At 40.3% G+C, this 206,466-nt stretch overlaps 3 protein-coding genes across 8 annotated transcripts; 1 reads left to right on the top strand and 2 right to left on the bottom strand.

Moving 5' to 3' along the window:
- Nucleotides 1–5,760: 5,760 nt before the first annotated feature.
- Nucleotides 5,761–26,597, bottom strand: TXLNG (taxilin gamma). 3 transcript variants are annotated; one of them, XM_081948774.1, is made up of 10 exons: nt 26,421–26,597; nt 23,211–23,500; nt 22,727–22,818; nt 20,025–20,195; nt 13,169–13,363; nt 12,651–12,770; nt 12,231–12,305; nt 11,155–11,247; nt 9,384–9,479; nt 5,761–8,824 (listed from the first exon to the last, which is right to left on the bottom strand). In XM_081948774.1, the coding sequence occupies exons 2-10, from the start codon at nt 23,407–23,409 to the stop codon at nt 8,498–8,500; spliced, it is 1,368 nt and encodes a 455-aa protein (XP_081804900.1). In that variant the 5' UTR covers nt 23,410–23,500; nt 26,421–26,597; the 3' UTR covers nt 5,761–8,497. The 3 variants fall into 3 exon arrangements, with proteins under 3 accessions (XP_081804900.1, XP_081804901.1, XP_081804902.1); XM_081948775.1 differs by lacking the exon at nt 26,421–26,597 and adding an exon at nt 23,942–24,072; XM_081948776.1 differs by lacking the exon at nt 26,421–26,597 and adding an exon at nt 23,693–23,874.
- An 87-nt stretch (nt 26,598–26,684) lies between these two features.
- Nucleotides 26,685–131,093, top strand: CTPS2 (CTP synthase 2). 4 transcript variants are annotated; one of them, XM_081948751.1, is made up of 19 exons: nt 26,685–26,948; nt 54,492–54,697; nt 56,893–57,063; nt 60,478–60,578; nt 61,761–61,877; nt 68,520–68,603; nt 69,371–69,451; nt 72,194–72,345; nt 73,330–73,462; nt 76,543–76,631; nt 77,211–77,305; nt 81,229–81,291; nt 82,415–82,458; nt 101,791–101,887; nt 109,159–109,214; nt 112,433–112,529; nt 116,552–116,696; nt 127,301–127,393; nt 129,579–131,092. In XM_081948751.1, exons 1-19 carry the CDS (start codon nt 26,719–26,721, stop codon nt 129,580–129,582), a joined length of 2,058 nt encoding a protein of 685 aa, XP_081804877.1. In that variant the 5' UTR covers nt 26,685–26,718; the 3' UTR covers nt 129,583–131,092. The 4 variants fall into 4 exon arrangements, with proteins under 4 accessions (XP_081804877.1, XP_081804878.1, XP_081804880.1 ...); XM_081948752.1 differs by lacking the exon at nt 26,685–26,948 and adding an exon at nt 53,484–53,728 and having other exon boundaries at nt 129,579–131,093; XM_081948754.1 differs by lacking the exon at nt 26,685–26,948 and adding an exon at nt 53,782–54,026 and having other exon boundaries at nt 129,579–131,093.
- Nucleotides 34,277–48,441, bottom strand: SYAP1 (synapse associated protein 1). Its single transcript, XM_081948777.1, has 9 exons — nt 48,104–48,441; nt 43,792–43,910; nt 41,825–41,891; nt 40,518–40,591; nt 40,067–40,206; nt 39,158–39,297; nt 37,555–37,613; nt 36,668–36,815; nt 34,277–36,464 (listed from the first exon to the last, which is right to left on the bottom strand). The coding sequence occupies exons 1-9, from the start codon at nt 48,300–48,302 to the stop codon at nt 36,337–36,339; spliced, it is 1,074 nt and encodes a 357-aa protein (XP_081804903.1). The 5' UTR covers nt 48,303–48,441; the 3' UTR covers nt 34,277–36,336.
- Nucleotides 131,094–206,466: the final 75,373 nt, after the last annotated feature.

Here is a 206,466-nt window from a genome sequence, read left to right as displayed (position 1 = left end):
TAGTGGAATTACAATTTGGTAAGTGTGTGAGGGAGGACAATTAGGTTTAAGTGAAATGCTAATAAAAATACAGAAATTATACATGCATGGGGATGGATTATATTGTGGGTGAGTGTGCACATTTGTAGTTGCATTTTTGGAAGAATGTTATGTTGTCATCTTGCTTCCAGAGAAAATATAGTTCTTGTCTAAAATCTGAAATGTTTTGTCGGAAATGTTACAGGGATTCCTGCTTGAGCAAGGGATTGAACTAGATCTCCCAAATCCCTTCCAACTCGGTTATTCTGTTAATCCTGAGCCATATTCCATATGTACAGATAAACCTGTATTCATTTTTTTTTTGCTCCAAAAGGTGCATTGGGGCTTATTTTTTGGGGGAAACATATTATCAGGTTGATCCAGCCGGGTGCCCCACCCCGCAGTATGCTCAGAAAAAGTGGCAAGCACGCGAGGGCCGACAGTGTCTGGCAGCAACTCAAGGGCCAGCAGGTTGAGTTTCTGCCAGACACTGTCGGCCCTCACGTGCTTGCCACTTTTTCTGAGCATACTTGCGGGGTGGGGCACCCGGCTGGATCACCCTGATAATATGTTGCAAACACATTTTAGGCAGCTGTGAACTCAATTGGCTCTCAATTGGTCCCTCCCAAGCCTCTGACAGGCAAGAAGCTTCAGAGCTACCATTGATCAGGCAAGGCTGCAGGGGAGGTGCTACAGCATGGGCCGTGTGCTCAGCCCTTGCTGTCCAACATCGTCCTCCAGCTCTGCTGCGCACACTGGACAACCCCCCTCAGCCAGCTGCCCACTCCATCCCACTGTCTATCTTGGCTTTCTATCCAGCAGGGCAGATTACGTGCCTCCCCCTGCACCACTGCCTCTGCTTGCTGCTTTGAGGGCTGGTCTGGGGATCACAGTGCTCGGACTCACCTGTGCTGCACGGGCTGTGCAGCCACAGAGCTTGCTAGCCAAGGGGCCAATAGGCTGAGGTTGCTGCTGGACACTGTGCCCTCCCCCCGTGTGCTCACCGCATTCTGTGCTGGCCATGCCCACCTACCCTATCTGCTCCCCCCCCCCCCAGGGCTGAGGATCTTAGTGGGCTTATTTTGGGGGTAGCGCTTATATTAGCATTTTAAAAAATCATGCTAGGGCTTCTTTTTTGGTTGGGTCTTATTTTCGGGGAAACACAGTAGTTTGTTTTTATATTTTACATAACTTGCAGTAGAAGTAAGGTTCTAATGCTTGATTTTAGAACTCATCCAGTTGGCTTAATTACAAAGCGAACTCTTACCAGTCCTTGAGGTGATAGAAAATTATGGCAGCATAAAATGTGCTGACTTAATTACTTAGCCCTATTCTCACATAGTAATAGAGCCAATTATTGATGCTGTCCTTACTGATGGCATGTGAGTTAAGGAAAGTGATTTGTGATACTTCCCAGCTTGGTTTTCCTTACTCTCACACTTTCTAGCAAGAAAACAAATCACCTTTCATGCTGGGGCTGGTGAACACCTCGCTGGGGGAGGGGTTCCTACCAGCCGCCTTGAAAGAGGTGGTGGTGAGGCCCCTACTTAAAAGGCCTTCCCTGGACCCAGTAGAGTTAGCTAATTATCGTCCTGTCTCCAACCTTCCCTTTTTAGCGAAGGTTGTTGAGTGTGGTGGCGCAACAGTTCCCTCGACACCTGGAGGAAATTACTTATCTAGACCCGCGCCAGTCCGGTTTTCGACACGGCCACAGCACTGAGACGGCTTTGGTCGCGTTGGTGGATGATCTCTGGAGGGCGAAGGATGGGGGTTGTTCCTCCATCCTAGTCCTGTTAGATCTCTCAGCGGCTTTCGATACCATCGACCATGGTATCCTATTGCGTCGACTGGAGGGGATGGGGGTGAGGGGCACCGTTTTGCGGTGGTTCTCCTCCTTCCTCTCCGGTCGGACGCAATGTGTGTTGGGGGAGCAGAGGTCGACCCTGAGGCCGCTCACGTGCGGAGTGCCACAGGGGTCGGTCCTCTCACCTCTCCTGTTCAACACATACATGAAACCGCTGGGCGAGATCATTCGAGGATTCGGGGTTGAGTGCCATCTGTATGCAGATGACACTCAGGTATACATCTCTACCCCGAACCACCCCAACGAAGCCGTCGAGGTGATGTCCCGGTGTCTGGAAGCCATGCGGGTCTGGATGGGTGACAACAGACTCAAGCTCAACCCTTCCAAGATGGAGTGGCTGTGGCTACCGGCGCCCCGCTTTAGCCAATGTGTTCCATCTCTGGCCATCGGGGGGGAACAACTGCCCCTGGTGGATAGGGCACGCAATTTGGGCGTCCTCCTAGATTCCCGGCTGTCGCTGGCTGATCATGTGACAGCCGTGGCTAGGGGGGCGTTCCACCAGGTTCGCCTGGTGCGCCAATTGCGCCCCCTACTAGAGCGGGACGCCCTTCGCACAGTCACTCATGCCCTGGTGACTTCCCGTCTTGATTACTGCAATGCTCTCTACATGGGGCTCCCCTTGAGATGCACCCGAAGGCTCCAGCTGGTTCAGAATGCAGCCGCGTGGGTTATTATGGGGAGTACTAGGTACTCCCATGTAACACCTTTCCTGCGTGAGCTGCACTGGCTGCCTGTGACTTTTCGGGTGCGTTTCAAGGTGCTGATTGTCATCTTCAAAGCGCTCCATGGCTCGGGACCTAGTTACCTGCGGGATCGCATTCTACCCCACACATCCCTGCGACCAATCCGCTCTCACAGAGAGGGTCTCCTCCGGGTACCTTCCGCTAAGCAGTGCGGGCGGGCGGTGCCTAGGAATAGGGCCTTCTCTGTGATGGGCCCAACCCTCTGGAACGACCTCCCCCCCCGATATTAGAACCACCTCGGATCTCCGCTCCTTCCGCAAGAAACTCAAGACCCACCTGTTTCGACTAGCCGGCCTGGCCTAATTGTAATTGTATTTACAGGGAACATCTACTACTGAGCTTCCTGGATGGCTTTCTAAATTTTAAATTTTGGGGTTTTAAATTGGTTTTAGAATTGTTTTTAATTATTTAATTAGTTTGGGTTGTATATACAGACGGTATGTGTGCGTTGTTTTGTCTGATGTTTTATGTTATGTTTTGTTGTTTTATACACGAACGGTCTTTACACCGCCCCAAGTCCCTATGGGGAGAGGGGGCGGTCTATAAATTGAATAAAACTTAAACCTACCTATTTCAGTAGGGCACGTTTGGGTTTTCTAAGTGGATGGTCAGAAGTGAATGTCCAGTTGCTCAACTACCAAGTTTGTTTATATAATTCTAATTTATGCAGCTATTTGACACAAATACATGACTGGGTGATTTACAGGAATTTTTTAAAAAATACAAGATAAAAACACATCAAGCCACATCAAAAACTATGTAACATAATTTACAGCCAGGTAGAGTTAGTCCTCGACTTAAAAGTCAATTTAGTGACCAGTTACAACGGTACTGAAAAAAGTGACTTATGACTAGGTTTCACAATTGCACAATGCTTGGCAATTGGTTCATACTTGACTTGCTGTGTCCCAGGGTCATGTGATCTCCTTTTGCAACCTCCCAACAAGCAAAGTCAATGGGGAAGCCAAATTCACTTAACCAGGTTACTAATTTATCAAGTGCATTGATTCACTTAACTGCGTAAATGGGGGGAAACTCATTTAACAAATATTTCACTTAACAACATAAATTTTGGGCTCAATTGTGGTCATGAGAACTACCTGTATAAAAAAAACATACAGGCTGCATAACATACACCAATAACACACACAAACCCAATTCACCACATAGGGTTGTTGTAAGAAAAATAGGAAAAGGAAGATGTGTTGGATATGTTCACTGCCTTGGGTTGTTTGCCCTTATTAACTACTAGTCATTAAAACTGATAAACGTATTTTCCAACATTGTGTGTGTATGTGTGTCTTTCAAAATAAATAATGTATTTGACTACCATTTATGATATAATTTAAGAAACTAACAGAAAGTTATATCTAAGACTATTGGTTCTCACTTTTTGGAAATGTAAGATCTGTTTCTAAAAACCATCTTAGTTTTTTGTGAATATACATACATTCCTCAATAGGAAGGAAAGGCTATGATACTGGTGCAGATAAAGATGTAACTATATTTAAACCTCCCATGCCTTATGAACATTGTTAGTCACCGTTTTTAAAATGCATCTTGTCATCAAGAGTTTTATATTATTTTAATTTACTAAATAATCAGGAGTATATTTCTAACTCTAAATTGATGGTTGATGCAATTGAAACAATTATATACTGTGCTAGAAAAAAATATTCAATTTCATTTTAAATTTATTAAATTTGTAGATTAATATAGTGTAAATCGTTGAATTTCAAGCTCTAAATTGTTTCTTGCTATTAATTTTTTAACACTGAAAACTGCAATTATATGGCAGGAACAGAAGACTTGTTGGTTTTCAATTTTAATCATACCTGATTATTAAGCATTTTATATGACTTTGGTTGAATTGCAGCCTAGGTTCTAGAGAACCACAGTATCTACCTACTACTCTATCCTTACCCTTTTTATGTATGGATATTTAAGTATGCACACTTTTGAGTTTGTTAAAATTATATTGCCAGAAAACTGGCCATGTTTACTAGAGTGTGCCAAAAGTTAATAATTTTCATAGCACTTGTATTTAAGATAAATTATTTTTTTTCAAAGTGAGCTTATGTAATCGAGCATGTAAGTACGCAACAGAGAATTTTAGTTACAATAATCAGATCAAATTTGAACTGTCTCCTTTCTTCATAAGCCGTAAGAATGATGCAGATCTTACAAAACCAGATGAAGATGAGCACTCTTACATTTCTTTTCAACAAACTGGCTATACTTGCTTGTTTTTTCTTGTTTCCTCTTAACAATAACTATGAACTTAGTATGGTTTCCTAGGAACTTGCATGGAAACAGATACTCTTCTAAATCTCCAGCTGCATCAGGGTGAATAAAAAATTGATGATGTTTTTGGAGTACAAATCTATCTAAAGATAAGTTTTCTATTTAAGATACATTAATAATTTAGTGTATTGAACATGAAATGGAACTCAGTTATGTAGCATGAGGCTGTATATTCTGCAATATTGGGACTGTTGATGTGTCAACAGTGAGTCAGCGGAGACACTGCGGGACAGATGACAGTTGCTCTTTAAAATTATACAAGACATAAATGATATTTCAAATTAGTCTTAACCATTGGAAATGCATTTTCCTCTTCTATTCACAGCACCTGATCTAGAAGTGCCCGTCTTTGATTCATACTGAAAGCAAGGCCTATTAAGCTAAGCAAGATACTCCGTTATATACTCCTTTGCATAGTAGAGGTTCATACCGGTAGCATGTTTTAACACATAGATCTCCCTATTTCTTACCATGTGCATAGCTAATTTAGAGGGGTGTGTACATTGGACTGCTGAAGCTTGTCTCAGAAGCAATGTAGGCTATGTAGGCTGTAGAGATCTCAGGCTATAAAGTCTTTAGTAACATTAGGAATCATAGCACTGTCATGTTTTTTATATCATCTTATCTACATGAGACATTGTTCAATTGAGGCATTCAACTCTTAAGAGTTTTAATTTCTATTCTAACTTTGATACCAAACCAAAGACACAAAACTGAATGTCATCATTACAATTAAGGTATTTTAGCTCAAACAATCATGTGATCACATATCTGTGGACAAATTCAATATTGAGAAAAACCAACCTTAATTTAGAATAAAGACACACAGTCTTAATATATTAAGCACACATATTTACTTAATCTACACAGAACGAAGTAGATAAAATTTCAGTTTCACATTAGTGAAAAATTTCTACAAAATGTTCCTGAAAAGCAAAAAACAAGAGTGCCTATTTAGTCAGCATTTTTCATGGGTATGGATTGTAATAATAAAGCAGCGTTCAGCACAAGCTAAAGTTCTGCATCACTTTTCACAGTTATTTCCATCTATGGTCTGAAGAGGTAGATTTTCTGTAACACCTGAGAATTGAACTGCAACAAAACCAGGTGTAAGAAAAGAATGGAATAGAAAGATACAGCCCTAAAATGTGCATGTATATACTTATATTCCAAATAATTCTAGGGCTTAGCTATTTACTAAGTATCTGAAGCCCAAGTTACACAACAGTAAAAATTGTGCACCCCGTATACTGAACACACTGGATGCAAATCAACTGCAGGTATAAAGTAGTGGACGGTATAAGTAATAACTTTCAGTGTTTATAAGCACATGATTATCAATTTACATACAGCTAGCTGCCTATAAGCATGAGCTGTACAACTAAAGTATATTGAACAAATCAGCAGAAAAATGGCAGTGCAGTATACCACTATATGGCAAGAGACAAGTAATGACCTGTCCTGTACTAGCCCTCTATTGTTCAATGCATGGAATGTCTTGAGACTTTAAACAAAACCCTCATTTAGGCTGAAGAAAAAGTTGGAGAAAAAATGCATGAGCAAGTTTTTTGAAAAGCCATCATTATTTCAATAGCTTCAATTTATGCATCTATAATTGCAACTGGTTAAAAAAAAACCTTACTCATGCCTATAATTAGGTCAATTGTAGATATAGGTAAAACTAATCAAAATATAGTACCTATGATGGAATATCTTTGCAGTTTTTACTTTCAACATGCATTTGTTCCACTATCCAATTTCTCAGGTGTTTCACATTGTTCTACAAGTTCAAGGTGTTTGCATTTCTAGCTGTAGATTTGTTTGATGAAAGGTTCTCTAGTGTCTCTTATGCTTATGACAGCATAATTGGGCTTTATATTTTCCACTATACGTCAGCTCCTTACCTTACAGAACTTGGAATTCATACAAAAGAAAATGCAAACACATTTTAAGAAACAAAACACAAGCAGCCAGTTTCCAATTCAGGACTTTTCAAGTTCACTATTAATGTGAATTGATTTTGCTCAAAGATACAAATATCCAAAGGTTTTCTTCAATCTTTGTTTCAATTAGGATACTGTATAGGTAAAAAAGGGTAATACATCAGTAAAGCCTTAAATTCAAATAATTTGCAACTAAACTGTAAGAGTATACAGGCAGATAAAGAGAGAATTTTTCAATAATGTGCTTAAATAAGAAAAGCTTCAAGAAAGTGAATCCAAACTAGGTACCAGAATTTGGTATTTTTTACATTTCTCCAAACAGAACAACTAGAAAGCTGATATATGTAGGCAGAGTTAACAGCAGCTTGTAACCTAGCAGCACTCTTTTGGTCCCTTTTTTCTTAAAAAAAAATCAGATTATGGAAATACCTAAACTTTTGCAACTGACCTACATTCATAATTCTAACCACAGTACAAAAAATGTGGAGTCTTGTATGCTGTGCATTTATTAGCAACATAAATACCGAAGTGCCAAATTCCAAGTAACTTAGATATCAGAAGGCACTTCTGTTTATGTATGTTTTATCTAGTAAGACTTTTCATTTTACAAAGTTGAGACCAGAAAGATTTCCTGTATTTTGGATTAGATAAATTATATAATTTATACACTTTATCATGGACAGAGCAGTTTTTTTAAGAATGTGTATCCTGTGAAATATACACTTTAGGATTTCCTGTACTGAGTGTGTGGTTCATTGCAATCATTCTTGTGATGATGCATTATATATGTTCCCTATTTCACACTAATAAGTAGCCATCAAATCGAATGAAAGAATTCCCAGAAAACTCTGCCCCCATAGATTATATATTTTAATCTAGCAACCACTAACCAAAATCTTGTTGCATTTAATAAACTGTAACTATGACAGCAGTTTTTATATTCTAGCTCATTTTTAAAAAATCATTGCGACAACAGTAGTGCATTCAAAATACATCCAGATTTAAGTTAGTGGCTATTTAGATAAATTATCAATAGTTTGCTTTCTGCCTTAATATAACAGAAAGGGCAATAGTTATTTAATTTATACTGACTATCAGACAATCCTGAGAAATATGAATTGTACACCCTGTTTTTCCAGTTGGCAGCTACACTAAACCCTGTAAGATTTTTCAGCTTTTTTGTATCAGTATGGACAGTCACACACCAAATTGTATTTTACTGGATTGCTTGGTAATGTCACCTCAGCTTTAAATTTTAATTTACTACATAGATTTAAGCTCAATCAAACACTGATCAAAGTTGTTCCCTTAACATGATGACAAAACTGTACGTGGGTCTTAGATGATACAGTAATTACTGGATAAGAAGAAAAACACTGCATGCATCCTTAATGGGGTTCTTTTGTTAAAAAAAATGCAAATGTGCAATACAGTTGTGGATTCTTTTTATAGATTAGCTATTCAATAGCTGCTATGCAGCTTCCTGTACCAGGCAAATTCTGTTCTGTTCTAAGAAAATACAGATATGGTAGAAAAAGTAAGAAAATTTTCACCACAAAACTAATAGTTACCACCACCAGTTAAAGTTATACACAAAATATATCTCTTAATACAGTGTTTACATTTTAGTCAACAAAATCTGTGGTAGGAATGGAAACCAAACTGATAGTTTTTTCATAGCCTTCATTTGCCATTCTTGTTTCGATATCTGGTTGGATTTCTTCTTGTTCTTTATTAATAGAAATCTCCAGCTTCTCATGAGAGTTGAGTGTGCATGATTGCAATACAGGTACAGCTAGATCTACATTTGCTTCTCTTGAAGAAACCTGTTCTTTAAGAATTTCCACTTTCTCGTTTAACTCATTTCTTTCTGTTTGAAGAGCTCTACATAGCTTTTCCAAACGCTCCAGTTTTATTTGGAAACCTTTGTATTCTTTGTCTTTAACTGTCTTCTGTAATAAACAAGATAGCATAAAGGGTTCAGATGAATCTTACACAATGTATTTTAAAACTTAAAACAGCCAATGAGAAAATTCAAAACCTTTTTATGGTCACTCTTTTTACTGGCCAGTTATAGCTTCAGAATCTGTAATGTAAGGGGACTACAATTCCAATTCCCCTTTGGTGTATTCAAGTTCTATTTTCCCATGTAAAAGTCTCCTTCTCTAATCTGAAGTGTCCATTCCAACCCCCACTCACGGGATGGTTTAAATAAAAGCAATATACAACTTATTTTGTACAAACAAAAACACTTCCAGTGTTTTTCCTGATGATTGAAAGCATTCAGATACAAACCAAATACATTTTTATTATGAAGATGGCGACATCTTTTTATGGAACATAGCATTAGCAAAATTTCAGTTTAAAATATAAGCAAATCCTGTAAATCACATTATATCCTTTGAAATACTGTTTGAGAATTGAATAACATTTGAGTTTCATCTAGTTCAGACTATAAAATAAGAACCAAAAGGAACATTTTGATTTTTAAGAATGGAAAATGACACTCACTTCTTCAGCCATTTGCAAGAGAGCCTTGTTGTTGTTTTCCCATTTTGTACGCCACACTACTATTTCTTTTTCCAGTTTTTTTATTTTTTTGGTCATCTGAAATAAATTAATTACACTGATTTTTAATAAATTGCTGGAAATGAATAATTTAATCTACTGTTTGTCACTGCCCAGTCTCGTGAGATTAATTCTCTCTTTTATTTTAAAAAGATTAGTTGGATTTCTTTCACAAGATTTAAAACAAAATACATAATCATTTTACAAACAAAAATAAATTGTCTGAGGACCCAGATAATTTCAAGCAAATGTTAAGATAATTGTGTGATAAAGTTGGCAAATTATCACAAATAAAATTAGACTGAGAAAATTAATCAAATATTGTTATAATTGGGTGAATGATTGCAAGTTGCACATAAATGGCAAAAACCAGAGCGAGTAGATGAATTTGTATACTTTGATAATTTTTTTTACTAAAAATGGGAAAGAAAATAAGATGTACTGTACAATTTAGATAGAAAGGTGCTGAGTAGAATGTTGTCTGTTGCAAGATATAAATATTTATCAAAACAATTAAAAATAGCTGTGATGACTCCACCGGACGCTTCCCTAGATATCTCTCCAGATGTCAGTTCGGAGGAAGATGAAGCAGTTCTAGCACATCTGGAGGGGAGTTGGTTAATGACTCTAAGCAGCCATTTGACAGGGATTTGGGTCAAGCACAGCTGCAGCAGGACAGCCTGAGGCTTCAAGTGGAGAAAACATGCAACTGCAGCAAGTCAGTGATGAGGAAGAGGAACTGCCTTCTGCACCTGATCCAAGAACACATAGGGCAGAAAAAGGCAGAAGTAGAGAAGGTCAGCCATATTACTCATGAGGAGAAAGCCTTGCCCTTTTTGATGGGCTGAACCAGAGGCTGGCTATTTAGCACTGTCGACAGATGCAAGTGATGCTGGGAACATGCTCATTTCCTAGCTGTGTATTTTCTGCTCGTTGTGATTCTTGCCTTGCTTTGGATTGACACTGTGACTTGAATTGTGCCTTGTAAACCCTCTTGTATTGTGGATTTAATTTTGCCTTGTGGGTTTACTTTGAGATTGGGAAACTTTCAAGTGCCTTGTGGACTCAGTGGCCACTGCTCTGTGGACTAGCATTAGTCTGTCTGTGGCTGGACTTAATTGGGACAATTCTGGGTTTTTGGGGAAGGGATTTGTGGGGGAATATTAATAAACACACTAAACTACAGTTATGTGTATTTTTGAGTGGGAGGGCACAATAACTTGATATTGTACTGCACTAAAGATTATGCTTCTGTATATACTCTATGGAAATGAGAGTTAGGTATGTCAGGAGAGACATAAAAATAAGGCATGGGAACTAGGTACTTCAAAATGTGTGCTGAATGAATGTGAATTTAATAGGAAAGTAAGTGCCTATCACATTTAGGGAAAATGCAGGAGACTGAACAGAAATGAAATGTATAAAGTTAAAATGAATGGAATGAGAGAAGGAATGAAAAAAAAAAGAGTGATAGAATGGAAAAGGATCTCAAAAACAGGTGAGATGTTTACACTCAAGGCAATGCATGAAGCAGTGTTCAGATAAGGTGGAAGCAAACATAATTTCCAAGGAGAGAAGATTCAGCTGGGTATATCTGCCATTCCCTGAAGTAAATTCCACTGAGTTCAGTGAGGTTTATTTATCCATTAATACATAGACAAATCAGAAACATTACAAATTTTTCTTGTGACATATAGATAAGAAAATAAAATACCTTTTCCATTTCTTGTCTGAAAGTTGTGAAAAGTTCATTACTCTTTGCCATAGTTGTTTGGAATTCCTCAAATTTATCCATGTAAAGAGAAAGCTAAAAGTAACAATATTTAAATCTAATTTAGAGACATAATTTAGAATTATTTACATAATTACACTAGTTACTCACTACAGATATCATCTAGAAAATAGAAATAATAATAATAATTAAAGGCCGATTTGGTCTTATGTGAAGACTTACATTGTCTAGATTGATTTAAAGACCCAGTTAGCTTTCAAAAGATAAAAGCTGAGGTACAGGTTTCTACAGTAAGATTACATCAAAATAACAACACTCAAAGCACTAGTATTATGAAACCCATTTCCATCCTTAGTTCCTAGAGAAGTAAGTGCTAACAAAAAAGATGAAAACATGAATAATTTTGTAGGGGCATTTAGACTTTAGCAAAACCATAAAAGAACAAAGACTAATCCAGTGGACTTTCAAGGAAAGTTTAAAATGTGTAGATTTATCACATGGTTTTTAGAAGTTCATCTGATATAGTATTTAATCAAAAAGAATTCTACATAGCAGCATGAATAAAATAGAGCTATGTGTGAAAAATAATTGCCCTGTCACATCAAGACAAATTGGCATACATTTGAAAGGCATTACAATATAATTGTAATTGCATATTTTGTATAAAAGTTGTGCATTTATGTTCATTATTTAAAAAATCTTCTCAATCTGGTTTGTCTATGAAATCAGCCGGTAAATATACATATTTTAAATGGACTAGGCCTGCAACAACTTGAATTACCTTAGAGGTAAGATTACCCGTATAGATTTCAGGATTACAGAAGCAATTTCCAGTTAATGTAGCCTCAAACTATAGCAACAGTGGGTGGGACTAATATCTGATGACTGACACTGAGGCTTAGTTCTTTTGGAAAGAATTGCCTAATTATTGTATTCCTTTCCCAAAGAATTGTTTTAGGCTTCCAATCTGATTTAATAATTTCAATTTTTAAGAAACTTCTCCAACTTCATTTAATAGATTAATAGCTAAGCTACCAATCACAATTTAAATTGGTTACCTGCTGTTTTAATTGGGCTTCTTGCTGCTTCATCTGTTCACATTTGTGTCTAGATTCGGTAGCTTCTTTTAACAGCTGAGGACAAAGAAAATATTTTCTGTCTAGAATACCTTTATATCAGGAAATATTATACTTCTGACATTTACACACCTATGTAAAATTGTACCTGTAGCTTGGAAAATGCAATAGGGTCAACAGGCATAGAGCTGCATACATAAACTATGTTATACATTGTATTATTACAGTTATTTTGCAACAATGTGCTGCATACAATTTAAGAACTCATTAATCTACATAGCCTACTAACAATACAATAAAAAACAGATTTGCAGCTTGTTCTAATAACAATAAAAAGTCTAAACATATTGTAACAACTTACTAGATAATTCTTTTATCTTAAGCTTTCTTAAAAACACTTACAAAATCTTTCTCCCTCTGATGTTTTTCCTCAGCTTCTTTTATAAGCTGTGTAGTTTGCTGAAGCTTGGCATCCACCAGTTGTTGCTGCAGTTCTTTATGCTTGAAGACTTTATCCATGTGCTAGAGAAAAGCATAACTGCAATCAAACTAAAAACCATTTTTTTTAAATGTCGACTAAATGTTTCACAAGCTAGTTTTCTTTTGTGTCTCCTCTCCTTCAATCATGGTGAATTCTTAAATATTCTTGAATTAACTAACATAATCTTCATTATTTATAATCAACCATGCTCAACTGGAAAACATATAATAAGTGATTGGGGTGCTGCATCAGACTTGGGAAGGCATAAGCTAACATCAATAAGCATGCATGCTGAATGGATAGACCAATTCTTCAACTAATCTATCTCTGTACATGAAGCTTATTCTCTAAACCTGTTCCTTAACATTCGGGAGATATTTCTGAGGTTTTATTGTGAGTATTTTAGTGTAATGAAATATTATTATATTACTTTACTTACTTCTTCTCGAAGTGCATACTGTTCCACAAGTTTCTTCAGCTTTTCCCCCAGTTCAATATTTTCTTGGCGAAGTTTTGCATTGTGTACACCATGCTGTTCTAGTTGTGCCTGAATTTCATTTAATGTAATCTGGAAATGTACTGTTGCTTCTTTACGTCGCTCTTCCTCTTCACGGGCTTGCTGCATATTTTCTTCCTTTTGCCCAAAGGAATTAAAATCCACTTATAAACATTTTTTTAAGTTAGATTTTGGTCAACAAAAAAATGTAACCCAGCTGCATCTTAACATCTCAAAATATTAGAATTATACTGTTTTTCAAATTCTTTCATCACTTCATCTGACAAATATGTATGAAGACTGATTTGTTTTCAGAACCAATACATTAAAAGTTCTGATTGCAACTGGGACATCATTTTTATATGGTTTCCAAATTAGAAATATGGTAACAGTGAATTTGAACTTGGGAAAGAAAGCTGCTTATAAGTAATTTCATTTCAAATTATAATTGCTTCTGATGAAAGTCAACAGAGAAACCTGAAGGTGAACATGTCTTTCAGAGCTCGCTGTTGCTATGCAATGAGGGACCAACTGTTTCTAACTTGAAGTCAATTTGTTGAACACTGTGCCCTACAGAAGACATGTTCCTGATATGAACCAGACAAACATGAAAAAATCTAGTCAAATTAGATGTTATAAGTCCACAACATAGTACATTATCACTTTTACAGTATCATATAGGCCCAGTACTGTAGGAATGAGAGGTAAGGCTACGTAAAGACATGCGTAGGAAGATACCATGATCTCAGTAGCTGGTTATCTTGGATACCTACAAGCTCACCTAATTAGCAGAACCAGATGCGGGAATAAGGGAAAGGTTACGCATAGCCGGTTATCTTTTAGCCCATTATCTCACCGAGCAAAGGCAGGAGTCAACTTTGGCTTGAATAGCATTCTGAATTCACTAGGGAAGAAATGGGGGAGTAAACCAAAACAATGTGTTGTTGCTCTGTGCTTTGCTTGTAAAAACTATATAAAAGCCAAATAAACTCTGCGAAGGCAGACAGATATTTTGGAAACAAACTGCCGTGATTGATTTCTGAAACCTACATCTGGTGCCGAAACCCGGGACCAAAGACACCCTTCGGGGGAGCAACAGCCAACATAATTACCTCCCGTCTGGAACAGACCCCAAAGCGCGCTTCGTCCTACGGGACCCCTCAGAGGTAAATATGGGTTGCAATCTGTCTCACCAGCAGCAAAAACATGTTCAAGAACTTAACTTCTTGTTACAGAAGTCAGGTGTTACCACACCTGAGGCAGAAATAAGGAAGCTAGTTGGTGAGATAGGGAAACATTGTTTTTGGTACCCCGAAAGGGGAACGCTTCGTTTATGTGACTGGAAAAAAATAGGGCAAACTTTACATGTGTGTCAACTTATTTTAAATCTTCCAGGTGCTTACATCACACCCAGAATTGATTCTAATCTTATGGCTTTATTTTTAACTTTGCAGCACTTGCTGCAAGACCGAAAACATTTATATTTTGTTTCTCATATACGTAGTCATTCATCTCTTCCTGGAATTCTTTCTGAGGGTAACAGTCAAGCAGATGCTGCTGTCCATGTTTTCCCTAATCTTTTTTTAGATCCATTCTTCAGTCATTCTTTTTCCATCAAAATGCCAGGGGACTGGCACAAACTTGCCATATTCCACTCAACCAGGCCAAGCAAATTGTGTCATCTTGCCCCCAGTGTTCTGCAGCATCCCCTTCAGGGGACACGGGTGTTAATCCCCGTGGTTTAGCCTCTAATCACCTATGGCAAATGGATGTCACCCATGTTCCCTCTCTGGCTCCCTGGAAGTACATTCATGTCTCTATTGATACTTATTCAGGAGTGTTGTGGGCCACGCCACAACGAGGTGAAACAGCTGATCATGTTATTTCTCATCTTTTTTCAGCTATTACTGCTTTAGGTAAACCCTCTTCTTTAAAAACCGACAATGGCCCAGCCTATCTGTCATCAGCCTTTTTACAATTTTGTACCACTTGGAACATTGTTTTAACTCAAGGGTTACCCTATAATTTCACAGGTCAAGCCATTGTGGAACGTGTTAATTGGTCCTTTAAGGACTGTCTTCTCAAACAAATAAAAAAGGAGGGATCTCAGGTACCTAACAATTTGGCATACCCAATTTGGCTAATTTGGCATAGGTAACATAATAGATTTTAAAAGTTTGTTTGCCTCCTCCTCTAGCGGGACGAGGATATGCTGTGCTTCCTTCTACAGGTTTTTGTGGATTCTAGCACGTGGTGTTTGTCTAGCTAAGGATATTGTGGTACCAGTTCCCAAATCCAGTTCTAGAGATGACCAAGGTGGCTTTACAGACAGCACAGTGGCCAATACGATCTTGCCCAAACAGCTGTCCAGTGGCGTGGGGAGATGTGAAAACTCTGACCACCAAAGCGCAAGCAGTGCTGCAACAACGACACGTGGAACAAATGCTGGAGAACTTATGCGCTGCCATTTTTGCCAATTCCTTCATCATCATTTGTTTATGTTTACTTGTTCTGTCATCTCACCCAAAAACTCATTTGAACGACGACTGAAGTAAAAATCTATGGGTGCAGCTAACATTACACAAACTGATGTCTTCTGCTTATCCGAATCGTATGACATGGACAATTTGCTTTCTACATGCTTGGTTCCTGTTTGTACCCCACCTGCAGTAATCCAGAACTTTACTGGTTTGAGTAGATTGCTATTGAATGAAAATTTTAACTATAAGACTATCTCTCATTGGGGATTAATTGCCTATGATCTGCCCCCTGATGCAATTGCTTTGTATACACCGATCGCAGTTCCGGAGAATACAACGTGTGCGAAAGAAGTTAATTGTTCATCTTCAAGTAAAAAACCTCACTGTCTTCATATTAGTTCACCTGCTTTAAATTGTACAGCTTTGAGGAGATTTCCTTTTACTTTGCTTATGTTTGGCTCCCGCAAGGAGGGCTTTTTACATATGGTCATGAAACTTTAAATTATATTCCTGCTAATATTAGTGAAGCACAATGTTGTTTTAGCTAGTTAAGTTCTGTGTTGCTTTCCAAACAGCAACTTCAGACAGTACTTGTGACTCTGAGATAGCTTTGCTTAATAAAGTAGAATATGTAGCATTGGCTATATTTATATTGGATATGCCAGCGCTTGTTGCTTGCGCTCATTTTAATATTAATGTGGTTGTATGTAATTTGGTAAAAATAATTAATGTTACTTTTTAGCTATTTTAGTAATTAATGTGTTATTTCAGTGCTTCTCAAATAGTGGGGCGGGCCCCCCAGGGGGGGCGCGAGGCTCCGTAAAGGGGGGCTCAGCTCAAATTATTTTATATATTTTTGTTTTGCAGGTTAAAGTTTTTTTTAATATTGTGTTCCTTTAAATCCTGTGCTCCTTTAAATTTTTTCTGCTACAGTTAATAAAGCTATTCTTTGTTGTAAATTGATCCACATTTCTTTCTTTTTTTATTCTCTTATACGTTAATAAGGATACAGTGTTATGCAGAGGTGTACTTATAACAATTTTATAGACAAATGATACTATTTACAGTCGCGCGGGGGGCGCGAAATGTTTTCTTCTTCCTAGGGGGGGCATGACAGAAAATAATTGAGAAGCACTGTGTTATTTTAATCTTTTAGATGAATCCAGAACTATCCAGCACCAATTCAATATTTTACACAATTTGGCCTCTGATTTGAAAATTGATACCCTAGGATCTTGGTGGGAAAGCTTTTGGGCTTGGTTACCCACAGGTCTGTTGGGAAATATCCTACGTTATTTAGTTATTATCTGTGCTATTTTAATTGGTGGATGCTGTTTTATTCAGTATCTTCCCTCCCTTTGCAAAACATATGTATTACAGCTTTTTGCCCTAAACCCTCTCCTGCATTGACTCAGGGTGAAGTATTTATGTCCTGTATAAACCATTGCAAGGATGTTCCTTTTTTGATTATGATTCTTTTACTAGCCCCTCCTACGATGTCTTGTCAAACAAAACAAAAAAGAGTGAGATGTAGGAATGAGAGGTAAGGCTACGTAAAGACATGCGTAGGAAGATACCATGATCTCAGTAGCTGGTTATCTTGGATACCTACAAGCTCACCTAATTAGCAGAACCAGATGCGGGAATAAGGGAAAGGTTACGCATAGCCGGTTATCTTTTAGCCCACTATCTCACCGAGCAAAGGCAGGAGTCAACTTTGGCTTGAATAGCATTCTGAATTCACTAGGGAAGAAATGGGGGAGTAAACCAAAACAATGTGTTGTTGCTCTGTGCTTTGCTTGTAAAAACTATATAAAAGCCAAATAAACTCTGCGAAGGCAGACAGATATTTTGGAAACAAACTGCCGTGATTGATTTCTGAAACCTACACAGTACTCTTTATAACATCTTCATAAATGATTTTAAAGAAGGGAATTGTAAGGGATGCATAAAATTTGCAGATGGCACCAAGCTGGCAGGAATAGCTAACACCCCAGAACAGGGGTGTCAGACTCACGTTGTCATGGCAACATTGTGTGACTTATTGGGACCTTTTCTCCCTTCCCTAACCAGGGCATGGCCAGCGCGTGATGTATCCACCCGAGGGCCACGAGTGACAGCCTTGCCCTAGAACATGGGTCTGCAATCTTAAAAACTCAAAGAGCCACAAATGTCCTAACTGTTCAATTTTGGAGCCGACTGGAAGTCCAGTTCCCCCACCATAGAGTCTCCTCCTAGCATGGCCTCCTTTTTCCTCTACCTGTCCTAACTGAAAGCCCTATCGTGTAACCGACTTGTGACAGCGAGCCACAGCAGAGGGATGAAAGAGCCACATGCGGCTCCAGAGCTGCGGGTTGCTGACCTCTACCCTAGAAGATAAGCTCAAGATCCAGAAGGATTTTGACAGACTTGAACACTGAATCCTATCTAACAAAATGAAATTCAATGGTGAGAAAGATATGGTTTTACACTTAGGCAAGAAAAACCAAATGTACAGGGATAGATGGTATCTGGCTCAATAGCAGTAACTGTGAGAGGGATCTAGTAGTCCTGGACAACCATTTAAATGTAAGCCAATGGAAAAAATGCCCTAGGCTGCATTAACAGAGGGATAGAATCAAGATCACATGAAGTGTTAATTCCACTTTATAATTCCTTGGAAAGATGTTGAGACTCTAGAAAAAGTGCCAACAAGAGCAACAAAGATGATTAAGGGGCTGCAAGCTAAACATAGGATGAATGGTTGCAGTAATTGGGTATGCCTAGTCTAGTGAAAATGACTAGGAGTCACATGATAACACTGTTCCAATATGAGGGGCTGCCACAAAAAAGATGGGGTCAACCTAATTTTTAAGGCACCTGAAGGAAGGACAAGAAGCAATGGATGGAAACTAATGGAGAGAACCAACCTAGAACTAAGGAGAAACTTCCTGACAGCAAGAACAATCAACAGTGGAATGGTTTGCCTCCAGAAGCTGTAAGTGTTCAATCACGGGAGATTTTTAAGATTGGATAGTCATTTGTCTGATATTAGAGTCTCCTGCTTGGGTGGGATGAGGGTTGGATTGGAGGACCTTCCAACTCTTATTATTCTGTTTTGTTATTCTTTCTATGATCTTATGTATTCATCCCATCAAGCCCAAAGAAAGTCCAGAATGATATAAGATCTCTTATCATTGGTAGGAGTTTGGACTAGGGGTTTGGTCCTAGGTCCATTCCAACCATATTAATTTATATTCTATTCTATGTTCTAATTATTACATAATAGAAGATCAAAATCAGATTATTTCAGCAACAGTGAAATAGAAAAGAAAGTTAAATTTCTACAGAAGATAAAAACAAAACACTAGTTTCATTTAAATTATAAAAGTGATAATACCACCAAGAATCCTTCTCTGATATTATGGCATGACTAGTTTAGAGTGGTGTATTATATTACAGAATTTTAAAACTTTTCAAAAGTTCATAGTTTAAAAGTTTACAGAGTTTTTCTTAAAGCATCATTTATTTAAATTTACATGTTTAAAAATGTCCATTTATTTAACTATACTTTAAAAATTGTGTTTTTTAAATAAAGACTTCCTCACTAATAATTTTTAACCAGCCAATTTTAACCAAGAGAAACACAGCAAATAAAGCAATTTGATTAACTTAGTACACTAAATGAATATAATTAAAGTGATTGATAAATCAGTGATGTCTGTATGAGTCGTACAAAGCAAACCATGGCCTAATGTTATAAACCAAGAACCATTTAAATGCGATATAATTTGGGAAAAGATCAGTGACAGAAATGAAACTCCAAGAAAAGCACTAGAGTAACAGGAAAGAACCAACTTCTGTAAGTGATGGTTTACTATTAAACTATTCTCATATTTATAATAACTAGAAAAAAAGAAAAATATATCAATATTAATTTTTAAAATGTGAATTGAATAGGAAATATTTATTCATAGGAATTGAAAATATTTATTCATGGATTCTTTTTCTAATTGCCTCGTGAGTGATTATATCAAATATTCAAATAATAAGATCTTGGTATCCCAATTTCTACAGTAACAATTTACTAGCAAATAGAGAAAACCAAGATTAAGAAAGAATGGGCAACATGGAATAGGCAGCTCTACATCTTTACCACTCTGAAAAAAACACCTGACTAAAAATATATCCAAACAAAAAATAACAAACATATCTAGGATGGTCATCCTCTTCCACTTAATCCCATTTTGTTACAACTCCAAAACATATAGTCAGCGTTTTCTTTTTTGAAGGGAACTATTTGTTTCAGGTTTATTGCTATATTATTGCAGAAAACTAACCTTGAGAGTCTTATTATGGCGTTGTAGTTCTCGACACAGAGATTCCAGTTTGCTACGTGCAAGAATTGCTTTGCTATGTTCACCTTGCAGGTGCACTTTCTCTTTTACAACCTGTACTTGTTTCTTTTGCAGCATCTTCATTTGTCTCTGAACATTTCGGCTCTCCTCTAGCTGAATGGAAAAAAAAAGAAGAGAAAATACATATCTGAATTCAGTTATGTTTAAAGAGAATATTTAACTTCTGGTATTCCAATTTGAGACTAATATGTGCATTTGAATTAATTTTTCTAATATGCAGTTTTTCTATCCTTAGTTTGTAACCTAGCGCTGAGGATAAAGCAAAAATCAATTCATTCTATTAACCGAGCTCTTACTACACATATCTTTATTATAACATTAGCACCTTTTTCTATTTTCCCAGATAATAAGCTTTAATTACAGTTTTAAAATGTCACTTTTGTATGTCAAGTATATTTTAAAAATATTTAAAGGATCTTCTGCTAGGATACCAATGAAAAGGATCAGCTATGCATACACATATATGTATAACAACAACAAAACAGTGTCACTGAGTTACTTTACTTGTTCAAGCAAAGATACCCCTTTATGTCAATGCAATCTGTGAAGATACCTGTGCAGGAAGTAGCACATTTGTTAAGAGTTTAGTTCACTTTTAAAATTATGAAGATATTAACTCACTTCAGCTCCATGCTTCCCTTCCAATCCTAGGCCATACAATGATTGTTCTGTCACTCAGATACCAGGATCTTTTTCACCAGCTTCTATAGCTGACTTTTACCAGAGAATCTCATTCACAGAAACGGTGTCATGAAAACTAAGTCGCACTCTATGTTCAGAGTTGGAAGTGTTTCTGTTAATCTGTTAGCCCCAAAGATGCTTTTTCAAAAGGTAAGTAGACATTGTATTTTCCAAAACTAAGTTGCCTTTTGAAAAAGCAGCTTTGGGATGGATAAGGATATCCACATAGAGGTATTACTGGTAAGTAGGAAAGTAGATTCAGAGACTAAAGATCAACTTGTGTTTAATGGGACTATACTTGTCCTAGAAAAACATATGTGCAGTTTAGTGAATGTTTCTTGATGTTCAGATGGCAGTGAGAAGGAGCTTTTTTTTCTTCACAATTAAGGCTAATGTGCCAGCTGCCTATCTTATTTTGATGACTGCAATAAGTTGTCAATGAAGCTGAAAAATGTCTAAGTTGCAACTCGGGCAAAATGCAACAGTTGCCTGCTAATAGGGTCCAAATACCAAGTACAAATGTTACATGTACTGAAAGATGCACTGGTTAATGATTGATAATTGGACACCACTGAAGATGTTGCTATGGCCTTTTAAAACCTTAAGTATCTGAGAACCTGACAAACTGAGGGGCTACCCTTCCTTGTTCCAATATTTGAGAGGTTGCCACAAAGAAGAGGGGGTCAACCTATTTTCCAAAGCACCAGAAGGGAAGACAAGAACAATGGATCAAAAGTAATGAAGGAGAATCTAGAACTAAAGAGAAATTTTCTAACAGTGAGAACAATTAACCAGTGGAACAGCTTGCCTTCAAACGTTGTGGGTGCTCCATCACTGGAGGCTTTAAGAGACTGACAGCCACTTTCTGGAATGGTATAGGGTCTCCTGCTTGAGTAGGGGGTTGGACTAGAAGACCTCCAAGGTCCCTTTCAATTCTGTTTCCTGGTTTTTTAGATTAGAGTATAATCCAATCTATTTAGATTACATAAAGAACTAGAGAAAATCATTTTTCAAAAGACCAGGATAGGAAAGGAAAAATATTTCTTGATCATTAAAAGGAAGACACCGAGTCCTAAAGATATATGATCTGCTATCTGATGCATTACATTAGACAATAAACACTTGGTAATTGTTTTTAGTTTATTTTATCCTTCCAGATGACTAACTTTGCATTATTTTTAATATTAAATGCTCTAAATACCGTATTTTTCCATGTATAAGACAATACTTTTTCTTAAACATATTTACCTAAAAATGGAGGGATGTCTTATACACAGGGGGGGGGGACTGTGGTTGCAAAACTGCCAGTACCTTATCTCTGCAAACTAGCCTCATGAGAGAAACTTCCTATTGCAGAGACAACCTAACAGGTTTTCTTCAATCATGAGCCTTATGTAACTGTCGTCAGCTGATGCTGCACAGAGCGTGTAGCCAGTGCCCAGATTCGACAGGGAGTGGTAATGTCGGGGTGTTCTGAGCCCATAAAAATGTCAGAAAAAAATAAATAAATACCAGTACCAGTAAGCAAATGTCTTACTCTGCAAAATAAATGTCTTCTATTTAATGTTTAAACTATTGATTTCTGAATTTTGGGTAAGAAAAAAATGGGGGTATACATGGGGCGTCTTGTAGACGAAAAAATATGGTGATCAAGATGTACTAGACAAATTCCAGGAAATCGCCCATTAGGTATATTCGTGACACATTTAATTTGTAGTTGCTTATATAAAGTCAAGCTTCCACCAAGTTATGTGAAGTTATGAGGGACATGACAATGTTTTGCTAATGCTTCATTGATTTCCCAGTCTAGTCTATGATCCTGGGTTTCCTGATGTCTTCACATTAAAATATTCGTTAGATTTAATCCTGCTTAGTTTGTCCAGGATCAGTCAAGGTTGATTATGTTATCCATGTTTAATAATATTAAATCTAAAATATATTACCAGATCAGCATATTTCTTGCAGAGTGCTGCTAGCTTTTCTTCTGGAGTAGCAAGTGTGTTTAAAGCTTGCATAAGTAACAATACTTCTTTTCCTAAGGGCCAAGAAAATATCATAGTAGTGAGCAGCATGGTTAGAATATTGACAATAAAATAATATAAAATATGAGGAAATTTCAGCCAAAGCAACATTTTTATACAAGACAAGGTGAGAATGGGCAACAAAAACTTCTGAATAATCACAGTATAGACACATTATACAAATACTGATTTCCATATAAAAACCAATTTTATCTACAAAGTTTAGGAATGTAGAGAGGCAACAAAGCACTATATATTTAATTATCAAAATTGAATTTAATAAGATTCAATAAAATATTTGAGTTTTAAAACATATAGCTGTTAAGAACATCGGAGTTTTAAATATATAATAAAGATAAACAATATGTTCAGTGTTAAAAAGCTATGTTTCAATGGCCTAAAGTACCTAAAGTTTTTTCTTTGTTTTTCTCATTTTCTGAGTCTTGCTGGCCATCAGGTGGGTCAATACGGGTTTCTTCTCTCCCTGGAGTCTCCTCCCGCAACTCTTGGGTACAATATTCTTTCCCCACCAGCTTTCTGTTTTTGGAAATGTAATCTTCTACCTCCTGTGCATCTTCACAGTCAGTTTTTGCTTGCTGCAGCATTGTACTTGTATGTTTGCTGTCCTCCAATTGATCCTAGTTGCCAATTCCAAACTCACAAATCTTTTGATTTTTCCACAGTAATCAATTCGCACTGGGAAGAGAAATATATTCAAATTATTAAAAGAAAAAACGCATTGTTCTAAGCTTTCGAAGCCCCTAAAAGAATAGGCATGTTTCACCAGCAAATTGCGCATGTTTATACGGGATACAGCACGCCGAGGATAAGCAGATACTATGGGAACAATCACGCTCCTTGTTGATCCTAGGCCCTAGGGCAGCTTACTTGGAGACAAGTCTCCTTAACTTCATTGCTTCAACGTTTAGAATTGTGCCGAAAGGGAAAAAAAGAAAAAAGAAGACAAGAGCTCCATCAGATTATGATTAAAACCGCCTCCCCTTCCCGCTCCGAAGAGCTCCTGTGAAAAGGGATACCGAAACCCCTCCCGCTCAGCCAAACGCCGGGCTCTTGCCAGGTATGGAGGTGGAGAAAGAGATGGAATAAGGCTACCAAGAAAGCCTACTACACAAATACCTCCTCCGCCAAGAAGCCGAACTGTGAAACCGGAAGTTTAGCGAAGCGGATTAGAACGACGCCGCAGGAGGAACTTCCTGTCTCTTCCGCCCAAATACCCGGCTGTGGCTGAACAACCCCCCCCCCCCCCGCTCACCCGCGTAGGCTGGGAACGCGGAGGAGTTCGCAACCACCAATTCCCATCTCTGCGGAACAAACGAGCATCTAGCGTGGCGAGGGAAAACGGGAAACCGAAGCGACGGCACATTGTTATTTGCTCTTTGATTTAAAAGCCACGAACTAATTAATGTTTGCTCGCTACACTTTGCCCTACAATCAGCATGTTCGGTTGCTACTGATTGATTCTCCTCGGTGTCTTCTACAACGGAATTCAGTTGAGTTGAATTTCTAGCCCCGAAAAACGTGTGCTATAACAAGCTGAAGATTTTGCCTTGAAAGTTTAGATATTGCGGCACTTCAATAGAAATTATAGGGGCTTTGCATGTTTACTCTGAAGAAAAGATGGCTGAGGGATTCAGTCCTATGTTCAGGCCCATAAAAAGATTCAATGGGGAAGATGATCAATGTTCCATTGTGATGGAAAGTCCAGAAATAATGGATGTTAGATAGTTACCTAGATCTTGGTTAATTAAAAGGAAAATTTTCTTGAAACAAAAATATTACAAGATGGGGCTATATACAAATTTAATTTCTACTTTTTAAAATGGAAAAGTTGAATTGAGCAATAAAAAAGGCTACAGACAATAATTTGACTGTATTTCTGAAAGTTTGTTGTCCTCCCTAAGCCTATGAATTTTATTCATGAGTGATTATGTTTGAAGGTTGCAATATCAGAATTTGTGCTATAAATTATGGTCACATACAACAGCTATTCAAATATAAGAAAATGTATGTAGCTCAGAGTTGGAGTCTCTGGTGTTAAGCTTAGTTAGTTGCAAACATTTCCTCACTCAACTAGGTAACAGTACTAGTTAGCATGAGGTTTACTCCCCATTTACATACAGTTATATATAGTAGCTTGCCCGGTCAGTGTTGGTGGGGGTATTGTTTCCTTCTTCCTAGTTCAATACCCTAATCAAAGAGCTACCAATGAAGGACCCCCATCCCCATCATTACAGGCAGGGTAAGCTATTGTATATAAATAGGAAGCAAATCCCACACTTGCAGGACTCATTATGTTACATAGTCAAGTAGTGAAACATTTACCACCAACCAAGTAACCTTGGAGAGGACCAAGGACTCTTAACAACTGTCAGTTGTTAATCATTATTAACAAAACAAGCGCCACAATGGCTTAACATGTGGCCTAGTTTTTACATATAGGTTTTCTTGGTTGGATTTTTCCCAACATTCTCCATTCAAGAGATGTTTTGTGAGGGAACAAAATGCAGCAATGCCACATAGAAAATTCTCCCTCAAGGAGCAACAATCATCTTTAACTTTCTACTTTGCTCTGCACCACTCAGTTAAAGAAAGCATGTCACTTATTTGTTCCTTCTGGATATTGTGGCCAAGGCCACCACTTAACATTTAGTTTACCTATAGATAGAAAAGAGTGAATGAAAAAGGTCAGTATGGGTGTACTCCTTCAATTGTCACTTTTTAAGATTTTCTACTCAGAGAAAAATGAATAGGAAAATACCACTGCTTTTTATTGCCCATGTGGGCCTAGCTCTATTTGCCACCATGCCCAGAAGGGATGAGTCAGAAAAGAACAGTTGCTGTGTATTCTTGGTTGCAGGTTCTCCATCTCCAAAAGCAGAACTCAAAGACAACCAGACAATGAAGAGATCTTAGGGAATTTTCTAATTAAGGCTCCTCCTCCCTGTGCTTTTAGTAGCTCTTCTGGTTGGCAGAAGATAGGAGAAGATTGCTAGAGTGTACACCTTGACAACAACTTTTCCTTGACAAGCCGATTTTTCCTTCAAAGTAAAAAAAGCAAGAAGCAAACATCTTCAAAATTGGTAAGCCCCAAGCAGCCTGTCATTTCAAGTAACAAACGCCTCTCTCCCCTCCTTTCTTTAAGAGGTCACACACAATTGACTCATCAGCTCCTGGCGATGCAGCAGTAGCAACCTGGATTTCGCACGAGAATACAGTGATCAAAAGTGGATGCGGCAGAATCGACAACATTTATAAATGATAAGTTCCCGCCAGAAGGACTTAGAGCACCGAGTCGCCAAGGCAACTCTCGATTTGATATTCCTCCACGTTATTCTTCTCTTCCCGCTCGCTGGATAAAGAGCACGATGAGCAAGTGCACATGGCTCCCGAGAGTTTCCAATTCTTTTTCTCCTGCGGATCCTTACAGGAGAAGAATGTGGCTGCAAGCCACCCCTGCTCCCGTGCGGCATTGTTCCAAGGGAATATACGGTAAAGACATTGCAGAAATACCTCCCAAAACTGAAACTCTAGCACTCCACCTGCAACTGGAGCCCTTCTCCGCAAGCAAAGTGGGAAGGAAAACACAAGAATTTACCTTTGAATAGTTCCGTACCAACCCGTAGGGCCGCCGCCGCCTCCTTTCCTTCAGACGACTCCGGCTCAGTAGTCTGTCTGGCCTCCGCGGCAGCACTGCCTTAAACACACGCTGGGCCGGCTCTGCGCGCCGCCATAATGTGAAGATGGCATCCAAACAAGTCGGTCCGCACCGGAAGCCCTCCATGACTCCCTGGGCTCAGCCAATCACTAGAAGCTTTTCTCTGCATCCGGGGTTTGCCTTTACTCCCATAAACCACGACCATGGGAGTAGCTTGGAACTACAACTCCCAGTATTCATGAGGGATCCGCGTAGGGGTTCTGCACGGAGATCACAAATGGCTTTCGCTTTTCCTTCAAGTAGTGATCTCTTCCCAACGCTTCACGGGATTTGTAGTTTTTTCTCTGTGTTGTCTTCTCGAGCGTGCGATGGTGGCGGCGGCGGCGGCGGCTGGAAGCCAATGTTTCCTACAAGGTGCCTTTGGCTTTTAAGGCGCTATCTCAGAGAAGTGCAACACAATAGAGTAGGGTGAGTCTTCTTAAATTACGATTCGCTGTAACGCCGTCCTGGCCTTTAGGAGGCATTGGTGTGTGAAGCACTTGTTTCCAAAAGATATTTCAGTCGTCGCACCATGTGAAAGAACAAGCGGACTTTATGAAACAATTACCCCTGTCCTATTCGCGGGCAGAGTTGGAATAGGCTGGTACTACATTATACTTATAACAGCATTGGAACATTTCCCAACCCGCATCTATCTTTCACAATACTGCTGGTGGTGCTTTTCCAAATTAGAGGGGAATGATTCTTACCCTACATCCTGCCTGGTACACTCAGAAGCTCTTTCAAGGTGAAAAATCAATATTTACACAATATCCTTAACGGGAAGGTGTTTTAATATTGTATAGTGAACTTAGTTGAAATACTGTACGCCTGCAACAAATAATGGTTATTTTGCTACTGTGAGCATGTAACAGTGTTTTCCAGTGTTGGAAGAAATGTCCATCTGGTTCAGTTCCAAGTGGAAAGAAAGACACTAGAAACGTGGAGGCTGTTTGGAAAGATGGTTTAATGGTGGACAGGACCACATGGTTTGAGGTCCTGGGCAATGCAGCACATGGAAGAGAGAATGAGAGAGATTTATACCCTCTCTTGGGCTTTGAACTTGCTTCCTGTTCCTGTGAAAGAAATGTATTCTGATTGGTTGTCAGATTCCCATGGGGCCATGCAGGGGTAACTTTGTAGGTTGTCTTGAGTCCCAGGCCTGGTTGAATCTTGCTGGGTGATGTAATGTTCCCACGACCATGTGGTGGGCATCTATTATGTCCTGAGGGTGAAGGTGTTTTGTGTTGTAGATAAGCTGGCTCAGCCTTTTGCTTGTAGATAGGATAGCCTAGTCTTTCTGGGGCCATTAACAGCTGCTTTCCAAGAGCACGTGTCTCCTTTTTTCATCCAGAGAGGTATAATATTCTGCCTTTTTAATATTTCCTAGAATATTTCATTTTTCTAGGAGAAGGGTGGATGCTAACTTTCTAAACCAGTTAAGAGAAGTTAACAGATACTTAGCAATATTTCAGTTAAACTCAGATGATATTTGTTAAAATTACATGTTAATAATTGTAAATGGAATTAGATTGAAGAGGTAACAAGTAGAATTCCAGTAGAGGTAAGTCTGCCATTTTCTATTAAAAACAGCACCCTAGGCCCCTGGTGACGAACCTATGGCATGGGTGCCAGAGGTGGCACGCAGAGCCCTCTCTGGGTACGTGCACCTTCGTCCCAGCAAACTATGCCATAGGGCGGGTGTCGCCAAGCCACGGGCTCTTTCATCCCTCCACTGCAGCTCCCTGTTGGGTGATCCTACCACTGGCTGGCCATGCCCCTCTTCCTCCCCTCCCAGTCACCCCAAAGGAGTTTTTGAGAGCTGAATGCCAAGAGGCATGGATTTCATCTGCCTTCTGCATTCCCACTCCATGCTGAAGTGTGTCAAATGGGCCAGGGTCTCCCTCCCCACTAAGCGGCACCACCAAGCCCGCTTGCAAACTCCACCGAGTGCACCTCCAAACGCCACATGGCAGGGAAGGTGCGCCCCCTGCCTGCTCCGCTCTTGCTGGCCAGAGGCGGGGCTCTGTACTGCCACCTCCCAGCCGTAGTGTCATGGTTGTTTGCTTCCCAGTCACCTCAAAGAAGGGATCTGTGCTCAGGCTGTCCAGGCCCCTGTGGGGGGAGAGAGGGAGAGGCAAGAGTGGGATGTCCCCCCAACAGGATCCAAGTTGGAGTTGCCTTATTTTGCATGGAGTCTAATGCTTGGCTTTGCCTGCCAGCCTCCACTCCCCCTTTCCAGCCCAAGTGGTTGGATTCACATGACATGTGAAGCTGGTCAGGAAAGCATGGACAGACAGAGAGACAGACGGACTGATACTGTGTTTCCCCAAAAATAAGACTGGGTCTTATTCTTATTTTCTTTTGACCCCCGAAAAACCAGCTAGGGCTTCTTTTTTGGGGGGTGTATTATTTCCTCTCCCTCCCCCCCCCCCATGTACCAGTATGAGGGGAGGCAGGATGGGGCGAGTGGCTCCTTGTTCTAACTTCCCGAAGGGTCGCAGCAGGCCATCCCACCATTCACAAAACAGCTGATTCGTGGGTGCTGCTCAGGCCGCTGCCTCCAGCAAGCACGGCCACTTTTGCACCCAATTGCGTCCACAAAAGAAGCTGGAGGGCAAGTGACGCACTCCACACACCTCACACCCTCCTTAGCTAACAGTGACACTCACAGCAGGCAATTCCATCCATGGAACAGCTGCCTCGTGGGTGTGCTCTGGCCGCTGCCTCCAGTAAGCATGGCTGCTTTTGCCATCGATTGCTGCCACAAAAGCGGCAGGAGGCCAAACCATGATCCTCCCCCGCACCTTGTACCTCATGCTGGCCTTCTGAAGGGTACTGTAGCAGCAGCTATTCACAAATTTTTTACCAATATTTCATCCTGACCCATGTGGCCCAGTATGGTGATAAAAGTTAACATTTCAGCAATGTTGCCATAGCTTCTGAGGTCTTGTGCAATGCTCTGCCGCTGCAGCTTCAGAACAAACCTCTCGCTTCCCTGCGTAGGATTGCAAGACTGGAGACTCTGAAGCCACGGAGAGACCATTTTTTGATGTGTGTCTATGCAGGGCTCCTCTTTGAAAGGATCTGTAGATGGGGGTGGGGAGATTTTCCTGCACATTGTCTTTTCCTCTGTAGCTACGGTAACATTTCAGAAATGTTAACTTTTAATACCGTACTGGGTTGTGACGAAATAATGCTAAACTTTTGTGGATAGCTGCTGCTGCAGAAGTGGCTGTGCCCGGGAGTGCACAGCTATGAAGCGGGATCAGCATGACTAGTTCTTGCCCATTGGCAGCCAGGATCGGTTCACAGCCACTGCCAGCTGAGATCAGTAGGCCACACTCGCTGAGCTGGAAGTGCCGTGCATATGCTGTTGCCACCCAGGAGGAGAAAGTGCGCCGGAGCCCAAACACTGAGTCTTGACAGTCTCAGAAACCAAGGATCTTGCAGGCATACTGGCCACGTAAAGGCCGGCCAAATCCCTGGGTTGTTTGCAACTCTAGTGCAGCCGTCCACCCCAAACCAAGCGGCGGGGAGGCTTCAAGACAATGCTCGGGACTGCCCAGCCAAGGAAGGCACCCTTCTAGCATCAGCCGCCCGGGGAAAGGGGAAGCAAAAGAAAGTGATGGCCAACAGGGGTCTGATTGGCCCCCTACCCTGGTAAAGGGGAAGCTGAGGGTATCCCAGGATTGCAACGCTGAAAGCTTAAGATGGAGCCTTTTTTGCAACTCGAGCTGTGCAGCTGTCCACCCCAAACCAAGCAGCAGGGAGGCTTCGGCAATACGTGCAGGAAAATCCCCCTCGCAATTTTCTTGCCAAGCCTTTCGCATTACAATCATGGGTTACACTGAAGGCTTGGGATGGGAGTGGGGAGCCTTTTTGGTGATAGGCAGGAAAATTGCAAGGGAGGTTTTCCTGCCTGTACTACTTTTTCTGCCTGTACTCCTTTTCCTGCCTGGCCACACTTGGTGGAGGAGGTGCCTGAGCAGAACCCACGAGGCACATGTTCCGTGGATGCAATTGTCTGCTGTGACTCTCATTGTTAGGGGGGCGCAAGGCATGTGGGATGCGTCGCTTGGCCTCCAACTTCTTTTGCAGTCGCAATTGGTTACAAAAGTGGCCACACTTACTGGAAGAAGTGGCCGGAGCAGCTCAGCTGATCCGCAGGCCCCAATTAAGGGGCTGAGCAGCCCTGAGGTGACCGGGGAAGGGCTGCCACGCCCACCCACTTATTTTTTTCAAAAATTGGGCTAAGCCTTTTTGAATAGGTTGTATTTTCAGGGAAACATGGTAGGTGGAGGGAGGGGTAGATAGAAAAGACAGAGGGGGGAAGGAGAGAGAGGCAGAGAGAGATAGAGAGGGAAGGAAAGGAAGAGAAACAGAGACAGGCATAGAATGAGAGGGCAGGAAAGAGGGAAACAGACAGAGTGAGATACAGGGGTGGGTGGGAAAGAGAGAGAAACAGAGGGAAAGAGAGAGGGAGGGAGGGAAAGAGACAGAGATAGGAAACAGAGACAGAATGGGAGGGAGGGAAAAAGGGTGGGAGGGAGAGAAAGAGACAGAAAGAAGAGATAAATGATATTACAAAAGTTTTTCTTTTTTATTGTTGCTAAATGTAATATTTCAAAAACAGAAAAAAACCTAAGGGGCATAAATGTCCATTTATCACAGTTTTCTTAGAACAATTAGCTGAACTGTGCCTTGTTTATCATTAATTTAGGTAATAAAACCTCATTATTCGGGTTAAATTGCAGTGTTGGCACTTTGCAATAAATAAGTGGTTTTGGGGTTGCAGTTTGAGCACTTGGTCTCTAAAAGGTTCACCATCACTGCCCTAGGCGATCTGTTGATTTTGCAGGAGTCCACTCAATCATCTATTATAACCGAACTTTTCCTTACATTCTGAACTACAATCTACAGTTATAGCTGAGTGTAGGATGAAGTCTACTAGCTAATTTATATATAGTTGTATGAACTCAGAATCATGGATAACTTGTGCAAATTTTGGTTAGCTAAGCATGTTACATAAACATAATAATATTTGCTTCAGTAAGCAGTAAAGAATCTAAAAATCTTCACTAGGTTTTCAGTTGGTTTTTTTATTGTACCCAACCAGTTATATCATTTTAGCTGGCATCAGAGGTTAACAGATTAACAGAGTTGGAAGGGACTTGTAGGTCATCTAGTCCAACCCCCTGCCCAAGCAGGAGACCCTACACCATTTCTGACAAATGGCAGTCCAATCTCTTCTTGAAAGTCTCAAGTGATGAAACTCCCACAACTTCTGAAGACAAGATGTTCCATTGGTTGATTGTTCTCACTGTCAGAAAATTTCTCCTTATTTCTAGGTTGAATCTCTCCTTGATCAGTTTCCATCCATTCCTTCTCTGGCCTTCAGAGAAGGCCTTGAAAAATAGCTTGATCCCATTCATCTCTGCGGCAGCCCCTTAAATATTGGAACACTATCATGTTTCCCCTTCTCTTCACTAGACTAGCCATGCCCAGTTCCTGTAACCGTTCTTCATATGTTCTGACCTCCAGTCCCCTAATCATCCTGGTTGTTGTTCTCTGCACTTTTTCTAGAGTCTCAACATCTTTTTTATATTGTGGTGACCAAAACTGGATGCAGTATTCTAGGTATGGTCTAAGGCTTTATAGTGTGGTATTAGTACTTCAGTTGATCTTGATTGTATCCCTCTTTTAATGCAAGTTAGGATTGCATTGGCTATTGTGGTTGCTGCCACACACTGCTGACTCATATTTAACTGGTTGTCCACTAAGCCTTCAAGATCCCCCTCACAGTTACTCACAGTTACTGCCTTGATTCATCCACTTTATATGTATACTTTTGATTTTTCTTGCCTAAGTGTAAAACTTTACTTTTCTCTACATTGAATTGCATTTTGTTAGGTAGGGCCCAGTGTTCAAGTCTGTCAAGATCCATCTGGATCTTGAGCCTATCATCTATGGCGGGGTCTGCAACACTCAGAGCCATTTGAACCCGTTCCCCACAGAAAACACTTGGAGCCACAAAACCTGGGTGGGCATGGCCAACTCAACGTCACTCCCACCCAGTCACATGACCTCCACCCCCAGCCACACCTACCCAGGTTTTGTGGCTTCCGGTGTTTTCTGTGGGAAATGGGTCTCTCTCCCTCTCCCCCCTCCCTCTCATTTGTTTTTCTTTCTCTTTCTTCCTCTCTCTCCCTTCTCTCTCATTTGTTTCCCTCTCTTTTCCCTCTCATTCTCTCATTTTTCTCTCACTTCTCTCTCATTTGTTTCTTTTTCCTCTCATTCTCTCCCTCCATAATTTTCTCATTTCTTTCTTTTTCTTCCCTTTTCTCTTATTTCTCTTTCTCTCCCTCTCATTTGCTTTTCTTTTTCCCCTCCTTCCTTTTTTTCTCCCCTTTTCTCATTTGTTTGCCTCCTTTCCTTCTTTCTCTCCCTCCAGCTTTCTCTTATTTCCTTATCCCTCTCTCTCCCCTTCTTTCTCTCATTTGTTTCTCTTTCCTCTCTCTCATTCTCTCCCTTATCATCTCATTTCTTTTTCTCCCCTTTTCTCTCTCACCTCTCTCGCACCCGCGCACAAGCGGTATACCCTCCTGGGCTGGGATCACAGTGGTGGCGGCGACGACTTCTCCTGCTGCCGCCACTGCGTGCTCGGGTGAGCAACCAGCCACTCTGTGCAGGAGAGCTGGAGCTCTTCCTTCCCTGCGTCCAGAGGTGGCAGCTGCTCCTCCCCGTTCCCCTCATTTCTGAGCCAACACCAAGGGGTTGCGGCTGGAATTGCAAAAAGCAGCCGGAGAAAATGTGCATAGAAAATGCTAGGTGCGCTTCAGCTGCGTGGCTCTGCAAAAAGGCTGGTGTCTTCTCGGGGTGGAGAGCAAGTCGCGTGACAGGGTCGGGCCAGTGTCTCAGGGCGGAGAGCAGGTCGCACGACCAGATCAGCAGGGAGCTGCAGGAGAGGGATCAAAGAGCCACATGCGGCCCTGGAGCCACGGGTTGCTGACACCCAATCTAGGTCCTTAACTGTTCCTGCTAGCTTAGTATCATCCACAAATTTGTTAAGTTCATGTAGATGTAGACTCATTAAGGACTACACATTTGAGTACAGTTTGTCAGCCAGTTACAAATTCATCTGGTGGTGATACTATCTATCCCACTTTTTTCTAGCTTACCAAGAAGTAGGTTTGGTCTACTTTGTCAAATGCCTTTTTGAAGTCTATTATGCCAACAGTATTTCGCTGATCTACTAATTTAGTCACTACGTTGTTCTTGGGCCCTGGCTGTGGGATACAGCCCCATCCTAACAGCCTAGATGCTTGGTTGGATAATGCCTTGGTGCTATGTTACGTAGAGTGACATAAAAGTGAGATGGTTTGAAAAGGCCCTGAAAACTATTCTATTCTACTTTGTCAAATGGCTTTTTGAAGTCTAAGTATATTATGCCAACAGTATTTTGCTGATCTACTAATTTAGTCACTACGTTGTTCTTGGGCCCTGGCTGTGGGATACAGCCCCATCCTAACAGCCTAGATGCTTGGTTGGATAATGCCTTGGTGCTATGTTACGTAGAGTGACATAAAAGTGAGATGGTTTGAAAAGGCCCTGAAAACTATTCTATTCTAACAGTCCTGGACCCATAGTATGATTGTTGGATGATAATTGCTTATTTCATGCATTTCAATTATTAGAATTTTGTTGGATCAATTGATTGCTGTGAATAGGCCTAAGTCCTAGTAATTGAGACAGTATGCAAAACTGATAAATATTTAATATTTCAAAGACGTTTGCAATTACATTTAGGAGAGAGACAATATTTTATTTCTGAGAGGCTAGAATCAGTATCATGCAAGTGGATTTTTGCATACTTCCATTTCACTCTTGAAGGAAAATAGATTCTAATTTATTTTCACTGCAGGAAAAAAACCCTAGTAAATAGGGAGTCGATCGAAGCTTTGTTTTGTCAAAAATCACACAAGGGCATATATTTGATTTTTTTAAAGGGAAAAGCAGAAGGAAAACTATTTCAATAACTATTGGGCTATTTGAAAAAAATCAATATGTATAGCATTTGACAACAGTCTCATATGCAGTTCATTTTTAAGACTGAAACTCCTATAATCTCTGATGATACTGCATAGTGGGAATCTTGCTACCTGAAAAGAAAAAAGTAGCTGAGAGTGCTGTAAAATTGTCCTTAAATACTTTTTTTTTCATCTAATCTGGGATCAAGTATCCAATGTTACTATTAATACAGTTTAGTTGAAGAATGTTTAAACTCTAGCTTTCCCTAGTAAATATTGTATGATCTACTCTTTGACATTTTTTGTTCTGGAAGTTGTGTTTTCTAATTTATAGTGTGTTCTTAACTTATGACTGTTATCCTTATATATTTGTAGGGTGCAATTACATTTTTTTGAATTCTCATGTTAAGTTTGCCTAAAATAAAAACTTACATTATTTTAATATTTCAAAGAATCAAGTTATTGGCTACATTCAAACTATTCATATTTCTGAATTTTTTAGAAATTAATGAGATAGTTCAAACAAAATTAATGTGAATGATTTAACTGCTATCTTGTTGGTTAGCAAAAATCATCCTAATACTTTTGGGAACTAATTACTAGAATGTTAGATAAGTTGTCTCATTGTATAACACCTTTTATACCATCCACATAGCATTTTGGGGGGGCTACTTCACCCAAATGAAAAAGTGCCTTTCAATAGCAGCCACCTTTTCAATATCAATGTGTGTATTGTCAGTATATAACCTTTGTACTCCTTTATGTCTTATAGCACTGCTGAATAATAGTTGTACAGGCTAAGCTTGCATTTCTCATTAAATATAAATACAGCATGTCTTTAAGTGTTAGTAGTCACCATAAAGTATTCTATACTTTTTAGAAATTAAAATGAAGGCATACTTTTGTCTTAAAGTGATCCAATCTATATTTTCCTTTAAAACTTGTGATTCTGGATATGACTTTCAAAGTCATTGAAGATATTATTTTGTTCTATTTTGACTATTACGTTAGTCATGTATCCTCTGCTGGTGCCACCAATCAAAACTGAAACACTATCTTTTTAGGGTAGTGAAGGCAAGAGTATTGTCAAACTGATTTTGCTGTTATTCAATTAGTGTAAGCCTAAAGTGCTTGTATTTAAAATGGTAACATTTCAAAAGCCCTAATTAAAAGCAGCATTTGAATTATAAACAAGAAGCAAGTGTATGCCCTTCTAGGATCTATTTTTGAAAAAGCTCATATTTAGATTATTTTCATGAGTTATTTATAAATGGGTCAGAAGTAGCAAAACAGCAACATGAGTTCTTGCCATTATTAAAAGGAAAGTAGTTGAGATACAAGTTTTCTACTACAGCAAATGTCACAATTTTACTAATGGTCAGGTATTATTTTCTCATCATTCATTTAGTATTTTCTAATCATCTGAAAATATCAATGAAAATACAAATACAGTGATCAAGACAATTCTAGGCAGATTTTTAAAGACATCTTCCTGTGCTCTGGATCATTCTACATCAAGCACTATTTTGTGATAAACCAAAAATCACTTCTGCAATTTCTTTAACTGTGACAATTTGGGATTAGAAGAAAATCCCCAAAATACAAGCAAAACTTACCACATAACTTGCTAAATTATAGACAGTATTTTCTGACAACAGTTTCGGTGCCTGATTTTGAAACACCTTTAGTCTTATTTTACAAAGAACTTCGGGCCTCAAGGAAAGTACTTGAACCAAATGTAAGAACAAGTTCATGTCAGTTTTTGAAAAATGTTCCAGGCAAAGTGATTAATTTTCTATTTGTAGCATTTTTTCTATTTCTTTGTCCCAGTTGTCATCTTGCTTTTCTGATTCTGTAACTACTTCATATTCTTGAAGTTCTTGTTGTAGTTCTTTTTCCCAATCTGCAGTTTCTTCTAAATGGAAATAAAGCATATCCTTAACTTTAAGGACTGTAAAATACTCAACTTGTAATTTTGTGTTTATATACTCTTATAATTGAATGCACAAAACATTTTAAGACCAAAAAAGGTCAAATGAGAGCTTAAACAAATACCTTTTTATGGATTTTTTACTAGCAAAACCATATTATTAGAATATGAAGAATAATTATTTTTACCATCCACTGTAGTTGTTTCCTTTTTCTCATCATCAAGCACAAGTTGTTCAATCTCTTTTCTCAAATCTTCCTGATTCAGATTGCATGCATCAAATGCATCACTTACAAATTCAGATACACCTGGACTAGTAGAAATCTCTTCATCATCCTTTAATATAATTTAAAAGAAGGACTATTTTAAGAATATAAGCCAACTTTATTAAACGATTTATACTATTCATTTGTTATAATGCATGGGTGTCAAAGTTGCGGCATTACATTGCTGTCACATGACATATGACATTTTTTCCCTTTGCAGAGTTAGGGTGGGAGTGGCCTCGTGATGCATCTGGCCTGCGGCCCGCCAATTTGACACCCGTTATAAGGAATGAGAAAACACTGAAGTTACAGATACAGGATATCTAAACCAAGAAAACACTTGTAGTTTCTAGCAATTCAATTAATAACTATATATCTATGTTATAATAGCAGATTACAAGAATACAGATATCTATCTGATCCCAACGTTTTTAGAATTCTTCTTCTAGCATGTCATCTCTGTTCTCTTGCAAGAAAAAATGCACTGTGCATTGATGAAAGTATTACTGCTACTAACTACTGTGCATCCTTAGATTTTGTAGCCTAAGAAAACATAACTTGGGTAGAACAATCATCAAAGAAAAATGCCTTAAATAGGCAGCTTTAAGCAAACTCTTAACTAAAAGAGTTTTTACTGTTAGTCCTTTTTAAATTCCAATTCAGACTTTTATTTCAGCCATTTCTTTTACTTTCTAGTTTTCTTAGAGATAAACACTTTGTGGAGCAATTAGAAAATAGCTTGGATTTGGGAAGTTCTAAAATCTTTGCTGTAAGTGCATACCTTAATCAACACTATAATGTAAGTTTACCTCTTGATGTTTCAGCTGAGATTTGATTGCAACAGGTGGCATCTTTGGCCTCCCAGTATCTAGAGGAAAAATAGATACAGTAAAATTCTGAAGGTATTTTCTAGTAATGTCTGATGTTTTAAAGCATGTGAATGACTCTATAGGCATTGATACCAAGCTGTGATTTATTGCTACTGCATGTATAGATAGCAAGCCTGTACTTCTGTGTTTTCTTCTCTTCTTCCTTTATCAAAGGAATATTTGTTTTGTTTGCAGTCTGTAATAAAAGGGTAGCTTGTCTTTGTTACTGATTTGATATCCTGGTTTCTTAATGGTGGTGTTAACAAGGCATATTTTTTCAGATTTGAATGAGGCACAAAGTATACAGGTAATCTTCGACTTACAAGAGTTCACTTAGTAACCGTTCAAAGTTACAATGACACTGGAAAAAATGACATGACCGTTTTTCACACTTAAGACCATTGCAGCATCCCCATGGTCACATGATTTACATTCAAATGCTTGACAACTGATTCACCTTTATGATAGTTGCAGTGTCCTGGGGTCATATTACAAACTTCTAACAAGCAAAGGCAATGGGGAAGCCAGATTCACTTAAGAGTCATGTTATTAATTTAAAAACTGCAGGGATTCACTTAACAAATGTGACAAGGAAGGTTGTAAAATGGGGCAAAACTCACTTAATAAATGAGCCCTATAGGAACATAAATATTGGACTCAATAGCTGTCATAAGTCGAGAACTATGTATAGTTTGTTATAAAGCACAATCAAGCTTAAAATAACCTCTCTTGACATACAAAAAGTGGAAAAAGGAATGGAAGAGCAGGATGGGAGTTTTCTGGGGTTTATAGAAGGGGTAACAGGCCTTCTGAACTAGGTCTACACTTTCAGCTGTCCTTAAATAATGAAAATAAATGTAATAAATATCAATTATGTCTGCAGGATTACACTGCACATCCACAAACAGAGACAATAATGTAGTTCCTCACTAACCTGACATTTGGCCCTGAAAATGAGGTTGTTGATCTGGCTCTGTGCTGTCAAAACCCTGTCATGCCTAATCAATGTAGTGTTTCAGACTTTTAAAGCTGCAAAATAGGCAGAAATGGCTACAAAGGCAACAGGATAATCTATTATCTTTAGTTTCAGAGTAGGGGCTTCATAGTTAGTAAAAGGAACTAACATGCATACCATGAATAATGGAACTATACAGAAGAAGTGTAAAAACCCTGTGCAGAAGTGTTTTTTAATTTTTTAAAAAATTCTTAACTCAAGATGTAATACATTTACATGGATTTAATAATTATATATGCAAAGTAAGATTTTGAAATGAGTTAAACATATCTTCTTTTTAGACCATAACTATGGCACTACATCATTGTATATACTGTATCAGTTTCAGTTTCAATTTTAGCTACAGAAGGAAGTTGAACTTTTTTATAACCAATCAAATAAACCTTTTTGATTGGTTTTTTGCTTGTGCAAAAAACTTGGTTTTCTCCCAGGTATCTAAGGAATATTTCATATGAAATTGAAGGTGTAAGAAGCTTCAATTTAAAAAAATATTCAAATGTTTAAATGTTTGTTTAAAGCAATAGCTACCTGTTAACTGCCTATCCTCTTCACTGCCATTCTTTTCTTTTCTCACTGCTTGTTGTGCAGCCAGTGCTGTAAGTTGTGCAGACTGTTTAATAAGGGAGACGCGGTAAAAATAATTCCTCCAGAACACCTCTTCCTTTACACTGAGGACAGCACACATGTTTTTGTTAGTCAGTAGTTACTTTATAACACTGGGTATACAGATTTTATGTATTAGGATTTGCCTTAATCGCCTGTCAATATTTTTGCATGGCGTGGTTTTGGGCATGCAGTCTGAGAGCCACATTTTATCCAATTGGTTTTTATAGTTCATATATTTGTATGTAAAGTGGATGGGAAAATATAAACAATGTTGTTCCACTCTCTCTCTCCTTCCCTCCCCCCCCCCCTCTCATATATATGCAATAACTCTCACCTAAGGTCTCTATAGAGTTGTGATGTGCTACTTTCTGGACATCAATAAGGGAACAGATTAGCCAGTGCCCTAGGATTTCCCATCAAAAATACAGTAAGATCTCAATGTAAGAGATCCCTTTTAGTATACTGGATGCCATGGACAAACTTTATATCCTGATATCCAAGTCTATTACATTCAAAGTTATCCAGATAAATAAGATGTATACCAACTTATGCAAATTTTGTCCATTTATATCATTTTTGTCAATGTATATTATTTCCATAGTGAGAAATAGTAACAATATCTGATAAAGAAAGCCTTTAAAGAAAATCAGCTTTCATAATTTTAAATGATTTGACTCTAGCCTTGAAGAGATAATCACACATTAAATATCAAGGCTTATTTTAATTGGAAAAAATAAACAAATAGTAATAATTTGTAGCTTTTAAGCTAAGTGACATTCTTGATAGCTAAGTGATTAGGAATACCTTATCAAATATAGGTAGATCACTCACTGTTTTGGAACAAGATCAAATCTCATTCTATTCAGAAGCTCATCTTCTTGAAGCATCACCATGGCTACTGGATACATCTGATCAAAGTCAAAATTAAATTGAACCCCTGCTGGTGGATCACGCAGAAAGTTTCTTCTATCCTTTGTAAAATAAAATGTGGTCAACAGAGGTTGAATGCTGTTATTTACCTTGGAAAAAAATATTTCTCAAGATGTTATTTTGAGAAATGAATTACATCATAACAGAGTTATTAATTATGACTACTCTTATTCTTATTAGAGCTTTTTAGAAGTTATTACATATCTGAATATCTAGAATCCTGCCTTAGGTAACAAACATGTACATTTTCAAGACATTAATTTCTTATGCTAGGAATGGGAAGCTTATGGTTGCTGATTTCCCCACCCCCCTCCTGACTCAAAAGATAAAAAGCAAAAAACCTGCCACATACTGCTGATAAGGCCAGTATTTGTTGCTGAATTGTTTCTTCTTCATTGCTGTCTACCCATGGAGGCATAGCTGTTTCTGTGAGCAAAAAGGAATATTTATATAATTGCATTCAGTCCTAAGAGACCACTGAACAACTGGCATCTTCAAGTAAGAAAAGCCTCTTGCTAAGGTACATCAGAAGCTCAAACCAGTAATACTATTAAGCAGCAAACTAGATTATGTTTATTAAACTTAATTCATAAATCAATGGTGAATTCCATATATCTAGGGGTAAGAAGGCAGCATTTTTTTTCTTTTGTCCCACAGGAGATTATCTGATTCACCCTGGAAGGCCACAATGAGAGGAAAATTGTAAAATTGTGCCATATAACCAACCCATATATTTCTAAAACAGAATGGTTGGGCATATACATGAAGATCATATACTGTACACATTTTATTTTGAAGAAAAGCTATATAATTCTTGCAGCATTTTGATGTTTCCTAAGAACAAATAATGGCTTCAGTCCCAATACATGTACAAGATTTCTGCATTTAATTCCTGTCAATTTTGCTAATTGGAGAAGCATGGATATGAATGTCTTATCCTGGACCAGGCATACTACCTATAATCTGATTAAAACTTTTTTTCGTAATGAACCTGAATTGCAAGATCTCCAGTGAGAAGTATAATCCAGTCAATTTTCTTTTGCTGACTGTATTCATTTTTATCAAGTGGCTGAAACCTTTAAGTTAGAACCCCAGAATATTTGTTTATCAGAGCCAATGCAATATACCAGGTGGTTTATTAATTAGGACCAACAAAATTCATATCCATGGATTGGATGTCTCCCACACACATGCACACATTTTCATCCAGACTGTTCTGAAAACAGAATTGAAGTTGGGGAGATTGTATAAGTTTGCTTTAATTAATTATAGGAAGAACATAACATAAATATGCTATTAAATAACTTTACTATACAAGGTTATTGTTTCATGTTAAGTTGCAAGATAAAAGCTTTTACTTTCATAAAAAATAATTTGTTGCACAAGTAAGGAATGTACTACTTTGCAATTTGTAAGTATATAAATATTGTTTTTTCGTGTTTTACTTTGTTATATCATCTTATACAATGCAATTTTATATTTTATATGAAACTCAACCTTATTTTTTTAAAAATCAGCTATTTTCACATGTTGTTCCATTGAATATCTTGCAAGTGGCTTTTGCTTGTGTGTTGGGAAACATCCTGCCACATTTCCTAGTCCAATCTACAAGCTTTTTAATATGATGATGATGATTATTGTAGCCAATTCAAAAAATACCTGATTTTTTGGTGTGTTGCTGTTGAACAAATTTTTCTTGTTCCTTTTGAAAGTCTCCTATAATTGTCTACAACAAAAAGTAAATATGAAAAAAATTAGATGAGCATTTCAAAAATACATTGTAACACAATGTGGACAGTTTATATATAAAAAAGTTGACAACCATTCTTTATGTAGCCTGCAGGAGAAAGTGGTGAAAAAAACTAAAGCTGTGTAAGATTTATATATTTCAATGGTACCCCAAAACAAGTAAAAAAAATAAAGGGATTTCTGACTATATAGAATGTGCTTGCGTGCTGCATGTGTTTTCCTTTCCCCTTAAAATTCCAGCATTCACCATTTTTTATTCTACTCACGTAAAAATTTAAAGTCTTGAGAAAAAAAGAAATAACTAATATTACTACTCTAAAGAGGTGGTCCAAGTTCAAACAGAGTTTTTAGCATAAAAATATAAAAAGTGATCTTGCTGCATTTCCCCATCATACTTTTAAGCCACACAAAGCACCTTCAATCTAAAATAGTAGCTACTAAAAACAAATAGGGTACAACATATGTTTCTTTTAATGAATCTTGAAAATAAATTTTTCCCCTTTGCAGATTCTTACACTAATCAAATCTGTGCTACTGTCAATAATATTTGCAATGGCATTCTAATTCAATATTTTTCCACATTCAGATTATTATATCTTAATTTAACAAATAAGTTCTTTGCTGGTAACCGTTATATTTCTTCTTCATCTAAACCTGAAAATCAGCCCAAAAGCAGCTAATTAGGATTCAAGTATTTCTGGTGTGTTTGTTCAATACAGTAGAACCTCTGGTCAGGAACATAATTCATTCCATAAGTTTGGTCGCAAACCGATTTGGTCATGACCTGAATCTAATTTTGGAAATTTGGCACTTACTTAAAAAAAGGGCGAGGAAAGGGAAATCAGCCATGAAAAGAAAAAGTGAATTCTTTGTTCGGAACCCAATTTGATCTTGGTCAGAAGTGTTCTTGATCAGAGGTTCTACTGTATATGGTCATGTAAATTGGGCCACATTCTTGGCTTACTTGATATAAAATATTCTGTATTCTATAGAAACTCAATAGAGTACATGCAATTGAATAAGCATAATATCTAAAAGGACTTCATTCTTTTATTCAGTCTGAATGATCTATACAATGAAATTACAAGTGGTCTTCAACTTACAACTATTCCTTTAGTGACCATTTGAAATTGCAACAGCATTGAAAAAAGTGAATATGACCAGACCTCACACTTACAACCATCACAGTATTCCCACAGTCATGTGATCAAAATTGAGCACTTGGCAAACAGCATGTTTTTATGATAGTTGCAGCATCCCAGGATCACATGATCACCATCTGCAACTTTGCCAGTCAACTTCCGACAAGTAAGTTAATAGGGGACACCAGATTTGCTTAAGAACCACAATTCACTTAACAACAGCAGTGATTCTTATAATCATAGCAAAAAAGCCTATATTAGGTTGACTCACTTAACTGCCTTGTTTAGCAACAGAAATTGCACCAATTGTGTCATAAGTCAAGGACTATCTGTATATACATTTTAATTGCTACCAAACGTATCTATATAACTAATACAAACTTGTAAGATGAGTAGCATAAAGACAAGAGTTTGTCCTTAGGGATAAAGCTAGTGACTAATTCCATAAAGCCTCTTTTGAAACCCAACTCTGTTTAAGTGACTACATGGACATAATCATATTGTTTTCTTTAAGTGGTTTGCCATTGCTTTCTTCCTGGAGATTTCTCAACTTTCTACTCTTAACCTAGAGACTTAAACTTTCATGGTAATGTCCCATCTAAATATTTTCCTGCTTAGAATCTGTGCCTGGGTGCTGTCATCTGCCAAAACTGTGAAATCAAAAGCCTTCAAAATGACTTAAAGCAGGTTAATAAAAATACCAGTTTTATAGGCAATTATTTACAATAAAAGTACCTTATCAATTATATTTTCTATTTTTCCTTCTTCAACAGACTTCTTTATAGTTTGTGCTGTTTCAGCAACTGATTCAGATATCTTCTTTGTAGCTGTTGTAGCAAAGCTGACGATATAACCTTTTAGAGATAAGACATCATTTAAACTCAGAATACTTTCCTTCCTGTACTTCAGAAACTAATTGCTAATATCAATGAAGAATATGGGAATTTATTCATATATCTCTGCTAGATATCTGAATTTTATATCTAGCAGATATAAAACATGCAGCATAATTAATGCACAATAATCAGGAGTAAGGAAACTCACAGAAGCACGTTTCCACGCAGTCTAGAGTTTATCAGTTTCATTGATAACATGGTGCATAAATCAGCATATCAACAACTTGACTTTAAATAATTTGCTATTACTTCAGGAAGAAGTACTCTGGATGTAGGTGCCTGGTATAGAATATTACAACATGAGATATTCTTGAACTAACTTACATTGAGAAAGTGACTGTATTTTGATTTCTTTGTTGGACAACCTTGGATATAAAACTAACATTTCTCAAGATAAAATAAAGTAGTATGACAAATCCAAGATACTGTACATGATAAATTCACTGAACTCAGTAACAAAAAATCTAAATTGTACTAAGTTTATTTATTTTGTTCATCTACCAACAAAACAAGGCTTTGAAAACTAGAATTTCAGTCATCCTATTTAAATAATAGTGTAACCTGTAATCTACAATTTGTTTAAAAAATTGATACACACAAACTATAAGTTGTTGGAAATCTCTTAGGCCTAGAGATTAAGAGATTTCCTACTGATAGGAGGGCTATGCTTCAGAAGCTTCAAACTAAGCTTGACGATGGCCAGGCTGCTGACCTGGAATGTTAATGGACTTAATTCCCCACAAAAAAGAAAGGTTTTCTATTATTTGAAACAGCATAAAAATGATGTAATTTGCCTTCAGGAGACGCATATTAAGTCTAGTGATCAAAATTTTTTGGACAATTGGAAATTGGGACAATGTTTTGTAGCCTCAGCTCCTGAAAAAAAGAATGGTTTGGTGCTGTAAAGTTAAGGCTTTATGGATTAAAATATGGTGGATAATGCAGAAGAAGATTCTTAAAAGAAAAATTAAATTTGCTCCCCAATTTTTTCTATTGGGCATAGTACCTGACTGCACTGTTGCTGAAACTAAATTAATATTGTATATGATTACAGCAGCTAGACTGCTGATAGCACAATATTGGAAGAAAGCAGAATTATGCTCTATAGAAGAATGGATACTTAAGGTAGCAAATCTTGCCGAAATGGATAAAATTTCTGTATACCTAAAAGATCACTCTTACGATAAGTATACTATAGATTGGTATCCCTGGATTGATTTTGTAAAATTAAGGTACGGTTCAAAGGAAGTGTTTATGGGATTTGGTTGAGAAATGCTTTATAAATATGTAGTAATGGTTTTGGAAAGGAGGTTATGATGGTTTTTCTCCTTCTTTGTCTTTTTTGTATTATCTTGTTCTTATTCTGATATATGCATATTATTATTGGGATATTTGTTTTTCAGATTTGCTGGTAACTATGCTTCTGACTCTATCTGGGAAGTCAGGGGTCAGGGGTTGGGTTAGGGAGGGGAAATGGGGGGGTGGGTGGGGGGAAGGGGAGGGGAGGGAGAAAATGTTACTCCTAATAAGATAACCTGTATATGTCTGTTACATAAATAAATAAATGTTAAATTAAAAAAAAACAACTATAAGTTGTTAACTGTTAACCTAATTCTGGATTTTTCCTTATTCCAAAAACTCATTTGCTGTATATAAGCTTTAGTTTCAGTATTCATTGTTGCTGTCATCACCAACACACATTTTAAAACATAGATTTTCATAGTAATATGGAATCGAGTGTGTTGCTTTTTCATGTGGTTTAGAAACCAAATACAAAGGATATTACAACATCCCTGAAGAAGTTCTTGCATGTTTTATACATTAGCATAATACCAATGAAGAAGATAACAGCTCTCAAAAGAAACCAGCATGGCTGCATAAAGAATTCTGATAAATTGGAAGACTTTTTGTCTTTCAAACAAGATTGGTTTTTTTTTTTAAGTGTATGGCACCTGTTAGCCAGGGATCACTGAGATGGCTGGCTGCCTCTGTGAAAGGAATTTTTGGGGGCGGTTTTATCTTTACCCTCAGGCAAACCGGGGAGGCTCCTTTCTTGTCCCTTGCAGTTTATTCACTCAGGGAATCGAACCACCGAGCTATTCAAACAAGTTAAAAAATGTGGAAAGAGGGCACATAACTAAGGCAGAAATCAGCAAGCAGCCTGAACTTGCAAAGATGAAGTGAGGAAAGCTAAGGCTCAAAATGAACTGTGACAAGTAAAAAAAAAAAAACAGCTTCTTTCAACATATAACAAACAAGAAAAAAGTCAAGGAAACATTCTTAAGGTTCTTAAGGAACTGGTAGATGTGATCTCAGAACCACTGAACTATATATTTCAAAGATCTGGGGAACTACAGAGGACTGGAAAAGAGCTGGTGGTGTTCTCATCTTCAAAAAATAAGAAAATGAACCTAGGACACTAGATATATCAGCCTTACCTCAACACCTGGGAAGATTCCGAAAAAGATAATCAAGCAATGAATCAGCAAACACCTAAAGGCAAATGGATCATAACCAAAAGCCAACATGGGTTTGTCAAAAAAAGATCATGCCAGACAAATCTTATTGCATTATTTGACAAAGTGACAAAATTAGTAGACCAGAGGAATGCTGTGGATATAATTTACTTGGACTTCAATAAGTCATTTGATAAAGTAGACCAGAAACTTACTTGATAAGATAGAAAAATGTGGATTAGACAGCATCATCTCCAGAAGGATTTGTAAGTGGCTGATAAACTGCAATCAACATATAATCCTCAATGGAATTGCTTCTACATGGAGGGAAATATGCAGTGGGGTACCCCAAGGTTCTATTTTAGGCCTAGTACTCTTCAGCATCTTCATCAATGATTTGGATGAAGGGACAGATAGGGAACTCATCATATTTGCAGACAACACCAAGCTAGCAGGAATAGCAAACACTCCAGGCAATAGGCTTAAGATACAGAAGGATCTTGACAGACTTGAACATTGGGCGTGATCTAACACAATGAAATTCATTGGTGAAAAAAGAAAGATTCTACATCGAGGCAAGAAAAACCAAATGCACAGGTATAATGTAGATGGTACTTGGCTCAATAGTGGTAATTGTAAGAGGGATCTTGGAGTCCTAGTGGACAATCACCTAAATATTAAGCAGCAGTGTGCTGCAGCTGCCAAAAAAGCCAACACAGTTCTAGGCTACATTAACAGAGGGATAGAATCAAGATCACCTGAACTAAGATTGCACTTGGAATACTGAATAGAGTTTTGGTACCCACGATGTAAAAAATGTTGAGACTAGAAAGTGGGTAGAGAAGAGCAAAAAGATGATTAGAGGACTAATATATAAACATATAAAGAACAGTTGCTGGAATTGAGTATGTCTAGTTTAATGAAAAGAAGGACTAGGGGTGACATTATAGCAGTGTTCCAATATCTTGGGATGCCACAAAGAAGTGGGAGTCAAGCCATTCTCCAAAACACCTGAAGGCAGGGAAAGAAGCAATGGGTAGAAACTTAATCAAGGAGAGAAACAACCTGGAACTAAGAATAAATTTCCTGACAGAACAATTAATCAGTGGAACAACTTGCCTCCAGAAGTTGTGAATAGCTCCAACACTGGAAGTTTTTAAAAAGAGAATGGACAACCATTTGTCTGAAATGGTATAGGGTTTCCTGCCTGAGCAGGGGATTGTACTAGAAGACCTCCAAGGTCCCTTCCACTCTATTATTTCCCACAATTGCAACCCAAAGTACATTTAACTGAAATTAATGCAATTTTCACTGAGTAAATGGAATAGTCAAACATTCTTATTTACATGGGAATAAGTGTCAGTGAAGCTAAACAGGCACAGCTTATGCTTATTGCAACTTTATTAAATTTGTATGCTCCCTGACTCCCAACAACTCTGGGCAGCACACAAGTTCAATAAATGAATAAACCAATCTTTTGACGACCGCAGGAAGGTCTTAATATCTCTTGCTGCCATTTAGCGGTCGTCCGGATTTCTGGTGCCCTAAAGAGAGGGAGCTGAGGAAACAATGTATATAAAAGATTATTTGTAGGATCTGCGCTAGCGCAGCCTGTAAGCACAATAATAATAAGCAGAGCATTGGGGGGGGGGGGGGGGATCTTGGCCACGGGATTTCGTGGAACAAGACACTCACTGCCAAGCCCCTTGGCCTGATTAAACAGCGGATCCGTGTCCGGCCCCCCTTTCAGTCCCTCCTCTTCGTAGCGCGGCGGTGGCGCGTCTCTTTCAGGGATCTCTTTTCCGCCAGTTTCTGCTTCCCCTTTGGGAGGAGACGGCTTTCCTTCTTCTTCCGCCCAATTCATCCCCAACCAGCCACTCAAGCCGCGCAACATCTTAAAAGATTCGCGTCGCTCCCCAAAACAGCCCAACTGTGTCAAACTTTCCCTTCAACGGTGTTCTGGGTCTCAGGAGCGTCGGGCCCAGATTGCTGGGAAGGCAGCCTTTGTTTCCGGAAGAGAGAGACAGCCCGCCTGTCGCGTCATCCCAGTACGTCATCAGCGGAACCAGGGATCTCGGCTTTTCAACGGCTGCGCGCGTTCTGCTTCGAATGAGCGCCCCCTATGGTCCCTCTATTAAATCTGGGCAAGGCACACCGCTGAGAGTAGTATTGTTTTTAAATGATAAGTAATAAATCCACTACTGTTTGTACAGAGTCAATACATCTGTCCAATACATCTTGCTTGCAAGGGATTGCAGTCTACCGTGATTGGTGTAATATATTCACCCTGTTCACCTACAAATATATTTTCTCATATTAATTGTGGTAAATACAAACAAATAATTAAAGTTCATTTGAAATAATTCCAAGGGAACTCTCAGGTGCTTTTTTTTTCTTCTTCAAAAGGCAACTGGACTGTTCCTTGAGGAAAAACAAAACCTTTCGTTTCTAATCCAGCAAACTTCGTCAGTTTCAGAAACATCATCAACCCCCATGAGTTGATGAAGTTTCCTAGAAAAAACAGTCCAGGTGCCTTTTGCAGAAAAAGCACATTTGAGACAACTGTGATCCAGATAACAGAGAATCTCCACAGACATAATTCCAAGGGACTTTGCCATTCTGGAAGAAGACGATCAAAGAAAAATCCATAACAAGGAATAATCCCATATGCAATTAAAACTCTTAATTTAAGAGTCAGATTTTATAGAAAGAAAATTGAATGTAAAATAAGCATTGCCAGCTAAAATTAAATTACTTCCATGAATTATTTTGAAATAGTCAAGTGGATTGTATCTAAATGGATGCAGACGAGATATAGGCTCCATTAATCAAGCTTCAAGTCTATGGATTTAATGGATGCTCTCAGACAGCTTTTTTGGGAGACTTACAGAAGTGGTTAGTCACTGCTTTTCTGGGACATTTTTTACTTCTGGTTTAAACCTGTAGCCTTGGTGATCTCTAGTAGGATCAACAATTAATGATTATAATTATCTAGCTTTTTGAAAGCAATTGATGTCCATTAAAGTAACCTCTATAATGAATTTCTTGGCCATTACTTTTGAATAAAATGCATAGGAACTAATCGTAATTGTTTAAATTACTCTCTGGGATTAACAGTAAAATGTGTTTTTTTTAAAAAAATATAAGTACTTGCAGAAGACTAAATCTACATAAATAAAATGCTCCAATATGGATTTTGCTGTTAATAAGCAGTCTATTGTCCTGGCAGGTGTTTCTCAGAAATGTTCATTTTTTAAATAGGAATGATGCAAAACTTTTCCAAAGGATTGTTGGCAAATAAATCTGAAATATCTGTCAAAGTACAAGTGCAATATATATATTAGGTACATAGTACATATGATTGCATTTGATTTGTTGATAATGATTTCCTTATAAATAAATTAGGTCCACAAAGTATCTTAAACCAGGAGCGGGGACCAGGCTCAGCAGTCTCAATGTTTACATTGACTTCAGTCAGCATGACTTCAGCAATCCCAGATACATAAAAAGCATTGCTATTCTTACTCTGGGCAAGATTATCCCATGTGACTGTATATATACCGGTAGTCCTCAATTTACAACCACAATTGAGCTCAAAATTTCTGTTGTTAAGTGAGATGTTTGCTAAGTGAGTTGTGCTCCATTTTACCACCTTTTTTGCTACAATTGTCTATGAAAAGTCTCAATCATCCAGGTAATGGTTGTCCCAAAAGTGCTTTTTTAAAGAGGCAACTGGACTTCCTTGTTCTTGCCCTGATGGATTTGTTCTCCTATGTTCTGCCATGCATTTATGAAGTGGTTGTTTTGTTTCCCCAATGGACAGATCTCATAGAAAAAGATATATTATACTAATATATTATACTAATATATAGACAGACCTGCACATTGGGGAAACCAAACAACCACTTCATAAACGCATGGCACAACATAGGAGCACAAACCCATCAGGACAAGGTTCAGCAGTCTATCTGCATTTCAAAGACACGGGCCACTCTTTTGAAGAAAGCAAAGCCCACATTTTGGATAGAGAGGACTGCTGGTTTGAAAGAAGCATCAAAGAGTCCAACTATGTCAAAATTGAACAGCCCTCTCTTAACAAAAGGGATAAATAAGGCTTACTGTCATTTGAAAGTCAATGGATCTGAAAATTATTCTTAGCCATTATTTTTTATTTAAAAAATTGAAATAATGTACAACTACTCTGAAGGACTGATAGACCAATAAAATTGTAAAATAATCTATGAGAATTAATTATACAAACAAATGTAATTTCATATTAGATTTTGATATTTGACAATTATGTCAGAATAAGCTAAAATGCAGGTGGTTCAGTCTGCCTTGCAATCATACAACTGCTCTACTCATTACTAAAAAATAGCAACTCCACCTTAAGTTCTAGCAGTTCCTTAGAGAGTAAAATACAGATAGTACTCAACTCACGACCACAATTGAACCCAACATTTATGTTGTTAAATGAGAAATTTGTTAAGCGAGTTTGGTCCATTTTATGACTTATCTTGCCACATTTGTTAGGTGGATCACTGCAGTTCTTAAATTAGTAACAAGGTGGTAAAGTGAATCTGGTTTCCCCATTGACTTTGCTTGTTAGAAGGTCATAAAAGGGGATCACATGACTCCACAACACTGCAACCATCATAAACTTGAGTTGGTTGTCAAGCATCCAATTGTAAATCACATAACCATGGGCATGCTGCCCATGGTTATGTGAAAAATGTCACTTATTTTAGTGCCATTGTAACTTTGAATGGTCACTAAATGAACTGTTGTAAGTCTATAGTCATCTTCTTCTAACTACACCAACTAGTGTAATGGTTTGAAGTTTATTTTATTTAAAGAGCGGATGGTGGCACAGTGGTTAGAATGCACTACTGCAGGCTACTTCTGCTGCCTACCAGCTGCCTGCAATTTGGCAGTTTGAATCTCACCGGCTCAAGGTTGACTCAGTCTTCCATCCTTCCAAGGTTGGTAAAATTGTTGGGGGCAATATGCTGACTCTGTAAACTGCTTAGAGAGGGCTGGAAAGCACTGTGAAACTGTATATATAAGTCTAAATGCTATTGCTAGTTTGTTGGGTTGTAAACTATAAAGCATTTCCTAGGAAATAAGATGTATAAAGCTTAATAAAAGAAGACCCAAAGTTATGGCAAAATAGAGGTGGAGGATTAATAAAAAGGGGACAAAGAAGGTATAAAAACTCTCACTCACTTGGCATTATGCTTAACACAGAAATCCAACTGTGATGTTTTAAATCATTTCATAATGAAAATCTTTTATCAGCTCAATATCTATCACACAGTTGTTTAAAGGAATGTTTTTTTCAAAATATTTTGTCCTTTTCTAGTTTATGAGATGATTTATCATACTGTCCCATGAGTCAGTTTGTAGATCAGTCTTGAATGGATTCAACAAACAAAATCTTTCTTAAACAGAAATGATTTAGACCAGGAGTGTCAAATTGGATTTCATTGAGGGCCGCATCAGGGTTGTGTTTCACGTCGAGGGTCCCAGGAGGCATGGTTGGGGGAGGGGGCATGGCCAACTCGATGTCACTCATTGTGGCTCTGTTTTCAGCCACGACGGCCTCCTGCAGCCCTCTGTCAGCCAAAACGGACCCCGAGGAGGCCACATGCGGCCCGTCCATTTTCAGCCGCAGCGACTCCCCGGGCTCCATTTTTGCTGGTAGAGCAGTGCAGGAGGCCGTTGCGGCTGAAAATGGAGCCTCAACGAGTGACATTGAGCTGACTATTCCCCCTCTCCCAGCCATGCACCACAGGTTGGTCCTTTGCTGTTTCCAGGGCAGCTCCCCGGGCCAGATCTAAGCACCTTGAATTTGACCACCTGATTTAGACCTTTGACCATGGAAAACCCACATATATACTGTAAGAACCCTCCAGTGTTAATCTCCAGTAATGGATATTGAAAGATATACTTCCTCAGAGATTGGATGTAATATATGCCTAGAAGCAATTAACAACCTTTTCCATCTTGAGTTTATGTTATTTAGTTTTCAAGCTGTTGATTTGTGCAACCAATATTGTATCTTTTAGAAAAATCCTCACAGTTTAATTACCAATAGTGTTGAAGTGCTTCCTCTGATCTCTGTACTCAGTCTCACAAGATGACCTCTTGTTCTAATATTATGGTGGTTTTTCGCTCACTTTCCTTACATTATATGCAAGTGCATAAAACTTTATCACATTCTGTCATGCTTCCAAGCTAAAACCGTATGTATGTATGTATGTATGTATGTATGTATGTATGTATGTATGTATGTATATCTTCCTTGGATGGGAATACTAGTCCCTTTGCTATTTCTTGCTCCATGCACATGACCAAGGGTGGATTTGAAGAACCCCTGCATCTAAGTCTATATAGTGCTATCTTGGTAGTGCTTGTTAATTGGTTATAGGAGGCACGATGATTACCAAAAATGATAAGTATCAAGCAATTTTTCCCATAAGGAATAATGCAAATAAATTGAATGTATTCCCAAACTAAAGACAATTCATATTTTAAGGTAATATGTAAAATGATAGTTATTTATCATTATATGAGAAATAAACTTAAAATTAATAAATACTTTGATTAAATAAAAGAGAAACTTTGCTTTACCTGTACTGATGAGAAAAAGTGCAAAAATACATAAAATGACCACAGAAGCTAAAATAAGACTACAAGGGGATGTGTACAGGACAAGGGCTACCACATAATTAACACATCATCTTTGTTTCGGCTGGAAAGGGTAACAAATTACAAGACACAGACAAATTCTAGCTTGAGCATTGAGTACCAAACAAACGACAAGCACTGGGACAAAATTTTCTCGTGAAAATCCATTGAGTACCAAATTCAATGAGTTTCAAAGCAGTTGAGTACCGGGGTACCACTGTAGTTAGTTACTTTTGTTTGCTTTTGCTTGACAGATAAGAAAAATTAGTCATATTCATAATATACAATTCCTTGTTTCCTCAGTAGGTGTCAGCAAATGCAAACATTTCTACCATGCATGAGAAAATGAAAGTCTACTGAAACACTTGCCAGCAGATTGATGATTCAGGAAGCTGGTTAGTAAAGGAGAAGGACAGCCCAGAAGTCCTTACATCCTTGTCCTTACAAACTTAGACTCTCTCTTGGTCTAACTACTTTAAGCTCTCATTTTCATTTTCTACCATCTTTGGCAAATTTACTTTTTTTTGCTGCTGAAGTATCTTTTATATTTCTCTTCTAACCACTTAACAGCTACCAAAACTTCTTTGAGACTACTTGGTGTTTACCATTTCCTAATCCCAAAGAAGAGAGGTATTTGACATTCAGTTTTTCACTTGAACACATGAGTTGTACTTTTTTGCACTTTTCATTTTTGCAATTTCCTATTTTTCCTCATTTAACCCCGGAGATATGCATAACAGCATCTGCCAGACCTTGGAACCTAGGTCCTGGGCCTCATTAGTACTTTAATGAGAGACTTCCATGAAAAATGCAGACTGGGTTAGAAAAAATGTTGAAAAGCTACAAGTCCTTGCTGATTCTGGGAGTTGAAGCCCACAATCTCAAAAGTTGCCGGTGTTGAGAAACTTTGTCATAGATCAAAGCAGTGGTAAATCTCTTTTACATTATTGCCAAGAAAACTAAATCGACCTGAAATAACATGACACAATTTCAATTCAAAGTATGCCATTTGTTTTTGTAAAAAAAACACTGGCTGTTTTAATGTCTTCTTTCTCTTGGCTCAGCCATCCATCCTTTCAGGTGGGTAAAATGAGGACCCAGATTGTTGGGGGAATATGCTGACTCTGTAAACCACTTAGAGAGGGCTGTAAAGCACCGTGAATCAGTATATAAGTCTAAATGCTATTGGTATTTTAGTTGTCTGTCATTTGCAGTTTCTTTTGATGGCAAATAAATATAACTGCATTATACTATAAATAAATGTACTTGTTATTATTTAATTTCTTAAATTAATTCTTAATTTTAGTCATACTGTGCTAAATGCATATTATATGCTATGATAGTTATTTCCTGTGTGAATAAAGATATCTGTATCTAACCTTTTCATTTTTAGGATTCCAGCTCAAGTGATACAGCATATCCATAATTTCCCCATGAAATATATCCTGGTAACTGGTGGTGTCATTTCGGGTATTGGCAAAGGAATTATTGCAAGCAGCATAGGCACCATCCTGAAATCATGTGGCCTCAGAGTAACTGCAATCAAAATAGACCCTTACATTAACATAGATGCTGGAACGTTCTCACCATATGAGCATGGTATTTGTGACACTTTTTTTTTTACAAAATGGAATTCCGGAACATGTATTTTATTAATTTCATTGCCCTTTTATGCACAAATATTTAAATATAAATTTCATTTATTTCAACCTTGTTATAGCTTATTCTACTGCCTGTAGAGAATAAAATCTGATGGTCATGAATGGAATTTTAAAGCCCTTATTTAGAACAGTATTTGAAAATATCCGCCTGCCATAGTCATATGCAGTAGAGAGTTCAGGTGGCAATCATAATCACAAGTTTGTACAATATGTACAAAATAATAATAAATCCCCTAAAAAAATCAAAAGCTCTTTGATTTTCCATAGATCTCATGAAGTTTTGACCATCTCAAAGGATTTGGCATTCATTTTTATTTATAGTTTTGTAGATGAGGTTGTTGATGAGCTATGGTGACACGGTGTTTAGAGTGCAGCATTGGAGGCTACTTCTGCTGACTGCCAGCTGACTGCAATTTGGCAGTTCAAATCTCACCAGGCTCAAGGTTGACTCAGCCTTCCATCCTTTTGAGGTGGGCAAAATGAGGACCCAAATGGTTGGGGGCAATATGCTGACTTTAAACTGCCTAGAGAGGGCTGTAAAGCACTGTAAAGCGGTATATACGTCTAAATGCTATTGCTATTGTAGAAGATAGGGTGCTGATAATGTCCAGTAATACTGAATCCTGATGCAAAGCTTTTTTAGTTTACTGTTATTAATAATAGAATATTAGTAGTTCCTCCTCCTCCTCCCAAATACATAACTGAAAAAATGCAAGAAGCTTTGACAGTCAGAAAGATAGTACAGGCAATACAAATTATAATTCTAAACTTCAGTCTCATGCATCTTATTTGACTGTTTTATGTGATAATGAACATTTGATTTTTCTATGCAACTTAATATTTACTACTATGAAGATCTCTAGAGCTCGAATAATTCAACTTCCTGCCATAGAAGGAATCCTGCAATATCTCAGACAAATGGATGTCTAACTTGGTTTCAAAATTTCCATACATGCAGTACCCAACCATGGTCACCCAGTTGCATTCATGCCTAAAGTGGGGCTAGAACTCAGAGTCTTCAAATTCTAGCCTGGTTCCTTTAACCAAACTAAGTTTATTTCATAAGGTGCAATCTCTCTGATTTCAACCTTTTAGTACTGAAATACAAATTACAATTTATTGTAGAGATGTAAAACATATCTATATGCCTAGAAAAGATTCAGTATAAAAATATAACTAGTGGTAATAATGTAAAATCAAATCTTATGATTTCTTGGTTAATTGGGAAAAATAATTTTCCAATCCAATATATAACTTGATTCTTATAGGAAAAATAGGTGAATTTAGATAATGAAACATTTTAAATGCAGATCTGCATTTAAAAGACACGGGCCACTCTTTTGAAGACAGCAAAGTTCACATTTTGGACAGAGAGGACCGTTTGAAAGAGGGGTCAAAGAGGCCATCTATGTCAAAATTGAACACCCCTCTCTTAATGGAGGGGGAGGGATATGGCTTCATCTATCTCCAATTTACAACACAGTCCTTTCAACAGTTCCAAGAAGGCTCCACACCCATTTGCACTACTCAGATGACCCTGATGACACAGGTAAACCTTCAGGTGGCTTCAATGACTCTTTAAAAGAATACAAATGACCAGCTATCTGCAAGGAGTATAAATCCTTCCATTCCCCACCATCCAGTCAGAACTGAAGAAGCCTCTTGGATGAGAAGTGAAATGTCTTCAAAGAAAAACCAGAAAGTCCAGTTGCCTCTTGAAAAAGCACCTTTGGGACAACCATGACCTAGAAGACTGAGAATCTCTATAGATATTTAAATTTCAGTCACAAGCATTCTTCTTAAAAGTGTGTTCACTTAATTAAGCAATATATATCTTTGACTAAATATGCTTATGATTGTACTACATGACATATATTACTGTATATGGACTGTATATACACCATAGATATTCACTCTGTATGTGTATGTATGATTATACATGTAAATAGTAAATCTACTACTCTGACTTCATGTTTATAAGCAAAAGTTACCCTAGAAATACCTTAATTTTCTATTCCTACTACTAAGGAGTACTATTTAGTAGAACACCTATTGTATCTTAGTAAAAATGCAATATAGCAGATGTTGCCAAGTATTTCATATGTTTCAGAATTACTGCTTTGTTTTGTTCAGGTGAAGTTTTTGTACTAAACGATGGTGGAGAAGTTGATCTAGACTTGGGAAACTATGAAAGATTCTTAGATATCAGCCTTTACAAGGATAATAACATCACTACTGGAAAGATCTACCAGCATGTCATCAATAAAGAAAGGCACGGAGATTACTTAGGAAAAACTGTTCAAGGTATGTTGTGTTAAAAAAAAGCAAATTATTTCACTTCTTTCCTGAGATAAAGTGTATGTACTTGTCCAATTCACTTTGTCAGTAGTCCATGGTGGTAAATTTGTAGAAACCCAGTCAATTCTAGTTTACTTAGTAAACTATATAAAAACTCAAGGCTTAGCACAAATTGTGAAATAGTTCACTTTCTTGTTAACAATGTGATATAACTTTCAAAGATTAAACATATTCTTTGAATATTGTAGACCGGAGTGTCAAACTGAAGGCCTGCAGGCCGAATCGGGCCCATGGGGTGCTTAGATCTGGCCCACAGCGCTGCCCTGGAAACAGCGAAGGACTGGCCCACAGTGCCTCTGCCATTGAAAATAGAGCTCAGGAGGGCTACACATAGCCTCCTGCAGCCTTCTGCCAGTGAAAACAGCCACATCCAGCCTGGCCACGCCCACCCTGGCCATGCCCACCTGGGCCCCTTAGGTCAAACACAACCCTGATGCAACCCTCAATGAAATGGAGTTTGACACCTCTGTTTTAGACCAGCGATCCCCAATCTTTTTGGTATCAGGGACCGGTTTTGTGGAAGACAGGTTTTCCACGGATGGGAGTGGGATGATTTTCGTTTCAATCATGCATGATGCAGTGACGTGCGGTCAGTGGAGGCAAGGGAGGCAGGGCCTCACCTCTCTTCATGGAATAATAGTATATAATATTATATACTATATATATATAATATTATATACATCCGTCCAGCCGTGCCCGGGAGCTGCGGAGGCAGAAATGTTGTCGGCGCTTCCGGATGACGAACCAGTCGCTTGCTTTCGTCATCGGGAGGCCGATAACATTTCTGCCTCTGCAGCTCCCGGGCGCGGATGGACGGAGGTAGCCAGAATGGCGCCGAGGCAGTCCGGTGGACGAGTGACCGAAGATCTCGCTCGCTCGTTCGCCCGCCGGACTGCTTCGGCGCCATTCTGGCTACCTCCGTCCATCCGCGCAAGGGAGCTGCGGAGGCAGAAATGTTGTCGGTGCCTCCGGATGACGAACCAGTCGCTTGCTTTCGTCATCGGGAGGCCGATAACATTTCTGCCTCCGCAGCTCCCGGGCGCGGATGGACGGAGGTAGCCAGAATGGCGCCGAGGCAGTCCGGTGGACGAGTGACCGAAGATCTCGCTGCCTCGCTCGCTCGTTCGCCCGCCGGACTGCTTCAGCGCCATTCTGGCTACCTCCGTCCATCCGCGCCCGGGAGCTGCGGAGGCAGAAATGTTATCGGCCTCCCGATGACGAAAGCAAGCGACTGGTTCGTCATCCGGAGGCGCCGACAACATTTCTGCCTCCGCAGCTCCCGGGCGCGGATGGACGGAGGTAGCCAGAATGGCGCCGAAGCAGTCCGGCGAGCGAGCGAGCGATGCAGCCTGATCTTCGGTCGCTTCCAGAGCCGGAGCGGGATGGAGCAGCCACCGCCTTGGAAGTGAGTCGCGCGGACGGAGCTTTGGGGCTGAGGAGAGAGGCAGGGACGGAGGGAGTGGGGGGAGAGGAGCCGCCCCCCTCACCCCCCAGGCAATGGGGAAAGCTTTCCCGAAATGGGGGGGGGTGTCACGGGAAATAAAAAGGGCGCGCGCTGGGGGGGGACGAAGGAGGCTTTGGCGTGCCTTAGAGGCGGGCGGGCAAGCAACGAAAGGGGCAGCGAGGCCGGGCGGTGGCTGCAGGCGGCAAGGCTTGAGCGGGGTGAAAGCGCAGCCCCTTTCGTTGCTTTCCCATTCACCCCGCTCAAACCTTGCCCGAGGGAGCTGGGGATCGGGCTTTGGGTTGGTGGGAGACCTTGAAGGAGTGGGGGGCGGAAGGGACTGGTGCCGGTGGAGGAAGCAATGCTACGCCGCGGTCCCCTTAATGTTCACTCAGGAAGGCGGAGAATGAGACCACGTGTGCTGCACACGTGGTCCCATTCCCCGCCTTCCTGATGACGTCACCAGCCTCCCCAGCCATAACCCTCACCGCACGTCACTGGCATGATGTGATTGAGTTTGATACCTGTGGTTTAAACGGATTAACCTATGTTAAAATACCATATTTTTCAGAGTATAAGACACACCTTTTTCCCCTCAAAAAAGAGGCTGAAAATCTGGGTGCATCTTATACACTGAATACAGCATTTTTTGCCTCCTGAAACCCTGCCCCGTTCACTAAAATGGCCGTGCATAGCTTGTAGGAGGCTTTCAGAGAGCTCCTGGGGGCTGGGGAGGGCAGAAATGAGCAAAAAGCGGGCCGTTTTTTGCTCAATTCCCCCCCCCCCAAATCCCCCAGGAGCACTCTATAAGCTTCCTAATGCCCTTTTTTGACAAAAAAATGGGCCTGTTTTAGAAAAAAATGGGCTGTTTTTTGCTTGGTTTTGCCCCCCCTGCCCCCAGGAGCACTCTACAAGCCTCCTAGGGGCTATTCATGCCCTTTTTTGGGAAAAGAAAACGGACCCGCTTTCGCGAAAAACAGGCCGTTTTTGGGAGGTTTGCAGAGTGCAAAAATCTTTTTTTTTAAATTGGCCTCTTCAAAACTTTTGTGCGTCTTATACTCCAAAAAATCCGATACTTAAACAAAATTGATAATAAGAGTATAGTTGGACTCAGATTGATCCCAGTAAGAAGAAAGTAATCATGCCATGCTAAAAAGGCTCTCTCTGAGAGCTAGATTTCAGTTCCTGGATATACCCAGAGAATACCCAATATTCTGTATTATTTGTCACTTGATAATGTTCCTAAGTTCCATATTCATATATTGTATACTGAAAGCCAGTGCAGATGAAAAAACAACATTCACTTCATTCTATCCTAATAACAAGTCTAACTGCCCAGAACTTCCTTAACTCCTTTCGAAGAAGTCCTGCACACAATACAATGCTTACTGGAATAGTATTCCAACACATAGCTAGTCATTGGCTAGAGAAATTATTGTCACTTACAGAATTGTATTCAGAATTGTATATATAGAATGAGCTCATTGTTTTCCCATGTATGTTTTCATTTCAATCCTTTTAAAGTATTTTAGGGAAGATACAAATTGACATCCTTGGTTATCTGATAGCATTTATGTTTGCACTGTTAAATGTTATGTTCAAGTATTCCTACTCAAGTTGCAGTTATTTCTATCATTCAATAGTAAATAAATTTTACTTTACAGGGGATTGGACTAGAAGACCTCCAAGATCCCTTCCAACTCTACTATTGTATTGTATTGTAAAAAATTTCTAAAGAATTCACATAGCAACTTTATTCTTACTAGTTCATTTGATCAGATTATTATAGAATCTTCTAAGATCTCAAGAAAAGATTGTGCTGTAGTTGTAAATGCAATTATAACTTTAATACTTGGAAAACTTCATGAAATAGTGTATAGCCAATTTTCTGTTGCATTAATATTTTATTTGGCTTGTAGTTGTACCTCATATTACTGATGCTGTTCAAGAATGGGTAATGAATCAGGCGAAAGTTCCTGTGGATGGTGATAAGAAAGAACCACAGATATGTGTAATTGAAGTGAGTATGAACTTTCTGTATATAGCTGTGAGCAAAGGCTTATTTATTATATTTATTCTTGATTATAATCCCAAGGGACTCTTGGTGGTTTATAGGAATACAATTCAAACATCCATGGTCAGCATTAAAGTAATAATACAAAAACTCTAAAAAGCATAGAAAATAACCTAAATCCTGCTATCAAGTCCTAAGCACTTTCCAGAAGAGCTCTATTTTCAGCTGCTTCCAGAAGACAATTAATGTAGGAACTAACCTTACCTCTAGCAGGAAGCTATTCCAGAAAGCAAGAACTGCTACTAAAATGGGTATAAAATCCTCTCACCTCAGGCTGGGGAGTAACTATGCCCCAACTGAAGCTGGGCATAGCCCTCATGACTGCAGCTTCCATCTGCTGTTTCAACAGGAACTGCAAATCCAGTGGAGTCCCCAAGTCATGAACTTGGTTCTTAATACTGTATGTGTCAGCCTTACCAGATAGATCAGACAGGGAACATGAAGGAAAGGGTAATCCAGTTTTATTGTAAAGCTATATGAAGAGAATCTTGCAGGTATGATGAAGGTATAAATCTTCCATTGTCCTAAAGGTGCTTTTTCCACAGGTAACTGGACTTTCTTGATTTTTTCTTTGTAAACATTTGTTTCTCATCCAAGAAGCTTTTCAATTCTAACTCTTGGAGCAATAAGAAGCTTCTTAGATGAGAAGCAAAATGTTTTCAAAGAAAAAAATAAGCAAGTCCAGTTGCTTTTGGAAAAAGACTTCATCGAAACGTCGTGAAGATACTTCCAATTCTACGCGGGAGAAAACCCGAACAACCAAAGACGTAGATAGATAGATAGATAGATAGATAGATAGATAGATAGATAGATAGATAGATAGATAGATGATAGATAGATAGATAGATGATAGATAGATAGATAGATAGATAGATGATAGATAGATAGATAGATAGATAGATATAGATATATAGATATATAGATATAGATATAGATATAGATATAGATGATATAGATATAGATATAGATATAGATATAGATATAGATATAGATATAGATATAGATATAGATATATTTGTTTTCGTAGATTTTCACGGGTGTAGGTATGCTGGTTTTGTTGTATTCGGGTCTTTTCCCGTGTAAGGTTGAGATTGTTCAAACTAATTAACTCCATATGTTATCTTTTAGTTGGGTGGAACTATTGGAGATATTGAGGGAATGCCCTTTGTAGAAGCTTTTCGACAGTTTCAATTTAAGGCCAAAAGAGAGAACTTTTGCAATATTCATGTCAGCTTAGTACCACAGGTAAGTATTTCTCATCATATGTTACTGCTTTACTCGTTTTAAATTTTATAAAATACTGAATTCAGAGATTTTTGAAGAAGTGAATGTAGCTACAATTGTATGTTCTTAGATATAGTCTTGTTATTGTTGTTCATTAATTGCCAACAAAACATTTTAGACTGAATGGTTCTAGGAAAGATTTGAGAGGCTCACATTGTATTTATTTCAACCAATGAATAAATATCTGAAGGCCTTTATGGAGTTTATATGGAACATTTAGTTAGATCAAACTCTAACCCTAATGGAGTATGTGTATTTTGCAAATTTGGGTTAGGCTTTTTTTGCCTTAATATGTTTTGCAAATGAAGCCTGTTTAGTTAATTTCTAACACAGTACATTGTGTGAATCCTCAAATGGGTCAATTCAGTGTCCAGGGAAATGTGTTGTTTAAATGCAAATCTTAACTTCAAAACTATTTTAAAATATCATTTAATTGAAAAAAAAATATTTAAGGATAATACCTTTAAAAGATATAGCTTGCTTTTGTGTTGCTGGAATCACTCATCCCCTGCCAGGGCTTCTTTTAGTGGCTGCGTCAGGTCCTTGGTCAATGTTGATGATGATGCTTCCTGCTGTCTCGTGAGTGCCGGTGCTGCTAATTGCTTGGAGAGAATGATGGAGTTGACAACTCCAGATACACCAGGACCCTCTTGTACAAATGTTCATAAAGGACCTCATTTACCAACTGCATGAACACTGCAGGGGCTCTTGTAGCCCAAATGGCATCACCCAGAATTGGTAACACCTGCCTTTCATGCTTTCTCACTCGGTAGGACACCCTCCTCAAGTTTAGCTTCATGAAAAATTTCCTCTTTGCAAGGTGGCCCAACGTCCTGCATTAAGGGAAGTGGATACATAATCTCCACACATATACAGTTTAGCCCTCTATAGTTTAAGGTTTAAGGTTTATTTAATCTATAGACTGCCCCCTCTCCCCGTAGGGACTCGGGGCGGTGTACAGACCATTCATAATCAAAACAACAGAAAATAACATAAGGCATAGAACAAAAAACAACACACACATACTGTCTGTATATAAAACCCCAAAACCAATTTAAATAATTAAAAACAATTTTAAAACCCATTTAAAACCCCAATATAAAATTTAAAAAGCCATCCAGGAAAGTTAGTAATAGATGTTAAATGCAGTTACGATTATAATTATAATTAGGCCAGACCAGCTACTCGAAACAGGTGGGTCTTGAGTTTCTTGCGGAAGGAGCGGAGATCAGAGGTGGTTCTAATATCGGGGGGGGGGGGAGGTCGTTCCAGAGGGTTGGGCCCATCACAGAGAAGGCCCTACTCCTAGGTACTCTTAGTTGATGCACAACCTAAGGAACCCATCTTTCTTCTCTTTGAACAGCACAGGGGCTGCCATTCTCAACTTTGCCAGTTGAATGAAGCCCCTGGCTAAGTTCTTATCTGTAAATGTGCAGAGCTCACACATCTCCCTGGGTGTCATAGAATATAGCTTTGATTTTGGCAGCTTAGCCCCAGGTACAATCTCAATCACACAATCTGTGGGACTGGGGTAGAAGATTCCCTCTTGCCAAAAATCTTGGCCAGGTCCCGATTTTCCTTGGGAATCTGGTTCTGAGCTATCACTCTCTTTTTAAGATATTGTCTGTTTCCATTTTCACTTTCTTAACTGCAGGCATGTAGCAGCTTCTTAGCACTTTCCCTAATTCCTGCTGGTTGGATGTTTTCCTTCACAGCCACCATTTGTTTCTTCCCAATCGACCTATGGGCTCCATTTTTTCCACCATGCCAGGCCGAGGATCATGGCCTCTGTCATCCCCAGGGCTACAATAAAATGAATAGTGTCTGGCTTTTAGCTTCATAGGCTCGGTTAGGCTGGTTGCTGTCATTCTGCCCATTATTCAACTGTCTAGCTGTTTTCTTAGCTCTCTTAGCTTCATTCTTAGCTTCTCTACTACTTGGGGGCTGACCAGATATCTGGTACACCCTGAGTCTAACAAGGCCATAAGTGTCTCCTTTATTCCCAAGGACGGCATTGAAATCTCTAGCAGTCAAAGGGATGATGGTGCCACTTACCATCAGGTCGTCTTTGCTGTCACTCTCAGAGAAGACTGATCTCATCTTGTCAGTGGCTGGAGTTTCCTCCCCCTCACTGGATGGAGGGGAGAACTCTATGACCTGCTGTCCTGCATGAATTTTCTCTTGGTTAAAGTGGAGTTTTTTTCTTCTTCGGTTGGCTCAGAGGAGAGGGACTGGTCATTGACTGAGGTTCAAAACATTCGGCAATTTAGTGTCCCTCCTTTCTGCAGAAAAGCAACCACCAAGGTTCTGGTGGGGTCTTCCTCCTCTGAATGGTGGTGCACTCTCTTTCTCTCCTGGGAGATGCTTGCTTCTTTGCTAGCTGGCAGGATCAAGTCTCATGCCCGGTGTGTTCATGGAATTCCATCAGGTCGATCTCCACCTTTTAGGCCATGCAGTCCTATGCTCGCAGTTGTGCGGCAGCTCCCTGGGCAGGTAATTCTGGTACAGCTTCTTGTTTAACCCCTCTCTGAAATGGTGGACCAACATGCATTCAGGCCAATCTCTTAGGAGTCTAGCCAAGTGGCAGAAGTCTTGGATGTACTTTGTCGCTGGTTGCTTCCCTTGCTTTACAGAATGGATATGGGCTTCCATGCATCAAACCACCATAGGGTCCTCAAACGCTCCATGTGGTACCAACTTGAGCCAAGAAATGGGCTAGGTGGCTTGGGTGCCCATTGAAATGAACCACCAAGGAGCGTGGCTGCCAATCCTCCTGTATCAGAACATATCTGGAAGGAGGAATGTCAGTTGCCATCACCTGTGCCAGGATCTAAGCTGTGAGCACTTATGCTAGGCTGCCGGTTTGTTCATTAGGTCGGTATTCACATCCAAGTCAGCTGGGTTCTGGCTTCTAGTAACCATTAGGACAGCCAGATTCTTAGCTGGGATGACTGGATGAACCACACTCAGTTTGGAGCTGTTGTACTGGGGAAGCCTGGACAAGGCATCAGCCATAAAGTTCTTCCCCCCTGGGATGTATTTCAGGGTAAAGTTGAAACAGTTGAAGTGTTGTGCACAATGCACTTGTTTAGGTGACAGTTTACATGGGGTTTCAATGCTTCTAAATTTTTATGATCAGTCCATACTAAGGGTGTTTCGCCCCCTCCAGGAAGAGTTGGCAGGTCATCAAAGCACATCTGACAGCAAAAGCTTCCTTTTCCCATATGGCCCATCTCCTCTCTGTCTCTGTAAGCTTATGTGAGGTGTAAGCGCATGGTTGCAATTTACCCTCAGCATTTGTTTGAAGTAATACTGCTCCCACTGCCATTCACTGGCATCAGCCTGTACCACAAATGGTGCATCCATATGAGGGTATTTCAAAACCAGTTCTGCTTGACACTCCATAGTTCAGTTTAGAAGCTTCCCCGGCTTCGGTTTGGTTTCTCCTTTAGATTTTAGAAGATTGGCAATGGGCAGAGTGATGCTAGCAAATGAGAGAATAAATTGATGTTTAAAATTTGCAAATCCCAGAAAACTTAGCAATTGCTTGTGGGTGCGAGGAGGTGCCCAATCAGTAACAGCCTGGACTTTTGCTGGGTCCATCTCGATGCCTTTGTGGGAGATACGGTATCCTAGGTAATCAATCTTCTCCTGATGAAATTCACGTTTAGATAATTTGACATAAAGTTCAGCGGCCCAGAGTTTCTTGAGGACTGAGCGCACCAACGTCACGTGTTCCTCACGTGTTTCCGTGTAGATAAGGATGTCATCGAGGTAGACTAACATGCCTTTGTACAGGTGCTCATGCAAAACTTCATTTATTAATTGCATGAAAATTGCTGGTGCCCCCTGCAGCCCAAACGGGAGTACTCTGAACTGGAAGTATCCCAAAGGGCAGTTGAAAGCAGTTTTCCACTCATCTCCCTCCTTGATTCTGACCCTGTAGTAGGCTTCTCTTAGGTCCAACTTCGTGAAAATCTTCCCCTTCCCCAAGTGGGCCAACATATCCTTCATGAGTGGCGGGGGTATACATTTTCAACGCAAATTCCATTAAGGTTTTGTAATTCACACATAAATGAAAGGAGCCATCTTTCTTTTCTCTGAACAATACAGGTGCGGCCACCCGTGACCTAGCTGGTTGTATGAAACCCCTTTTTAAATTTTTGTCAATAAACTTTTGCAATTCCTCCATTTCATGTGGGGTCATCGAGTAAATTTGGGATTTAGGGAGCTTTTCCCCTGGGATGATCTCAATGCTGCAATCAGTAGTGTGGGGGGGGGGGGGCAATTTGTCAGAAGCCCTTTCACTGAAAATTTCCTTGAGGCCCCAATATTCTTTGAGGTTTTTTTCTTCTCCTTTAATCTTTTCCTGCACTACGGCAGCTAGGTTCATTTCGGCATTGGTTATGTGGGACGTCCTCCCCTTTCCCTCAGGGGGGTTAGCGGAACGAATGAGCAACCACCCTCTCCTCCAGTTCACGTAAGGGTTCTATTTCCGTAGCCACGGTAATCCCAGTATGAGGGGCCGATCCATCTCAGGTGCCACGATGAAACTCAAGGTTTCTTGATGATCCCCCATCCACATTTCTATTGGTTCGGTTACAAAATGGGCAGGGACACCCCCAGCGATTGACCCATCCAACTGGCAAAAGACAATGGGTACTTTCAAAGTTCTCAGTCTTAAACCCATTTTCTCCACCACCTCTCGGCTGATTACACATCGGGTGCATCCAGAGTCTAAAAGGGCCAGCATCTTCCCCTGGCTCCAGTTGATGGCACTTTTAATTCTTCTGGGATGGTCATGGGGCTCGATCAGGGACTCACCGAATGATCATCATCTGAATCATTTTCACTTTCTCCCATGGAAGAGGAGGGTTCCTTCTCCTCCTGGCCTGGAGGAAGGACATCAGCACCTTCCACGCCTTCAAGGGCAGTTTCACAGCGTCTCCCTAGCTGCCAGCCAGGTTCCTCCACCAGCTGGGGTCAGTTGTGGGCCGTGCCTAGCATAGCAGCTGGGCTCCCAATGCCCCTCCTTTTCTGCTTTTGGTGCTTCCTCGGACCTCCCCCTCATATGCACAAACAGCTCACAGAACTCCTGTGTGTACCCAACCTCAGGCTTCCCCTCCTGGGTTAAAGGTATCATCCTTCTTTTCGCCTTTTGATTTTCAGGGGGTCATCAAAACGTTTCCTCAGGGCAATCATAAACTCCTTGTAATCCCTCAGCAGGGGGGAATCATCATTACGCAAGGGTATCATCCAGGCAGCCACTTTGCCGCCCAAAACCATAGTAACACTTCTCACTTTGGCAACTTCTGATGAGAAAACTTCCCCATACTGTTGCATGTAATCCCAAACTTGCAGTAAAAAACTCCCCAGTTCTTTGGGATCTCCTCTGTAGTTCACTACAAGTGGAGGAATCTGAGGCATTTGGTGCCTTTGGGGGCTTCCCCCCCTCCTTATGGGAGCTCGTACTGCTGCTGCTGTGGCTGGGGCCCCTCCCTCTTGCCCAGCTCTGGGAGCTGTTCCCAGGGACATTTCAGGGCTAACCAGGTCTTCTGCTCCCCCCCACCATCTGCTCGGCTAATCCACTCTCCCTTTCAGTGAGACTTACACGGATGTGCCATCGTTCCCAAGCCTCCTGAAGGTGTAAAGCATGGGTCATCATGAGATCCTCTCTTTCAGCTTTCTGCCAGGCATCCTCTGGTTTTCAGCTGGTTGTGACCCTTACCATCATCTTCTCCTGCTGGTTGCAGGGGTTTGATATTTGGGTGCTCCCCCCATGGAAGCTTTTAACTCCGGGATGGGTGCGAAGAGAGATCTTGCTTAATGTCAAGCAAGCCTCATTCAATATCCAAGAAAGGAAAACCTCAACTCCATTTTAATAGAGATGAAGAACTTTTACTAGATATGAAGTGAAAACAGCAAAAGGAAAGCAAGATCTGAGCCAGAAAGGCAGGAATGTATAAATATCAAACGTTTACCCAGCACCCTCCCTCCAGTTTCCCAACCCATTGTCCAATCTGCAACTCCCTAAGGTGTCATGTGGAGTGCATCTTCAAACAGCCTCATCAAGTTGGTATGCGAAACAGTTGGTCTTGACCAAGTCCAAACATCAGCCACCAGCATGCACAAAAGATGGTGAGAACAAGACTCCTCCAGTACAATATAATTCCCTTCCCCAATACTATGCACCCCCCCCCCCTTCCTATGGCAGCCGATAGCAAGCAAGTGTAGCAAGCAAAACAGAGGCTAACAGTATGTTAATATGGCAATTTAGACCATTCACATAACATTATGTGATTTGTATAATATTGCTGTGGTTAACATAAAATTAAGGTAGAATTAAGGTGATTTTAACTACACTACATTATCCAAACTACTTCAGATAGATTGGACTTGTCAGTCCTTTCAGGGGACAGAAATTGAGTCTGTTGCATCCCAATTCTACTTACTGGAGGGCTTATTAAATCAAGGTTTCACTGTAATTCTATTAAATCTTAATTATTCTTTTTCCTATGTAGGTATTGTGCATATATTACGCTGCTCTATTGCACCATGCCAGTCCTCTTTAAAAAATGAATGATTTCTAATTATATTTTTCAGCCTAATGCTACTGGTGAACAGAAAACAAAGCCTACTCAAAACAGTGTCCGTGCTTTAAGGGGACTTGGTCTTTCTCCTGATTTGGTAAGTTTAATACACTCTGCAATATTACATCTGAAAAAAGTACACATTTATATTGTTAGAATGGAAGTGGTTGGTATGTTTATAGTTTCATTAACTTGCAATATGTTTAGGATATTATTTTTTATTCAGTAGTCGAATCTGTGGGGATTTTCTGATTAAAATTATAAAAATGTATTTGGTCGGTTATCTGTTAATTATAGCAAAATAGGTTTACTTTGTTTTTATATTAGATAAAAACTGCCTGATTGAGTATTGATGGGCATAACATATTTGCTTGCAGTGTGGAATATTAGCTGAAATTTTAAACAGAAGTATATGCAGGTTTTCTGTCTGGTGTAATTGCATTGTATTTTTCGTTGCCCATTGTATACATATTTGTTAAGTGGTGAATAAGAAAATATAACTTTGACTGCTTTTTTGCAAAGATACTAGATATTACATGTTTAATTTTATTGTACTCTTAATAAGATTCTGGTGTCTAGTTTGGCTGAAAGAGATCCTACATCATTTACTTAAATTAGATAAACCTCCATAACTCAGATATCTCAGATTATTTAATTGGTGAGATTTGGAAATTCTATCACAAGTTGTTAGGGTAAGAGATTTATTTTTATTGAAGCTGAAACTTTGCTTTTTCTTCTTTTCCCTTAAAAATCTTTAAAAGCATTTTAAGCAAAAAAGAAAAAGAAAGAAAGAAAGAAGAAACTACTACTTCTTGGAAAGTGTTATTCCACTGTGTATTGCTAATTGTTTATATCTCCTTACAGATAGTCTGTAGAAGTACTAAACCTATAGAAATGGCTGTAAAAGAAAAGATTTCAATGTTTTGTCATGTAGAACCTGAGCAGGTTTGTAGCATACTTTTTAAAATAATAACAATAACAACAATAATAATCACATTATAGTGTTAATGTCACACTCTGAAATAATATTTTATTTTTGTTTCTAAAAAATTTCTTTTCTGTTCATATCAGAAAATATGTTGGATAGCAGAAGAAGACAAATAGCTATCTATTAGGGAATTCATGGGATAGTATCAAAACGAGGATGGCATGCTATTTTTTAAAAAATCCAACAGGCATCAGTGTTGCACTGAAAAGTCAGATTTTTTAAAAAACTTTTAAAAGTTGTCTGGCACTGAAGGGGAATAAAATGATTTCCTGGGTTTTATTTCAGAAGTTTGTTTGGAGACTAATTTAAAACTTATTCGACAGAAAATTATGTTTCCTTAATACAGTTAAACAGAGTTAACTGGGCAAATTATTTACTGGGGTAGAATCTTGCAATTTATAGCTGGTTTTTTTTTTAAAAAAAATTACTCTCAATGTATTAGAAGAACCATATGCTTTACAATTATAGAAATGGCTATATAATAGAGGTTTTTTTTAAAGACATTCATATTGGTGAGTTTAAATCTAAACTCATTCTGGAGCTTTAATTTGACTCCTGGTTTCTCCTTTTTCTCCAGTAAAAGTCTTAGTAAATAAAGGGGTATTTACACATACAGTAAGTTGATTAATGGATGATGATGATGATGATATGATAGTAACTGTGTATTCTTATCTTCATATTCTATATTCTATATTCTGCTGCTCAGATAATTTTTACTCTTAAATTTTATCCATGTTTCCTCAGATATCAGCCTTGTTAAGTTTATAAAGATCTATCTCAGCATGAATAGAAATAGGATTGAAGCCTTAGATAAAAATTTTAAACATGTTGGGTTGAGTCACCTAGCCAATCTAATCCAAGATTAGTTAATTTTTGGCTTTGTGGATAGTTCTAAACCACCATAACCATAATTCCCAATGAATTCATAATTCATTCCCGATTTTGGCGGAAATGGACCTGTTTTTTGCTAAAACAGGCCATGCGGAGCACTGCAGAGTGTTTCTGGGGCCAGGGAGGGTGAAAACATGATGCACGGAGGCCAAAAACTATTATTTTCTTGTTTTCCTCCTGTAAATTTAAGTGCATGAAAGCTACTATGCTCTACCTGTATTATGTGATCAGAAGAAAGACCAGAAGTACAATGGAGCAGTTGGCAATATTTGTAAGCCGTTGCTCAATTGCCTTCACATAGATGCATGGAAAAAAATATTTTCCTGAATGTTTTGTATTTATTTTAAACCTTTATTTTAAACTTATCTAAATAAGACTTCTGATGATATTTGCAATATTTAGCCAACCTCAGCTCATTCAGAACTTTAGATTCCCTGACATCATTTTTTTCAGTTCTAGGCCATCTGGATGTACCTTCCTTGTTTCAATCTCTTTTCCTATTTCCTATGTAAGCCTTTTTCTTCCTTTATATCTTTATTAAGATTTTGTATTTATAGTTTCATTGGGTTTTTTCTTCAGTCCTCTGTTTTTTTTTTCTTATTAAAATTATTTGCAATTGTTTTAGTATCTTCCTGTTTTCAAACCCATCTTAAATTTCCATCTATTTCTCCTATTGTGAAATTCTATTTATCATTGTTCTGAGATTATAAAGATCTCAAAATGCTTTGAGTACCAAATTCAACAAGTTTTAAAGCAGTAAAGTACCGAGGTACCACTATACTAGTGAATTGCCAAACAGAGTAACATCTCTTTATATTCTTGTAGTTGCATACCTTCTGCTCTTTAAAAAACTGCTATCCTGTTACAGTGTCTTTTTTCTTCTTCAGGGATTCAGGGTATGTTTCTTCTTTAAAGGTCTAATGGTTTTTCTGAGTTCCACCACCAGTGCAGAATATCATCTATGTTTTGCTTCTGATTGATGTCTCATGCATTGAGCTTAATTTTTTGCTCAATTTCCTTAAGGATACCTGCTTACTTGTCAGCTCTCATAGTACATTTTATTTGTTTGATATGATCATAAAAGATGGCAAAAATGACAAAAAACCAACAGCAGCAGTTCCAAGAATAACGTGTGGAGTTACTTCTGAGTAGTTAATTTATTGCTGTTCACCTACATACAGAATCCTGTCAGACTAAAGCAGTTTCCTGCATAATTATAAATATTTTCTGTGAACTGCTAGGGAGGGCCGTCTTTGCCCTCTTCCTGCCTACCAGACATTTCAAGCTCTGTTTCTTTTTCCTGTAGGAGGTAGTCCCTCTCTTCTGAAACTCCAACTACATCCCACCACAGTCGGGAAGCAAAAAGAAATGAATTCACAAACCACAATGGAGATTCACTCATCCTTTCTAAAAGCCTGTGGAAAGAGCTAGGCCTTCAACGCCCATAGAACATCAGCAAGATGGGGGGAGGGGGGTTAATGGGAGGGTATCTGAACCTGGAGGGGTGGACCTCATTCCAGAGAGCAAATGTTATTACAAAGAAGTCATGCTTCTGTGGTCCACATAGATAGCATTGTTTAATTGAAGGAACACAGAACACACTAAACAGATGAAACTGATCAGGCAGATACTATGGGAGATAGGAGGTCCCTAAAGCAACCAGGCACTACACCATAACATAGTTAATCCTTTTTGAAAAGACATGTGTAGAGCTAAAGGAAGTATTTATTCACACACACACACACACACACACACGTTTATTTAGTTTTTAATTTACACAATTAATAATTGAAATTCATATTTTCTAGGTAATATTCATCCATGACGTTTCTTCTACTTACCGAGTGCCAATCCTTTTGGAAGAACAAGGCATAATTAAATACTTTAAAGAGAGACTAAGCCTACCAATTGATGACCAACCAAGTCACCTTCTTTTCAAATGGAAAAAAATTGCAGATAGGTACATTTCTTTGTTTCTTGCCTTGATTTCTCCTTTTCCCTGCATTGTATTTGTACCTGAAAATCTTTTTGCAAAATTGAGCAAGTAAGATTTATCAGGTCCCAGGCTTTTAAGAGTGGTTTGTTTGTTTCAATTTTTTGTAAATAAGGTATAATATGGTAAGATGACATAATAAGAAAGTATTTGTAGTATCTTTTGATATTATATATTATGTTACAATTCTGATGGTGCCAAAATGCAAACTTTTTACCCAAGAGGTTTCCATTGAAAAATTCTGAATAGGAAAATATGAGGTAAAAGCACCAGTGCTGATTTTTACATTTTAGAACAAGGCAAAGGAGAGCCAATGTGGTCTAAAGATTGAGCTCTACAGGACCTACTAGGAGCAGGGAGAGTCAGATTTTAATCTTTTTAGGCATGAAAACTTTCTAGATAAAGTTGGGCCAGTGATTTTATCTCACCTGTACTGACTGAGCATTAGTTTCTGTGATAAGGTAGCTGAAAAATAACCCCCTCCCACGATGTTGCATCATGCACTGATAAGTTTCATTGTAAGAATGAGGCAAACTCAGTGCAAAAAGAATTGGAGATTGAAACTATGCAGTTGTAGCTCAAGATACTTCAACCTTCCCATCAGTTTCAATCCCATATATTTGTGCAGGGCTTTCATTCTCTAAGATGGTTTGAGTAAATTCAGAGGAAGAGGAAATTCAAATGGTGATACCACTGCAGCTACAAGTAGAATAAACTGGAAGGTTTTTGTGTTTTAAAAATATTTCAAGCTTTTATTATTTTGTCTTTCTTACTGAGTGAACCTTAATTATAATACAGCTGCTTCCAATCTGTTTTTGACACTTAAGAACATGGCTTCACCTGTTTACACACACACACACACACACACTATATCCCGTCCAAATTTATAATATTTTAATACCTGCTGAAATATTTGGAAATCTATATATTATTTGATTTTTATATTGCCAGGTATGAGAGGATGCTAAAGAGCTGTTCTGTTGCTCTAGTTGGGAAGTATACAAAACTGAGTGATTGCTACACCTCTGTTTTCAAGGCATTAGAGCATTCAGCTATAGCAATTAATCACAAACTTGATCTAATGGTGAGACTCAATTGATTTTTCCCTTTCATTGTTTCTTTGTATTTTGTAAACATCCTGTGGTGTTTCTAAGGTTTGTTTTTTCAGTGACATCTGCTCTTTAATATTTTTTGCTCTCTCTTGCACATTTTCTAAAGCAGTTTAAGTATGTGATTTTGTCCTGAGAGTTGTTATAATAATTTCCATAGTGAATTTCTGAAAGATAATAATAATAATAATAATAATAATAATAATAATAATAATAATAATAATAATAATAATAATAATAATAATAATAATAATAATTTTATTTGTTAGCCGCAACCCTCTCCCGAAGGACTCGGGGCGGCGTACAATCAAAACAAATAAAATACAGATAAAGACAAACATACAAGAACAAAGACATATACATGTGCATGGAGGTAAATATACATATACATGTGCATGGAGATAAAGAGAATCCCATGTTCCTGAGAAATGCATTATTTCTTGATTAATATTATTTTATTTATTCATTTATACATTGCCTATCTCACTAAAGTGACTGGTTGGTTTAACTGATATATTAATCCTACTCACAATTGTATGCATTGAGACAATGTTTTTGCATGCGGCTAAGCAGTGTCAGGTCCACCCTCTTTGGCTTGGCACCGCATTGGCATCCTGCCGTCAAAAGATTAGAGAGGACTGATGGAGGGAGAGAAATGGACAATAAAACTGCATGCATTTTTGTGTGGGAATTCAGGAGGGGAGAATGACAGTTGAAGAAAAGCAGATCAGTGTGGAACTAGTTTGTGCCAAGGCATCATCAAGGCCGTTTGCCCTGAAAGTTACCAGCCCAAACATCTCAGTTGCCAGCCTGAGTTACCAGCCCAAACACCTCAGCATTCCCAAAACATCCCGACAGCATTGCATCAGCTGGATTTGGACAGGTCATGGGGCGAGGGACAGGACTGAAGAAAATCATTTTGTGTTGATGCACTGGAAAATCAGATTCCACCTGACTTTACTGTAACCAGCATCTCTTAGTAAAAGTATCTTTCATTTCAACCAAATGAAGTCAAGGGTTTTTCTTTCCTAAGGGATCAGTGGGGCATTAGGCGGATTGTGGACATTACCTCTACCATAGGGACCCTGCACATGATGTTGGCTCAAGGGAGTGATCAGGAAGAGATCAAGTGCTAGAGGGAGGCTTTGTCCAGGCCTCCTCTGGACTGGATCTCTCCAAGTGGACGGGAGAAGCAGAAAACTGTGGACTGAGACCCAGGTCAACTCACCACCCCCCTTGCAGGGTTATTTCACATATTTGTGCGAAAAGACATTTTCATCTGTCACAGCAATTAAAACTGGGTACCAGTCTCAGCTTGAAATAAAAATGGCTCTCCATCTTGCAGTAACATAATTGGAGCCCAAAAGCCATAAACTTATTTCAAACTAAGGGGAAACAAATATCACACTAAAAATGTGTAATAATTAAATGGGCTTCAATTATTTTGTAATAATTAAACTAACTGTAATAATTAACAATTATTCCAGTTACAATTAAACAACCTTTAAAGATTTTGTTATGATTAAATAAGCATTTATGATTTTGTTATAATTAAAAAAGTGTTCATAATTGTGTTTTATTAAATAGGTGTATTTCATATTAATTAAATGGAAATTATCTGATCATTATTTTAGAAATGTATTTATCTTTTAAAAAAAATATATTAGTGGTCCACGGGATTTAAAATTATGAATTAGTGGTCTGTGAGGTCCAAAAGATTGGCAACCCCTGACCTAGATGATATACAGATCTATACTGAAACCATGGCAGAGCATGTGAAGTTGGTTAAAGCAGTACTGGAAAAACTTAAGGTCGCCCAGCTTTACGTGAAGCTCTCTCACAAAGTCAGAGCTGCTATTTCAATGATAATTGAATGAACATATATTTTAATATATACATTGATTGTAAGAAAGACACAGGCAGCCTTGGCCAATCCTCCAACCTCTATATTTCCAGCAAATGTTGCCATTGGCTGGCATATAGCATTGGTTCTGTTGAAACATGTGATCTGTAGTTTGTGTGAATAATATCAATTAGAAAATGCAACAGCAATAGCATTTAGACTTGCATACCACTCCACAGTGCTTTATAAGTCTCCCTAAGCGGTTTACAGAGTCAGCATATTTCCCCCAACAATCTGAGTCCTCATTTTACCGACCTTGAAAGGATGGAAGGCTGAGTCAACCTTGAGCCACTCATAATTGAACTCCTGGAGTGAGCAGTGAGTTAGCCTGCAATACTGCATTCTAACCACTGTGCCACCGTGGCTGTTGTATGCAGCTCATAGTTCTCCTGATTTGAAATAAAGATCCTGATGCTGATGTGTGAATTACTGGAACTTTCAAAGTACAGAAGGGCTGTTATTATTTATGAATGATTTTCAAAATGATTGTAGGTTTAGAAGGACAAAATTTGTAATGTATCATTGCTGTGAAGTTAAACATTTTCATTTTATCTGCTGGAAATAAATATCCTATTAAAATATTTAAACATTGTATTGAAGATTCCTAGAAACTAGCATCTTTATTTAATTACCTTAAATACCTTTCTTTGATCCAACTGATTTGTTTAATATAGAAATTATATCCCTAAAAGGAAATTAGAAGTCCATTTTATATCTTGAATTGCATTATATTATGAAAAGCGTGGCCCCAGTAATAATAACTGTTGAATTATTAAGTTTAAACATATTTTGTTTCTTTACACAGTCTTTTATTTTTTTAATCTGCTGTGCACTTGGCAAGATAAATGGCAGCTCATTCATTTGAAATAACCCTTTCCTTATAAATTTGAAAAACACACTGAAGCCCATATTTTATTCAATCTGTTCTGCACTATGTAAATGTCTCTAAATTATGTAAAATTTACATAATTCAATAAATCCCTAATACTTAGAGTACTATCACTATCAGTGCTAGAGTAGAAGCTTTGCAGATTCAAAACTTTATTAATTATAAACTGTTAAGATTTTTACTTTGGGTAGATTTCCACGGTATTTAATGTATGTGTATATATACATATATCTAAAGTATGCCCTGCCTTTTTATTCAACTAGTATATAGATTCAGCAGACCTTGAACCTGCTATGGAGGCTGAGAATCCAGTGAGATTCCATCAGGCCTGGCAGAAGCTATGTAAAGCAGAGTAAGCAAGTACCTTTTTCTTCAGCTTCCACTCCGATTTACCTGGTTGTTTTTTGTTTTTTTGTTTTATAAATAAATGCATTTTAATTTTATTTAAAACCAAAACTTGAACATTTGATATATCATTGTGTAGAGCATACATGGACCCAACTCTTGCTATGCATTTCTGGAAGTCTCAGCCTTATTTTTGCTGAAGTATTTCTACTGGGGGGTTTGAGTTATTTAGTTTTTGCTAATGTCCTAAACTATGAATTGAAGTAAGGTATAATAAAAAGCAAATCTTTATGTTCATTGGTAATATTATTATGTGAAAAAGAAACAGGTTTGTGCAATGCAGACATAGTTTTTTTTAAAAATTGCCCTTAGACGGAGGTCACACCTTAAGTATCATAATGGTATGTTTGAAATAACGTACGCTGATAAAATGTTAAGTACATACACCAACAGATGAAAAACTCAGATAAAAGGTCTTTTATGTTCTACCTATCAGTAAAAGTATGACACAGATACACATACATCTCAAGTTTAAATTATTTGACTTGTGCATTATGCTTGAATTTTGTATTGTGTATTATTTCAGTTGCATATTAGTACCTGGAGGTTTCGGCCATAGGGGAACTGAAGGAAAACTTCAAGCCATTTCGTGGGCAAGAAAGAAGAAAAAGCCTTTTCTTGGTAAGAATGTACACAGGGAGAAGTGATTTTAATTTTGCATAATTGATAACATTGGTTCAAAGAAGATTTCCCAGGCTTATGAATCTCCAATTTGAAAGCAGAAATGCCAGTTCAGAAGCTTGTGAGCTCTTAGGGAACTTCATGCAGCAGCTCTCTCAGAAAGGTCCTGGGAGCTGTGGAAATTGAACTGGCTTCTACTTCAGTGGAAAGATTACATAAGCAGTTTTACAGCTTGTCCTCTGTTGCCTTAAAACAAGGTTTCTAACTTTTTCCTCTGCTGCTTGGTGATAAGGTGGTATTGTACTTTGCCACCTCTTCCTGATGTGCACAGCCTCATTGAGGAGCTGCTATGCCATTTCCACAATGAAGGTTTTTTCCCCCCTTAAATGACAGGGAGGAAAAGACAAAAACAGACACAAAGCCTTGGTTGGCTTCAGGGTGGCCTCATATTGGCCTTCTGTTGACTCTAGAAAGCAATAGGGTGCAAAGAACAACTTCCAATCAGGTCTTACTTTCGGACAATTACCAGTCAGGGAGCAACAAAGCTCTTTTTATCCCCTTTTTCCAAAAAAGGAAATAAAATACACCCCCCCCCCGATGTTTCAGTTTATGGATTTGTCTGGAAATTTGCAAAAACCATTGCAGTTTGCTATAATAGGTGAGTACAGGTAGTCCTTGACTTAGGATCACAATTGAACCTAAAATCTATGTTGTTAAGTGAGACATTTATTAAGTGAGCTTTGCCATTTTATGAACTTTTTTGTCACAGTTGTTAAGTGAATCATTGCAGTTGATAAGTTAGTTACCTGGTTGTTATAGTGAATTTGGCTTCCCCATTGACTTTCTTGTCAGACGGTCATAGAAGGTGATTACATGACAACAAGACAGTGCAAGTGTCATAAGTATGAACCAGTTGCCAAACAACTAAATTTTGATCAAGTGACTAGGGGGTTGCTGCAATAGTTGTAAGTGTGAAAAAATGGTTATAAATAACTTTAATGCTGTTGTAACTTTGAATGGTCACTAAAAGTTGTAAGTCAAGAACTACCTGTATTCAAGGAAAATTTGTCGATCACTTCCGGTCACTGAAGGCGACGGACGTTGTTGTCCACTGTTCGTGCCTCTGGTAGGCTCTTTTTAGGTTTGCTGGACCCCCCCCCCCCGGATTCGGCAGCAGCCGGCGGGGGAGTTTTCAGCCTCGCCTCAGGAGCCGGGGAGCGGAGGGGGGGCATGGAGCAGCATCTGGCTGCCTGCCCTTTTGCTGAATGGGCTCCGGGAGGAAGGAGTTAACTTAGGAGGAGCGGCTGGAATGCTGGTGGGGGTAGATCCGTCCTAATCTCCTTAATTATCGTTAATGGATAAGCAGCAGACTATTGTAAGTTCGTGTTCAATCTATTTGAAGCTGGAAGATTAGATGGGGTTTTTTTCTTTTTCTCTACCCCCTCGGATAAAGCGGCATTTGAATTATCTCTCTCTACATCGGAATGGAGAGAGAATGAAGGCTGACTTGTCACCTGTATTAACTATGTGAGAAAGATTCATATCACAACCGCAAGAGGTGATTGCTGAGCTGTTTTCTTAAAGTGAAAAAAAAAACTTTATGGAAACCTTCGTTCTTCTCCCTGTGAAAGGAGGAGCCAAGATGGCTCCCCTCCATCTTCGTCTTTGTACTTACAAATGAAGTCTGCCTTTTGAAACTACTGTTGAAAAAATCGCTGGCATTGTATTATTACCCTCCCCCCTGAAGGACCCCTGGACCTCTCCTGTTAAATGGTCTTCCTAGATATTGACTATTTGATTTTCCCCTTTCTGGTATGCCTCTGTGCCTTGGAACTGTGATGCAGAACTAACTTTTCACTTTCGGATTTGCCTGCCTCCTTGGATCGGCACAGCTGCGCACTCCACTGACGCCATTTCTTTTGTAAAAGATTTATACCATCTCTGAACTCAGAAAAATGGGGCCCAAAAAACCACCAACAGTCAAGTCATTCTCGGCTCCCATATCTGCCACCTCCAGCCCAAGTATGCATCAGACAAAAATTACTTCATTGTTACAACAAGAAGGGGCTGGAGAGAGCTCAAAAGACTTATCCATTACCCAAATGTTTCAGGAAATTATGAGGGGTCAAAATGAGTTGAAAAAGGAGGTGTCAGATCTCAAAGAAGAACTCAGAGGTGTACAACACCATATATAAGAAAACAAACAAAGAATTAAGGTGTTGGAGGAGGGGGCGGCTGAGCTGGGGGAGGAGGTTAAGGCAGTCTGGAAGGGGAATTTAGAATTGGAAAATTTTATGGCAAAAATAGAACTTGAAAGAATGTCCTTTTTTCTCAGATTCCAGAACCTACCAGAGACAGAAAATGAAGACCTTAAGGAAATTATGAGTACAATTTTAGCAGAATATATTAAGAGAGACAAAGAACAGTTGTGGTGGGATATGGATCTGGTTTACAGGATTAATTCAGCATATGCTAGAATACATAATGTTCCTAGGGAGGTACATGTTAAATTTCTTAGGACCACGAGGGATGTGGTGCTAGGGGCTCAAACGGCGGGACCACTAAAATATAAAGACAAAGAAATTACCATTCTTAAGCAAATTCTGAAAAAAAATAGAGAGAAAAGGAGGAAGTACTCCTCCTTATCAAAGAAATTATATAATAAAGGAGTTTGGTTTAGATGGTTATTGCCAGAGGGAATGCTGATCTTTTGGGAGGGAAACAGAGTTAGAATTAATACAGTGGGGGATGGCAGAAGCCTTCATTAAAAAACACAGTTCTCTACTTGAGGATGAAAATATGGGAGGTAGTGAAAAAGGTAGTAATGTACAAGATATGAAGGAGGGAGGGGATGTGGCTCCATCTGGGGACAGGGAGGAGGGAGCAATATCAAAAAGGCTCAGGTCACAAAAATAAATGCATTTGAAATATTATTGTAATTGTTGATATACTAGAAAGTGACAAAAAAAGACGATTGAACACATGGTTGATATAATGTAGAACAAGATTCTGGTTTTGCTTATCTTTTATATGTTGTCTTTAACATTGTAAAAATTGTGAGATTTGGAGGGATTTCTACCACTAGCATGGGAGCTGCCAAAATTTTCTATGTACACTTTTACCTTTCCCCATAAATGTTTAAAAACCAATAAAATTCTTCAAAAAAAGAAAAGAAAAGAAAATTTGTCTAGCTCTTATTCCCAGCCCCTAGTTACTTTCTAATAATAACATTCAGGGGCCAATATGTTGATTAATCTTGTGCCTAAGATGAAGAAAGGATCAAATATTAGAGCAATATAAATGAAGAAGAAAGGATGATGTTTAGAATTCAAAGTGATAAATACAGGTAGTCCTTAACTTACAACCACAATTGGGTACAGAAATCTAGCTATAAGTCATTGCAGTTTTAAGTCAAGGCTCTCTGTGATACACCCACATTCTTTACATCTTTTGTGGTGGTTGTCAAGAGAATCACTGTGTTCATTAGGCAAAGCCATTCTTCTGTATGGGTGGTTTTTGCTGGAAATTAGCAAAAAGCACTGGAAACCAGCAAAAAATGCAGATCATGATCACATCACTGCAGAATGTTGCAATTAATTATAAAAGTGATTGGTTGCTGAGCACGTGTCATAATGTTGTATGACCACAGGGGACAGTACAACAATTTATAATGTATGTTTGTGTGTGCGCACATGCTCCCTACACGCCATAAAGCACCCGATCCATCCATTTCTGGATGTGAATGGTGGTTAGGCAACAGGTTGTGAAGTTGAGGACAACCTTTGTCACATTTTCTTTTTAAAGCTATGCTCCACTTTTTTGCTTTTGGGATCACAAAGCAACTACATATGTTCTGTTTCTTGGCTGGAAAATATATATGCATATGTGGAATTGTATCATTTACCATTTCTTGTTACTTATAGGAATTTGTCTGGGAATGCAGCTGGCAGTAGTGGAATTTGCAAGGAACTCTCTAAACTGGCAAGGTATGTGCTTAATGCTATTTTACATATAATTATTAGTGTGTAAGCCCCACACAACTTAGTAAAAATCTAGTAACTATAAGTTCCACTTATAGAAGGAGATAGTTCTTAGTTGCATTCACTAATTAATCAGACTGAGAGAATAAAGCAAGATAATTTTATTTAGTAGAATTGTTGTATAAGAAATTCCCTCCCTAGGAAAAGCATGTCAGGAGGAATCCAGAAAAATATTCAACATTGCGGTTTTTTAATAGACTTATCTCATTATTTGTCAATAATATGTTACTTATACCATGTTTCCCCAAAAATAAGACCCGGTCTTATTTTCTTTTCGGCCCCAAAATAAGCACCAGATCTTATTTTGGTGGGATGTCTTATCCGTTTACCTTATGACCACTGCAGCCACACACCTCCCATAGCCTGACACCTGTTATGCCACTGCCAGACTTCTTCTGTGCCTCTCATTTGCAGCCAGATGCCACGTGGCTTGTCGCACTTGTGCCACCGCTCGTGACAAGAGACTGTGTGGTTTGTTGTGCTGTTGAATGCACGAGCAGCAGCTAGCGCAATGAGACCACAAACGGCGACACCAGCGTGATGCGCCACATGGCATCTGGCCAAAAGCGGCCACAAGCGGCTGCAGAAGAAGTTGGGCAGCGGCGCAGCAAGTGTCAGGGTGTGGGAGGCCACTGCAGTGGTCCTAAGGTATGCCGGGTGCAGGGCACATGAGGCAGCTCCACCCCTGTCCTAAGTTTGATTTTTACACCTGTGCCTCGCCCCACCTCATATAACCAGACAGTGGGCAGGGCTTAATAAGGGCTGATTTTGGGGATAGGGCTTATATTAGGTGCAGGCGTGAAAATTGGGCAAGGGCTTGTTTTGGGGGTAAGTCGTATTTTCGGGAAAATATGGTATATGTTTATTTATTTGATTCAATTTTAGTGCTGCATAACTTCCAACCTGACTATGAGCATAGTCAGAACATGCTCATTTTAGTGGTTTACTTCATATTGTTTAATTGAAGAATATATTATGTATAATATTAAAAAGCCAACGAGAAGAGCATTTTAATCATCACAACCCATAGAGTTTACATCAGTTTTTTTAATTAATTGTTTTTCTACAGATGCAAATTCAACAGAATTTGACCCCAATACAAAGAATCCTGTTGTAAGTATTGATTCTTCTTTCTTTTTAAACAGATAATGGACTCTGTCCAGATTTTCTCATTCTTGATTAGACTTGTTGAATCACTTAATCAAGACAGACAAGCATTACTAATTCCAAGGAATCTGTTGCAAGCATGTTTCTGAATTAGTCACTTTTTGTGCATAGATCTTGCAATGAATTTTATGACCAGTCCAAATGGCCTGATTTTCCAGTTGTACTCATAGTGCTTTCTTTCCAGTTCTTGTTTTATTCTTCTTACTACAAATTAAATAAAACTAATGTATGGACAAATCCATTTAAAATCTGTTGAAGAATAATAAATAAATACAGACCACCCATAATTTCATTTTTATATAAACATCATTTAAAGCAGACATTTATACCAGACCAATTGCTTTAGAAATGACAAACAACTATGAATGGATGCTTCTCTCAACTCTCTAAGGTGACACATAACTGTAGAATATGCTCGACTTTTGCTAGCACTGTTAGCTCAAAAAATAATGGTTTGAATGCAGTAGGTGCCAAAGTTAAGACAAAGAGTTCTGCTACTAAGTGTAGTACTTCTGTAAGAAATTGGATACATAAAATTATTTAATCCAGCAGTTATTAGACAGTAATCTAATATATTGTGTTGCATAATGTTTGAGGTAAGCGATAAAATAATTGCTCAGTAAATCAAGACTAATAAAGAAAGTTCAACATTGCATGTTTTACAATGAACACATACTGTGTTATTAATCAGTACAGAACAGGGCTGTGTGTATTGGGTTGGAATGTAAAATTATCAATGACTACTGTGTTTCCCCGAAAATAAGACAGGGTCTTATTTTCTTTTGACCCTCAAAATAAGCTCTTGGACTTATTTTCAGGGAGGCTTTATTATTTTTGAGTTGCAGGAGGCAGCGAGCGTGATCACCTCATGGCTGGTGCTGTGTTGCAATATTTTCAGGGAGGGATTACTTTTGGGGGAGGGGTTATTTTAGCACATGCGCTCAAAAGCCAGATTGGGTTTAAGGAGGTCTTATTTTCAGGGAAACAGGGTAGTTACTATAATAAAAATATCTTGTGTTCAGAGAGTACTGACTACAATTTATGTAATCCCCTATTAATGATATGGTTTGGATATGTACAATATAAATAGTCCCTACAAGGAGATTTTGGTCAGAAAAAAGGAGTTTCTAATAAAGAAAACAGGAATATACAGTATAATATAACAAATGTTAAATGTTGAGTATGATTTATCCACCTTTGCCACCCAATAAATAAACTGGAGTCTAGCATTTTTTTTAAGAAACCTATAAAATATCAATAATACCATGAACCCAAGTATACTAGATTAGAAAATGGTTCTTATAGTTTGGGATAGCTTTTTTTTAATGTCTCAGCATATGTAGCCCAAAGAACTATATATGGTGATTTACTTCTGCAAGTTAAGCTGGATAATATCTGGTAGTACTTTGATGAAACGCCATAAAGAAATCCCAGGCCTATAAACTAGGCTAGGCTAGACTAAACTAGATTAAACTAGACAGATAAGGCAATAACAAACTAGTTCAATATTGTTGCTAATCTATATCAATAACACAAGACAAAACTAGAACGAAACAACACATTTTTTAATATAGATTTGTATAATATTTTGTAACATGAAATAGCAGATGATAACCTAGGAACCATGAATTAGTCTTAACAGCATCAGTTTTCTGATCTTCCAGATAACTTGATTTTTTCCAGGGCGCTGCTCTGGAGAGTCCAAAGAAGGGTTAAACACAGCCAATCTGCCCAGAACTGAATTGAAACTTTAAGCCACGCCTCTGGTGCCGACTCTCCTCAGATTTTTTCAATTCAGCTAGCCCAGTGGACGCTTTAAGAATTTCTCCAGTTCTAAGATTGATTCCTTGGACTCTCCAGAGGAAGAATAATTTTTTAAAACAGTATATTTAAGGATTTTTAGAGCAGGCTGGTGAGTTTAAATTTAAGTTTGTTTTTTTCCCTTTTTAATTGGGTTTTTCTCACCCTTTCGGCTCTCCTGGAGTCCGGGGCTTTGCTCTGGCTCCTAGAAGCCGCAGGCAGCTGTTGGGGGAAGCATGTGGGTCGGAGTGCCGACGCCAGCGCTGTTGGGGCACCCCTACTGGGGGCCGATTCCCACTGGAAGCCCTCCGTTGCAATTTGTGCTTCTAGCAAGTCAAATTGCTGCGTGGGCTTCCAGGGCAGCCATTTTGGCTTCTTCCCTCTTTAAATTTGGCGCGAAAAGCTCCGGTGAGTTCCGGCCGCCATTTTGGATTGCGCAATCTTCCGGCTTTACTTTTAAAAGTTTTTTGCCGCAGCTGCCTGGTGCCTGGCTCTTTGCAGGAGCCGCGTGGAGTCAGATTTGCCCGGTGTGACCGGCGACCTGGGCCCCAATCCAAGCAAGTGATAGCGGCGTGGGATCGTGGCCTGCTGGGTCGCCTCCTTTACTCTCCTGCAGGCGCTGAGAGTGAATTCTGCTCGCGCCTAAGAAATTCCAAGCTACTTCAGGCCTTGCAGTTTCTCTGTCTCCTCAGGAGCATCGTGCTGCGGTGGGCTTTCTGGAGGTGGTGAGTGGTGGTTTTCCCATCCCCCTACTGCCCCAACCAGTGATTGTTACCATGGCAGATCAGGCCCCTGAGACTTCTGAGGGTGTCTCTTCCAGAGCCCCTGTAAGACAGGCCGGGAAAGCTGCCAGGGAGGCCATTAGAGGGAGTAAGCCTTACTCCAGGCATGGCCCCAAGCAGGGCTCAGGCCTAGACAAAGATGCATTAAGGCGACAGAAGGCCTTAGAAAAACAGGTTTCCAAAGCCCAACAGCAGGCCCAATCTTCCCTTTCGGTGTCTCCTGGGGAGCCCTCCAGGGAAATTCCTCCAGCCCAGGGAGGCCCCATTTCTGATAGTGAAGAAGAAGGGGATTCCCTGGCCATGGCAACTTCTCCAGGCCATTCCATGGCTGATCAGGCTGATCTCTTTGCCTGTCCCTCTGATATGGAGGAGGGACCAGCTCCAATGGGGCCCTTAGCCCCTCAACAGCCGATCCCCGGGCCCACTCAAAGGGTTCGCCCCATTGAGGACCAAGGGCCTAACCTATCCACTGAAATGCAGGAAATAATTAACAGGGCCATTTCCCAGGGCATTGAGGCAGGCATGCGAAAAGGTGGCAAGCGCACTCGCAAGACCCACCATTTGCAACCCCAGGAGGATTCCAGAGAGATGACTCCTAGCCTTCCACCTCCGTCCCTGCATTCTTCAGTGGCCTCCGATGAGTCAGACTGGGAGGAAGAAGAGGATTTTCTTCCTAGGCAGGAAGCTGAATTCTCTGGGGATGAGGCAAGCCCCGCCAAAAAGCCGGCCTTTTCAGGCTTATTTAATTTGGATAATTTCAAAACCATTTTAGATAAGGCTAAGATCTCAACTCACATGGGGTCCACCCCCCCAGCTCAGGTGGTTGTAGACCCTGATGATCTATCTGGGGATCTCTTTGAGGAACCCATTTCGGTCCAGGAAATAGTTCCTGTACCCAAGATGTTCCTCAATTTAGTTCAAAGACAGTGGGCGCAGCCAGCTACCATGGCTACCCCCAGCAGCCATGACAAGAAGCTATATACGGTGGATGCCAGCCTGGAGGAGCTGCTCAAGCTCCCTCCTATCGATCCCCCTGTAGCGGCTCTTACCTCCTCTTCTGTGCTCCCTCCTGACCTGTTGGAGGGGCTCAAGGCTGAGGACAAGAGAACCGAAACTGCTTGTCACAAGACCCATCAGGCAGCTGCATGGGCCATTAAGTCCTCCGCTTCAGCCTCCTTTTTCTCCAGGGCGGCTCTCCTGTGGCTGAGGCAGTTGTTGAGGAAGATACCTGCCAAGGACGTTAAAGTCAGGCAGGATATCAATAAAATCATGGCAGCCACAGAGTACACTGCTGATGCCACTCTGAATGCTGCTAAGTTTGCCTCGCGTGCCCTAGCGTCTAATGTTACTTCCAGACGCCTCCTGTGGCTTAGGCACTGGAATGTGGATATGCGCTCCAAATGGAAGCTTGTTACTGCCCCCTTTAAAGGGGACAAGCTGTTTGGTGAGGTCCTTGATCCAGTCCTTGTGGAAAACAAGGACAAAAAGAAAGTGATGCCATCAGTCACCAAAAAGCCTGATCGTAAAGGTCCTGGCTCTTACAGGAGGCAGGCCTTTCGGAACAATGAGCCCTCCACCAGCTCCGCCCCCTATCATCGGGCGTATCCCCAGCAGGGTGAGCGGTCTCAGGACCGTCAGTCCTTTCGAGACAGAGGTCGCCAGCAGCCCTTCTCCAAGCGGCCATTTCGGGGGGGCTCCGGCTCCCGACCCTTTAGGAGGTATAAATGACCATCACAGGTCAGCTCCCATAGGAGGGCGGTTGCAGTTGTTCCACGCCAAATGGGAGCAGACCACGTCGGACCAGTGGGTTCTTCAAACGGTCCGCATGGGTCTCACTTTAGAATTCTGGTCCCCCCCTCCCCGCCACTTCATCCGGTGTCCAGTTCCCTCAGGGTTAGTCAAAAGATCCCTCATGGAACAGGAGATAAGGCACCTCAAGGAGATCAGGGCCATAGAACCTGTCCCAGCAGGCCAGGAAGGAAGAGGGTTTTACTCCATCCTGTTTCTGGTCCCCAAAAACTCAGGAGGGTGGAGGGGGATATTAGATCTAAAGAGGTTCAATCACCACGTGACATATCGCAGGTTCAAGATGCAGTCCCTCCAGTCCATCTTGGGATGCATCAGGCCAGGCGATATACTAACGTCCATAGACCTCAAAGAGGCCTACCTCCACATCCCTATCCGCAAAGCCCACCGCAAGTTCCTGAGGTTCTCTTACGCGGGCCTCCATTACCAGTACCGGGCAATGCCATTCGGCCTGTCATCGGCGCCCAGGACATTCACAAAGGTTCTCGCAGCCATGGCGGCTTTTCTACGGTCACGTCCGGTCAGACTCCACTGTTACCTAGACGATGTTCTCATTCTGTCATCATCGCATCAACAAGCTGTCAGCGACCTAGAACACACCATGCAGGCGCTCCGGGACCACGGGTTCACCATCAACCTGGAAAAAAGTCATCTCGTTCCCACGACCAGACTGAAGCATCTAGGGGCCGTCATCGACACCACCTCGTGCACGGTATCCCTGTCTCCGGAAAGGGTGGCCAGCCTTCGGGAGATGGTCGTTCAGGTGCAGCAGTCACGTCTAGTCAAGGTGGTTCAGCTCTCACAGCTCCTCGGCAAGATGATCTCGTGCCTGTCAATCGTGCCTTGGGCGAGACTTCACTCCCGTTCCCTTCAGTGGCTCCTGCTTCCATATCAAAGAACAAACGAAAGCAGCTCAACAAGACTGATTCCAGTTCCAGCAGAGGTACGTCGCTCTCTAAAGTGGTGGTTGTCTCCGGCCCTGTTAAAGGGGTCGCCATTCAAGGAGCCAGTCAGGCTCACCATCACAACGGATGCCAGCCTGTTCGGTTGGGGGGCCCACTGCCACAACCAGCTCGCACAGGGCAGGTGGTCCCCTTCCGAAGCCGCTCACAGCATCAACTGGCTGGAGCTGAGGGCAGTCAGGCTTGCGCTGAAGCGCTTCCAGAGCACCGTTCAGGGCCACCACGTGCGCATCATGACAGACAATGTCGCCACCAAGGCGCACATCAATCGACGGGGAACGCGCTCCAGATCCCTGATGAAGGAGGCGGAGCTCTTGGGTCGATGGGCGGAGAGGTATCTCCTTTCTCTTCAGGCGGAGCACATCTCGGGCACGAGCAACACCCAGGCGGACTGGCTGAGCAGATCCACAGTCGACCACTCGGAGTGGCGTCTACATCCGCTGCTGTTCCAGCAACTGTCCCAGAGGTTCGGCCTTCCGCTGGTGGACCTGTTCGCCACCGCGGCCAATGCGCATCTTCCGCGGTTCTTCACAAGGTTCCACGACCCGAGGGCGGAAGGAGTCAACGCGCTGCACGGCCCGTGGCCGAAAGGTCTGCTTTACGCTTTTCCCCCGCTACCTCTTCTTCCCAGAGTCATCAGGAAGATCCTAGCAGAGGAGGTGGAGGTGCTGCTGGTAGCACCGTACTGGCCCAGGAGAACCTGGTTTGCAGACTTGGTGAGTCTCTCGATCACACCACCGTGGCGGATTCCTCCACAGGACATCTCTCTCAGCCAGGGGGCCCTTCAACATCCAGAACCCCAGTGGCTGCAGCTGGCCGTCTGGCACTTGAGAGGGATCTCCTAAGCAGAGGCAAGTTGTCAGACAAGGTGATTGGCACCATCCAAGCGTCACGACGGCAGTCCACGACGCGCATCTACGACGCCACTTGGAAATCCTTCGCCAGCTGGTGCACGGCTCATGGTACGTCTGCGCCCCTTGCTTCGGTTCCTGTCATCCTGGACTTCCTGCAGGAAGGTTTGGACAAGGGCCTGGCTCCTAACACCCTGAGGCGCCAGGCGGCAGCCCTGTCAACCATCCTCTCAGTTGAGGGCTACGCATCTCTTGGCCGGAATCCGACCATCCGCAGTTTCCTCAGGGGAGCGACCAACCTGAGACCCCCAGTGGTCCACAGATACCCATCTTGGGATCTCAATGTAGTGTTGCGGTCCCTCATCGGGCCCCCGTTTGAGCCCATTAAGACGGCCAGTCTCAGACACCTCACATTCAAGACGGTTTTTCTGGTCGCTATCACGTCTGCTCGTCGCATATCGGAACTGGCTGCCTTGTCAGTCAGAGAGGACTTGTGTCTCATTCGTAACGACAGAGTAATCCTGAGGCTGGACCCTTCCTTCATTCCGAAGGTCAATTCCTGGTTTCATCGGGCGCAGGAGGTGGTCCTTCCGGATTTTTGTCCGCATCCTCGGCACCCGAGGGAAAAGCGCTGGCACATGCTGGATGTGCGCAGGACTATTCGCAGATACATCAAGTGCACGGCCAGTTTTCGGAAATCCGAATCTCTATTCGTCTCCTTTCAACCAGCTTCTCAAGGCAAGAAGGTCTCTTCATCTACCATCGGCGGATGGCTGCGAGCCTGCATTGCGCTTGCCCACGTTTTACAGTCCGTTCCTGTGCCTCGCAATATCACAGCACATTCGACTAGAAGCGCCGCCACCACAGCTGCCTGGTCTACACAGGCACCGATTGAAGAGATCTGCAAGGCGGCCACCTGGACTTCTCTGTCTCCATTTGTCCGAAATTACAAACTGGACAGTTTTGCATCGGCGGAAGGGGCCTTTGGGAGGCGTGTTCTTCAGGGCATCCATACCAGCGGAGCGACCCTGATGGCTGAGCCTTCCCGCCCTAGTGACAGTTAGCTTGGGCATGTCCCTTCTTTGGACTCTCCAGAGCAGCGCCCTGGAAAATGACCATTGTCTTACCTGAAGGGTCCTTTTCAGGGCGCTGCAACGGAGAGTCCACCCCGCCCTGGGGTCTATTCTCCTCTGGTGTTTGTGAAGTCACAGTGTTGTTTGTTGTTTCTGTTATTGTTGTTGGACTATTTTTGACTTGTTCCATATTAGACTTCCAGTTGAAGTTTCAGCGCGCAACTGTTCCACGTCTTCATTGAATAAATCTGAGGAGAGTCGGCACCAGAGGCGTGGCTTAAAGTTTCAATTCAGTTCTGGGCAGATTGGCTGTGTTTAACCCTTCTTTGGACTCTCCGTTGCAGCGCCCTGAAAAGGACCCTTCAGGTAAGACAATGGTCAATTTGTACTCAATAGATGCTATTGATAACTTTGAGGTATCACTTGGATAGCATATCCCAGATGCTTACTTTAATATTATTTCATTCTTCCAGATACTTTTCAACTGAACAATACCGTTTGTCAATTACATGCTCATCCATCTATTTTTAAGTCAAAGCACCAATATTATTTATTGGTAAAGATAATAAAGCCTCAATAAAATAAGATAAAACAGATTCCCTGTGTTTTAGAGAGATTTATGAAATGTCTTCTTTGTATTTTAGTAATTATTATTCAGTCTCTGATAAAGCAATTGACTAGCGAGCTTATGCAAATAAATAATGTTATTCCAGGTTTTCCAGGAAGAGAATAATTCTCCTTGGTTCTGTACAGCAAAAAATGTAGACTGAATTTACAGCAGAGATTTTCTATGTTGTCCCAGGTTAATCCCAGTTTACAAGCCATTTTTAGTGAATCTCAGATATTTTTCCAAGCAATTTTCTTTTTTTGCAATAATACAGAAAAAAACAGAGCAGAGTTTGCTGGCACTTCTGTAGGTTTATATGATCCTCCTTTGAAGCAAATTTCTGTGTTGTAAAACGTTCCAGAAGGATCAGTTTGGTGTAGTATTTAAGGTACACAGCTAGAAACCAGGAAACTCTTAATTCTAGTTCTGCTTTAGGCACAAAGCCAGCTGGGTGATCTTGAACCACTCACTCTCTTTCAGCTCTAGGAATAAGGCAATGGCAAATCTCTTCTGCCAGGAAAATTGCAGAGTCTTTGGCAGACAGCCTGCATGAGACAATATTGCTTCAAAAGCACACACATACAAAATGTACCTCTCTCAATGTTTATATGGAGTTTTTGGATCTGTTTCTTTTAGCTGTTATGTTGCAATGCAATCATATGAAAGACTGCACATTCTTTTAATGAAAGAATTTGGGAGAATGAGGCCGCAAGCATTATTGAAATGTTTTAATAAATATAATCTCATGCTTCAAAAAGAAAGCCATTTCTTTTTTTTCAGGTGATAATTTATACCATTGCTTTTCTTCCTTTCTGAGTAATTGTAATGTGGTTCTTATGAAAGCATATTATTGATGAAATACTCCAAGTTTGGCTACAGCAACCTCTACCTTTTCAAAAGAGACCTAATCACCATTCAGTCCATTTCCTTCAATATGGTGTTTTAACATGGTCCCTAAGTTCAATAAGAAACTTAGTATGTGGGGAGAAGAGCCAGATGTCATGATGACACAACGTGCGGTCTCGACAGTCCGAGACCGCCGTTGCTTCTTTTACCACTGCACGGTCCGTATGGACCTAAACCATCCCGAAGAGACGGTGACAGGGAGACAAATCCTTGTTGGTCTCAGGGACATCGCAAAGTCCCTGATTGACCCAAGGGAAGCTTTCCAAGCCGGCGGTAAACAGACAGCCCCCAGGCTGACAAATTTGGAGATGACTCTGGAAAGAAGGCAGTGAAAGTGAGTCCATCTGGTGAGATTTTTTCTTTGAGAATGACTGCCCAAAGAAATTTCTTTTGTTAAGATAAATTAGTCCTTTAAGCAAAAAAATAAAGCGGCAAAATTTATCTCTATTGGACTGCCTTAGAAAGTTTTTTTTTCCTTTTTTTTGTAACAACGCTTTGTGGATTGAAGTGATCGTAATGCTTCCCATTTCTCCTCTTAAGTGAATGAATTGATTTTTTTCTCCTATTCTTTGCTACCTTATTTTTTGGCTGAATTAAAACCTTTTTTTATTTTAATAATCCTTCCTTCTACTGTTTTTTTTTAAAGACACCTAGAGACTTTGGTTTTCCTTAAGCCTGAAACGAATAAGAAAAAGTTGAATCTGCCATTCGGAAGCCAGAACGGTCTTTTTTTGAAACAATGTATCCTTTGTTCTATTTTCTTTGATTTTACTGACGTTGAATTGGAGGGTTTGCAGCTTATTTGTGGAGACTGATAACGACTCAAGGACACAGACTTTTCTTTTGCAGGTGTCGTTGTGAAATACTTTGGGCAAGGGAAGGAAAAGGAAAAGATAGAACCCCCCCCCCTTTTTTTTTTAATTAAAAGAATCTTGTGCTTAAGTAAATTCAAAACAAAAGTATTTTTATACATAAAAGAGACATTGAAGGCGAGAGTGGCAGTGGAACTTAGACTTTTTCTTCTCTTTTTGGAAATACGTATCTATATACAGATGAGGAAACCCTAAGTTTCCAAGAATTTTTGGATGGAATTCAAAATATATTGGAAGGATTTGAGAGATTTGATAAGAAGTTGGATAGACTATTGTCTTGCACAGCAAAAGATGAATGGGTTGGAGTCCCAAAAATTAAAGAAGAGAATGAAGATATAGAAGATAAAGAAAAGATAACAGATGAACCTACTAATGGAGCACTCATGAGTGAAAGTGGAAAGAAGGGAATATGGAAAAGTGAAGTTGATTATCTGGAGCTCTACCCCTCTTGTCAAGATATGGATTTGATGATGGAATTAAGAAGAGAAACAGCTTTAGAAAGACGTTTGATAATCAAAGACATGTTAATTTTAACATCAACTCAAGGGCAATGCGACTATATGAGAGATCTTTCAAGCAAAAAAGTGCGGAGAGAAGTTTTTAAAAACCTTATTTATTTATTTATTTTATTTAAATTTGTTAGCCGCTCCCTCTCCACAAAGGGACTCGGGGCGGCGTACAATAAATAAAACACATATTATAAAATTACACATTGTACATTACACATATTATAAAATTACACATTGTTCTTCTTATAAAGAAGTTAATAAGAGAATTGATGCAACAACTCGCTAAAGAGATATGATTGTTTTGTTATTGGAAAGACACAGGCTGATAATGAATGTTGATAATTAAAAACTTAGTTAATCTTTGGTGATTAATAAGTAGGATTTTGTAGACGCTTTTAGAATGTTTTTTTAAAATGTTTATTCATTAACAAATAATATGATAATAATAATGAAATATTAATTTTAACTAGTAAACACAATTTGGATATAAACTATAAATCGGGACCTGGGAAAAAGATATATCAATTTTACTAATACATTTTTGTTTAGATTTTGTTATAATGATGTAATCTTTCTTGGGTACTTATAAACTCTACTAACACATTTTTGTTTAGATTTTATTATAAAGATGTAATCTTTTTTGGGTCGGATGAGAGGAGATGTGATATAAATAGTAAAAAAAAATTTTTTTAAATAACTACAATAATAATAAGGAAATGTTAATGGATAATGTTTAATGATTTCTACATGTGTTGGCATTGGTAAAAGCAATCAGATATAAGCCTTAAATAGTGAATAGGGGAAAAAAAGGAGGGGGGGAATATGTTATAAAAGGGTAATTATTGGATGTTTATAGAAATAGCTAATGAATGCCAGTAGGTGATTGTGTCTTTAAATACAAATGATTCTAGATAATGTGTTTAAATAATTATAGTCAAATGAGAATGATGGTACATTGATGGTAAAATACATACAGATTTTTGATTTAAAATGTACAATTCAATATGAAGGAAGTATAAAGAATGATTGCGGTAGTAACACACAAAATTTGTTTGTAACCAATTGACATGCTTTCTACAAGATGTAATGAAGAATGATTCTTTTGTTTGTGTTTTTGTTTAATCAAAACAATAAAACAAATTCCCCCCCCCCCAAAAAAAAAGTATGTGTTTTACTAATAGTGAAATACTGACCTTCCATATTTATACAGCTAGTCCTCAGGTTACAAATGAAATGGAGCCTGTCAATTACATTCATAACCCAAAGATTCATTGGAGTGTATCACATAAAATAAACTTGAAAACTCACTGCTTTTGTCCACACATTCACTAATCAAATGTGTAGGTCATTAAGTGCACATGAGGTATCTCAGGGTGGCAAAGGCCATGGGGGAGCCTAGTGCAGGGACAAGACCACTGCATCCAGCCACCAAAGGCCTCCCTCTACCCAATGAGAGATTCCATGATCCTCTTCCCACCACTTGAGTTCCAAGCAGCTTGGGCCTTTCCTTCCAACCTGTCACTGATCACTAATTTATCTTTGGCACCACATTTGAGAGCCCTGCGCTTCCCACACTCACCTCGTACGTGGCCTTGGATGCCTGAGCCCCTGGCTAGTCAAGTGGAGAAGCTCTGGACCGGTCTCTCTCCTTCCCCACTGAGTCCCAGCATCCCTCACAAGTGGGCATAACCCTGTCCCGCCACATTATTGGAGTGCTGAACCTGCCCAGGTTTTGCAAATTGCGCCACAGTGAAGCTGGAAAGTTAGGTGCGTCATCACCATGCTCCCCTAAATTACCAAAAGCACTCCTCCAAATTCCAAGAGAGGCTCCTAAACAAACCTGCTTTCCGTGTCCCACACCTTTACAAACTCTTCATTTAGGAGATCTTACAGCAAGGTTATGTTTCTCGCTGGCGCAGAGCTGGAAAACTTAGTGCCTAGCTCCCCATACTTCGTAGCACTTGCTCCTGTTTGGATGCGAGGGGAAAGGAACTACCCAGAGGAAGTTGGCTACCCCTGTCTAACTTCTAGATCGGAAGGAATGAGACTTGATTGACCCAATTCTGCCTCCCTCCCCATGACTTTGCTGCAAGATCTCCTAAACAGAGATTTCTCAGAGGTGTGGGGCGTGGCAATGCCTTTGCAGCTATACATAGCACAGATTGGCAGATCCAGCTCTCCCCTCATTGCAAGCATGAGGGGAATAGAATCTGGAATCCTATTCACAGCCTCCGCCTCTGACCTGGAACTGGGGAGGGTGGGAGGATGACCTCAAATGTCTGGGCAAAGCTGCTCTTTACGCTGTGTTGCCTTGTGACTGTTCAATTGGACCTTCTAACTTTGCGAGATTTTTTTTTTTACAAGAAGTTGGAAGGTCCGATTTTTTAGTCCTGTGAACTTCTTTGGTTTCTGTGTATGTTTCTTCTGTTTGCAATGCAGCTTTTCCATTTTTTCAGTGAAATAAGTGCTTATTGAGCTGCAGCACAAACGCAACAGAGCTGGAAAGCAGGTTTGTTTAGGAGCTAGCTTCTGTAGACTTTCAGAAAGCCGAGGTTCATCTTGTGGGTAAGCTTTGTCATCTGTCCCAAAGCAGGGACAGAGTTATTCTGGCTAATATAATTTGTCATGGGCTCTAAAGCCGTTTCTCAGGGAAAAGCTCTGGTTCATGATTAAAACACCTGATGTGAGCACTTTGATTTGATGCCGAAGCAGGTTTGTTTAGGAGCACCTCTTGCAATTTAGCAAAGGAATGCTTTTGGCAAGTTAGGGGAGCAGGGTGATGGTGCGCCCACCTCTTCAGCTCCATAGCAGTGGACAAATGCAATGGAGCTGGAGAATAGGATTGTTTAGGAGACCCTCTTGCAATTTGGAAAAGGGGTGCTTTTGGCAAATGAGGGGTGGCGTGCCAAGCTCTCCAGCACTACAGCAGAGCCATTTGTGAAATCCGGGTGGGTTTTGCACTCCAGCACTTGGCAGGGCAGGGCTGCGCTCTCTTGTGAGAGAGACTGGGCCTTGGTGGGGATGGGGAGAGGCTGGCCAGATGCTTCTCCACCTAGCTGGATAAGAGCTCCAGCATGCAAGGCTGCATAGGAGGTGGGCATGGGCAGTTCGGTGTGGCACCAAAGTAGGATGTTGCAGCGTCTCTGCGATAGTTCATAAGTGTGAACGATCACTTTTACCCTGCAATATACATAATTTTGGGACTTGGTCGTAAGTATTTTTGGCAGAGATGTTGTAACTTTGTACATTCGCTAAGTGAACGTTTGTAATTCAAGAACTATCTGTAATGGCCATCACTATTAACTGTAGTATTGTAAATTAGCTGTCTGGAAAGCAGTCCCTGTCTAAAAATAATAGTAACCTGATATACTTGTGCAGTGCATTAAAATGAATCCATCACCCTCAACAAAAATTTTAATAAACGCATAAATGAAATTTGTTTGAAAAACTAATGGGGTGAGGAGAAAGATTAGATTTTCCTCGTACTGCACATAGTGGCCCTGATTGGTATTAATTAAGTTCTATTCAGAAAGTTAAAAGCTACTTACACAGTACAATAACACATATTATCCATATTGTCTAATTTGTTGTTGGGGGTGGATTTATCTGTTGTTGCTTCAAAAAATGTCACTTGCAGTAGGTGATGGGATTAGAGAAATTACATATTTAGCAAAATTGTACAGATATTCTTTCTAAAAAAAAACCATTTGACATAACAAAACATCTAACTATTAATTGCGTACTGCAAGTCTCAAATTTGTAGACTTATCTTTGGCATGAATTCTTCCTACAGAAGAAGCATAATATCTAAAAATGAGACCTAATTTGCTCTAAACGAAGAATAATTTGTTTTTTCCTTTGAAAACAAAAAATAATAATATTCCTCCATTAAGCTATAATCCAAGAACAGATAGCTCCAATTTCCCTGCTCCAATTTTTCAGAAATTCAGCAAACTTCATCTTCTCAGGAACATCTATTATTCCTAGGGATTTCTTGTCCTTCTGTTGAAAAACACAAACTTTACAGCTTTTTCATGTTTTGCTTATGTTTAATCAATAGGAGACACAAATTCTACTTTTCTCAAAATTGCATGTCAGGTTGGTTCATGTTCAGTTGGCCAGAACAAAATAGCATAGCCTTTATTCTCATTGTACATCATATATACGAAATTGGTTAAAATCTTATACCTAATTATACTAATAATCTTTGTAATAATTATCATTCCTTTCTTTTAAATTTTATTTCCAATGAAATTTTAGTGAACTCGTAGTTAGCAAATTGGTCTTAAATTTAGAAACAAATTTCCTTGAAGGAAATATATGGAGGTTTATTCTAATATGTTCATTTAGGTTGAGCCCAGCCCAAGAAAAGCAGGAAAAACCTCCTTCAATTTCCAAAGGTTTTCTAAGCAGAGGTAGAAGACATGGTGATGTCAAGGATTAAAGTAAATATTATACAAACAAATGAAAACATGAGAGATTCTTTCAACAACAAATCAAAATATTATGAATTTGGTTCTTTTAAATGTGTACTTTCTTGTCTGATTGTTCTGCCCATCATTAGTTATGGTTGGCAGGGTTTGCTACAAGGGATTATGTCATTAATTGATACAATTCCACCCATGATTTTTTTTCCAAATAAAATATTTCTGGACTCTTCTTTGATATACATAGAAAGTCTTGCTAAATTAATTGTTAGAAATACTTTTGAAGTCTACTTTCTGACAATTGTTTCTTCTGTAAGTGTGTTGCCTATCTTAGAGTAAATTTGAAAAAGTGGATTTTATCTAGATTATGAAAGTACAAATAAATAACTGCAGCTTAATTCCATAAAAATTATCTAAAAGAAACTATGCGGAATGTGAAAATTATCAGAAATCCTAGGTGGACTTGAAGAGAAACTATTGCAGCATCCAATTAATATAGACATGGGACAGAGAAGAGTTTGTTGTCGGTTTGTTTCTATTGGTAGAACATCCAGCTGCAGTTACATTAGAAAGGTAATGTGAAAATTGAAGAGTCCAAGTCAGAGCTTGCTCTTTTAAAAGGTTTAATTGATTCATTTTTTAGTTATGTGTCAGGAATGTACGTCATCTTTCAAACTCTATGCATGTAAATATACGTAATTCATTGGGAAATGTTGTTAGAAATATTTTAATTATTTTAAACGCAGTATTTATTATTTATTTATTTATTTATTTATTTATTTATTTATTTGTTTGTTTATTTATTTATTTATTTATTTTAAACACAGTATTTATGTATTTATTTATTATATATTTATTTACTTATTTACCATTAATAGCCCATCTTTTCTCCTAGAGCTTAAAGTGGCTATATATATGTTAGACCATCTTCTAATTGCTTTTTATCACACTGTGTTGAGAAATAATTATTGGCCCAATGTCATCCAGTGATCATTCACTGCTAGCCTCAATTCTCATCTACTACTTCAACCAATTGACATGCGATTGTATCCATGAACATTTGGCATATTATGGAAATAGAGCCATGATCCTAACATAATTTGACAAACATTTGAATGGCATTTTGCATAACATAGGGATATTTAGTGGCACAAGATTTCTTAGCCATACTGAGAAATTGGCATTAGCAAAAATCTCTTGAGTTCTCAGTAATGACCAACACAATATCTTGTTAGAATTTGAAGCAGTTAATTTGCAGAATTGGAGACTGCAGAGTTAAGTACTGTTATGAAATGATTTGGTATTTGACTGCAAGTGTCTGTTTTAAGTTATAGGAAAGCTATTAATTTTCAAACATGGCCAAATAATTTTGAAATCAGGTTAGTGAATTTACATCAAAATTTGTGCTATTTTATAAGACTCAAAATACAGCTAGGAGTTTTAAAAGCTAACAGAGCATATGGTAAATGAAGAAGTAGTTGCAACAATAAATTGTTGCTGTATCACTTGAAAACATTTTGACAAGAATGTCAAATCTTTAGCACTGAGAAAGCCCCACCCCATTTAGGAAAAAGGAAATTTCAAGTTCACAAAAAATCAAGTACAGTTGACCTGGAAAGTAATCACTGTCAAGGATATTGGCAATTTTAAATCTGATTAAGTGATTTAACAGATTTGATGAGATGGTTACCTATTAAGTTGTAGCAAATCTAGGTCCAGACCAAAATGTATTTTCCACTGGATAGAAACAATGTGACATGGTTGAGCGAATAAAGTTTTAAAGCAGACTATAATAATAATTTTAATATATTTAAATATTTAAGCCAAGCACAGACTTGAATAGCTTCCTACTTTGTCCTTAAATTATCAAGTTGATAAAGATGTTTTTTGTTATCACAAGAAAACAGTGAAAATAAACATGAAACATTATCACATACCAGTCTTATCACTGAGGTTTCCAGCAACCACTATATACACTCATGGATAAGAATACTGCAGGACTTTTATGTAGGTTTCAAATTTACTCCTGCTCTTCTAGGGACCCTGATATCGCCTCCTGTGTTATCCAAATGAAGAAAAAGCAAAAGGGCATGGATGGCCATTAAAAACCACAGTGGCCCCATGACATTGAATAAATGATGCCAATTACATCAATCACATTATCTGCATGACCTTATCATGACATTTGTAATATCAGTTGCTCTCCTTTACCCCTGTATGGTTACTCATGCCAAAAGAAGACTCAGAAACACAACCTGTTGTATGCTGTTTCTGTGTATGCAAATGTCATCTGCCACCTTCTGCTTGCTATACTTCACTGCTATGCGGTGACAGAATGCCATGAATTGTGGAGGGGGAATGAAAGGGGGGATCTAAAATAGATGCTGAACCTCAAGGTCACCCAGCTGGAAGAAGGAGGGAGCTGCATATCAAACTGTGTTTGGACTGATCATTATGAAGACATCTTGCATGGACTTTATTGGTTACACTGGGGTGGGCAATAAGAGACTGTTAAAGGGGGAGTAGAATTTAGGGATTTTTGCGTGCGATTATCAATTTTTACTAATGCTACAATACTCTTGATCTCTAATAAAATTATACATTTCTCAACAAATGGAGCCAACAATCATTTCTATTTAGAGGTTCAAGTCTGACAGCATAGTTGCTTTATTTGTATCTGTTGAAGCTCATTGCATAATCTTTGTTAAATTTTGGGATTAGATTGTAAAATGATGCATCATACCTTCCACTGACAATGATATGAATTCCTCCTGCTCCCCTTGAGTATACTCAGATTTATGTCCTTAAACAAGTTAAATCTTAGCTATCATTAAGTCTTTGTTATCCTTAAGGTATGTATTCAATCAGGTTTAAAATCAAGATGGGAAAGGTAACATGTAAGGGGGCTAGATCAAGATGGTGCCCAATCCTTCATCTTGCTGCCCATTTTGGAAGCATAGTTGAATTAGGAGCATTGTGTACGTTTCATCTCTTGGTAATTTAAAATTGGTTCTTATTAGGCTTCTTTCACAATGCCTTATCTTAATGAGATTCTCCTGTAGATAGTCTAATCTAGATAATGTCCTAATCTATGCACATTTTCAAGAAATTTATATAGTAATTTATATATTACTTTATATAGTAATCACCATGCTTTTCAAGTAGAAAGTCTGTTTTGAAGATATTGAGGAAAAAGGGACAAACACTCTGTAATTCATATCTAGAGAGGCCTTCTAATAATCATCCAATCATCCAGACAGAGGAAAGAGCTTTTTCAGAGAAGATATCTTCGGGAGGGAAAATCATTATCATTTAATACAGAAAACTTTCGCATTTTTTTGGGGGGGGGGGCTTTTCAATATTTCAATGTTTTAGCATTTTAACTATTTTAAGATGCTTTCAGTAGTTATTGATTGGAATGTATAATTGTACTTTTATGTTTAGATTGTACTGTAATCATTCATATGTTCATTATGTTTCAGCTATTCTCAAAATCCCGTTTGGCCATTGAGTAGGTTAAGAATAAATTTCAGGAACAAAAAAATACATGATCATTCTAGATGACAGATGTCAACTACTTTGCCAACTTCCCTGCCCTAAGCCGGTATCTTTCAGAAAGTGTAAATACTGTATTCTTTCTCTTTCAATTAACCATTAGTCAGATTTAACAGGAGTCTGATTATATCATAATCAGTCTATGAACTTGAAAAGCATAAGCATATGTAACCATCCAATTTGGTTCATACCAAATGTGACCCTAACTCTGCTTATTTGTAATCCATCAAGTGTCTATATGTGTGTGTGCCCATGCCTTCCTGTTAGCTCCAGGCACTTGTTTGGACTGGTCCCTGCAGTTTTCTTGGTAAGATTTTTGGAAGTGGTTTACCATTGCCTTCAAGTCATAAAAAGGGAGGTTTTTTTAAACTAAAAGTGAGCAAAAGAAGTTATGATTCAGTGTAATGTTTGAATCAAACCTGTGGAACCAAGAATATAACTGTCATGTGTTACATAAATATGGAGAACACAAGTTAGTTTTCAGGGTTTTTTAAAAAAAACTTTTCTGCTCTCTAAATAAATCTAGAAAATTACAGAAATTTAAGGTGTGATAGTAGCAGCTATCGATGTCAGGATAATCTTTTCATGAATTATCTGAAAGCATTCAGTTCTGTCACTAATGCAATGAATCCACTTTAGTTATTTTTTATATGAACCATGCACCCTGCATTTAAATCCAAAGAATTTTACCACTGTAATCCAAACTTTACTTTGCCTTTTAGTGTTCTTTAGCTTAGAATTAAAACAATCAGGTCTTCTGAAATATTAGCCACCTGGTGTCATGTATTTGAGATGGGAGTCTATGTAAAACAAATAAATATATAAAATATAACATGGATAATATTTTATGTTTTACTGCTGCTTTGGAACAAATCTTACTTCAATATTAATATGAATAAATATTGTTTCCATATATTAAATATTAGGACTGATTACTAGAACTCTTCTAGGAATATGTTTACTATTTTGATTTCAGTGATAAATAAGTTGCTGGTGGAGCCTGGTTTTATTATATGCAGTATTTCAATAGAAATACAAGTAGATTTATAGGCATGTATTTCAATTTTTATGTGTTTGGTTTGTCTGAAGCATAAATTATACAAAACATGTTTTTCTTCTTTTCTTAAGGTCATTGATATGCCTGAACATAATCCTGGTGACATGGGAGGAACAATGAGACTAGGGAAAAGAAAAACTATCTTTAAGACAGAAGACTCTTTGTTAAGTAAGTCATGGCATCTTTGGTTGGATTTTTTGCTTTTGTGCTCAAACTATATAATAGTATCTTGTTAAAATATATACTGTTTAAGAATAATATTAATTAGATTCACTATCTTGTCTTAAATCTTAGTTATAACTCCTGTTAAACTTCTGCTTTCAGAAATCACTAGAAAACCTTAAGAGATATTGCAGGATGAAGTTGTCCTTCATATTAGGATTCTGAAGGATGTAATTATTATTTATTGCTGGTGCCTTCTTCAAAAGATTAAAAGTGAGTGTGTTAGAAGCAGAATCTCCATCACTATCATCATTCAAGGAGCAAAACAAGATGAAGCATTTCTCTCACTTTTTTATTTTATTTATTTATCTTGCAAGTGGTAATGTAGTAGGAACAAGGCACCCAGCAAGCAAACAAACGTGGTGCTCTGGCTGGAAGGCAGCGGTGCGGAGCCCCACTGCTGGCTGGCGAGAGTTGAAAAGGCAGGGCGTACACCTTCCCCGCTGCTGCCGCAATGGTGCTGGCCAACCTCTATATGCAGGGGTCTTCTCCGTCAGCCCCCAGTGCCACTGTGTTTCCTGACACCTGGTAAGTGCTTCCCAGGCAGAGTGGGGCAGCAAGAAGTGGCAGAGGCCTGCAGTTGAGCACCCCCCTACCTTCTCCAGGAGGGAGGGCGCAGCCATGTGTGTGGAGGTGGGTGCTGCCGCAGGCGGGACAGAGCCAGAAGGCACGTGGGAGCCAAACCTTTAGAGCCACACTCGGCAGAGTTTGCAAGTGGGCTCGGCGGGGCCGCTTAGCAAGGAGGGAGACCCCGGCATGCACACAGACCAGCTGACAGAGCAACGCCTCACGTGCCCTGACAAATGGCTCCATGTGCCACCTGTGGCACGCGTTCCATAGGTTCGCCATCCCAGGTATAGGTTCTCCTACTTGAGCAGGGGGCAGGACTAGAAGACCTCCAAGGTCCCTTCCAGCTTCTATTCTTTTCTATCCTATCCACTGACAAAAGATTAGTTTCAAGAGCAGGGACATACATTTTTCACAAGTATCTTTCTGGTGACACTCTAAGAAATGGGACAGTAAACAAAACCCTCTCCTATTCCTTCTGATTTTATTATTTGCCCACTAGCTGTGGCATTTTTTTCCCAGTTTACTGTGGTCAAAATGAGTAAAGAAATTTCTGTCATTTGCCATATGACTCGTAGCTCCTGAATCAACACACCATGCTTTCAAAGATGAAGTGCAACTTTTGGATTGAAAAATATATACATTATCTGAGGCAAAATCATTTTTTTCTTTACACTTTTGGCCTTTTGTAGTTTTTCCATTCCATCTTTCCAGATTCAGCAATCTGCTTTTAAATGACCCTTTTTCTTGCACACAAAACATTCATGTGTTTCTTACTTCAAGTAACTTTTTTTCCCTATTTTTCATCTTTAAAACAGACTTCGCGACAGAAGCACCATTGCTATTAATGCTTTCTGTTGTATGCTCATACACATCGATAAGCTTGCCTGTAACATATTCCAATGTTAGCTCATCATCTAGATGTGCCTCAAGCGCAGTGATAAGTATTTCATAACTTTTGGTAAACCACTAATAATGCTGCCACATGAAAATCTTTTATTTCTTTTCCTATGCCTCTGAAGCGTTTAACCATTTCCAAGGTGTGCCTTATGTAATCCTGCATATCTTGGTCTTTCATCAGTTTGGTTTGGTGTGGCTTTCTAATCAAATACAGTTTATTTCTTAGATTATCTCTTTCATGCACGTTTTGTAATCCTTCCCACATTTCTTTAGCAGTTTCACATTTACATATATGTATGATTTGATCATCTTCTACGCTAAGAGAGATTGTGCTTTCTGATCTTTCTCTATCCACTCATCTGAAGGATGTTCTGACCAACTTCATTTATACATTTCCATGTGCCTGATGGGCTCTCAGCTAAAATGAAGTAAGGCTATGGCATGCACTTGAAAGAAAACTGGGATGCCTGTAATTGTGGAGTTTCTCTGGCAAGAATGTTCATTCACAGAGAATATGCATATATAACACTTGTATCAATTCTAGGTGATTAGAGTACTGATAATAGTAATGAAGAGTTAGGCATCCTGCATACCTCAGCTAGAAGTTAGGAATAAGGATGGCCTGGAGCAAATAGAATGTGTATTAGATAACTCCTGGAGCATTCATTAGCCAAAGCTTAGGAATAGGGACAGCTAGAGACCAACAGGACAATTATTAGATAATTATTAAAATGTTTATTAGATTATTTGTTTTATATATCCTGCCTTCCACTTTAGTGAAAATGTGTGAAGTTTTCTTAATGCTATTGTTTGAGGTTCCTTGGCATTTTTCTAGCTAGGACCCCTTTTTTTCAAGCGCTTCAATAAAGGGAAACAAAACCTGTACCTCTTGCCTGGTGTTCTTCATCAGCTTTGGCAACAAACTCAGACCCACAATGGAGACAACATGCCTTCTCTTATTAGCAGCAATTTCATCTTAAATTCCAAGACTGAAAGTTCTGGTTTGTCAAATTCACAAATAAAATATTTGTTTCACCTGTGTTACTGGCCATTTTATTTTATTTATTTATTCATTCTGTTGCAGTCTTCTTTTTCTGCTGTTGTATCTTGTACTTATTTTCTGTAGCTGGCTCTGACTGATTTACTCTGTTCTGTGCTGAATTATATATTTCTCCTCTAATCTGGGTTTATACTAGGTTCCTTTCTGGGTTTATCTCTGGGTTATGCACCCACACTCTGGGACCGTAACCTGTTGGAAAATTCTGCTTTATTCTATAGAAATTGTAGCAGAGGATTATTATATATCCATACAGATTGGTAGCAGAGGGTGGTTACATAGCCATGTGGATTAAATAAAATGTACAATGTACAGTCATCATTGGCTTTGCTGTTTAAAAGTTTTAAACTATTTTTAACTGTCACAGAAAACTCCTCAGAACATAAAGGAACTATACATTATAACCATAGATGCAAACTAAACATTGCCAACTACTGGCTGAATAATTCTGTAGTCATTGCAATACAAAATACATTCTAACATCTATTCCAACATTTTGGAATAGGAGGCCCAGGCTGTTCAGAAGCATTAGGTTAGAAAGGATACTAATAATTGTATAATCATAAAAATGAATAAAATCATTGTGAAGAATATATTCCATAGCTCCAATTATTCAACTTTTGCATTTAGCATGAACTTGAATTGAATACAATTTATTTGCTAGTCTGTAACCTCTTTGGAATTGTATGACTGGTTTTATTGTCTTCTTAAAATGAGGACTTTGCAGTTTGAACCAAGCAGGAGTTAGAAAAGAAATCTCTGGGTTATAAAAATTAGATTTACTAGCATATACCAGTGGTCCAAATTATATTACAATCTAATTTATTTTCCAAATGACCTCCTTTATATTTTTCCTTTAAACTTCATTTTCTAGGTTCTTTAGGAATCAAGCATAGCTTGTCCTTTATGATATTCGCTATAATACATATTTGTTCAAATATTTCCTGTTCTTGAATAAAATTACATTTGCATGAAAGCTGATTTCACAAGGAAATCTACCAATATTATAGTTCAATAAATATAACATGAATCATTCAAGTTATGAACTTGGCAAATGCCAAACCTATTAACATTCTTCTTAATGATCATTGAAGAAACCGTAATTAACTGTGTCACTAAGCCATAAATGTGGTTTAGAAACTATAAGGTTTACATTTGCACAGCATGCTAAATAAAATAATCTTAATCTGGTGATTCATCGGTTCACCTAATTTAGGATTAGTCTCATTGGCTTGTTATGGCTTTTCAAAAGATTGATTTAGAAACCTTTCCTAATTCTGGTACCTTGTAATCAGTGGTGGGTTTCAAAGTTTTTAGAACCTATTCTGTAGGTGTGGCCTGTTTTGTGGGAGTGGCTTGGCGGTCATGTGACCGGGTGGGCATGGCAAACTTGGAATATGTGGTGACACTCACTTAACAACGCTGTTGCTTAGCAACCAAAATTTTGGGCTCAATTGTGGTTATAAGTTCTTTCTTTTATCTCTCCCACTTTCTTTTTCTTTTTTCTTTCTTTCTTCCTTTCTTTCTGTTTCTCTTTCTGTCTCCATCTCTCTCTGTGTGTGTCTGTCTCTCTCTCTCTCTCTCTCTGTGGCTCTTTGTCTCTCCCTTCCTCCCTCTGTCTCTCTCTGTCATTCTCTCTCTGTGTCTCTCTGTCTCTCTCTCTCTGTCTCTCTCTCCTCCCTCCCCCCATCTGTCACTCTGTGTATATGTGTGTGTGTGTCTCACTCACTCTCTCTCTGTGTCTGTCTGTCTCTGTCTCTCTCCCCCTCTCTCTGTCTCTCTGTGTGTGTCTCTGTCTCTCTCCCCCCTTCCTCTCTCTCTGTCACTCTCTGTGGTGTATGTGTGTGTGTCTGTCTCTTACTCACTCACTTAATCACTCACTCTGTGTGTGTGTCTCTCTGTGTCTCTGTCTGTCTGTCTGTCTGTCTGTCTCTCCCTCCCCACCCTCTCTCTCTCTCTCTGTGTGTCTCTCTCTATGTGCCTGTCCGTCTCTCTCTGATTCCTTTCTCTGATTCCTCTCTCTCTCTGTCTCTCTCTCTTTGCCTCTCACTCTCTGTCTGTCTGTTTCTCTCTCTCTCTCTCTCTCTCTCACTCACACACAGACACACTCAGACACAGACACACACATACTGTAGTCACCTTGTTGAGTGTTCCAATCACATTTGAAACACTCAACAACTGGCCTGCATTTATGGTTTTTTGCAGCATTCTGCAGTCATAGGGCTAGGCGGGGTTCCCCTCGCATTCTTCATCTTCCCGGATGGGCTCCAGAGTCATCGCCGGCCACGCAGAGCCTCGGCGGAGCTCCACACTACGGAAAACATAGGCGTGTTGTGCGTGCGCACACCTGGCACAAGTACAGCCTCAGAGACTTCGTAATGACGGGAACCTGTTCTCACCCAGGCTTCTGTAGAAGCTTCCCTCTGAAGCCCTCAGAGGAAGGAAGGGCCAGTTGGGAGAGGGGCTTTGGTCCTGCTGTAATTGTGCAGGGCATGCGCGCGCCTATGTTTTCCACGGGGTGGGGCCGCGGCCAGAAGATGAGGAACACGAGGGGACCAGTGGGGTCTCGTCCTTCTGAAGAGGACCTGTCCCCGAAGAGGGCAGATGTAGTAGCATCGGTCTTGGGATGTTCTGCGGAGCCCCCCCAAAGAAAAATGCCACTGGTATGGCTTTTTAACCAGGTGGCTGTCAGAGAGAAAAGGGCAGCGCGTGCCCGTGGGCTTGTGCAACAGCCGAATCCTCGCCTCCTGTTCCTTCTTCAGCTGCTGCACAAACCCAAGTGGCGTGCGCTGCCCTCTCCTCTCTGACAGCCGCCTCGTTTCCAATAGAGGGTGTGGGAAATGCATGTGTTTTCCCTCCCTCTGCATGGATTTCCCACCTCCTATTGGTAACGAGGTGGCTGTTGGCGGGGCAAGCCTGGTGCGGATAGGCGGGGCAAGTGAGCGGCGACTGGGCGGGCGGGGGAGTGAGCAAGGAAGCAGGCCATGGGAGGGAGCTTTCCAGTATGCAGCCTCCGGAAGAACGGGTACTGGAAGACACCCTAAATTTGACAAACGGGTATACACGTACCGGGGCATACCCCCTGAAACCCACCCCTGCTTGTAATGGGGTTGTTAGGTGGGGCCCCAACTGCTTATACCCACATGTTATGGTTGCCATGACATGAAGCTTGCCAAGGGCATCTCCTCACAATGGATCGTTTATGTGATGGCACCAATAACTTACATGCCTTCAACTTGGGGTACCAATATAATTTACACAAGGCCAGAAGGTTAGGTGAACTTTGCTGGTAATGTGACTTTTTGTTGGGGGGGGGGTGTTGTTTCAACCAGGGCGGCATGATTTATATGTTGTGGTGGTGTTTTGAATCTTTGTATGCTACCTATAGTCACTACAGAGTTGAGCAGCTCTATAAATAAACAAAAAAATAAATCAGGGTTGTTTTCCAGAGCAAAGCTTGCACAAATACTCAAGTCAGCTTGAGAAAAAAATAGAGAGGAAGGATTGTTGTGCATAACTTTTATGTCTGCTATAGTAGGTACTATGTTGGGGAAACAAATACCAAGTGCAAAAATTAGAATTGATATGAGCTATTTTGCAACAGTTAATGGATGAGTCTGTCATATACTAGAAAGAGGGTGAAACAAGCATGGAATCACTTTAAGTGGAAAGATGGTTATTGAGCCTGACTCCAATTTTCTGCTGTGACTAATAGTTTTTATAGAATGTTCTTTCTCCCCACCCATATCGGACTTCCCATCCATATCACATTTGCAGCTCCCTATATATGAGCAGCTGCCCTAGGGGTATATTAATTATATAGGAGATTTATTTATTAAACAAATTTATATGGCTACCCACTTACACATGGTGAATTCATTAGAAATATAGAATAGGGATCAATATTGCCATAAAAGTATCTGATTTGCCTTCTGGACTAGCACTGAGTCAGGAAGAACTTACTAGTACAATGCACTATTACATTGTATACTCCATAATAGAATATATTCTGTACAGTGTATCCTTCATAGCTTTATAAAGAATGTGTATTTTACTACCTCAAAATAGTTCCTGAAAAGTGTCTCTCTTTATTCACCTAGTGGAACTGGAATCGATTTTCTATGTTCCTCAGCCCAACTCACTTGAGCAGGGGTGTCAAACACAAGGCCCGCAGGCCGGATCTGGCTCACAATGTGGTCAGATCCAGCCCTTGGCACCATCCTGGAAAATCTAGCAGGCCGTCCCACATCGCTTCAATCCGGTCTATTCAGTGTAAAGAGGGAACATGCCAGCAGTTTGGGGAGTGGCGTCAAGCTGGCCATGCCCATCCATTCGGCCGTGCTCACCCATTCGGCCACACACAGTGAGTGGCGTCATCCCTGATGCAGCCCTCAATGAAATTGAGTTTGACACCCCTTCTCTTGAGGAATCCCTTTTTCACATACTGTATATGTTTCTCCCTTCATTTCATGACTCGTAATTGGGGTATCATCTTATCTTTCCCTACCGTCTGGAGGGTGAGAGAAGAATGGACCCAAAGAACTCAAATTCAAGGATATGAATCTTCTGTATTAGATTGCTGAACAATGTTTGTGTACTCAAGCTTTTGGAGAATTGATTAGAAAGTATTAGGATGCAAACAAACAATGTTAGTAGCAGAGTATTTTTTAAAGCTAGTGATTTTTTTTTAAAGGGAATCTTTATGGCAATGAAGCTTTTGTGGAAGAACGACATAGACATCGCTATGAGGTAAGTGACATCTAACCTATTTTTTTCTGGGTTATCCATATTAAGATAATTACATGTATCACTTCATAGTATAATAGCATTAGGCATCATCTTGAGGCTGGCAATGGGATCCTTATTTGCTGGGAGAAGAGTCTAGACTGGGTCATGAATTCATGCCCTTAATGGCAGCCATAAGCTTGTAAATGGGTTGTTGCTATGATGCATGAAGATGGGCCTATACTCAGGGCTTTGTTTTTACTTCAAAGCAAATAGACAGGACCTGAACATGGAATGCATTGCTATTGGCCCTTTGACATTGTGAAACTGAAGACTGGATATCCTAGAACTCTACAAATGGGAAGAACATTTAGGATGATGTGGTCTAGTCACCTTTTAGATTAGGAAAATTTCAAGAGGTGATTGGGGATTTCTCAGCAATTTAGTATTTGTTCCCAAGAGCTTTTCTTAATTAGACCTATTAAAAATGAAAAAAGTCCTGCCCAGGATTGGCAACATTGTATATTGTCATAAGCAGAGATATATAAAAATGTCCTGTGTGCCCTGGATATTTATACAGTGATGGTGAAATGGTGAAAGGACGTTAGCACAAATGTCTTTGCAATACAGGCACTGGAGAACAACATGTTCTGTTGTTTCTCTATGCCCACAGTCATAGCGACATTACCTTTCTGGGTAATTAATTTCCTGTATCAGCCTTCAAAAATAGCTGAGTGCCAGTGTAAAGGTCCCCCAGTTGCTAGATACTTTGAGGTAGTTTAATTATGTCAAGGACAGTACCAGAGGTGGGTTGCTACTGTTTCGGTCCAGTTCACCTGAATAGGTAGTAAAAATCTGGGGTACCTTTCTGAACCGGTACCAATGGCAACCTGGTCACACTCCCGAATGGGTTCAGTCCCCTAGCCTGTCCCCACTCACTCCCCCCCGCATGCCCGGTTGCCAATTGCTCTCTCTCTCGCCCCACCCATCCACACCATGCTTGCCCCGCCTGCCTACCTGGCTGCCGCTCACTGTCTTAAATATATATATTTATACAGGCTGCCAGGCTAGCAGCAAAACTTCCATGCCCTAGATGGACCCCCCCCACGCCACCCATAAGTGTATATCCACCTGCTGACAGCAGATAAGAGGCTTTGCCTACCCTGGGCAGTAGAGCCACATTTCTCATTAGTGCTGAGAGGCTGGGAAGAAGGCATCCCTCCCTCCCTCCCTCTCCCCCTCCCCCTCTCTCCCTCTGTGTGTGTGTGTGTGTGTGTGTGTTTGAGAGAGAGAGAAACGGCGGAAGGGAAAGTGGGAGAGATACCCAATCCAACTTGTGTGTGTTTGAGAGAGGGGGGAGGGAGGGAGAGGCTGTCCAGTCTCTTCTTGAAAACCTCCAGTGTTGGAGCACCCAGAACTTCTGGATACAAGCAGTTCCACTGGTTAATTGTTCTTACTGTCAGGAAATTTCTCCTTAGTTTTAGGTTGCTTCTCTCTTTGTTCAGTTTCCATCCATTGCTTCTTGTTTTGCCTTCTGCTGCTTGGGAAAATGCATTCCCCCCCCTTCTTTGTGGCAGCCCCTTAAAAGCCTGTTGCCTATCACACTCTTGGGCAAAGCATGTGAGCCATTTCCTCCTTTCAGTGGTCCATGAAAGTACATCTATAGTATGTAGATAATAAAGTCGCAAAAAGGTGAACAACATTTTTACAATTATAGATACGTTGAGGCTGGGAGTGACAAGGAATGGCTGGGAGGAGAGGGGCCAGGCGAAGCTCCCCTTGATGTGAGTGACATTGAGTTGGCCACACCCACCCAGTCACATGACCACCAAGCCATGTCCATGAAACAAGCCACACCCACAGAACCGGTAGTAAAAAAAATTGAAATCCACCACTGCAGAGTACCTGTGGGATTCACTGGAAATAAAAGTTGGGGTTCTGCCAACTTGATCTTCTGTATCTGCTACATACTGCTTAAAGGGTGCTTTGGTCTGATCATATCCCATGCTGAGTAGAAAACGTGGAGAGAAGCCCAATGATGAGATTTTAATTTTGCAATTTGCCTATCGAGTAAGTAGACTAGTAGATGATGCTGTTAATATGCCACTGCACTAAATCTTACAGCATCTTGAATCTACAAGGACCTACGCAAGGGTCCTTTTTGTAGACTTCAGCTTCTTCTCACTAAACTGACTCAGCTAACCGTGTCTGACTACACTTGTAAGTGGATCTGTTGTGGCCCAACAGCGGCCGGCTGAGCTGTTGCTGGAATCTGACAGCGATGAACCCTATGGGACTGCCCTGGAGGCTGAGGAAGACTCTGGGGGGTGTTCGGAGTAAGAGCAGGGACTAGTGAGGCCTGTTGGCCACCAGATGGCATCTGAGTCAGGGAGCAGTGAGGAACAACAGAGGGAGGCTGTCCCTGACGTACGTATGCGTAGGGCTGAGAGGAGGAGGAGGGAGCAGCTTTGGAAAAAGGCTCACAGAAGGAAATAGGAACAGGTGGCTACTGATTGGCCCCTCCCTTATAGGTGGGGCTACTGATTGGCCCCTCCCTTATAGCTTATAGGTGGGGCGACAGGAGGAGAATTTTGCAGGAAACAACAGTTTACCAATCCAGGCATAGTGAAAGATTAGGAGAATTTTGTGAATTCAAGCCTTGTTTTCATAGAGATAATTTTATGGGCTCCTAGCCAAGGGGTTGTTTATCTCCCTCCTTAATTGTGGCAGACAGGCAAGTCTGCATCAGTATATATTAGAGGCTTGGGGTAGAACAGGATCATAAGCTATCTAACAAATAGGAAGCAGCAGGCGAAATCACATCAGATACCTGTACAATTAGCACAGGTGCCTCGCAGGTCTGCCTCCCCATTACTCTACTCTCTATACCAGGGCTGTCAAACTCCCGCCCCACGGGCAAGATGCGTCATGTGTTGGCCACACCCACACCCAGTTTAGCAAAGGGGGGGAAAGTCCTGATACATCACGTGACACCACCGTGACAACTGTTTGACATCCCTATATATAGCTCTATACTAAAGACTGCATCTCAAAAGATCCCTCTGTTAAAGTACTGAAGTTTGTAGATGATACAACAGCAATCTCATTCGAGATGACAAATCTGCATAGAAGTTTGCCAAGGCTGCTTCTAGTCGGGGCATAAATTTTCACCAGTATCACAGTACTGAGAACTTTTGGAGCCGTACATTTATCTTTTACCTCTTTGCTTTCCCCCATTCCAGGTAAATCCTGAATTGATTCACTTCTTTGAAGATAAAGGCTTGAAGTTTGTTGGGCATGACACAGAAGGAAAGAGAATGGAGATCATTGAACTGGATGGTAAAGACTTTGATTTCTGGCAACATCTTGCATATGAAAGATGATGTGTAATTAATGTTACTGTAAATACATGGAGAAATGGAGAATCTATAAGCGTCAATGCTAACATTTGTTAGATCTTGAAATTTTAGAGATGCTATTGGTTGCCACATTAAAAATAGAACTATTAAAGAGACCTAGCATGAGCTTTCTGTGAAAACAAAGATGTACGTTTATCTAACTACACTGTGTGCACAATTAGGCAAGCGATATTTTGGAGGATTATTTTTGTTACTGAACAAGTAGAGTGCTCTCGGTCAATCCAAATTGTTAATAAACCTCAAACCTGAATATTTAAGAAAGTAAAAGTGAGTTTGTGGCTTTCTTAGGAGAATATCTATGTGTGCACAATTGTTGGGTGACTATTAGTGTGCAGAATTATATGCAGCTAAATGGAAAACGAAGTTTCCCATCTCAGTCGTTTGTTTGCAGCTGTTAAGAATAATAAACAACTCAAAATGTACAAATAAACATTTCTTACAGTTCAAAAAAAAAAAAGTGACCAATATAGCTACCTTTCTTTTCAATAACAGTCATAAGCCTTCCATTCATGGAGTCTGTCAGTTTCTTGATCAGTTGACAATCAACTCTTCGTGCAGCAACAACCACAGCTTCCCAGACACTGTTCAGAGAGGTGTATTGTTTTCCTTCACCATAAATCTTCCATTTAAGAAGAGCCCCCAATTTCTCAATAGGGTTTAGATCAGGTGAGGAAGGGGACCGTGTCATTATTCTTTCATCTTTAAGGCTCTTACTGGCTAGCCACACAGTGGAGTACTTTGATGCATGTGATGGATCAATGTCCTGCATAAAATCATTGTCTTCTTAAAAGATGGAGACTTTTTCCTGTACCACTGCTTGAAGAAAGTGTCTTCTAAAAACTGGCAGTAGGTTTGGGAGTTGATCTTGAGTCATCTTCAACCTGAAAAGATCCAACTACCTCATCTTCAATAATACCAGCCCACACCAGTATCCCACCTCCACCTTGCTGGCATCTGAGTCGAAGTGGAGCTCTGTGTCCTTTACTGAACCAGCCACAGGCCCATCCATCCGGTCTGTCAAGAGTCACTCTCATCTCGTTAGTCCATAAAACCTTTGAAAAATCTGTCTTCAGATATTTATTGGCCCAGTCTTGTCATTTCAACTTATGTGTCTTGTTCAATGGTGATAGGATTTCAGCCTTCCTTAACAATAGCAATAGCACTTAGACCTATATATCGCTTCACAGTGGTTTACAGCCCTCTCTAAGCAGTTTACAGAGTCAGCATATTGCCCCAACAATCTGGGTCCTCATTTTGCTGACCACGGAAGGATGAAAGGCCGAGTCAACCTTGAGGTTGGTGAGATTCGATCTGCAAAACTGCTGGCAGCCAGTGATCAGCAGAAGTAGCCTGCAGCACTGCACTCTAACCACTGCGCCATCGTGGCTCTGTACCTTGGCCATGTTTCTGAGCACTGAACACCTTGTACTTCTGGGCACTCAAGATAGGTTGCAGTTCTGAAATATGGCAGTATTGGAGGATAGTGTGTCTCTGTTACCCTCATGTTTGACTCTTCTCACATCATCTTTTTTTCTAAACACGTTTCTTGCAACCTTGTTGACTATTTGCAGCAAAATGGTTCTGGGATCACACCCCAATATCTTAGCAAGAGTGCTGCATCCCTCTGAAATACATTTTACAATTTTTGTCTTTTCAGAGTCCGTTAAATCTCTTTTTAGCTGATTTTGTCTGAGGAAAAGAAGCTGTCTAATAATTATGTATACCTTGATATAGGGTGTGATCTTCTTAGGCCACACCCTCTCTCATTAACAAATACACATCACCTCATCTGCTTACATCCACTAAACATTCAAGTTTACAGCTTGGAGGTGAAAAATATGCATTCAAAGGATGATATGTTCAAAATACTCACTGGCCTAATAATTATGCACACGGTGTATGGAAATATGTACTATAAAATTTGGCACAAAAAGCTATTTATCCCTACATTTATGCTAGTGATCATCCTGGTCATTATGTTGTAGACTTCTAAGGTATAACTGAGTGCAAACTGATCTTTTAATATGTATCCAGTGCTTGAATGCTTAAGTGAAGAAAACCCACCACTTTTTTCAGTAATTGATGTCCTTGACAAATTATTAATCACTTAATATTAGTGATTCCTAACATTCACGATGGAAACAACAGTTCTACTTTTCTACTGTTCACAGATGCAGGTGCAGGTACATAATATATGTACTTTGCAGGCCTCCCAAACCTTTTGCACGTAAACGGGATGCGCGAGGTGGGGTTTTGGGAGGCCAAAAATGCTGTATTCAGTGTCTAAGATGCACCCAGATTTTCAACTTTTTTGGGGGGGGGGGAAAGGTGCGTCTTATACTCCAAAAATACGGTAATAAAATAATGGATAACTTTTTCAAATGCTTTTTGAGATGTATTCTTTCATCAATATTCCCACAATTTGATAAGGTAATTACAGTTTCGGAAAATTATATGAGATACCATGACAAGTTTAAATCTCCAGGAACAGAAGGATTGCCTGTCTAAGCTATTTGCTGTATTTGTCATCCTTGATAAATTATGAAGATTTGTGAAGTTCCAGATGACTGCAGCAGATGTTCTTATTTTCAAAAAAACTTTTTAAAAAATGGACAAACTGAGTAGTCATGTTGAAATTGATATCTAGATGATTCTAGATTATGTTATAAAGCAGGTGATTTTTAAACATCTTAAAAACAATCTAGGAATTTACTTTATTATTATTTTTTAATAAAACAATTAAGAATGGTTAGAAATAAGCATAGAGCAGCAAAATGAACTGGAAGACCATTTCTGCTTGAATGTTAGGAAGGGCATAAAGTAGTAAGAACAGTTTACAGGATATCAAATTATATCCCGATTGGTAATGAACTCTTTTAGGTGGATATATTCAAGTAGAATCTGGACAGCTCTGTCAAACAGACATACCGTAGATTCCTGGTTTATTAGTTCTATCTATCTTGATATCTATTGGGAACTATTAAATCAAACCATTTATTTTGTAATGGCTAATGCATGGGAGTGCCACATTTTCTTGTGTATTACTGGGAAACGGTTAAAAAATGGTCTTTCCCATCAAACTAAAACATTTAGAGACTGAATATAGTAGAATGGGAGCTGACAATCTAGGACTGGTAGTCATCAAATGCACTTTTAAGAGGCTTCTCTGCCATCTCTCCATAGAAAAGCCATGATAATAATTAAGAATGCCAAAATCATGTATGAGATTCTGTATTGAACTAAATTTGCTATCCAATTAAGAATAGCTACCATTTTCGGATATCAGCCTAAACTGTAAAAATTTCAGCCTAACCTCCACCCTATGGAAAATAAGAATCATTGCCTTTACAGATAGTCCTCGGCTTACAAGCATGACCATTCAAAGTTATGAAGGTGCTGACTGGTCCTCTCACTTACAATTGTCGCAGTGTCCCCACAGTCACAAGATCAAAATTAGGGCACTTGACAACTGGCATATATTTACAAAGGTTGTAGCATCTCAAAATCTTGTGATCTTCATTTGCGACCTTGCCAGGGGGCTTCCAGCAAGCAAAGTCAATGAGGGAAACTAGATTCGCTTAATGACAGTATAATTTGCTTAATGACAATAGTGATTCATTTAATGACTGTGACAAAAGGGTCCTAAAATCAAGCACAATTTAGTTAACAATGTTGTCTAGCAATAGAAGTTCCAGTCTCAATTGTGGTCATAACTCAAGGACTACCTGAATATAGCAAGATACAGATTTTCTTGCTTATCTTACCAAATAGCACAATCTATATACATTTGTATAAAAATCAGAATTGAATTATTTATTAATAATTATTCATGATTTTATCGTTATCAATAGTTTAATAATTAAAATGATTATCAATTTATGTTAAATAGTTTTAATTTTTACAGTATGTTACTAGCTTCTTGTCTGTATTATGTGCCTTTAGATCACCCATATTTCGTTGGTGTTCAGTTCCATCCTGAGTTCTCTTCCAGACCTATGAAACCTTCACCTCCCTACCTTGGCTTATTACTTGCTGCAACAGGATCACTCAGCACATACCTGCAACACGGATGTAAATTGTCTCCTAGGTAATCATGGAATGATTGTCTTCTCCTTTTCTCCTCCTCTTCTTTCTCCTTCATGAAATGCTTGGAAAGAATAACTAACAATGATCCATGTTGTTTGTTTATACATTAGAAAAATATTGATAGTTTTTGCTAAAAATACTGGAAAATTAGGATGGTTAGGCATTAGGAAATTCTATGGATGCAAAGACTGTGCATTGCAAACACTTATTCCTTTATATGGATGGGAGAAAAAAAGAATAGATACAGATGATATAGATATAAATATAGATGGCATATAGGTGATTTATATTCTTGGCCAGGAAGTAGTCAATTAAACTGAATAAGTGAATGAATCCTAAGAATAATTAATTGATAGATGATTACTGTTTACAACTATGCAAGTAGTGTTTAAAATGTTGGACAAGGACCTCAGAAAATTGTTTTCAAGTTTATATTCAATCATATAACTCACTGTTTGATCCCAACTACTTCACAGGTTCTCCATAGCGCTGCTTGGAGAGTCCAAGGATGGGTTAACACAGCCTGTTTGCCCATGGACTGAGTAGATTTTTCCCCTCTGGCCACGCCTCCTTTGCCTCTTCTGGCTCAGTTTTAAAAACTCAGTCCGCCCAATAGGACAAGTTTTGGGGAACACTCAGCTTTGAGCAAATAGGCTGGGTTCTCCAATAGTAATTTTAGAGTATTTTATGTGTTGATATTTAGTTGTTATTAGGATTTTTCCCCAGGTTTTATTATTTTGACTTTTTATTTTCCTTTTTTCTATTTTTTGACCAAGAAGAGGATTTGCTAAAGCAAGGCTGAGGCAGCGATCGGTTCCACAGCTGCTTAGTCGCAGCTGGGGGAACAAGCGAGGCCGCTCGTCCGGCGTCTGCTGGCGAGCGCAGGGAAGGACGGCAATCCCCGTGTTTCCCTGGTCGTTTTGGAGGAGAGGCTTTTAAAAAAGCCCTTGCTTCTCCAAACGGCGTCTTTTGCCGATCGGGAGAGTGGTGGCCATTTTGAAAAGTGCTGCTTTGGCGCGCTTTTCGGCTGCAGCCAATAGGAAGCGCCTGGCCCTTAAGTGAGGCTTTTGGCGCGCAGAAGAACCGGCGGCCATTTTTTTGGAGTCTTTTTACTGTCCGGAAGCAGCAGCAAGCAGCAGAGCCTCTTCGCCTCAAACAGACAGCCGCGAAGGATTGCGAGGGCTTGCCTGGGTCTCCAGCAAGCCTGAAGTTCCCCAGACACCTAAGGGGAAGCGGCAAGGAGTGTCCTGGTGCCTGATCCAGCCTCCCATCTGAGTCTGCAGACGCTTCTGGAGCAGTCGGGCCAGCGTCCACTGCCCTTCCCACAGCAGCGACCTCTTCGACTCAAGATCAACCAGGGATGGCTGATGAAGGTTTGGAGCGAAGGGAGGAGCTGGCAGGGCCATCTGCAAAGCGCAGTAGGCCAGATCCCTCAGGCCAGGGGAGAAAGGGGAACAAGGGCACTGGGGGGAAAGCTTCCCACTCTTCAGCTGGGAGCAAGGCCCCCAAAATTCAAGGGGACAAGGGGCAGGACTCCCTAAAGGACAAGTCTGCTAGGCCCCAGGTTCCCTCTGCACCCTTACCAAGTGAGGCTGGGCCAGTTCCTTCCCCACTCATCCAGAGGGAGATAGAGCAGGGGGAGGAGATGGGGGATAGATCCCCATCCTTCTGTGATAGGGATTCCATGTCAGGATCCCCTGCAGCCTCTCTGGGTTATCCAGGTTCTCCTAGCTCTTCAGTCAGGGAGGATATCCCCTCCTTTCAATGCTGTTTTCATGCAGAGGATCAGAGAGATCCTCCTAGGAGTGCCAGGGGACAGGCCTATGCCCAATCCAGGCCTGTAGAGGACAAGGGCCCAGCTATGTCAGCAGAGATGAGGGATCTCATCACGCAGGCTATTTCCCAGGGTGTGGTAGAAGCCATGAGACTACAGGAAGGCAGGGGTGGCAAGGCCTCTAGGCCTACTCGCCCCCTGGGGGAAAAGAGGACCAGAGTACTCGATTCCCCGGGCACTTCTATCACCACAGAGGTGTCTACGTGGGAGGAGGAGACTGCTGAGGACTTTGCTCTCTCGGAGGATGAGGATATGCCTCCAGACAAGCCCTCTTTCACTGGTCTCTTTAAGCCAGCCTTATTCAAGTCCATCTTACACAAGGCCAGAGCCTCTACTGAGCTTGGTGCCAAACCTAAGGACAAGGAAGTCCCCTCTACTTCCCAGGACCTCATGGCAGGGTTGTTCAGCGAAACAACCCCTGACCCAGAACTGATACCAGTCCCTGACATGTTCATGGAGGTTATCCAGCGCCAATGGGCACAGCCAGGTACCCTGGCCAACCCCAGTGGCGCAGACAAATCATTGTATCCCTTAGAACCTAGGCTGGAGGATGTATTGAAGCCTCCAGAAGTGGATGCCCCTGTGGTCTCTCTGACCTCTAATTCTAATCTCCCGGCCGAGTTATTAGAAGGGTTAAAGGCAGAGGATAAGAGGGCAGAAAAGGCTTGTCTCAAAACGCACCAGGCAGCTGCCTGGGCGATCAAAACCTCCACTTCTGCCTCGTTCTTTACGAGGGCATCCCTATTATGGCTGCGCCAACTCAGATCTCACCCCCCATCTGAAGCATCTCGTTGGCGACATGATCTTAACAAGATCATTACGGCTGTGGAATATGCCTCTGATGCATCCCTGCATGCAGCGAAATTCGCCTCCAGGGCACTAGCGTCCAACATCACTTCTCGCCGCCTGCTTTGGCTTCGGCACTGGCAGGCGGACATGAAGGCTAAGTGGAAGCTGGCTTCAGCTCCATTCAAGGGAGAGAACCTCTTTGGGGATTCCCTAGAGAAATTCCTAATTGAGACAAAGGATAAGAGGAAGGTCCTTCCTTCCACCTTCAGGAAGCATGACAGGAAAGGTCAGGGCTCGTTCAGGAAACAGGCCTTTCGGGCACAGGAAGGTGCCCAGGCCTCCTCCTCTTCATATTCCTCCCAAAGACAGTTTAACCAGTCCTCTGACAGGTCCCAGGAACGAAACAACTTTTCTTCCAGGGGCAGACAATCCAATCAGGGGTCCTTTCGGAAGCCCTTTCGTGGGGGATCCCACAACCGTCAGTTTAGACGTGGGAAGTGACCGTCTGGGGTCTCCTCCCATCGGGGGCCGCCTGCAATTCTATGCAGACCGTTGGGAGGAAACTACCTCGGACAAGTGGGTCTTAAATACCATCAGGAGGGGTCTAACCTTGGAGTTTCTATCCTCTCCTCCGCGGACCTTTGTTCGCTGCCCACTATCCAAGAACCCTGTAAAGAGGGCTCTCATGCAGGCAGAGATAGATCATCTTCTGCAGATCAACGCAATAGAGGCAGCTCCTCCAGAACAGGAAGGGAGGGGGTTCTATTCCATTCTCTTCCTGGTCCCCAAAAATTCAGGGGGGTGGAGGGCCATTTTAGATCTGAAGCGCCTGAACAGACATCTGGCCTACAAGCGCTTCAAAATGCAGTCTCTCCAGTCGATCCTAAGCTGCACACGACAAGGGGATCTGCTCACCTCCATCGATCTCAAGGAGGCGTACCTACATGTGCCCATCCATCCTGCACACAGGAAGTTCCTGCGCTTGTGTTACAACGGAAAGCACTTCCAATACAGGGCGCTTCCGTTCGGACTTTCTTCTGCAGCCAGAACGTTCACGAAGCTTCTTGCAGCTGTGGCGGCCCACCTGCGCAAGCTTCCAGTCCGCCTGGAGTGCTATCTGGACGACATCATCATCCACTCAAGGACCCAGCAGCAAGCGGTGAGAGATGTAAACGTCACAGTTCACACCTTACAAGACCACGGTTTTTCCGTAAACATGGAAAAAAGCAACCTGACTCCTGCCACACGCATACAACACCTGGGCGCCATGATAGACTCGGTATCGTGCCAGGTGTCCCTGTCTCCGGAAAGAATCCGCAACCTCAGGAGCAGGATCCGGTCGTGTCGCAGGAACAGGTCCTGGCAGGTGGTGCAGCTATCCCAACTGTTAGGGATCATGATTTCTTGCCTCAACATAGTTCCCTGGGCACGTCTTCATGCAAGGGAACTGCAATGGTTCTTACTTCCAATGCAAAGAGCAAAGACCAGCAACTCCACCAGGAAAGTTCGCATCCCACCAAGAGTGACTCGGTCTCTGAGTTGGTGGCAGTCTCGAGCAGTGGAGAAGGGCTGCCTATTCAGAGAACCCGACAGGATCGTGGTAACGACCGACTCCAGTCTCTACGGTTGGGGGGCGCATTGCCAAGGTCAGCTGGCGCAAGGCAGGTGGTCCAGCGCGGAGGCAGCCCGGAGCATCAATTGGCTAGAACTCAGGGCAGCCCGGCTTGCGCTGAAGAGATTTGCAGAACAGCTGAAGGGGCTCCACGTTCTGCTACTGACTGACAATGTGGCCACAAAGGCTCACGTGAACCGACAAGGAGGGACCCACTCCAAAAGACTCATGTCAGAGGCGGAGGCCATAGGACGATGGGCAGAGATCCACTTAGCGTCGCCGAGGGCGGATCACATCTCCGGAACCAGCAATGTGAGTGCGGATTGGTTGAGCCGTCAGACCATCGACAACTCGGAGTGGCAACTTCATCCGGACCTGTTCGCACAGGTGGTAAGGAGGTTTGGTCTCCCACAGGTCGACCTGTTTGCCTCGGCGGCAAACACACAGCTCCAGCGGTTCTTCTCCCGCTACAAGTCAGCACAAGCGGAGGGGACGGATGCCCTGAGGTCCAACTGGCCTCCAGGGCTTCTTTACGCGTTTCCACCCCTCCCTCTGATCCCGCAGGTGATCTACAAGCTGCTGAAGGAGGGGGCGGAGCTCATTCTGGTGGCTCCACATTGGCCCAGGAGATCCTGGTTCGCGGACCTAGTCGATCTGTCTGTGGAGCAACCGTGGAGAATTCCTCCAGACCAGGTATCCTTGCGTCAAGGGGCCATCAACCATCCAGACCCCCAATGGTTGCAGTTAGCCGTCTGGCACTTGAGGGGCAGCTCCTAAAGGACCAGAGCCTCTCAGACAACGTCATTAAAACCATCCAAGCTTCCAGACGTCCGGCCACTACTCGCATTTATGACGCGACTTGGGCTGCCTTTTCTTCCTGGTGCAGCAAACGGGACATTGACAGTGTGGAAGCGTCCATCCCTCAGTTATTGGACTTCCTACAAGAGGGCTTGGACAAAGGACTGGCACCAGCCACTCTCAGGCGCCAGGTGGCTGCATTATCCACCATCTTAGCCAGACACCAACCTCAATCCCTGAGTCACCATCCTCAGGTCAAGAGCTTCTTGAAGGGGGCCTACAACATCCGACCCCAGGTGGTGCACAGGTACCCGACCTGGAACCTACCCTTTGTCCTGCAGGCATTGACAGCGGCTCCCTTCGAACCTTTGAGGAAGGTATCTCTTCGACATCTGACTCTTAAGACTGCCTTCCTCATAGCCATTACTTCAGCCAGAAGAGTATCTGAGATTGCGGCCTTCTCGGCCAAGGAAGAGCTGTGCATCATCCACCCAGACAGGGTCATCCTACGGTTAGACCCCGCCTTCATGCCGAAGGTGAATTCTCATTTTCACAGGTCTCAGGAGGTTATCCTCCCGAACTTCTGTCCCAGCCCTCAACACTCCAAGGAGCGCAGGTGGCACAAATTGGACGTACGAAGGGCAGTCCGCATTTACCTGAAACGGACTAAGGACATCAGGCACTCCGAGGCCTTCTTTGTGTCTTTTCAACCAGGCTCGCTGGGTCGCAAGGTGTCATCTTCAACCATAGGTCGGTGGCTGCGAGCTTGCATTAAGATGACATATGACCTTCAGGGCAAGCCGGTTCCACCTCGTGTAACGGCACATTCCACCAGAAGTGCGGCCACGACCGCGGCCTGGGCGACTCAAGCATCTATTTTGGACATTTGCAGAGCAGCCACGTGGGCGTCTCCCACGGCTTTCATTAGAAACTACAAGATCGATTCCTTTGCCTCTGCCGAAGCCTCTTTTGGCCGTAGAGTATTACAGAAGGTTATTGAGGCTCCGGACAATGTCACTTCTTCCCGCCCTGGGACACAATAGCTTGGGCATGTCCCATCCTTGTACTCTCCAAGCAGCGCTATGGAGAAGGACCGTTGTCTTACCTGAACGGTCGTTCTCATGGCGCTGCGGAGAGTACAAGACCCACCCAGGGTGATTGTTTAGCTCCGAGATTGTATCTTTGCACAGGTGTGAGCTGAGAACGTCTTCGTCGGACAAGACCTCGTTTTTAAAACTGAGCCAGAAGAGGCAAAGGAGGCGTGGCCAGAGGGGAAAAATCTACTCAGTCCATGGGCAAACAGGCTGTGTTAACCCATCCTTGTACTCTCCGCAGCGCCATGAGAACGACCGTTCAGGTAAGACAACGGTCATTTTCTGTTGGAAAAATGCTATGCATGTTGCCTTGAGCTCCTAGAACCGTGATGGCGAACCTATGGCACGCGTGCCACAAGTGGCACGCAGAGCCATTTGTCAGGGCACGCGAGGCGCTGCCCTGTCAGCTGGCCAGCGCGCATGCGCGCGCTGGCCAGCTGAGTTCACCTTTTTAAAAGCTATTTTTTGCCTTCCCCAGGCTCCAGAGGCTTTATAGGAGCCTGGGGAGGGCAAAAAGAGCCTCCCTGCCCCCCCGGAGGCTTCAGGGACTGTCCCTGAAGCCTTCGGAACGCTTAAAACCACCCTCCGAGCAAACCGGAAGTGACTTCCAGGTTGCTCCGAGGGTCGTTTTAAGCATTCTGAAGGCTTCAGGGACTGTCCGAGGCTTCCCTGATGCCTTCGGAGCACTTAAAACGACCCTCTGAGCAACCTGGAAGTCACTTCCGGTTTGCTCGGAGGGTGGTTTTAAGCGCTCCGAAGGCTTTAGGGACCATCCGAGGCTTCCCTGATGCCTTCGGAGCGCTTAAAACGACCCTCCGAGCAACCCGGAAGTCACTTCCAGTTTGCTCGGAGGGTGGTTTTAAGCACTCCGAAGGCTTCAGGGAAGCCTCTGGACAGTCCCTGAAGCCTCCGGGGGGTCGGGGGAGGCTCTTTTCGCCCTCCCTAGGCTCCTATAAAGCCCCTGGAGCATGGGGAGGGCAAAAAATACATGTAAAAATGGGGGGGGTCGCACATTTTGCACGCATGCGCACTGGGGAGGTCGCGCGTTGCATTATGGGTGCGGCACGCCCGCACTCGACCCCCCTGCGCTCCCCCCACTTGTGGCACGCGAGCCAAAAAAGGTTCGCCATCACTGTCCTAGAAGAAAAGTGAGATCTAAACTGAATAAATCTTTTTCATACAGTTACATATTTTAAACTCTTAAGAGTATTACAAGGGTGCATCCATTCCTAATTTGCAGGAGTAGATGTCAGATAAATATTCTAAATGCTCTTTTTTTGATAGAAATGTAAGGAAGAAGGCTTTCGAGCAATCTAATTCCATTTAAATGATTTGCATGCTGACTGCATCTTTTAAAACAAATTTTCTTTTTTCTTCTTTCCATTTTTGTTTCCTATATATTGGAATTGTACTTATTTAGTAATTCAGATTAAATTGAGAAGACAGTTTAAATCACATTGTGATTTAATAGTTGTAACATATTGGAAGTTTATATTTATATTAAGCTTTTTTTATATTTTTGTAAGGTTAATAAAAAACACACACACATACATGTACCAGTAAACTTCAGTATCCCACAGGTGCAATTGATATCAAGGTAGCATTGCCTAATATTTGTTATCATACAAGCATGTCTGCTCTTTTGACTTGTGGAATATTTGAAATGTTGAAAACACTTTTATCAGCAATCTTACAAAATAATTGCTGGTCAATGAAACATTTTTTTTTTCATTGAAAATCTCAGGAAAATTATTTATAAATAAAGGAATCTCCAAGAAGAAAGCTAAATGCTTAGAAAAAGAAAAACTCTTAAAGAGTAAGCTTCATTTTACAGCTCTCCAAAAGCATAACAAAATACTTATTTTAAAGAAAGAAAGAAAGCCAGCGCTATTCCAAGAAATGAACATGTACATAACCTATAACAGAAGCAGAACATCTTTCCCTATTACCAAAAGTACCTCGGGCAAAAATTGTGCTCCTGATGAAAACTAAAATTCAGATTCAAACCTTTATTGTCAGAGTACACCATGTGTACATTGAGATTGGCTGAGCCTCCCTTCGTGCTCCCCCCCAACACAATACAACTCACAGTGAAATCCCTAGCCCACACACTCCTACTAACAAACATCCAGTCCTGTTGTACTATGTGAACTTATTGCACGTGCAAGCCCCAGAAGTCAATCATACTATATTTTTGTAGAGGTATGTTTCATTTTGTGCCTTACTCCAATTGGTGCTGAGTAAGAACAAGTAATCTGAATGGGGCAGAATATAATTAATTATGCATTTAAGTGATCAGCCAGAGAAGATTCCTGAAATCCATTGTTCCAATGAATTTTGTTTCTTAGAAGATACTTCCCATTTTGTGAAAGCAATAATAGTTCTGGATATTGCAAAAGAACTCTGGTAAATAGAAAGTTGGAGTAATTACTGAATTACCAAGAACTTAATGCATAATAAGTAAAAAATATTATTGCAGTTTGTTGCTTCTTTGTTTTGTTCTATGGTACATGGCTAAAATAAAGTTTACTTCCATTCTTTTTATTACATTTCTATATTGATGAGTTTGAAAATTAGAAATGGCCAGTGTCAGGGGCTGATACAGTAAAACTGATGTACTGTTGAAAAGAAATGTACCTGTCTGGGAGTAAATTGTATGGAATTGCTAGAGTGGGACCTATTTCAACATGAATGTAAATCCAGCTAGGCTACTCTGCATCTGCAAACAATGTAGGGTAAAAAGTGAGTGCTCTGTGTGAATGAGGGAGAGAGATACAAAGAAATGGATTATTTAGTTGTATTTTAAGAAGTGCCTTCAAATCAGAGGTGAGTTCCTACCGGTTCTGACCGGTTTGGCTGAGTAGGTAATAACTCAGCTGGCCACGCCCCTGAACTGTGTATGCACAGAAGCATTTAAAAAAATTTTTTACAACCCACACCTGCTTCAAATGTAGTTTTCCAGTCTGGTAATACACAATCATGATTTCATAATATGTAAGAATTTTGGGAAGCGTTCTAGACAGACTCAGTTTAGGAACATCAATCCAAACTATTATCATACACAGAAAGTACAATGCAGTGATAAACTATTGAATGTGCAGTTGCAAATTCATTCCTACTTTTTTATTTCCAGGGTGTTTTGTATATTTATAGCAGATATTATAGCATATTAGCATTTCCCCAGGATACTATACTACACATTAATCTTAGATGAATCAATAAGAGAAGTTTACAGCAATGGGAACTAATTCTAAATCATTTTTGGCTTTTATAATTTATTCTAATAATAATTAAAGAAGACTATCACATTATTTTTGTGTAGCTTTGAATTTTCATGCAATATGGAGAAATGTTTCATAACATTAATTTTTATTTCATGCTTCCTGGGTACATTCAGAAAGAAGTAAGTACAATATTAGTTCTACTAATTAAAATATAGTTTGACTATATTGCAACAAGTGCTTAAGAATTAATTACTTATTAACAAACTGATTAATTTTGTTTGAAATTCCTTTTTTATTATAAAGTAAGGTGGCACAGGATTTCTATCTTGAAGCCATAAGATATAACCTATATTTGCTTTGGTTGTTGGCTTATTGTTGAAAGAACATTTTGGGGAAAAGGGTAAATCAGGAAAAATCTGGTCCAGCAGGATATTTTTTTTTAAAAAACCTTTACATTCTAAAGCAGTGTTTCTCAAATTTGGCAACTGATTGGAAATTTTGGGAGTCAAAAGCTACACATCATAAAGCTGCCAAGTTTGAGAAACACTGCAGGAGCCAATCTGGATCGGTCACTAGGACCAGAGGTTTTGTCTTCTGAGATTTCGGACTTGTGCGAAAACACTGTTTTAAGTAGCAATAGCGCTTAGACTTCACAATGCTTTACAACTCTCTGTAAGCAGTTTACAGAGTCAGCATATTGCCCCCAACAATTTGGGTCCTCATTTTACCGACCTTGGAAGGATGGAAGGCCGAATCAACCTTTCATCGAACTGCTGGCAATCAGCAGAGTTAGCCCGCAATACTGTATTCTAACGACTGCGCAACCGTGGCTCTTAAAACATAAAGTGGCTTTGTAGATTTATCCTACTATAAGAAATGTTAAAGCAATTTCTTAATATCAAATTATTTGGATGAAAATAGAGTTGATTCAGCCAATCACATTGTTTATGAACTATTATTTCATGTGATTAATTTATCACGTGGTTACAGAATGAAGTTCTTATTCCTCCTGGGGTAACTAACATGCCTTCCAAAGGAAGACAGATGATGAAATGATACTGTATAATTACTCTAAGGACTGAATCAAGCTGAAGCTAAGTATTTTTAAGCACCATTGATTTCAATGGGGGGTTAGTTGATTTAATTCTTGAATCAATATGAAGAAATCTGAAAAAGATAATGCTGACTGCTTTTGCAGTGAGAGACATAGATGTGAAAATTGGATCCTTAAATCATTTATTCTTTTTTGTTTAGTGACAGTTATAGTGACCTGAGTGAAGAGGATTTTCCAGAAAAAGAAACAAGCTTAACATGTTCAGGAGTGCAAGAAAAGCACAAAGAACACAGGTAAGCCTATTCTATTCTCCCCACCTCTTTAACAATGACTTGCTCCAAAATTTTCTTCCAGGCAACAGAAGAAGGAGAAATTTCCTGACAGTGAGAACAATTAGTGGAAAGAGTTGCCTTCTTTTTAAGAAAAGATTGGACAGCCATTTGTCTGAAATTGTATAGGGCCATGATGGCAAACCTTTTTTGCCTCGGGTGCCAAAAGCATGTACGTTTGTGCTCTCGCTCTCGCTTGCATGCCCACCCACATAATTTAATGCCCCCCCAACGCCGTGCCCTTTGTGCATGCATACATGACCACCACCCCGCTGCCCCGGAGGCCCTCTGGAGGCCAGAAACTGCCTGTTTTCCGAGCTCCCACCGGTAGCTTTCTAGGAACCTGGGGAGGGCGAAAAATGGCCCAACAGCAAACCAGAAGTTTGGGAATAGACTTCCGGATTGCCCGGTGGGTGGTTTTTCACCCTCTGGAGGCTTCAGTAAAGCCTCCAGAGGGTGAAAATTGGCTGAAAATCAAGGCCAAAAATCAGCTGGCCAGCGCACTGGAGCTGACAGGGGAACACCTTGCGTGCCCTCAGAAATGGCTCCGCATGCCACCTGTGGCACACATGCCATAGGTTCGCCATCACGGGTATAGGGTCTCCTGCTTGAGCAGGGAGTTAAACTAGAAAACCTCCAAGGTCCCTTCCTATTGTGTTATTTTGTTATTTCTAAATATATGATTTGCGAATCCTGTTAACTAATATACCCCTTCCACTAAACGTAAAAACACATTTAATTCATGTCTAATTTCACTCTCCAATGTCATGTTATACCTGAAACAGTATAATCACTCACTTTTAGATTGTTTCATCAAAGAAAAGCACAATATAAATACAATATATAAGCATTTCTTGTCAAATCAGTGTAGTATATTTGTTACAGAACCATATTTTCCAATTTCTAAAATCCAAGTTGTCCATTTGAGGTAAACTCAGAGAAATGTTTGTGATTTGGGAAAATCCAGTTGCTAAATAGATGTCTTAAAGCTTAAGGTACTTAACCCCCAGCAGTTTAAAAAAAACAAAGACTTTCCTCAGTTGTTGTTATTACAATGTCTACCAGTGTCCCATGGGTCCCCTAATAAATACAGTCACCATGAAATAACAGATGACCCTCCTTGCTTTAAGTATTTATGTTTGTTCACTTTTTTGTCTGCTTGGGGAAGTGCACAGTCCAAATAATGCTTCTGTTCCAGTCTTTACCATCAGTACAAGATGGTAGAAACAAATTTTCCGGCATCCATATGCTGCTTGGGACAGCATCTCTGGCCAATATGAACCTCCTTTTCCCTTTCTCCTTCCCCTTCCTCTTTCCCTTTCCTCTCCTCTCCACTTCTCTCCAAATGACACCTGCTTTGTTTATAGACAGAGCAATCAATTTGTTGGGTAGTATTCCAAAGTAATCTCCCTTTTCTTTTGATACACTAAAAAAATGTACTGACAGAACATATTTTTCTTTGTTTTAATTTTGATGCAGTTAACTGGCTGACTTACGAATTTCTAAAAAGAATGTTATTATTTCAAAAATAATTTATATCTAATTCAATGGAAGTAGAATTGCATCAAACACACATGCACACACACAAACACACAAAATCTATTTTCCCTTATGTTCCTCTTGTCTTCTTTCAGAGTCAGGTAGACTGCAATCTGTACAAGTCTACTGCTAACCAATTCCTATTGACTCAAAGATAATGGATATAGAGCTGCAACTCAAAAGTACTTTGTAGGTGTTGACCTATATTGTTTAGGTTTTAAGAGGCCCAGGTATTTTCACAACTTTGAATTTTTAGCTAGAATTGTTCTTGCTACTACATTTCATATCACAACCTGAAAGCAGCCTTAATGATTGCCTATTCCCTATGCCAGCAATAGGAAGACTCAAATGATTCCTACAGTTGAACTGTTTTGAGGACCATATAAATCTTACGTCAAAAACTAGGCAGACAACATGAACCAGTCATATTCAGTAGTGCGAGTGATGGGTCTGGCAGAGAGTGTCTAATGATATAATTTATATTCCAATATTTCTCTTCATTTCAAAGACAAAAGTTTCATTTATGTGCCAACTATAGAAATATTAATTGTACATGCAGAGAAGGTGTTGCACAATAATCATTTTTAAACCTTCTTCTCTTTTTGGCAAGATAAAAAAACAAGCAGAAGAAAAAAACATAATTGAAAAGGCCATTCCAAAGAAGAAAAACTGATTAAGTTGGAGAAGATGTGCAGCTGCTTCCTACTGAAGGTCTCCCTGTGTTCTTGACAATGTTTCTGCTGCCTCAGTGAAAAATCAATTCCATTTCAACATTATCATTCTCTCTAAATTGCATAAAATCCATCTTATGATCTCTCATGGTTTCAAGTGAATTATAGCTTTGTGCTAGCATTTGGTAAGGAGGGTGTCAGAATTCTATTAATTTATTTCTAGATCATTTAAAACAACTTTTAAGCCTATTTTTAATGCTGCAGTTGGAAGGATGTTTGAAGCACTATAACTTTTTTCATAAGTAATGCTTATTAAATATGTCATTATGTGCACATTTCTGTAAATATTTCTTCCTGGACAGAGTTAATGCTGATTGGGGTAATGATACAGGGATCCAAGATAATGAGCTGACAAAGAACAGTTTGGCTTAAGAACCAGTCTTCACTACAGATTCAGACCCAGCCCTCTGACATTGCAGGGACTAATGAGAAATAAAAATAAAAATAAATCTGTCTAGTCTGTTTACTTGGTCTTCTTGTTTCTCACTTCCCCAGACTGCTGTAGGGTTGAAAAAGAGCATGTCTTTTCTATGGACAAGATAAGCCAACCTATAACATAACCCCATATTTCATTTCTTAGTCTTTGACCATTTTCCTTTTTCAGTGGAAGAAAAAAAAATCCTTTCTTTTTAAGAATCTAAATGGCTGGAAGGAAAAGCAATGACTTTTTTTTTGAGGGCGGGGTATATGTAGGAAACTGGATAAAAGGGATAAGAAATGTATGTTGTTTTCATCCATTGAAGTTTCCTAAAAGCTTTAGATAGAAACAATTACTAAAAAATCCCTTTCTTTGGACATATTCCTCTAGCCATTTCCATATCCATTTAGTGGAGAAAATATTACTTACTGCATAGTATTATATTTTTTGTCAATGTATCTGCTGCACTAAAGAAGCAGAACCATTGCCTCATTAGCAATTTGCACTATGTCTTTAGAGACTTTGAATCTCTAGCCTGATAATGGTAATATGCTTTTTATGGCATTTTCTTCAAAAGGAAAAAAAAATACTTCCCAGACTAAAAACAGTATGTTTTATTTTTCCATGTTAAAAGAGAGTTCTCCAGAAGAAACATTTGACAGGAATATACTCTAATTTGGATTTTTTAAATGATTTTCCATTATCCAAGTAATACGTTAATATATATTAAGATCTACAGATTTCATTATATCTGTCCCCCACCCTCACTCCCCGGAAAGATTGCGGATTAAAAAACTATTCTCTGTATATTTATTTACATGGTGCTGGTATAATGTGCCTTGAAAGTTAATTGATATTGTTAGATTATGGCATATCATTGAATTATGAAGATTACCATCTAAAGTACACCAGGTTTTTTAAAGGTACTTTTTGTTAAGTTCAAATTGGATTTGAAAATTGATTAACAAATGAAGCTAAAATATATATGTTACTCTTTTATAATCAACTATATGTTAGCAGAAAAACATAAAGCTTTTTCCTTGTTTTTATAATTCATTTTATATAAATGAGTTTAACCTGAAGAAAAAAGGGTGAAATATTTTCAAGTTTTAGGATGCAATTAAATTTTTCAGTTAATCACTGCCTTTTCCATATGGCCGATAGTGAGCAAAATCAGACCTCTGCTGCCACCTCTGACCTCTCTGTCTCCCCCCTCTCCCCCCCTCCTGTCTCTCTCTTAGTGGCAGCTGAAGAGTAAATTGCTCAATTCAAGAAATAATCAGGCCATCTTGAAGCTCACAAAGTCTTTAATGGAGTGGTTTTCAATCTGCTTCTCCAAGTAGCCCAATTTAGAAATTGTCCAAGTGTTATCACCAAGAATGGGCACTCATTGGCCAGCAGTCATAAATATAGAAGAGGAATCTCGCAACAAATCATTTTGTCATAGTACTTTTTATGATACCCAAAAGGGGGAGAAATTCTTGTTTCCAAGTTCAGAATTAAAACTCTGGCAGAATTACTGCTGTCAAACTTTTTGTATAGGTGAAAAGTATATTTATTTATTTATTTATTTATTTATTTATTTATTTATTTATTTATTTATTTATTTATTTATTTGGATTTATAAACCGCCCCCTCTCCCAAAAAGGGACTCGGGGCGGTGTACAGTCAATGAAACACAGATAAAATACATAAATAACAATATAAATAATATATAAACAATTAAATACTTGAGCATTTGAGTGGAGGAGGTGAGACTGTACAAAGAAATAAATATAGTATAAAAACCCTAAAACATCCCAATTAAAATACCCAGACCCAATTAAAATATATCCCCGGGAGGTAAGACTAAGAGTGTGCCAGGCCAGCTAATTGAAACAGGTGAGTCTTTAGTTTTTGACGGAAGGAACGGAGGTCAGTGGTGGTTCTGATGTCGGGGGGGAGGTCATTCCAGAGGGTTGGGCCCATCACAGAGAAAGACCTACTCCTAGGTGTCGACCGCTGGCATTGCCTGGTGGACGGCACCAGGAGGAGTCCCTCCCTGTGAGAGCGGATTGGTCGTAGGGACGTGTGTGGTAGGATGCGATCCTGCAGATAACTAGGTCTTAACCCATGGAAATTGCAAGCTAGAACTGCAAATTGCCTTTGGATTATTGATTGCAGGCAGTTTATTTTATGTTGCAGTTTATCCTGTTTGAAAAATAAAAAAGGCAAAGGTAAATAATGTGAAATACTAAACTTTGTGCTGGAGACAAATTTAGTTTTAGGAAATATATAGCATAATGTAGCAATATTGTTCCAACTTGTTTTCTACTTATATAGGAAAACCTGTAGGTGTTTCTTCAACTGAACATTTGGATAGGGTCACCGTCATTTTAAAATATTCCAGGGTTAAATTACTTTAGTTGTTGGGTTTGTTTGGCTGAACCTTCATAATAAATCTCTCAGGCAAACATTTTTGCTCATTAACTTACTAATTTTCACATTCTGTCCAAGGGAATAATTAAAGATGAAAAAATATTAAAGACAAATGGCCTTAAGAAAGAAAGAATTATTGGGCGAATAAAATAGAGAAAGTAATAGAATATGAAGACGCTAAAGTGCTCTTAGACTTTAGAATTCAAACAAACAAACTGCCACACAACTTTCTAGGCTTAACAATTATTGTTAAAAAAGAAAAAGATGTCTCAATAGTATCTAGAGAGAGCAGAAAAGAAGAGAAAAAATGAGAACATAAAAATATGAACACCTACATACAAAAGTAGACTGGCCGTGGCAAAAGAAAGCAAAGATAGGGTTAGGGTTAATAATAGGCCAATCAATCAGAATAGAGCTGGAAGAGGTCTTGGAGCAGAGGTGGGATTCAGACGATTCAGGTGAACCAGTTGTTAATTTTTTGCGCAGTTTAGAGAAGCGGCTGATCCCACCACTGGCTGGCCCCACCCCTCCCAGCCACTCCTTATCTCACCTCGCTCAGTTTGGCAGGTGCCTAGAGTCACGCCTGTGGTATAGCTGCTGCTGCTCTCTGATTCCCTTGCTTGCCTTGTCCATGTGGTCCCCATGGCCTGCCTTCACCACAGCCTACTACATGGCATCCATACTCCAGCTGATTTCTGCCTGGTAGGTCTTCCTTCCGTCCTCCCCCAACTGCCTTCTACGCAGCCCCCATGGCTCATCCCGCTTGCCTCCTTCATTGCAGTTTACCACATGGTGGCCGCAGCCCAGCTGACCTCTACATGGGCAACTGGGCGTGTAATGGACACTTGGCTTCCAGCACCGGAGAGGGCAAGGAAGAGAAGCGGCCGGGTTGCAGCTGTCTTTCATTGGGGCACATGGAGCAAGATGGAGCTCCTCTTCTACACCGCTCACCGGGCATGGCAAAGCTTCCTGCCCCTCACTTAGCCATCCACCCCCTTTATTGATGCAATTTGGGGGTCGCAGGTGGGGCTGGGGAATTTCCTGTCCAAAGGTAATTGGATTTTTTGGCTTGGAACCAAAGGTATCTAGGCTCAGACTGTCCCTTCTTCTGTCTTGGACAAGACATCTTATGGTGATACAGTTTTTTCCCAGAAAAATAATTGAGGGGTATTTAGTTACAAAGAAGGTGATGTCTCTTTCAATAATAGAAATTAAAACTATTTTATTTTAACAAAAAAAAAAATATACAGAGAAAATTGGAATAAGAAAATGAGAAAAACCAAGAAATGATATTACAAAAGTTTTTCTTTTTTATTGCTGCTAAACTTAATATTTCAAAAGCAGAAAAAAATGAAGGGGCATAAAAGTGCATTTATCATGTTTTTTCTTAGAACAATTAGTTGAACTCTGTCTTGTTTAATCATTATTTTAGGTAGTAATTTATCAAATCAAAAACACTAACTGCAAAATTTGCAATCTTTATATTTTGGTCAATTGTAAGTTCAAAAAATAGAGGTGAATTTGTGATATGGAATCATTTCTCAAATGAAGCCGCTCAGTGAAACAGAATCTTTATAATTGGCATTATATCTTTGGAAAATACAACTGCTGTGAAAATGCTAAATTTATATAATGTACTCTAGGTATGGTGTTTGCACTTCGTAGCACTTATTTCTTAAGCTAATAATTAATATTTCATAACTGGAAATAGTTCTTGAAATCCACTGTATTTATTAATAAACCCTTATTAATTTTATAAAAATTGACTACATCCAAAGTGCTCCCATATCTACAAAACGTATGAAAAGAAAAATCTGTTTTTGTTAAGTAACTATAAACAGGCAAGTGCAAAAGTTATCCTGGGGGAAGACAAAGAATATTTCACAGGTTTTAGATTTATGACGTAAAAGGTACATGAGTCAGAAAATCTGCTTATGGAATGGCTGGGAATGGGGTTGCTCAAGCACTTTATGTAAAAACAGATAGTTCTTGACTTACAACCATTTGCTTAGCAACTGTTCAAAGTTATAGTGGTGCTGAAAAAAGTGATTTAAGATTGGTCTTCGCACTTATGAGCATTGCAGAATCCCTGCGGTGGTGTGCTCAAAATTCAGGCACTTGGCAACCAGCATGTACCATATTTTTTGGAGTATAAGACATACTTTTCCCCCCAAAAAAGTAGCTAGAAATGTCTGTCCATCTTATACAAATATTGCGGCAGTGGGTTGGTATGGCGCCAATCAGCTGTTCTAGAATGGGCTGTGGCAAATGGGTGGTTGGTGGCAAATGGACAGTGGCAAACAGGTGGAGGAAAACGGGCCACCACAGCAAACGGGCTGCTGCAGCAAATGAGCCAGATGAATACTAGATGGAGGCAGAGGCAAAAAAATTTTTTTGTTTTCCTCCCCAAAAGCTAGGTGCATCTTATAGTCTGATGCATCTTACAGTCCAAAAAATACAGTATTTGTGATGTGTCTTGGGGTCAAATGATTACTATTTGTGACCTCTTCAACTGGCTTCCAACAAGCAAAGTTAGTGTAGGAAACTGGATTCACTTGGCAGTTTGCTTAACAACTGTGACAAAATAGGTCATAAAATTAAGTACAACTCATTTAATGACTGCCTCACTTAGCAACATAAGTTATGGTCCTAATTGTGGTTGTAAGTTGAGGACTATCTGTATGGTTTTAATAGATTGTAGTAACGGAATATGATTGGTACACCTAAAACCAGATGTGTAGATCTTTGATACCTGACTCATGAAGGTGGATTAGGTTAGTTTAAATCAGATTTAAACCCAAGTGACTTGGAGTCAGAGTTTCTCAAGCAAGTCCATTTTGCATAAAATTTTTGGCAATGAGGCAAGTGGCCAGGAGGCCAGGCAAGCAGTTGGGTGAGGTGAGGGGCCATGCAAGGCAAGGCCCTTCCGATTTGAGTTATATTGAGATGGCCATGCCCACCCAGTTACATGACCACTCAGCCACACCTACTCACCCGGTCATTAGGGCAGAGAACCGGTTGTTAAATTACCGTATTTTTTGGAGTATAAGATGCACTTTCCCCAAAAAAAGAAGGTGAAAATTTGGGTGCCCTCCGGAGGCTTCATGAGCTTCCCTGAAGCCTCCGGAGTGCAAAAAGCCAGTCCTACGGGCAAACCGGAACTTCAGGAATGGACTTCCGGTTTGCTCGGAAGTTTGTTTTGACTGCTCCAGAGGCTTCAGGGAAGCGTCCTGAAGGTCCCTGAAGCCTCCAGAGGGCTTCCGGGGGGCGGGGGAGGCAGTTTTCGCCTCCCCAGGCTCCTATAAAGCCTCTGGAGCCTGGGGAGGGCGAAAAAAGCATGCAAAAAATGGGGGATCGTGTCTGTAGTGCACGCATGCGCACTGGGGGGGTCCCACATTGCATTATGGGTGCGGCATGCCCGCACATGACCCCCCCTGTGCTCCCCCCACTTATGGCATGCGAGCCAAAAAAGATTCACCATCGCTGGGCTATGGCAATCTCTGCAGCCCGAAATAGCTGATCATCATGAGGCCGATCCAGCCAACAATCAGCTGCTTGTGCTAATCAGGCTGTGCTGAAATTGAAACTGAAACACGCAAGGAGGCAAATTGCTTGGAGGCAGAGGCATATTTTTTTTTCCCTTGTGTTAATCAGGTTAAACTGAAATTGAAACTGAAACAGGCTGTTTGCTGCAAGGAGGCAAATTCCTGGGAGGCAGAGGCAGATTTTTTTTCTTCCCCAGAGCTAGGTGTGTCTTACACTTCAGAGCATCTCATACTCCAAAAATTACGGTATTTGAATCCCACCACTATTTGGAATTCTTCTGGTCCAACCCTCTGCTCAAGCAGGAAACTCTATACCATTTCAGACAAGTGACTGCCCAGTTTCTTCTTAAAAACATCCATTGATGAAGCACCTACATCTTCTGATGGCAAATTATTGCACTGGTTAATTGTTAATGGTCCTCACTATTAGGAAGTTTAGTTCCAGATTGCTTCTTCTTGATTAGTTTTCATCCATTGTTTTTATTGTCCTACCTACAGGTGCTTTGGTAAATAAGTTGACCCCCTCCATTTAAGTGATCATCTACTAGGATTCCAAGGTCCCTCTCATACTTACTGTTTTTGAGCCAAATTTTGCCTAATCCAGCAGTCACCAACTGGAGAAAATTTTGGTGGTCCGCAGAAAAATTATTTGCATTTTTTATATTGCACTAAATCAGGGGTCTCAAACTATGGCCCTTCGGCCAGATACATGCAATGAACATTTGTGTTTCTGCACAGAGTCTCCCCCTTCAGGGTTTTTTGTAGGGGGAAGAGGGGGGCAGAAATTCTGATTTGGGGTCTGTTTCAGCCTCCTGGTGTGGGGCTTTGGGCAAAGGCTGGAGGGAAGTGCCACTAGTAGCAAAGAGCTAGAGGACCTTGTTTCAGTGGGACTGCATCATGGCCTGGAACTGGCTTACCATCTCAGCCTGCTGAGCCTCCAGGTGCCGATGTCTGGCCTTGCAGGTCTTCCCTCTGCTTGGAAATCCTATGCTTGTAGTCCTCAATGAGGTGCTTCTGCTGAGCCTCCTTCTTGGTCAGATCCAATTTGAACTGAGCCAGCTGTTTTGCCAACTCTTTCTTGAGGTGGCTGCTTAGCTCCAGCAACTGCTTCCTGCTGGGGCCCTAAATAGCCCGGGCAGGCGAGGAGTGGCGAGTAGAGGCTGGCAAGGTGCCCCTCGACTTGAGTGACATCGAGTTGGCCATGCGACCCAGATGTAGTACTATGTAGACGATTTGTTGAGTACAGTTTGTCAGCCAGTTACAAATTCATCTGGTGGTGATACATTTTTTTAGCTTACCAAGAAGTAGGTTGTGGTCTACTTTGTCAAATGCCTTCCTGAAGTCTAAGTATACTACAGCATTTCACTGGTCTACCGATTTAGTCACTTTGTCAAAGAATGAAATAAGTTTGGTTTGGCATAATCTGTTTTTAACAAACCTGTGCTGGCTACCAGTTAGAACTTTATTTGTTTCTAGATGTTTGCAGATCTGTTTTTGATTATCTATTCCAGTATCTTCCCAGGTGTTGACGTTAGACTGATTTGTCTGTAGCTTCCTGGGTCTGTTTCCGCCCGCCCCCCCCTTTTTTTTGAAGATGGGAACCACACCAGCTCTTTTCCAATCCTCATGTAATTCCCCATTGTTCCATATTGAAAGATATGGTACAATGATTTTGAGATAACATCTGCCAACTCTTTCATAACTTTGGGATATAATCCATCAGATCCCAGTAATTTATATTCATCAAGATCAGATACACATTCTCTAACTATTTTCTTGCTTATTTTAATTTTTCTTTCTAGTATGCTATAGTTTCTTTTTGGTGAAGACTGATGCAAAGATTGTGTTAAGCAATTCTGCTTTCTCTCTGCTGCCTGCTACTTCCTTGCCATCTTCTGTGTTAAGTGGACCTTGATTTTTTTTTCTTGCTATTTATATATTGAAAGAATTTTTTAATTATTATCTTTGACTTTTGTTGCAAGTCTTTCTTCATTCTGAGCCTTTGCTTTCCTGACCTCATCTTTGCAGATTTGGGCTATCTGCTAATATTCCACCTTAGTTACCGTATTTTTGGAGTATAAGACGCACCTTTTTTCCTCAAAAAAGAGGCTGAAAATCTGGGTGCGTCTTATACACTGAATAAAGCATTTTTTGCCTCCTGAAGCCCCGCCCCTTCACCAAAATGGCCGTGCATAGCTTTATGGAGGCTTTCAGAGAGTTCGTGGGGGCAGAAATGAGCAAAAAATGGGCCGTTTCCCCCCCGCAGCCCCCAGCAGCACTCTATAAACCTCCATAAGGCTATGCATGCAATTATTTTAACAAAAAATGGGCCCGTTTTCATGAAAAACAGGCTGTTTATTGCTCATTTTTGCCCCCCCTCCAGGAGCACTCTGTAAGCCCCCCACAGCTATTCATGCCTTTTTTTGAAAAAAAACGGGCCCATTTTCATGAAAAATGCACCGTTTTTGGGAGGTTTGCAGAGTGCAAAAACTTTTTTTCCTTTTGGAAAGCTCTTTAACTGATTGATGAGAGTTATATTGATCAAGTGCTGTGCCAGCAGAAACACCTACCTATCTACTGTATTTTTCTCTCTCTATTTTTCTCTCTCTATCCCTCTACCTACCTACCTACCTACTTATCTACCTACACACACACACACACACACACACACACACACACACACACACTCCCTACCTACTGTATTTCTCTATTTCTCTATCCCTTTATCTACCTACCTACCTAACTACTCTCTCTCTCTCCCTCCCTATCTACTGTATTTCTCTCTATATATATTTCTCTCTATATATCCCTCTACCTACCAATCTACCTATTTTCTCTCTCCCTACCTATCTACTGTATTTCTCTCTCTCTTTCTATTTCTCTCTCTCTATCCCTCTACCTACCTACCTACTGACACACACTCTCTATTTCTCTCTCTCTCTCTTCCTTTATCTACCTACCTACCTACCTACTTACCTACCTACCTACCTACCTACCTACCTACCTAAGTACTCTCTCCCTACCTACCTTCTGTCTTTCTCTCTCTTTCTCTCCCTGTCTATTCCTCTACCTACCTACCTACCTACTTTTTAAACAAAAATGCCTCCTCAAAACCTTGGTACATCTTATACTCCAGTGCGTCTTGTACTCCGAAAAATGCGGGTATGTGTCCCTCTTTCCATTTTTTGTACTTATCCTTTTTGTCTTTCAGTTTATCAGATACATGTTGGTTTCTTCTTGGATTTCTTGTTTTTCTTTTTCAGTGGTATTATGTTGGACTGAGCTTTAATGATCATATTTTTCAGAGTTCCCCACACTTCTTCTTTTCCCTGTTAGGATTTTCATCCATGGAATTTTTCTTAGGCTCTCTCTGAGTTAGTTTACATCAGCGCTTTTAAAGTTTAAGGCACTGGCTGTATTGTGCTCTATTGCTTGTGTTTGCATTATATTGTATTCCAATATGATGTGGTAACTCTCACCCAAAGTTCTGGCAATTTCAACTCTCTCTATCACTTCTTCTCTATTAGTAAGAATTAGATCTAATATAGCTTTTCCTCTAGTTCCCTCCTCTACCTTTTGGATGACAAAGTTGTCAGCTAGGTTGGTTAGGAATCTGTTTGAGCTCCTGCTTGCTGCAGAGTTTGTCTCCCAGTTCCTATTACTGCTGTGGTATATTTCCTACATACATCTGTTAGTTGTTTAGCAAAAAGTTCATCTATTTCTGCTGCATGGTTGGGTCGCCTGTAGTATATACCTATAGCAATGTCATTCTTTTTTCATTTTATATTGACCTATATGGATTGTAGTAGGTTTTTATACTTGGTTTTATGGATTTCCGTAGAGACGTAGTGATCTTTATATATAATGCAATTCCACATCCTCTTTTGTTAGGTCTGTTTCTTTTGAATAGTTCTAAATTGTGTTTAACTTGGGTGTATCGGTTTTCCTCTTTTTGTTCATATATTTTTTAGAAGCTGTTTGCTCTCTCTTGTGTTTAATTTTGGTGTAGGGTTCTTGTTTAGGTTGAGGATTCTCACTTTGTTCATTGAATTTCAGAGTTTTGTTCATTGAGTTTCAAGGTGAAGCTGCTTCTAGACAAGTGATGGTGAACCTTTTAGAGACTGCAACCCAAAACCCACATTTATTGCAAAGTGCCAACATGGCAATTTAACCTAAATACTGAGGTTTTAATAATAAACAAGGCAGAATTTATGAAATGTTATGGACTTCTTTAGGTTAGAAATCTCAGGCTTTTTTCTAGGAGATGCTTAGCTCTTAACCCTCTGCACCCTGCCTTGAAAGTTTATCCCTTTCCTTTCTGTCCATAGTGTTAGGCACTTATCCTTTTCATCCCTGCCTTCTTGTTCTTAAGTTGCCTAGCCAAGGTTGGGGTTTTCAGGTACCATGTGCTGATCTGGATGCTTAGTTGCTGCTGAGTTGCTCTGCCATGCTGCTCTAAGCCATTGCTGTTGCCAGTAATGGTATCTTCTTTTCTTCACTACTGGTTTGGTAGTGGGAACACGGGTACGCTACATAACAGCAAGATCAGACATGAGGAGTGGGTCTCCATGCTCCCACACCAAGTTCTTCCCATTGGAGGGCTCCAAAAGGAGCTAAAGCCATCATGGAGGGGTGGTGAAGAAAAGAGAGGTGCCCTGTAGGTCATGAAGAGTTGCATCTCTCCAGTTTGACCCAAGGCTTTTTTCGCCTCTCATCTACAATGAAGAGAAGAGGCAGAAAGTGCAGGAGCGGTGTAGAGTGATTGTAACCGGGTGAGATGATTCTTTTTTTTACCTAGAATGTAATCCTAAAAGGAAAAAAAATTCAGGAAAACAAACTCTTAGAACTATTTGTTGAAGCAGTGAACAACTACTTCTTTTTTTGTCTTTACATCATCAAACTTTATTTTTAAGTTATTTATTTTATTTATACAATCATATCCTTTTTGCAGCACATTTTACATCTTTTACATATCAGTTGTGTTTCCTTTATCAATATATATACTGTAAATATCTTATGTAACTATATCCATATCTATATCCATATTTTACACATCTTATTTCATACATGCTATATACCAGTGATGGCAAACCCCAAGCCACCTCTGGATTAGGGTGGAGCCACCTTGGGCCTCCATCTCTTGATCTCCTTGCACTGGGACAAAGCCACCGCCCTCCCCCCCTGTGGCTCCTGCCCAGTGCTCTCTCTTCTCCCTCCCTTCACCTCCCCACACTTGTTTACCTGTCCCAGAGAGCTCGGGCTACGCCTCCCTCTGACCCGGTCATCTTCCTCACCGGCATCTTCCTGAGCGAACTCTTCTATCCTCAGCTGTTACGAAGCACAACCCAATGCGCAAACTGGAAGTCGGTTCCCAAACTTCCAGTTTGTGCCTTGGGTTGTTTTTCGCCTTCCGGAGGAGAATGGCCGAAAATGAAAGCTGAAGTCAGCTGGCCAGCGCACGCATGCACGCTGGAGCTGACAGGGCAATGCCTTGTGTGCCCTGACAAATGGCTCCACATGCCACCTGTGGCACGCGTGCCATAGATTCGCCATCATGGCTATATACATTTGATTCTCTCATATTTCTTATTTCATTTACAATCTATCTTGTATTTCCCCCTCTTATTGTACTTTTAAACTGGGTAGGCATTGTTTTTGGAAAGGCATTTTAAAATGCTGGTACTATTTACCATACTTAATAACTGACTTTGCTTCCATAAATTGAATTAAAATTGGATTAAATACTTGTGAGATCTGAGACTATGCTGAAATCTAAGCTGAGGGCACCATCTACTGATGAATGGAAAATCTCTCTTACCCTTACAAGTCTGGGAAAATTTCTGATAAGAGAAATAACATTTATCTGGAGGACTGCGATGAGACCTACTGTTCTATAATTATCTACTACTGGAGGTTCAACTGTGAAAACAAGGTAGATACTTAAGTAAAGTGACTTTTGAATGTTAAAATATATGACTAAACCTATAGAGAGAATGTAAGGAGATATTTGGAAAGCTTCCTGGACTATCAAAATGGAACTGATTGAATAATCCTGGGATATAAAGAACTATGATTATTGTACTCTGAGGAGCAACTTTAGACCTAAATATATGGTTTTTGGACTACTGAGCAAGAGTGAGACTTACTAAAATAAGACGAGATGCTCCACCAGGGGGAAATAAGTGGAATTTAAAAAGAAATCACATTGATGTTCCAAAATATAAATGACACTGTGATAGAAAACTACAGGGAGATAAAATACCTAATGCAAAGCATAGATGGCAAAATGGAAAATATTGTACAAAGGACAATGAATAAAGATCAAAATGTCCAGGAAAGGGGGAGACAACAGAAAGAATAGAGGAAAAGATAGAAAACAGACAAATCAGCAAATAAAGCAAGGAGACAAGAAGGAGAAGACAATAAAGACAATAATGACTGATGAAACAAATCAAGGAAAAAGTATTTTAAGAGATTTAAAAATGGAGTTGGAAAAGGATGGAATGGAATTTGAAAGGAAAGATAGGAATAACTTTCGAAAGGAAGATAGGAGCTTGGGCAGACACTCTGGAGGCCTGGCAGCATAAGATGGTAGAGATGGGAGAAATATTTAGATTAAATAGTAAAGAGGTAGATATAGATAGAGAGGATTATGGGAGGCAAGCCAAAAAAATGAATAAGAATTGAAGTATTAAAATGGGCAAGATAGGATGGATAGAAAGGAAATGCCTTTTAATATAATGGTGGCTTGACTAAAAGCTAGAATAGAGGTAGAAATAAGAATACATATTTTATATAATAGAATAAAAGCAATAGCTAGACAGAAAGGGGTATCAAACTCGATTTCATTGAGGACTGCATCAGGGTTGTGTTTGACCTTGGGGGGTCAGAGGTGTGTGGCCAGGGGCACAGGGCCAGCTTGACATCACTTGTGTCAGGGGCACCTATGGTGGTCCGAGTGCTCTGCCAGCGAAAATGGGCTCCCAAGCTGTTTCCAGGGTGGCCCTGTGGGCCAGATCTAAGTACTCCATGTGCTGGATCCAGCCCCCAGGCCTTGAGTTTGACACCCCTGGATTAGAGGTTGAAATATGGTATTATTATGTATGTTTAAATAATATGGTGACTGGCATTAGAATGGCATAATGAAACATTGAACAACTAAACAATGAACTACTATATTTCAATACAAATATGTGTATCAACCCGAGGATTAGTAATGGTGGCCTGCCTAGAAGCTTAATAAAAGCAATAACCAGATGGAAAGATTAGAGGTTGAAAGATGGTATTACTACATATGCTCAAATAATATTGTGATTGGCATTAGAATGACACATTCTAATGACACATTTTGAACAACTAAATAATGAAGGATTATATTTTAATACAAACAAGTGTATTAATACTAAGATGACAAAAGTTTGACTAATGTAATAAATATTATTAAAGTTATTATTGTTATTTGTATCAAAATAAATGATACCCAGAGGCCACACTGTTAAGTATTGATGTTGATGAATATTTAAAAATAAATTTAAAATATACACCACCACCCCTCAAAAAAAAGAGTTGAAGGGACCTTTACTATTTTGGACAAATTGCTGTCTAATCTCCTCTCAAAAACCTCCAGTGAGAGTGCATCCATACCTCTGAAATCAAGCTGTTGCACTGGTTAATTGTTTACATTGTCAGGAGTTCTGGAATTCTGAGTTCTCTTTTTGATCCCTTCTGTGGCAATGTTGATGTTGCCCTCTTGATATAGTTTGTAATTTACAAATAACCAATCAATAAAATTTGAAAAGGAAAGCAAAATCCCATCTGAAATAAAACAATGGTATCTCAGCTGAGAGTAAAAAAATGAAATGTCTGCTTGTTGGTATAAAAGGTGCTTTGGGTACAATCTCAAAACATCTAGAACTCCACTCAAACATCATCAACATTGTCAAAATCACCATAACTAGATCTTAAGACATTTATTCATTTACCCCTTCTATGTTTTGGGTAATTATTATTAAATTTAAATACTGCCCATTTCACCGAGAGGCAATCTAGCCAGTGTATACCAAGTAAAAAGTGTTTGTTATAAAATCATGTCCTAAATTTGTTATTCTGTGATTTTTCATGAATTAATAGAATTTTACAATTGGAGTAGTTTCCTTACTCCAGAGAAACCATTGAAATTATCCTACTGGTAATATTCAGACTACTGGTGTCATGATATTAGCCAGATACCAAGTTGTAGTAGTGGGACAAAACCTATTGGTTTTTTAAAAATATTTTGGTGTTTATCACCATGCTTTCATTTTCATTCTTGTTCTACCATTCAACAAGATGGCAATTCTTTTTCAAAAAGTTCTGAATAACCAAAGAAGGGAAAAATTTTCCTCAAAGCATTTTTGTCTACCCAGGTGGAAAGGGGAGCTCTACTATTATGATGTGTTATGACCCCAGTAATTAACAACTGGAGCAATCTGCCTTTTTAAACATAGATGCTAAATGTGAAGACCATCAAATGCCACATTACATGTAGGATGGCCTTTAGACGTAATATCAGCAACAAATGAAAATGCTAGCCCACTATCTCTTATATCCCTTGCCAGTTATATTTGTTTATAGTTTCTAAGCCATAAATATGCCAGGCATCTTGTTTGAAAATGCATTCGCTTCATTGGTTCTGTTTGAATAACTTCCCTGTATTCAGTTATATCGCATAATAAAATTCCAATTATTTTTGGCTGTTTATGTTTTATTTTACTTTCTCATAAAAACACCTAACAGGACTCTATACCTGTTAACATAACATGAAATGAAAACAGGAAAACAAACATCTCAAATTTTTAATTCATTCATTGATACTTTTAAGGCCATAATAGTGATTTACTAGTGTAAAAAGAGGTTGCCAAGTCAATCCTCCATAACTGCTGTACCATATTGTAGTTTTACTCCGTGCTTAGCTGGGCTGAGAGTTTCATAACAATCCAAAGCAGGAGGGAAATTGTCCAGCAGTGACAGAAAGCACATGGCACATTCCAATAGATGGCCAAAGCACCTTCCCCAACTCCCCATACCATACCAAGGACTTCTATATCTTATTGCATTCTTTATTGCATTATCTGTCTTATTGAATTCTTTGACAAAGTGACAAAATTAGTGGACCAGAGGAATGCTGTCGATATAATTTACTTGGACTTCATTAAGGCATTTGATAAAGTAAACCATAATCTACTACTAGATAAAGTAGAAAAATGTAGGTTAGACAGCATCACCACCAGATGGATTCATGACTGACCAACTGCACTCAATGTGTAGTCAATGGAATTGCACCAGTGATGGGTTTCAAATTTTTTTAGAACCTCCTCTGTAGGTGTGGCCTGCTTTGTGGGAGTGGCTTGCTGGCAATGTGACTGGGTGGGAGTGACTTGCCAGCCATGTGACCAAGTGGGAGTGGCTTAGCAGTCATGTGGCTGGGTGGGCGTGGCCAACTTGTAAAATGTGGTGAAACTCACTTAACAACGCTCTTGCTTAGTAACCAAAATGTTGGCTCAGAAACTCTGGAATTTGAAGCACGCAAGTCTTAAAGCTGTCAAGTTACAAGACCCTTGCACCCCTAACCCTTTAGAAAAAAAACCCAGGGGTGTTCAAACTTGACAGCTTTAAGACTTTAAGGTTTAGATAGGACTCTTAGAGGCAGGCGGGGCAATTGGTGAGCCAGCCAATCAGTGAGCAGTGGGCGGGGCAAGCGTGGTGCAGACGAGTGTGGGGAGGGAGCTGGAAACGGTTCTAAACGGCACTGTAGATTTATGGAACCTCTTCTATAGAAGAGGTTAGAACTGGCAGGAACCCACCCCCGAATTGCACCTACATGGAGGGAAGTATGCAGTGGAGTACCCCAAGGCTCTGTTTTAGGCCCAGTACTCTTCAACATCTTCATCAATGATTTGAATGAGGGGATAAATGGGGAACTCATCAAATTTGCAAATGACACCAAGCTGGCAAGAATTGCCAACACTCCAGAAGATAGGCTTAAGATACAGAAGGATCTCGACAAACTATAACATTGGGCACTATCTAATAAAATGAAATTCAATGGTGAAAAAAGTAAGGTTCTACATTTAGGCAAGAAAAACAAAAAACACAGGTACAGTATATGTGGTACCTTGCTCAATAGTAGTAACTGTGAGAGGGAATCCTAGTGGACAACCATTTAAATATGAGCCAGCAGTGTGCAGCAGCTGCCAAAAAAGCCAACACAGTTCTAGGCTGCATAAACAGAGGGATAGAATCAAGATAATGTGAAGTGTTAATACCACTTTATAATGCCTTGGTAAGGCCACACTTGGAATACTGCATTCAGTTTTGGTTGCCACAATGTAAAAAAAGATATGGAGACTCTAGAAAGAGTGCAGAGAAGAGCAACAAAGATAATTAGGGGACTGGAGGCTGAAACATATGAAGAACGGCTATAGGAACTTTGTATGCCTAGTTTAATGAAAAGAAGGACTAGGGGAGACATGATAGCAGTGTTTCAATATCTCAGGGGTTGTCACAAAGAAGACGGTGTCAAACTATTCTCCAAAGCAACTGAGGGTAGAAGAAGAAGCAATGGGTGGAAACTAATCAAGGAGAGAAGTAACTTAGAACTGAGGAGAAATTTCCTGACAGTTAGAACAATTAATCAGTGGAACAACTTGCCTCCAGAAGTTGTGAATGCTCCAACACTGGACGTTTTCAAGAGGATGTTGGATAACCATTTGTCTGAAATGGTATAGGGTTTCCTATCTATGCAGGGGGTTGGACCTGAAGACCTCCAAGGTCCCTTCCAACTCTGTTATTCTATTCTATTCTATTCTATTCTATTCTATTCTATTCTATTCTATTCTATTATCATTTAGATGACTTTCTTGTAGCTTCGTTTCAATCTAGAGTTACTTTGCTGTAGTGGGTAAGGCATCAGATAGAAACTGGGAGACTGTGAGTTCTAGTTTTGCTTTGGGCACAAATCCAGCTGAATGACCTTGGGTCAGTCACTCTCTCAATCCTTGGACGAAGCAAATGCTGGGATTGAACCCTGATTCCAAGGCACACTCATACATTTTTATCACTTCTACTTATGAGAACTATGTGGCATTGTGAGAACCAAAACAGAGCAACGGTGCAGGTACTAAATCAGGAATGGATGGGGAAGCAGCAGAGGTGGTATTTAGCAGGTTCTGACCAGTTCTGGAGAACTAGTAGCAGAAATTTTGAATAGTTTGGAGAAGTGGTAAATCCCACCTCTGACTGGCCCCACCCCCATCTATTCTCTGCCTCCTGAGTCCCAGCTGATTGGGAGGAAATGGGGATTTTTCAGTATCTTTCCCCTGGAATGGGGTGGGAATGGAGATTTTACAGTATTCTTCCCCTGCCACATCCACCAAGCCACGGTTACCAAGCCATGCCACGCCCACAGAACCAGTAGTAAAAAAAAAATTGAATCCCACCACTGGGAAGCAGAGATTCTAGTTTACTCTTAGCCCTAAAGGTTCACTGAGTGACTTTGGGCCAATCATACATCATGATATAGGAAAAAATGAGAAGAAAGAAAGCTATTAAATAAAAGGCAGAATGTAAATCTAATAAATACATGTAATAATACTAGTTGGCTCAGTGCAATTTCCTGCCTATGTCTTTTTATACTTTAAGCATGGGACAGGGGTTGTTTTGATTTATTTTTAAACCAATCTGTCTGTAAATCTTCAGGGGCAGAGTAGAATAGAAAAACTTTAAATAAAGTCAGAGCTGCAAAATTTACACCAGCTAAACATAGCAGCATCTAGCTGGCCTTGAATGGTCTTGAGAAATTTACCTGGGCGGAGACAACCATGAATTCTCAGGAGTATTGACTTGACTTAGAAGCTGATATGAAGAACCCCACTGTCCATGAAGTTATTAGGCATTAAGCTCCACTCCAAAGAAATTTTGTCGTCAGTTTTACAATGGTAGCAAAGCCTTTGCAATGAATAATTAATTTCCTTAAAAAGAAAATGTATGTTAATTCCATTTCCGAAAATGAAATGGTGATATGTCACAGCATATTAAAAACTTAATTACTTCAGAGTTTAATTTTGATAATGACCTGAAGCAAATTGAGATGCATCAGAAAATTATGACCAGATAAAACAGGGCATAACAGTGCAGAAGAGACCATTGCCAATATTTCTTCTAAAGACTGGATGTTACTATATCAAAATGCAGCCTATATTTGCATTTCTTCATTATATTTAATAAACATAATAGCACAGGATAATCATGCCATTAAAATCTACATTTGGCATTTTTATAAAATATTTTGTTCAGGGTAGTACATATTTCATCTGAAGCCCTTATAGGTTACATTTATATAAAATTCTATGGTCATGAATTAAAATTTTGCTAGTTTCTTATGTTAAACATGTAAATCAGAAACACCCCAAATTTTCCCTGTTCAGACAAATTTATGATTCAGGGAACCAAACTGTTCCAAACTAATCCTATATTGTTTGGGGGAAAAGAAAAGGTGATTTATATGAATAATTCTTAATTTGTATTTATTCTTTTTTTTTTTTTGCATTCCCAATTGGAACCAAAATTACTGACTATAAGTGTATATTTAGAAAAAGCTAAGCCATCTTTGAATTTAAAAACTCCTAAATCGTGTCTGATTTCTATTATAGATGCCATTAAGATATGACAGCTTAAATCATAGCCCATATAAAACAACAGTAGGCTTTGAATATAATGTAAGCTATGACATTCCAAGCAAATGATTGAATTCTGAGAGGGATAATGTAATGTTGTTAAGGCAGGGGAATTCTGGGAATTGAAGTCCTCACATCTTAAAATTGGAGAAGATGTGAAACCTTGGTTAAGGTAGTGGACAAGGAGGAAAGACAGGAAGTTTCTCTTGTACTTTATACACAAAAGTTCACTGGGTGATTGGGCCAGTCATGCCCTCTCAGCCTAACTTACTTCACAGGATTGCTATTTTAGAGACCAAAATAGTCATAGATTATATAATAATTAATAAAATATTACCGAACTCAGAAAAACTCCCAGGGGTATTAGAAAAAACAATCAGGGTTATGTCTTTTGCTTGAAGAGTAGCATGAAAATTAAGATATAGTGAAAAATATATTGAAAAATATAGCAGAAGAAGAACTTCAGTCTGAACTGACTTTCTGATTATTTCTTAGTTTATTATGCATTCCCACAGGAACTCCTCAATTTACAACAGTTCATTTAGTGACCATTCAAAGCTACAAACAACAGCACTGAAAAAATAATATGATTTTTTCACAGTTATCATCACTGCAGCATCCCCATGGTCACATGATCAGAATTCAAACTCAGGGCAACTGACTCATATTTATGATGGTTGTAGTGTCCTGGGATCATGTGATCACCATTTGTGATCTTCTGACAAACAGTCAATGGAGAATCCATATTCACCTAACAACTGTGTTACTAACTTAACAATTGCAGAGATTCACTTGACAATTGTGGCAAGAAAAGTCGTAAAGTGGAGCAAAATTTACTTAACACCTGTCTCACTTAGCAACATAAATTTTGGGCTCAATTGTGGTTGTAAATCAAGGACTACCTGTACTCCCCTTTCTGACTTTCATGAACATCCAAATTCTGAACATATTAACTATATGGCTACCAGATGGACTGTAATTGGTCATGTCAATTAAGCCTATTAAATGGTACTGCTATAAAATATTTGTTTTACTGAAATATTACTTAATAAATTTAATATGGCAAAATGCTATTTGTTAATTGCAGTCCCAACTTGTATTGTCTGAGAGTCTTATGAAAATCAGACTGATTCATGAAAGAAAAATTACTGGAGTTGGTAATATCTTTATGGATTTCCAACACTGTGGGATTTTGTGGCAGTTTATCTAACAACAGTTCAATCTTTCAGCAACCAGTTTATTTACATTTTTTAAAAATAAGTACTGAAAATATAAGTTGTTAACATTTCATGTATGGTTAATACTGTATACCTATCATTGCATATATTTTCACTCTCAGTTTTTACTTTTGTCAAACCTGCCTACTTCCTTGTTAGGAATCTTTAGCATCCTTGTGCCTCCATTCAGCTATCACTACAATTACAATGATAATGTAATAGTTTTGGGTATTAATCTAAACCTCAAGAGTATTCACAGAACCTCAATCTTGAACAAATGTTGATAATTAGTGGTTTATTATGTTTGGAGAAAATAGTTTGAAATACTGTGGTAGGTTTTGAATACTTTTTCTTAATCTGCACAGGCTGCATTGATTTATTCTAATCCAAACATTGGATTGTGTTCTGACCCCCCTTCCTCCTTTGCCCACACAGAACACGCTCCGGAACAGTACGAGGTAAACAAGGTTTATTTCACAGACAGACAGAAGGTTCCGTGGCAGTAAACCACCAAGACAAAACTCACAAATACAAGACACGAAAGCAGCTATCCAGCCTGCTAGGTTTCAAGACTAGAACTTCTTGCAGGAGTTCTTTGTTGACTGCTGCAAAGGGCGTATGCACAGTCAACCCTTTTATAACCTGGAGAGGAGTCTCCTGATCAGCAGCTGAGAGCCCTTACCGCCGATAATTGTGCCCTCTCTCCTTGCGTCTATGGGCGCGGCGATAATGAGCGTCCAGGAACTCCCTGTTCAGCTCTGACTCACTGTCTCGTGACTCCTCTCCACTACTCCAAGGCATGGCATCTGGAGCCCCCCTCCTCTGGCTCTCACCAGTGCTCCATGCCTCAGGCGCCTCCTGGTGGCTCACCAGACTCTCCGATCCCTGCTCAGAGTCGGAACCCTGTCCAGGGTCCTCCACCTTCTCTTGAGCCGACTCATAGGGACCCTCACTCTCAGAGTCTGGTGGCAGCTGCAACGGCTCCTGCTGGGCCACAACAGGATTGGATTGGATTTATTGGATTTATATTCTAATCCAAACAGTAGTGGAATTGGATGAACTAATAAAATTATTCATTCAACTCTAAGTGTCAGCATTCTAAGTAATGCACCCACAGAAAGCAGAAATCTGAGACAGGCAAGTTCCTCAAAGAACGATTTATTGGATACATCATATTGGCACAACTGGTGAAAGCCAACTCTGAAAGTTCCTGCAGCTTTCACCTAATTCAAAAATAAGAGTTTTCCCTTTCCCCCAGGTCACTGGTCACACTGTCCAATCAAGCTGATGGCTATTTGCTTGGTTACTTCACTCTTCCCCTGGCCAGCCACCTATCGGAATGTCCTTGGTTCCCACAGGAAAACTTTCTTGTTTTGCCTGCAAAACCCCATCTAGTTATTTCCCCCCTCCCTGCCCCTTCTTCTGCTTTGTGGCAATCCTGAAGCCTCCAAGATGGCTTCAGCTAGGTTCACTTCAGGGGTGACACTGAGGAAGCAATAGAGCCCTAAATGTTGTTTAGACATGGATGAATTTAAAGCATGAAAAAATTTCATATACAAATATGAATATATATATGTATGTATGAGAGAGGGAGGGAGGGAGGGAGGGAGGGAGGGAGGGAGAGAGAGAGAGAGAGAGAGAGAGAGAGAGAGAGAGAGAGAGAGAGAGAGAGAGAGAGAGAGAGAGAGAGAGAGACTGACTTACATAGGATTTAGATCAGTGGTGGGTTGCAGGCAGTACGCCCCAGTATGGGCATACTGGAGCCTGCCTGAGTACTGGATACCATTCCGGTACTGTGCTCCGGAGGGCCCACCTGCCCTCCTGTACTCCTTACCTGTCTTTAAACTCTTCAGCGCTTCCATGCACGTGCACGGTGCATACAGCGCCTGCACGACACTCTGCCAAGCAGCTGGAGCATCACGGAGGCTCGCGGAGGCGTCTGCTGGAGGGTAAGACACATGCATGTGCTGCATGCATTCATGTGGAGGACGCCAGGCCCTGCTGCAACCGTACCGGTTGCAACAAGATCCGGAACCCACCACTGATTTCTATGTAGTTTTTTTGTACAACTAAAGTTAATCATTAGATGCCAATCATCTTGCTTCCTTATGTTTTCAAGTTACTTGCTTCCTTATGTTTTGACATAATGCATATTGGCAGTCAGCTCAATGAAACATTACATGATGCAGTCCACTTTGATTGCCCCAAGCCTGTAATTTGATTGTTCCATCAGTACACAAAAATAGAGGAGCCATTTTATACACATGCATGCACACACAAGTATATTTCTTTGAGAAAACTGTTAGCCCACTTCTATATGAGTACAGTTAAATCTAGGTACCAATTATACTAAACAAGAAAGATTACAAATTAAATTCTTATGAAAGCTGTTCTACTTCAACCAAGTGTCTATCAGATTCTGTGAAAACTGAGAATGGAACATGACAATTACAAGAGGAAGCTGGATGGTTGGCGAAACTATTCTTGAGTTCAGTGTCTGGGGAGATCATTGGAAAGAGGCTCAGAGTGACACCGTTTTAATTACAACAGGTATACATTGAGCTGGAAAATTGTTTGGGCAGGTTTTCAATTTTAAAAGATTCACCAGCAATAATGATCTTTCCAACATGGTGCTTCTGTTTTTACCCTGAGCTCGCCTTCCTTGAAGAGCTTTAATCTAATTAATGAGATACGTTCCTAATGCAGTGCTACAACTGTAGGCAAGACTGCCAAAGGATGAATCAAGGCCCTGGCTAAATATTTTCAAATATAGGCTAAAGATTAATTTTTAATCCCAAAGTTTAACTTCCCTTATCTTGTTACATAATTTCCAGTCAACTTGGAAACAGCAAATTGATGACAAAATTGAGTTTTACATTAGAAGCAATGCTGATGTTAGAAGAAAAACAGCATATGACAGCCCTTAGAAAAAAGATCCCTGATAAGAATTAGCAACTAAAATCCAGCTGGAATACAAATGAGAAGCAGTAAATTTATTTCAAACTGGCTAGATATATTAACCAGCTCACCTTTGGTAAATGAAGAGAATGAATAGAAATAACCAAACTTATAACTCATATAGAAAGAATAATTATTACTTTTGCAGTAACATATTTCTATAGTGATGCATAAGAACCTTAATTTTAAAACACTGAACATTGGGAATCATTTTACACACCATTTTTTTGTTTTGTTTAATATGAGTTAAATCAAATTTTGTGTTTTCTGTGTGTATATTTTCTTATTCATTCACATAAAGAGAACAGAACATATATTCCTCTGCACCTTAAGATTCAACCTTGAGAAGCCTAAGACTAGGCAGTTTGCCTAAAAAGATTCTACCTTAAGAGAAAAGCTGCTTCATTATAATCATTGTAGGCACAACACTACAATCTGTTCTCTTCAGAAGTGGTGCCCCAGTGTAAAATGTTTCTCTGTGCAGTGTTATCAATCTAGAAACCTAATGAGCTTTGTTCTCTCTGGAGCACTTATTCTTTTTATTCTCTCAGTCAGCGTGTTTCAGCTTTTGCAGGTCCTTTTCTCTTTCTGTGTGTCTTTTTATTTTTCCTCCCTTCATTGGCTGGTACCTGGAATTAGCTGCAGCTATTAATGTCTTGACATTCTCCCCCCCCCCCCCATCTTGCTTTTTAAAATAAATTCTCTACTAAAAAACAAATGTTCCCTTTCAAACTGCAGGAAAGCCAATGGTCTGTTCTCCCATTCTGTCTCAAACATGCCTCTCAGTAGTGTTATAATTTACTTCTGTGTAGTTGACAACTTCTTATATTTTTCATAAGGCAAGGAATAAGAAGGTAAAGGAAGAGACTGGTGGGATTCAGTCAGTTTGCACCAGTTTATCTGAACTGGTTGTTAATTTTTTGCACATTTCAGCAAACCAACTGATCCCACCACTGACTCGCCCCTCTCCTCCCAGCCATTCCTTATCTCACCTCACCCGCCTTGGCCATTCACCTAGAGTGATGCCCGTGGCCCAGCTGCTCTCTGGATTGGGGTGGGTTCCGGCTTCTGCTACTGCCGGTTCACTCAGGAATGCGCTACGTGCACGTGCACACTAGTAAAAAAACAAGATGATAGAACTGGTTTGGGGGCGTGAAAGGCTGAATTACTACCTACTCAGCCGAACTGGTCTGAACCGGTAGGAACCCACCTCTGCTCTGGATGCTCTCTGGATCCCTCGTTTGCTTGCCAGCCTTCGCTGCTTGCCTGGACCACCAGGCCCAGCTGTACTCCATTCCTCGCCCACTTCCCTACCTTTGCCGCTTGGCCAGACCACATGGCGCCTGTGGCCCGACTGCTCTCCAGCTCCTCACCTGCTTGCCTTCCTTTGCACCTCACCTACCACGCAGCACCCGCAGCCCAGCTGCTCTCTGGCTCCTTGCCTGCTCATCTGCCTTCATCCCTGGCCTACCACTCAGCACCCATAGCCCAGATGCTCTCCGGCTGCTTGCTTGCCTTCATGCCTGGCCTACCATGCAGTGTCCGTGGCCCAACTGCTTTCCAGCTCCTTGCCCGCTTCCCTGTCTTTGCCACTCTCCTAGTTTTTGGTAAGTTGCTGTCTTACATTTACACGGACAAAGGGGCTGGGTGGCGGCCTTCTCCTCCTCCATCTTTTGGGCAGTTTTAGAAAGAAAGGGTTGAGAACTTAAAGCCAGGCATGCCCTGCAGCCCCCACCTCACCCACTCACCTATATTCAATTTGTGACTATATAGGTAATCCTTGAGTTATGAATGTAATGGAGCTTGTTTATTACATTCATAATTCAAGGATTCGTAGGAGTGAATCACGTAACTTGAATGGTCATAATGTGATTACTCCCTGCTTTTATCCATGCATTTGGTAATCAAATGCACAGTTTTGTTAAGGTATATCAGGATGGGGAAGGCTAGGTGGGGGGGGGGGGATAGTGATAGAAGAGGCTACCCAAGGCCTCCCCAATCCACTGAGAAACTTCATGCTTCCCCCTCCCATCCTGCTGCACCAGATTCACTTGCAAAAGCGGCATCAGATCATGGCCCACAGAACCTTTCACTCTCAGTGCAAAAAGCATTTGCAAAGTGACCAGACACTGGAAGGGGAATCATCATGCTCTCCTCTCCCTCAAAGGCAAAGAAACCGTGGCAGGGAGGAGACAGATTTCTGCAATGAGTCTGGTGTGGCAGCATAGGACATGGAAGCAGTTGTGGGGAGCAGGAGGGGGAAATAGGATGAATGTTGCAGTGCCTCTGCAGTTGTTCGTAAGGGTGAAGGGTGCTGCCACATTGTAAATCCAGGACTTTGTCATAAACCCTTGGGGGCCTTATTGCATAACTTTGAACGATCACTAATTGAACTGTCATAATTAAAGGATTACCTGTACATCTGTGGCAAGTAAGGTCGTGAAATGGGGCAAAACTCACTTAACAACTTTCTCACTTAGCTCCCAAAAAGGATAAAAGATAACAGAGGATACAGAGATAGATGATCAAGTAGTCATAAAAAGCTCAATTGAGAAAAACAACCTTTATTACAGCAATTGTTTCAGTAAAATGAACATTGCTTCCTAGATTAAAACAAATAGCCCTCATTCATATATCATAAGCTTTTAAAATGTCTTTAGTAAAGTAAAAAGAAAATAAAAATATTGGTTTGATCTTAGAATAAATATAAATAAAATTATTTAACCCTAAAGTAAGCAAATGCTATCCTAAAATGAAGCTGAATGACATAAATAATCTACAAATAAAACATTGCACAATATGTTTTTTCTCGAATGAAGGCAAATATATGTGTCCCAGAGTAACCCAATCTGAGTTAGTCACTGAGACCAAATGTTTATTCTTAAACCTTTTATTCTCTCTCTCTCTCTCTTTCTCCCCCCCCCCCCCAAATGTGTTTTTTCTCTTTCTATGCAGATTTAGACAGATATAAATGGTTGGAAGCTGTAATCTCTTCAGTTCAGTAATTGTGTTTTCTTTGATTATATAGTAATAATGGGCTCCTTCATTTCAAGTCACCATGTAAACATTTCAACATTGTCTTCAGAAAAAAATGTGCCACGAGCAGTAAACTGAATGAACTTGATTTTAATTTAATGAAGCACGAGGGCCTCCTGCCTTTTTGGTATGCAGTCACTTGTCTAAGTAGCAACTATCCTCCAGCTATTAGTTTTTTTAAAAATATAAACAATTCAGGGGAAAAAAATTCCATGTGTTGTACTATAAATTTTATTTAAGGGGTGTCACAATGGCAGCTGCAACCATGTCATCAAAGCCCTGCCCTTTTTTTCCCCCACACATTGGGGCAGATGGAAAAAGGGGTGGGGTTTCAACTGCATGGTTGTGACCACCATATTGAATCTTTTAACCTCATCCCTACAGATGATGAAAAGATGAAAACATTTCCAGAAGCTTCAGTACATTTATTTCTTGTTTTACTTCTTTTAAAAACAATTTTATTTGTTTATGTCCAATCTTTATTACTTTTACAAATAACTCAGGGCAATGAATATCTCCAAGATAAATTCCTTCCATTTTTTCCACAACAACCCTGTGAGAAGAGTTGGGCAGAGAGGGAGAAACTGGCCCAAAGTCTCTCAGCTGACTTTCATGGTTTACGTGGGACTTGAACTCATGATCTCCAACTTTCTAGCCTTAACCATTAGACCAAACTGGCGCTCATTAGTCTTTTACAAGAGGAAATGCATTTATTTTGCTGCTAGTTTGATTGAAGTGCTAACATTATGGACTTTAACACAAGATAGGAACAAATTATGGAATGCATTTGCTGAGTCATTTGTTCTTGTCCTATTGCCTGGTTCATCCTCTCGCACTAGTTTGTGAGATATTCTTGGCTCCAGATATAAAGGCTGCTGCCAAAGATAACTAGACTTATTTTACTTCAAAGATTTGTTGTTGGGGCAACACTTTTTCCTAGAAAAACATGTATTTTTCTCTTGTCTGACTCCTTCCTTCCTTCCTTCCTTCCTTCCTTCCTTCCTTCCTTCCTTCCTTCCTTCCTCAGGGATTGCATATATTTTATTACTATTTATAATGGCATCAAGTACAATATAAAAATGTCAATTTCATACATAATTATTTTAAAATTGACGTTTTACTTTTTGACTTTTAGATACATAGTTGGCAAATGCATGGTAATCTGTTCAGTAATCTTCTCTACCACCTTATCAAACACAAGCATTTTTCTTTTCCTACTGCCTTCTCTCTCTTGCTTATTGCTATTCCATGTCTGATTGGCATGGCAGGAGAGAGTTTCTGTTGGAAAAGATTGATTCTGGTAATCTTCCATTTGACAAAATGTTTTCTATCTGTTCATAAATTGTCCTAGATATTATGCTGATACTCCACTGTTTCCACCCATGCCCCCCAAACATCATGTGTTTTTATTTGGCAAGGTACATAAAGCTAGAAATGGTCCTTTCAAATATTCTCATTCTTTCATGGAACCCTTCTACTAAATGCCATCCATTTTATAGTGTCATTTCTGTTAGCATATTTATTTATCCACAGATATCAATAATATAATCATGTGTTGAAAACAACTCTGCTTCTAAATATTAACATTTTAAATATTAGACGGCTAAAGAAAAGTGCACTTTTCATTCTGACATGTATTATTATTTTGTCATCTAATATTTTTACGTGGTAGTATTTCAAGCAAATTTTCCAGCTTAATTCTGACAGAATTATTTTTTTCTGAAAAAAACAACTGCTGCAAATGTGATGCTTGTTACTCATAACAATGTTTCAACTTTGCATCTGGGATAAGTATTGTATGACTTCTCAGGTTGATTTCTATCCCAAACTTATGCAAAGGTTCAGTTTTGCAGCATTTTGTCTACCAAGACTGAGGTTTATACCTCTGTAATTAAGGGTTACAGGTATTTCAAACACTGCTTAAGTGTTCCTTCTTAACCCCAATATTACTAGTCAAGATTAGTTGCATAAATAGCTCTGTACGAGACTCAAGGCTAAGTTTTCAGATAGGGGCTTTGAATGGTATAGGAATCCAGCTTCTCCCCACACTGAGGCAACTGATGATGGGCAGGAAAAGGGAAAGGGAAGGATCACACAGCCACTTCTCCACCTGGGCCCCTCAAGGATATTTCTTTAGTCACTCAAAATATCCCTTCTCCTCCTGCTTGACTATTAGAGTTCTGCCATCTTCTTGTCAATGGTTGACTTAAGAGCAGAAGAGGAAACATGAGCAACAGGAGGAATTGGCTTTTCTTTCACTTGCTCTGTTTTTCTTTCCATGCTTCTTTTCCATTAAAACCCTACATCCAGTCTGCAAAACTCCAGTGTGGAAAGGAGGGGCACTGAGCTACCAACTGCCTAGCTGCATGCCCAGCCCAGAAGGTGACTCAAGGCCAAAAAACCAGCAAAACCACTACAGCAAGCTTGTGACACTACCCGAAGGGAGAAGATGTCATAGAGTTCACCCCATCCCCCGAAGAGGCAGGAGAACTCTGACTGACCCTGTAGGTAGCCTGCTGGGAAGCGAAGATGATCCCTTTGTAAGTCACCCAGTCAACCCAGACCATCACCATAGAACTGGTGGTTCAATGCCAAAAATGCTCAGACGTGTACACCTGTATTTCATTGTGGCCTACTGAAACCAGAAATTACATTTTAATGCCTCCCAACCTCATCATGATCGAGAGAGAGAAGCACTTTGAAGTCAAAGATATTTTGGACTCTTGCATACATTGGGAAAAAACTATATTTGGTAGCCTGGAAAGATCCCTCCCCCCAGAAACTGAATGGGTCGACTCCCCTAAAGTGCTTTCAAAATTTCCATGACTGATGGCCAGATAAGCCTCAATGAACTGTTTACTAATTGGGAAATTTTCTGTATCTCTCCCTTCCTCTCTTTTTTCTTTTGCAGGTCTAACATCTCTGTCAAGGAGGGCAGAATGTGAGATCTGCCTGGCTCAGCTTGAGGCCCTCACAGGCATTCTGTCATAAGGGAAGGATGAAAGGGGGAAGAAGGGGGTGAAGGATGAAAGAGCAATAAAGCTTTATGTGTATGTGATAAGAAATCGGGAGGGGGGAATGACAGGTGATAAGGACCAGAGCAGCCAGATCCTGTTTGTATAGCACACTGAGAAATATGCTAATTACCTCCCAAACATCTCAGTTCTCAAAACATCTTAGTGAGCTCTGGTTGGCTGGAAATGGACTGGTCACAGGGGGAAGGGATTGGTTGGGGGCAAACCTACACCTTATTTTTTTATCCAGCAAATTTCAAAGTTGGCTTGACTTTACTGCAATCAATGCTTTTAGTAAAAGAACCCTTTGCTTTAACCAAATGGAGGCAAAGGCTTTTCTGTTAGATTCGGGCAACGAGAGAACAGACTTCAGACGATAGTGACAAACAGCTCTTTATTAGTTAAGTAGTAGTGATCCAGCTTGCTATGGGGTCGTGCAGCTCCCCATTTATAGGGAGCTGGCAGACTTCCCGTCCAATCAGAACAACCCCTTGTTCCCGCCCTAGTGGCGGACCTGAGTGGAGACTACAGCAGTTTATGCAAATATCTAACACCCCTCCCCTCTTAGATGGAGTGTTCCGGTTAGTGACAAAGTCCTGTAAGTATGCAGGTTTCTGCCTTGTTCGGGTGGACCTGCGTAGTTCTGGTTGTGCAGGAATGGGCCTAGGATCAGAGTGTGCTTTTTGTTCCAATGTCCTGGCTGGGGATTGCAAATTCCCTTCGCTAGGAGGCTGCTCCGTTCTTTCGTTGGTCTCCGGTTCCACCTCTGGCTCTGCTGTGCCGTAGTCGTCTGCGATGGGCGAGTCGGGTTGTTGTATCTGCAGTCTTTCCGATGGGATGAGTTCTTCGTTGGATGATCGTAGGTTGGAGTGTGTCAGGCGAGCTCGGAGTTGGTCGATGTGTCTTTTCCAGTTCCTACCATCTTCCAATTCTAACAAGTAGGAACGAGGACCGGTGATGCCTATTACCTTTGCCGGAATCCACAGTGTCCCCCCTGCATAGTTGTGGGCGTATACTGAATCCCCTATGCTAAAATTCCGAATTTTGCTTGTGGAGTCTGGGGGCGTTGTGGCAGAGTAATTTGGGTGTAGTCGGTCTAGACCTTAACCGGCGACCCATGAGGAGTTCAGCAGGACTCCTTCCCGTCGTGGCGCTAGGGGTAATGTGTTGGATTAAAAGATAGTGATCGATTCGTGTTGGCCAATCACCCGGGCCCAGCCTAGCGAGGGCCTCTTTTGCAGCGCGCACCATTCTTTCCGCCTGTCCATTCGATGCCGGATGGAATGGCGTGACAAGGGCATGCCGAATTCCCTGACTTGCTAAGTATGCTTCGAATTGCATTGCCGTGAACTGGGGCCCGTTGTTGGAGACCAGGAGGTCGGGCAGGCCATGCGTGGCGAAAAGTCGCCGTAGTACCTTGATGACCGCCTCTGCCGTGATTGAAGTCATCAGGACTACTTCTAACCATTTGGAGTATGCGTCCACAACTATTAAGAACGTTTGTCCCTGAACTGGTCCTGCGAAGTCTATGTGTATTCGCGACCAGGGTGCTTTCGGTTTGTCCCACTCCGTAGCGGGCGCTTCAGGGGGAGCTGGTCTGGATTCTTGGCACGGATTGCAAGTGGCTACCCATTCCTCTATCTCCTTATCCATGTTAGGCCACCAAACGTAGCTCCTAGCCAATGCTTTCATCCTTACGATCCCTGGATGCCCCACATGCAAAGCTTCTAATACATTTCTCCGCAATTTGTACGGTACCACAACTCGATCCCCCCACAATAAACAACCTTTCAGAACCGACAGTTCATCACGCTTAGACCAAAACAGTTTGAATTCGGGTCCCACAATCCCTTTGGGCCACCACCTCCATACCCAAGTTTGCACTTGTCTGATTACGTTGTCCTTCGCAGAAAACCTAGCAACGTCCACAGAAGATACTGGCCCAGTGTCCAAACAGTCAATCAAAAGGACCGGTATCTCTGGAGTGGGGTCGGCCAACAGTTCCGGTAGCGGGCAGCGGCTGAGCGCGTCTGCATGCCCCAATGTAGAACCCGGTCGGTGTACCAGTTTGTAGGAATACGCAGCCAGGAAAACAGTCCACCTGGTCATGCGCGGGGAGAGGGAGACTGGTGTGGGGCGGTTTCCCGCCAGTAGACCCAGCAATGGTTTGTGGTCCGTGATAAGTTCGAAATCGCGGCCGTAGAGGTATTCATGAAAACGCTTGACTCCAGCCACAGCGGCTAACGCTTCCCTGTCCAGTTGGCTGTAGTTGCGTTACGCCGAAGACAATGTTCTTGAGTAGAAGGCGATGGGGGCTTCGTTCCCATTTGGCATTCTGTGGCTGAGTACTGCGCCGATGCCGAAAGGTGAGGCATCGCAGGTCAGTACCAGTGGTAGGGTTTGGCTGTACTGGATGAGTAGAGAGTCGGTCGTCAGCAGGCGCTTGACTGCGGCGAAGGCGGCTGCCTCGGAACGTCCCCAGGTCCATTTCGCGTTCTTGGCTAGAAGTCGGTGTAACGGCTCAGCGATGGTGGCTTTCTGTCTGAGAAAGACGCTGTAGAAGTTAAGAAGTCCAAGGAAGGCCTGCAACTCGGTCTGATTTCGTGGTGTGGGGGCGTCCTGGATGGCCTTAATTTTCTTCGATGTCGGGTGTATTCCCAGTCCATCGATTCTGTAACCCAGGAATTCTACGCTGGGCACGTTAATTTGGCATTTTTCCTTTTCTCGAATTCTAGCCAAAACAGTCCTAACACGTTTCAATAATTGCTCCTCATTTGCAGCCGACACCAAGATGTCATCGAAATAAGGTACGACTCCTGGTATGCCCTGCAAAAGCCATTCCATGACGCTTTGGAACAATCGCGGAGCGATGCTTACGCCGAATTGTAACCGGTTGCATTTAAAAGCACCCCTGTGCGTCACTATAGTTTGGGCCTCCGCCGTGGCGCTATCCACTGGCAGCTGCTGATACGCTTGTGCCATGTCTAATTTTGCAAAAAAAATTCCTGGCCCCGAGTGCAATAGGTGTTGAACCACGGGCACAGGATATGCGCTTTGTTGTAGGGCGACATTAATTGTGCATTTATAGTCTGTGCAGATACGGACTGACCCGTCCGGCTTAACGGGGGTCACGATTGGGGTTTCCCAGTGAGCGTGATCCACTGGTTCAAGGATCCCTTGCTCTACGAGCTTATCGATTTCCTTATCAATTTTAGGACGGAGCGCAAAAGGCACTCTTCTAGGTTTGAGCCGGATTGGCGCCACATTTGGATCCAAATTGAATGAAATTGGCTTTCCCACATACTTACCAAGGCCGGGGCTGAACACATCCTTGAACTCCTTAAAAATCCCTTCAGCGCTGCTGTTACCCATGGCGTTTATTCCGGTAACTTCTAGCCCCAGGGCTTTGAACCAATCCAATCCCAGGAGGCTCTGTAATGGTGCGCTGGCGACGGTCACGGGCAGCTGGGCTGTGATGTTTTTGAACTGGACTCGAAACGTGCCCTGACCCACGATGGGGACCCTGTTCCCCTGGTAGTCTCAAAGCAGGATGTCTGGTGTTCGTAGTTGGCGCTTCTTTAGGCTCGGAATCGCCTTTTTCATCGCTGACCACGAGATGATCGTCAGGGATGATCCCGTGTCGACTTCGAGCTCGCAAGGGGAGTCCTCCAGGAGGACAGTGAGTTTCAGCTTTTTAGGCCGCTTTGTGCGGACCTGCCCTATTGTTGTGAGATAGGTTCTCAGTGGTTCTCTCTGGGCATACTCTCTCTCGGCTCCCTGGGGATACTCTCTCTCGGCTCTCTGGGAATACTCTCTCTCGTCTGACTCCCTTGGGTCTCTCTCTGGGCGCCCTTTGTTTTTCCGCCAAGCCCCTGGGGTGGGCTTCTGTCGGCGATACGTTGGTGGCTGCCATTGTGTGGCAGGGACTTCGCTCCGACACACCCTTGCAATGTGCCCAAGTTTGTCGCAATGTGAGCAAACAACGTTCCTGAAACGGCAGGTAGACCGGGGGTGATTCCCTCCGCAGCTTGCGCAGGGCGGCAAACGGAATTCGGATTTTCACACCGGTTTTGTGTGGCTGCTGCGCATGCGATGGCTGTGTTCGCACTTGCTGTCCTCGGTTTCTTGATCGGTGGCCTCATGATGCACCCGGGTTTGTCTGGCTCCGGACTGGGTTGCGCTGTACCCGCGTTGTAGCGTTTCCGTAGATCTGTCCGCTGATTCCGAAGCTCTTGCCTCATCTAGCGCAATCTGCAGGTTTAAATTGGATTTGGCCAACAATTGTTTTTGTAACGAAATGTCCTTTAACCCGCATATGAGGCGTGCTAGGATCTGCTCGTCCAGGTCCCTGAACTCGCAATGCGTTGCTGCCTTTCGAAGTGCTGCAACGTATTGATTGATGGATTTGTCCGCCTTCTGGTTCCGCATGTTGAATTCCTGGCGGCGAACGTGGCGGGAAGGTTTTGGCGTGAAATGCATCTGCAGTGTCTGCTGTAGCACCATCCATGTTACCGCCTGGATGGGGGTTGGCTCCGAGAGATCCCTGGCCGTCTCGAAGACTTCTCGACTGCAGTAGCTCAGGAACATATTCTTTTTCCGGGAATCCGGTACTCCCATGAGATCGTTTGCCTTGAGGAAGCATTCGAATCTCAGCATGTAGGATTCCCAATGCTCGGTGATTGGGTTGTATGGTGTCGGTGGAGCGTGCATCGCCATCTTGTCCTGCGTTCGAATTTGCCGCGCTGAGATGGCTGCCGGAATTTCCGCCAAATCGGATCCGTAGATTCTGGTGGTAGATCTTCGTCCTATCTGCCTCGATCCCACCCTCGTCGCTAGTGTTAGATTCGGGCAACGAGAGAACAGACTTCAGACGATAGTGACAAACAGTTCTTTATTAGTTAAGTAGTAGTGATTCAGCTTGCTATGGGGTCATGCAGCTCCCCATTTATAGGGAGCTGGCAGACCTCCCGTCCAATCAGAACAACCCCTTGTTCCCGCCCTAGTGGCGGACCTGAGTGGAGACTACAGCAGTTTATGCAAATATCTAACATTTTCTTTCCTAAGGGATCAGAATGGGGCAGGTCTGAAGGGGGGACTGTTCAGACTGCAGAAGTGGTGGAGGTAGGCTGGAATGCTCAATTATCTGGTGGGATAAATTGGGCACCTTCTGCCTTCAATAAAGGAGGAAGAACAGATTTGGTCTAGCAATACTATCTATGTTTTCATGAGACTAAAGTTCAAGGATATAGAGGAGCCTTGGTGGTTAAATTGCAGGCTAGCTCTGCCCACTTTCAGTAGTTCAATCTTGATGGGACTCAAGGTTGACTCAGACTTCCATCCTTCTTTTTTCTTTTTTGAAATATTTTTATTTTTAAACAAACAAACATAAACAAACATAAAACATAAAAACCATCCTCCAGTTACATGCAGTGTCGGTTGGTTACAAAGCTTTTGTGCTCCCTCACCACAGTCTTCACTTACAATTTATATAGAATCTCATATTATCAATCTAATATATATGCATGCAATTATTATCATTATTAAACATTTATTTGACTACAACCATTATTACTTCCTTTTATGTGAGATATTCTAAGTTTAGAATAAATTTACATTATGGCATTTCATCATATCATTCCAAAACCATCCAGTAATATTACATCTTTATATTGTATTCTGTATGAAATCGTTTATCTTTGGTTACAAAACTTTTATGCATCCTCTCCATAGTCCTCACTTACAATTTATATAAAATTTCATATTATCAATCATGTATGTATGTATGTATGTATGTATGTATGTATGTATGTATGTATGTATGTATTTGTGTTACAACCCCTGGTATGCCCTACCTATTTCCCTGACCTAGCTGATAAGGAAGAGAGCCTGTGGCTTAATGGCAATTACATCGGCCTAATATGCAATACAGCCCTGGTTCGATTCCCAGTAAGGGTATGGCTAGCTGATGAGACCTAAATAGGTTGAAATAGATCTATACTAGTCTCCCTTTATTTATTTATCAGCACAAATACAACACACACACACACACACTCACACATAGATATATATGCCCCAGCTTGAAGATGGCAGGTGAGATCCTGCCGAAACGTTGCAAAGACAATCTCAATCCTACACGGGAAAAGACCCGAATACAACAAAACCAGCATATATATATATTATCATTATCAATTATTGTCACTAAATTTCACTAAGTTTAACTAGTTTTAAATTATGCACTTCCATCTATCAACCTGTATCTTTCCAGTAGCAAAACAGTCTCCTGTCTTCTGCCATTTGTGGTATCAGTCCTCTAATCATCTACTTAATCAAATTTGTATGGACTCCTCTTAGCAACTCCTTGCTTATTAAGTCTCTCATGAAATTTTGATGCCCTTCTTCTGTTTCCTTAATCAGCTTACCTTTAAATGTCAGTGGTGTTATCAATGATGTTGCTAATAAAGTCTCTCATGTAATTTTGATGCCCTTCTTCTGTTTCCTTAATCAGCTTACCTTTAATTGTCAGTGGTGTTATCAATGATGTTGCTAATAAAATTTTTCTCTTTAAATCCATAAATTATTTTGTTTTTTCTTCTTCTGTATCTTGCCATCTGGGGAAGAGTTCCCCTCCATTTAATTCCTCTTTCAGTATTCCACTCTTCCCATTTCCAGACACAAACCAATCACCATAGATATCAGCAGATTTAATTTCTTTATGGTCATTTTCCTCTTCGGTTTTTAGGACTCTAACCTCCACTTTTTCCACTTGATAAACATCATCAACTTCTTCATCATATTTTACTGTTAGATGTGGATTTTGAGGAGGAGCTAACGTCGTGACGATATGGACGTGTGGTCTCAATGCTCCGAGACCGCAGCTGATACTTTTGCCACTGGATGGTCCAATCGGACCTAAACCATCCCGCAGAGATGGTGAACAGGAAGAATATGTCTTGCTGATCTCAGGGACATCGCAAAGTCCCTGATGGATCCAAGAGAAGTTCTTCAAGCTGGTGACAAAAAATCCAGCCATTAGGCTGATGAAGTCGGGGCGGCTCCAAAATGGAAGGATACGGAAAGAGAAAATGTTTGCCGTTTCAAAAGAGACTGCCTATAAAAAACTTAAAGTTAATTTAAATTTGAGAACAGAAGAAATAAGCAGAGGAATTAAGCTTTGAACGGTTTTGGACAGTGGGTTATCTTACTTTTTAAATGCTATGTTCATTGATGGAATTTATGCAAGCCTTTTAAAACGAATGGATTAAGTTTTCTTCTATTTTTTTCTTTTATTATTATTCTTTGTAACCTGTGGACTAAAATTCTACTTCTTCACTCCTGTGAGTGTTTTCCCCCTTTTCTTCTCTAACTCATTCAAGAATTTGAATGTTTTGTTTAACTTGGAATATAAAAAAGATACAAAAGGAAACAAAGAAAATTGTTACAACAGAGGGAAAGAAAAATGCTGCTGCTCGGAGGCTGGAGGTTTGTGTATTGGAAACAAAACACTCTTACTTTCCTCACTGATTATTCTGGCTTGGTACTTCAAGGTCTCACTGTTTGTTTATAGAGAGTGATAAGAAGAAAAGCATACAGATGTTCCTTTGAAGTATATCTTTAACCAGAGAAAAGTGAAAATAAGATTTTATTGTGAATTTATGTTTAATCTTGTAAAAACATTCTAAGCCAGAGCAGCAGTGTTTGTCAGCTGGAGATAATGGCACAACTTCAACAGCAGAAAGAAATATTAAGCCTGCAAAAGATATTGTTAGAAATTCAGAAATTATCAAATACATTTGAGAGAATGGAGAAGAAGTTGGAAAACCTAGAGCATCTCCCTATACGATCTTGAAGAGATGGCGAGGGGGGAGAAGCCACCTGTCTGCGAGGCCTGGCAGGGGAGATAGAAGGGGAAGAAGGGCTAAAGCCTCTGGGAGGTGAGGCAGAGTGATGAGAGCTGGGCTTCACTGGGGACCTAGATCTGCAAGGAAATTCGGGCCTAGTAGTTTGGGCTTGTTTCTCTGCCCTGGCCACTCATTTTTCCAAGGCCTTCTGCCTCAACTCATTCCTCACAGCAGCTCTAGAAGGGCTCTGGTCAGCATATGGCCTGGAAATCGCTGCTCTGGTTCTCAGTCTGCTCTGGCCTTCCTCTGCCACCTCACTCTGGATCCCCAAAGGGGCCTGCACTGACTCAGGAACTGTGGAGGCGATGCCTCACTCATGTGGCTTGAGCCTGGTGGTAATCTCTGCAGGAGCCTGCCGGCCTCGATCTATGGCCGTGCTGCAGGCTGCCGAGTGGAGAAGAGGTCGCCTGCCAGCCTCGATTTATGGCCGTGATGCAGGCCGCTGCTGAAGAAAATGGCCGCTTCCATGAGGTCACCCCAAAATGGCCACCGCACCTCATGGAAGAAGAACACCTGGTGTTAAATGGCTCTGAAGCAGTGGCCTCGTGGTGAGCCGATTCCCCTTCTCTCACTCCCTCCGGCAAGGCAAGCAAATTGGAGCCGTGATGCTTGCTTCCAAGCCGCAGTGCTGTCTTTGAAGTTGCGGCTGTAATTCAAGCCGTGGCATGCTGTTTAAGCCGCTGCGGTGTTCCAATTAGCAGTGCGCCCTTCAAAGCTGCGGTGAGGCTTTTGAAGCTGCGGCGAGGCTGTTGAAGCCACGGCAAGGCTTTTAAAGTCACGGTGCTCTTCAGGCTATCCCAAAGTCAGGAGGTGCGGGCTGAAGCTAAGCCGCCGCCCGTGCAAAAGCCTCTGCAATGCTGTCAGCTGCAAATATAGGAGCCTGTCACCCCTGCACACCCAGAGACTGGGCAGGGCTCCCCCAGGCCCAGAGGTAAGAGCCCAGGGCACTCCTACCTCCTTCCGAGGCTGACAGATCAGTCTCTATGGCCAGCAGTTGAAAATTTAGGAATTTAGAATATCCAATCAATCAAATTATTAATATATAGAATAGACAAATTACCTCAATGGAGCCAAAGCTAGAGCTTGGACCAAAGGCTGAGAGAAAACTGGGAGCCAATAGAGAAGGAAAGATACTTAAAGAAAGTTCCCTCAGTTTTGGACCAATCAGGCTGTGACTAAACTCAGCTGTAGCCCCTCCTGCCACATCTACAGGAAAATGAAAAAAAGCACACCAAAAGCAGGGGGGAGCATGTGCATGCATGCTGGGGTCACACACATAGCATTATGGATTTGGGCACACCTGTGCACGAGCCCCCTGTGCTCCCCCCACTTTTGGCACGCAATCCAAAAATGGTTAGCCATCACTGGTATAGATTATTAAGCTGTTGCCTTATTGGTGGGATGGATGACATATAAACTTAATAAATGAATGAAGTATAACTGGGTCTTTACCTGAAGGAAACAGTGCCGATCATCATACACTGTGTTTGTCTGACCTAGCTAATACTCTTGGCTGCCAGGGAGACACTGATAGATACCATCAAACTAACTTTCTATACCACATAGCAAGCAACTTGGTAATGTGAGAAAAATTATGTACCGTAATTTTTTTTAGGAAGCTTAAATACCCAAGGGAATAATGGGTTAATTTTTAAATATGAGATAGGTTTGCTTAAAGTTGTCATCTATAGTTTAAATATGCTTAGTTACAATTTCTAATACAAAGTTAATAATTCCAATAATTCCAAACCAATAATTTCCAGATTGCTTTTTTCTTTATATCACATTTTATACGAGGAAACTTTCATAACTGACAATGGATGACTGCAAATCTCCCTCTTTGAAGCTTTTCCTCTACTCCACTTCCATTCTTCCATAAGGATGTCCAAAGATGTTCACAGATATTACATACTGCTGTATAGCTTGCTGTTCTGACCCCCTCCTCTTGTATACCAAGACACTCCGACACAAAGTCTCTTCAAAGATGTTTATTGACATACAGGTTCCACCTTGGCAGCAATCCAACCTGCCAAGGTCAAGATAGCACTCTGGGCAGCAATCCAGCTACAGCGACACCCCTTGGCAGCAATCCAGCTACCAAGCTCCAGATAATCACCTTAGCAGCCAAGGTCCAGGGAACAGATTGACAGTAATCCAGGTAAAACCTTTAGCAGCAATCCAGCCTGCCAAAGTACGACACAGATCTGAGCTTCTCCAACTCCAATGATCAGTTGATTCCTGCAAAGGGTGTGTCCACAAGCAGTCCCTTTATAGTCTGGAGAGGAGTCTAATGATCAGCAGCTGAGAGCCATTACCTCCGGTAATTGCTCAATTGCTCCTTACGCCAGGTAGCACGTCGGTAATGAGCATCTAATAGCTCACTGCTGTCTGACTCACTGTCCTGTGACTCCTCCCCACTGCTCCAAGGCATGACATCAGGAGCCCCCTTCCTTTGGCTTTCACCACTGCTCCATGCCTCAGGCGCCCCCTGGTGGCCAACCAGCCTCTCTGCGCCCTGCTCAGCGTCGGAACCCTGTCCAGGGTCCCCCACCTCCTCTTGAGCCGACTCAGAGGACACCTCGCTGTCGGAGTCTGGTGGCAGCGGCACCGGCACCGGCTGGGCCACAACAGTTTGCACTACTAATTATGGCTTAAAATTTGGGCCACATTGATAATAGGCATAGACATGACCTTTACCATGTTTTGTGAAGAAGAAATCTTGCCCTGCTATCATCATCATCATCATGATCCTTTATCAATTATTTAACCATTGCTAAGTCCTATTTATATATTAAAAAAAGGATTGTCATGTAAGTTCATAATGTAATACATGCCATAAGGAAAAAATGCCTATTTACTTAAGGAATCAAAACATTTGATCACTGTAGATCAAAATGTTAAAAAGTTTATGTTAAAGATATTTATGTAGTTACTTAGCAAGCACATCTAAATATTAAAGTAACCAAAATATATTTACAATCCCCAAAGCATGTCACAACTTTTGAACACCCCTATTGTTTGGAAATTGAAAATTGAAAAAATTGTTATGCTCTAATTTACAGTGATCATTGGACTTCTTACCAAAGAAATGTAAAAGAGCCCTGAAGTCCACAAGGTTACAAATTACATACTCTTTAAAATCATACTTGAAGATTACAAAAGGAAATGTAAATTATAACTTTTATAAATAAGAATGTATAATTAGATTAGATCATGGCACGATATTTACTGTAGGCTGACCCAGTTCTTCTAAATTCTACTTTTCCAAGGAAGCTACCCAGTCTACTGATATCAGGATCTTCTAATATAAACAATGTCTGTTATGAGGCCCACATGTTAACCCTTTTCACACAAAGGGAAGGACTGCTTGTTATTTCACTCAGGTAGTTTCATTTGGTCTACTCTTTCATTTGGCAATTCAAAGTCCTCAGAGGAATCATTTTTATAAGGATTAATATATTATCTGTTCCTTAGATATACAAATGAAATCAGGGTCTCAGGAGGGAGAAGAAAAGCAATCATTGGAACTATCAAAAGCCAAAAGATAGCATCGGATTGTTTTCCCTCTTGCCATGATTTTTTTTTTCTCTTTGGAAGTTGAAGGTACTTTTCAAATCCTCACCCCTACTGTAGTAATTCTTGATGTCTTATGGAACCTATGATTTCTTCATGAAAATATGAGTAATTCTAATTCTGGAGCACACTTAATATAGCTAGACTAAGATACTGTATGTGATGTATCACAATGCCTTCAATGTGATACTCAAGGAGTAATACCTCCAACAACTCGCACTCCAGATTCCTAACCCAGCTGACTTCTAATGTTTGGCAATTAAGTTATTCAAAATTCTTTAAATACCTCATAAATATCTCTCCAAGGAGGGCATGGTGCCTTCTTGTTTAAAATAGACAATTATTACCATCTTATTAAGAAGGCTGCCCTTTTTATTTATTTATTTTAAATTTTCCTACAGGTAATCTGAAACTAGCTTTCCACTTAGCTCTCGCTGCTTGGATGCTATAATGTACTGTATCTGTCTCCTCAGTATTATCTCTCACATATGTAGACAAAGTATGTTTTCCCCCAAAGCTCTTACATTAAATCAGTCTGGTTTTTTTTTTCCTTTCCTGCCTTTCAATTTTTTAAATTACTGTAGATTACAGGAAGAAAAAAAGGAAAAAATGAAAAACAAAAGCAAACAAAGTATTATAGAGACAACACTTAGTGATAAAACAAAGCATCAATAGATCATATAAATAATAGTAATCAGTCTTTCCATTGCACTGGTAAAGAACCAGTTCATAAGTCAAAAGTAAACATGTTATCAATGCAAGATTGGAAATCCAGGGTGGCACTGTCTTTCCATTAAAAAGAGTAATACATTTTTTTGCTACTCCATGCTTGATAAATTCATGGGTTTTTCCTACATTAATACAATTCAAAGTCAGATTCTATCTTAAACCATATTCTTCTTCCCAAAACAATATTAACACATATATGAATATTAAACCAGAATGGAAACATAGCTCAGCATTGGCTATAGCAATATAGTCTTTTGGGGGCTGTCTTTGTGTCTAGTCTGAAAATTGCAGTTGCTTCATGTTGATTTGGGGGAAAATATAGGAGCTTTCCAGTATGGTTTTGAAGTCCTAGTTTTAATGATTCATTTATTTGTTTGCTGTGATTGCAATTTTAACTGTTTTTATTGTTTTCCTTTTCAATTTGTATTTGATTGCAAACTGCTGAGAAACTTTGCTAATCAGGGTTTTAGAACAATGTGTCTCTTCAGATGAACTGTCAGCTCCTGTCTCAGACAATGCAAAATAAGAGATATAAAAGGAATAGGCAGATGCCTATGGGGACCCAATGAAACCAAACAATCAATTGTAAGAAGTATTTTTATAGGAAACTACATTTATTGCTAGATTACATTATCACTATGCCTTATCGCCAACAAGCTGAGTATGGGTTAGGGTTGTTTTTTTTAATATAATTGATATCCACTTCACATCAAACAAGGTATAAACATTGCAAACTTAAAGCAAAGGCTTCTCTTTCAATCTAATTCATTAAACCCAGGCTGCACATAATGTTATTATGCACATTATTGAAGGATACTAGGACTATAAAGACTATTAATAAAAAGTGAGAATATTTGTCAGAAGATTCACAGTAACAGTAACTATTCTAAAGAATAAATTCTTTTCATGGCTTGCCTATTACAACTAAAATCCATGGCTATGAAAACCTTTTTAACGTAGATTAAAATAAGGTAAAATATGGAATTACTTTAGATATTTTTATTTTTAAAGTGAAAAAACATTAAACAATAAAGAAAAAAGGTGGATGACTTTCGGTTGATGTTGCTGCAATCTCAGACACAGGGAATGGGTCTTCACGGTCCCTGTGCTGAGTTCTTCCTATTCGTGAGCTCTGTATGGGACCAAAGCCACCCTGTAGGGGTGGTGAAACAGAGGGACACCCTGTGAGGTTGAAGGGAGTCACAGATCCCCTATCAGACCCAGGTTTTTTCTCCCTCTTAGCCACAGCAAGAAGAAGAGACAGCCTAAAGATGGCTGCCACAAAGCTGGGACAACCAAATAACAACTAAGATGGATGCTGGAGTGAAGTAAGTGGACTGTGTTGGAACTGGGGGAGAGGATTTTCTTTTTTCCCAAAATCTAACCCCAAGGAACAATTTACAGCTGAGTACTCTGATTAAAACACCAGACCAAAAATAAAAGGCGTAGGAGAGAAAAATAACAAAATTTGAAATATATAGGAGATTGAACTCTTAAATTGAGAAAAAGTGGTACTGGGAAGGCATTTTTAAATGCTGGAATTACTTACCCATGAAGCTTATTCTGTTTTTACAATTGTTTATAATTGTTTTACAAATAAACATCGTCTGAGTAGCAATACTGAAATTTAAGTGGAGAGTGCCACCTGCTGACAAAAGGGGAAACTACACCTATATGAAACACTGAAAATATATGTTGGATTATTTTTTTATCTATTTCATGATTATTGGAGACCCTGGACTAATACACCCCCTGAAGGATTATTTAGGGATTGAATAAATAATCTCTGGACTCTTGCATAAAAGTTGAAGCTCCTAAGATGAAATAAAATATTTTATAAGGAGAAATGAGTGGAATTCTGCAGGAGATGGAAGTACTTTTTCAAAATACAAAATACATCATGGAGAAAGGAGATTGTGGTCAAAATGGCAAACACCATATGAGGGATGATGAGTAAAGAGCAGGCTGCCCAGGAAAAGAATGATTCAACAGAAGAAATGAAGGAAGAAGACAAAGATGAGACAATAATGGAAATAACAGTGACTGATGAATTATACCAGGGGAGGGGGAATGTATCAAGAATGTTGGAAGGTATGTTTGAAAGGGAGACCAGGGTCTGGGTAGAAAGCCTAGGAACTCAGCAGTGGAAGCGGGTAGAGGTTGCAGAAGTGCTTAGATTAAATAGTCAAGAAGCAAATGAAGTCAGAGACAAAGATTTAAGAGAGGGATTGGGAAGGAAAGTCAATAGAAAAAGCATAACAATTAAAGCTGGCAAGGGATGATGGATAGATGATTTTTTTTCTTTTTATTATTCTGATTTGCTTTTCTTTCTTTTTTTAAAGCATAGCAATTAAAATATTGAAGTGGGCTATAGACGATGGATGGATAATTCTTCTATTTGTTGTTCTGATTTGTTTTTTCTTTTCTCTCTCTCTACATTTTTTCTTTTAGGTGGGTGACATGATTAGAAGTTAGGATAGACAGAAATAGTTTTTTTTAACAAAATGTGATATGATTAAAAGCTAGAATAAGTGATAGAAATAAGAGAAAGGGGAATATTAGTTTATATACTTTATAATAATAAAAGTAATAATAAGATACAACATGGAATAATTGAATGATGATGGACTATAATCTAATATAAAGGAATTATTGCTAGAAATATATGTTGATTGAATGTAATAATTGTGATTAATTTCATTAGTTTTTATTTATAATAGAATGTATGACACCCAGGTGCCAAACTGTTCACACATTGATTTGATATATTTCTTAAAAAAATAAAAAACTTAAAAATAAAAATAAAGAAAAAGAAAAAAAGGTGGTCATCTCTCATGTCACCAATCTCCTTCTACATCAGTTGAGTTAGTTCCATTCAAAGGGGATCTGGATGACAGCAAGGAATTATGGTGGGGATTATAAATTTATCTGATTATGTACCAGTTCCCTCTTGGAAATGCAGTTGTTGTCATTACCTTAATTTCCTTTATAACTCTCTTCTGAATGCCTGAATGAGTTTTATTGAAAGGAAAGAGATTCATATGATTGTTTCTTTTTAATGACACCATACAGAAACAATGTAATTATAACAGTTTCTTGATCTTCTTTAATTTTTATATTACCAAGTAAACCAGAGGAAATAGAATATAATAAAATAAGTTGGGAACTAGATTGATATTAGACTATTTTGGCTGCCTTAATTATGATTGCTATGGGAGATTGTCTTGAAGGGAAATATTTTAAAAGAAAATCCCAGGGGATCTGTTGGAGAACCCACATCTAACGGCTGAAGGGATCAAAATGAGGGTTGTAGCTTTCAGTCGAGCATAATCCTGCAGAACAAATATTTGAAAAACTGGAATTGAAAGTTCCATGATTATAGTGAAGCTTCAGTCAGCAAGTTGGGGTTGAGTGTGTACAGTAAGTGTATACATCTAAGGGGAAAGAGGATAAGACAGAAGCAGATGAATATCCTTAGCAAGCACCTCAGAAAAGAAACAGGGAGATGGCAAAGGAGTCCCACAAATGATGTTTTACGATTTGTCGATGGGATGAGGTGAAGTTTCAGGGTCGCAGTTGAAAGGAGGTCACTGGAGACTGGCAATATTTTTGCTAGGTAAATGTTATTTACAAACATATTTACAATTCTAAATGTGCATCATAAACTGATAATTTCCCACATTTACAGATCCTTACTTCTATCAAATCTCTAAGGAAATCCACAGTTTTCTCTGCTTTTCTAATTTTCAGTACTCACTAATGAGAAAAATGACAGACTACATTTGTCTGCCTTTGGCCATTCCATGGATAGTGGAGAAAAATGATAATCTCCTCCCATCATTGGCCATCTGAATTCCTTTTTTGGATTACTTGGATTGCACAATCATTTATTGCTTGCCTTTTATCAATTTTTAAAAAATCATTGCACAGGAAACCTGTTTAGACAGCCCAGTTAACACAATTATTTATAACACTCATACATTTAGATAAAGATTTATACAGGAAGATCAGTCTATTGACCCCGTCCCCCCATAACAATATCATGAAAAAAATATCTTCATAATAACAGCAAAATAGAATGAGCAAACAATGAACAGTCAAATTTGAAAAAGTAGCACAATGTTGTCCATTTCCTGCCTAGATAAATTATAGAGCTTTGTGGAAAACAAAGTTTCAATGACTGAGTCTTGTGGGAAGGCCACACCCCCATGAGTCTTTTGGGAAGCCCCCCCAACTTCTAGAGAATTAAATATTTTGGGGAATATTAAAAGAGGCAGAATATTATATTTCCGATAAAGGAGAAGAGGAGAAACATGTTCTTAAAGGCAGAAAGCATCTCCAGTCTTCCTGCCATAGGAAAACAGCCTCAAACAGAAGCTTGGAATGGAGCTATGGTATCCATCAGGGGTGGATTCCAGCAGTCACTACTGCCACTTTGCTTGTGGATGCACACTGCGCGCACATTTGATGTGCACTGTCCGTGCATGCGCAGAGCAATAAAAATTGTTCTGCGCATGCACAGAATCAAAAAACAAGATGGCGGTGCCTATGGCGCCACCCGGAGAACTGGTTCAGGGGTGTGGCGGGCCTGGGTCGCTGCCAGTTTCAGTGACCCAGGCCGCCGAACCACTACAGGTTCAGTCGAACCGGTAGGAACCTACCACTGGTATCCATTCAGAAAGACTGAGCCAATCTATTCATAAACAAAACGCCTTCAGCCACAAGCTCCCACAGAAGGCTGGAGCTGATGGGATTAAAAAATAGAAAAACAAAGACTCCTAAAATCGACATTCTCCCACCCAAATTTTTTAAAAAAGTTTTACTGGATTTTTAAATATATACATCAATATCAATACATGAACAGTGTAGCCTCTGGGTAGAATTCATTTTGATACAAATAGCAATAATAGTAATAACAATAGTTCTTGCTTTAATCAAGTTTATGTAATCCTAGTATTGATATACATGATTGTTTTTACAATAGTTATTCAATATTTCAGTGTTCCATTTTAATGCCAATGATATTATTAAGCATACAGAGTAATACCATCTTTCAATCTCTAATCTTTCCATCTAATTATTACTTATATTCTATTACATAAAAATTATATCCGCTAATATCACCCTATTTCTTATTTCTATCTCTATTCTAACTTCTAATTAGACCACCATTACTAATCCTAGTGTTAATGCACTTGTTTATATTAAGACATAGTCCTTTATTGTTTGGTTGTTCAAAGTCACAATACACCATTCAAGTACCAGTCATCCTATTATTTAAACATACCTAATAATATCATAGGTATGCGGTGGTTCAGTGGCTAAGACGCTAAGCTTGTCGATAAGAAAGGTCTGCAGCTCAGCGGTTTGAATCCCTAGCCGCCTAACAGAATGAGCTCCCGTTACTTGTCCCAGCTTCTGCCAACCTAGCAGTTCAAAAGCATGTAAAAAATTCAAGTAGAAAAATAGGGACCACTTTGGTTCCGAATGCCTTCGGCATTCAGTCATGCAGGCCACATGATCATGGAGACTTTGGAAAGCACTGGCTTTGAAATAGAGATGAGCACCACATATGTGCAAGGGGAACCTTTACCTTACTTTAATAATATCTTTCAACCTCCAATCTTTCTGGAGCTTCCTGGAGCAATGGCGGTCTGCCTGAGAGCTCCTTAGACCCGTGAGCTTTTTTAAGGGAGCAGGGGTGCTGCCGGCCCCCCTTTTACACCATGGGGGCCAGGTGTCCAATAAACAGTCACCCTGGGTTTTTCTATGACCCAAGGGGGGTCTCCCAGGGTGGTGTGAAGATCTGGAAACAGCTCGGAGAACGGACTGGGGAGCTGCCGAGGAGAGACGCCGCCCAGGAATGCCGTTTGAGTTGGAGGAGTTGAATTTGCCGTTCTGGGAGCGGAGAGGTACGGAGGAGCTCGGGAGAATGGCAAAAGGTGGAGAAACGGCATCCGGAGCGTGCGGGGGTGTGTTATTGTCGCTTTGGAGGCTTGTGGCTTGGAGCGAGTCGAAAAGCCGAACGCCAAATCCCCCTGGCCTACAGCAGACTGGAGAGATGTGGGAGATGCTGGAGGTCGAGTTGGGAGGACTGGAGGTTGATTGGATTGGACAGGACTGGAGCAGGAAGGACTGGAGGCCGGTAGGAGCGGCGTTGGGGCTTGAAATGGCTGGAGTGTTTAGAACATGGATGCAGGCCTAGGCAAGACTTGAATGCCGAAGGCCGGTAGGAGAAGGGCAGCGTTTCAGGAGGCCGCCTGGAGGCCGGGGGGGGGGGGGGGGAAGGCTTGCTGGAACTGGCAGGCTTGTTGGGAACTGGCAGGAGGTTTATCATCAGACTTGGCAGGAGAGCTTCTTCCCCTGCCAGCCACCTCCTTGACTGTTCCGTTTATTCCCCCCCCCCTGCTGACTTTTGGACTAACAGCTGCCCCTGCTTTTCATCCGTGCGCGCCTGGAGGTTTTTACCGCCCTATTTTCATCTGACTGACCATCTGCCCCTCCCCATTATCAAGCAAAATCCATCTACCCCTCGCCATCCACCACTGACCACCTACTAGCCCCCACTTAGCGACCGGCACTTGACCATCTTATTATCATCATTACCCCCCCCCCCTCATCTTGGACTGGATGACTTTTTATACTGATACCCGGCTGTTACAATTTTACTGGACTATGGCATACGATCATACCATCTGCAGCACAGAGCCTAGGCCCTAATGAACTTTTTAACAGCATATGTATTCCAGGCTAGACCTTATCCTACTGCGGGAATCACCCCTCTCGCAGGTGTGGCCCTCCGCCCTTTCTAGGGCCTACCTTGATGACGGATTTCTTAATCCCGAGAGGTGGAGGAAGCGGAGACTTAGGGGGTTTTTAGTGAAATGTTTTTTAAATTCTTTTAGGGGTTTAGGGGTTGGGGGGGGGGTGGGCCAGATCAGGAGCGATGACGGAGCCAGGTCACCAGGCGAGGTCTTGAGCAGAAGGAGCAGAGAGGAGGAGGGGGGAGAGGATATCATTCCCATACAGGGCTTCGTGATTCCAACAGTCGTAAGGAGGGGCAGATGCGAGGACAGACTAACAACCCGTAGTCGGTTGGGAGACCGTGGGTGCTGGTTACACCCGGTCGCTTGTACCAACCCCCGCGTTCTAGGTGGTCAGGATCTGCAGGCCCAGGGCCTGAGGCTGTTGTTATGCAATGCGAGGTCCGTTGTCAATAAGGCCCCCCTCATTCACGATCTGATTTTGGAGGGGGAGCCGGACCTCGCGGGAATAACGGAAACCTGGTTGGGCCACGAGGGAGGGTTACCCCTCGTGGAAATGTGCCCACCAGGTTACCAAGCATTTCACCAGCCCCGGGCCCGGGGAAGGGGCGGTGGGGTAGCAGTGATCATCCGGGAGGATTTAGAGCCGAGGGAGTCCACTGTGCTACAGACGTCCGGATGTGAATCCCTGGTTGTGAAATGGGGCCCTAGGAGGCAGATGGGTTTGCTGATAGTATACCTGGCTCCCCGCCATACATCAGCGACCCTGCCTGAGCTCCTCGAGCTGATCTCATCGGTGGCGGTTGAGACCCCCAAACTTTTAGTGATGGGGGATTTTAACCTGCCGTCGGTGGGAGAAGCATCAGAGGGGGCTCGGGAGTTCATGGCTTCCATGATAGCCATGGACCTGACTCAAATGATTCAGGGCCCGACACACGAGGGAGGTCACACCTTGGACCTTGTCTTTGTCTCTCGCCAGTGGTTGAGTGATCTGGGAGGAGTGAATTTAACCATCACTCCTCTGTCATGGTCAGATCACTCACTCCTCCGTCTTGACTTCCCTGGTGCTACTCCTCGCCGCGGGGAGGCGGAACCGGAGAACACTAGATGGTTCCGCCCCAGGCGCTTGATGGAACCAGACAGGTTCCAGACGGAGCTTGGGCCACCTCCTGCAGCCCTGACCCGCCCCCGGGTAGAGGACCTGGTGACCGCGTGGAATGATGCGACTACCGGGGCCTTGAACCGGGTGGCGCCTTTGCGGCCTCTCCGGCGGCAACGATCCACCCTGGCCCCTTGGTTTACCGAGGAGCTAAGGGTGATGAAGCGCCGCAAGAGATGCCTAGAGAGTCGTTGGAGATCCTCCCGAACCGAACTTGACCGAGCACAGGTACGAGCCCATTTAAGGACGTACCTAGTGGCATTGAGAACGGCCAAACGTCAATATTGTGCCGCTCTCATTGCATCCGCAGAGAACCGCCCTGCCGCCCTGTTTCGGGTGTCCCGCTCCCTTCTGTTTCAGAGGCCACGGGAGGCCCCTTTACAGGGCAGGGCAGAGGAGTTTGGGAAATACCTGCAGGATAAAGTCGCTCAAATCCGGAAGGATTGGGTCCCCTTCAGTGGCCCAGTCGAGACGCCAGTGGCGAGTCTTGAGAAACCTTTTTGGGAGGAGTTTGACTTGGTTGTCATCGAGGATTTGGACAGATTGCGTGGGCGACTGCGACCTACCACATGTTTGTTGGACCCGTGTCCCTCCTGGCTTGTACTGGCATCCTGGGAGGTTACACGCGACTGGCTCCTGGACCTAGTGAACGCTTCGTTGGGTGAGGGGTCTCTCCCGGCCGCCTTGAAAGAGGCGGTGGTGAGACCCTTGCTCAAGAAGCCTTCCCTGGACCCTATGGAGCTGGTCAATTATCGTCCTGTCTCCAACCTTCCCTTTTTGGCGAAGGTTGTGGAGAGTGTGGTGGCTTCTCAGTTTCCACGACATCTGGAGGAGAATGATTATCTAGACCCGCGCCAGTCCGGCTTTCGCCCTGGGCACAGCACTGAGACGGCCTTGGTCGCGTTGGTAGACGATCTCTGGAGGGCCAGAGATAGGGGCTGTTCCTCTATCCTGGTCCTATTAGACCTCTCGGCGGCTTTTGATACCATCGACCATGGTATCCTGTTGCACCGACTGGAGGGGTTGGGGATCCGGGGCACCGTCTTGCGGTGGTTCGGCTCCTACCTCTCCGGCAGGACGCAACGTGTGTTGGCAGGAGAGCAGAGGTCGACCCTAAGCCCCCTCATCTGTGGGGTGCCACAGGGGTCGGTCCTCTCGCCACTCCTGTTCAACACATACATGAAGCCGCTGGGTGAGATCATCCGTGGTTTTGGGGTGGGATACCACCTGTACGCTGATGATACTCAGCTGTACATTTCCACCCCGAACCACCCCAACGAGGCCGTCGAAGTGATGTCCCGGTGTGTGGAAGCCGTACGGGTCTGGATGGATGACAACCGACTCAGGCTCAACCCTTCCAAGACGGAGTGGCTGTGGGTCCCGGCTCCCCGGTTCAACCAGATAATTCCATCTCTGGCCATTGGGGGCATTCAACTTGCCCCCATGGAGCGGGCGCGCAATTTGGGCGTCCTCCTGGATGCCAAGCTGTCCATGGATGAACATGTGACAGCTGTGGCCAGGGGGGCGTTCCATCAGGTTCGCCTGGTGCGCCAATTGCGCCCCCTATTGGACCGGGACGCTCTACGCACAGTCACCCATGCGCTGGTGACGTCTCGCCTGGACTACTGTAACGCTCTCTACATGGGGCTTCCCTTGAAATGCACTCGGAGACTACAGTTGGTCCAGAATGCGGCCGCGCGGGTGATTATGGGGAGCACCAGGTACTCCCACGTGACACCACACCTGCGCGAGCTGCACTGGCTTCCTGTGGTCTATCGAGTGCGTTTCAAGGTTTTGATTACGATCTTTAAAGCGCTCCATGGCTCAGGACCTAGTTACCTCCGGGACCGTATTCTGCCCCATACATCCCTACGACCTATTCGCTCGCACAGAGAGGGACTTCTCCAGGTGCCGTCCACTAGACAATGTCATGGGGCGGCGCCTAGGAGCAGAGCCTTCTCTGTGGCGGGCCCAGCCCTGTGGAATGACCTCCCCCCGGATATTAGGACCACTACAGACCTCCGCTCCTTCCGTGTTAAGCTCAAGACCCACCTTTTTCAAATATCTGGCCTGGCCCAACCATAACTTCGTTACGCTCCTGAGGGGTTTTTAATTCAGCAATTTTATTTAGGGGATTTTAAACTGTGTTTTAACTGTGTTTTTAGCTGTGTTTATTGTCTTTCACTTGCAGGTCTACTCTCCTCCATGCACAAATGTAATTGTCCTTGTTTTTTCGTATGTATGTGTGTCCTATGTGTATTTTATCTTTTTGACTGTACGCCGCCCCGAGTCCTTCGGGAGAGGGTTGCGGCTAATCAAATAAAATTTGATTTGATTTGATTTGATTTTCCATCTAACTCTTGCTTTATATAAAAGTGTGTATTCTTATTTCTACCTCTTCTAGTTTTTAATCAGGCCATCATTATATTAACAAAAAAGAGAAAGTAATGATAATTCTTTTCTATCCATGATCTCTTGCCCGTTTTAATACTCCAATTCTTATTCATTTTTTGGTTTGCCTCCCATACTCCTCTCTTGGATCTTTGTCTCTATCAGCATCTGTGTCTTCATCAATCAATCTGAATATTTATCCCATCTCTATCCTCCTAAGCTGCCAGGTCTCCCAAGTATCCACCCTATCTCCCTTTCAAAAGTATCTTCCAGGCTATCCAATTCCATTTTTAAGTCTCTTAAAGCACTTTTCCCTTGGTTTATTTCATCAATCATTATTATCTTTATTGCCTTCCCCTTCTCATCATCTTGCTTTATTTGCTGGTTTATCTGTTCTATCTTTTCCTCCATTCTTTCTACTGCCTTCTTTTTCCTGGACTCTTTGATCTTCATTCATTATCAGTTGTAGCATATTTTCTATTTTCCCATTTATGTCTTGCATTAAGTTCTTATCTCTCTGTTATTTTTTTTTGTCATAGTACCCCTAATACTTTGCAACATCACACCATTTCTCTTGGAATCTCATCCATTTCCCCCTGATGTAGCATCTTGTCTTATTTTAATGTCCCACTCTTACTCAAGTCCAAAAACAATATTTTCAAGTCCAATGTTGCTCCACAGAAAATTCAATAACATAGTTCTTTATATCTCAGGATATAATCAGTTCCATTTAAATAGTCCAGGCAGCCTTCACAAATTAAGAGTCACTTTACTTTGCTTAAGAGTCTTCCTTATTCTCACAATAGAGTCCCCAGTAATCATGAAGTGGATTGTTATAGAACAGTAAGTATCACCACAGTCCACCAGATGAACGTTGTTTATTTCTCTTAAGAATTTTCCTAGTCTTGTAGGGGCATAGTATATTTTTCATTCACCAGTAGATGGTGCCCTCAGCTTGGGTTTCAGCATTGTTTCAGTTTTGATAAATTGATCAATCCAAATTTAGTTCAATTTATGGAAGCAAAATCGGTTATTCAGATAAATTCATGTAGATAGTTGCAGCATTTTATAATTCCTTTCCAAAACAACACCTACCCAGTTTAAGAATCCAATTTTCTATGTTTTAAAAAGTCTTTAGCTTTTCACCCCTCAGTTCCTTTCTTTCAGGTCTAGGATTTTTCTTTCTATAGTAGTTCACCACTTTAAAAAAATAGTTCTAAGAGTCTCTTTTCCTGGATTTTCCTCTTTCTTTTTTCTTTAAAGTTGGGGCTCTAAATAAATAGGAATCTTCTCACCCAGCTTCAATCACTGCTCATCTGCACCGCTCCTGCACATTTCTTTACTGCCTCAGCTGTCCCAGCTTCATGGCAGCCATCATGGCTGCTGCTTCTCCTCATTGAGGGAGAGAGAAGAAGTCCTGAATCTAGCATAAGAGTTGCTGCTCTTCCTGAGCTGCAGGACATCCCTCTCTTTTTCACCACCCCTACAAAGTGACTTTAGCTCCTTTTGGAGCCCTCCAACAGGGAGATCTTGGTGTGGGAGTGCAGAGACCTGCTCCTCACATCTGATATCAAGCAAAGTCAGCCGGATCTTCTCCCACCCAAATTCTAAGGACAGCACATGACCTTTATGACATAATAGGATTTATCCACCACCATTAGAATAGCAAAAAACACAATGCTCACTACATTGCACAATTCCTTGGAGCATCTCAATCACAAAACCCCAGAACCCTATAAAAATCCATCCACTCACCCAGCCAATTGGTCAGCCACCCCAGAAACATGCTGTTGTCACTACAGTTTCTTGCATCCAAATAAGCAGAGATCTTTCCATGCAGCCTGCCTTCATTTTATTTTCAATATCTTTCTCCAGGCTTGGAACCAGACAGGATTTTTCTTCCAACAGTCTCTGAGGCATGATCTCATTGGTTAAACTCACAGAATAGTCTTTTAGGCTACAAAACTTGTCCTCTGCTTTTATTTAATTAGCTAGTTAAATGGTGTAAAGTCTTCTCTGCTGGAAGAATCATTTCCAGCAGAGAACAGACAAAACTATAGGCTTTGGAAAGACAAAACTTAAAAGCAAAGAATGGAATGTTTGTCACAAAAAATATGACCCCAAGCACTTTTACTAAATCTTGTAAGGAACAAAATAAAAAAAAACTAATGTAAATGCATGTTATGAATTCCCAGTGGTTCCTCAGTTGGTTTTATAATAGGAAGTCATTTCAAGACAAGGACAATTAGTTATCCAAGCTCTTTAATATGAGAATGAAAACATTACATAATTTCTAAATAGCAAGAAAAATATATCTCAGAGAGGATGGTATATTTTACTTAAATATTTTACTTAAATGCCAAAATGTGAGAAGCTTTTGACCAGTTTTGTTCTATGCAGTTGTCTAAATCCATCATGCAAGGGATGGATTTAAAATTGTCACCAACTTTTTTTCCCTGCTATATAAAAAAATCTCAGCTGTTACAAAATTTGAATTAGAGCAACTTTCTCTACTCTGCGAATGCACCTCTATTTTGTAAAGTTTTATCACATTCCTAAACTAACTTGTCTCCGCAACACCTAAAAATTGCAAGTCATTGTATAGACAAATGCTGTAATCTAATAATAATTCAATTATCACTTTCTGCTCTTTTTCTCCTTCTTTGCAATTATTTGAGATGGCGTATCTTCAATAGGTGTTACAATTATTACTGTATTAACAGTTAATAAAATGGATTTATAGTATCTTTTATTTTCCATAACTATACAAACATTAATTATACCAATTTCTACTCCACTAAATGTTATTATGGAAAAAAGCTGTTATTTAAGATTATCATCCCCATAAAATTCAGAGGATGTAAGTATAAGAATATTTAATTAAATTAACAATAGAGGAGAGACAACAGGGGATTAAGTAAGAGGAGAAAAGAAGGTGGAGCCATGATAGGAGAAGCACCAGGACAAGAGTGGGACAGGAATACAAATAATAGATTTAGTTGAGGAAGCAGATGAAGGAAAACCTTTTGCAATACTTTATCAAAAGGTTGTGTGATAATGGTAGATTGTGTGTGAAAGATTGGAAGTGAACAGAGTGAATGATAACATAAACTCATTCTTCTGAGATTCCTAAAATGAGATCATGAAAAGGACTAGAAACTGATATTAAAGTTGCTTTTCAGTGATGTAATTTGAGGGGCTACTTAAATGGAAAAATAATGAAACCTTAACTGGAAAATGAATTAGGGGGATGCAGGGCATCCATATTTATAACAGTTGACCCTTCCAATTAGATACACTATGGAAAAATGAAGAAAAATAGTGTTCAAAAATACCATTAATAATAATTGAATATTATTAGAACCCACCAATGACTGCTTCCAATGTGTTCCAGAGGTTGTAAAGAATACACACACAGAGAAAATGGATCTCTGACTTTTGATTCTACAAGATAATACAATTTCTGCTAAGATACATTTCTGCTAAGATATTCTATAGCTGGGACACACCATCTTTTCAAAAGATTCCCTAACAAGGAAGATTGAGACAGGCCAATAAATATTTATAACCCACGGAGGATCTATTAGTATTTATGTATATTTAGTACTTAATACTTTCGGTTTTCTTACTCTGTGTGTGTATGAACACACACACATACACACACACGCACACACACAAATACATACATAGAACAAATGTATTTTCCCTACAAACACACAATCTGTGCAATTGTTGGACTGAGTGACTGAACCTAGGTTGGCTAAAAAAGAACAACTGAAAGAAAAACTTCCACTGAGATGAGAATTAATTAGAACCTGGGATTCCCTGTACATAATCCAAAACACTGATCACTGTTCCACATTGTTCTCTTCTTGCTTGACTTTGGTTTAGCTTCCACTGTGGATATATAGCGTCTGTTCATCATTACTGTGTATTTTCCAAGTTTTCTCACTTCCTTTATTAACCTAAATACCCTTGAACATGAGTTATACCTATGCTTGCTTAAACAGAGTTTGATCTTCCTACATTACTACTTAGGTATCATGTCTGTACTTAACTAGTAGATAAATGAATCTGCAGGCTTCCAAGAGGCTGTTTTGGATTGATTTTATTGAATGCTCTGATCATCAACCGACTCCAGTGCTTGACCTGATTCCAGTAACACTGGACCAGATGGGAAATCCCTAAGCACCATCTGAAATCCATTTGAATACATCAGGGGCCTGGGTAGAAAATCCTAACAGGCTATCTCATCCTCTGGACATCTTTGGTGAACAAATATGGTTTCATTAAGGGGATCTTGGTATTTAACAGCACCACCAGTTTAGCATCATGGACTCAAAAGTGGAGATGTATGTTTGGAAAATGTAGGAAGGGTACATTGGACATACAAAACTTGCTGCATTTTGCCAGCTGCTTCTCTTGCTATCTTTTCTATACTGGAAGTTATGTCGGTAATCAAAGAGCTACAAAACACCTGGACACTAATTACTAATTTAATTTGGTTTTCTGCTTATATTAGCTTGAAAAAACTTGTTTTTCCGCGAAGTGTATCTCTATTTGTGCTGAAATACAGGAACAACAGTGTTCAAATTATAAATCAATAAATTTATGCAAGCATTATATTTTTACTTTCTGGAGTAATTGAGCCCAATGAGGACAAAGATTCTGAAATGAGAAAGGGAATCAATGCTAAATTGCTACTCATTCTTCCCTAACAATGGCCTACTCCACATGTTTAGCCATATCTCATGTTTCCCATCCTAAGAAATCTGCTTGATCCTCTCACTGCTCCAGGATCCCTAGAGGGGCTTCCCAGCATCTCACTGCACTTCATTCCTTCACAGAATATTGAAGGCAAGTCATTTTTAATTGTCTAGTCCAACATTCCCCAACCTTTCTGAGTTGGTTGAGGGGGGAAGGATGGTTTTGTGTGAGGGGCAGACATGTGCATGCACACAACTTCATTTGTGTGAGCGGCGGGTGCACAGCTTTATTTGTGTGAGCCGGAGCAGACAGGATTGTTTCAGTGAGCAATCTTAGTGGTAAGACAGTTTCTATATTCCACATCATGAGTGAATGTGGGCACTGTAAGACTTTCTAATGATCATTCTTAGAAAATTTATGCTCAGAGTGTGTTTACTAGCTGCTAGAAATATGCTTTTGTTGCTGACAAATCATATGATAATGAAAACAGTGATATTGGACTCATCCACCTTCAAGCCACTAATGGTGGCTTGAAAACACTTTGCTAATAGTCCTTTAAGGACATGTCCTGAAGGCATCTTCATCTCATCACCATCCCAAAGTCAAGCCTGTGTTTTAATGATGTGAGCAGTCTTTTCCATTTTCTTGCTGTCTGCATGATCATTGATGCTTCAGTGACAAAATGACATTGATCAGGGACCTGGATGTCTGTTTCTGGTTGCAGGGCAATTTAACATATTTATTTTGGTACATTTCTTGACTGTTATCTCTCATATGCAAACCAAGATGTTTTGCTGAATAAGCTATTTAACAGCCAGATTATAACGATATATGGGCATGAACATCAGGAGACATTGGGAAGAGGATGGGCAGATAGGCAATGGTCAGTTAAGACCCAAGCAGGAATATTAGCATGGCAAAGGTCTGAGAAGGATCCCTCCCTAGTTTTCCAGCCTATAAAATCAAGGAGGGAGGGAGAATGTACTTGATGTCAACTTTGCAAGGTCATCCAAAGAAGAAGCAAGATCAGAAGAACTAGCTCTATTTTATTGTAAGGATGCATTAACAGACTCTTGCAAATCTAAAAACACATTTCTGTCTATACTATAAGTCAGTGATGGCGAACCTTTTTCTTATGGCGTGCCAAAATTGCGTGTGTGCATGCTATCACGTGCATGTCTGTGCCCACTCAATCCTCCCCGCCCACCTTTGCATGCACATGTGACCCCACTGCGCATGCATGTACAATCCCTCCCCAGGCTCCGGAAACTTTCCTGAAGCTTGGAGACAGCGAAAATAGCATCCCCCCAGCCCCCCGAAGGCCCTCTGGAAGTCAGAAACAGATCACTTCCGAACTTCCAGTTGGCCTGTTGGGGCTGTTTTTTGCCCTCCCCTGGCTTCAGGAAAGCCTTCGGAGTCTGGGGAGGGCAAAAAACGACCCTAACGGCCCAACCGGAAGTTTAGAAACAATCAGCTTCCAGCTTCCAGAGGGCCTCTGGGGGGCCCATTGGAGGCCGTTTTCACCCTCCCCAGGCTTTAGGAAAGCCTCCAGAGGCTGGGGAGGGTGAAAAACTAAATTTACCTTAGTTTTTGTTTTAGCTTTTGCCAGTACTCGCCTTACATTTGCCAGTACTCGCCTTACATTTCCCCACAAATTCTGCAAAAAATCAACCCATTCCATTAGACTAGTAGAAGAGGGAGGCTCCCTGGGGGTATTCTGGCATGAGGACGAAGTCTATCCCATTGACCACCTTGAAGGGGGTAAGCCCAGTGCTGCTGTGCACTGCGTTATATACACATACACTTCAGCAAAAGGCAGAAGTTCTGCCCAATTAGTCTGCTGGTAGTTGACATAACTCCTTAGGTACTGCTCCACCATGGCATTAGTTCTCTCCACCACCCCATTGGTACTTGAAAAGCCAAACTAAGCCCCCAGGTTGCAAAAGGGGATTACATGCCCCTGAAACATTGCAACTGTCACAAACACATGCCAGTTGCCAAGTGTACGAATTTTAATCATTTGATCATGGAGATGCTATAATGGTCATAAGTGTGAAAAATTGTCATGTCATTTTTTTCAGTGGTGTTGTAACTTTGAATTGTCACTAAATGAACAGTTGTAAGTCAAGGAATACCTATAGTCTTCAAAGATACCCCCATATTGTGGGTATTTGCAATAGACTAATCATCAGATGATAAGAATATGAGTCATTGTCATCAGAACCCTCCAATCCCAAAAGATCTGCAATTGGTCCACTTGACTGAAATAAAAATCTATAAGATAAATATATCTACTTATATCTACAAAAACATAGTGGTGTTTAGTCGCATAAAATTAAATACTCCTACAAACTTCATTGATTTCTATTACAATGAATGCAAATCTCCCCACCTATACTTAAATCAATATTTTAAAATTTGTTTGGACATTTGTTACACAAGCCGTTTGTTCAGTTCAATCGCAGTTGCTCTATTTTACCTCACAAAGATTTAAAAACATGTAGTTCGTGGAGCTTCTTTTAGTAAACGAAGTATAAAATAGAAAAAAAGAAAGAAAAAGAATACCATTGAAGAAAACAGCAAGAAGTATAAAGACAATATTTTTAGTCTTGGAAAGTAATCTATTCTAGTTTGTTGTCACTTTCATTCAAACCACTTGTGACTGGAAGATTATTAAAGCTAGCTAGTGATTATACTACTAGCAAAAGCATAATACAGTATTTAAAGTCAAGTGAAAGTGCATTTCTTAAAATGTTACTGTGCTCTTGTTGATGAAGTTGTCCTTTTATCTTGATTCTCTTTCTATCAAGTTAACTTTAGAGAAGGCCTTATCTCCTTCTGGCTATTATTACTGGGAAGTATTCAGGTGAGGTTGGAAAACAGTACCATGTTCTTTACCTTCTCACAAGGTATCTCATAATAAAAAGCATGGTGTGAGCCAAAATTTGAACTAAACTTTTATGCGTTCTGAGAATGACGCTGTCCTGAGATACAAAACTATGATTTGGAATGCAAGTTTAGAAACCACATTCTGTTCCTCCCAATTGTTCTTGATAGCAAGATCTCCTAATAATCATACAATGAGTAAGATTTCTTACATGGCTTACCATGACTTAACCAGTCCTTCAAGGTAGTCCAGACAAGAAGCACAAATCATAGAGACTAACAGTACTTTAATGTTAGTTTATAGCAGACGTGGGGAATGTTCATGTATGACTTGTGGACCTCAACTCCCAGAATTCCTGAGCCAGCATGGCTGGCTTAAGAATTCTCAAAGTTGAAGTCCACAAGTCATAAAGGGGCCATTGTTCCCCACCCCTGGTTTACAGTAATAGAATCTTGTAAATCTGAAAGTCTCTTACCCCTCCTTTATTTTTACTTTCCAGAAAACTAGGGAGGGTGCTTTCTGAGATGCTTCATACACTCCTTTTGTTTCAGTGGGCTAAGAGACCTTTTGCTTGACAGTTGTATAGTCTGTGGCTCTTCCTCCTGTCTCCCAAGACCATTCCCACTTTAAACTCAAGCCTGAATCTTGCAGCCCACAAGAACATACAGCATTGTCAGCCAGATGCGTTCCCTAGGTGTACTGAGCTAAGAATCAATGCCTCTCTTCTGTCCCCATGATTACAGCCTTCCAAGTTGATTTAATTTGTTGTATAATTTCATTCAATATAATGCTCTATGTTTATAGTTTCAGTAATGGTTTCAGATCCAAAGGGTTTAAAGTAAGATTCTATCCTTTCTTTGCATGCCTGTAACAATTTTTCTTTCATCATATATTGTATGCGGGGGGGGGGGATCTATTCACTACAGACAAGAATCAGACGTTGGTTATGGACAAAAATAATATGAATATATGATTTAATATATATATAAAGTTTGTCAGTGACAGGTGTTCTGGGATTGTTGCAGGCTGGGCTTTATGATTCACTCTTTGGTTCATTCGTGCTTTGCACACAGCAAATAAATATCAGGTTTTCAATGCAGATAATTGAATAAAAGAAAAGAAACACTGGAGCTTTGTTGATTCCATGGATTTTGCTTTTATAAAGGTAGTCACAGTGCTGAATAACAACATGATCATGCACTTTCTGGACTGAATTTTTTTTTTTACTTCATGTTTATATACATTAAGAGAATTTAAAAAAAAAAACCTTATTCTTCTTAGGGTTTTCCCCCCCTAGCAATTGTATGAGAATACGTAATAGTGTCAGTGGTGTGGAAAAGATTAGCCAAATTTTACTAAAGCAAGCAAAATTCAAAGTCTTGTGTTTTGTGATACTAGCTTGTTTCAATGAATTCTAGTTTAATATTAGCAACATGTAGGGAACTGCTGGAGCTGGCCAGAAAACCCATTTCCCCTTCCTTATGATGCAAGGCAAATGAGGGGAAAGTCAATGGCAGACTAATCTTTTATAGAAGGGATGGCCCCAGGTCAAAAAGAATGGAGAAGAATACTGCTGAGCAGCTGGAAGATTGGAAAGAATGGAAGAGAGTGTCAGGTGGAAATAGTAGAACATAAAGCAGATGAGACAAGAAGAAAATAGTCCTAGACAGGAAGATTACAATAGAAAAGGGAAGGGAAGGAGGCATTAACTGCTAAGACCAATGAAGAATAAATGACGATTCATGTATGAAAGAAGTCAGAAGGAAGAAACAGAGGGTAAGATGGCAAAGCCATCAAGCAGAAGAAAGAATTGATGGATGAAATCTCTGCATGCCTGGGGAATTTTTTTTTAAATGTAACAGTCCAAGAAAAATACAAGTACTTCCAAGGAGAAGCCTGAAAAAAATGACTCAGCCGTGTATGTAACACAGACATTAATCCACCCACCTAGAAGGAGTTATAGGTGTCATTGTATTTAACTTGCCATCAAGCCTGCAGCATACCTCAGCATGCAATTGCAGAAGTGTCCAAGATACCTAGCGAGTGGAAATTAATCTCCAAAGCTGGTGGCAAAAGAATAAAAGGAACATATATATAAGAGGAAACATTGAGGTCCTAGAAAAAGATATCCCAAATTTGTGGTTGTATTAATTTTTATTGTGGTGCTAAATTGTAGACACAAGGAAAAAATGAGGTAAGCACTTTAGATAACCAACTTCATCTAGAGATGACTCTGAGGGTCTTTGGAGAGCTGTGATAATACTCTATACTTTTACCAACAGGTTAGATATTCTGTCAAATGTTATATGACTGCCAGATGGGGGATTCATCATTTACAGATAAAGAGCTGCATTGATACATGTATAATTATAGACACATTTATGCACCCTTTTCTATAAAAAGTAACATACTATTTTAATATTTTCCAGACTTGATAAAAGGTACACTTTTAGTTTTATGTATACTTGGTCACTTTTTACAATAAATATTTTTTTCTGCATAAAAAGTACACAATTACTTTAATTTACTTTAAGACCGTGTTCATTGCCTTTACATTAATTAGTCACTGTATTATTTTTATGAGTATAAGACTAAAGAGAAGTGGTACTGGCAATTTGAATAAAAATGATATCTTAGTGGTGCCTGGTAGGATTTCAAATATCTGACTAGTTTGGAATTTAAGCCATAATTGATTCAACTGCATTCCTTTCTAAAAGTGTTTCTTAATTATTTTAATTAGGAACCATTTCATTGAAAAAGCATAATTATAGTTTGCAATATTTATGCTGGCTGGCTTTTTTCCAGCAACAGATAAATCAATGAGAAAAATTAAATGATGTTGTGCCTTGGAATGCAAATTTCGAGACAACTAGTTTAAATTTTAGATTTTAATTTAAACAAACTGGATGTAATATATTTAGTTAGTTTACATTATAGATCATCATCTAAATACATTTAAGAGCTACATAATAATTAATTCTTATAACAGCTGTACAATCCTATTGTCAGGTCTGCCAGGTTAGGTTTGATGCCTCACAGGAATCCTAGCCATCAAAGGCTAGATGTGTGTCTGTGTGTGTGGGGGGGGGGGATAGATGGGCAGTAAAGCTGTGTGTGTACGTGATGGGAAATAGGGATGGGGAATGACAGGTGACAAAGACCAGAGAAGCTCAGAACCAGTTTGCACCAGAATCCAAGGTCAGGCATCCTGAGAAAGAATGTCAATTACCCCAAATTATCTCAACATTCTCAAAAACACTTCAGTGAGTTCTAATTAGTGGAAGACAGACTAGTCATGAGGGGTGAGGGCTGGGAGGAAGGGAAACTTTTCTGTATCTTTTGAGCATAGGAAAACCAGAGTTACCCTGACTTTACTGCAGCCAACATTTTGGTTGGTAAAAGAACCTTTTGGTAAAAGAACCTTTTGTTTCAACCAAACTGCCCCTTATTGCCACACCACTGGCATCTGCCTCAGTGTTGGGATTCACTTACCTTCCCTACCAGTTCGCAAATGTGCCATGTCTGCACATCTGCACTGCATTTTGTGCATGTGCGGTGCTTGCACATTATGTCAGGGTGGGTGGTGGAGCCTCCTGCAACTACCGCTATTAGTTCACTTGAACCAGAGAGAACCGGCTGAATACCACCTCTGATCTGCCTGGATCACAAAAGGCTTATCTGGGTTTGGGTGCTTCAAGACTGGCTCAGCAGCAAGGGACACTTCAGCTTTTCAAAGACAATCTGACATTTGATGGACCAATTTAGTGGCTGACTCAGTTTGGGCTTCACTCCCCCTTCCATCTTGAGCAAGTTGGTGATGGGCAGGGCTATCTAGGCAAACATGGGGATGAACTGCTGATAAAAGTTTGCAAATCCCAGGAAGCTCTTAACTACCTCCTGGTTCAAGGAGCCTCCCATTCCAGGATCACTGTCACCTTGGTTGTGTCCATCCCCACTCCAACCTTGGAGATGCAATATCTCAGGAAGTCTAGACTGGTCTTATGGAAGTCACATTTAGATAGCTTTGCTTATAGCTGGGCTTAGTGCAACTTCTCAAGTACTGCTCTCACTAGCCTGATGTGCTCTTCCATGGTCTCAGTATATATTAGAATGTCACCCAGGTATACCGATACCCCTTTGTACAGGTGTTCATGCAGGACCTCATTTATTAATTGCATGAATACTGCTGGAGCTCTTGCAGCCCAAATGGAATTACCCAAAACTGGTAGAAACCCAAAGGGCAGTTGAATGCAGTTTTCCATTCATCCCCTCTTTAATCCTCAGTCAGTAATAGCCTTCCCTCAAGTCCAGCTTAGTAAATATCTTCCCTTTGGCTAGGTAGCCCAGATTGTCCCTCATGAGGAGTGGGTATACATATTCTACATGCAGATGCAATTTAATCCCCTGTAATCCATGCATAATCTAATCTTTCTTCTCTTTGAAAAGTACAGGGGCAGCCATCCTTGACTTCACTGGCTGGATAAATCCCCTTGCTAAATTCTTGTCTATGAATCCCTGAAGTTCCTCCATCTTCCTTGGTGACATGGAATACATCTTTGGCTTGGGTAATTTAGACCCTGGCAGAATTTCAATAGTACAATCTGTGGGGTGATGGAGCAGGAGCATGTCTGATACCCTTTCACTGAACACCTTTGCTAGTCATGGTATTCAAAGCGAATGAGTGGCTCTAACTCCTTATTCCCTTTTAGTGTATTTGCTGACTCCACTTTCACTTTCCTAACTGCTGGCTCTTGCCTGGCATTTGGTGTTTTTACTGGCTCCTGCTGGCTAGCCATCTTCTTCCTTATTTGCTCTTGTTGCTGTCCCAATCTACTGAGGGATTCCATTTCTTCAACCAGGCTAGTCCTAGGACCATGGTTTTGGTCATTCCAGGAGCCACAATAGAACAAATAGTCTCTATGTGGGTCCCAGCCCTGTGGCTCATTGGCTCCATTAGGCAAGTTGCTGTTGCCCCTCCTGTAGAATCCCATAGGCTGCCTTAACTTTATCAGCCTCAATTCTAATTTCTCCACTGTCTGAAGGCTGATTAGGCCTTCATTAGACACTGGGTGCACCCCAAGTCCAATGGGACCATAAGACTCCCTCCTTACTCCTCCCTCCTTACTGAGGAGGACACCAAAATCTCTACCTGGATCATCATAAGGATGATGGTGCCATTGGGTTTTCTTCCCCTTCGCTGTCTCTTTCATAGAAGATCAAGTCACATTTTCTTTGTGTTGAATTCCCTCCCCTTTGCTGGATTAGGGAGAGATCTCTATGACCTGTTGAGCCTCCTGCATCTTCTCCATTGGCTTCAGGGGTGTTTTTTTCAGTTTTGGTTGGGCTGGGTTCATGATGCAGATGCCGGCTGTGGTGTGAGGCAATTGGCTGCCCAGTGGCCTTCTTTCCCATATTGGAAACATGCTCCAGGGCTCTGGCAAGCATTCTCACGCTTGGTAGGGTTTGCACCCCCTTTCCTTCCACAGGGTGGTGTCTCTCAGGTATTTGGCGGGGCCAGTTCTTGTGTGCAACATGCTCCTGTACTCCATCAATTCAAGCTCCATGTTGTGGCTAACTGGTACCATGCTCGAAGGTCATGGGGCAGGCAGTTGTGATACAGCTCTTTGTTCAGCCCCTCCCAGAATTGGTAGACCAGCATACACTCAGGCCAATCTCTCATGTGAGCTGCCAGGCTCCATAAATCTTGGATGTAATCTGTCACTGGTCGCTTGCCCTATCGCAGAGAGTGGATATGGGTTTCTGCATGCTGGGCTGCTAAAGGGTCTTCGATCTGTCCTGCAACATCTGCATAAAAGCAACCAGGTCTTGCAGCTCCAGATCCCCCCTCATCATGAAGAGACACCAACCATCCTGCTGCATTCCCCCTACAGGCTTAATGTAATGGCATTGACCCAGGCATGCTCTTCTGAGTACATCACTCCATGGCACTCCATGTAGTTCCAGATTTGGATCAGAAAGTAAGCAAAGTTGTCAGGTTGCCCATCAAACTGGGCTAGGGGAAGTGGTGGTCAGTCCTCCTGCACTAGGACATATCCAGGCAACCCATTGTGCTGCCAGGGAAGCCTGATTGGGAACACTGGCTGCCCACTGGGACTGTGTGTGCTGATGCCTGCCCCAATTGGGTGATGGCTAGGATGGGAACCACTCTCCCTATATAGAGTTGGCATTATCTACTGTAGGAGGGGAGGAGATAGGGTAGGCAATGGTTTCATGGCCCCCATCCCAAATGACTGCCACCCTTGGTGAGGTGGCTTCCTGGACCTACAGCCCGCTGAACTTCTTCCTCATTTGCTCCATCGATGAACTGTGAGCTGTGTCTGGGAACTTCCACTTGGATGCTTGCCCCACTTGGATGCGTGCCTAGATTTCCACTTGCTCCCCACTCCCATCTTCTTCCATGGGCTTCTTGGCATCAGGATTCAGCAGGGCTGGTTCTCATGCATAACGTGCTCCCAGTACTCCATCAGGAGGAAATGCCTCCAAGCATCATTGGTTCCCATGAGACATTGCATGATCTCCTCTCAAGGAGAATCATAGCAGATGCCACAATGTGATTGGCTGGTTCCCAAAATAAAATGAACAGACATGACTAGTGGATGTAATGGCCTGTGGATAGCCTGTGGGGAAAGGGGAAATGAACTATGTGTGCATTTCCACAGGAAGTTCAGAGCTGGTTTTGCTTCTTCTTTGTCAATGTGGATTTATTAAGTTAAGTTTATACTTTGGAAAAATAGTATCCTTGAAATTTCTTTTTCTGGGAATGGCAACTGGACAGTTGACATTTAGACTTACATATTGTTTCACAGTGTTTTACAGCCAGGGCCGGATTTAGATGAAAAGAGGCCCTAGGCTATTCCACTTATGGGGCCCTTTCACCTCCCATTTTTAAGTTTGTAAATTACATGAGAAATAATAAAATACATCATTACTGTGATATATATCAATATATTAAATGAAACATGTTGTAATTGGTACTAACCTTTATAAAAAACATGGCACGGATAATAAATAAAAATAAAAGGCCCCTCTTGATCTTGAGGCCCTAGGCTGAAGCCTAGTTAGCCTATAGGAAAATCCGGCCCTGTTTACAGCCCTCTATAAGTGGTTTTACGGAGTCTACATATTGGCCCCAACAATCTAGGTCCTCATTTTACTGACCTCAGAAGGATGAAAGGCTGAGTCAACCTTGAGCCAGTCAGGTTTGAACTGCTGGCAGTTGGCAGAATTAGCCTGCAATACTGCATTCTAACCACTGTGCCATCACAGCTCCAGTAAAGTTTCACTAGAGAAACTTAATGCAGAGTTGGTGTTGCCTCATTACCCTTCTTTTTTTAAGCTTTTCTAAATTAGATCAGTTTGGTATCTACTACACTGCTTTACTAATTTCATTTTGATGGAAATTCTTGTAGTATTTCAAAATCTCTACTTTGAACTTGCTTCAATTTCAAATCCTCAGATCACAAATAAGCATCCTAAACTCCTAGCAGAGATTAAGCTGGAAAACAGTAACTTTTAGAAGGAACATGCACATAGATTAACACACTATCGGGAAATAAGCTTAAATTCAATCTTTGTAAAATAATCCACATTACTTTCTATGAATAGTGCTTTGAAGACTGAGGCAAATATACTGTAGATTAGAAGAAACTAAGTGTGATCTTTCAAGGACAAGAAGTATTAAAGCAAAAGTGTTATAATAGAGCTGGACTCAGTGGAACATTAACAATGACCTGTTAAAGCCATCAGATATTAGGGGACAAGTGATAGCAAAATAGAAACATTTAGCCTGGGATCAGGAAGACAGATATCAAATGTAGAAGAAAGGCTCCTGAAGCTAGTTAATTTGTCTGTGTAGGTGAAAGGTAATGTGAATTTCCAACCTGAGTAGAGATTGACTTAATCCCATTATCATTGACACCCACTCCCCATGTGATTTTGCATATTTCCTGAGAAATCCATAATATATGTAAGCATTTTTGTATAGGCTACTTTGTGTAGATGCCCATATTCAAACACTATGGCTCTATTCCATAATAACTGAACTTCTCCCAGTTCAAACAATTTAGGCCATAATAATTATGTGGCTAATTTTCTCAGAGTTGAAGGCTACAAAGAGAAGTTCCAATCCTTCTTTCCCAGTAACAATGACTACAGGAAGTTCTTGACTTACAAACACAATTGAGCCCAAAATTTCAGTTGTTAAATGACACATTTGTTAAGTGAGTTTTGCCTAATTTTATGACCTTTCTTGCCACAGCTGTTAAGTGAATCACTGCAGTTGTTAACTTGGTAACAAGGTTGTTAAGTGAATCTGGCTTCCCCACTGACTTGTCAGAAGTTTGCAAAAGGTGATCATGACACTGGGACACTGCAATTGTTATATATATGAGTCAGTTGCCAAGCATCTGAATTTTGATCACATGAGCATGGGGATGCTGCAACGGTTGTAAGTGTGAAAAATGGTCACACACCATTTTTTTCCAGTGCTGTTGTAACTTCAAACGGTCACTAAATGAACTGTTGAAAGTCGAGAACTACCTGTATTTTTATAGCTCCCTTCTAGTCATATTTAATAGAACTTTGTGAATCTGTAGATCCAGTTTGATTTGAATTGAGGATTCAGATTCAACAAAGGTACATTTTTGATTTGGTTTGTGGTCTGAAGGCAAACTGATATGATTTGACCTGCTTCAATCTGAAGAAATAAAAGATTGTAAATTAAAATAAATAACCATAAATAATATTTACAGACACTTCATTTCTAGGAAGAAAGTAGTAGGGATAGTTGATTATTTAGAGATGATCATCGTTGCAGAGTTTTAGCTCCATACATTCAGGCGTTGCTCTGAAATGCATTTTGAAATGTTTTTCTGCAGCCCTTTTAAATCAAAGATAACAATGAAGAGAAAAGAATAATATCCATTTCAAATTTGTATTGAATCAAGGTAGCAAGAGCCCCATTCCAACTTAAAAATTACAGTTTTCAAAATTGTTTGAAAGAGGCCTTTATTTTTAGTTTATTTTTCCAGGGTGCCAGAATTAAATCTGGTTTGAGAAAAAGCTAAATAGAATTTAGGGAAAGTAAGCAAGAATAGCATTTTTAGGCTTAAAACACAAACCAAGAGATAGACAAGTTGTAGAAACAAATGAATGTGTGTGTGTGTGTGTGTGTGTGTGTGTGTATCTGTGTGTCTGTGTATTTGTGTTACAACCCTTGGTATGCCCAAATATGGGAGGGAGCTCACTACTCCCCCTTTCTGTCCTTCGGCTCATTACAGAGGACCATCCAGGCAGAAAACCATATTTTTATTTTTAATGTTGCCTTTTTATATTTGTGTTGTATTTGTGCTGATAAATAAATAAAGGGAGACTAGTATAGATCTATTTCAAGCTATTTAGCTCTCATCAGCTAGCCATACCCTTACTGGGATTTGAACCAGGGCTGTATTACATATTAGGCAGTTGTATTAGCCACTAAGCCACAGGCTCTCCTCCTTATCAGCTGAGCTGGGGAAATAGGTATGTATTTGCGTCCCATATTTGGGCATACCAGGGGTTGTAACACAAATACATACCTATTTCCCTGGCTCAGCTGATAAGGAGGAGAGCCTGTGGCTTAGTGGCTAATACAACTGCCTAATATGTAATACAGCCCTGGTTCGAATCCCAGTAAGGGTATGGCTAGCTGATGAGAGCTAAATAGCTTGAAATAGATCTATACTAGTCTCCCTTTATTTATTTATCAGCACAAATACAAGATATATATATATATATATATATATATATATATATATATATATATATATATATATATATATATATATATATATATATATATATATATATATATATATATATATATATATATATATATATATATATATATATATATATATATATATATATATATACATATATATATATATATATATGCTGGTTTTGTTGTATTCGGGTCTTTTCCCGTGTAGGATTGAGATTGTCTTGGCAAAGTTTCAGCAAGATCTCACTTGCCATCTTCAGGCTTGGGCTTAAAATGCGATCGGAGCTGCCGTCTTTCTGTAAATCTTGGTGGGAGGGGATGGGGTGCTGCCTTTGTTTCAGTAAGTGGAATGATTGGTTGTGTGGTTGTATCATGATTGGTAGATTGGTGCTGATTGGTGCTGGCTGTGTGTGCATTGTTGTTTTGTATTGTAACGGCCTGGGTGGTGGGTGGTGTTCGTTTGTTGACTAGGGCTGGTTTCCAGATGTTTGGTAGGCGGGAGGTATCATCACATTTATTCATGCTGTGGGGGTGTTTCTCTATTTCGATGGCTTCCATAATTATTCTAAGAGAACAAATCATTCCACTTACTGAAACAAAGCCAGCACCCCATCCCCTCCCACCAAGATTTACAGAAAGACGGCAGCTCCAATCGCATTTTAAGCCCAAACCTGAAGATGGCAAGTGAGATCTTGCTGAAATGTTGCCAAGACAATCTCAATCCTACACGGGAAAAGACCCGAATACAACAAAACCAGCATACCTACACCCGTGAAAATCTATGAAAACATATATACATGCATACTCACTCTCTCTCTCTCTCTCTCTCTCTCTCTCTCTCTCTCTCTCTCTCACACACACACACACACACACACACACACACACAATCAATTTTTTTAATATTCTTTATACAAATCAATGTATATTTATACCAATCTATACTAAAAGAAAAGGAATTTATGTATAAACTAATAAAAGAAATGGCATTCTTCTTTAAGGAGATTAAAAAAGAAGAGATCACTGCAAAACGTATGGGATACAGCCAAAGGATATATTAGGGGGTTAGTGATAACCTACATAGCGAGAAAAAATAAGGGGGGGGGGAAACAATATCAAAAAACATTAGAAGAAGAATACAAAAAACTTGAATTAGAACTACAAAAAGAACAGCAAATAGGAAACTTAAAAAATCAAATGGAAATAATAAAACATAAGTTGAACTTAATGGAAAAAGAAGAATTGGCACAACAAATTAAAAGAGCAAAGCCATTTTTTTTAAAATACCAACAAACCAGGAAGTTGGCCATCATATAAGCTGAAAAAGGAGAAAGAGAAGAAATTGATAAGCAAACTACAGGATGAGAAGTTTACAGTACCAAAAAGAGAGGAAAAATAAAATAATTCAGGAGTTTTAAGAAAAACTATACGATCAAGAAAAAATTTCAAAGGAAAAGATAAAGCAATATTTGGAAAAAACCAAACTACCAAATGCCTGAAAACATGGAAACTATGCTAAATGAAAGAATAACGATGATAGAACTAACAGAGGTGATTAAAAGACAAAAGAATATCACCAGGACCAGACGGACTACCTGCAGAAGTTTATAAACATTTACAGGATACACTAAGCCTATCAGTTAGAGATCTATAATTAAGTATTGCTAGAAGCTAAGATACTAAATACTTGGATAGTAGTAAATATTACATTAATTCCAAAAGAAGACTCAGATTTAACACAGATAAAGAACTACAGGCCTATATCATTATTAAACACAGACTACAAAATATTTGCATCAGTAATAGCAGAAAGATTAAAAAGATTTTTGAATGAATTTATACACCCAGACCAAAATGGATTCTTATCCAAAAGACAAATTAAAAGCAATGTAAGATTTATCTTAGACACATGGAGTACTATGAAGTGCACTTTGAAAAACAAATGGTGTTGATATTTTTAGATGCACAAAAAGCATTTGACAATAAAGTGGCAATTTATGTTACAACAATTAGAGTGTATGGATTTTGGTGAGAGGTTTATAAATATGATTAACATAATATATTCCAGACAAAGGGCAAAAGTGATCGTGAATGGGGACTTGACGGAGAATTTTAATATAAAAAAAGGCATAAGACCAGGATGCCCACTGTCCCCATTACTATTTATGTTAACATTGGAAGTGCTAAATAGGAGTATTAGACAAGACTCAGAAATAAAAGGTATGGAAATAAAAAGAGAAAAATACAAATTGCAAGCATTAGCAGATGACCTGGTGTTTATCTTAGAAGAGCCATTGGAAACTGGTTCCAAGCTAATGGGAAAAAAGAGAAGAATATGGAGAAGTTGCAGGATTGAAAATAAATAAAGATAAAACCAAAATATTATTTTAAAACCTCACAGATAAACAGAAAAATGAATTGACAAAGAAGATAGATCTCCAGGTAGTTAAGAAAGTAAAATATTTGGGAATTTATTTAATGGCAAGATGTGCAACAATTTAAAAAGATAACTATACTAGGTTAACACAACAAATCAAACTAGTTTTGGAAAATTGGAAAAATCTGCAACTGTCAATGGTAGGAAGAATAGCAGCCATAAAAATGAATATCCTGCCGAAGTTACTCTTTTTGTTCCTCTAAAACTAGAAAAAAAATATTTTGATGAACTAAATACAATAACTTTGAAATAGGTGTGGCAAGGAAAAAGAGCCAGAATAAGACTGAACATGCTGCAAGAATCTAAAAACAGTGCGGGCTTTGGGTTCCCAGATTGGGAGTTTTATTACCAGGCCTCTGCACTTTGTTGGGTGAAAGACTGGATAAATCTTAGACATAGAAGATTACTATTGCTGGAGGGACATGATCTTCAACTGGGATGGCACATCTTTTTTTGTGGTATGAAAAGAATAAAAAACATAGATACTTTCAAAGACATTATGTAAGAAATGGAAGCACCGATAAATGTTATACAGTTGGAAAAAAATTGTAACGTATAAAGACATTTTAAATGAAAAAGGGGAGCTAAAAACTAAGCAGGAATTACAAAACCAAGGGGTGGAACTTGCATGGTGGCCACATCTGCAAATACAATCGAGATATGAGAAAGATGTAAAGATACATGGTTTCTATAAAGAGTCACCAGTACTTGATCAGGTACTATTAGGAACGGATGAAAAGTTACTAAAGAAAATATATAACTATTTATTAAGCCTTAAAATGGAAGATGAATAAGTGAAAGAAACAATGATAGCATGGGCAAGATTTTTTGAACATGTTATAGAATTAGATAAATGGCAAAAACTTTGGGATAGAAATTATAAATTGACAATGGCAACTATGTACAAACCTGTATAAAATGTTTTATAGGTGGTATTTGCCACCAGCAAGGCTAGCAAAGATGTTTAAAAATGTTTCTGTCAAATGCTGGAAATGCAATCAGATAACGGGTTCATACTACCATATGTTAGATGGTGGACATGTCCAAAGGCAAAAACAAATTTGGACAAAAATATATACATGCTTAGAGAAAATGATAAATCAACACATAGATTTAAAGCCAGAAATATTTCTGTTATGTATATTGCCACAAAAATATGACAAAGAGAATGTATATTTAATATTACATGTTTTGACAGCAGTGAGAATTGTATTTGCATAACACTGGAAAAATGAGAAAATTCCTACAGATGATGATATAATCAAAAACATTTTAGACTGTGCAGAAATGGATAGGTTAACATTAAAGATAAAGGACTGTAGGAAGTTAAAACCCATCCCTCTCCCAGAAAAATGAAATATCCTAGGAAATATTGAAAAGGCAGAATATTTCCCTGGATGTGAAAAGGAAGAAATATGTTTTAAAGAGAGAATAGCTCCCTGCAGCTTCCTGCCCCCAGCCCCTTTGTCAATGGGCCATTAAGATGCCCAATACATAATAAAGAGTTCTCCCCTTCAGCTCCAGAGTGATGGGATTAAGGCATGATTAGCCTTCACCCACTCACCACATGGCATCTGAGAACTCAACCAAACCTAGATTCAAAACACAGCCTAGAGAGTTGCCCCTGCATGGCCCCATGGGAGTCTGACAACCAATCAGAATACAAGCTAAAGATCAAAGGCCAGAGAGGGCATAAAACCAGGGACTCAGTATCTCAGTCCTTCCTTCTCTTCTCCACCAACACTGAAGCATGTGATCACCTTTTCTGTTCAGGACTCAAGCCATGTGGTCCTGTCCACCATTAAACCATCTTTCCAAGCAGCCTCCATATTTCCAGTGTCTTTTTCCCCACTTGGAGCCGAACCCAGAAGGACATTTCTTCCAACAGGACAAAGAAGATGCAGAATATTTTCTAATTTGGGATTTGTTTTATCAATTGTTAGATATAAAAGTAGAAGTTAGAAGTTGGAAGAACATTATTATACACAAGTAAATAATTTTATTATTACTAGTATTATGTATATGTAAAATGACCCAGAAAACACAGTGTTTACTAAATACTTATATATGTTAAAGAAAAATGTATAAATAAAAATAATAATAGTTTAGCTTGTCATTTTCAAACCACAGCTGACTTCAATAAAAAAACCTCCTTGCCAATATTTATGACATAAAATTAGCAGATGGTGCTCAGATCTCTACAGCATATGTCACCATCTTATCAGATGTCTCTTATTTATAGTTATTACACCCCATTCCCCAAGAGCAGCTTTTACTGATCTTTATTTTCAAACAATACCAACAGCTTATCTTTATGGAAGATATTAAAGGATTATTGACTACATATCATTTATGCATTTGTAAGAATTCACAGATGGAAGATGTGACTCATTAGTTATTACACTGCAAGTTATATCACCATGCCTTTTTCAATCCAACTGAAATAGCCTAATTTAGAAGAAAAATCTATTTTCTCTTGACTGATGTAGACAAACATGTAGCAAAATCAGCTGCATTTTTTGCTATGGCCACAACAAAAATATGAAAGTAGACGTTGACAGAATGCTGTTATTTATTACAGGGGCAGAATTGAACTCATGAGGACAGTTGTATTATTCATTTATTTGTTCATTTGTTTGTTTGTTTGTTTGTTTTATTTCTAAACCACACATCTCCCTCAGAATTTTATATGAAATTTGCTTAAACCCATAGTTGTAAATAAATGTATTTCCTTTGTATATTTAGGCTAGTTATTTTTTCTTCATTCAACTTTTTTTTCACATGGTTGTTGTGGAAAATAATGGGGAAATAGGAGAGAGATAAGGATAAAAGGACAGATTGATATAATAGTTTGTTCAAATCTAAACAGTTGTTTTATGTTTTCATACCCAGATCTCTAAATTGGTGAATTTTGTCAAAAATAACACACACACACACACACACACACACTGTGTGTCATGTCTGTGTGTGCATGCACATATGTGTGTATTATAGATAGAACATTTTCTTTTCCTTTGGAAAGTAAGGATTTGAACATGCATCAACATACAAAATTTTGCTGCCTAAGCACAAGAAATATTAAAATTAATCATTAACTAACTTGGTTTGAACTGTGGCAATAATTCAGGTTGGTGGATCATTGGTCTCATTATACATACAAGAAAGATCAGTTAATTCATATCTATTTAGCAATTAATTTTTCATCAACATTTTTTGTTTGATTTTTTTGCTAATCTTTTGGACATGCTAATTTGAAAACTGATTGAACAGAAACTAAAAATAGGACTCTTTGCTGTCATTGAGGTCACCATCTAAGCAAACCAAGAAATGCTATGTTTGCAGTCTTGCAATTTTTAGTGTGTGGACTCTGAAGCAAAAATTGTTGGGTCAGCACGTGCTTTTCTAGTCAAATGATGGGAAAATTAAATGTTTGAAAGCAAAGATTAGGTTTGTTAAGGCTGATAAGTTTCAATAAGACCATCATGTTATTTCCAATGATTGATTTCATTTGACGAAAGCAAGCAGCCTTTTTGTCCATATTTGCTGAACACGAGTCCTTTTGAGACAGGTTGATAACCTAAATGATCTTAGACAAATAGATTTCTGAAATATTGTTGAGTTACAAAACATTTCTGTTGAAAAGAAAAGTGCTTTCTAATTGTGAAGTGACAGTACTGCTGTTAAGCATAATATGAAAAGAACTCATACAATATTTAGTTTGAACAGAATCCAGTTTCAACACTTCATGGTGTAGATTCTGCAGTGCCTTGGACTTCAAGCCCTCAGTAGTCATTTCAAAATCTTTGTTATTAGTTTTGCTCTGCATATTACAATTGCTGTAACTAAATCTTCTTTTGTTATTGGTTATAAAGTCTGCTAATGTTGGATAAATTATGTTTCTGATTTTTAGAATGAAAAATTTTGTGATCATCTGATGAAAGAAGTGGAAGGGTGCTGTACATCTCTCTAGAGAGAAATAATTTGTCTATATGTGATGGCAGAAAATGGTAATGACATTATTTGTATTTTTAGAAGTGTTTGGCTCCCATACCGAAGAACTTTTCAAGAAACAGAATAATAACAATATACATATGCTACAATGTGGAAAGGAAAAAAAAAAACTAGCTGAGAGAAAAATAGTACATCCCTTGTTATAGCACACAATACTTTTGTCAAATTGAAATATTGCATTAATAGTACCTTAGAAATTTCTGTTCTACATTACTATAATGCAATTTTCCTGGGCTCCAACATCTGTTTTTATAGCTGAAGCCATTTGCTTTCACAATCTATTTCATCAAAAATAATGAGCCTTGTATTTCTATTTTAATAGAAACTTCAGTAACAATATTCTTTTTCTCTAATAGGATAAGAACAGCATATATTTATCTACCATATGTATTTATGGAATATCTATAATTAAATAGCACTGAGTGTATGACATCAGTTAAAATAAGCATTTCATCTCAGTCTTAGGCTATTATATGGGAGCTAGTATTATATCAAAGTACCTATCATGATTTATGTAAACCTAATATCATTTATTTTATACTCATCAGGTCTTATATAGAGACAGTTTTATATAGATTCTAATACAGTGGTTCTTAACCTGTAGGTCAGGACCCCTTTGGGAGTCGAACGACCCTTTCACAGGGGTCGCCTAAGACCATTGGAAAACACATATTTTCAAAAAAATACGGAAAACATAAAATAATCTTATGGTTGGGGGTCACCACAACATGAGGAACTGTATTAAAGGAACGCGGCGTTAGGAAGGTTGAGACCCACTATTCTAATACATAGAAAATGCAGAACCAGTGCCTGCCCGGGGGAGGGGGGAGGGGCTGCAGAGGTGGTGGAGAAGGTTGCCTGGGTGATGCTAGTCACAGGAGAGCTTGTGGTACAGAATTGGGTCACTGCTGTCCATGCCAGCCATGTACCAAGCAGCTGTTTGGCAGCTGGTAGTGGTGGCATCATAACAAAAGTGGAAAAAAACTGTACCTTCCAGTCAGTTTTGATTCTTACTAACTACAAGGGCAGTTTCTCTGAGCAGTTTGGTGTAGTAGTTAAAGAAATCAGGCTAGAAACACTCCTCCTTTTTCTCCTCCTCTCCCCCCCTGCCCTC

The sequence above is a fragment of the Natrix helvetica genome (genome assembly GCF_964273705.1).
Source record: "Natrix helvetica genome assembly, chromosome: 3".
Classification (NCBI taxonomy): domain Eukaryota; kingdom Metazoa; phylum Chordata; class Lepidosauria; order Squamata; family Natricidae; genus Natrix; species Natrix helvetica.
This window is presented reverse-complemented; position numbering and strand designations above follow the sequence as displayed.

Bases quoted from the DNA above. Each gene is read 5' to 3' on its own strand.
- SYAP1 (XM_081948777.1), bottom strand. From the start codon at position 48,302: ATGTTGCGCGGCTTGAGTGGCTGGTTGGGGATGAATTGGGCGGAAGAA. The intron at 36,816-37,554 runs GTAAACTTACAT...ATTATATTAAAG, and splicing joins CTCAGCTGAAACATCAAGAG to GATGATGAAGAGATTTCTAC. The intron at 36,465-36,667 runs GTAAAAATAATT...ATTTCCATTTAG, and splicing joins GGAAACAACTACAGTGGATG to AAGAAACTGCAGATTGGGAA.
- TXLNG (XM_081948774.1), bottom strand. From the start codon at position 23,409: ATGCTGCAGCAAGCAAAAACTGACTGTGAAGATGCACAGGAGGTAGAA. The intron at 13,364-20,024 runs GTTAGTTTTCTG...TTTGGGCAAAAG, and splicing joins GCCATAATAAGACTCTCAAG to GAAGAAAATATGCAGCAAGC. The intron at 12,306-12,650 runs GTAAGTGTTTTT...CTTTGTCCTCAG, and splicing joins ATCAGAGGGAGAAAGATTTT to CTGTTAAAAGAAGCTACCGA.
- CTPS2 (XM_081948751.1), top strand. From the start codon at position 26,719: ATGAGGGATCCGCGTAGGGGTTCTGCACGGAGATCACAAATGGCTTTC. The intron at 68,604-69,370 runs GTAAGTTTAATA...ATCTCCTTACAG, and splicing joins TTGGTCTTTCTCCTGATTTG to ATAGTCTGTAGAAGTACTAA. The intron at 109,215-112,432 runs GTAAGTGACATC...CCCCCATTCCAG, and splicing joins GACATAGACATCGCTATGAG to GTAAATCCTGAATTGATTCA.